This window comes from Corapipo altera, unplaced genomic scaffold (genome assembly GCF_003945725.1).
Source record: "Corapipo altera isolate COAL_440 unplaced genomic scaffold, ASM394572v1 98, whole genome shotgun sequence".
NCBI classification, from domain to species: domain Eukaryota; kingdom Metazoa; phylum Chordata; class Aves; order Passeriformes; family Pipridae; genus Corapipo; species Corapipo altera.
The window spans coordinates 1,407,028-1,695,385 of record NW_020884914.1 but is presented as its reverse complement, the minus strand read 5'-3'; the positions used below and the strand labels follow the sequence as shown (position 1 = coordinate 1,695,385).

Sequence of the window (288,358 nt, the reverse complement as noted above, 5' to 3'; positions counted from 1 at the left end):
AGGACATTAAGTAATATTTTTTCTGGGATAAATTTTTGAAATCAGTTTTATCCACTGGTCTAAAACTTCTTTTTGATCCTTAGAGCACACAGCAATCCAGAGCATTCTTTGGGATTTGTGTCAGGTCTCTGAGAAAGCTTCACTTTCAGATGGAAGAAGTAGCAAAACCAGGAAGTAAATTCCACTGAAAGGTCACAAGAGGCATCCACAAAACCTGCCTTGAAAGACAGGGTGACCTCCAGACAGCACCTCAAAAGGGTGATTTAGACCAGTGCTCTAATTAGGTCATGTGGAATCACCCTCTGACTGTGCCTGTTGTTTTTCCTCTGATTATATAGGAAAAGCAAGTGACACTGAAATCCTTTTCTGTATAGCACTGTTTAGTATTGTCCTAAAGATACTTTTGACATAGATATACTTTGTAAAATCATATCTTGTCTCGCACTTACACAGACCCACTGACCACCAGCTGCATCAAACTCCTGATGCAACACTGACCAGTGGGACTGTTTCCTACTACTGGACCTCCACTGGTGGGAAGCTGCTGGGGGTTTTTTTGGATAACAAGTCTGAGAACTGCCTGAGCACTGAGCAGTTCTGGTAGCAGTGCTGTGACTGATGCTTTCACATCTTTGTTTGCTGCTGCAGCACCTGCTCAGCAGATGAGGCAATGGGAGCACTCTCAAATTGCAGTGAGAGAAAATCAATTCTATTCCACTCAAGAGATTTTGTTTTCAAAGACTACTAAATATTATCATTCAGTTTGTAGCACTGGAGTCTTGAAAAGATGAGGTAAACCACGTGCCCAGGGGAGAAAAAAGGCACAGCAAAAAATGCCAATGGTTAATGTGGGCTCTTGTAGGGAAGCTGAAAGAGCATCATTTTGGAGAGCAAAATTGTTCTGAGAGCAGGTATTACTCTTGAACTGAGCACATTGTTCAGCACTTCAGACAGCAGCTGTATGCTGCAAGTGAAAGGAAGAAAGAGAAGCCAGTTTGTGTCTGATACTCCAGGGAGAATGTTCAAGATCAATTTATCCATGTGACTTAAATGGTTGTATTTGCCAGAAACACTGCCTTTTAAAAAATACCCATCTACTCTTCCATGTGTGTGGGTGTACACACATATCTCATAGTAGCATCTCCCTGTGCCTGGATACTTACTTTGTTTTCCTGTCTATGAAAATGATGAAAGGGCACAAGAGTGTTGATAACATTCAGGTTTTTCACTCAATACAATTTTATTTCTTTACAGAACTGCTTCTCCTCCTCTTGCTTCCATTTTGGCTCTACTGCTGCTCCTCTCTCTGTCCTGCGGTTCTAGGGACAAATACATACAGGATCAGCTTTTTCTTGTATATCCTCTTTCTTCAGTCCTTGGTTGAGCAAGAGGTTTGTGTAGTGAATCAATGATTTTTGGATAAACATAATTCTATTTAAAATCTAATTTTATCATTAAACTTGAACAGCTAACATAAAAGCAGAGTAATTAGACCAGAATGATGACCCCAAACCCTTGTGAAGAGCACAGGACAGAAAAGTGCATAATAAAGGTATTTCTTTCAAGTCCTCTTCCCATCTCCAATAATTTTTCTTTTGGGGACTTACTGCATCATATTAATGTTTCCAATCTAGTGCAATTTAGTGATTACTCTATAGATTTGATCAGTTGATCTGTGAAAACTGCTTTCACAAAGGTCTGTGGGAGGGAGTTTCACGTTTCACAGCTCTGTGAAGGAATGCCTCCTTCTGTTTGCTTTGAACTTCACCTGCAGTCCGGATGGAGAGCCATCAGTTTGGGAATGAAATGCAGTGAACATGGATTCCTGTCTGCCATCACTGTAAAAAATAGTTCATTAATCAGCACTTAAAGGGTGATAATCTGGCCCATGTGATAAATTTCACTGCTCTGTCAGAACCACTTTTTTTTCCCAAAATTCTCTACCGAGTGCATGGAAAGAGAAGCAAGGTCTGTACTGTACCCATTACATATTTATTATGTCATTCATATTGCACTAATTTAGCCTTCTCCTTCTTTTACAGTCTCATTTGCTTTTGCTGAGAAAAGCATTTATTTAATTGAAGGCTCAGTCTAAATAAAGCCTGCTACTGATTGCCTATGCTGATTATTCCAGGCATTCTCCTCCTAATTTGGAAAATCTGCTTGCTTTTCTTTGGTTTATTTTTATAGTAGTAATTTTCTTCCTATATTTTTACACTGTCCATGGTGCTGGGTTGAGCAGTTTGATTTCCAGCCGAGGCAAGGCCAGTCCAGCAAACCTGAACACAGCAAACCTGCTTCAGAAATGGATTTTGTACATTAGGAACTAGAGCTGGAAAACAACTTCTGAATTCAGGGGATTTTGGATTCAAGCCATGGAAGTAAGTGTAGTTACAGAAACTGGAGTCAGACACCCCTGGAATTTAAACTAGTTCAAGTCTCAGTTCCAGCCCAATATCATCTGATTGTGTAAGAAAAATTGTTTTCTAGGTACATGTTTCTTCATTATTTTTTATTATATTTCAGGTTAAACATGGGTACATTATTTTCCATCCTGTTTTAACCTATTTGGATTTCTGTAATCGTTGCAACTAGATTTCCCTGGAGATTGGGGCTCAGGCTGTATTTCTTGAGTTAAACTGGGAAACATCAAATTTTTCAAAGTTAGAAAAGAGATATGTTTCACAAAATCTTACTGTTGCATTGTTATGGGATATACCTTAATAAAGGAAAAAGATGATTTGGCTAGCATTTCATGTTTATAACAGAGATATTTTATAATGACTTAACTACTCCTTAAAGAGAAAGGCTGGTCAAAACACTAATTAAAAGGATGTGGCTGTATGTTGGTCCATATAGAGAAGGCAGGCCATAGTCCCCTTTCTTTCCTGCCCCAAATTGAGCTGAAAACATGCCCAGTCTTCCATGTCCTTACATTTTTCTACTCTATGGAAAACAACAGTAGAGTACCAGAAGTCTGGGAATTATGGGACTGCAGCTGCACAATAAGCTGAGACTGGGATGTTACCACTCTCAGGAGAATTATCCAGGAGACACAGCTAAATGCCTTTGTTCTCTTACAGTGCAGTTATGTCCAAATCATGCTGACCCTTTTCCCTGGTGCCACAGGAGGGTTTCTCTGAGTGGTAAATGATAATTTGTACAAAGAAGATGCTGCACTTTTAAAATTCTGTAAAATAACTTCAGCTTCTCCTGCTAACAGACCAACTGCCTTCTGCATGAGATTCAGTTGTAGTTTCTTTTTATGTAATGAACTGTTTTCTCGTCTGGTTCTTGTCAGAAATAAGATCAAAAGCATGCTAACAACTGGGGTAGCTATGGTTTTCTTCCCTTCTTTTTCATTATCTCCAGGCCTGAAAAAGGGTGGTGAATAGTTCATGTAGGCCTCAGTTTCCTTGAGAACGTTGCTCTGCCTTGGGTTGCTTGGGAGCTCAGCAGTGCTGTGGGATGGCCAGTTACAGAGAATCATCTCTCTTAAATCAGAGCTGCTGCAGTCTGGGAGGATGTGATGGTTGTACAGAGGCGGTTGCTCCTGAGCCTGGTTGGCTTGGTCATCCCTTTCTGTTTCAATCTTCTCCATGAAGCATCCAAAGCAAATCTCAGATACTTGTGTATTATCATTGATACTTGTGTAGGCATCTTCCCCTGTTAGGGGGAGTCAGTTTAACTCCCTCTTACACCCTCTGGGTAAGAAAAGCAGGTTTTAAGACAGTGTGCTGGTGTGGGTCACAAAGCTGCAAGAGAGAAGCCAGAGAAAAAGAGAAGCCAGGAAATGCTGGTAAAAATTGTCCAACTTACCAGAAGTGTTAAATGAAGGAAGACGAAAATCAACAAGAGCTTGTCAAAGCTCCTGTAATGACTTACATGGTGAGCTGGATTTAGAAAGCAGACTCTGGAATGAGAGGGGGGAGGAAAGTCTTCAGAGGTGGTTTTGAATTTCCTGTTGAGAAATATCTGCAGTAGAAACCATGAGCAAAGTGTTTGCAGCATGGTTTTGACTTGGGAAAAGGTATCCAAATTAAAACACGAATTTTGTTTGAAATTTTCTTAAAATTGATTTGTGCTTTATGATTGATTTCTGCTTATGAAAGAACATCCAGGAAGCATCAAAGGTAGCAGCTGAACTATATGAGCTGTGAATTCCCCTCCCCAGCACTTACCTCTTGCCTTGCAAAAGCCACTGTGTAGCCTTACAGCCCCAAAACCATAGTGCAGGCTGTGAATTACCATAAAACCAAAGTGTTTATTAACTCATTTCATGGTGTAGCTGGTGAAGACTCCAAGGCTTATCAACATGTGTGTTACATCTCCTCAGGTGACTGTCTGTGGTTTGGTTGGTTGTTTTGTCATGAATTATTTATGCCAAATAGGCTGCTCAGGGCTCACAGAACTTGAACCAAAATAGGTATTTCGTTCTTTAGTAGGGATGGATTATTCCATCAGAAAAAAGGAGTTATGATCAGGTCTTTGGAAAAGGTAAATCTTTTTGTCTTTCAGATTCAGCTTTGTCAGATGAGAACTAAGAAGGACATTTTGTGCTTGATCAGAAAATGATGGTAAATTACATGGCAGGAGGACAGCTTTTGATGACTAAAATCAGAATCAATTCCTGTATTTAAACCTTTTTTTACAAAGACACTGACTTTTTTTGCATATTGATTGATTCATAAACCTCATGTTTGGTAGGCAAGCCTGAAGCTCATTGGGTTTAGGTGTTTTCATGATCCAAGAACAGCCAGAGCAAGCCCTGGTGCCTGGCACTGGGTGGAGCCCGTCCTGCATCTCTGCCTTCCAGTCCTTTCGGATCAAAAATTCATTTGGCAGTTCAGACCTTTCTTCCCAAGCAGGTTCTCCACAATCCCGTGTCGGTTTGTGGTGCATCTGATGTGAGGTGATGATCACAGAGACAGCACATGTGGATTGTTTTGCTTGCTTTTCTTTTAGAGTAACTGCACAGGTCTTTATTCTGATTTTAATCCATTTTTTCTTTAATGAGTAATCCATTAGGTCTGAACAATGTCTTGCAGTAATGGATCCTGCTTTTTTTTTAGTTAATGGATACTGTGAAACCTCCAGTCACATTTAAATTCAAATCACTATGTATTTCATAAAAAAACAAATAATGAAATGCTTGTGAAGGTGCCATTCTTTGGACATTTTTTAGTATTTCATGCAGCTTTTATATCAATGCTTTTCCCAGCTGCTGTTTAAGAAACCAGGAATTAAAAACAAATCACAGCTCTACCTTTATTTTTTCCTTTTGTAGTGGGAGGGGACTGTGTCTTTTAGTGTATAGCAGGATGCATTTAACTGCCCTGAGGATACATTAAAGGGGGCTGTAAAAATGGGGCCAGCCAGGACACTCTTCTTTCTTCAGAGTTTGGGGGAAAAAAAGGGGGGTGTTGCTAGCAACTTGACAGTATTACTTCTGAAAAACATCTGAAATGAATAAATTAAATTTGAGTGCATACATCTCTAAGATTCCTTTTATGTTAAAGATCAAAAGCAAGAGCAAAGTAAATTGCCTGCTTGTCATCTTAGAATTATTGCATTGACTGGTTCAGATTTCCTTCTTGTGCTAACTAACAAAAGTGAGTGGGATACAGTTGAGTGAACAGAAATGTGCTGCTGCAGACAAAACACCATCAGTGAGACTTCTATTAATACCCAACAGTGACCTGTTTGTTTCTTTGTTTAGGATGTAACACACCAACAATAACAAGAACTAACACGAGCACTGGAAATAGGGTACCTGAAAATTCTGAAATCTGGGCAGAATTTACCCTGGCAGGTTTCTAAAGCAGACACTGAATTCCAGCAGAGGCAGCTGGATCCACAAGGGCATTGCAGCACTGAACACCTGTGTGGTGCAGTTGGGATCTGAATAACATCCATGTGCTGAAATGAGGGATTTGGATGAACAGTACCATAAACACCAGCTTGTTTAGGCAGAGTCTGTCTCCCACGGCCACCAGGAGATAAAAGAAGTTTTAAATCCCATCCTTGCTGGTCTCAGCTGTTGTTTCATTGCTTACAACTCACTCCGGTTCCACACCAAAACACCTTCCTCACTGTTGGCAGTTAGCAGATGTTCAGTGGAATTGTAGTGAAGTTGTGGTGTTTCCCAGAGAAGAAAAACAGGTGCGTGATTGGTGGGACAAACTTTTTCCCTGGTGTCTGTCTCTGTCTAGGGTGGGTTTGTCAAAATCTTCCTTGAATTCTCCGAAAGCAGGATTTATTTTATTTTTAGCATAACTAAAAATGCTTTATTACTTTTCTATCCTCTGGCCTTCTAATTGCACTTAGGCAGGGGCTGATTTACATATATGATGACACAAAGTCTTGGCTTCTTTTCCTCTTTTAAATCCGAAGGTTAAATTCTCTGAATGGTGGGATGATGCTACTTTAGGACATGGATCCTTCCAGTAAAAGGACAGCACTTAATTCCCTTGCAAAGTACTTATTTCTGTGACTAAAAGAGCGTCATATGGGTTTGCATCTCACTATGGGTTTATGATTGTTACTTTTTCCTAACTTTTTCATAGACTAAAGTAGTTTTGCTTACCTGCAGAAGAAGTGGAAAATGCTGAGAAGGTTATCAAACAGTCACTGTAATTACCTGCAATGTGGTAGCAGTTGAGCATCTCAAAGTGACTGCAGCATCACTTGTAAAGCATGTTTGTCCTGTTATGATTTTAAGGACCCAAATAATAACCTGGAGAGCACAGAATCCCATCAAAGAGCCCCTTGTGTCACAGCCCATTGTACTCCACCATTGCCTGTTGAGGTTTTCTAATTGAGTTTGTCCCGAGATTTAAAAAAACCTCCCCAGTTTTGCTGGGTTCCTGCAGCTGAGTCAGAGCAGCTCCCAGAGTTGTTCTGCTGCCTCCCTTGCAGTGTAAGTCCCTCAGCAGAGAGATGAGTCGGTTACACGAGCAGGGATAATTAGCACTGATACACTAAAATAGGGTAACAGACAAGTTGTAGCTGAGGACAATACAATGACTCACTCTCTGTTTTCCACCTTGACTCATTTGCTATTTGAAAAGGGTTTGGATTTTGAAATATGAAAGCCCGTGTAGCTCTTCCCAGGCACACAGCAGAATAATTTATATTTTGCTTTCCAAGCTGCTTAATTTTTAACTATACTTTGAGCCTAGTTTATATATTTTATATCAGTCTTCGCTAACTCCCACAAAAGCAAAGAATTGATGTTAGACAGCTGTCTTAAGATGGGTTCACCTACTTTGCTTTTCATTTATTCACTGTGAAAGAGGTCTAAATCTGCTGCAGAAGAAAGCATGGAAGGTTTTTCTGGCTAGAGAAATAAGGATTTCCATGTGAAGTTACACTTTTCCTCATTACAGCTCTCCGGCTTTAAATTGCCTCTGCTATCTTATAAAATATCTGCTGTCTGAAGGCAAAATCAGTTGTTGCTGGCTTTTTATTTTTTTAAATGTCATTTAAGGTTGTGGTATCTGACAAATTGCCCCCTCTGGCCCACCACTTGAACAGGACTAAGCAGGTGATACATTTTGTGTTAAGCATGGAATGGCAGATTGCTGGAATATACGAGCAGTAACCAGTGAAGTTTGGGGTTGTCATCAGTGTCCATCCCTGGGTATCATTCTAGGCTTGCTCATCATTCTGTCATGGTTTTCAGGGAATACTTAGTGGGATTTTGAATCGCTCAGTATTAAATTGATACATTTTCAGAGGCTTTATGTGGAGCCATCAAAGTGTCGTTTTGCTCGAGGAGCATACAACCCATTGTATTTCAGTAGAGAAATTACACTTAAGTCCTTTAGAGGCATTTAAAAATTTTTGAATTGTCATTTAATAGTGTCATAAATCAACACCAGATCTAAACACTTTCTGTAACAAAATGTAAAATTAATTTAAATGTTTTGCACTTGATGATAAACAACAGAATTTCCAGTATTTCCAGCCATCTGGTCCAGTAATTTTTCTGTTTCGCAACAGTATAAAATAGGATTAAATGCAATTTCAGGAAGCTGTGAGAGCCTGAAATCCAAGGATCTTACACTAAGCATGCCAAAACATAATCCCAAATCCTGTTTGTAAAATTAGCTATTTATCCTAACTCCACGTTTTCATGCAAAATAAATTCTGCACTACCTTAAATTGGCAGGAAAGCTGGTGAATATTTTTTTACCAAACTGTGAATGCTGTTGACTGTGATGCTCAGCTGCATCTATGGCCAGTGCACAGAAAGGCTCAGTGGTGAAGGAATTTGGCATCAGCTGGAAATGAAAAGCTCTGTCATGACAGAACATTCTCTCTTGGGGAAGAAGCTCGATTCCCAACTCTGTTGCCTATGGGTTTGCAAACTTTGACAGGAAAGGCAAGTGCTTAGCAACAAAATGACTTTTTCTTTAATCTGTTTGGTAGCATGAAATGGACTTGCAAGGACAATCCAAAAGGCCATTCAGGATAGTGAGTAGTGAGTAGAGAGCGTTTGCAAGAGGGAAGAAACAAAAAGAAGAAATAACTGGTTTGGAGGTGACAATGACATGATTCATTTAATGTCAAATTGTTTCAGAAGTTCTGCAGAAATCCCACAGCTACTGGGGAGGATGGGAGGAATGTAGACCTGACATGTGGATGGTTAGGAGTTGGACAAAATCAGACAGCATTTGCAAATTTTTTGTATAAAATATCATGTTCTGAGAGAAGGGGAAGAATGGTTGGACTTCTTTAAACATTCTTTTGGCTAATCAGACAATGATTCAGTCAAGCATTTCAAAATACATTATAAAGCCTTAAATATGAATTATGGGTGTCCTCTTTACTTGCTTCTGCTTGTCATTTAGCTTTTCTGCTACCTCTGACCAAGATGGGATGATACTTGCATGAGACCTACCCAGAAATTTTCTGAATAGCATATTGTTGTCTCCTGCCACAGATCAAATGTATTTCTTTCAAGTTTATAATGGGAGTGATTTTTTTACTCCAGTACAGTCCAAAATAGAAGTAATCTGTTTGTTTTTTTTTTCAAAAGAACAGAACAGCCTTTAGTCATTAAAAATACAGAGGGGATCAGAATAAACCTACCTTGTTTGTACCCCATACTAGATAAATGTTAATTCATGTCATTCTGAGCTGGACTCTTCTTGCAGGTGTCAGCCTTTCCTGGCTGCTCTCATCTTTCTTGCCCTCTTCTTATAACTCACAACCTCTTCTGCTTTATTAGATTTCTTTGATGTATCTGGCTCTGTTCCATCTGTCTTGAGCAAAGATTACAATTTACCTTCTCATGTGTGTTTTTTATTTGTCTTGCCCTTTTTCTTAAGGTCACTGGCCTTGGATAAACTCTCCTTAGTGAATCTTCTTCATGTTAATTGACAAATACAGCTCCACTGTCCTTGCCTTTTAATTCACATTTGAGTAGCATCATTCTTTAGGCAGGTACCTAATTTTAATCTGCTGCCTCTGAACTGTTCCTTCTCTCTGGCCAAAGGAGTAGTGAGATGACAAGCACACCTTGCAGTGAGCATAAAGAAGTCAAAGTCCAGTAACCCTAAACAGAGGTGGTGGAGCAGAATGAAGTTTTACTAATTATTTGTTACTATTAGAATTATTTACTTCTGTTTACTAATTAATTGTTCAAAATGCAAGTTCAGGTAAACAGTTTAGTTTTAATTTAATGCTGCATGTAAAGAATGAAGGTAAACGTGACACCTGTAAACTGCTAACCCAATACACACTCTCTCTCCCTTTTTTTTTTTTAACAGGCATTAAAGCTGTATTTGCTGGGCATTACCACAGGAATGCTGGAGGGTCCTACAAAGGACTGGAAATGGTGGTTTCATCAGCTATAGGATGTCAGCTGGGAGAAGACACGCACGGGCTTCGGGTGGTGGTGGTCACAGAGGAAAAGCTGGTTCACAGATATTACAGTTTAAATGAACTGAGCAGCCAAGGCATAGAGAAAGAGCTGCTGGATGTGCTTGCTAAGCAAAAGTAAGCTGTATCAAAGGGGTTTTTCCATATTAGATAAATATAAACAGTTTTATGAAGTTTCCCCAAGCTAAAATACAGGTTCCTGACTGCACCGTGTCCCAGAACAGCTCTCAATTTGTTGTCCTCAATAACAAGAAAGTTGTTGATGTGTTTTTCTTTTTGAAAATGAGACCTGTGAGGAACATGGAAGAAGAGCAGAGCTAATATGGTGATGTGTCACTGAAAAGTACTGCTCTGAGAATTTTCATCTCAAAAAGGTTTGAAATCAGCAGATTCCCACTGACTTTAAGCAACCTCCAGATCATTCCGTGTTACCTCCGTGTTGGATTTTCCCCCATTTCCCAGGCTTTACTTTCTTAGCTCTTTGGAGCCAGCAGCAGTAGGAGAACAAACACATTCTGCTTTGCACTCACAGCTTGGGGTTCTGTTATATCCATTATAAGGTTTCATATAATGTTACATAGTTCTATAGTTTGTGTTATATAGTTTTATACAATGAAAAGTCTATAAATGAGGCTAATACAGACATGCCACTGACAGCAACTAAATGTGAAACAACTATTTTCATTTTGAAATTTAACTACCATTCAATTAGCATATATTCTTGCTACAGAAGTTGGAATAATTGCATGGGGAGAATGTTCTGTACAGAAGGCTGTTGTCAGAAGTCATTTTGTTGAATCATAGACAAGAGGAGAGCATTGATTTCCAAATGCAATGTAGAGTGCCTTCCTGTAGTATTAGAGAATATTGAAAACCCTAAAAAATATATTTTCTTCATTGGAATAAGTCATTAAAATAAATTCTGTAAAAGAAGTTTATGTGCTGCAATCCACCTCTTTTTTTAGCAAGTGTATGTGATTTGTTTAAAAAAAAATCCTCATGTAAGTAACTCATCCCTGTTTTTATTTTTGAAGTATTTAGTTGAACACATTACAGTCCATGCCATAGGTTATCTGGAATTAGAGCTGGTGCAGCTGTGGCACCTGAAGAGGAGGAACACACTGAACATTACTTGTGCTGCCTGAGCAGTGGTGCATTCTAGCAGGTTTTATGCATACTCACATACAAGAATGTTCCCTAGAGGGTATTACAGGTATTTAAATATGGTGAGAGGTATGAAATGCTGTGCTGAAGAGTCAGTTTAATTACATTTTAGTCACAACAGTTTATCTCAGAGGCTCCTTCAAGCCTGATTTGTGGGACTCCTGAGATTGTGAAATCACCTGTGTAGCATTGCCTTGTACCTGCAGCTGGACAGGGCCAGAGGGGGACTGTGGTCCCAGGACAGCAACCTGAGCACAGGGAATGTTTGATCCAGAAAAAAACAAAATGATTTTGCTTTTATTCTCCACCTGGTTTCACTTAGTTGAATGTTTTCACAGTCTCATTTTCAGGAGAACCATGTGGAAAATAAGAGAATGTTTTCACTGCTCATATAGTACAGTCAGGGGGAGGATTTTTAACCATGGTGTGTGGCTGGACATTCCTGTATGAAGTAAAGACTTAAAAAATAAACTAGGAATGCTTTTTTACCAGCATAAATGACAAATTCTGTTGCATCACTTTTTTTAGGGTAATTAGCTAATGTAGAATTAATACTGATACCTTAGCTAATTTGAAATGGCAGAGGTCCTTGTTGTCACCATGCCTCATGTTGTTTATGCCAAGAAAAATAACATATATTATGTTAAATTATGAAACAATTCACCCATGGAGACCCTAATTATAATTTTAAAAACCATCTTTTGATGCTGAGGACATTATTTTTGTACGTCCAGCAGGGTTGGTAATTGAAGCTCTGTCAGTGTCAGCTTATGACTGACCTTAAAGCAAGATGTCACTGGAAGTTCCAAGTGCTGGTGAAACAGAGAGCAAGGGAGTGGACTCAAGGCTGGGCAGAGAGGAGAAAAATCCAGTGACCACAACACATTGGGGTTTCTTTTAGGCCTCTAAAAGGATGAAATAAACCTTGATGACTAATATTAAATGTGGAAAATTCATATTAGAACACCAGAGCAACCTGTGAAAGTAATCAAATACTGCATAATTAAGTACGCTCTGAGGCAGGAGCATGAGGCAAATGACTAAAAACAAAGTCTTTGAGAGAAGTCTTGGTTTGTAAGCAACAAATAGAAGAACACACTGCTGCTGGACCTTTCCAAAAAGTCAGTAAGACTTCAGTGCACTGTTTGCTACCACTACCAAAATAACATCCAGCTGATGGGCAAATTCCTCAGGCAAATATGAGACATCTACTAGAAAGAGCTAATACAGGAAAGCTTTCCAAGGCCAGATGTGTAGGGCCCAGCATGGGCCTCTCAGAAGGCAAACAGCCACATGGCAGCTCCCACAGCCACCACATGGAAGTTCATTCCAACAGCAGCTTGGGATGGATGCTGGCAGCTTCACACAGCCAGCAGCAGGCTCACAGCAAGGAGGGCAAACCATAAAAGATTTGTAGGGCTTCTTTGGAAAAGTTTTTTGGATTATCTGGTTTGGCACTTAAAATTAGTTCCTTTTATTAGGGAGGGAGGTGTCATGAGTAGTTTGCACCCATTCTAATCCTATTGTCCCTAACATAAAGGGGTTTATTAATTGTTACTCAGGCAGAAGATTATGTGAGTCAAAGCTGATAAATGCAGGCACTGTGCTCTTGGACACAATTTCATTGGAAAATGCCCCGTAAATAAATTGCAAAAGTAAAATATATTGTAGAGAAAAAGCATTAGACCAGAATGTTAAATGAACCTGCAGTCCAAATGAAGTACAGCTAAGCAGCATCAGATACAGAAAGGGGAAGGGGGGGGGCAGAAAACCCCCAAGAATACACACAGAACTAAGGCAACACAGACAAATTAAAACCTTTTCAAGCGATACAAAAACATACCCAGCACTGCTCTAAAAAAAAGAAAAAACCCATAACCACAGCCCACAACTCAGAGAGCCATTACTTTTTTTTAATTGACATTTTCATTTGTTTCTCTACAAGTAATTTCCTCCATTAGCACTTTGTCAAATGCAGGTAGTTTAGTACATTTCTACTAATAAACACCTTATTTTTTTTCTCTTGGAGACCCATTAAAGCCTCGTCCTATTTAAATTTATAGTGGTATTATTTCACTTTTGGGTAGCCAGAAATTGGAACATCTGTCTTGTAAATATATCCCTGTCTTTCTTGAACATTGCTTAGAAAGGTATAGCATTGTTAAAAAACACAATTTGGCCTTTTAAATTAACTGGTAATGGCATTATCTATGTATATTCAAATCTTTCTCACTCTTCTCCATGTAAAAAAGGCACAGCAGTACAGGAAGGTATCTCATAGTGCTCTAATGAACCAAGATCAGAGCCCTTCACAAGCCAACCTGCCTGCCCAGAGATTTGCTGAATAACATGTCAACAGCACTCCAGGTAGGAAAGCAGTGGCTTGGATTTGGATACACGTGAGACAAAGATAATATTACCACAGGAGAATGTGGGTCCTCCAGTTCACTGCAAGCACGGAAGCCAAGAGGCTGCTGACAGAACACACAGCACAAAAACAAAGCCTGAGCTGAACTTAGACCAAGACTTAGAATTAATAAAAGGCTAAGACTGTCATAGCCAATGAGGAGGAGGTGGAGCCCCCTCACTTTGCTTCAGCTGTATAAAAGCTGATGTGCAGCCCTCACTGGTCTGACAATTCATTTCCACTCTCTCTTCACAGTGAGAGTGCAACAGAGATGGGACAGGACATCTTCCCTACCATCACCACTCCCTTTGACTCTTTTTCTTCCATTTTTTCCAAGCTGCAGAAAGGAGTCACCATTCCCACCAGGTGTCATTCCAGCCATTTACTACAGCAGGAGCAGGTCAGGAGCTGATACAATCATCATACATGTACTCCATGTCTGTGGAGCTCCTCACTCTGTGTCCTCTGCCAGCATCCCCTTGAGGCTCTCACACACCCGTGGCCTTACCTCATACATTAAATCTAAGAGAGGATGGATTAGACTCAGTGCAGACAGGTTAGGGCAGAATTCAACAGATCAGGGCCTGAGCTGTCACCCCACAGAACCAGAACATGAAGAGGTGGGTGAGAAATGAAGCTGAACTGGGAAGCAGCTCAGGACGTGCTGCTGGCCACCTTCCTCGGCTGAAGTTGGCACCATCCTCTCCTGGCACTCTTGAGGTGCATGGGGTGCTCCTGCAGACCATTTGCTTCTCTGCCTGTGGCATTTGTCAAACAGATACTCCCAGCAACTCAACATCAACAAATGTTCACTGTTAACAACATAAACACGGGTTGATATTGTACACTCACATGAACCACAGAGGCAAGTTCCCAACTGCCCTGAGGTCACTGTTCAGACCAGGACAAGGATCCTTACAGCTCCACAGATCCCATCACACCCTTCTGAGTGTGCACACACTCCAGGCAACTGATCCACAGCATTCCACAGCTCTGGCTTCCAGGGGAGCAGCTCTGACTGTCTCCAAAGCTTTAACCAACCTATGGAATTGTTGGAGCAATTTGAGATACAACGTGACGTAGCACACGAGCTTTGTAGAGCAGTATTGTCTCCCCCTCCATTCTTAGTCTTTCTATTCCATTCTTAGTCCTTCTATTTTGATTAAAAAGCATGTTTAGGAATATGATGACTGTAAAATGGTGTAAGATTAATAATTCCAATTTATTTCATTTTCCCATAGTCCCTTACAGAAGGTGAAGTGTTCATTACCAAAGATAAACTCCAGCAATGACTGGGATTGCTGTCCTCATTCAGTGCATTTCAGCATATTTTTTTCAGACTGCAGATTTCTACATTGTTTTTTAAGTTGTTCTACAATACAATACCATAAAAAACAAGAGTAAGGAAGAGGATCTATAATTCATGAAAAATATTGGGATTTATCAGTACACTGCCTCAATGCAAGAATGATTACAGCTTCTATCACTTTTCCAAGAAAGCAAGGAAAGAGAAAGAGCAATAACAGAGCGTGCTGTCTGTTAACTGTGACCCAATTTGAGAGTTGAAATACACCAATTATTGTTCAGAGAGCAGCACTCCTTTTCACTGTGCAGCAATTTAACCTGGACAATAAATGCATATTGAAAATTCAATTGATTTAAAATCACAAATGTTGCCAATCTTCCCAATCAAAGGACTTTTTGTATTCCCTTTTTTTGATACAGTACCATGATGGATAACTGTGAAGAATATTTTGTAAAGTCTCTTTCTGAGCCCTGTTTTTAATGGAATTTTGTTTGCTGCGGGTAAACACAGGAGGTAGTGGTTTACATGTGATCATTCAAAATTAATTCTAAATTTTACTGCCTGCACTTTTAATATAAATTAGTCTGCATTAAAATCAGACTTCAAGACAAACTAACAGTTTGACAAAAACAGAGAAACATGGATACTTACCAAACAGATCAAAAAAGTGACAGGACTATGTTAAAATTCACCTCCAGTAAGAACTGAAGGGACTTTTACAAATTTATTGTTTCACTGTTTTTCTTATCTGTGCATTAGGCTGTGTGGAAGTTTCCTATTTTTCTTCTAGAAAAGCAGCTCATTGAGTTAGGTTATTTCTAAGCCCTCTATTATCAATGCAGATATCTAATGCCTCTCCTTATCCAAAGAAACAATGCAATCCTCATTTATTTCTCATTAAAGATGCATTGTACAACTAATCAGCTAAAGGTATTTTACTTGAAGCTTTTGAAGTTTATTTTTAAGTCTTCAACATTTTAATTGCTTTGCTTTGCCCTTGGGTTCCCAGAAATTAAAATATAAACACAAAACTTCCTGTGGAAGTAAAGTTAAACCCTTGAAATTTCCATACTCTTAGACAACATTATAGCAATGCAAATTTAAGCATTTACATTTGTTGTTTAGTATTTCCACTCTACTCCCTCTTCCTCACCCCCCTCCTTTTTCTTTAAAGTAGCAAAGTAAATAATTCTTCACCTTGTTGACTTCAACTATCAGTTGTAACTGCTGTGCTTCAGGACATTTTCCTATTTCCTAGCTTTTGAAGGTGCTTCTGCTCCCCTCTGTACAGCACACACCCTGGAAGATCCAGCTGCCCAGGCCATGAGGGTAACAGAGGTGCCCTGCCCTGGTTTGGGCACTGCCCAAATGAGGTCTCCAGCCCTTGAAACAGGATCAACTGTAACACAAAATGTCATCTAATTCACTGCAGAGAAGGGCATTAAGTTACTCAAGGTTCTTTTTCACACGTATTCATTAGTAAAAGCCTTACAGAATTGTTATGCAACCCCTGCACTGAGGTGTTTGAAGACACATTATCCCCAAATGAACTTCCTGCTTTTCCGAAGTTTCAGGTGTAGAGAACGTTGCCACTGCAGGCTCTGGGATCTGTGGTCCAGGAGCATTATTTCAATATTTCCTACAATATTAGAAGGCAAAAGCCACTTAACTTCGGGACAGTGTGAGATCTCACAGTTACAGGAAGACCTGCTGATTAGCATTCCCAGTCTTAATTAAATCTGGTGTAGCTACTGCCCCTGGGGACTGAAACATAGTGAAGATACTGTTTAGAAACTAGGACATAGCCTGGCAGAGGCTGAGCACAGAAATTGGAGTTGGCTGTAAACCAGACAACGTAGTTAAGACACACTCAGAGATGTGACAGATGTTCAGACTCAGTTCTGCAACCAGATCTCAGTTAACCACGGCCAAAGTGCAGAGGACAGAAGTTACCTCATGATTTTTAAGTAAAGTTACAAGCCAGTATTGGAATTAGTTGGGCCCTTTAGCTTGAGAAATGGATTGTTCAACCCAAGGATTTCCTGGCTGTAAAATTGTCTGTTTACAGTGGAAAGATCCCCATTTCTCCTGGGGAGGTAATTCCTTTGCATTACTACTGAGGGCTTCTCTGATTCTGCACTGGCCACAGGCACTTTCTGCCTCAAAGATGAGCAGAAATAGAGCTCCAAGCACATATTCAGTGCCAACCTTCACCTGCCAGGTGCAGTGGAAATTCTCACTGAGCTTCCCACTCAGCTCACTCGTGGTTTCTTACCATTTCAACTACCACCACACAAAGGATATTTAATTATTCCTCCCATGAACCTGAATGAATGACATCTTAAGTCAGGGTCTGTTAATGAGGCAGAGATCAAACTGATGTTTGATGACAGTGCTCAGAATTGTTCAGCATAATATTAAAAAATGAGATGTCATAGTTCACTCACAGTAGTAGTGAGTAGTGTTGTGTGAGTAGCAGTGTTGGTACCTCCAACACACCACTGACTAACTGCTGAATGTCACTGCTTATAAAAACATACTTAAAGGGAATTATTTGGAAAATACAATCAATTTTTAATTTTAATGAATATTTAATTTAACGTATTTTAAGAAAAATAAATCTCTTCTTACCCTCTTCATTATTCTGCACTGACCAGTCAGCCCATCTGTGGCTTTAGACGTGAACTGTGTTCTCTGTAGGAAAATACTGGAGTAGCCTTACACAAGACCATAGGAAACACTTCACCTAAACAAATTATAGCTACTCTTTTTTTTAAAAAACGTGCACATCAGTGTTTGCAAGGGCGGGGGGGGGGGGGGGGGAGGCTTCATTATGAAGTCTCTCAGTTAATAAGAATCATCAAGCTAAAAGAAAAAAAAAAAACTTGGAAACTGCACAGTTTAACACAATAAAACCCCAGCAAACACAGAGCTCATCCATCAGCACCATTTAGTTCTCAGCTGGGGAACTCGCACAACCTTTTCTTCACATTTATGCTCAGCTTTGGCTCATTACTTTAATACTACCAGAAAACTAAATTATGCCCAGTGTTTTCACTGCAGAAACTTAACAGAGCATCCAACTGTGCATAGGATTCTTTATGGTAAGAGACACTGAAGCATCACAGAGGGAACAGGGCAAGCCAAGTTTCCAGAAGACTCTTGTGAATTTGGACACTAATGGTGACAACTTAGATTCAGTAACATTATTTTAAATTAAGACCTCTGCTCAGAAATAGGGGAATTGTCCAGTCAGCTCTCCATACTCAGGGGCTCAATACAGAAGCAAAAAGAAGGGATAGTCTGGTAGGTTTTTTCCCAGACAGAACTTGCCTTGACTGAACTGTCCCTGAAAACTGGTGCCATGACAGCAAGTTATGTACTACTGAATATTCAAGTGCATTGCACCTTTTTATCACCTCAGCCCTGAGTAGCTAATATTCAGTGATGAGTACTGAACAAGACATGTGACTAATGCATTTTAATGCACTTAAAAGTCTTGATAAAAATAACCATTTAGCAGAGAAAGCTTTTTAGTAAAAAAGCCCTATGAGTTTGAATAGTATTACAGCCTTTGCCAAGTAGAACTAAATTTCACTCAAATTAAGGCTCTAAAAGCCTTGAGAAACATTATCCAAAAACATTTTGTTGTGCTGGAATTGTTAGCCAATTTCTAAGTGACACCAAAGGAGGAGGAAATTAAAATCTTAGCAATCCTCCAAAATATGCTAATTTGATTACTTGACCTGGTATCAAATTGTTTGGAAGGGCTGTGTTCAGAAATGCCAACCTGCCATCATCTCTGCTCCTGGACGTTGAATTTCACTAAGCACAATGTAAAAGTAGCAAAGTACTGGAGAAATTCAATACCTAATATTTAACATCAACCAAAACATGTGGAAGTAATTTTATTTCCTTACCTTATTTCTAAATTAGAACTTTACTACTCTGAACTAAGGCAGATCAAATCTTATAGGTCTGGTTAGTGAATTAAATTGTTGAACTTTTTCTAGAAGCTCTTGTGCTTATTCTAAAGGAATTAGACCAAGAGGAAAATAGTCAACATTTTGATTCTTCTAAGGTTCTGGTGTGTTTTTCATTAAAGGTCACTGAACACAGAATTTACATAAGGTTCATTACAAAGGCATAAATTTGAAGTTTATATTTGGTTACGAGCTGTCTTTGAATGCTGAACAAGTTTGGGAGTTTCTGATTAGCTGTCAATGATCTTATGACATGTTATATTCAGTAAATGCATAATTAGAACTCCCCCTCATCTTTGCACATTAACTACACTGGGTGCTAACAAAGAGAAACTCCCAATTAGGTAGGCTCAAATTGCAGCTGCACTCATCACATGCTGTTGACTTCACTCCTGGCAGCATGTTTTCCACTTTCTGCTGGGTGATACCATTCGAGGGAAAATGAGAGCAAGAAAGCAAAATACTGAAAGCAATCCCCAAACCAGTACAGCTCACCTTCTTCACCTCATCTTCTGCTTGAAACACAGCACTTGATCTGCCTGGTTAACAGGCTGATAACACTTCTGCAGGACAAGTGCCTTGGAGAGCTCCCCAGCTGAAGGCAGTAAAGCAGGTTGATATCTGGCTGGGTTGTAAGTGTGAGGTGATCAGTGTCCTGATGGCTCCACCCAGCACAGAGCACGGTCTGTCTGAGGAGCAACGCGGGTTTCTTTTGAAAAATGTCTGACATGGAAGAAGAAAGCATGAGAAACAGGCCTTTTCATACTTGTATTCAACACGTGCACCTTTTTAACCCTACCAGTGTCTGCTTTAAGGCACAGGCAGCCTCTTCAACATTGCCACCTAGCCCAGCACACACAGGGACCCCTCTATCAGCCACCACACACTGTGTGAGCTCTGCAGAAAGCCTCCACACAACTATTGATTAAACTTGTCAATGAGCTACAAATTATAAAAATCTTTATGAAGCTCTTTCCAACATCTGTGCCAAGAAAAGTGGGTCAGATAATTCACCTCTAGCAGACAGCAGTTTTCTGTAAATATTTCATTTTTTCCGTTCCAGGTGGTATAACACAACTAAAGAAATCTGGGTGATTGAGTGAGTTGAACAAAAAAAAAAGCCTTTGTTGAAAAGACTGAAACCCACAGTCAAAATGAGGGACAGATTTTAAAAGCAGCAGGAAGCATTAACATTTCCATGTCACAGAATAGATGCCCATCATACGAGGAATTGGACCAGCTTTGTTCCACCACTGTGGTGACAAATAGGTTTTCTTCAATAGGCTGTAAGAATTTGTAGCCTGATGCATTTATTTCTGTGCCAATAGCAAATGTCCTCTCAGTCTCCCTCACAATTCCATCCATCTGAAGGCTGGAGAGAAAATAGGGCAGCACCTCTGGAGGACAGTGTGTATCTATGGCTTCAGAAAGGACAGCAATTTGGCTGGCCAGATACATTTGCAGTAACTGTTTTTCAAGCTCTCTGTCTGTTGTAGTGTTTACCAAACATAAAACATACCACTCTCCTTTTCAGTCCTTTACATCAGTTACCTAGTAGCAGATTTGGGGAGGACAAACGGTAGAAGATGGTGGCAACCTTAGGAAAAAGGAGATTTGCCAAGTAATTTTACGACAAGTTTTCAAGAAATTTCAAAATTACAAACACTTGGGTTTTTTCACTTTGCTGCATTCAATAACTGACCAGGTTTTCAAAGTCACCTGAGCACTAGCCATTCCCAGGAGTTTCTGTGATTCCATCCCACTTCTGTTCTTCAGTCAAAGCAGGACTCTGTGGGAAAAGGTCTTGGCAAACATTGATGATGTTATGGAACATGGAAAGCTGAGCTAGAACCACATATCCTATCCCAGTTGCCTTGGGAATGTTGGGACTCAGTGCTCCACTGCAAGTCCACAGGGTTGGAATTCTGCCTTTGGGATGGTCAGTAACTGCAGTAACCACACTGTGCTGTAGAGCAAAGAACAGGAATTGGAGTAACTGCAAGTTCTTTTGTTTGCTGATTACAGTTTACTGAAGTCCTACAATATAGTATCTGCAATTATTTAAGACTGGCTATTTTTACACTGCGAGGAGAGAGAAGCAAATGGATCTGCATGTGAAAGGTGACACTTCTGAAAGCAAATGCTGGCATAGAGACTTAAATGTTTCAAAAATATTTATACATTTCTGCTTGCAAATGCCCATCTTCAGATACTGTGGTTTTCATCTGAATAGAGACTGGCCTATAGTATCACTGAGTTCACTGAGAATTACAGGGCAAGAACTCAGGGAAAATTAATTTTGACAACCATCCATTAGGATGAACCAGATCACTGCCCTCCAAATTGCTTTCTCCTTTGTATATACAAGAACTGTCAGCATATAGGGCTATCAAAACTGAATATGGACAAAAGAAGCAGCCTGAGGGGTACAATAGGAAACATTAATCTGGAACTTAACTTTAATCCAATTTAAAGTGTGCTTATGATCATAACTAAATTACAGAATTACTGGAAATTTTTACTACTTTGGATTCTGGAGAAATGAGGCTAGACTATTACAAGGCCCTGTTTTGATATTATCTCACTGATTTGAACTATTTTTAATTCTAAATAATGAAAATTTCTCTTGGCTTCTTGGGCATTAAAATTAAACTGGGTTACTTTCTTTGTCATAGCAATTATATGAAACATAGATTAAGGCAGCCAAATTAACTTGCTTAAGCCACTCTGATAAATCTGTTAGTTCCTACCTGCAAATGCTAGATCATCATCTGACTAATTATGCTTCTACAATGTGCCTCATTGACTGTGACACCTCTTTCACGACAATCAAGGAATAATCTTTTCTTTTGTAAAGTTCAAACGAAATCTATGTCATTTTTAGAGTCAGCTCAAGTTTTCACCCCAACAGTGGTTGCAAATACAGTAAGCAAGAGCCTAATACTGTATGTTAAAGTTTCTGTGCAACACATTAAATCCTGGTATCCTGTGGAGACATAATCACATTAGAGCTCTAAGCACATGTAATACTGCTATTTCTTGATGCGCTGGAAAAAAAGAAGTAACCTTATCTCATTGAAATAACTTCATATTCATATACCAACTAGAGAGCTATGTCACAGGGCAGCTGGTTATACTGTCCTTCATGTTGCTATTTGGTAACATATTCATTTGCATATGAGTCTCAAATAAGTAGAGTTTGCCAGGCTTCAGGATGCACACTCCTGCCCAGGATAAGAGATCTAAAACTTTGATTCAGACCCACATACCCTGGGACAAGTCCTTTGGTAAGCAAGGGAACATTAGGGACATCAACTCCCAAGGAAAGGGTTTATCAAAGCCTGTCAGCAAGTTGAGCACAAGTGCCCAGGATTGTGTCTGTCATGGTCTAGGAGTAAGGAATAATAAAGTAGATGAATGTCAATAATATGCTTTGTTAAACAGCTAATGGGCTGGGCAAAGCCTGAAAAGGCTAAATTAACCAAGGAATGAAAGCCAGCACAACCTACCACAACTGCTGGGAAGTGGGTCAAGGAGTGTGGCCCAACTGTGTCCTCTTTGGACCTCCACGAACTGCTCTGGTTTGTTAATGAGTTCTCATACATAAATGAGCAAGTGCAGAAGTACTCTGGAGGCAACAAAACATTCCCTACTATTCCTACAATATTCCTATTGTTGTCTGCAAAGATCTCAGAATCATGATTTCACCTTATTTCATATGTGCAGACACATTTTTTTGAAACATCAAGCCCCAAAACAGAGAAAATTTGATTTTGGAAGGGACCTCTGGAGGTCATGTATCCAAACCCTGCTCAGAGCATGCACTTCAGCTGAACTAAGCACATAACCTCTTCTTCCCTCAACACCCAGCATAAAATATTTATGAGAAATAAAATCTTGTTTTGGCACCCTCTGATTGCAGCTCCACTTATTGTTCCATTTTTGTTAAATAAAATACAATGATATTAAAAGTGCACTGACCTGAGCCATGTTATTTTGCAGACATTTTCTTACTGGTCTTTAAGTTGGCAAACTGGAACATAATGTCCCACAAACAACAGAAGTCCCGACATCTACAACAACCTGGAATTTTACTCTGAAAATTCCATTCCACTTGAAACAGAGCTTGAAGTCCTTTGTAACAAATGAGGATGAGGTTATTTTGTAAGAATCTACTTGTTAGCAGGTTATTTTTATTTGTGTCATTAAAACCTGTCTTTCTTATTTGTTCAAAGAGAATGCCAGTCTGATCTACTGATCACAGCTTTTGAATATCCATGGGTTTAAACTTTTAGAATGCATGAATTCGTGCTTTTGAAAAAGAGATGTGTTTTTGTATTTCATCTTCTAGAAGCCTAATATTGTAGACATACAAATTTTGTCTGCCAAATCTTTTTGTCAAGATGAGGGCTTGGGGAAAAGTCATTTATATCTATTGAGTAGCTACAGTTAGAACCATATTCCACTGAGTGTATACCTTAAGTAAACCTTCAGATATTCTGACTTGCTTTTTTCTCTAATGAATTTTGCAGAAACAAAAAAATATATATGAAAAAAGAGAAATTAAAGAGCTCTGGGGTTTTTTTCTTATTTATTTGTTTGCTTGTTTCATGTAAGCTACCAAGTCACATGTAGGGTACTGCTAAAACTCCCTAATATCAACCCAAATTCCTAGCTGGGGTTCTCAGACCTTGCTCCTAGTCACACTCTTCCCAGGGTAATTTTCATTGCCATGGATGGAACACAAAACACACACCAAACATATGAAAATGTTTGAATACTGTAATCTAGATGAAAAAAACATTAACCTGAGCACATTACCAAGGTGTAGGGTAAAAAAGAAAACCAAATAACTGGTTCAGTGCCAGCCACTGCCAACCACTGTACACACATCAAGACCTGCTCTTTTTTATCGGGCTGGGGTGTCCTTTAACATGTTCCTTTGTAATAATTCATTAAGAATCTCAGCTTTTATTTTTTGTTTTTTAAAGTTTCTCATCACTATATTGGCTGAAAATAACAGGAAATAACCTACAAAGGTCATCTCTCTGTGGGACATGAGCTCATAGCCCCCCAAAATAAAGAAAAAACCCACCAAGAACATGCTTCAAAATGTTGAGTTGATCACAGTTTTGGGACCTGACACATTTTTACATGTTTGAGTTTGGCAATGCCAAGTAATTTGCTTGCACTCAGACACACCATGTCAAACTGAACAGGATGGATATTCTCATGCTCAATAATTTTCTAGTTCAATAAACATTTGTCACCTACTGGATTTGCTGTCAAGGCATATCATACACTTACTCTCTTTAGATAGTACTAATTGTATTTTTGGACTTCTTCCAACTTGTTTCTGAAATCCAGCATGATGGATAAACACTCCATAGCTATTTTACTCAAGTCTTAACTCCAGAGATACTTTCAAGATGCTCCTACACTGCCAACAGGTTTCTTTTGGAAGATAAGCATCAACTAAGGACTGGTGAAGATTTCTCCTGCCTAGTCAAACTTAGTATCCTGCAATCTGTACCGAGAGTTACAGATTACGTTCCCAGTAATAATGCAGTGCTATCCATACGTTTGAAATGTTTCTTTGGCCAAGCTCAGCCTATTTCCAATGTAGCACATGTGTGTCGTTTGTTCTCAGAAGCTCATGGAACTTGAGGTATTTATTCAAACGAAGTATAACTAATACAGAAGTACACCCCAACAAAAGTTAGTTGCTGTGCAAACAAAAGCCACAGCACTGACAGCAGTAACATTATGTACAAGTACTATCATATATAAAATTTCAAAATTTATATAAAAACTTCTTTTTACTGAGTTATAACAAAAATACATGGCTCCATAGTACTACATTTCAAAAATCTTATTTTTTTTATCATCTCATTAAAGACAAAATATATGGCCCAATTTAATAATCAAGATTGTTACTTTTTTGATCTCAGTTTCACTCTTTCCTGCCTTTTCCATTTACCCTGTTTCATTAACAATGATCCTGAAGTCAAAAGTGTCTTTTTACTACCAGGAATTCAAGCAGAGCAAACCAGAAAGCTTGAGAGTAATCTCGATCTAGATCCTTCCTTTCACTATCCTCGTTAAACTCTTGTAAAAATCAATAAGCTACTTATTATTATAAGGTAACATATTCCTTAATGCTCTCCCAGCTAAATTCTTGCCTCGGGTTGTAAGCAAAGAGCTGTGGTCCATATATTCATGAGTGCAGTCCAACAATGCTTCCTGGTACCTGCATGCACACAGCTGCATTGTCAAGCCAGACCCTGCACAGCATTCCATGGATTTCACTCTGCACTGGCAAAGGCCCACCTCTACCTGTTAAGATCTGTGTTTGTTTTCTGGCACTTATTATTCTTAGGGAGTGCTGCTCGCTTCACAGCATTTTTATATTTTTACGTAGAAGAAATATATTTCTCAAAGTTAAAAACCTGCTAAACAATGGGGGAAAGCTCCGAATTTTATTAGAACATAATTCATCATTTCATTACTTTAGATTTCCCCCCCCTCCCAATTATAAGTGAGAATTTCTTGGAGGGAATTTATGTAGTGCCATTCAGTATTAACCTTGTCTGCCTGCAGAGTGCACAGCCATACAGACACACGATGGGTCTTGTAGATAATAACACTGTTTTCAAGGTCCTCAGAGTAGGATGATGGTCCTGAAGATGAATACAAAGATCATATCAGGTAAGTATGTATGTTTTGGAGCTTCTACTGCTACCCAGTACCAATAACTATCAGCTACAGCATTAGGTAATGGCTTAACTGCTCCCTTCTTACAAGCCAAAGATGGTGCTGAGGGTTAAGCAAGCTCTGAAGGAGGTGTCTGTTGGCTGTGAGATGAGGATCACAATAAGACAGTGGTATTTCTCTCAAAACAGGAGGCTAGAAAAGAGTTGTCTTTAGTTTTTACACACTACATGGAATGTAAACATGACAGTCTGGGAGAACAGGGACATGTCACATTAGTGCTGACCTTTGAAAATCAGTTCCCTGCATATGGGTGCCCAAAACATCCATGTCCTTGGGCAAGCCTCTCCCAGAAACACAGATATCAACACTGGCAATTCTTGAAATCCGTGGCAAATCTATCAGTTCTTGCTCCATTTGCCACCCATGAATTTCAAGCCACATCAGGAAAATCTCAGTTATGACATATTAATTACCTTTTCCTCTTTGCTCTGTCCTGGATTTCACTGGATTTCTCTCTTGGTCGATGCCACAGGCAGTGCACAGCCAGCACCACTACAAAATTATTACAAGGCAAGGACTCTCTCATCACCCCGAGACCACAAGCTGCAGGAAGCACTGTCAAGATTAAGTTTAATAATTTACAGTACACCAGATTCTGATGCCCATATGATATTGATGTTAAATCTGATTTCACCTGCACTAGGGTGCTTATCAGTGTGCTCTATCTGTCTTCATGCTTTCTGCACAGAGAAGGTATTTTTTTTAAGATTATAATGGGTTAATGCTGGCTGTATTTTTTACTCCTCAATAATTCTCTTCCAACAATAGAAATAACAATCAAAATCTGAAATATAGATGCATTACAAGTTTGCAAGGTTATCTTAGGAAACTGGAAGAAGGATTGTCTATATGTAATTTATGGACCTTCCACTGAATGTTTCTGTATTTCATCCATGTATGACTTCAGATACCATTTTCGAATACAAAGAACACTGTAGAAATGAAGGAAAAAACATAATTTGTGTTATGGCAGGAGCTATGAAGTCTGGAGGGAATTGTTTGAGGAGGCTTCCCTGGAAGAAGCTATTTGAAAATACAGCATTTGGGAAGGCATCAAATCAGCAATTGTCACAGCAATAAGGTTCCACATAAGGAACCAGCCAAAAAACATCCCTTGTCAGTTGTAATATTAGTTTATTCACAGTCTTGCTCTTCATTGGCATAATATAATAAATATGCAAATCTAGTAGTTGTTAATGACAGCAGTTATTTCCCACTTTTGCTTTAAAACCCAATGGGAAAGAGTTATTGTTATATATGCATCTGGTTTTTAGCAGGCACATAAGACCCACCAGAAGATTACAAATATTCTGATTTTCCTGAATTTCTTCATCTGGTTATGAATTTTTTTCTTATAAATGAGTACCAGACCAGTGTCATGGGACTCTTAACATAAGCACAGCAACAGCAGCAAAAATGAGTATCTGCTTCTCTTCTGCAGGACTCCCCGAGGAACTATATCTGATGACTCAGACACTTTACTTGTTTATAGTGTTTGTATGCACAAAGCTGTGGGAAATGATAAAAGCTGGTACCTGGGGGTAAAGGAATAAGAAAATAGAAAGATGACTGATCAAAGGAAAGGTTTCTGCCTGCCTGATTATAAAAGGAACAGAAATGAGAAAAAACAACAAAGTTCTAGGTAATTTGAAGCAATACTTATCAAGAGTGACTGGCTGGATGCTCATCACAGTTTAAAGCAGTTTGCCCAAAGAACAGGCACGAGACTGTGTCACCTTTCACACATGTGCTCCTAGGTCAAAAAATCCTGTTCACCCCATCTGCACCAGTCAAAATGTGTCATCAAAATAACAGATGCAGGTGGACCCTTTCTACCCCAAAGGGAAAAAATTTCAATGTGAACTCTGCAGGTAACACAAAAATCCCAGTGGAATGTTTCTGTCCCTCCCCTCACATCCAGGCACAGCTCACAGAGGTGTTACAGACACACCCTGCTACCTGTCAAAGACACTTTTCAGAAAAAATCATCAGTTAGAGATCCAATTAACAGTAAAACCATTTTCCTCATAAGAAGTCTTGTAGCAGAGGGGGACTGCATGCAGATGTTTCAGACGAACACAAGGACAGCACAAGATCCTCCCATTCAAAACCTAATGGAGCCACCATGAGAAATGAGATCTCAATGGCACGAATGGAAAACAAAGATTACAGGGATGCTGCTGCACAGTCACCCAGCGAGATTCCCTGTGCATTTTTACTGTTATCAGTGTTATGATCAACAACAGAACTCCCAAGGAATGGTCAGAGAAATGCTGAACAGTAGAGTCTTATTGCCTCTCCTCCACACTGCAGGGTTTCATTATCCCCAGGTGGTGGATCTAAGCAACCAAATTAATTTAGCATACTCACCAGTGAGCATGAACTGAAGGTGCATAAAAGAAATGTATCTTGCAGGAATATTTTCCCACTACACTTCACCACAAAAATGTTACAAGATGCAAAATCTGAAAGGTCTATCACAGGCAGTAAGGAGCTGGGAAAGAATAAGACAGGAAACGCAATCCTCATAGGATAACCAGATTTCTGTAAGCTACCAAGCCCTGGGGAAAAGCCTATCAAAAGATAATTCTTGTAAGAATTTTTTTTAACTGAAAGGTAATTCCTTGAGGGAGACACCTAATTTTTCTGATTTCATCTTAAAAGAAATTTGCAAGAAAACATGAAGTTTCTTAAGGATGAGATTCTTTTTAAAAAACTAGTAAAAAAATACATCTTACATAAACTTGCAAAGCATTTAAAAAATATGGAAATAATGTTAAGAACACATCAAGAACCTCCTTGACCCTACACAGTTCTGAGAACAGGAACTGTGAGACAGCCCACCTTGTATAATTAGACATAGCAACACTTCATTGTTACTGATGGGTCTGTGAAATGGATGAAAACATTTTACAGAGTAACTGCCCCACAGATGAACAAGCAAATCCCACTTGATATCTCAGTAGAGTACTGAACGAAGCAAGACAGTCCATTCTTGTCATAAGGGAAGCTTATGACAAAAGGGAGGCATGTTTCTTCTAATCCTTGGTATTTAATCTGCAAAACCACCACTCAGCTGACTACAACTTTGAACTGAGATCTATAATGATAAATAGCTTTTTCATATAACAGACCCCTAAATTTGTTTTCCCTTTTCCTTAAATGCCTTAATGCTAATTATGACATAGATGCAATATTTGCATTCCTTTGGGGGCTGTATACTTACTGTTTATATGCAAATCTGAACTAAAAGATGAGCAAAGTCACAAAGCTTAGTCTTAGTTTGAATCCAGCATGTGTCATAAAAAGCAAGGCAGCAAAGGAATATGAGGAAATAGAGATTTACATTCTACAATGCATTCATACAGACAAGAAGTGGATTAAATGTACATTTGGGAAATCTGACTATTTTATTTTCTTCTCTTGTTCCTTCCAGAAGCCAGAGTTTGCATCACATATTCTCCTTTTAAAATTTTTGTCATTTTCAGTTTAATATTTAGTTGAAAAACAAGCAAACAGAGCTAATGGCAAGCCTGCTACCCTGTGCAGTTCATAGTTTAGAAAACCCAATACTTGGAAGTGTGCACACAAGTTTGGTAAAAACCCTATAAAGACCAGAACTTCTTTTAGAAGAAATAATATGTGAATATTTCTGTTCTGCAGCTTTACGATTAAATCATCTGTCTATACAAAGTATCCATTACCAACAGTGTCAGAATCAAATCAATTTAGCTATTCCTGAACTGCTCAGAAATATTGCTGGTGCAAGGAAAGATCAAAGGGACCAACTAACCACAGCAAGAATGAAAATTCTAAGGAAATGTGGTGTCCAATGGTAACAACAGACACATTTCTGAAATCCCACTCTCACTGACTCCAAACACATGGAAGATAAACCCTAGAAGAGGATAAAAATGTAGAGACTTACTCAACAAGAATCACCTCAATAAATGTAAAAGCTAAAGAAACCGGAAACCCCACCAAATTTCATTACAGTTCCTGGTCTCCATGGTCTATGGATACCTTTTTTTCCTGATATTAACAGCCAAGGGACAGCAGGTCTGCCTCTGATCATGCCCTATCTTTTTAAAATTCATACTAAGTGACTTTAGAATCAATCTCACAAGTCACTGAGGAAGTGTGAGATCATGCAAACCTGGGGTTCAGGCAATGATCCCAAAGAGTGTTGTTGACACGGGAAACATCCCTCAAGAGGCTGTGATGCCAGCCTTGGGTGTTTTACAGCACTTCCCTCCTTCCTTCCCACTGCAGCCAAAAGATCAGGTTGGGCACTCTCATGCAGAAAGAAAAATGACGCTTCATTTTCAGACACTAAAGAAAGCTCCCCAAGTTCCCAGAGAAACAGGAAAGTGGATTTTCTATGTATAGAAACTGTGGAAATAAGAGGTGGAGTCACATCTTCTAAAGAAAAGTCATCCCAGTGTCTCTACTTTAGCAATGCAGAGGAAAACCAGAGGGGAAAATTACCCTTTTCATGATCTTCATAGGAAGGGCACAAGCTTTCTCTTCACACAGAAAAAAATGAGGAAGAAAACTAGCATAGAGTTCTGGGTTATTGTGGAGGAGGAGAGAGGACACAGCACTTCCAAGGTACCCAAAAATTTCTCATGATAAATATGCACAGAACCCAATGATGAATGCTTGAATTCCTGAACTTCCCTATAACTAACCTATAACTAACCCTATAACTAATTCCTATAACTAACCCTCAAGAAACATGCACTGATCTACCTTCCTTCTTCTATTTAACCTTTACATCCTCTGCTTTCAGCAGGTTCATTCATTACCCAAGAGCTTGGCAAAGATTCTAGTTCTGCTAAAGAAAGCCCCACACACGCACATTCGACACCAGTTAGATCAGAGACTGTTTTTTCCAAGCCCTCACAGCTCTGTGAGAGTCAGGAATGCAAACACCTACACTTCACAAGAGGCATAGCTATAATGATCCAAAACACTCCCAACCAATGTGTACAAATACAGCCCATCAATACTCAATGAGAAAATATGGCCTGTGACTGCCTCTGCTCCCTGAATTATAATGGAAGAATTATCCTCCCACATCTAAAAGCAGCAGAGACCAATATTGTACTCATTGTATATTTTTTATTGTAATATTTAGGGTTTTGTAAGGGTTATCTCCCTATCCCATTTTCCAACATGCTCACCACAGTTTTTTCTTGACTAAACCAGCCATAGTTATCTTGCTGGTTTGCAAGTATGGCATTTGCTAGTATGCCATATACTAATTAGCACAGAATCAAGGATTCTTGGTTGCTTGTTTGTTTGGCTGGGTTTTTTTAATCACCACTTTTAACAGGCACCAGGAACCTGAACCAGGTGGGATCTTCTTGCTCCACAGCCATCATGCTGCAGATCACCAGAAAACAGCAAGCTATGAAAGATGTTCTAGTCCATTCTACTGCGGGCGCTGGAGAGTTCTGTTCCATGTTTTGAGAACTCATTTCTGTTACATGTTTTGAAAACTAATTAAGTAACTTCTCATAGTCCAAACAGAGATTATTTTTCATTCATTTAACACTCAGAGGAATTCTGTATTCCTTTTTCAAAGACAGAAGTTGTCCAAAACCCTTCACGATGAAAGAGGGTCAGGGTCAGGCTTCTTCTACAGGAATTTACACATTCACTTGTATCTGATGCACATTTCACTTGCCCCATAAAGAGGACAACGAGGGGCAAAACTTGGTTCCAGGGCTGCTTAAAAAATTATGTGCTTACATATTTATATAAATTCCTATTATCAGATAGCACATTCCTTGCATACAACTGGGAAGCTACAGACCTGGGTTTTTTGTAGCCTCTTCCACTTAGAATTTCCAACAAGTGACAGTATCGTCAGTCCACTGACTCACAGGCACTGCAAATAAAGCAGCCTTCGCATGATAGGTTGTCATTTCTTCAAGAAATTCTGCTTTGTTAACATCTTCCATAATACATTACAATATGTGATGTAAACCTTGAATAAAAATACACTATCACAGTTTAGGAGGAAAAATATGCTCTATTTTTGAGATCTTAATGATAACAGTGTTTAGTGGTTAGAGTGAAGGTTTAGGAAATGGTATTCATAAATTCTTTTCCTTGGCCTGCCAGTGATTTCCTGTTTCTCCATTGTGTTAATGGGCTTATTTTGTAATGCTGATCCATAATATATTGATACAACTGAAACATAACAACCATACTCTTACTGCAATCCCATGTGTCATACCAGGAAGGTTATTCATATCTGTTTGTCTTCCTATAGTCAATCAAAAGTTGAGGAATATTGCATTTACCAATTTGATGGGGTGCTATACAATTAACTGAAACCACATACGACAGGTAGTCTGTGAGCAGTTAGATATAATTGGCTAAAGAATTATGAAGTGCTGCTACTTAAACTTGTATTAAAAATTGCAACTGAATTGAATCCTGTCCCATACCACAAATCAAGTCCTTCTGAGGCCTGAAAACTTCAGACATATGGTTGCAAACTTCATTTTAGATTAATTTGCCAGGTGAGTGTTGCTGAAGTGGAGTACCAAGGGAGAAACAAATATACACAAAGACAAAAGATCATTGAGTCTGTAACAGGGACTGAACAGAAAAAGGACAGAGCTTTCTGGCTTAATTTTGAAGAGCTTTGAGATTTCTAGTCTCCAGACTTTTTCACCTTTTCCATCTATAGCACAAATACATGTTTAGAAACGAGTTGTGACTAAAAGTTTCAAAATCAATTATAAAGCTAATGTAAAAAGAAGTGAACTCTTTCCCAAATGAGGTAATGACATTAACAGTGAGAGCAGACAAAGGGACAAAGGGTAATTATTGATCTTAACGAGGAGGTGAAAAAGACAGATTTCCTCCAGAACCTTCCGCCTCATCAATTCTCACATTAAAAATCATAGGATTTCTCTTTTATGAGTAACTTGTATTACTTCCCTCAGTGACAAGTGTTGCAAATCGAGTAAATACTAGCAAGAAAAAAATTCATTTAAATTTTGACACCTCCTCCTCTATTAATTCACGAGTTCCTTCCTCGTTCAACTTGCCAAGAAGAACAAAAGAAGCGAGGCAGCCATAAGGGAAATACCGCGAGGGGCTGAGCAGCGAAGAGCCTCGTGGCACTTCCCTTTGAACAGACAGACATTAAACATCTGCTGCCTTTCTCCACAGCCCCACAGCCGCCAGCCCCGGCCAGCCGGGGACACGGCACATCACTGCTTCCCACAGCTCTGTGTCCTTGGTGGGGTTACCCTCGGCCAGCACGGAAGTTCGGGCTGAAAGCCGTGTTTTTAAAAAATTATCCATATTAACGTCCTCCAGGCCAGGGGAGGTCAGGGGAGGCGGGGAGGGCTCCTCAGGGCAGCGCTGAGCCCTCACCAGGGCTGGGAACACCTTCGTGAGGGAAACCCGGGCACGACCGGGACAACGCCGGGCCACTCGCGAGAGAAACCCGGGCACGGCTGGGATGGCACCCAGCCCTCTGGGAGGGAAATGCGGGCACACACACACACACACCCACGGCATCTGTGAGGAGGAAGCCTCGGGAGCTGCTTTAAACCGTGTTTTCTGGAGATACTCGCACGGCAGACGCCGTGGTCTCCCGTCCGACCCCCGCTCCCCCAGGTCGGCCTTCAGCTCCCCGCGGCTGAGGCGGGGGCGGCCGGGGTGGCTGCTGCCCTTCACTGTTACCTGCGGCAGGGTGAGCACGGAAAAATCACTCCAGTTTAAATTTGCAGAAGGTTGCTGGAGAAGGGCACCCCCCCCGGGAAGAAAGTACGGGAAGACTTCAGATTGAGGAACACGGAAAAGTTTCCGCAGAAGCCCTGAAAGGCAGCCAGCGGTGGCAGCTGGGAGCTGAGGTGACCTTTCGGAGGAGAAAACCCCTCTGCTGCCAAGAAGGTGGCAGATGCTTTGTGCGGGGAGAAAGCTTGTGACAAAGCCTGAAACTTTGATTTCAGCTGGAAAAGAGAGTGGCTGAAGGGCACATGAGCCTGTTCCAGACATCTGAGGGCGGTGCTGGGCTGCCTGCGGGGGAAGGGCTGGAAGGCGCTCACCCGTCTGGGCATTCTCCCACTTCACTCCAGCCAAACGCCACCTGTGCCCGGGCAGAAACGGCTCGGAGCCCGTGGAACTGCCTGAACACAGCGAGCCCGTGTGCTCTCACCAGCCACAGGATTGATCTGTGCCCCTGTTGGTCTCTGCTCACTACCTATCTCCATGAGGTGGGGTGGTTGAGAGGGATCCAAGAGGAGATGAAATTCAGGAGGATGGCACAAAGTGTGTCAAGGAAACTGGCATTACCCCCTTATCGTATCGGCCTTTCCTCCTGCACCACGGAGATAACACAGGCACCTGCTGCTCAGAGAGGAGGCCACTCACGGGGGCTGCAACATTACACAGGGAACTGCTCCCTGACTACAGCAAAAAGACTCTCTTCAGGTACTGATATCCTTGCTCCAAAACACCTGTCAAAGAAGATGACAGAAAAAAAATGTTGCAACCAATAACACTTTAAATTTCTCAACTTTCTATAATACTGCCCTGCTGCAAATTGGAGAGGAAGAAGAAAAAAACCCAGATACTATACTTTTTGTTTGTTTGTTTGTTTTGGGGTTTTTTTTGTTTAGACACAGCAACTTACAAAGTTCATCCTTTAATCCTGACCCCTGGACCATGTAGATAGCCAGGATGGCAAGATAATTTGCAGATTTAATTTTTGTTCATGAACTCTCAATTTGCCTTTCACAAGTAAAACCAATAACTGACTGGAACAAAACTCAAGGGCATCTGATATAAAAGAATTTGGTGTGTTGCAGTTGTCTGACGTTTCAGATTGACCTGAAGAAAGTTAAGATGTGCATGAAATTAAAAACAAGCAAATATATACATTTTAATTATGTTTTGCCAGTACCTCATCCCACCAGCTTGTTACAACTGGGAAAGTACAATACTACGTGCTGGTTCTCAATATTGTCTTACAAGTGCCATGCACAGATTTAACACCTACAATAAATATGTCACTGTCAGACTTTCATTGGTGTTTATTTACATGTGGATGGTTTGAGAAAAATCAGCCACTCATAAAAATGAAAAATTTGTATGCAAGGTGTGGTGACTGGCCTGGGCTACCTACAGTGCTGCAGGCTTTTTTTGCTTGTTGCATCACAGCTGTTTGTCTAAATGATGTGACATTCCCAAAACTTTATGTTATCGGGGAATTCTCAGAAGAGATTCTAATTCTCAGAATTTGCCCCTTGCAAAGTTGTACTGTCTGTGTGAACCTTGACTGCTTGTTAACAGCAGAATTCATATACTGGTTTTTTTGTTGCTGTTTCCTAGACAACCACTCCAGGTTCCCCCCAGAGCTCTTGCTTTTGTGTTCCCTGATTAAGATGTACATGCTGCCTTTGGCTGATCTTATTTGTGTGAACAGTATTAATTTTCGTAGGTGCAATATTGATTAACTTTTTATTTTCTCAAACAATATTAATTCCAGTGTTTTATAAAGGATGATAGGATTACATGAATTTTAACTTTGCTAAATTATAGCTTAAGCTCCCTAATGTGGAAGTTACTCCATTTTTTTTGCTCAAGGCAATTTTACACAACAGACTGATTGAATTCTCCAGTGTAGTTTTACTCAGTTTTTATGCAGACCAGCCATAATTAAAACATGCTCCTCTTGTCCTGTGCATTCCTAGTGCTCGCTCTTCAGTCACTCAACGATGGCATTTTCTGAGTTTGTCACTCAAGTTGTAACTCAAATGTAAATGGCAGGGATGTGGCTCCTTCACTATGGCTACTCCTGCTACTTCCAGACCCTTGCAGAAGTTTTTTTGACAGTACAAAAGCCATCAAATCTGCCATCTTGTCTTGCCTTGGTCTCTGGGTAGGTGATTAAATTTCAGCTGAGGCCAAATTTCACTACTCACAGTGTAAAATCAATTTGGGGTGAGGGAAGGAGGTGCAGCACTGCAAAAACACATGGGACTAGGTTAACCTGACTCATGAGTTCCTCTCTTACTGCCTGAAAACATTCTTCTCCATCATCTCATCAGATAAACCCCTACTGAAACGACTTAATGATTTTAAAGAGGAACAAAACACAAAAGTGTTATCTCAAAGTTCAGGCTGAGTTTATGTGCCTCACTCTTTAGGAAAAGTCAAAACCAAAAATGTGCTTAATGGGCTACAAACTCAGGACCCCAAGGGGAGCTAAGATCTGGCCAGCAATGTAGTGTCTCCATATCTCTGCCTACTAAAATGTCATTCCTTTGTCTCTCCAAGCATTTACTGTATTAAAAGATTAATATACACATTATGTTGCTTTACTAAAAATTAATTATAGATTGAGACTTTATCAGTATGAAGCTGGAGTTCTTGATAAGTTACAAAATCTGACATATTGGACAATGTTTATCTGATTTGTATTTCATAATACATTAACAACAAAACACTTTGAGCCACGTTATTTCTAGTATATATCTATTTTATATTTTTACATCAGGCACTTATTTTTGCGTTATGTTTGAATCTTACAGAATTTACACAACTGTTCAATGAATTTGCTTGCTCAAAACTTGTCTCAAAATCAAATAGGCCATTTTGTTTAATACAAAAAGCAAAAAAAGCTTGTTTCATGAAGCTGAAAATGCAAGAATCTCAAGTGGAAACATTATATGTGCTTTTCACCAACATCATAAGAAATAAATCATAGAGCTGATTTTTATAAATCTCCATCAAGAACTAGTAGTGTTTATAAGGTGACCTGGGGAATACAAAAAATAGATGAAAGGTAGGTGGAACTTCCTGGTTTTATCTTTATGTAGCTCTTGGGGGAGAGCATCCGTTTCTCATGCTGAAGGCAAGTCCATTTTGCTTCGTGCAGTTTATAAATGCCTTCAAGTATAACTCACTGTCTGAATAATATCAGTATTTACTGCCTGAATAAGTTTTTTGAATGTATCTTAAATTAGAAAGATTACTTCTTTACAAATAGTGGGAAGCAATGAAGTCCCATAGTTGTACTGCTTGAATGTAATTCTGGACCATAAGTCCCTTTGTAAATACTGTGCTAAATACACACCAGGTTTTCTGTTAGTATGCTGCTTTAATATCTTTTACAACATCCTTTACTGATGCCTTGTTTTCTCACATGGCTCTTTTTGGGAAAGCATTACACAAAATCAGTCAGCTTTATATGTTTCAAAATTGCTTCTGATGCCTTTCTTTCACACTGAAAAGCCTCTGTAGTACATTACACGACTTTACAAATGGGAATCTCACACTGTTCTTTATGTACATACATAAATTGCTTTCATTTATTTATACCAGTGGCCTCCACGCTCGAATTATATGGCTGCTGAATGAACAACTTTTCTCCCTGAATTACTTTTTTTTCATGCCATTCATGCCTGCTGCCCTGCAGTACAGGGTGTATATAACCCCTCAAAGTCAGGTGTGCTTAACCTCGGAACATGAGCTGGTTCCTAAAATTCCTTGGAAATACCTTGGAAATCCTTCCCACCAAGGGCCTACTGAAGGAGAAATATGTTGCACAGATTTCACCAGTGGAAGTCTTAGTGCCTCTTTTTTCAGGCACAAATTTGTTACGAAAAAGAACAGTGAAAGTTGTTTGATTTCCATCTTTCTGCTAATTGACTACAATGAGATCTCTGATCTGCAAACAAGAGAACATCACATGAGCAACAACTAGATTCCCCACTTACCATTTCCAGTTAAATGCTCCTGGATTGTTCAAGCTTACTCTCAATTTTATTTCAGTTTTCATTAGGTCAAAACTAGACTCCTCTCCATCCATGAATATTTGCTGTTTCCTTGAGAATAAGAAGGAAAACTGGCATATAGCTTCATAATGAACATACTCTCGATGAGATGAGATTTAAATTACCTTATTTTATGAAGTCTGGACTGTATGTCATCTGTTCCACCACTTACCCAGCCAATGTCCTTTCCCTCTTCCTTCCACGTCTGCCCAACTGCCAATGTCCAGTTGTAGTCCATGGCAGCATCCCTCCTACTCACTGTCCATGTGTAAACACATTTTTATGTTCTTGCACTAAGACAAGAAAGCACCATGGGAACACCTGTTTGATGCCAGCCCTTCCTTTCAGAGGATACAGTAACAAGAACCTTTTTTGTTCCCTTCCAGAACTGGTATCCTTGAGAGGACTTGCCAAGTGCCAGACAGCAAGCACGCCCTGCATGCCCTGCTTCTCAGCCAGTGGGCAGCCCAGACAAATTGCTCTCCAGGCTGTGTAATGCAGGTCTGAAATAAGAGAAAATGGGAGCAGAGTAACCACAAACCCAACAGCAGGGAGAGAAAAGCACTGACAACATCCAGTTTCAAAATGATCCACTGGCAACTATGTTTGCCAGACACAGAGAAACAAGTCTAAAACACACGTGGAAATACAAAAATAAACCTTCACTCTGGGAAATGTTTTGACATCAGAATAAAGGTAATCAATTGCAGGGTTTTTTTCTTTTTTCCTTCTTCCTTAATCAAAAGTCCTCGCAAAGCTCTAACCTACAGGAAAAGGGAGATAACAAGTAGGAAACAAAGAGAACTCTAGAGTCACAGGAGCCAAAGAGTCACCTTGGACTATATCTAAGACAAAGCTACTCTGGCTGGTTTCCTTCCCCTGTGGGGAGGAGCTGTAGGCTCAGCCATGGGTTGCGTTTCCTGGGTACTTGTCATCAGAAAGTGGCACATCTGGAGAAACCAAGTACTGGGAATCCCTCTCAATGTCTCTCGATAAATGGTACAGTTAATCTGTGCTGGCATTGATCTTAAAACTGTGTACTCCATTACAGCCTCAGCTAATCTACCTCTAATGGAAAAATGATCACAGTATATCCCTTGTTTATAGCTAATAGAACATAATAACTTCAACTGTTCAAAGGATTATCCTTTGTTACAATGTCAAACTCAGCACGATTTACTTTGCTAAAATCTAACAAAAGATGTGCAGCCACAAAGAAGCAATTCTCTGCTCTCTGGTGTGTTGGCAAAACTTTGTAATTTAGATTTACTAAAGTTGCATACATACACAGACACACAAATTGCTTCAGTTTATGAGTTTCAGATGTTCAGTTCTTTGATATGGATATAGAAAACATGTCGATATGTGAGGGAATCTTCTTGTTAATTGCATATTACACTGACAGTGTTCCACCCTGGATTTGGATGTCATCTGGTACGTGCATCCTGCCTGATCTGTATTTCTTCTTTCTTTCCTGGTCTATACTTAGAGAAAAATAAACACTGCTGTTCACTGAGGAATGGTTTTTATGTACCTGCACTAAGGAGGCATCTAAATCTCATGGAAGGTAAAAGGAAAGCCTCACAGACTTCGCAGCATCCCTGACCTTTCCCTCACATCTGCTCTCGTCTTCCTACGCACGCAGGTACACGGAGCCGAAGGATTTACAAAGCAAGGAAACAAATGGAGTCATCCGAGGGGCTCAGACTGGGTCACATCCCTGCTCTGACGAGGTACAATTTAACCTCAGACTGAACCCGATTTTCATGGGCCCTGGGGAACAGTTATATAACAATGAACAGCTGAAACACAAATAGACAAAGATTTTACAAAACAAAGCAAAGGTGAAGTTTGAACTGTTATTTTTAAAGAATTATTTTTCACATCATCTTATCTTGAGCTAAATTTCATAAAACTACAACTTTAGCATTACCATTTATGCATTAGTTCTCATATTGAGTAGATAGCTTTTGGTATTTTATTGAAGGTCCTTTTACTATAAATAATTGAAAAAGAATGAGTCTTGAGGAAAAGCTTCAGCCTTAAGAATATATCCCTGTATTATGGCTTAATACTTGTAGAGCTGGATCTATATGTGGTTGCTCCCTTGCACAGCCAGAGGATTCTCAGGTTAGACACTTCTCTGCAGGACATTGTTGCTATTTATTTTTCTTAGTTGAAATTCAGGATTATTTTTCTGAGCTGAAATTAAAGATTTTTCAAACTGCCCCTGATGACAGTCATAGTCAGAAGTACTGCAGAGGTGTTTTACCTCTCTGACTGAAAAACATGTATGATAATTGTAGGATGCTGTACATTGAAGACTACCTAAAAAACCAAAAATGTTGATGTGCTCCCTCCTGTTTCCCTTATTCAAATGCTTAAAATTCCCTCACATTCCAGCTCAGTTACATCTAAATGGAACATTACATTTCTGTTTAGTAATATGTAAAATTAAATGATAATTCATAATGCAAAATCCAATCCTAAGTTAATAGAAAACTGCTTTTATCCCCTTCCATTACACAGACACACTATATGCCTTTACAGTGTGACATGTGATGCAATTTTGCAGTCATATATGAATCCAAATTCAATAGAGAAGGGTAATCTATGGTCCACGCAGTAATAAAGACTGACCTTGGTTATTCATGAGGTTTTTATTAAACTCCTCCCTGCAGGAGATATCCAATGGAAGGAGGGTTCTCATAGGAAATTCAGAGCCAATAAAGAGCACAGAGAACTTGAATAATCCTCTGTAACAGCGTTGGATGTTACGCAGCTTGCAGACTTTCTTCCCTATAATTTGACTCCCTTACTCATCTTATTCTATTTCAGTAAATCAAGGGATGACTCATAGAAAATCAGAATCCAGGCACAACACAGATACCATATAACGAGTCGTTTGTTTTATACCAGGAATGTTGGCAAACGTACATGTATACATGCTGACTGCTCTCCTTAGGAGTCACTTGAGCTTTTACTGCTGGATAATCTCATTTTAACCTTAATCAATTGCACTGTGACATTAGATTTTAAAATAGGATGGTTTTCTTATGGTAGTAATGCTGTACAGCTGACTCAAGAACAATTGTTAAGGCTAAAATTGTAATTAAAGACACATGCCGATTGCCCAATTTACTTATGCTTCTTAAGAACTATTTATTAGTTGTTTTAGGAATGTTTTCAGACAGATTAAATTAAAACCACCATTTCTGTCTATGCCAGGCACGTTCAGAAAAAAGTAACGACTGCATTTCAGTTCTGAATCCAATATTTGAGTTTCAGTATCAGATCTAGGACTAAGCTGGGAGAAGCATTACATTAAAAAAATAAAAGTTGAGAGAGCTCAGCTGTCACCTGTCTGATATCTCCTAACCTCCATGAAGTGATCACAAAGCTGAAATTGGTTTGGGTTTCTTTTGCTGATTTTTGTCTGTTCTTACTTACATGTAACAGTGGCATTTGTGAGCAGTATCTAAAAAAGTGTATTACGTGAGAATCTGGACACACAGTGCATTGTACTGTATGGTGGAAGGTAGGATTACTGTCCAGCATGATATATACAAGATATAATAGAATTTATATGAGCTTCATAGCGTACAGTAAGTGCCAATTCCTCCACATGGCACTGACCTCCAACCTGGGGGATGAGTTCCTATAAAAGCTAAAGCCTCTCTCACTGCATGTCAGGGCACACAACAGAGATCTTGTGAAAGGTAACAGATGGGTAACCTTCTGTTTTAAGCTGAATGTTTCATGTTCTTTCTCTCAGTCCTCTCCTATCTTATGTCAAATTTTCAAAGTACAATGCTGAACCTCTTGCAGCCCGAGCACTTCAGATTAAAGAATAAAGGCCTGTAGTCTTTGCATGTTGTAAGTAATTTCTACAAGTGAATCAACCATTCAAAAGCAATGTCTCTGGACCCTGCAATACATGAATTCATTCACGTTTGTCCTATAACTTTCTATTCTATTCTGCTAAGGAAGTCCTTATCACTGTACTATCTGAGTACATTTCTGAATCGTGTTCCATTCTTGTCCTGTTCCCTCAAAAGAAATGATCTGTGCTATAGTGTTTTGTTTGGGGAAGGATTTGTTTATCTCAGATTTGTGTTATCTCAGAAAAAGGTGTTTGTACCTTCAGGTTCTGCACTTACATTGGAAACTATAGAGATCTGTCATTCCACAGTTTAGGTCTGGACTCCAAGGATTATGAGCCCCTGCTCTCCCCAGGATTTCAGGAGGGAGTGTTTAGGGTCACAGCCTTTGCTTTCAAGTTTTTGTCCCAAGCATTGACCTAATGGCCAACTTTTAGAATTGCCTTCAACATTGCACGTAACTTATTCTCATCCTCCTCATCTTATTTTTCTAAGAGCAGGAATAAATCTCACCAAAACACCCTGTGGTGTTTTTTGTCCACCTATAGACACAAATATAGCCAACTTCATACATCAAATACTTCTCTATGGGCAGAGACTCCTTTCTTTTGAAAAGGTTATAAAACAAACTTGAGCCTGAATGGAGGCTGAAGGTTTCACAGAGAGTCCTTCCTCATGAGCAGCAGGCAGGGAGCTGCTTCCACCTTCCTGACCATATTATTCCATGTATTAACACCTCCAACATCACTGCCTTCTCTCCTGGTGTGATCTGCCCATTATACACAGACTGGAAGTGGGTCAAGGACACATTGAAGAATTATAAGTACAATCAATGTTTGAGTCAAAAACCCAGAGTACGACTGCATAAAGAAGTCATTTGACACAGTAAGTTACAGTCAATATATAAACAAATAAATAAAGTGCCTAAGTACATAGCAGAATTTCATGATTTAGTGCAGACAGGCCATGAGCAGAGGGTGAATTTCTAATCAAGACAGAATTTCCATGGTAACCAGAGGTGGTCACAGATAATTGGGTGTGAAACCCCACGAGGCTTCATGACAGAGGTGTCTGCATATATTATCCAGCAGAGTTTCTGTTTCTTAAATAGAATTACATTGTCAAGTCAGACAATATTTTTCATATTTTATATGCCTTCTTTCTGAGCAACCAAAAGTGACACTTGTAAGAGGTCTCTGTTCTTTAAATGTTATCAGAACAGTGGACGTGCAAAGACAAACTTGAAGTGAGGATTCTCAGCCCTCACTTATTCCCATTTGTGGGTCAAGAACAGAGACAGATGTTTCCTAACCCGACTGAATGGGACAGAGAAGGAAGATAATTCCCTGTGTTGGTGAGGCAGAGCAATCAAGGACAAAGGTAACAGTGTTCCTCAAAATGGGACTGTGCACACTGCCCAGCTCCAGGATGGCACTGACTTGATACTATATTGTCTTAATTAAAACAGGTACTGTTTAAAGTTGGATTTTGTTATCACAATTCATGGAAGAGAGCAAAGGGATAATCTCAGACACTGAATTATTCTGTTATTGGAGCAGAGGGGCTGCTTAACACACACACTACATCAGCACAGTGACACCTGCAGTAGCAACCAACTGGGATTAAAAAACTTACTTAAATTTATGAAAATTATTTACCAACTTAAGCACCTCCTATTAGAGTTTTGAGTGTTATCTTAACTAATTAGATATTCATTATCTATGTAATGAATCATATATTAGCTGTTTAATGAATCCTAATGAAGATTAAAGGAAAATCTCATTATTTCAAATTGTTGTTCTGGCACACGATTTCTAAGATTTGTATTAGAATCCTCTCTTGAACACATGGATATGAATGAAAGGTCAGATCTTTGCTTTGCAAATCCCCATTTCTCTGCACCAGCTCCACTTAAAGGGCACACAGCTACTTCAATGCATGCAATATTCCTCTAATTTGGAGGAACCTTGTGAAGTCTCAGGACAGGGTGGATTCAGAAATTGGGAGGATAAATAGATCAACTCCTGCAGACTTCCACTACCACTGCAACTGAGAGAGGCTTTGAAACTCAATTCTCTTGACACTTTCTTCAGGATCTTAAATTGCCCTTTTTTAATTTACCTTATATTGGTGGTGGTTCTCAAGGTGCATCGCATTTGACAGTCAATTAACAAGGTCTGACAACACATTTTCACGTCCCTGTTACCTATAAAACAAGAACAGAGCTGTTCTGCATCTTTAAACGAGGCAGTGGGCTGGCACTGCCTCTGTGCCCACCTGCAGAGGCTGCTCACCCTCTCTAAGGTGCTCTGTGTGAAGGCAGGAGGGCATCAGGGCCCTCAGGGGGCACAGCCCACAGCACATCACAGGCAGCCACTCCAACCGTGTTCTGCTGCTCCTGCACACCCAGATTGCCCAGGAATTCCATCTCAGCAGGAGTTCTGCATGCAGCAGCGTGGTCAAAGAAATTTTCAATCCCCAAGGAAAAGCAGAACCCCATAGTCTACCTCTGTCACGCAGGGAGGAGAACCCTGCCCGTGCTAATCAAGTACAGCAGTTGCCAGCAGATGTTATTTGTTAATTACTGACATATCCAAAGGGTGCTGTGGCTTGACAGACTCCATAACAGATACATTACCCACTTTGTTGTATCTCATCATGGAACATATGGTGGCAGTTTGATGTAGTACAATTTTAAACATTTTTTTAATGTATTCCTACGTTGAATTTCTCACTCACTTTTTCTGTTGTTTCTTGCTGGGTCAGAATGCGTACTTTCTTTTATTTTCTTTTTTACTAGTATCCAATTACCCTCTATTTTCCAATACAGTAGAACTGCTCAGAGGCACTGATGTATCTTATCTTCCAATTCACACTTTTTTTCCACCTTTAAAAAACGTCAACCAGATGGTTTCCAAAAATGCCAATAATATCTAATATATTGTTTGAAATTAAAGTATCACTGCAAAATGCCTCTCATCTGATTAACTGCTTGAAGCCATATGTATCACTTTGGATGCACAAAGAACCGTGTGTTCCATCACTGTGTTAAACAAAAGCCTACTGAGAATCTGAGCTCCTTCAAGATAAATCTGAGGGAAGCTCAGTTCTGTGCTACAAAGTATTAGTGTGTATCTAAAGCTCAGATCTGAAAAGCAGATCCTTCAAACTGTTCAGCAGCTCAAATACCACCGCATAAAGGACTTTTTTTTTTTTTATTTAATCTGGCAATTAAGAAATAGACTTGCTTATGTACATCAGTGGAGACAAAGTATATCTTTCTAACGACAGATGGCTCAGGTGTTATCTGCTTTGACTTAGCTAAAATGTTACTTAACTATATTAAATGACATTTCATTTCCTACTTCTCTGTAAGCCCCCATTCCCACTTTGGAAGGGAGCTGAGGATCTCCACTGCTGAAAATTTTCTTAGGAACAGCCTGGCCAGCAGGAGCAGGGCAGTCACAGTCCCCATGGACTCGGCACTTGGTGAGGCCACACCTCGAGTCCTGTGTCCAGTTTGGGGCCCTCACTAAACAGTTTGATGATGCCATATAAAATTGGGAATGTTAATGATCAGAATTTAATTTCCTACTAGAAACTGAGAAGTAGAAACTGTCACTGAAATTGAGACATGTGCAAATGACTTAATTCATGAATGAATTAGCACTTGATAAAAAAACAGGAAATAAAGTGAAGAAAAAGCAAATTAATTATAAAAATAGGTATTTTAAAATTATTATTAACCTGATTAAATCTTTTCTTGCTACATTTGCTTAACCTGTAAATATTTTTCACAGAGTGGAGCTATAGAATATGAGTGTGAAATTTATTTTAAAATAGCAATAATTCCCAAAGAAAGGCCTTATATTTGACAGCTCTGGCAGATGTTAGTTGGAATCGTTAAAAAGAGGCTTATGTCATTCAAAGTTGATGACACAGAACTCACAGTGAGTAAAGTGAACCCTTTATGTACCTCAGCTGCTTTTGAACAAGACGTAGCACCAGGAATAAAAAAAATTATGAAAATATTCTTAGTAGGAAGATCAAGTAGTTAAAGTCAGAGCTGCAGCACTATGCAAGGATGAACTTGCCAGACACGGGAATTCTAGAAAACTGGGGAAGGGCAGGTCTTAGGGATCCAACAGAGACTCCAAAAATATCACAAGCTCAAACCAAGAAGGTGTAAAGAGCAAATGCCCAAGGGCACAAAGAGCCTGTGATGCTGCACACAGAGTGGGCAAGCACAGGGCACTGCAGGCCTGGCATTTGGAACAAAGAGCAAGAAGGGCAGAGGCTCACCCAGAGCACAACAGATTGCTCAGCAGAGAGATCTAAAGGTGCAATTAATGAGGGGCCTACACAAATGAAACAATTACAAGCTGCAGATGAGCAGGGGTATAAGATCACTTTTCAAATAAAGACATATTATTCAGCAATGACAGATGCAGTGTACTGGATAAGATGCACGCACTTGCTGAGCAACTTTAAAATATTAGGGAATCAAGAAACATTGAAAATGGCATGGATACTGTTGAATTGGAAATAAAGTTATCAACATAGTACTTAGAAACCTCACATAATAAAAGCCTGCTGTTACAATGCTGGGTGAAAAATGGCAGGAAAAATGCAGAAAATAAGCATGACAAACACACACATGCCCCATGTTGCTTTCTAGAACAAAATCAAGCGTGACTTGCAATATATCAAAATGTCAGGTATGTATTTTAATTTGAGGAACACAATAAGTTCACTCACAATACTTAAAAGGTCATTCAGAAAGACTGGAGTGCAGTAGCAAAAATCTTACCTTAAACACTATCTCAAAAATATCTTTGCTCTTTCTTCTGGCAGATTGTTGTACAAAGATTTTTTCCTCATTTCCTTAAAATTTCGAGGGGTGAGGGGAAAAAGCAGTAAATCCTGCACAGGTCTTTTCTGAAAAGAAAACCTTTAAACCCATGTAGAAATGTCAAGTTGTTACAACTCCCCAGATGCAACATGACTATTTGTGGTATAGAAACGCATTGAAAAAAATGAACACAAATCAAAGAAGCAAATACAAAACAGCTGAATAGAACAAATAAGGTGCAAACAAACTCCACTTCAAACAAAAAATGATGTTATATTTTATTTTCTTCTTGGTAAAGTAGCATATTTTTAACCAGATTACAATAAAATTACCACAGGATATTTAATAATAATAAAAAAAACCAAGAAAGTATTTAGAAAATTTTATATATACACATTTGTTTAAAAATTCTATAATGTAAACATTAGCATAACGAGTTAAAATAATATTACAGTTTATTAATACTTATGTGAATACTGTACATATATATGTTTAAGAATTAATACTATATTTTCTACAGTTTAACAGGAAGAACAAAAATATTCCCTCCCCAGGTAAAAAGGGAAATCCAGTTTCTTCAGTTGCCAACAGGTTTTGTCCCATACATAAGACACTTATTTATCTCAGTGTTAAGTGAGAAAGAAAGCACAGCCTTTCAGAACTGTATTTTCAACCACACTTACAGTTTGATAATTTTTACTGTCTTAAATGCTTAATAAGAAAACCACTCATCACAGTTTAACCACTGCCATGGCATGGAGATAATTTCTGAAATCTTGTTAAAGGAACTGATTTCCCTACGTGGAAGTGCAATAAACTTGTTTTGATGCAATAAAAAACAATGTTGGGGTTTTTTAAGTCCAGATGTTTGCAGAAATTTGTAAATCTGGAACATTCATTCCTCTCTAAACATTTCAGTGCTGTTGTCCAGTATAAATTCATGCCATTATGAACCAAAAACTAAGCCATTATTATTGTTTAGAAGTATGCTCTGATTATTTTTGTTAAAGAAATTTTATAAATAATCTAAGTTCTCTATAACTGGACCATAAAAGCACAATTAGTGCAGAATAAGAAATAAATTCAATGTACAGTGTCAGACCACTGTGTAGAACAAGTGTTTTATCTCCCATTCAATATGTGAAACATGAAGCAGGTTAACTGGTATTTTTAAACATATTCTATAATTCATATAGATAATTTCATACAGTGAAGTGTTTCTTTGCATACAAAATGCTAAGAAACTACTGAAATGACAAAATCATCATCAAGTGAATATCCCATGTGGAGTAGGGTGCTGACTCAAACACCCTCACCTATAGAAAGTGAAGGAGAGAAATTCTTTACTTTCTTGAGCTGTTAAATCACTTTTCTAGAAGTGATTCAAGATCCAATACAGAAGTATTATCATTGTTTCCAAGGATCAAGTTGTATTCTCATGTTAAATAGGTTTCTTTCCATATATCCTAGAGTTCCAGCTGGAAGAGCCCAGTGCTGTTCCCAAGATTTGCAAGGGTGTAGAGCAGCACAATTTGGTCAAGAAGTACTTTTTTTCTTTCTTTTAAACAGCTGTTCCACAGGTTTCTCACTGTAATTTCAAGCAAGTAACTGTATTTCTATCCACAGGTATATATTATCTGTGCTCAGAATTCCAAGGCATTAGATGAAAAATGTTTTGGAGTGGCAGGGTGGAACCTTGGGAACAGCAAGGAACTTGGAGCAGCACTGAGATCCCTGCTTTCTCTGGAGGAAAAGGAATGACATCCATATGTGAAAGCACCAATAACTGATTCTGGTAACAAAAGATCATATTCTTAACCCATTAATACATCCTGACAGAAGCATCATTAGTTCACTGGGGGTTCACCAAGTCTCATTTATTATTAGCTGGCTGCTCTGAGTCAGTCAACCCCATTTGTTAGTAGGTTCTTATTAATTAATTTGACAGCTACCATGCAGATATTGTTCTATACAATAAAACACGACTTTGTAACAAAAAAAAATAAAAAGCACCTTAGCAATAGGTCACAATTTTGAGCCAGTAATCTTTATTTACCATTATGTTCTTTCTCTAAATACTTGCATTAATCCAATCTCAATGGTTTATGACTTGCAGTAAATTCTGCAAGGTATTATAATTTGATTACAACTATCACATCAACAATATATTCCATAAAAAAGACTGGCTTTGAAATTATTATCTTCCTAAGAATATATGACTTAATGGACATATCAATTTAAGCCTTTATAACTATGCCAATATCCTGCCTCATATAAACCTTGGAAATTTATTATTATTATTATTATTGAGAACTTTGATTTAATTTGCAAAAGCCAAATTGACACAATGCTATAATGAATGACAGAATCTCTAAATAAATGAGATTCTGAAAAACCACACTCAGTGTGTGATGAATACTGATAGACACATCTGCAAAAGCTGGAAGAGCTTTGCCTGCTCTGTGTTTCTCAGGAAAACGTTCATTTTCCATGTGATTGGACAAGAGCATTACAGTAAAAGTTGTGCCACTTTTTACAGTTTATTTTCAATAGTCACTGATGAGAAGCCCTGGAGACCCAATACATCCAAAGATGGAGCAGGAACGAAATGCAAATGATACCACAAATTCCTCTCCACTGCCTCGTGCCAGGCCACAGCCCAGGGCTTGCAGGAACAGCTCCAGGGCCAGACTCTGTCCTGAGATTACAGCACCAAAAAAATGATTGAACCCATCAACTCACTGAGCACATACAGGGGTTTCAGAGCTTTGAGCCAGTGCCAAAGGAAGTTGACACAGCATAAACTGATCAAATCATTCAAGTGATGGAATAATTGTTACACTTACAGGTATTTTATTAGAATAACAGAACTCCTTGGCATTCTTAATCCCAGCTGGTCAACCTTCTTAACAGACTTTGCTGATTCTGGTGAATTATCAGAAGTGGGATTTGCAATAGATTCTCTCTAAGAGCATGTCAGAATGTCTTGAGGTGCTAAAAATTTGGGCATTCCTGTCACTAGGCACCTACTTGCAGTCGTACAGGTACCTCAGTGATCTTCAAAATAACCAGGGCTATGAAGTGGGAAAGCTACCTTGTGAAGAAAGGCTTTCATTTGATTATTTTCTGGGATTTTAGAGAAACCACAGCTGAGCTTTTAAACGGATTAGTAATGCCCCCATTACAGTATCTTGTATCACCAAGTGAACATTGTTTGCAGACTGTAGTCTTGGGAGCAGATACACAGTTCAGCCACAGTTAACAAAGAGCAATTTGTACATGGTAAACAAGTTCAGTATTTTTATGTGATCTACATACATACATTAAAAATTACAAGAAGCAAGACAATCAGGGATGAAATAATTTTAAGAGCCAAATGCAGATACAAACAATTCCTTTTAAACAACTAAAAAAAAATTCAGTCTGTGCTAAATGGGATTTCATATCATTTTCAACTTTCTGAATAAGAAGGATTTGAATCTGTGAATTACTTCCTGAAAATTAATATATCTCCATGTGACAGATACATCACAAAGGTTACCACACAGTGTTTTCTTTCAGATTTACTTGCAATTCATTGTTAATAGATGTATGCCATGTTTCTATTAACCAAGTCTACACTTTCTGAAAAATAGAATTGTTTCAAAGTGGGACCATCATTACAGCTACTTCTCTTTCCAACAAACTAAACCAGAAGCAGTGCATCAGACTAAAGAGTTTGGAGAAGCTACTTAACTGACAAACTACTCACTTTGCCTTCTTCTCAAATAAGTGTCCCACTGTAACTTACACAAAACACCAACAGTAATTCATCTGTTAATGAAAACAAACCCACTTATTCCCAGGTTGCCCTTTGGGCTTTGTTATTTATCTCTTTTGGGACTCTTACTGACTGAAAAATCTTGTTTCATTTCTGGGACATGATTTTACTTTGTGGTATTTCACCTACGGAAATTTCTGACCTGAGGAGTGAATTCCACTCCTCTCTGCCACAGTTTGCTATTCAGTGCAATCTGAGAGCTACATATTTCAGTGGTAGGAATCCAGCACTTGGGGTCATAGTCAGGCACTGATGCTCCTCACTGTGTGTAACAAACTCTACTCACTCAGGAAGTGCCACCAAAAATGACTCGACCACCCACCTGCCTGAACAACACACAGTGGTCACGGGTTTACAGAACACAAGTTCCAGTTTGCCAGAACTTTAGTAAACCAGTGAGGTAAAAAAACCTGTTATTAATCATCAGCTTGGTTTTTTTCTGGAGAATGATATAAGGTTTTAGTATCTACTGAAGTGAGAATTTAATATAATGAATGGATAATAAAATGACAAGATACATCAATTTAAGTAACATTATCCAAAAAAACTTCTGAGAAGAAAGATATTCTTACACAAAGGAAAACCAGAATACAATTAACGGAAAATTTGAACGTATACTGCTTAAACTTAATGAAGAGAAGAAGATAGCTAAAACATAATTAACTGCCTACGGCAGTGCAACTAATGGATACTGAACTGGATTCCAGTTAATCCATGTCAGGACTTCCATCACTTGTAATAATTCTTGTCAATATTTTAGTCACTCTTACAGTAGTAGCATTACAAATTACTTTTCAATAAGAGGTGATGGGTAACAGGCACTTTCATTACAGGCAATTTTTAAGTATCACTATGGGAAGGGTTTTACAAAATCAGATTAATGATGGACTATTCTGTAACATCAGCAACAAATTGATAACAAAATATAACCCAAGACTTGAAAGCGCTATTTTGCACCATGCTAATTTTGTGTATCCTTGCAGTGGTTTGTAAAAATTAATAATATTGCACCTGCCTTCCAGCAGGACTGAAATTTTACTAAAAAATTATTACATTCTCTGATTTTAAAGAATACTTCCCACAAATGAAAGCTATTGAGAATATCTAACTAGAAATGTACAAAAGCTATTTTTCCACCTGTAATGTTTTTCTCATCATCTACATTGTCAAGTTTTTTAAAAAACCTTTGCGTGTCGGAGGTTTACAGTAAAAAAAAAAAAAACAAAACAACCCAGTCCTTCTATTTACAAAAGGTAATAAATTAGTGAGGTTCTTTTAAGCACATCCTTCTGACCTATTAAGTAGTGATAATCATAACTGTTCTCCTAAGGAAAAAAAAAATTGTCTTGACATGATACCCATGTCTCTCTGGAACAGAAAAATGTACATGTTAAAAGGGAGACAACATAATACAAACAAGGAATTCATTGTAAAAGAAGGACTTCAGGGGAACAAAGGAGAATATGTGCAGTGCAGCTTTACAAAACAAAGAAAATGCCATCAGTTTGCTGAGCTCTGGTGAAGAGCCCTCGTATTCTTTTGAGAAAGTGATTACTGCCTTCCAAAGTAGTTAATCAGGATATGACCCTTGGCAATGAATGTCTCTTTTCAGGATTTAAGTTGATGCAGCTGTAGTCTCTTCAGGAGCTTAAATTATAAATATAGGCTAGGAAGGAATCACAGAACAACTTAAAGTACGTGGTGCCCGTGTTCACAACTAGGAAAAAGGGTCAGAGATCCCCACTCTGGGGTTCCAGGCTCCGGGGCTCCCTTTGGTGGCTGCGGGACAGTTTGGGGAAGCGCGGGGTCACCCTCGAGCGATTGCCTTTGCTCACTGGCTCTCCAGAAGGTGGAATATCACTAGGGAGACAAAACATAAAGACAGAAGTAGCTAATTTACGTTACATGTAAATTATTCTGTGGTTATTTCCAACATGAAAAAAGCAGATGTTATGAGAGCCTGGCACATGACTTCAAAGTACAGCACACATCTCCAACATCACGGAACTGCGTTCTTTCTACTGGTATCTCAAGTGTGAACGACAAAATGGGCTCTTTCAGAAATGAGAACTAGTAGAACTTCCAATACTTCATGGAAGATTGCAAATTACAGGATAAAAGCATGTCTCCATGAGCTGCAGTTCAGAAATGGCGGGAAAAGCATTTTGAAGTGATAAAAGTACAAGCAAAATAGACGAGAGCTTGGATGATGCTCAATTAACAATCCTCTAATTATGGATGGATGTATCATTACATGATGAAGTACATTAGTAATACATCCCTGTTGGGAATTCTTCAGTCTCTTCTGACCCACAACAGACTACAGTCTTACATGAATGAGCCTTTTGGAAAAGACTCAGAGAAGAACATCAACTTCAAAAACAAGCAGTAACAGAAAATTCCAGCTTACCTAGGTGACATTCAGGCTATAGACTCCTCGGAAAACTACAGTATAAAGGGATAGCATTGTACTTTTGCCATTCTTTTAGAAGTCTCCACATGGTTTTTAATTAAACTGCTTACATACAGATCAATAAATAAAACTGGTTTGCATTTAGCAACTCAGCTAGTCAATCAAATCACACAGCACACAAAGCCAAGCTTACTTTTACAAGTTAAAAACCCCAACCTTATAATACCTAACTTCAGAACATGGTAAAAAGTCCATAGGGGAGGAATTGTTCATCTGCAGTTCTGGCCATCTTAAACAAACAGAGATATATTTTAAAACAACCCCTGAATTTCTCTGTGCAGTTCCCTTTTTCCTGCAGTGACCTTCCCAACACACAGGTCAGACAGCCCTGCCAAAGCCACAGGCACACTCAGGCTCTACTGAGGTGTTCTGAGCACCCACATGGGAGAGATGGCACCAAAGCAAAAGCCTTTAACAAGTCTGGGACCGAGTGGAAAATTCACTTGCAGGTAGCAGAGCACTTCTGCAGGAAAGGGCAGGTGCCTCACTGGTAGCCATCACCTTTGTAACTACAGTGCACACAAACTGGCTGTTCCCACAGAAGTAAGAGGGGAAAAACACTGTGGAAAAATTATGTTCAATTCAGATGCTAAATGTTAACCAAAAAAAAAAAGTGTTAAGGCTTTATAATGGAAGTGCATTATTTAACTTGTCTAAATTTCTAAGGACAAAAGAGTCTTAGCTAAAATAATAAATGATTTTCCTACCTCAAGATTCATCACATTCCTATTAAAGTATCTAGTCTTTCAAGGTAACTAAGAACCTTTATGTGAAAAAATGCATAAAATACCTGTGGTACACATCCATCTCTTCTTCAGTAACAAAATTAACAAGTTATATCTTTAATTCCTTATTTTTCTTGTCACTAAAATAAAAAGTCTAAAAATTAATTTAGTATATGTTATTAATTCTTGATAGCCAAGGATAATTGGACTTACAACTGTGGCCTCATGATTTCTTATTTTGAAACTCAGCAATGTTATCTAAGTTGCTGTAGAGAATTCTGATCATGTGAATCCAATTTCAGCTGCACTCATTAGCATGGATTTCTTTTAGTAACATGAATATTATTACTCATAATTTTTATACTATTTATAAAATTGAGCAATGCAGTGTTGATATTCTTAATGCTTGTAAAACAGAGCATGGGATATTGGCTTCAGGGAGTTGTGCTTTTGTGTTAAGATAGGTATTTTTCAGAACGTGTAAACATAAAATAACCTAAATATCAATTATACAATGGAATAAAATTAAATAAAATTAAATTTTCACCTCATTGAGCTTTGCTCAATCTAAAATAGGTTAATGAGCTTTATGAGCAGACAGACAAATTTACAGGTACATGGTAGTTTCCACTGCAGAAGAGAGTACAGAGTTATATGCAATTACTATAATTTGGTGATTGCTTTATTGAAAGCACATTTTAATCCACAAGCTCCTCCTGCTGGCATGTCCTCAAAACGACATTAGCGCCAGCCCAGGGGGAGCAATGCCATCCAAAGGAAAAAGGGCAAAAGGGGCAGGAGGAATCCCTCTAAAATGAAGAGATATGAATTAATATCAGTGTGCCCTGACAGGCAGGGCTGAGGTAACCAGATCATTCAGGATAATTCCATGAACACCAGTGCCAGGGAATGAAGGACAGACATTGCAAGTAATTCTGCTAATTTAAATGATGCTACTCCAGAACAAGATATATCTAATAACTAAATTAGAGATAATTTGTCTTAAATGTCTTAGCTAATTTTTATAATGATAATCCAAATTCTAAGACAAATCATTATGTTATGTAGGTTTACATAGCAATGTATATCTGAGGAATCAGGTCTTCATGCATCCAGCATGAAAAAGCAAACTGAAGCTGAAATTGAATTCCTCAACTTCCACAGACCACATGTTCTATGGGGAAAAAAGTTTAAAGTATTAAAAAAGAGTCATAAATTTAAAGGTATATATCTTTTAGTCCCTTTCCATCTGGTCTTTTCCAAAACCTGATGAGGAAACCAGTCATCTCACTTTGGTTTCAGCTCCAGCTTTCTTACCAAAATGACCACCCACCCCCAAAACACATGGTAATCAAGTAGGAGGAAAAGATTCATCTCCCATCTCTTGCCTCCTGTTACTAGGTTTAATAATTTAGTTTGGCCTTGAGGTCAAATGATACCTATAAAGTCTCTGGCACTAAAAAAGACACCTTTCTAAACGACATGACAGTTCGACAGGTCCGACAGGCCATGAACTCTTGGGCAGAGGTATGAAGACCTTAAAATGATCCTGTCAGCATTTCTTGCAAGTGCACATAAAGATGAAATTCATACAAATCTATTTTGGCCACCCTGTGTTTAGGAGGGAGGAATAAGCCACAACTATGTGCAGCATTTGCAAACCCTCTCATTTGTCTCATTCAGTAGAAAGTTTCTAGGCTAATTTGGGGGGCTGAGCTAGGGTTCACCCATAGCTGATTGTTTTACTCAGATTAAAATACAAATTTAAAAGACATAGACCTAAATCAGGGAGTAGCTGTGCTACAGTAACTCTTCCAAGTTCCTGCAGTCAGCACTGACTCTTCAACCTACACCAACCAAACAGTTACACCTGTTTGGTTTTAATACAACATTATCCTTTTGCTTTCTGAGCCATTGAAAACTAAATAGGGTTGAATTTTCTAGGCCGAGTCTGGCAGGCAGGTAGAGGCTTGCCAGGCCTTTCCCTGTTCAGCAGTGGAATGTCTGTGTATTAAAGGCTCAAGTTCTTTTCTACATTCTCTCCTTGTCCCATTCTGAAGAAAAGCAGCAGCCTGCTGAGGCAATCAATTCCTCCTTCCCACCAGGCCATTGTTTAGCTTTCAAGCATTCCTGATTGATCTGCCCAGCGTTTGTTTGGCAAACGATTCACTTGCATTGATTTTGTCTTGGTGTCAAGTTCTGCCTGAGGTGCATCTATAGAAAATAGCTTAAAATAACCGGTCCTTTTCATCAGCTGCTGGTTTATTCATACCTTTGATTTATTGCTCTCCCTGTATCCAAATGTAAACTACATTTTGTGAGTTTCTCTTTCCATACTCAGCATATGGAACTGCAGTATTGTCTTGGCTGATGCTGTGAACGTTTACACGAGGAAATTTATTTCCCATCCCATTGTCTCCTCTTCAGATAAAATTACAGAAGTTTCTATAAAAACAGTGTAACACATCTGCAATTGGAGATACTTTTGTATCAGCCAGAGATCAGAAGCAATAAGCACACCTTGAGAGTGCAGGAAAGCACAGGATCAGGTATTTCAGATATCTATCTCCAGCTCTGCCTCACATGAAAATGCATCTCTGGAGATATTCATAATTCTAGTTCTGCTTGAGTTGTATTAAACACACATCATGAAAAAAAGGCATTCACTGGCAGATGAATTCAGTGATTTTTGCCAGCTTCTTATGTTACTCATTCTTTGTTAGTCATTACAATAATCTAATTTCTGGTTATAACCCCAATATTCATGTAAACTGGACTCAGGCAGGCAACCTCCTCAGAAAGGTAGTATTAAACAATGTCTAGACTACATTAGGATATCCTTATTAGACAATTCTGACTTGCCAATACAACATAAAATCAAATAAAACACCTGTCTAGTGGCATTATTAACTAAAATTCTGAATTCATCAAACCATTTCACATAATGGAGTAACTCATGCTTTGCAGTCAACGGGGTAAAATATTTTTTTCCAGTTGTTGAAGTGTAAAAATAATTGGAGCCACATTCCTGCCACTGTCCCCAAACTGATCACAGAAACTGTGATCTCCCTGCATTAATAAAAATGGCTGAGTTGGGATGTTTAAACAGTCAGTTATTAACAGAAGAGATAGAGAGAAAAGGGTAAGATAATCCCTCTATAGTACACTTCAACACTGAAAATCCTGAAGACACTGTTAAAGCAAAGTTGTCAGGTTACAAACTGAACAATCCTTTCCCATCAAGATTAGATCTGAAATGAAATTTCAAGAAATGAAAAGCATTAATTCTAATATTCTGTCCAACCATTTGGTTAATGCACAACTCCTTCTACTTCCACTACACACTTCTACAGCGCAACACAGTACTCATGAAGTATTTGATCTCTTCTTGCTGTGAAATAATGACACATAATCGTGCTGCCATTTGTTATAATTCAAATTACCATGACTTTAACATTCACATGCTATAATTCAGTTTCCATACCAGCATAAAGACTTTCTTCATCAACATTTGCATTGATATTTGAATTCTTCTGTAAACCATGGCACTGTACCTAACTGTAATGACAGGATCTTTTTTTACTTCTGGTAACTTTATTTTGAAGTTGGCATAACAAGATGGTTACTGAATCCATCAGTTATATAAATGAATAATACCTATGATTAATTTTGGCAATTGGATACACTCTCATTCAAGAAATGCTCAGAACCCTGTAAAGGTGACCTTTCATCTAAGCAATACTTACACCCAGAGGCTCATTCCTTGGCTTTCCAATGCATAATAACACCTGCATTTGGGAATGGTTACTTCCCATGTCTCATGGTGCCCCAGCCAGAGTAACATAATGCATGTGCTCCTGCAAATGATCCCTTCACAGCTAACTAGAAAGCCAGAAACCTAAACCAAACACACATTTGCATTTATTTATAATTGTTGTAATTATTTTGCGTATTTCTGTTCTTAGTTGAAAGGCAGCAAGTTTGGCTGTGCCACCCTTTTCCATCTAGAAATCACCAACATTCAGCTCTCCTCATTCTCTTCCTGTCAGGGGTTGGCTGAACCTGTGTGAGCAGAACCACCTACCACACACAGGGAAAGGTGATTCAGGGAACAAGTGGCTCAGAAGCAGAACATGTTCAAAGGTTGTTTATATAATAACAAAACGTAGGATTTGCTTTCAGAAGAACGGTGCTCAGTAAATACCTGGATTTATTTTTTCCTGCTAGTAAGTAATTATCTTTAAGGAAGGCAGAGACAGCTAAATACATTTTTATTGAAAATATTGAGGTAACTAAAGACAGAGGACGTGCAGCAGGATTCACAATGCATCTCATATGTGAAAATAAAAGGACTAAATCTCTTGTTTGACAAGTAGCAATTTCCACGTGCTGAGGCAGCAGTGCATTACAGTGACTAGCCAGGCGCTTCCTCCTCCATATTCACAAGTTGTTTGCACACAAAAATGACATGGAAGGAAGACAACTTTAATTACCAAATTAGCTTTTAAACAGCCCATAATCAATACGACTGGCATTGGGTATAGGAACAGAGTTTACACCAGTGTATGAGAAGCCCATGAAAGGAGTTAAGCACCAACACCTGTGAACTTTCCCCCTCTAGTTTACACAGAACACAAAATGCAAAAAGTGAATCACTTTTCATGCCAAGGAGGGAAAAAAAATAAAAATCTGAAAGCTTAAAATATTACTTCCTACCTGTTCATTCCTATCATTTACCTGATACTGAGCTCACTCATGAACTTAGCCAGACTAATGGCAATTTTAATGGCAATTAAAAACTTGGTGAACATTTCTGCCTTGCTTTACCATGTCAGACTTTTAGCCTTCAATGCTTCATAATTCAGCTTAATGGGAAAGGCAGCACAGTTACCAGTCTCCTGGAAATCTGCCACCTGTTTTTCCACGTGCTCGGGAGCAAACAGCTCCTGGTGCTTGAGTTCTGAGCTGGGGGATGGCCCTGGTGGAGCAAGTTGGCTGCTGTTTCCCTGCTGAGAAGTTCTGTTCCCTCCATGTTCCCTGACTCTTCTTTGCTCCAAATTCAGGCAGGCAAGAATATTTGCCCCAAAGCACTACCAAGTACAGCATTCAACATAGTTTAAATAGTCTCCATAGGAATAATGCAACTTAGCTGCCTTTGCTTTGAGTTTTTCAAGTAAACTGCCCATCATCAAAAACAACCTGCACAAACAATTACCATCATTATTTTATTTTTAAGAACAAGCCCCTTCTTTTAAAATCACAATAAAAGCAAATGGAATGATAAAGAAAAGTTGTGATCAAAACATGTTGTTTTGATCTTCCAAGGAAGTGCTTGAGTTTTAATTGCTCCATCAAGAGGTATCAGCTGCTTCTCTCAAGTATCTGCATTTCTCCTGAAGATTAGAGCATGATATCAACATGTGCAACAAAGCAGGAGAGAGCTCATGTGACATTCTCAGGGACAGATGCAGATTTGAATCCATGTCATGTTAACGATAATAGCTATGAATGTAAAAAATGAACAAATTTTAAAACTGTTCCTAGAACCACAGAGAATCATCATCTTTTCTGGAAAATATGATGGCAATGATAAAGTGAAGAACAGTGCTTTATAGCAATCACTTTTTCTGGCCTTTGATTTTATTTTTTAAATACTAAGGGCATGTAATTGCACTCCAACCATAAGCTTGATACTAACAGTGATCCATGACCTAAAAACCTCAAAAATTTAGGCCATAATCTCAACCCCTGGGAGCTTTTAGATCATTCTTCATTTTAGCCTATTATTTTTAGTTTCCCTAAGATAAAAAGAAATTCCCACTGAGTTGAATAGCCCATAGAAAACAGTGCACCTGCACCTGGAAACATAATCACAGAGAGAGAGCTGAGACTTGGCATAGTGGAATTAAACCTGTACTCTCTAAATAAACAAAAGTAATCAAGATGGGAAAATATGGAAATAATTGAGTACTGTCAACAGAATAACAAGGGAACTGCTGACTTTGCTTGGTAATGAAGACAAGGACCAATGTTTACATTTAATCCAAGCAGAAAGGGAAGCTAATGGAAGGAATGACATTGCCTGGTAAATGACTAAGGGAGCCAGCTTGGGATGCAACACTCTTGATGGATTAGACAGAAACTAAACAAGCATCAGGCTGGCCAGCAAAAAGAAGGCCACAGTAATTGGCAACCAAAATCACATTTTCTGTTTAGTCATATTTCAATTATTTTCTCTGTAAAGAAGAAAATGTCAGTGATAAATACAGCTCATCCTTTTTCTCATTATGACTCCAAATTAGGTTAACAGGCAGTAAAATTTTCCACTGACTCCAGTGGGAGTTCAATGCACGGTGCATTGCTTGCCAGGAGCCCCTGGATTTTGGGGTCAGCTCTCCAGGTATTCTCTGATTCAGAGTCTTTAAAAAACATGTCATCTTGGTCCCTGTCTAATGCAGAACTTTGCCAATGAGTTCAAATTAAAAAACAAATCAAATTTGCAATAAGCTTGTTCCTTGCCAGAATATTAGAGAAGAATCAATTTAGGACACCAGTGATCAGCTGTGGCTCTCCTATTGCTGGCAGCCACTGCAGGGTAGCTCCTGCCTGGAGTGGCATTCCTGGCAACCAGGAGCTGCTGAACCTTCCCTGTTCTCAGCTACATGGAGAAGCCTAGAAATGGCTGCTGCTGCCCAAAGTATCTGCTTCTGCAGTAAGGAAGTTGCAGGATCACAAGACAGTTATGTTCATCTTTTAGCTATGAAATCCCCAGTAAAGTTCCTTCTCTCCTTGTCTTTGAGTTTTGCGGCTTTTGGTCACATGAAGATTTTGCCGTTAGGAAGACCAGTCAACTTTGACAGAGGACATTTTTTATGGCTCCAAGTAAATTTTGAACGAAATGGTAACTGAAAAAGCTGCTGAGAGAGCACTTTCCCTGGTTTAGAACCAGATCAATGAAGCACCTGTATGCAGAGGTCAGTATTACACATGCACATCTACAGCACCAGAAAGCAATAAGATGAGGCAGAGTTTTACCTTTGTTAGGGTAGTTCTGCTTTGCCAGCAGGAGAAAAGTCTTAGAAGACACCCAGTGAAGTGGGAGCCTGCAGTTCCCCCCTGCAGTGCTGCTGTGCAGGCCTGGACAGTGACCAACACCACTGCTGGTTATGCCCTACGAGGTGACACAGCAGGGTGAGGCAGTGACAGCTCTACAGTCAGACATGGAACCTTTGCAATCATACCCAAACAGCTCCCCTGTGCTCAGAAACACTGGGTACCAGATTTTATTGGATTTAGATGCACTTCACTCAGCTGTTGCAACAACAGCGAAAATATGATAAAATATTCAGTCTGCCTGACAGTACAAACCAGCCCCGTTTTATTTCCCTGTGGTCATACCTTGCTCTTCTCAACAGTGCTTTGGGATTTCTCTCATTTAATATGTACGAGTCTTCTACTGAAGGATTTCTAACAGAGCCAGACATTTAGAGCTATTCAGTGTATTTATGATTTACCCAGAAACTGTATTAAGACTAATAAATTAAATCTCTTACAAAGAATTAATTTATGAGTTCTTAAAGGTTAGAATAAAATTTGAGAAACAAGATTTCAGAGGTCAGATAGACATGGTGTTGTAAGAAAAGGGCTCTTTGGCTCATTTTGCAGTTGCAAAATTGGGCTATTTTATGCAAGCTGTTTGCAAGGCACAGATTTCTAATTTTCCACAGTGAACAGCAATCCCTGCAGACCCACATATTAATGGGTCTCTTCTTACATGCTTTTTACTGAACTCTTAAGTGTAATTGTGTTACAATCACAAAAATCTTAAACTAAAAATAAATCTTCGTACTGCTGTTGATATAATCAAACTCTGGGGAACTGTATAATTAATACGTGAAGATTTAAAGAAAAGTGACTCTGGTCTGCTCTCGGACATGGTGATACCAGCCACCCTAGAACAAATCCTTCCTGGAACTTCTGTCTGGAATTGGGTTATTCCAGCAGCTGTAAACTGAAGAAGCCTGTTTAATGCAGAGCTGCATTAGGAAATCTGCAGCTATTCTGACTAGATCCTCAGAGACCAGAACAACCTGATGTTGGACTGATGTTGAAAATATACCAAGTCCTCCAGTCGTGTTGTCCCTGTAAGGGCCACACACAGAGAGTGGGATGAGCATGGAGAGGACACCTGAGCAACCTCTGCAGGCTGCAGATGAACCAGCACTGTGTGACGACGCTGCCTTGATTATTTCTGCACAGACCTCAACAGTGCAGGTCATTTTGCACTTCTGAACTGACATTTGGTCTAATTTGTACCTACAGAGGATGTATTTGGAGCAGTCCTCTGTAGCAGTCTAAAGAACATTTAAAAAAAAAAAAACAGCAATGATCACCTTGTTTACTCATCTGTTAATGCTACGGCAGGGAAGTGCACTTCCATACTATTAATTTTTTGGTATTAATAGACAAATGCCTATAATCACATCGAGTTATTCTGGAATCCTTCAGCTAACTGTTCATAGATTCTGCTGTCATCACAGAAGCGCCAAACATATTAAAAATACAGCACAAAAATAGCATCTGAAATGCAACAGAATTGAATGGTCTATGTTTACAGCTGGCAGATAAACAAAACCAAGGAACAAAGCTTCTGTAGGATGTTTTGAATTTCAGTGATGGCCTGTAGCTAATTCATGCTGTTTTCACATGAGATACTGATGGCTGCTGGAATATTTTTCAATACAAGTTCAAATGAGGAAAAGAAATAACCCACCTCCTTTTGAAAAACTGTGCAGTTAGGCATAAACAAACTTGTTATGGTCTGGATTAAAGCCAAGTACATGCACAAGTACAAAGATACCTCCCTTATGAAGATTATTTGCTTTATGTATTTGGATGGATGCATCCATTTATCCATTACTGTCAGTCTTGCACAGAAAGGAAAATGAATAAGCACTGGAAGACTGCAATATAAGGTGTATAAACAGATTGTTCTAAACCACATTTTCGTGAGTATTCCTTACTGCTTCATATGCCAAGAGAAAGGAATAAAGTTTATATATCCATCTCTCAGCAAAGCCTCTTTTGCTCCTGAAAATCTCTTCCACTGTGGAAAAGTAATTAAACTTAATCTTTGGTTTTATTCCCAGTGAAATAAGCATTACAGAATAGTTTTTCTTGTGATACTCCAAATCTAACGATTACATGAAGAGAAAAAAATCATGTTGTTTCATTAGCAAATTAATTTTTAAAAAAACATTCTAGTAATTATGTAAAATTTACCTATGGGAATATATTTACACACACGCATTCTGATTTCATGAACATGTATTTTCAACAATTACACCCCCTTTTTTTTCCCCTCCCTAACAGATTTCTTAAGGGCAACTGAACAAATATATTGACATTTCAGGGGATCTGTAGCAAACATCATAAACTCATGTCTGAGGGCTTAGCTTGCCATATTCCTGACAACGGATTATATAAATACACTACACCAAAACTGTTTGCAAATGTCACAGAGAACCCCCTAATATGAAAAGCGCCCTTGGCTTAATGTAGAGCAATTCCTTGTGCACAAAGGTCTGATCTGCAGGGTACAAACACAAACTGGGCCTGACTGATGCTCCCTGAGCCCCTCTGGGACAGTCACCAGGGGGAAATGAAAGCAGGCAGTGAGTTACAGGGATCATTCCTTGTTTTTCTGCATCAGATACCTTGAAAAAATATCATTTTCAATTTCACAGGGTATCAGAAAGACTATTTGGTGACAAGCCATCTGGTGTCTGGGAACTGAAGAGAGAATACTGGTTATGCCGATACAGGTGATCCAACAGCTCATCTCACTCAGACCCTGCTTCCCAAACAATAAATCCATAAATCGTGCTCTCACTGGGGATCCAACACACACACTGGTCTAAAAGTTCTTCCATTCTGCCACATTTTAGAAACTCTGAGAATAAAAGTAATTTTTCAGATGGTCTGCATTGTTGGCAAATATCTCAATCAAGCTCCCTTGTTAATGGAATTCAAGCTGAAAACGACGAATTAAAGTCTTTCTCTTGAATACAGACTCTGAATTTCAGCAACTCTTGTTTGTTATCTGTTATAAACTCTATTGCTTTCATGACTTTACATAATATTTTTTCTAAGTAGAGAATTAAACTCATGTCACACAGGCCACACTGGTGTAGTTTTACATAATATATTTTGCCACGCAGACAGGTCAAAGTGAGTAAGAAGCCCTTAAGTTCCTTTCAATGCATCAAAGAAAGTTGGGAGTAGAAATAACCTCACTCTTTGTTAGGACTGTATGGCTTCAAAAACCTAATAAAGTGCCACAGTTGCATGCTATGCAACTTCCAAATATATTATAAATACAATATGTATGATAAATAAGAGATTATTTTGTTTGGTTTTTTTCAGTTCCATTAATCAGTTTCTATTCATTCTGTGAGCATATATTTAAATAAATAATTCCCTCTTCAGTTGTACATTTGAAATTCTAATTAAAAAAAAAAAAAATCCCTGAAAGTGATTTGGGGTATGAGAACTTGTCAACACAGAAAGCAGAGAATCCCATCTGCTCCAAGCCCTTGTGGGGTACCTGAAACCTGCCTTCAGCTGTACGGAGAATGGAACTCAGAAAATTTCTCTCCCTGGAAATGTCATGGGCTCTTCCAGTGTTCTGCCATTCCAACAAGGAGATCAGGTCTGGGAGCACTGGAGCTGTTGCTGGGTGCAGTGGATTAACAGACCATCAGGAGTCTCCTCGAGGGCCTTGCTCTGCAGCCCAGGAACAGTAACTGAGGGTTCTGGATCCCCCAGCTCCCGTATCCATCTGCCCTCACACACGGATTGCTCTGCCTGACCAGATGGCTTCTTACAAAACAACATGTTTAGAGCAATAGTGTTCAAAACACTTTCTGGTGCCACACTTCTTTTCTGTCAGAGACCTGCAGATGGTTCCCTTCCCCTACCTATAAGTTCTCCAAAACACATCTCCTGACTGGCTGTTATGCAATCGTCATATGCTGAGATTTGACTGTGAACATCTAAAGCTGGCAATTTTCCTAAAATAATCTCCATAAAGAGAAACTTAACAAGCAATTATAGATCAGCTAGTTTAAGTGCAGCTGTAGAATAAATATTACAAACTGTTTTGCAGGACTTAGTAGGCCAAAAAGTAAGCTTTGAAAGCCACAACTTCATTACAGGGAAGTGATGTAGTTTTGGGCAAGGCAAGGGTGGTCTTGTTTAAGTTGTATCCTTTGACAATATTACTGCCACGGCAAACAAGGGTAATTAAGTGGATAACAATGCCTGAGGTTTCTAATTGTCATGAAATCTGATAGAAGATTCTATTAACCAGAAGGTAAGATGACTTAGTGGCCAGGAAACTGGCTTAAAAAGGGAAATTTTGTGAAAAGAACATTACACAGATCTGTCAAAGGTATCTGTGGGGTGCATATATGGCACAATGAGGTACCTGAAACAGTCCTGCACAGCCATGGAATGAGTTGCTCTTATCATCCACATTTACCATTACACATTCATTCTAGTAACTGTCAGAGGCAATTTTGTGTACTCTCATCTGCTCAGTAGCTTAAAAAATTACACCGAGAAAAGTATTATCTTCATAACAAATAAAAGTATGCACTTTGATTTTTTTTTTTTTTTTGCCAGTCTGGTGCTCTTTGATGACTTGGATGCTACATAAAAATATGTATTAGGATGTAATATAATTCTATACGTTTGTGGACTTTTTATATTGAAAATGTTGTGCCCTTTTAGAAATGTTGTATTAACATTCAGGACTTTGACTGAAAAGGGCCAGAAAGGTACAGTTTTGGTAGTTCAAAATACATGTTGGAAGGTAGACACTGTCCTACAGCAGGGACAGTGAGAACATGGAGGAATCTGCACTTGCTCAACTCCCAACACTTCAGCACATTCTCAGCTATTGATTGCTGAGTTGCAAACCTCTCTGTGCTCTCCTCCTCTGAAAAAGTCAATTCCAGCAGAGTAATGGAGCAAATTGTTACAGACAGAGAAGACAACTAGGAAATAAAGTGCCCAGACATGTCTAGATCCATTTACTAGAAAATGCAGGATAATACATAGAAAATAAAACTCGTTTTTCATTAAATTAGGTATATTATTGGAGCAGTTTTCTTAAAGGAATCCTACTGAAGCAATCATGACAGAAACTGGTTTATATTGTAGAAAGAAATAACTAGAACATTGCAAACAGGAGAATTAGACTTAGCCTCCTTTACAAATCATGTGTACCTGTTAATGACAAAAAAAAATCTGAAACTGATAATTACTATTATTTGAAGGGAAGGAAGAAAGGAAATGATCTGTAAGATTTCTTAGGTATTCAAGTAGAAATATGTTCTATATGTTTACAAGAAGAGTTTTTAACAAACCTGTAGAGATGTCAACCTCTTCCAAATGTAAACATTTTGAAAGTCATTGTTTTATAACTGTTAGCAATCAGGTGCAGACCAGGAGGTTAATGGAGAGGTTTATACACATTGTTTTGTTCTTAACAATTTTCACAGTTATACTTTGCAACCCTTGATTATCATTTTGCATGAGAACTAAAACATGCACACTTGTTTTACCCAAGATTGAAGTCCAGCACCGTGGCATTGTACCTGGAGACAAATCCAACACAAACAGCACATTAACCCACAGCAGAGCTGCTGAACCACGAATGCATCTATCTCAGGCTCTCACTGAGACTTAATTTAACAAAGCCAGGCTGGTAAATAGAGTTGACAGGCAGACTTGGAGGCTCTGGGCGAACCTGGCTGAGCTGTGCTCTGTGCACAGACTGAGCAGCAACACAACTAAAGGACTGACAGAGCCACAGTGAATCACAGCCAACCAGGACACGGCACCCAGAAGAGGAGCCTCTTGCTTTACCTCACAAATGGTTCTGTTTTGTTCACTTTCTTCTATTTTTCCACAGAGTTCACGCCTTAGGCCTAGAGTATGAGCACAGTAGCCTGATACAGATGATATCACAAATATCTGCATTTTAAATATCATTACAATTGCCATCTAGGTTTAATTTTGTGAGTATTTACATATGGCCCACACATGCACATTTCTTAATTTCATATATCCACTTACACTATACTGATACCAATAAACAGTGACAAGAGAGTTTTAGAACTGTACAAAGAAAATGTTTCCTACTGAAGAAATACAAATATGGATTCTAGGGTTTCAGGATGAATAGAGTACATAAACTGCTGCATGAAAGAAAAAAAAAATTACTTTAGAATCTACTGAATATTTACATGAGCAAAAATTGATTTAAAAGTACAAAATTGAAGACAGAAGATGTTTACTTGTGCATTTTCCAAGTTTCTAGTACTTACAAAAAAAAAATCATCCTGAATTATGCCGAAGGCACTACACAAAAACACATTCAGGGTATGAAAAGGAGACAATACAAGCTTATGGACCTGAGGATTAAAGAAAGAAAAACAAAGTTTTGCCCCAGTACCCACAGAACAGGTACAACAAACGACCACTAAGCTGGTCAGACTCCCAACACAGAGGAATCTCCTCTTGCCAGTCATTTACTTTGCTCTATACATGGAGTAACAACTGAATGTAGAGTGTTCTTTGCACCAGACCTTCTCACCCCCAGATCTTACATGGAGTTGAAACTTTACACACAATAAGAATGTTCTAAAATACCAGCATAATCACACGTATTTTTTTTTTCAAGGTTTGTTTTCAAAAGACAAAATACCTTCTACGCAATGTTTGAGTAAAAAGTCTGTGCCTATGGTGAACCTCTTCTTTTGTTTCTAGTTCAGTTACCATTGCCATTTCAAAAAATGAGAGCAAAACCCAATCACTTCTAAAGAAATGGTTTCTTTTGTGTGTGCACAAAATCCATTAAAGGAAAATAAATTCCCTGAGTATTACCATATTGCCTTTTTTACTTTCTTTACCACCATCTTCCCTTTTTCACCTCATTTCCACACACATTCTCTTCATTTAGTCCAAACTGTTTCATTCAGTCTCTTGATTGTTACACTTCACAGCACTCCTCTGCTCTTACTCTACTCATTTATTCCTGCATTCCCTACCTTCTCCAGTTTTTCTTCCTTTAATAATTCCCATCAACAGCCACGACACTATCAGCCAATCCTTTCCCAGTTGTTGTTTGCTTCTCTTTATGCCTAATTCTTCTCTCAACAAACTGCTGTGCTGAGTTGATTCTACAGAGCTGAGTCAAACCTCTATTGCCCAGAGATCATCATTCCCACAGCTCCCCATGTAAACCAATTCTCTCTCCCTTCTCTTCTCTGCATTGACAATCTCCAGATCAAGTTATCTCTTTAAACCAATTCACCTACTTCATGTTTCAGTTTGCCCTCATTTCACATTTTCTTTATTGCAATATAAACCTCAATTCCCTGTCGAGGTTTTCAGCCACCCAGCCCTCGATCAGAGTGTGACACTGGACTGCCCAAGCTCTGTGAGGAAATCCTACTGAATATCTGACACATTTTTATTCCATTGTTCTACCTTCCAAAATATATTTTGTGAAAAATTCCAGCATTTTCAGCACATTTCTCTGGGCTGAAAACTTCACTCAGAACTTCTTACTGAACAAGTCACTCCAGTTAAAAGAACAGCTCTGGTGAACAACTGCCTACTGTTGCAATCTGGACTTTTCTGGTTTTATGCACTGCTGATAAATTAATTTAAACTAAATTAAAATTAAATTTTAAAAAATCCCTAACACATTATGATAATTACATATTCTTGGGTTAAGTTCTATTCCTATATGTCACTAATTAAATATATTAACCAGTGCTGATAGACAGTAAGAAGAGAATACAGAATATTGGTGGAAAACCACAATGCTTACAAGAAACGTGCAGTAATTCTGTATTCCAATGTCAGGTACAGCTATCATATGGATAGCCTGACAAGAACATCTTTATTCTTTTATTCACTTAAGAAAATCATGCCACACTACAAAGAAAAGGTCTTAAGATGGCTGTCAACAATGCTGAAAGTAAAAAATAATAAACTGATTGTTCATACCTTATTCCACAGTAAAGTGCTTTCATGCTATCAAGAATGAGGACAGTACTTTGAAGTCTTGCACACTTAACTATATTAACATTTCTAGCATTCCTCTTTTCATAGCCAGGATGCAAAAATTTGTTCCAGATCCAAAACCGGCACAAGGAGCTTTAAAAAATATTGGATCCACTGTTTATGAGTTAGGTATGGACAAAACAGAATCAGGATTTTTGTGTGTGTGTTTATAATTAGAAACAGTTTCTGATTTAGCCAGCCAAATCCACCTTGGCAAATCCTTGCCAGACAGGTCAACATGCAGGGAGGTGCTGACAGGAATGGGGTGGCTTTGTGGATGGGCAATAGAAAATGAACTGATTCACATTTAGACTCTAAGCTTTCAGCTTAGAGTATTCTTGTATGCATTCTTTCATGTATGCATTCTTGTATGTATTCTTTCAGCACAATGGCTAAATATATAAAAAACTTACCAGTTACCTCTTTCTACTAAAATAACAAATGGTTGCCACCTTTGTTTTACATATCTGTCTTGCTCTACAAACTGACTTCATGTCTGTGCAAGACATATTTGGGAATGGATGATATTTATATTTTACATTTTCTGGTCTTAACAAACATGATTCTTAGCAATAAGGCTACTGTTTGCTGTAAAAATCCCAGCAGAGAAAACTGAAAATGTGAATTTAAAATAAGTCCTGAGAACTGTAAGACAAAAAAAAAATCAGGGATGGCAGACATTATATTTTTCTGGTCCAATTTTATGTTGTTTGCCAAGTAAAGGAAATAATTACAAATGTATTCTCCCTATTTTGCCCAACCTCAAAATTGAAACTTTCTCTCCTGGCTCTAGAGCCCATTTTTTGCTACCAATTTCAGAAACACCTGCTGCAGTACAGAAATGCCTGAATATATAAAGAGTTCACTTTTTAACAAGGGAGTGCATGTGACTTGCCTGTAACCAAGGCAACAGGATCACTGCTGTAATGACACAAAACTTTAACTGGCTGTGTGTTCTGTTATGAGAAAAATCTTAACCTCTTCTTGCACTGCCACAAATTTAAGCATGTTGGGGACGTAAACTGCACAGTTTAGAAACCCTGTCTCTGTGAGGATTTGCTGAGTTTGTTGGTAAGCAGGAAAAGAGCAAAAGACTGAAAGAAGAAGTAAATGCTACTGAGAATGACAAATCTTCTCTCAGAATGATCTTTCATTACAAAGCCTGTTGTTAACTGGGGGAGAAAATGATAGAAAGTGATGATAGAATTCGTGGGGCCCTATGAAAAAAACATTCCAAAGCATCCTGGATCCAGCCAATTCCTTGCAAAAGACAGATGGGAGTCAAACAGCAGAAAAAGCAGAGCACAGTTAAAAGCTCCTTCCGTACAGCACTGGTTTGCTGTAACATTGACCATGGTTTTTTCAACATAACCCCCATCTGCTTCAGAGCTTTATAGGTTGTGTGTTTATAGGGGAAACCAGTATATACCAGTGAGCTGCCAACAGCAACACAGAAAGTGCTTTTTGACTGTTCCTGTCAATCTACTTGCTTTACATTTTTGCCCCATTTTTTCAAACCATGCAAAGGAGAACATTTCTTGTACATTTCTACACATGCAAAAGAAATCTCATACTATGGCCTCTCCCTCATTTGTTTCAACAATTTTAGACAAAATCCTTATTTTCTCAGGTAGCATTAAACATGAGTTTATTCTGAAGCAACTGTAAAAGATCACCAGCCCTCAAATGCTTCCAGTGGTGACTGGAGAGTATTTAATTCTAGTTCAGTATACACTAAATTATTCTTCTCATAAGCACTGTAAAGGTCACTTTGAATATAAAGAAGCATGACAAAAATCTACTTTATGGAAATACACTCATAAATACCTACTTGTGAGGCCTGTTGAACAATTCATAGCAATTAACTTTGCAATGCAAGTCTCACTGTCTTTATTGAGATGGTAATTAGTGTAAGTCATAGTATTAGAAAGTGAAGTTGATTTTTGTTTTAATGGCAAGACTCAATAATGAGACAATAAATATAATACATAAATTCCTTCAGCATTATGGAGCTGCTGTATGACACCAGGTTTATTGAGCACCACACCAAGGCAAACTAACAACAAACACCTTTTCTTTGAGGTGCCCTAGTCCTGGAACACCACAAAACTGAGATGTTTGAGCTTAGAGGGACGTGTCTCTGTAATAATTTCATTATTATCCATATCTGCAGGACAAAGTGTTTTCAATTGTACTTTTACTGGATACTGAAACACTTCTGACTCAGTAGTGCCTTAAAAGTGAAAGACTGAGAAAATGCAAGTGAGAGCAACAAACTGGGATCAAAAGCAAGAAAACTTGTGGGCAGGAGTCAAGAGACATAAACAGATTCTTTCACCTGAATAAAACTTATTTACATTGGGCACTGCTGGCAAATTTCTCTTAGAAAACCAACTGATAGAAAAAGAAATACAACCTATAGAAATGCAGACGAGAGAAACAAATAACTAAGAAAACCACCCAGAGTCTGGATATTTCATTGCTCTGATCACAAACCAGATGATGGAGCTTTTCCCTCTATGGTATTTTTAATGGCATCTCTGTACTGCAAACTGTCCCTTGGGATCAATAGAGAGAAGGGTAATCAAAATTTCCTGCCAGTACAGATACATTGTTCCTCCCAGCATCTTCCAAAAGTATTTCAAGGCAGTGCTTTTCCATACACACACTCAACATAAGTGTGCTGGAAAAATCCTCAAAGATAAGCAAAGATTTGCTCAGTTATGTACTCAAGTCAAAATAGAGCTTCCTTAACTCTTCTGCAACATCTTTCTCACACAAATCAATAAAACTATGCTAGAATTTTGCATTATGGACACAATCACCTTCCACAGGTAATTCCTTCCCAAGCTCAGTTCATAGATTTTAGTATTTATTCTGACCATTTAAAAAGACAAACCACTGGTAACAAAGTAAGAAATAATTTTGCAAACCTTCAGTCTGAATGAAATCAGAGGATGCAGGACAGTTCTTTACCACATGAAAAGGAGCAGCAGAGCTGCAACAAATGCTCCCTGACAGACTTGAATAATCCCTGGGAAAGTGTGTCAGTTTGTAATGTCCTGTACAAAGCTTGAATTATTTCACAAATAGCCTGTCAAACCCCAGGCAGATCACTTGTAAAATGAAAAACTACACTCATAACACCATCTTCCCTTGTTTGGATAAAACTAGCTTTATAAAGCCAAATGCTTCTAGTTAGCCTGAAGTGCCAGTATTTATCCATAGTTCCTTCCCATATACATACCATCTTCCTTTTAAACTAAGCATCCCATGCTTCTCTCTTCCTGCATTTTCTTGGCCTCTTTATCACTGTTTCTATTCCTCCTGATATATTTTTTTCCTTCCTCTTTTTAACTCTAACATTCATAAACCCTCTCAACTACCCAGAGCAGGGGAAAGGAAAATTTAAGATGTTTGCAGAATGCCATTAATACACATCTTCAGTGCCAATATGTGCCAAAACACAAAATAAAAGACAGTGCAACATGCAATTCTTGCAAAAGAGATGAAAGTATGAATTTTCATATGCTTTGACCAAACAATTTTTGCCCTACTTCTTCACATTTCACTCAGATCAAAACAGGCAGGATGCTTTTTTTAAGTCTGATGTCAAGCATCATAGGTTATGAAAGACTAAAACCAAAACTGTCAGTTACAAAGTGAGGAATGCAGAAACCAAGAATAACAGTGAGACAACTCTATGTTTGTTAACCACAATCCACTCAAATGCAAATATTTTAATTTTATCATCAACAAAAACTCCACAGGAGAATATCACATTTTTGCAATAAAACTTCCTGCATTATCTGAACATGTTCATTGAATTTGAGGTATCTAAGATATTTTTGCTTCAACAATCATCAGTGCTTGGCAACACAGTTCTATTGAAAGATAAATATTGTGTAATGTCTCTACATAGCTTTATAAGTAAATCAATCAATTAACATAGCAATAAATTGGTTTCATTAGCATCTTTCAGGCATTAGGAGGTGCTTTACTAATTAAAAGTCCCACACATAAGCAAATGCTATTTCCAGTTTGTTGATGTAAATCTTATGAGGTACCGAAGTCATTCAGTGCCAAGTTGATAACACAAGCTGCCACTTCAGAGGATGCAATCCAGTACAAATCTGGCCCCTGGCCACAGCACTTTGGGACTCATCAGCAGAATGCTGCCATTTATCCCAGTAGAAGGCACAGATATGTACCCTGAGTGCTGGAAGAAGTGCCATCATCAACTCAGTTTTGAGAAATTAAGATATTCAGAATTCTATTTAAAACTTCCTTACTTTGCAGCAGTATTGTTTTACAGTATTTCAGGGATTGCTTGTTTGCTTTTCATCTCATTGTTTACCTGAAGGTGCAAAACCAGTAGAACACTTGGCACCTCTGGCTTCATATGTAAATATATTCATGTCTGTGTATTCAAAGATCTTATTTAAAATAATACTCTACAGATGTTTCTGTGAGGAGGTTTTAGTTCATTCTTTACACTAAAACAGTGCCACATCTGCTGTATATGACCTGTCCTTCATGGAGAGATGAAGCTACTGGATGGAATAGAACTGATGCACTAGTCTGTAGTTAGCTTCAGGTCTGAGTAAATAGTTTCATCCCTCTAAAACATCCCAAAACTAACTTTGAAAGAGTCCATTGCCAATGTCTTTAAACAGACTCAGAGATACAACATCCACAGGCACCTCACAGTAATTTTCCTAAAAGATTTATTTCCTTTATACTTGATTATAATACTAGCAATGGTATCATAGAGAATTTAATGTTCTTTTTACCTCTCATATCTTTAATATACACATTTAAATGTTCTCAGTGACACACTGATGAGTGCAACTGAAATAGAGATGATAAGAAAAAACCTCAAATCCAATCCACACCAAATTCTTGAACCCTTTAAGAACAATGATCTATATTTCCACAATAGTTTCACTTTGTTGTCTGTAAAACCAAAAGCAGATACTTGGCTTTACACATTGCCCAGTGCTAAACAAATCTTAGAGGACTATTCCCAGGACAATGTTTTTTTTGAATGACTTAGTGGTTGGCACTGAAGTTTGCCTGTCAGGTGGCAGCTCTGTCTCTCTATCACATTTCTCATAACTTCACCTTCCAGGAGGGGAGAAGTATTTTACAAAATGAGAAACAGGTAGAAATTGTGATTATTTTTTTTTCACTTCAATTTAACTTGGTGACTCAAAGACAACTGACACAAAACACGTAAGAACACAACTTCTGCTAACAAATATGCTGCCAGTAATGTCACCCAGGGAAATGAAGACAACATATTTTTTAGAAAATTACAGTCCTCTAATCATCCTGGAGAACTGATGACTCCTTTGGTGTTCAAACACATCCCGCAGCCAGTAGAACCTGCTGATGATTTACTGAGCAGATTCTCTGCTTTTCTTAAAGCCTATTTTTGAGCAGCTACCACAAGAGAATAAATGTCCAGTTCTGCAGCTCAGCAGAACATGTAATTGTTATTTAGAAATTGTTGTAACTTGTAGCTGTGGCCTAGAATATGAGATAAAGAAGTACTCAGCACAGTCATCTGTGAAAATATTCACAAAACTGTGTTTATACCATTCTTGCATATATTTTAATCCAAACATTTGCATGGCCAATGCAAAACAACCAGTAAAGTGGCACTATTCTTATTTGATCAACACTGCAGAACCACAAATTGCAGTATGTACTTCAGTAATTTCCCACTGTTTAGACTTTTTTTGTTAACACAGAACATTCTGTGACCAGCTGTATATTTGGCCAACACTTCTTTGTGCAGGGTTTATGTAAAGTACAACTCAGGTTAAGATTGCAGGTCAAGATTTTGGAGAACTATAGATTTACAGACTCTTTGAGGTTGGAAGGCACCTCTGGAGATCACTAAGTCAATCCCCACACCAGGCTGAAATCTTTATCTTTTAAAAAATGAGGGCAATTGATACAGAAACCAGGGATACAAAAATGGACCATCACAACATTTGAGAGATTCTTTTCCCACGTGTTTACAGCTTTTAGCTTTTTACCTACTTGAAATCATATAACCTATGGTGGTGATTTATGTTGAAGACTCAATTATATGGTCCAAAGAATTGTGATGCTCGTTGCCAAAGATCTCTCTTGTTCTTATGTATGTATTTACAAAGAGCTAAGGTGTGTGATATTTTTCATATTGATAAAAATGTGATTAAAACACAAGTGTACTTGTTATAACAAGTTTTGTTTATCCATAATGTACCAATCATGAGTGCAAATAAATGTTAATTTAAGTAAGTATTAACAGACAGGTCTTCACCAGCTAGCAGATGTAGCAATCTAATTCAGCAGTGCCAAATCTTGATTTAGGTTTTGCTCCACATGGACTGGAAAATTTATCCTGTGATGTCGGTTTTATTATTACAAAGAATTAGTCATTCAGCATGTAAACACACAAATTAGCAGAGCCAGAATCTATTTTTTACATTAAGACATGAAAGTGGACTATAAAGGAAAATCTTTGACCAATCCTGTGATTGAGTTAATAAAGTATTAAAACTGAAAAATATACAAACTGAGATTATAAGCAATAAAGATTGAGGAAAGAAAGAGCACATTAATGACAGTTCACAGCATTAAGACTCAAAACAAATTACATTTCCATGATTAACCACCAGCATTTGATACAATAATGAAAAGAAATGCCAGCAAACTGATTCATGTTATTGTACTGCAAACTGTTAACCGACTTTCAAAATAAAAGCAATTTCATCCTTTATAACAGTGGCAGGCTATTTCAGACAGATCAATTAAAATGTTTTGCCTCATCAGATCTGTGCCTGATTGTACAGAATCACTGCACTCAGAAGGGAGAAATCCCCAAAGGAACAACCTCACAACAAAAATGTTCAGCAATATTCATTCTAGCAGTAAATTATCAGTGGATTCAGTCTTAGAGACATCATCTTATGTTCTGTTCATCATAATCATATTCTAAGACCAAAACCAGATCTTAAAAGTGATTAATTAAAACTGACCCTGTAATTTCTATCTATAGGAAGCCTAATCAGACATAACCTTTATGGGATTTTTCATTTTCACACTGAATTGTGGTCATATAATTTTGTAGTCAGAAGAAATTCTTTAAGACCAGATAAATATTTTTATATTTTATAATTCATTGCTTCCTAACAGACAGATCTAATGCCCTAGAGACTTTTTATGCATATTAAGACCATAATTTTTCCCCCCAGACTGAGGTATCACTATTCCCTACAGCACAGTCCTATAACTAATATCTCAGTGTTTTGTAACTACTCTTTCACTGATAAAGATTCAATCAACTGTACATATATTTGTGCTGCAAAGGACAAATTAAATATACCAGTATTATTATATGTATTTACAGTGTCTCATAGTAAAGTACTATTAAACAAAATACTATTAAAACTAACAGAAGAATTGTAGGTATGGTACAAAGGTTACAACTGGTTAATGTAATATACACTTCAGAGTCCAACATGTTCAAGATCTCCTGTTGATGAAGCTCAAAATCCATTAAGGAAGGACAATACTGGAGAAGTTGGCAATATGAAGTGGAACTGAAATGCATTTTCTTTTGGATGTCTTTTCTAAATCACCAACAGTGCCAGGTCATGGCAGAAAATAAAGGACAAAGTTCAAATAATAGCCTAGAAATGATGATACTTTCAGACAATGATAGAAGGAGCACATCTTAGAAAAGTTCTTTGTATTAATTTAATATTGCTGCTCTAGCTGTAGAAGAAGAATCTGATCTCTCAGTAGAAAAATGCATTAAAAAGCCATTTTGTCTGCTGCTGTAGATGAGGTATATAGTTATTTTGCTCAACAGTTTAATTTTTCCAGAATCCCACTGGTATTTCCAGAGAGAATGCTGAAACATCTACTATATGAGAAAAAGTTCTAAGGAAATAATTCACAGGTACAAACAGAACCTCTTTGCCATATCACAGAATATTCTTGAATCTACTCTAGTGCATTGCTTCGTGCAACGTGTTGAGAATTATGAAACTGCCAAATGCAAAAAATTGTGATGTTTGTTGCCAAAGATCCCTCCTGTTCTTATGTATGTGTTTACAAAGAGCTGATATGTATAGTAAAACACTATTAAACCAAAATATTATGAAATTTAACACCACTTCCAAACCCAAATTTTCATTAATATTATTTCTTAAATAGTTCTAAATATCATTTACAAATACATAAAGAACGATATTTAAAGTAAAAAGGGAAGATTTTACCAGATTATATCCCTTGTGTGATTGTATATCGAAGGGTTTCTTTTGAGATTCTTAACAAATGACTGTGTTAAACCATATCTGGACATAGTCAACTTTAACATTAATGAAATCAGAACATGAGTCAGCAGATTGCAAAATTCAGCTAGAAAGAGTTCAACAGCTTGAATTTTTAATTTGGTCAGTGAGTACCTTAATAGTACTCTACCCTCAGCCCCCAAAATAAATTTAAAAACAATACAAAGCCCACACAAACAGAAGCAAAACAACACTAAAAAAAGACCAAATAAAAGAAAATGAAGACACCTAGTGTTTGAAGAGTGCAGGCAGATGCAGGTTTTGAAGTCACTTAGATATTTCTGAAAGCTTTACACTGGGATTTTTATTCAAAGTCACCATTTAAATAAAAAAAAATATTCCGCATGCCATATATTCCTTTAAAAAAAAGCACTTACAATTAGAACAGAAGACTTCTATTTAAAAAACCCTGCAGTTTTAAAGAGTTTGGAGATGTTTGCATTATATTTTAAATTATTTGTGATGAAAAAAGCTTAATATTTTCTTGAGTACTTGACAGATACTTACACAAAAAAGGGCATCAGCTGAATAAGTGTCTCTTTTTTGGGATTGGCTGTGAATTCTGGCACAGTTTGAATAATTTTGTTCATTACATTCCTTAGGTAATTTTGTAGCTGCTTGCGTCGCTCTTCTACAAACTTTGCATCCTAAAAATAGAGAGGAAAAAACATAAATGGCACAAAGAACATCTTTTTCAATTCTATAATGTAACTAAACAGTCCCAATAAGCATAAAAATTCATCTTTTGATGATGTCTCTTTATTATGTCTATATAAGTATGTTGGCAAGATGCAAAAAAGCCTCGACTCTGTCCTCAGAAATAAAGGAAAATCATGAATCCTAATAAAAACCTGTTTCACAAAAATGTCCACTGCCAGGATGCTGAATCCTCTCCTTGGCAGAACCTGTCTCCTGTGGACCATAAACCACTGCAACCTCAACGGGCAGTGCAGAGCAGCAGCACAGAGGCAGTGGCACAACAATTGATGCCATTTTTTGAGATCCAGAATTACCAGTCTCTGCAGGAGGAAATGCTGACTTACTCCCACAACTTCCTCACAACTCATACTTTTCAGTTGTTGGGTGCACAAACTCTAGAATGGATGAATAATTTTCCAGCACTTTTATTATTGTTAATAAATTAATATTTTGTGATGGAGTTCATTAGATTGCTTTTTTAAATATTACAATCATAACTCTCATTAAAATGTTTTACTGAAGTTTCTATAGCATTTTAGATGGCAGGATTTTATACTACCTTGGCCCAAATAAATAGAATAATTCTATGAACTCCACATTCTGCTGAGGGACTTAAAAGGCTAACAACCAAAATGTCATGCACCCTGTAACTCAAATCTAAACTTTTTCCCTGTGAGGGATCCCGACAGTGAGCTGGGATATAACGGTGACACATTTCACACTAACTTATAAAACTGTAACAGATTTACAGCGACATCAGGTGCTGGATGGTTTATGCTCTATCTCAGGAATGCAGGCTCTGATCACCTGGTTTAAATGTCACAGTATGTTCTTTAGGCACGAAATCAAACCTCTTATTAGACAATTACAGCTCCCAAAGGTGACTATTATCTAGAAGATGTGCCTATCCAACCTGTATGATTTATCTCAATAAGAAAAGACATTGAAACAAATTCTTGTTTCTTGAAAAAAAAAATAAATAAAAAAAGACAACCCACCAACAAAACACCATAAATACATTTGGCAACACTGAATAAATTCACTGTATGGAGAAGGCTCAGACCATGCTGCCATGCATGGGATGCAAATCTGGAGATTACTGTTTCCTTAGATAGAGCAGACTGACATCATCAAAGCAGGGATGCTCCTTGGAATTCAGGAGGACTGATGTAGAGTTCCTAGAACATTCACTGACATTTTGTTCTGCTCTTGTCTCTCATTAGAAGTTACCAGGAACAGGAATATTTTCAAGAATAAGAAATTAGACATAATAGTAGGGACATAATAGAATAAGATATAAGAAATCGATGAAGAAATACACACTCACAGGCTTCAAAATCTTAGGTAGTGCTTATGTTGTTTAAGTTCACAAAATTCAAAAATATTCCAATTTTACTTTGTTTTCTACCTATGAACTTACACAGATGTCCAGTCCTGTTTCAACATTCCAGTTTCACATTAATACGTTAAATAATCAGGATCTGAGTGAAAATAACCCCCCCCTATGTATTATGTGCCTTGTTAATTCTTTTTTATCAGTCACATTGTTTTTCAGCAACCTACACACGCCACACACAAACCGTGTGGCAAGTGATTTGATTCTAGTGTTAATTGATTTACTGATGAAATGAAGAAATGAAGTCTGAAAACACTTGGAAACTCCTGCTTTACTAAAAAACCAAAGCTGTGCTGTTGAAAGTTCGTGCAAAGCAACTCTGCAGAGTCCCTGGCCCCGTCCTCCCCCAGCGAGCACAGTGACTGCTCGAACAGAACTGAGCACCAGCTTGTTCTGTGCCCCTGCACAGAGGGAGTCTGGACAAATGTGTGCAACAGAAGCCCAGACAAGCTGTTGGGAACGTTCAAGCAAAAATTGTAATACATGGTGACACATAATATTATCATAAAATGGAATGGTAATAATAAATAAAAGTGCTGTTCAGTACTAATTAACATCTGTGTTACTATTTTCCTTCTTTTCACTAAGATTTCTGTTCCTACTGGATTCTTCAAGTAGGCTCAAGGAATGGCCTTGTATTCCCATCTTTTCTCTCAAAGGATTTAAATTGTCACACCATCCCATTGGTAGAGACTGATTTGCTACCACCAGCTGTGTGAGGCAGAGGACAAGAAAGGAGATGTCCAGGAAGAAGAAGTCTGTGGAACAGCTTTGGTTCTGAAAGCTTTAACCACTTGAGCAGTGGTGATGTTTGGCACATGAGCCCATTTCAGTTATGGAGGAATCCTCTCCCCAGGTCATATATACATTATAATGTCCTATATACAAATAATAATATTATATTATACAGTCCTAGGCTGTATAACAGAGGAAGAAGCACTGCTTTGCTCTACAAGCCAGTTCCCAGTGCAGACCCAGCCTCAGCTCTGAGCCATTCCAAAGAATGGCCTCACCTCCACTGCACTTCCTTTATTCTACTTTCATCTCTTCTGTCAATGACATTTTCAAGCCCACAAGAACATCTCCATTTTTTTAAGTACTACATTCATCAGCACTTTTTCAGTTCTTAAGTTTGTTTGGTCACAAGTCTTCAACGACAGTATTTTCAATGAAGTAATTTCAACTCTTTTAAAACTTGGTATTAAGAGAAGCTGCATTCCCTTAGTATGACTTCTGTACTGCACATGTATTTAAATAAAAACACCTTTCACAGGCAGGATCTCTTTGCTATAGACATGGGAACAAAATGCTGAAAGCAGATACTTTCTATTCCTTATGTTACTGCAAAGGATCTCCTTGACTATAGATAGTAATGCCACAAAGGAGTTTTCTAATTAAGTCTGCCCGAACATGCTTAGGAAATGCATTTTTTGCTGTTTACAGCTGATTAAATTAGTGCTTATAATATAGCTATTTTTCTGCCATTTATTCAAGAGAAAGGCAGAACACCTCAGAAATTAAACTCAGCCTGAAAACAGTTAAAAATGTTCTGTTAGCCTGACATAAATTTGATCTCTAAAACAAACACCAAGCAATATTCCATGAAATTCTGTACTATGTACTAAGGTCCGTTGTCCTTACCAGAAGTAATGTAAACCAAGGTCAAAATGATTCAGTTGTGGGTCTGCACTTTATCATTAAGTGTGCATTTTGCAACAGCAGGTTAGGTACTCAGAGAAATGATTCTACCAGGCAGTTGTTACTGCCAAGCTGTTGCAGTAATAAAGAGTCTTTGTCACAATATAGTAAACAGAACAACTGGTAACAGAAAAACACAATTGGCTCAAAGCCTGGCCAATTTTTTCAGTCTCAAATAATAAAAAGTTAACTGTTACCCTCTTTTCATTGGGCCCAATTATCTACAGCAGAAATCTAGTTAGTATTTTATATTCCAACTCGTAAACAAACTCCTATTTTTATTTACAAGCAAAAAGTAAAGTGAAATATTTTGGTTTGTATTTGTATCAGTGAAACCTGCTCCATATTTTCAGTCCATGTCTTTAATGACTGTATGAGGTTGTACCTGTCAATACAAGTCTACACTTGCATATCTACTCACATAGAAAACAGCAAAGCTCTTTCCCTAAGATTTAATTTACAGATTTAACATACACATTTATGTACACTTGATTTGAATGTACTTTGAAGACAAAGTAATTTTGTTAAATTATAAATACATTTAACTTTGCAAAAAACCTTACGTTTTCACATTATTAAATGTTAGACAATATAGTTTCATTTTTGGAAAAAAACCCACATATACAGAAAGATAAAGTAACACTATTTAGATAAACACAAACTTTTAAGATTTCACTGAAGAGAGATCCTGTTTACATGGTTAAAAAGAAGGCCTGCTCTCAAAAATACAAATGGGTATTATTGCAAATCCTGAAACTAAAAATGTATAGAAAAAATGGAGTGGGTAAGGTGAATAAACAGCAGGTCTGGTCTCTAACAAGAACTTCTCTGGAATCATCCAGCCAGTCATTTGACCAGTTGGTTCTGAAACAAAGAGAAGATCTTTTCCTTGCCTCATAAATGCCTCTTTGTATTTGCAAGTTATATTTGACGTTCCTATCTGACTAAGAATCTCTTTCCCTGTTAAAAGAAAGGGGACTATATAGAGAGGTACTCTGTTATAGCAAAATATGCCCAGATTCTGATATACATCTCTAGGGCATGTTGGCCACATTTACCACCAATTTATGCAGAGTAAACTTATACCGTACACAAATTGAGACTGAACATACCAGTATTCACCTTCAATTTTTAGGCATATTTTCTGAAAAATAAAACTATCACTGCTTCTGCACTCACTACTGTGAAAGTTATTTCCTAGCCCACAGTTGAAGAGTACACATTTTTGATTGAGAGTCCACAAAATTGCAGTTAACAAGCAAAACTGCTTCAGATTACAGAAGCAGTTACAGGACACATCTGGGAAAATACTTGTAATCTGAAATTCATGCTGTCCAAAATATTTTATGAAACTCTGTTTGACTGACAATACGCCAAGTTTCTCCTGCCCACAGCAAAATGCTAATATCAAATTACAAATCTCTAAAAATTGTAACATAGATAAAGGAAATCTTGTAGACTCTCAGATGTTAGAAGGCAATGTCAAGCTATAAAACTAAGAAGCAGAGTCTAGAGGTGCCATATTTTATGTTACGCTGGTTTGCAGTTTTTCATTGCAAGACAAGTTCATCCCAACTTGCAGTTTAAATTGTTTCACACAACTGTTGGTCTTTTATATACACTGTTAGTATGTAACAGATGGCAAAACACTGATATTCTTCATTATTAATGGGACAGCTCACTTAAGATGTTTCAAACATTTTCCAGGAGCTGTTGGAAGCGCTATAATTGCTATGGTTACCTGACATGAGTTAGGGACAGATAAAACACTTTTAGATTCTGGGTTTGGTGCTGTTGCAATCAACATAAAACACACTGCTTCTGATGGTCTAACCATAACTTCTCATTTAACCCACCTCTGAAACAAAACCAAACAACAAAACAGCTAAAGGCTCAATACAACGCAATTAAAATAAAAGGACATATGGCTTTAGGACTTTATTAATCAGTCTCTAATACCACACAATGAACAAAACTGACAATAGTGCTAGTCAAAGTTGAACTTGCAAATGCAGAAAAAAATTCAGGTTATTCTAGTGGAGCCTAATATTTTTCACCATCTCGGTCAACCAGTCTTAGCAAAATTATTGCATCAGTTTTTATCTATTTATGAGGCACAAAATCACTAACCTCAAAATGAAATCAGAAATGGGAGCTAATTAAATATTCAATTGCTGAGTCATTCTCACTGGTTTGTGATTAATAAATAGTTATATAGCAAGTATTACTTTTTACAGGCTAATTGATACCTTTGCAAATGTCACAGTAAAATAGGACTTGAATACACCTGTCCTTCAGTAACTACTGCATCATGGAACTTTTAGGAGGGTGCAGTTTGCAATACTAAATATACCAGATACTATCATATTAAATGAAAATTATCTCCAAATTATTGAAACTCGGATACTATCATATTAAATGAAAATTATCTCCAAATTATTGAAACTACATGAGCTTAAAATTTCCATCATACTGGAATTGCCAGGTTCTGTATGGCAGAATCAGGCTGGCATTACACAACATAACAAGGGTATACAATACATGAAATTTCCATTTTCCCCTTCCCAGTGTGTGATTTTTTTTTTGTTCATTTACTGCTCAGTGGAACAGAGGGAAATTTAAGAGGATGAGGTACAAAGAAGAAATCAAGAAACTGTCAGTTTTGAAAAGAAATCTATTTTTCTTTAAACAGAGATTCACTATATAATTGTAATTATTAGTCTGTGTTTCTCTACTAAAATAGCTGATGCATTTCTATCTCCAACTCTGGGTTCATTTCAAAGATACCAGAAAAGCAAATAATGCTTTTAGATAAAGTAGTTTGAAAAAGGCATTGCTGCAAATCCCATCCAGTGGCAGCCACTTAAGGGTGAGCTACAGTCCTGCCATGCCCTCAGTCTCACACAAATTTATGTGGAAAACTGCAACATTTTAATCAGCATTTCTAATCTTTTGAGACTTGAGGCATCTCCTGCAGCACATGTAGAGCTGCTCACACAACAGACAATCCCAGTCTGATAAATTCTTCTCCCTCTGTAATAGATCTCAATCAAACCATGTCCTGTACCTCTCTAAATTGGCTTGGGCATTTACAGAGTCCTGGAACCCAGCAGGTTTCTTAAGATACCTGGCATTTTCAAGCTAGCAATTTATCATCCCTCCAAAAGACTAAACTTCCTCAAAATCCTCTTCAAGAAAACGTGTTAAAAATGAATGAACACAACAACAGAAAAAAACACTGCTTGAGAATAAACCTAAAACTGATCCCTTGTTAGTGTTGTGCTTAATGCCACTGTTAGAAAGAGAGCTCAGTTGGTAATGTCATGCTAACAGAATCCAGGGTCATCTAAATATTTTGTTATTTAAAGACATATATGCCAACCATGTGTTGATTTGTCAACTGTCCATTAAAAAGCATCAATAACAAACTGCAGCCCACTGCAAGACCCCCAGGGCTTATCCTTTGTTCAGCTGTTGAACAGGGAAATCCTGTTTCTGTTTTCTCCTCAGATGAAGCATTATCAGCCTACTCTATAACTTTATTCAGGAGATTCTGCAAACTACAACAGTTCAGGAAATTGAGATCCATTTTCTCAATAGCCTATATTACAGTAATAACTATCAACAATATTAGTTAAAATGTGTCTCAGTTCAGTGCTTCCCCACAACACTGCAGTTTTCTTTCTTAATTTCTTTCTTTAATCAGATTTGAAAATGCCCTGAAGACCAATAAAGACAGACTCTGACTTTAAAACAACAAAAAAACCCCTCAAAACCCTTTAGAAACATGGTACATACCGTGCTTACAGTGTACAAGCTTATCTATATAGTAGGCTTACAGTGATGCTTCCCCTTAAAAAAATCTAATACTAAAATAAAAACTTTATTCTCATGTAAAAACTAGATTCTCCTTTAATAGAAATTTTATTTATATGCACTCCAATAGGACAAATCTGTTTTCTAAAGTAAAAATTGAATGAATGGGGAATATTGATATTAAGTGCCCATTATTTATTGTGCCTTCACGCAAAGATATTTTACTTGGTACAATGAAAAAAACCAGATTTTTCATGCAGGAAGTGCCTCCAGCATTTCACACAGTCTGAAGTATTCAATAGCTTTCTTTTTAAAATATTAACACTGAATATCTTTAGTACTAGCAATTGCCCAAAAAGCTGTAGAGCAAGTAAGATGAAAATTTGCCAATATTTATAAAACAATACATTTCAGGAGGGAGGAGGGGTGTAAAATCAAGCATATTGACAGGCACAGAAAGAGAAAAATGTGGGTAAAATTTCAAATCCAGAAAAAGAAAGGTTTTACTTTTATTTTTGTAATCAGGTGTCCCTGCTAACGTCTCTCTGAAAGGAAGTTTATTAATCCAAGTAACTTGGTAATTTAGCATCACCATCACAATAAGAAATAAATTTAGAAAATTATTTTTATATTTTCATTTTATACCAGGAGGCTACTAGAATATCTAAATGACGCATGAGTTGTTATAAAACTGCCATATTTTTATCTAGCAGTTGTCCAAGCAGCATGTAAATGACTTTCTTTTTTTTCCCCCCATAATGTCATGATGTAAAGCAACACCATCTGAACTGTTTCTATGGGCTCTAGATTCAATAATTTCTTAGGATAAATTGCTTCTCTTAATTATAGCATTACAAGACAGCAAGAATAAAAAAAAAACTCAACAGGCAAAGTTTTGTTTTGTAGACCCTAAACAGTCTGTATTCCTTCTTCCTAAACTTCAGCAGTAATTAGCAGCAAATTTTTGTAAATTGAAATGAAAAAGACTTAATTCACTATTTTCTTGAAACGGTGCAATTGAGCACCAAACGAACAGATTAATTCAGTGAGACATTCTGAAAGAGATGGAGAAGTAAGAGTTGGTGAACTGTTTACCTTCTAAATTAAACCACTGAAAATGAAATATGCTGCTCTGCACTGTGCTGGATTTAACCTTCATGCTGAGCTTCAAGTAACCCAGACATTTCACACCACACAATGAGAAGCGTTTGCTATAAAGTATTTGTCATATAAAAGCCAACCATTTCCTGCTGACTTATTTCTCTTCTCTTAGATAGTGATATGACAAAAAAATGGAAATGAAGAAGAACTGAATGCTCTTTTCTTAGTGCTGTATACATAAAATATCAACTGCACTCTCATGCAGTAGAAAACCCCCAGGACCTGGATTTACAATCTGAAATATTCTGTATTCCCCCTTAGTGTGCAGGTGACAGTGTCAGGAAAGAGTTGTGCTGTGACTAGAGAACTTAATGGTTATGCAAAGTGTGAAATTATTTTTATTTCTATTTGTATGGTAGTTCAATTAAGTTACATACTTGAAAACTAGATGGTATTTGTTTAATCCCAATGGTTATTTAAAGCTCATACTTCTTTGAGAATTGAACTTTCCAGCTACGAAGTAACATGGTGAATTTAGAGGAAAAAGTTTCTTTTGTGGCTTTAGAGTGCCATAAAAACAGTGTTATAGAATTAACACATAGAGCTATATAGATAAGATTCATCTGAGTTCCTTTCCCGATTTGAACACAATACAAATGGAACCCTTTCTTTTCTTTTTACCCACATTATAGCACAAATATATCTGTCAAATTTATATTAGCTACAGTTTTTCCTAAAGCCCACAAGGCCAAAGAGTGTATGAAAATAACTCAATACACTAGTTAAGTCCACTAAGAGGGTTAAAAATGAAAATCTACTCACTTTGAAAATCAAGAATAATACAGAATTTAAGCTTCTATATTACATCATCCAAAAATTAAGAAAGCATTAATGAATGCAATCTTTAAATTCAAATTTTTAATACATAACTGAAGGATTTATATTTCCAAAGTTTTTCTCCTTTATTAATATTCTAATGCTGAAACATCAGAGTCATAATTTTCTACCATTTCTACTTGAAGACATGGGATATCAAAGCTTAGCACTAAGAAACATTATTTAACCCACTGTCCCAAGTACATTAGCTGCAAGTTTTACTTTCTTCTCAGTGCCCCATGCCAGCATGACTTTGACAAACTAATCTGATGAAAGATAGTTTCTATGAGCCACTAAAGCCCATATAGTACAAAAGCACATATATCTGTACTTCCAATTTCAATGCAAGTCAAGCACCTACTTAAATTTTAGGATGTCCCGAAGTGCTTCGCTGAACCGGGACACAAACAAACCCAAAGCTAAAATGAAGTTATTTCCTTCCCTAAGATTCTTTCACCATTATCCTTTCACCATTCCATATTTCTTCTGTTGTCTATGCACTAGTTAAACAGGAATTGTTATATTTCCTATTTTAAAACATATTTTACATGGGAGGAGGGTGTGTGTGTTCCTTTAAAAACTTCGATCCTCTCGTGATTTTTCTCCTTTTATCCTTTTCCAAAAGGACTTTAGTTCCCCCATCATCTGGTCTAAAAAGCAGATTTAGGAGGGTTCTCATCTCTGAATAGACAGGTCCTGCTTGCTGAAAATGGCACCTCAACTTTTTACAGTGAGGAAACACATGGCAGGGGTTGCACATCAATGACACCAGTGAAACCCTCAAGAGCAGAGATATCACCAATCCAGCTCTAATCTGAATGGTTTCAAATTACTTCAACATAGACACACACACACACAGAGTCTGATAATTCTTTACATGACAAACTTCTAAAAAACAATAAACATTATAAGCACAACAGCAAGCTACATTGTTATATTTGTAATAAAATCTTTACCTTCTCTACCTTTTAATTCTAAAATAGTTATCCTGCACACTTTCTTAAACTCTTCACTCTCTTCAGCAAGAGGCCAACAGACCAAACACTGATAAAACACAGCTATGCTGTTGGGAACAAAATGCCAGGGAATCCATCCTGTAAAGGCAGCATTTCCACTGACATAAATGGGAGAAAGATAGAGCTGCTGGGGAATAGAAGCTGCAGAATTACAGAATACATTCCAGAAGCCAACTTCATATATATCCCAAATGCTGTCTGATGTTGCATATGCACACACATGTATACATGCATAAACAAATAGATACCTGTGTAAATATATGAACATAATGTTTGAACTTTTAATATAATATGCACTTTTTAAAAAGTATATAAAATAATCTACAATTTCGCTGACAGGTGAGAGGGACACATTTATTTTATTGAACTAACATTTGGCTACAGATCCAGCTCACAGACTTCAGTTGCATGGGCAAAAAATGATGAATTATGTTGCTCTCAACATTTTCTCCCAGACAGAAAACTTATTTTAGATTTCTGTATTGTTCTTCCAATGCAGCTGAGGAGTCACAACAAAGTCACTCTTCTGATCTCAGAAAAGTGCTGTGTATTCTTTCCATATGGGGTATCCAATCTTTTAAAGGAAAGCAAAGGATATTGTGCAGTCAAGTCAGCATTCAGTGGAAAGGTACCTGACTCAATTTCTACTCACTTAGACAATCCCTGAATTCACCTCTTCAGTGGAAGTACAGAACCATTTCTATTTTGATATGCCCTCTACTGGGACAATACTCTTGCAAGAAGATCCTTAATTAGATCATTACTGGTTACTATAATCTGCCCAGTGCAGAAGTAGCAATGGAGATTTTAAGAATGATGCAATATTCCAAAAAATTAGAATAATAAGTCCAGTAAATAAGTATTATTATTTAACCAATAGTCTGAAAATGAGATACCAACACAGCACCAACAAAGGTTCAGAACCTAAATATAAGGGTTTGTCTTAAATGAAAAAAATTAAGCAATATTTCTATGCAAGAACATTCAGGTAACCCTTTGTAACCAAGTGTTACATCTGTATGGAGCTGCTCTTCATGAGCTTCACACAACTGGGCACACTCCAGACTTGGAAACGAGCCTGTCCTTTGGGCACTCCTGACAGAAAGGCAGGAGTCACAAAGACTTAAACTGAGACAATGGAAGGATGAGTTCAAAAGATCCAAAGTACCTGAAGGCTTGCTAGAAGGTAAAAATCTATTTCATGCAAGAAAGGTCATAGTTTGAAATTACAAATATTGCTATATACAGCTACATATAAAATACTGAGCAAATCACGATCCAGGCTGGTACACAGGGAGCATTTTTTAAATTACAAAATCGAACAGTTCAAGTGTTAAAAATACTCTTGAAATTTGTCAGTTTTAAATAAAATGATCTGCAGTTTAAAAAAGAAGTACAAAATATATTATGAGTATATGACATTTCTCTTACACACACAATGCAAAGAGAACAAATATATTTCTTGGTTTTGCTCAAACAGAGCATCAATAAACTGAAGTAAGAACACTGATTCTTGCTAGGATTACTTATAAGGATTTTGACAACTATTTCCTACCATCCCTGAAATATCTTTAGTAGAAGATATACAGAATGGGGACTAGTATATATGAAAATTAATACCTGGAATCTTGCAAGCATTATTATTATATTTTCCTGTGGCTCTAACTAGGTTCAAAGCAACATTTATAAATCAAATTATTTTCTTCATTGCTTTATGTTGGTTCTAACTTACTAAATTCAAATGTTAAACTGATACACTGAAAATGAGGTTACCAACCTGAAAGGCAAATACATACTCTTCTTTGTAACTGAAAAAAAGTTACTTGTCCAAAGCAGTATTCCTTCCTCTTCTCGGTTAATTTTCAACTAATTGGTTTTCTGTACATTAAATTTATGTTTCCTAAAGCATTTAAAGCTAGTTTCTAATCCTATATACATAACTCATTGAAAAATCATGAACTATTAAGATAAATTGTCCCAACTGAAGGCAAACAAACGAAAGGCAAAAATACATTTAAAACATCATAATTAGAATGAATATATTATACCCTCAAAATATCGGTTTATAATTGTTAAATATTTTCAAATTCTACTATATATATGTAATAATATTTGATTTTCTGACTTTTTACAATCCTCATTCAGCTGAAATTCTGCTTTCCTTTTGTATTTTCCCAACATCAAACTCTGCAACTTTGCAGAGTTGATCTGCCTTGACTTTTACTGCAGTAACCACGAAAATTGTGCATGAAAATTAATACTTCCCCATATGTTTTTCTCCATTATCTCTTCTAGTCAAACTCCCTTCTCAGAGCTCCAATATTTTGCATAGCAAAACACTGGACAGCATTTGGTCACTCTGCAGGAGCAATTCTGTAGAATGTGGTGTCCTCTTGTGGTCTTGGAGGTTCCCTAAATGTGAGATGTGTCACTGAACACCAGATTTAGAGTTGGCATCAATTCCAGCAGGAGCTTCCAATGCCACTAACATTTAGAATCACCTTCATCAGCCTCACGGTACCAAACAGGGGACTGAAGACATGCAAAGAATAACAGCATTCAGGTACAGACCTGAAGGATATAAAAGCACCAACACCACCTTCCAAAAACTGCAAAATAGTGATTTTCAGCTATTTACACATGGAGGACAATTTTTTTACCAATATGTTATTTGGGCATCTAATAACACTGAGGATCTGTAAAGGATATGAAAACCGTAGTGACGTAAGAGACACTTTTGTTAGCAGAATTCAGCTACTGAAACTGCTCTTCAGGCACCGATTCAAGATCATAATGATTAATCTAGGAACAGGAAGACAGTTCCAATTCTATCAGAAACAGTGTAACTAATATCAGAGAGAAAAAATACCTAGTGAAATCCAAGTGCATATCTAAAAGGGAACGTGCTTTGGGAGCCACTGAAGTTAAAAAAGCAGCATGAAAAAAATAGTATTGGCAATATCTCTTCTAATGTTTATTGCCAAACATTTGCATGTGTAACATCCTGCACAAACCTCTCATCCTAAACTGAAAGTTCTACAGAATTCCATGACAGACACACACCCATATGAATTAATTAATTTTACACTGATATTTTTAAACTTTCCTTTTAAACCTTCAACTTGCTCTGCCATGGAAGGGAAGGCCATCTCCAGGCCATTAATCCATCTCAGTCAGTCACACAAGGCAGTTATTTTCTGAGGAGCTACTGCACAAAATGATACAATATTCCTGAAGGTAACACATACTGTGACATGTACAGAAAAGAGCACCACTAAAAGACAAAGAAATTCCTACACAGTGTGCTGTGCAAATAAGCTCTTGTGTGACAAACTGAGGTAAAAGCTCTTGCAAAGCTGATGTGAAAGTGTCACACTCTGATTCCCAATTTATTTACACCAGGTACCCAGAAGTATAATCACTAAGAAACTAAATATTAGCTTATAATCACTAAACTAACACACAGAAGTATAATCACCACTCTCTCATGTCTCATCACAGCAGTCTTTCAGGAGTCCAATGGATGGCACCCCTTTCTTAATGTAAAAAGATACTTTTTCTGAGACCTGATATGAGAGAAAGCGGGTTTGTGCAGGATTAAGGTAGAATTTTGGCTCAAAGCTGAAGCAATAGAAGAATAAGCAATGTAAATTTTTTAATGAGTTGCTCAACTGATAATTTTGTATGCATCAACCATGCAACTGAATTTGTAACTCAATTAGTATTTAAAGTAATTAAGGATGAAAGACTATTAAAAAAAAAAAGCTTAAAAGGCGGCTTTTATAATTTACTGAAGTGGTTGATACTCCATCACTTCAAAAAAGGGAGAATTAGTTATGTAACAAAGAAGAAAATACATTGTTTCTATTACAAAACCATCCACTAAAAATTAAATGAAAAATGCATGAGCTTCTAACAGATGGAAAAAAAAACCAGAAAAGATCTCATAAGTATTTTCATTTCCCAGGTTCGCAGGCAATGAACAACCACATTAACAGTGGACTTTATGCCAAGCAAACAGAACTGCAGGTTTTACTGATTCATTTTAATATACTTACATCACCACCACTTATTCCAGATTATGTGCATTACTGCCCTTTCACAGCACCTGCTCATTTTTGGAGTACACGTGGGAAACCATTGGAGTCAGATCAGTTACTACCTTTAAACCCTCACAGTCCAATTCATTGACATCCAAAAGTGAGTAAGGAATTTATAATTTTTTTTCTAGTTGTTTTTGAAATTTTACATTATCTCATACAAATTAGCAAAGATGATTTTTCTAACACAAAATTGCAACAGCAATATTTAATTAATTACTCACCACTGTTAATTGCTGCCATTTTTTTTTTTAAATGTAGTAGACTTCATTTTACATATGGAGCTGTCCAGCACAGTTTTTGAGGTTCTGTGCATTTGTTTATTGTGTATGTCATGAATATTTCATTTAATAGAACCGGTTTTCTTTTCAGTAAGTGGAAAAACCATTGCATTACCTACACCAGTGAACCTGCACCTGGTAAGGGGAAAGTCTGTATAAAAATAGCAGGTACTGTCTAGCAAGTGTAAAAACATTTATGAGTCACCTCTTTTATTTGTGTATGAATGATAGAGGTTTTTTCCCCCAGCTTTTACTGATACTGTGAGTTCTTTCAAGTACCTTGTTTCCAATGGCCTTTTTAGGTGGAAAGTTAAAAGTCCTCACTTGCTGGTATTTACTCTGTAATTTATGATGCAAACTTCTGAACTCTGCATATCTTCGATAAACATTCCATTCATCATCCTTTATCCTGATATAAACCTGCAAAATACAGACATGAAAGGAAACAGCGTAAAGACAAATCCTGAGATGATTGATCTCCTCAGTCCTCAAAGCCTCATGTGACGCAACAGCACGAGAAGTTCCAGGATCATGGAGCCACAGGTACAGCTCTGACTGTGCCTTTGCTGTTTCTACTGTACAGGTCATTAACCTAATTTTCTCTCTTTTTCCCTTTCTTTTTCTTTCTTTCTCTTATTTTAATCAAGACAAACACAGCTTGCTTATTTGAACATGACTCTGGGGCAACCATGGCAGCACTTTTTGTTACCATGGTTTCCAGCATATTCTGCTACCCAGTGACCAGAGGAAAAAAATAATTTAATACCACTATAAAATTGATTTCTGTGTCCTCAACACAGTTCTTCAACTTTGTAAATTAGCTTTGTACCATCAGAATTTCAAAACATAATTTTATCCCAAGTATGAAACTTAATTTACTTCCTAACAAAATTACATTGAAAACTAAACTAGAAATTTTATTGTTTGGAAAATAAACACAGTTCATTCTTTCTGCTTGTATAGGACATTAAGTATAATTTAACACAGCTGTAGTTTTTGTGAATCTGCTTTTGTTTGCCACTCATTATTTTATGAGCATATTACCAATTACATGCTAAATATTCACATTCTCTGGGAAAATTTCATGGAGAAGTGAAATATACTTCCAGAAAACTGAGTTTTCACTCTTTTCTAGGGGAATAACTTTTTCTCTACAGGAATGAACCTACAGTTTAAAAGAATGCTGAAACAGCACATCAGAAACTCTAAACCAAGCATCAGAACTCAAGATCCATTGTGATCTTTTCCTAAGCTGCTTTCTAGAATCTGTCGCTTATTCCTTGTGGTGTGTGCACCAATAATCTCAGCATTCTGCACCAGGAATGAAGCTGAAATGGTCCCAATGACACTGCCTTGCCCTGCTGCTCCACAAACCCCCAGGAATTCATTAGTAAGCTGTAAGACAAGTATCAGGAGAACCCTCATGTGAAAAAGCAACCCCGAGGAGTGGGCAGTAACAACTGTGTTTTTGGGAATACTCAGAAAAAATGAACTTTGGATTTTGATGTGGCCAATTTCAACAGCGAAGTGCAGCTTTTCCTGGAGATTGAAACATTAACATGGTCTTTCTCCTCTACATTTGACAAGTCCTTAGAAAAAAATTATATTTTACTAAGGACTTGTGGTATTTCAGAGATCAAGGGATGTCAAGTGAATGCCTCCTCCCACAAAAGCAGCTCATGCAGCCTTCCTTTAGTTTGGTCTTTATCAAGTCCTTTTATTCTTACAGACACCTAGTTTTTCAAATTTATAGGAGGCTTCTGCCCTTGCAACAAAATGCAATATACCATGCAGACACCATTCTGCCAAATTAGACTATTTCAGTGTAGAAAATACTAATACATTTTCCACAGGAATACTGCAATTCCAAAAAAGGAATACTACAATTCCAAAATTAGCACATCTAAGAATTCAAAAGATTCAGAGTATTGTGTGAATTACAAATGCAGATGTATACAAAAATTCAACTGGTTTTGGTAACAAGAATTCAGACAGTGTAATGATGGAACCACAATAGTAAGTCTGCAAGAAGTATTCAGATTTCTTTTCCACTTTGAAAATAAGGCCAGGATAATTAAACTCCTACAGGACCATCTGTTTGAACAATTAAGTACATCTTTCAAAGCAAATGAAGGGATATATGAGATGCAAGTATTTTGCATAATTCTAATAAAATTTATTTAATGTAGTAAAAACTATATTAAAATCTTTATTCGCCCAGATCTAACCCCTCTCCCTGCCTGTTCTCACTTCCACCAGTACAGTGTTTGGAATTTTGTATACATTCCCAAGATTCATGATTCAATTTCCCTGGGGGGGCGGGGACAATAAAAAACTTCAATTATTTTTAACTAAGTCATTTAATATGGAAACCTTAATTTAACTAAGCAGTTATCTTTGCACATGTGATTTGGTGAATCATGCAGTTCAACATTACCTGTTAAGCTGTAACCCATAGTTAACTAATTAAGGAACCTGGTACACTGTAATTGAAATTTTTAAGGACTGCAAAACCATAGATTAATTTCTTAGATAAAACCACTAGAAAATTTCTTACTGTTCTTCTATGTACACAGATATTGATTTCATTTCAGCAGTAAGAAATGAAAATGCAACATCTGGAGCCCTGTGCCATATTGAATTTATTGACAATCATATAATAGAGTATGAAAGGTATATTAAAGTTCATGATGCAGTACAGATTTAAACCTTCATTATCTCAGAAGGGAATACTATTCCCTTGCCAAGACAATGCAAATTCAGTTGGGAAATCAAACAAAGCAAATACTAAATATAAAATTATTTGGATAAACTTATCCTAGTGTAGTCATTTAAGGCACATAGTTATCCCCCTTTTACCTCAAATGCAGATCATACCAGCACAGGAGGATCAGGGAAGGATTACTTCTGCAGACAAAATTTTGAAATAATGCTAAATCAAGCAACTTCAGATGCATGGTTTGAAAAAAGTTTTAGGTCTTTTCCCATCATCCCCACAATTTCATTCACGGCCTTTTGATAGAAAATTAGTGAAATCTGTAGTTGCCAACAGACACTTTGGTGTCTTTTTGTCCCAACTTGTCTCGCTGTACCCCAGAGCAATACCACCTTTTGCTACAGCAAATACCTTTGCAAATGACACATAATTACAGAACAGTATTTTAAGATCATGTTGTAGAAAGTTTAAAGGACTTAAAGGACTCTTAGTCCTTATTCTATGATCAATTTTAAAAAATCAATTCTAAATCATTACAATTCTTTTCTAATGCCCGTGTTTTCCTGATATTATCCACTTCCTAACCTAGTTAAGTAATTTTCAAGGTAATGAAAACTTACAGACTCAATCAAAATCACTGCTAGAATGCTTATTTGTTTGTAGACAAAAGATTTTATTTTAATATTCTCTTGAATATCAAAAAATTAGTTAAGTAGTTTCTGCTGTTAATTTCGGAGCACTTTCCATTTAGGTCTCCCATGTAAAGATTGATTGGTAACCTTTCTATAGCTCTGATTTACAGCAGCTCCAAGAAAAATTTCAGTTAATAAGTATGTATAATGAATTAGTCTGTTATTTTCTCATCACAAAAACATCTGAAGTCAAAGATTTGGAGAGCAATAGCAATAACAGTTGCAATTTAATATTGTGTTTATCAGCCAACTACCTGCTAACTTTTTATTACTGAAATGCCAAAAATCTTCTGAGACTCAATTTGAAAGCACTGGTTTACTGATTGCATACTGAAATGAAAAATCCTACTCCCATGGTCCTGCTTTTTGAGCCAAAAGTTTCTTTAATAAGTTAAGAAATCTTTTAAGCAGTTCTGAATCCAAAATGCTGTTAACAAGTCCTGGTAACAGACTAGTAACCCTTGACACAGTTCCTTGCTACTTATGTATAAAAGCCTGAGGAAAATAAAGGACAAATACCAAAATTCCAACTTGCTCCATTTCCAGTGTACACAGACCAAATGCCTGCAACCAACACTTGTTCTTCAGGTCTGCAGGAGTCCAATGTGGGTGCTTTTCTTTTTGATGCAAAAATATAGGTTGGTATATTGAGGATTCACTTTTGTGTCCCTCTCAATGCAGTGAGTAGCAAGAGACACTGACTGGGATATTAAAGACCTTCTTCTGTTGCAATGACATTCATGGTTATAGAAATTGCAGATTAGGCATCAAGAAGGATCTCCCCTAAATGAAGTTACTCCTGAATCTTCCCTGCAAATATGGGGAAGTTCCTGGTAGGATGATCTGAATACGTAAAGAAAAATGAATTCTTGCCACAGAACTCTTTATGTGAGATCCACAAATACAAAAATGCTGAAGTTAAAGTCCTTGTGAGTCCATGGTCTATTCCTGAGGCAAGAAAAATGTCAGAAAGGGAGGGAACAATGCTAAGGGAAGGTGAGTAGTGAAACTCTACTAAACCACATATAAAATTCAGTGGCACAAGATGGAAGAGAACTTGGGACAATTCAGCAGCAGAACACTTCAAAGGACATAAAGAACACTAAGAATGTTTGTAAAGAACAAGTCCTAGGCTGGACAAGGTCATAGCTGCCTTAGAAGCATGGGAAAAAAATGTTGGGCAGCAACAATGTTGGGAATGCAAAAGAGACTGATCTACACTAAGGAAGCTACTGTGACCTTTACCACCTCAGTAAGCATTACCAGGGGATAAAAAAGGGCGAGAGAAAAAAGCTACTATTTCTATACTACTGTATTTCTAACTTCCTTTCCCTCACTAATAAAAGAGAGTTTTCTGGAGGTCCTCTTGTTTGTTACATACTTTCAAATCAATGCCCAAGCATGTGACAACAAAAAGAAAAATTAGCAAGTGGTTTAGTAGAGACAACCCAGTCAGCATGAATACAAAAACATTACACGCACATTGGCACCATTATTTTTCACTGTTAACTCAGCTAAGCTTGACTAGTGAATGTTTTCTTTACATTTGCTTTTAAATAACACTAAAATTTGGAGTACCATTGATCCATACTTTTACCTTTATACTAATAAAGTTTTCTTTAACTCTTAAAACTCTGACCCAACTTCAATGTACATCTTAATTATTCAGGAACACTAAATTAAAGATATTTTGAATAAAGTTCACTATTTAGAAATAATTGTTTTCAGTGGATTGGAACTATCCTTTTTTTCCTCTCAGGAAAGCACATTATAAAATAGGAGTGACATATTTCAATCTATTTAGGAGGTTTCTATCAAAATTATATATATCTGCATTCAAAACATAGAGAAGAAGTAAAAGGGGTGAATCCAAAGGGGAAGCATATCGCAAAAAAAGGAAGAACTGATTTCATTTCTTGACTTTACTTCAGGAGAATGGGATTCTGTTTAGAATATAAATTCAAGCTCAGTTCTCCAAAGTTACCTCTGAAGTGTGAGAAATGAATACAAATGCAAGTTATATTTTGACACAGCTGCAGGACTGTATTTATGGTTAAGTTCCCCCTTTGAAAATGATCCAATTTAAGAATTTCTACATAATGAAAAACAAATGGAACAATGAAACTTTTCAGCTGTGATATGAGCAGCTTTTTGTGTGCCATAGAGACATACCAGGAATTAAAGTGAATAAGCTTTTATCTCAATATGACCATTTTATCTACTTGCACAAAGACTGCAAGTACTAGAATACATTTTGTTATGTTAAATCTTCAAGGTTTTGTTATTTAGTTCAGAAAAATGAACAATACAGTGTCAAATATATGACACATTGCACATCAAAGCACGAGCCTTAAAAACAGCCAATATTGCTCTACTAAACAGAAAATTGTCATGCATTTTAGGCCTATCCACCCAATTACACATGTGCAGAGTGATGTTCACTGGGCTTCTGCAGTCCCAGTTCTGCTTCTGCTCCCCAGAACAGCACTACAGTGACTGGTCCCTAAAGAACAAAGGCAGCATTGCCTTTGCTTTTGCTGGATAAAACCAAAATTTTTTGTCTTTTTATATATAAATCAAATCAGCAGCAAGAAAAAAAAAATAAATAATCACTCAATAATGTAATAAGGTCATTTCAACAGTGCAATACGACCTATAAGAAGCCAAAATAATTAACATCATTGCAAAAACGTGCACTTTGAACCAATACAGTCATGGTAATGCATGACAACTGCTGCAGGGAAAGAAGTTTCTGCAGAGGAGAAAATAGTGCTGCCTTTTTCTCCAAATGGAATATTTTGGGTACTCTGGCAAGGGAAAGGAAGTTATCTCACCGATCCATTTCTGAACAAGATAGCTAATAGTTATTTGAGATATTAATTGGATCTAAATTATTTGCTTCTTTCTGTAGTAGTTATAAAATAATCTGAAAATAAAAATTCTGCTTTTAATTTCCCAGTATTTTTTTCAATAAGCAAATCAATGTATTAAGTTGTATTACGGTCTCCTTTAGAAAATAAATAATTATAAAAGTCTCCAAGGACTGATCTCATCCTTGTATATTCCTTCAATTCCAGTTATTTAAATACTTTTCTCCTGACACATCCTTGGATCCCACTGCAGAAAAAGTGGGATATTCAACCTTCTTGGCTTATGCACTCTAAAACCACTCTCTTTCAGAATGCCATGAGCCATATTTTTCTTTCAAATTCTCCAAATCATTCTACTTCATTTTCTTCTCTCCTTGCCCTGAGCTGCACTGAAATGGAATGTGATTAGAAGACTATTTATTTCTCCTTTTTGCCTGCTTAGTGCTGCAGCTGCTACAGCCATGCAATTCATCATACATCAGGAGAATTAAATTCAACTTTGGGTTTAATTTTTGCAACTCTTTGCTTACCTTTCAACTACTGACTGCCAGTGCATTGCCACCCATTGTTAAGACTTCTACCCTTGATGAAATACTGAGGTTATGCTGGCTTGGGTGTAAACTAAAGGTCAACACTCAGGTTGTCAAGCCCTGGCACAGCTGCCCAGGGAAGGAGTGGAGTCACCACCTCTGGAGGGATTTAAAAGATGTGTAGATGTGGCACTTAAGGACATGGTTTAAAGGTGGACTTGGCAGTGCTGGGTTAATGGTTGGACTCGATGTTGTAAAGGTGTTTTCCGACCAAAATGATTCTGTGCTAACGGCCCCTCCATATGAAGGGATAATGTTCCTTCTTCAGAGAGAGTGGAGAGGAAAACATCATTTAAAGTAATATAAAAAGAAATATTATGAGCAAACATCTTGGTCAGTATTAAACAGCAAGACGGAAGATAGTCAAATCAATAAAAACATTGTAAGAAATGTTTATTGATTACAATGTTAGGGAGTCCTATTCATATGCAGATGGTAACAGTCTTGTCTGATTAGCATGTTAATCTTTTATCTTATTTGGTTTATAATCTGAAGTGTTCGCTACTCTGCAAACAAGGCATATTTGCAAGAAGCCATTTTAAATATTGATATTACTTTAAGAATCGTAAAATCTCAGTTTCATTATCTTAAGTGTCAGGCATTGGTAATTATAGCAACAAAAGGCATGACTAATGGCATTTGCTGTACACTTCACGGGAAAGTGGAATCCATATGTAGACAGAAAATAACAAGATACTCTACAGTTGAGAAATATGACAAAATAATATTATTGTAATAATCAACTCTCTTCACAGACACTAAAGGATCTGCATCTAACTATCACCATCTAGAGGTAAAATGTAAATGCAAAATTATTTTTTTATTCTGATGTGGATTCTGTCTTTAACCTTGTGAATATATTAGACAAGAAATAATTTTCTAATGGTAGGTTGACTGAGCAGCATCTGCTACACTAAAAAGATGGGCATCAAACTGCATAGATCACAAAAAGCAGTCACCAGAAAGCAACTAGTTAACTAGAGAGACACACTGTTCAGAAGACTTTTATCAGCATGACCCTGGTTTTACAAAGTTACCTATTATTTAAATTGTATGTTTAAAGGACTAGGCTTCCCTAACTGTTACTTTGTATAAAATATATTAGTTACTCCATATGTGGTTAGGTCCTTCAATGTTTATAACTAAGCAGTTTGCCACTCAGTAATAACCATCACAAACTTTGCAAGAAAATAAGCCTCTGAACCTTCTTTTGGATAGCTACAGTTGCTCTGATGTCCTTGCCAGAAGATCCAGTTATGACAACCCAGTCTGAGCTCCTGTCACAGCCTAGATAATTTCATCCAGTGAAGTCTAAATAATCCTTATGATTTGTTGATTCATAATAAGGACATCAACTGGTCATCTAATTAATTTCTCTACTCAGGTGGAACATTAATTGTACGAGTAATCCATCAGCACTAATGAATGACACGACAGCAGTTACAACCTAAACCTGAGGCAAAACAAATCTGAGCAAGTGTAAAGAGAGAGGATGTGCTCTGAAAACATTTACAATGAGTTTGCCATGCATAGGAGAAAAACATTAGTGGAAGGAAAGATATTTCATCATCACACTTAATATTTCCATTCTAGGACTAAATTAGTCATTATTAGCAAAACATTCCAAGAGTAAGTCATGTTTAGTTATACCATGACCCCCAGGTTTCTTGCACCCTACTCTCACAGCAAGGTATTCTGATTTCAACAGTTCAGAAAATGCCTTGGTGAATTAAAAAATATATTTTATTCAGTACACTTAAACATGAACAAAAGGTACAGTGATATTCATCCAGAAAAACTGCCTGTCTTCCAAAATATAGCTACCCAGGGATTTCCTAAGAAATAAGTCATGTCTTTGTGTTTGGATTGTTTTTTCTTCAATTCAATCAGCTCAATTATTTTCTAGCCCATGTAAACTTTCAGTATTCACCCCAATTATATGTTGTGGAGAAAACCACTGTCATGCACTTGTTTTGGAACTGCAAGGCAGTAGTTTCTATGGGTGCTCCAATTTGCATTTTGAAACAGTAAAAACCTCTCCCTTTCCTCCATGATTTGAGAGACTGTTATTGTATTCCCCTCTCAGTTGTCTTTCATGCAGGCTGAGAATTTCTAATATGTTCTCCCAATGAAAAGGCTTCATTTTTCACCTATATTCTTTCAATTTCTGATATATTTCTTTGGAGAGGACTAGAACTGCAAACAGATAAACCAGAGATTATAAACAGCAAAACAGAGTTTTCTAGGTTTCCACCACTTTCCTAATGATTTGTAACAAGTTGGCTTCCAGACCTCCATCAACCCTTTTAAAAATTGTCAGATTAGCTACTTTAAAATCTTATAGTATGCAACTCACAAAGCTATTTATCACTCATTTTTCAGCTATTTCACCTTTAAATTCTCCACGTGCAGTGCATGTGGAGATTTATTCTTTATTTGCTCATCAAGATCTGCTACTGGTATTTCATTTAAAACAGACAATCTGCTAATTCTCCACAGCAATAATCCAGAATGGGAATAACCCATAACAACTCCATGGTGAAAACAGATTTTAAAATGTGCATTTTTCTGTTATTACTTTATATTCTGAGAAAACAAGTGAAAAATATTTTTAATATTTAATATTTTTAACTGAACTTAGCAACTGCACTGAAGAGCATATCCAGTTCTAAATAGCTTTTTCCCCAAAATTTCTACACCTGCTAATTGCTGTAAGATCCACAGTTGAATGATATAGGTTTATGGTTCTGTTAATTTTTAAGACAGTACTAGATAGTGCTACTCTGTGAGCACTGAATTATCTGCTGCTCACATCTGCCCCCTTTAACTCAGTCATTCAAATTGAGCATAAAATTTGGCTGCTTCTAGACCTTGTTTTTAAGCCTTTAGTATTCATAAGCAGTTAATTCTGCCAGTTAAACATTACTGCAAGAGTGCAGTGTAACTCTACAAATACAGAGGTCTGATTGAAATTTCCACATCTAATAGGATTCATTATAAAATGTTGCTTGCTTTCAGAGTTCTGAGCTTGACCAGAATCTTTAATCCGTAATAGAAATTTAAGGAACTATTTGATGGTTGAAACTATGTGACAAGTGGGCTGGAGCTGGAAACTTTTCCATCTATATTCACAGAAGAACAACACCTGGGTGTTTTTAAGGATGAAAGATGTAGTGATTTTGAACATGACATCTGAAACAGACCAAAACTTTAATGTGACACAAAAAGAAATGCTTTGAAATGTCCTTCAAAGCAGCATTGCAAATCTGCAATAAATTAAAAAAATAAAGCAAACACCACAACACAATTCCTGCAGGAGTTTGTTCTTATCCTGTCCAGGTCAGGCCCCTCCTGATATGCAAATTAACATGCCATTAATTTCTTTTCCTGTTTAAGAAGTACAAGTGTAAAATTGGCATTGATTTCACAGAGGCACAGCAACCTGAGTTTATTTCTCCTAATTCTTATATTCTTGAGAAGCATTGATAAGTCCATGGAAACAGAAGACAGATACCATGGAACCAGTAGGTTCATCATTTTCCAAACTACTTGAGGTGCTCTGTAATTCTCTTTTGGTCATTTCCAAGGCAAGTGATATGTACACAATAGTTTATTTTCTGCTAGAAAATATTAATTTATAATCAAAAAGGGACAGAAGAGGCACAAGGATTCTAAAGTGCATCAACACTAATTGTGACACAGCAAGTCTGCCCTGGCTCACTGTCCTGCTCTCTGCAGCAAGTGAAATGCTCCAGAGATACACAATTTCAAATCAGCAAAGGTTAAAAAGGTGCCTCATAACAGGAGGGCAGAGGGGGTCAATCTCTTTAACTTTCCAGTAATAGAAAATGCAGAAGAAATCAAGGCATGTTAGAAATACATTTACATGAAGTGCATCTGGAAAAGCAGTGGGCAAGGTCTGTGCCCTTCTGTAACACCTTCATTTGGTAACCACATCTTCCCTTAATAGTATTACACACATGAGCTAATTTGCAATCAGGTTAAGCACCTTAAGGCTAATTTCCAATTAGCTTTAACTACAATTGTCAGTACTTAGCATATCTAAAAATTACGCTTAACCAAACCCAAAATTTCAAACTTTGCCTCTTCCAACTGGCACACTTTGGCTTTCTTCAAAGTTCATTTGACAACTTTTTCTCAGAATTAACCAGCACGACCAAGAGTGAGTTTTTGCACCTCAAGTTATGGTCACTCAACTAATGGTAGAGAAATCTCAACTTGAAAAGATGTTGGTAATGATCTCACTAACATCAACGTTCTGCAGTATTGCTACTTTCCTTTACACTGATATACCACGAGTAATTTCTCATGCAGCTGATACAAAGAGTTTTACGTGCCTTTTAATTTTCTGCCGCTGGAGAAATAAATGATAAAGCAGTAAAAATAATGTTTATTATGAATAACAGGACTCTCGTAAATGAGCTCAATCATTTATCCTAATTGCACCCCCAGTCCTTGTCTGTTCAGTACATACTGGTAGCCTGGTAAATACCCCTTCCACAATTTCAACATTGAATCAAATTCTCTGTAATCAGGAGCACATGTTTTGGCACAGATTTAATAAGATAAATGCACAGTGCTGTTATTGAAGTTTTATAAATTAATGCTTTCCTGGTCACTATCAAATGTAAAATATATATTCAGCAAGCACGTGACTACGTAACTGATCAGAGAGGTGGCAATCACTTCAGATGCTATGCTCAGAGTGTATGTTTGTTTAGGAAAATTTCTTTTTCTCACATGCACAGTGGTAGAAAACAAAGCTATTTGCCAGACAGATACTCTTCCCAGTCACGCATCTGTTACTGAGATCAAAAAGTGGTAGGAATGCCATTAATCTATTCTTCCATAAGGAAAGATCACAACAGGTACAATGATCAAAGTTTAATAAGAATTATGGAAGTTTTAAGTCACTTCTACAGATAATTCTTGTTTGCTTTTTTTGAACAAAAGACAAAGTTGAGCAAATGGACAACTGTTCACCACAAGAATTCTGTGCTATTCTGTAATTAAAGACAAATTAGTCTTACTGCATTCTATGTCTATTCTAGATAGCTATATTTAACTTTTCACATTACATATATCTGTAAGTTGCTACTGTGAATAGGTAATGAATAGAGCATATTCAAAAGAACTTGTACATTTTTCACATATACCAATTTTGCACTCTATGAATGTCAAACATTATGAGTTTATACTGTAGACATAAAGAACCTAACAGAATTCTCAAAATTGTCTTTTTGCAGATCCAGAATTTCCAATCTCTTAGAAACTTGCAATATTTTGCTTCCTTTTTTCCTATTCTCCAGAGGCTTATCCTTCAATTACAAGTTCTTTGTTTCCCATTGATGACAAGTAACAGATGAAGTCTGAGAGCAACATCTAATCCTCTACTCACTCCAGCAGATTTTGGGTAAAGTAATGAACCTCTTACCAATTGAGAAGCTTTTTGTTCTTTTCCTCTTGAAAAAGAATGTGCACAACATCTATACTACATGTGAATTGTGCATAATTTCCAGGCTTTCATGATGCCACTCGTATGGTCATGTTCAGTCAAACTGCATGACAAGTACTGAGCTCTTTAGTAACTAATTTGATATCAATTTACAAGTGAAATTAAAAATACAGTAAGTTCTTCAAAGAATTCACAGAATGAGTCAGGTTGGAAGGGACCACAGTGGGTCATCTGGCCCAACCTCCACGTTCCAGCACGATGAAAAGAAGAAAACAACAGCAACCTGGGAAATAAGCAAGAGAAACCAGAGCTCTTCTAGTGGTCATGGAACTGCTACATTATAAGAGTAGCAGAGATTTGGTGGGGTGAGATCCTGAGGCTTTCAATCATTTCTGTGTTAGCAGACTGATGTCTGGGTTTGAGAATGTGTAGCCAGTGACAGTAGAATGGAGGAACATGTGAAAGCCAGAAAGACAAAAATTATCGCTCCTGTCAGCAAGTCAGGTTTCCACACTCACTTGTGCATTTGAATTTGATTTATTATTCAGTGGTTTTGAACAAATGACTAACTGTTCCATACTGTCAGCTTTTCTTTCCATTACCTAAAGTCTTATTTTTCATTCTCTATTACTGGCCAAAAGGTGGGTGTTTTCCTATATTTTACAACTATCTGCCAACACTTTATAAATGATTCAAAATTCTACAAAAACCACCATTCAGAGTGAGAGGAATGTTAACAAGCTTCAGCAGTCTTGTTCAGAACTAACTACATGTGGTTGAAACAAAAGTGGAGAAATTTTGCAGCTGCTAATAATCCCCAAATAAAGAAATACAAACAGCCTGGGACAGCATATTAAAGATTGTTTAAAGTTTGCCCTGCCACTCTATCCATGTGGGTGGATGGTGTCAAGAATCCAGGAATCAAAGAACAGTATAAGGTTTCAATGCCTCAACTGCAAGTCAGGCTAGAGCACAAACCCCTAAATTCAGACCTGCTTGAGCAGACCACACTATGAACACACTCAATGACACATAGTGAAGACTTGTTTCATCATTCCAAATGTTTTTAAGTGAGCTACTACAGTAAGCCACACCTGTCTGTCAAGCAATATTTCTAGTCATTGCTATCTCCAAAATTGAAATAAAACATGTACATGCACATTGAAGAAGGCATTACTGATTAACAGTGAATTGTTGCACTCCCTGGCCAATGTAGTCATCTTATTAGCATGCTTTTAAAGTATTAAACTACTAAAAGTCAACCCTCCAAATATGCTATTTGGATAATCAACACAATCCTATGGTTGCATATATATGAAGTTACTGCTGCCTGTTCATTAGCTAATCTCTAATGAAATTATACGGAGATCTTTAAATTATTAAAATGTTCTATTTCAGTCAGAAGCTTTTACACAAAATCTGTGTTGAGATATATCTTATCACTTACCTGATAAACATGGAATGCATTAGCAGCTTTTCCACGCAGAAAGACTGAGGGAATCCAAACATTAATAAGAGCACGATTTGATCTGAGGAGGAGAGAGAAAAACTTACAACAGGGAATCATATTTATGTGTATGAATTGCAAAGTAACTACAACCAATGGTTTAGATAACGATCAAAGTGACCAACAAAGCAACTTAACATTTCAAATGAAGTATCAGAAAAATTGGAGTTCTGCCTGAACTTTTTATATGTGCTGTATTTAAAAGTGCTCCCTAAAATTAACCCAACTGAAATAGAGCACTGATATAGAGCACCAAAACAATTCCTTCTGCAGGTTTTCTGGGTTTTGTTTCTTTTTTCACAGCATGGATTTGACTACTTTTGATTATATGCATGAAACAAAAATTATTCATTTCATCAAACCCAACATTTTGGTCCACAAAACTCAGCTAAATCCAAACTCCTTGCAAACTCCAAACAACATTATTAAAAACTACACTAGGGCATGGAATGTGCAGCTCTCCATACTTTAATAATAGAACACCACAGCTAAGAATTCAGTTATTGAAAATAACATAGGAAAAGCAAATTATTGAATCTGTTTGTTTATTCTTTTTTGCCATAGAGACAGTATGAAGAGAAAAATTCATTAATTACTAAACTTACATTTCAAAATCTGACAAACTCTGATCTTCGGATGTTTGACTCAAATCTCCAGGGACCTGTGTTTACAATACAGAAATAATTCCCACACACTGGTTATTAGGTTTTCAACTAAGAAAGCACAATATTATAAAGAAATTACAATTCAACATTCAATTTTATAAATGCCAATAAAAATTATTACTGAGAAACTATAAAAGAAAAACAAAATCATTCAGAAGGATTGTGAACACATCACCCCTAGTGAGTCCTTCGTGTTAGAATTTGCTTATAGTTTTGTAAAGAAACAAGAATCAGATGCTATCAAAAATACCAAGTAAGGTGCTGTTGTCAGATCTGCTATTTCTTATAAGCTGTTACATATTTCATCAGGAGTTTGAGTTTATTCCAGAGTGGTAGATTCTACAGTGCCATAAACAAACACTCACTGGGCCTCTCAAATCAATCAGTTCTTGTCTCATCTGGGACACGAGAGCTTCCTTAGCCATCAGGGCACGGTGCAGCCTCTCATTGAATTCAATCAGCTCCCCGTGCATTTCAGCCACCTGAAAAGCAAAGCCAAGAGGTAATTGTATTTTAAACTGAAAAAAATAAAATAAAATAACCACACTCTGTAATTTCTTATATGTATATCAAATTTTATTGAGGTTTTGTTTTATTTTGCCATACTGTCCCAAGGAATGCATCTCATTACTAATGTCTGACCATTAAGAACAGAGATTGTTATAATTTTGACTCATGCCTTGCAACGTAATTCTGATATTGAACTCAACAGGACCAAATACAATTCTATACTAAATTTTATTCCTAACACAGGAGATCCTATGACAACTGATTCTAATAAAACTTTTGTTCTCAGTTTAATTCTTCGATGAACACAGTCCTCAACAGGTACAAACTAATCACAGAATTCTGAACTGGGAGTAATGCAAATGCACAAACTGCATTAACTTTGTCAATAATTCATGAGTGATGTATTCTGCACTCTTACTTGGAGTTTTAACAGCACAGGAGCTAGAAGTCCACTCATCCCAGGTAAGTTTGTGAGGGGTCAAAGGAGCCTAAATACCAGTTAGTCTGGGGCACAGGTTGTTGTGCACAGGTAAACAGCAGAGCCTCTCGTGGGGCCCCTTCAGACACCAAGTCTGGCTCTGTGTGTGCGCTCTCCATTTCGGAGTTAGGAAAGCATCAAGTGATGCAGGATGTGACAAGGGCTGGATGAACATCAAGGACGTGAAGTGTACAGTAGACAGAAGAAAACAGCAGCACTCAGTGGTTGGCCCCTCCAGGAGGCACAGCAGCTGCCCCACCACTGTTGTTATACCTGTTTGCAGTTACAGCAACTCTTCAAATGCCTCTTCATATCAGCATCCAATATGAAACACAGCTGAATAAGATGAATATCAATCCAGCACCTTCAATATTATCACAGGGACTTGGACTACTGCCAGCTCTCTTAAGAGTTCATAGTTTCCTTTCTGGAGGCAGTTCATTACTATCTATGAATTTCACAGTCTCCTTTTCTTGAATTACTCTGCCTTTTCCCCCTTCCCCAGGGAAGCTCCCCAGAATAAAGCAGTTGAATTCGGTTTAATTTAGTGCTCACTTTTAATTCTGTGCTTTGTTCCACACAACCTGTCTCGTTCACGCAATCAAAGCAACCAGAAAAAAGCAGCTTCAATTTGACAAGGCAGGATCTGACATCATTGATTAAAAATAAAAATAATTTTCCTGAGGTAAACTTCAAGTATTCTTTTCCAATTTCTTTTTACATTAGAGGGAGTCCTTCAAATCCAGTAATTCATCAGTGTAACACACATGCAAAAAGGAGACAAACTAAGCCAACTTTATACTAGAGAAAATACTAATATAATGCCATTTACTCTAGATAAATTATTTTCCATATTCGTTTAACCACTAATTCCAATTTAAAGTGAGTGGTGTAACATTTAAGGATATGATAAGTCTCTGATTCTGCTTAATACTAACAGGTCACTTTTAATTACATAGATATTGGGTTGGGAGGCAGAACTTCCTTGTATTTTACATAAAAAAAGGTAGAGAATATATAGAATAGAATATAGAATATTCTAGTTGGAAATGCACAGAGAAAAACAATAATGTTGATATCTGGTTGACTGGTTCTCAAAATCAATATATAAATTTGTGAATGGATACAAAACTTAGTAGTTTGCATATCTGAAATCATGTTTGATTTTTCAGTGCCTGTCTCTATCAGAAGAACAAAATTCAGACTATCTGATATTATACGTGACTCTTCTCTCTCAGTCTAATTTGGATGTCCTTGAAATAACTTTCTACTTGCAGACTCGATTAATATGTAAATTCAACAACTCTCTCAAAGCACGAGAAGTAATACAAAAATTTATAAGTGTCCCTAGCAAAGTTAAATAATAAAAAGGAAATTTAACAGCAAATCACTTGTTACATCTTATCAAAAGGACAAATTGCCAGGTATCACTTATTAGTAATTAAGTTACTTCAGTCCTTCTTCTTGTCAAAGCAAAATGCATTACCACCACAGCAAACCCAAAGGAGTGATCAGGTATACTGCTGAATTACAACATTAATTTAGCTTTCTTTAATATCAAAGTCTGCTAAAAACAATAAAGAGATCTCCATATAATTATATTCTTTCAGTTATATCTTATGTCATCACATCTTCCTTTATTCAATCCACACTGAAGCTTAAGCAACAAATTGCCCTACTGCAACTTCAATCATCTTCACAGTTGTTTTTCTCCACAACAACATATTTGAAGCAAAAAAAAATCAAAGTACAAATAACCTAAGTTTCCCTTGGACAGATGATCATTCAGACTTGTTGGTGGCCATATCAGAAAAAACGCTTATACCACTTCTTCTTTCACAGCAAAGGACTAAGCTGCTAACTTAAAACATGCTAGGAATGTTTCACTAAGCATTTAAATAACACAAACTGTCTTGGAAGTACACACTTAGAGCAGAGAAACATTTAAGAACTTGCAACAATTCAAGATTTCTTTTTAGTATTATTTGCAGATAAAACTCATAGAAGTTTTGCACAACCCACATCTGAGTCAATTACTTATTTTCAAGTATATAGGCATTTTTTCCCCCAGTAGTCACAAAATACAAAACATTGTATCTCCCAAGAAACTCTAGACAGAACTGGAAGTTGCTTCCTTTTGCTCTTAGTGGAAGCACGGATGTATTTTTCCTGTGAGAAGATTTCATTTTCAGAAATTGATGATGTTCTACATTTTTCCCCAACAGAAACAAAGTCAAAGATCTTCAAAAAAAGGAGTAGGTATCCTACTACTAATGAATAATTCCATTTTTCTACAAGTGAAAAACAGTAAGACTCTAAGTGGCAAAGACAATTCTAAAAATCTATTGATACAGCCATAAAATGCTCAATTATTGCTTCCTGTTTCAAAACTTTTGCAAAAAAAGTCCATACTTGTGTCAGACTTCCCTGGACAGAGGAAATTCCATCTCATCTCAGTAATAGTCTCACTTAATGAAAGCTACAGAAGGACTTGTGATTCCACAGAAAAGTGCTGACCAGTTTAGTAACTTAAGACTTGTTTTCTACACTGACTTCCAACACAAGTAATATTTAATTACAAGCTGTGTATCATGCTAAGACCTCTAAAGAAGGATTGTCACAGGGGTTTGTCTGCCACAAACTCTCAAGTGTCAGCACCAAATCCCTGAGCATGCAGAACAACCTTGGTAGAACTAAGGAGGCTTTCAAAGCTGAAAGAGATTTTACCTGTGTTCTTAATTAAGATATTCTTTTGATAGGTACAGAACAGAGGAAGGGAGTCAGAAGAACTCAAGTACAAGTATGCATTAGGGAGAGAAAAGGATAACCAAGTATGAATGTTTTAGAACTGTATCAATCTCCTTGATGCATGACCTGCATTTCTAGTCCTCTTCATGTTAATCAATTAATGTGGGTATCCAATTTCAGAGTATTTTGGGCAAGAGAAAGACAGAGAATTTTTTTACTTTTTATAAAAATGTTCTTTTAATATTTAATAGGAGATATGAGTATTAGATATTAAATTTCATTACTTTTGGCTTGAAAATAATTTGTATTTAAATTTAGGATGAAACCCTAATCTATCTCTTTTTTTCTTTAATGACTCTTACATTAGTCTTAAAAGTAAATCTTGCATTAAGAACTTTTTCTAACCTGGTCATATCAACAGAATTAGTTGCTTCCATCATACATTCCTGTAAGGCAGTATTCAAAAAGCAACACAAAAATGAAACATGGTTTGGCAATCAGAAACCAGAAGGAAAGCACAGAAAAAGCTACAGATTTCAGTATGTTCTCATTTTAAATAAAGCTCAAGTGCCAACACAGCAATGCCTGTAATTATGTACTGTAATTTACACAAAACCTGAAACCTGCTGTCTGTGATGTTTTCAACTTCACCACCATCAGTTAAAACCTCAAGGAACTTGTTTATTTATTAAAACCTTCATTTTTATACCAAAGCATAAAAACGTACCTCTGTTAGGAAAAGTACTTTTAATTATCTGGATTGCTTTAAATACGCCTTGAAGTTGAATGAAGAAAATTTACCCGCAAAAGCAAGAAAATTAAATTTTTCATTCCTTTTATTTTTGAAGAAAAAAAATCAGACTTACCTTTTACATTACTGAGGAGAAAAATAACAGCTAAGCAAAGAAACCATTTAAGCTTCAAATGTTATAATGTAATTATGATTCCATTAAATTTGTGCAGTACAAACTTTACCTCAATCAATTTTCTTTCATAAGAGCTGGCGAGTTCCTCGTTGTTCTCTACTTGCTTTTGCTCTGGAATTGTAAATTCACCATCAGTGCTCCAAATGTTTGGTAGAACTAAAACAAAAAGATACCTCAAATTAAAATGTTAAATTCCACAAACATCTAAGACATCCTGTGTAGAAGTAATAGCTCTAAGAAACAGTTACTAAAAGTATCAAAATAGAATGTAATATTAAACAGTATTAGAAAGACTAAAATACAAATTCTGCAAGAAGCCTTTTTTGTGAGCAATATTTAAAGTGGTACTCTTATTAGGAAAAAAAATGTAAACTAAAAGCAATTGGTAGTTTTCTGAGTAATACATGAAGGTAGTAACTGCAAATCCTGCCCAAAGTCTTTCAAAACTAAGTCTCTGCTTCTCTTTTAAGACTTTTTTCTACTTGGTTTCCAAAATATCATTTCATATTACTTGCACAGACTGCTTACACATCATAGAAATTACAGAAAACAGGGCTGAGAATGGACATTCCATACTCCATCCAGTATTTCATGGTTTTGCATAAAGCAGAATCAGCTGTAGTTATTCCATTCCTGACAGTTAATTGTCTAATTTATTCCTAGAAACCTCCAGTATGAAGATATCATGCTTCCCTGTACAATCTATTTAAATTTAAGTATTCTTCTCATAAAAGTTGTCTTGATAGCTAATCAAACTTCCTTCACCTGCCATGTAAGCCCATTATTTCTTTTATCTGCAGTGAATGAAAACTACAGTTTATTCTATTCCTGTTCCCAGCCATCATTTATCTAAGTGATGAACACTTTAAAGGCCTATTCTAAGTAAATCCCCTCCAAGTTACACAAAGTCCAATTCAACTTTTCCTCGTAGATCACGAATTTCTAAGAAAATAAAAGTTAGCACATAAAAGTAAACAAGCCCTAATAAAAGAGAAGTTTAATAAATGCTTTCATTATTTTTCAAAACTTAAACTATACATTCACCCACTGTAAGGCAGATAGAAGACACAGTATTTCATCTGACTAAATACTCTTAAGCCTGAGAACTGATTTTTGCTTTGAGGAAGAATATATGCATTCAGAAGTTTATTATTCTTTAAGTGAATTCAAAAGCTATTTCAAGATCTTTTCCTTGCAAATATTGCTTGAAGTTCTCCAGCCAGAAACTTTAAAGATCAGCATTTTTATACAAATAATATTCTATCTAAGCGGGTTTGAAAAATGGTACACAGTCAACTCCTGCTGATGGTTGAGAAGTCAAGATGCTGATTTATTAAATATTTAAATACCAATATCAAACTGCTCAGTCCACGGCAGTGATCGCTCATTTTGAAAGCTGATATGATATTCTGAACTCGACTCAGTTCTGACTCTTGGGCAATTTATTTATAATCACATTTGCTGAATGGGGTTTTTTGGCTTTTTTAAGTCACCACAAGGCAAAGTATCATGCTGAGTTTCATTTATTATTTTAGGAAACTATTTAAAAGCCATACTCAATAGCATTTTATCTTATTGTAGCAAACATGAAGAGTCTTCACTATTTATAGTGATAAAAATAACAGCAGCAGAAGCTCAATTTATTTTGACTCTTTCCAAATAGTTTCACAGAAAATCTAAAAACCTAGTGTTCTAAAACCTACAATGCACTTCAGACTTTTGTTTTGATATCATTTGGAAAAAGATTAATTATCATGAAAATTATTTATTATGTATACAAACCATGAGTGCAATAGTTTCTACAAATCTGGTAAAAGAAAAAACTTCTTGTGTCTCACTCTTCTTTTTTGCAGTTAGTTCTCAGGGATTATTTACATACTTAAGTACTTACTTTGAGTCAGAGGCCCCAGTACTACTAAAATTTCACCCAAATCTTCAATGGCAGCTAAGAAAATAATTCTAGTTTTATAGAAATACAATGTGTGGAGTTAGAATGTAAAAAAAATTATTACAAATAGTGCATGTAGCTGAATCTGGTCACTAATGGTAAATATTACAGAAAATTACTGTGGATTGATTAAATATCCTTGGAGCATAAAGCATACATGTGTTCATTTTTAGAAATGTTGGTACTGTTCCATCCCCCTTTTTCATCTATAAAATCTGACCATCCTACTCTGTTTCTATTCTTACCACTCACTAATTTGCATAATTTTAACATGGTGGAATATAGCTAGCCTAGGAATACTTTTTTCTTTTCCTATAATTACACTCATCATGGAAACTGTCACTATTTAATGAAGGATAATTTCTGCTATTATAAGAAGCCTAAGCGATGGTTTTCGTGAATAATTCTTAATATGAATCACTACACTCGGCACAGTCGGAAGTAAAAACATGTGTTCTCACTAACAAATACCCTTTTAAGGATGAATGAAGTTTTTCAACTCCAGATAAGTATAGTGACTGGCCCTTAAGAGCAGTGCTGTTCATTCATATAGCCACTTACAGGGCCACAATATTCACAATTAAAAAACCATCAGACAGATGGTGCCAATTTCTGAAAAGCCATCTCCTCCCTCAAAACACCTTCTTGTAGTCAGTGGAAATACAGGTCCCACCAGGAGAGGATTCAGAATCAAGACTCCAATTCATCTGGTCATGGACACTTCTATCACAGACCCCAAGAAAAACAGGTAAGCCTGCTGCTAACTCATTATCTTTCAGATATAAAACCTGCTCATTACTACTCAATACAGTGTCTATTTCAAATACCCTGATCTCCAAAACAAGAGTATAACCTAGAGATACTAAATTTTCTCTCCTCAAAATAATTATTTTTATGTTCCAATATTACAGCAATTCGCAGATTATTGTTTATCTGACAGTTTTTTCTGGGAAGTTTCTTACTGAAAAAAGTAAGGCCACCTCATCTACCAGACAATGCTCTGTAAAAATAAGTACAAAAGTCTACATCAGTAATTTTCCTCAAAAGGAAAATATATCAAGTATGTTATTTTCACTACTGGGAGATATTACTCTAGGATAGTTTGAAGAAATAAACAGGGTTTATAATCATCTCTTGCTATCCCCAGTTTCATGTAAATGATTTCATTTGTTTTGGTGAAGACTCAGCAAGGAAAGCAGAGACTTCTTCATTGTTTCTGCTCAGCAGTAATTTGATAGCATTCCAAAACATAACATTCCCTTGTTTGCCATCAATCTGCATTACAAAACTCCTCACACAACAGCAAATAGCCCAGTCAGAGATGAATCAGGGACAGTTCTCACAGAAGCAGAACTCTAGTCTTTTCAGATGCTGATATTTTCCCACAGGGAGAGCTCATGTCACACTGGGCAGCACGTGGAAGCACAAACCCTGTCCCCAGCCACACTAGGATTGTGTTGTGTGGCTGAAGAGTTGGTTAAAGACCAGGGCTTGCACAGGACTGGGTGGTTCGTTGTCTAAAAAGATTCATTCCAGGATCAAGAGAGGGGGGAAAAAAAAGGTTTCTTGTAAATCAGAGCCAGGTCTAAGCACTGGGAACTCTTTCCCTGTCATTTCTCTACAAGTCCAGGAGTCACGTCCATCATTTAGTTCCTATCCCTATGCCTCCAATATACTGTTTCTCAATGGCAGCATCCACAAAACCAAACCCTGTGTATGATTTTTCTCCCTCTTCATGTTATCCTTACCTTCCACTGTTTGACCTTCTCGTCTGAGCATCTGGACAGCTCCTACATACTTCTTAAGTTGCACTTTTAGCACCTCATTTTCTCTGTTCATAAAAAGAAAAGAATAAATATTATTGGTTTCTCAAAATAGATGAAAGCCCTTTTCAATGGAAACAAACATACTATCTGTGATAAGCTTTACCTAAGTTGTGTCACCCCAGTGGGGGAAAAAAAAAAAAAAAAGATTTACACATTAATAATACATTTACAGCAGAGTACCAGGAAAACTAGTTTTCCAGGATCACATAAACACATCAGTGAAACAGATTATCTTGTAATCAGAAACTTTCATTAACTGTTTAATTTAGATTTTATATACTATGCTATATTGATGGCAAACAAATGATACAGTCTCTCTAAATCAACAATCAATTAAAACACAAGGATGGGATACTAGAAAAGGACATTTGTTGCCAGAGGAGAGGCACATACTCCCTGGGCATGTAACAGATCATAGAAAGCTGGAAACAGATGAAACACAAAGGCAGGTATTTTATTTATGGGAATTTATTTGAGAATTAGAAGTATTCAGAAACACGTGCAAATATGTTTGATGATCCTTATGATACTATATAAACACACACAAAATATACATATATTATGTATATATACACGCACACAAATAAACTGCTGTTGTGAGCAATGCCACATTGCTCATATAAGAAGCCTTGACTGGTACTATATTCATATTTCTATGGATTTCAAATCAGCTTTCTGAACTATGCAACCCCAATTTTATTCAGTGTTAATCAATAGAAGTGGAACTATATACAATATAATGAGTTTATATTATAAAAACCAATCTCCACTTCTTCTTCCTGCTCCCTCCCAGAAGAAGTTCCTTCATCCCTTACTAAATATGATTAAGTTGATTATCTTGTATCTCACTCTTTATATAAAATGTTTTTGTCACTTGTGACATGTCACCAACTAACTAAGTAGGAAGAAAAAGTCATTTATTATAGGAATATTCAAATTAGTTTTCACAAGCACAAACAAGAGATATTTTTTCCTCTCTCTAAGAAGCTGCTTAGGGGAAGTGATGGAATCATTTCAAGATGCACAACACATCATTTCACCCATCACTGAAGGGCTATGGCTGTGAATGAAGTGTTGTAAAACAGAATAATATAAAATGCCAAATCCAAATGCAATGTGGCTTAAGTAATATAGACAGTAGATAAGAGGAGGCAAATTAGGTGACAGAATCTACAGTAAACAGAAGGTGCATAGAAGTGTAAGACAAAGTATGGCCAAACTTCTCATCCCCCATTTCCCTCCACGGTGCATTTTCATCTTCTCTATCTGCTTTTCTTGCTACAAAGCCTGTCCTTTGTATTATGCTTTCCTCCAACACTGCTGAATATAGTCTAAGGATATGCAATCTGAGATTATCCAATATCACAGTCAACTTCAATAAATTTCTTTGCCTTGCAAAGGGATGTAATAGCATTCCATACAGAAAAAGGAATCTCAATTAAAAATCTTTAGTATTGCCAAGAAGCCACTGGCACAATATGTCCATGAATTTGAGAAAGGTTCTTTGATAAGGACAAAAAAAAACAACAAAGAACCAGCTGACAGCATAATACTACAGAGTCTATTGAGTCCATTCTATCAGAAGACTGGGAAATAGGTTGAACACTGAGACTGTTTCTTTTGAAACAATGTAATAACTCTTATGAAAGAGCTATTCAAATTTTTCACACGGAAGAATGAGATTATCACTACTTGAAACTGAAATTACCTAAGATTTTTTCCATTTTTCAAAGAGAACTTTGTAAACTTGGTAAAAATTTCTCTCAGCCAGCATTTTGTCTAGGAGAGCAGAGACTCTCTGGAGAGTCCAGGAGACCAGCTGAGTAACTGCAGATATCCAGAAGCCATCATTTCAGCACTGACTGATGTGTCACTGAAATTTGTGTTCTCAAAGCCTCCAGGAAGGCATTTATGTCAAATTCTTCAAAAGAGCTTTGGGGACACACATAAATATCAGCTCTCGTAATGTGAAAAATATTCATTCATCAAATCACAACACTCAGATTCTTACCGAATGATTTCCCTTGCCTTAAAATATTCAGAATTTTATAAGTGAGGAAAATGTTCTACTCTGGTCATGTGATCAATTGTTCTCAACATAAACAGTGAGGTTTCTCTACTTCAAAACATCTAAAACTTGGTTTCCTCTTATTCACCTACTGTATTATGCACTCACAGAGCAACTGCAAACTTTTTGTTACTTCAAATTCTTTTGATTATTCATCTTGCCCAACTCCTTGGTTTAAAGTATTATTTATTAAAAAATTTTACTACCCTTACTATTGCAGCAGCATCACCTACAGTGCACAAAGCGAACCAATAAAAAAAATTAGAAGGAAAACCTATATTCCAAAATAACTATATGCAATGTTAGTAGGCTAGAAAATGAGTTGCAATGAATCATTAAAGAAATGCATCCCAAGTCCATAGTAACTGGTGACACAAGAATTTGTTGTACCTAAGCAGCTCCCAACACTGTTTTTATCACACAACAAGGCAAACTGACTGTCAGAAGAGCAATCAACACAACATACCCAGTCTCAGTAACAATAACAGAAATTACATAAACTTGTTTAAAAATAACTAGTTAGTCTAAGTGAACATCTCTTCAGATCTTGTTATAAAAGCTCCTTATCTTTTCTTTAAAAAGGTATGTGCATGACAAATATCTGATTCACCCATATGTCACTGCAAATTCTAAAACTGTGGGGGAAGTGAGTCAAAGAAACATGAATACACAGTTCCTAGAACCTGAAATGTGAATATTAAATACTGAAGTATTTGCATTGTCTCTATTGCCTTACAGCACATGAATGTCAAACCCACTTACCCATATCTCTCCCTACCTCAAGTGAGTAGTTTGGTTTGATGTGTCACCAAAAGCAGAATTAGTAGTCTTCTAAATACTTTTTTTTCTTAAGAAAGCTTTATATTTATCATTTCAAATATGAGCTCTGCTACACAATAAAAAGTTTACAGGAATTTCAGCTGTGGCACTTTAGGACTGACACTGAGCACTCAGCCTGTGCAGGCAGAAAACAAACCCTTCTCTCTGAGATAAGGCCCAGATTACTGTTCTTATTTAACTCTTGGGGTGGGTTTGTTGTTTACTATACATGTGAATCAACCCCAAGAATTTACACATCATAGTTTACTCTAGAGATTATTTAGAATTGTAAGAAAAATCAAACTATTACAGTAGCATTTACCTTCAAAAGTCTTTCCTAAGCTAAATCACATTTAGATGAGGGGAGGGTTACAATTCTTTCAGTAGAGCTGTGGTATAAAGTCAAGCTGAAGGCAAATCACTACTGGGGCCAACGTTGTTTAACACCCTCATTAATGACCTGGGTGCTGGGCCAGGGTGCAACATCAGCAAGGTCACAGCCAACACAAAACTGGGCAGCAGCTGATACACAGGGGGGTTGTGCTGCCATTCAGAGGGACTGGGACAGGCTGGAGAATTGGACTCAGAAAAATTCCATGAGTTCAACAAGGGGAAATGAGGAGTCCTGCATTTGGGGAGGAATAGCCTGAGGCACCCATTCGTGCTGAGGGGCTGGAAAACAGCTCTATGGAGAAGGATCTGGGAGTCCTGGCAGAAAAGCAGCTGACCACAAGTCAGCAACACACCCTTGATGGCAAAGAAAGGCAACAGCAACACTGCTGGCAACACTGCCCAGAGGAGCTGGGGGGTGTCCATCTGTGGGGATGTTCAAAACCTGACTGGAAATGGTCCTGAGCAACCTGTTACAGCTGATCTTCCTGGAGCTAGGGGAAAACAGCTGCACAACCATTTCTGTACCAAACAGAAATTGGTACTTGTTTGTTAATAATGTTTGGCAACCACTGTTGCTCGTGATGCTCAGCCATGAAAACCTGTCAAGAGGACAAAAAAGCATCAGCTCATGGAAAATGAAGTCATGCTTAAGTAATCCAATAGGAGAAAGACAGATCAGATGGAAGTGTCACTGAAGGAAGGGATAATCCATTCTTTACTGCTTACACACCTGAGGGCACATACAGAAGGGTATTTGTGTCAGCACTGACATATGTTATATAACTTAAAGCAATAAATAAAGACACAAATATTCCTACTCATTTCAACTGACACTAGGACCACTCAGCACAGTTGCTACTTACTGGAGTAAGAACTTGCTGGGAGCAGAGGGGTCCCCAAACTAATCTCAGTGTGGTACTACATAAACCACCTACCAAAGGAAACACTGTGGAGCAATATTAAAATGAAATAGCTTCCAAAACAAGTCCACACTGGCTCCAAATCTGACAGCTAGAATCCCAACAATCCAGCTTGTGTATTTTGGGGGAAGAAAAAAAAAAATAATTTTTCTTGCATGTAGACTTTTTTATTCCCTTGTTCCACTGCAGTTATTTTTTGAGACCTTTTCAGTCCTTCTTACCGTGCCAAGGCCTGGACTTTGGTGGCATGTCGCTCTTCCTGCTCTGCTACTTTCCTTCTCCAGTTGTCCATCTCCTGCCTCAGTGCTGCTGAGAGCTCCATCTCTGCATCCAGCAGGTTTCTCAGGGATCTGGAAGAAGGCAACAGCCTCTGGTTTGAACCCTGCAAACACTATTTAGTAGTTAGAGTATATTCTAGGAATCACAGAGTAGGTTGCCTGAATGACACCATTAATGCAATCCTAAAATTTCATTATTCGATGGAATAAATTCACGTCATTTGATTATACAAAGACATGAAAAGCTACAAAGAAATAGACCCAATCTGAGCAGTTGTAAATGCTTAGTATTAATTTCTATTACAATCTCATCAACATGCCCAAAGCACAACCTATCATGGGATCTACTGCACCATCACGCACAAAGAATTTACTATTTAAAAAAGTTTATAATGTGTTTTCAGTGCTTCAGTGCAACTCCATACATCTCAGGAATAATCTATAGGCACTATATTTACTAGCAAGGACAGGAGACAGACATGTCTCTGCTGCAGATCTCTGTGTAAAGCCTTTGATGAGATAGCAAAGGTCAGCACGATGCATAATGGAAAAACCCAAAGCATTCTGCCAAAAAACACAAAGCTGAACAGGGCAATAACGTGCAATTATGGGAGTAGGAAGAAGAGGAGGCAGGAAAGTAGAATCAGTTGGTAGTCTCAGCATTAAAAAGTCCCAAAACATCTACAGGAAAAGTAAATTACCAAACATTGAATACATTTGTACTTTCATTCATCTAATTATGTGTTTCAATAAACTAAATAAATACAAAGTAGGTTTGATGGCATTTTAAATAAGAGACTGATCATTTTTACATTTACCTCATCATTTTGCCCCAAGTGAGCATAAAGACCCTCACAAATGAAAGCCACGTTCAGCATTACATTGTCAGCCATCCTACATCAGTTCTAAACCAGAAGAGGAAAAAAAGACATTTTCTGAATATTTGTAAAAGGGCAAACTTTTGCTCATTTGGAAAGTTGTCTTAAGAAATCTTCAGAATTTTTTGGCTGTAAGTTTTGGTTTCGAAAAAACTGCAACTGCAAAAGCTGCCAAAATACAAAGATTTATCTGTGATTAAACTAAACTAACTCAAAGGAAGAAGTTGACCTGAAAACATTACTTTCAGTATCGACATTTAAATAGTGAAGTATTAAGTTTACCCTTCACAGAAAAATAACATATACATCAAAAAGATTACACAAAAATTATGTATAGTTTCACATAAAGGACAGCTTGTATTAAAGAACAGATTTTTTTTTTTTTAATTACAGTCCCTCTTGACTTAAAAACGAAAACTACCTATTCTGCTCTTCCAGTTCATCCTTCCTATTCATCATGGCCACGATAGCTTGACGAAGTTCATCTAAAGAGAAGGGAGAAAAAAGATTCAATGTCTGTGTGCACTTTGCTCAGTTCAGATCTAGAAGTCATGTACACAGGCAACACACTCCAAATGATGCCAACACCATTTGCTATTCAGCAAAGCACATAAAAACGCTCTCAATCTCATCACTAATTTGAGCAATCTTTCAAAACCAGGGTAATTTAACACCGTATCAGAAGAATTGATCAAACCAAATGAGTCTGCATCTGGCTCTAATACCAATGTTTACAAGTGTGCCCTGGGTGCAGCTGGTTTGTTTTAATCACAGCTGTATTGCAGAATGCACCTTCTCACTCTGTGCATATTAATGACATACACTGGTACTCGTTCAGCTCCTTCAAACTCCTTCTTTTCCTTCCTACAAATCCTGGCACAGGAAATATCACCCTTACAGGGAGGTGGGAATACAGAGAATGTCACTGCTTCTTCATGGCATTTCTTCTCAAGCTCACTCTTAAATACAAGATTTCTGAATGTTGTAATTTCCTACAAAAACCTTCCTATTTTTAAAAAATACTTTCTGACATTAAATCAAGAATAAAAATTTTAAAAAACCCAACTGACAGAATTTTAGAATTTTTAAAGATTTCTTTAGGTTTTAACATGATACCAGAAAAGACAAATACCATACAGAAAAGTGTCAGTTCAAAGCACTGCCTCACCTGGAGTCCTTCTGCTGAGGTTTTAGTAAAGGTTTTACCATATAACTGTACAGATGCACCATGACTACTTACTATAAATTTACAGAAAAATATTAGGACTTAATCATCTAATCTAAAATTATAGATTTTTGACTTCCAGGTCTTGCATGAATACATGAAATAAAAGAGGTCTTCAGAGATTTCAGTGGCTTCTAGCAATCATTAGGATGGATACATATCATCCTAAACCAGATTTTTTTTTTAACAATTGCACTAATCATTTCACATATATTAATCAATAATTTTATGAGTGCTAGCTACAAGGACACAATTATATTAAAACATCCCTCCCAAGAGTTAAATGAAATGTTCTCATGTTTATATATAATAAATCAACCAGCTCTGTTTTGTAAGTATTCAACAAATTTGTCAACAAATTTTGTGTGCTTTTACTGAAAACATAACAACAGAACTGGCACTACTTGTTTTCTTCCAGCAAGCAAAGCCAGTGGAGAACTTTTTTCCCTTCACATTCAGTTCACTTCTTTATCATATCTTTCCTAGTATTTTCTACAGTTACGGAAATTTTTGCCCATTCAAGAAAAACTTAACATTGTGCTGTGGATCAGATGAAGTCTGCTAAATCCAGTAGTGGCCAAAACATGAAGGATTCATGTCAGTCCAGCGTATCAGTCAGTGCTGCAGACCCCACAGTTCCAGGCTGGCATTGGTAACCTCCAGGTTAATCCCACCCTTGCAGGACTGCAGGATTCAGTAGGGTTCTCCTATCATCTGAAATCAGCCAACTCAAATTTCTCCATACTAGATTTTTTCCAAAACATTTCTGCTTCTTTGGCCATGAAGAAAGTAGATGATTATATTTCTACTCATTTCATATTATCCATATAACAGCTTAAGAACTAACTGACATTAGCAAGAAACATTTCAGTAGGTCATTAGAGGGATTTTGCAGTTCATTAATCCAGCATAGAAAGAATAATTCTTTTTCTACAGAAAAAAAAAAAAAAAAAAAGAAAAGAAACCCAAATCTTGCAGAAAAGCCAAAAGTGAACTTTGTGAGTATTAAATACAAGCATACATTAAAAAAAATCTGGAAACTTCTGCTTTCTCATATTCAAAACCAAAGCTGCAATTACATGGGCACTTTAACCAGTCCTCCTAAGGCTGTGCTTTCAAGCAGAAAGAACATTCTAGTTGCCTTTTCCATCATTGCCACCACCTCCCTTGTTGTGGCACTGGTGTCCTGGCAGGACCTGACCCAGCTCAAAATTGGGGGTGTATTTCTTTTTCTTTTCACACAAGCAGTGGCCAAGTGATCTTACTGTTGAGTTTAATGCTGTTGCTGGCACAAGGCACACAGCAGAAAGCAGTAAAGGCAGAACACCTTTCTAGTTAATAATAATGGGGAGTAAAAGGTGGAACATCCTTTCTGGCAAGAGCAAAGTTCACACAGCAATGAAATGTCCTGGTAACCACTGTAATTTACATAGGAATTGTAGAAAAACTTAGAACTGAAAGATTATATATGACAAAATACGCTGTGCTCCTTTATTTTCATCACTATTTTTCAAAAGATGGTCTGTAACAGCTTTGATTGACTACCACTAATTTGGGGGTGGTTGGGAGGGGTGAGGTGGGGGAACAAAATTTAAAAAAAAAAAAAACAAAAAAACAAACCCTACACTCTGAGATTTAAGTATTATATTTAGCTATAAAATATCAAACTTGGTGATAATGAAACTCAACACACTATTAGTATTATTTTAGTCATGATGAGACACTGCCACTTTGAGGGCAGACTGGAAAGGTTGGGGATTTTGAGAGGTTTTTGTTTGGGGTTTTTTGGTGGGAATTTTTGGCAGTGGACAATTGGTGGGTTGTAACAGTCCTGAAAATGTAATATGCAATGTTGCTAAAATGTCAAAATGGACCACAATCCATCAGCCTATCTGTGAAACAAACAACTGCTCTAAGGATGAGGAAAACAGAACAATCCAGGAAGTGTTATATAAATGTATAACACAAGCAAAAGGATCCACTGAAGGCTTTTAGTACAGTAACACTGTAACAAAGATCCTGAACTACAATGTTGAATTCAGAATCCTCCTTAAGAAAGCATCACCCCAATGGTATTTTAAATATTTCAAATGTGTCATTAAAATATGATAATGCACAATCAACAGTTAGTTGCTATTATGTCTCTAACTGAATAAATTAAAGCTGTTGCTACTCAGACAAGTTATTGCAGTGCTGGTTCTGCACTTACTCTGGGGTGCCTGCTCTGCAATAATTGCCTGTGTGCATACTCAGGGGTTTAATGCGTACTCATTTATTAACATTTAAACTGTGAAGCTATTATAAATTGTCTCCATTTTGTCAATTTTACCAGCCTATTTAAACTGTAACCTTAACTTGCCTAATAACTTAATCTTCTTTTCCTTATTCCATCCAGAATCTTCCGCATGAGTGGAGACCTGAAATCCCACCTTCTCACAGTCCCCTCTCCCACACACACAAAAGCAGAGCACAAAAGCAAGATTCTGTTAAAGGCCATGGTTTGCAAAAAAAAGAAGAAAAAAGATTCTTGAAATAGAAGATGTTAAAATACTTTTCTATTTCCATTTGCCTCATTTTTCTGAGAGTTATGGAATTGACAACACTATAGAGACACAACAAAGCAGAAACTCCAAATTTCATTATCACATACAGGAAAAAAAAAATCAATGCTTAATTTAGGATCACAAAAGAAAACACACCTCATACTCAGTATTCCTTGCTAATTTAGTTCAATTACAGATACCAGTGGAGATGTGGAGGAAAGCTCAACACAAACCACTGGTCTGGCTAAGAGACCAGAGTTCCCAGGAGGCTGGTAAAGCCTGTGCTTACCCAAGCAGCACTTAAGCAGGTTGTACTTATGTTGTTTCTTCTTGAAGTGATGAGTATTAAGGAGTCATATTATCTATAATTTCTCAAAACAAACACGAGAACTATACAATTTATCAACAACACTTCTTTAGCCTCTCCATCCACAATAAATACAAAAGAGTAAAACATGATTGGTGTAATTAAATAAGTAAAAAGTTACCAAGAAAAAGTCAGAAACTTTAATTTCGTGATCTTTTGATGCAAGAAACTGAATAGAACTAAAAGGGCACTGTCCTATTTAATTCAGGTATAACATTTAAAACTCTCAAAAAATTGCAATTTATGACTTTTACTTATGCTTCTGGAAAGATTTCAGCAGCATGTCAGACCAGCCAGCTGAATCCAAACAAAGTAAATCCAGTATCATACACTGAGGCAGGTTCCCTTCAAAGCTGCCAGAGCACCCACAGTTCATAAGCTTTTGTCTGTTATGCTTGCCTCCAAGATGAGTGTATGATCATAACCTAATTTTTCCAGCAGACTTATGTCTCATACATTGTGTGGGTTAGAAAAAGGAATAAATTTAAAATAAAAAAAAAAAAGTCAGGGTTGTAGTAGTAACCATAAATTTGGTGTTTTCTGACTTTTGGACTTCACAACTTTGATCTTTCTCCCCCCTCTTCTATTTTTCTTTTTTTTTAATAAAACAGTAGGAGGACAGTCAAGTATTCTTACTTCATGAAAGTGTTTGATGTTAGACTTTATGTCCTACTTCGGAATTGCCTTGTGCTTGACATGACATTTATGTTCTCTAAAGTACCATTAACAAAAAGTGATACACTACTGCTATTAAGGATCAGCCTTCAACACTAACATATCTAAAAATGAAGTGATAATCAGAGTTCTGTAAAGACTGATATAAGAAAACCAGTGAAGACTTTCGTATTATGTAACCTTAGGGGATATTTTTGCAACAACTTCTTGAAAAAAGGATTCCCATGTGCAAACCAGTAATTCCAAACTATGTCTTTCTTTATAAGGTCACCTTCAGAGCATGAAATACATTATGTTTTAAGAAACACCTGTCAATTTTCCAGCAACCTCCAGAAAAGTCATAAGTTTCACAACTTATGTTGTTTAGCCCAAAAGTGGATATGTATGTTTTGCAATCACCTGTTATGAAGAATGAGCTGTAAGTGAAATCATCTCTCAGAGAACACAAGGTCATGCAGAACTCCTCTGCAATCCTGCACACAAACTATCAGGGTGGGCTGGGAGCAGTCTCCAGGAATGATTTTTTTTTTATTTTTATTTTCCTGAGTGCAAATTTACACAGATATTTTCAGAGACAAACAAAACTTCCAGCAGATTAGTTACATCCTAAATCAGAAGTCTGACCTTTAAAGACATGAAGAGCTTTATGCTCCCTAAGCTGCCTGCATGATCACTGGCTGTTAAGACTTTATTTAGTGCTCAAGAATCCAGTAAATATTATCCTGTCATGTCACTATTCATAGGGCAAATTTTAATAAGAAACAAATTAGACAATTCAGTGCTGGTTTTCTACTGCATAGAAGGGTCCTGATCAAAAATAAGTCTAATATGAACTGCAGCTTTGCTCTCACCAGTGAAATACAAACACTCTCTTTCCACAGCTGTGCTTTCAAAGAAGTCACGAGAATTTAGTACCTGTCAGTGACCAGTGGCAACCAGGTGACAGAACAGGTCAGAAGCTGTTTAGAGGACTCAGAAAGTACAAACACATACACCCTATTGACTTACACAACCAGGATAAAAATATAATAAGTAGGTTTGATTATTCAGTAAAGTCTTTGGTGATCGTGAAAAAACAGGGGGATTTCTCAAGAATACATGAAAAAATATGGAATGACGTACAAAGCTACAACCTTTGCTAACCTTTGTGGTCAATACCAATTTTAAAAATTGAAGAAAATGAGAGCAGAAAAACTAAATTACCAATTATTTACTAAAAATAGCACCATAATAAAAGAACCCTGCAAAGAAGGACACAAGCAGCATCCTTCTAAAATGATAGTTTTGGAACTTCTTTTTTTTCCACTGCAAAAACAGAACAAGGAGACTTTTGCTGGTAGGACAGATTGTTTTCCACCAAAACAGTGCTGAAAATATAATCTTTCAATGGCAACACTTTGGAACAGACAGAGACTTTTGTGAACCAAATATGATAAATATAATTTTTTTAAAAACTGGAAATGTACATAATAGACACATATATATAAAACTTCTGAAAAACTTAATTCTTCATAAAATTGGTTCTAAGACATAATGATCTGTAAAGTAGGGTAAGCTTTCAAAAGATGTCTAAAATACACAGCAAAAGTAACTCTATGGATTTTGATTTCTCTTAAGTGGTATTAGTATTTTTTGAGTTGTATCTGTTGCTGAGTTAACCTATACCTTACAAATGCACGAGACATGAATTCAGGAAAATAATTCAAAATAGTGGAAATTTTAAATTAACAGCTTCTCACAATATAATTTTCTAGTCTGCATATCAAAAGAAGCAAGAAAAGGTTAGTACTATGCTAGTAAGTCGGAAAGGAAGTAGGAAAAGAATAAAATTTAAAAAAATTAATTTCAGGTTTTGTCTCCAGAAGTAAGAAGCACAAAAATCCAGTCACTGGAGACCTCACAGCTTTTCTCACTGCACTACTGCATTCCATTTTTCTTGCCTGATGTGTTAGAATCAGTTGCTATGCAACCAAGCTATAAGCCTCACCATTTAATAATTCTTCTGCTAATTGCAATAGAGAAAAAGAGCTTCAGTGTCTGACTTTGTCATAGCACTGAATTCTTCCTGTACAAAGAATCTATGACCAATAACAACGAACTTGAAAAAAGCATTTTTATTGAGTGTATCTGGGATCAGTTATTATACAGGTATTGAATAATACTATAAATGCATATTCATCTGAATTTTGATTATAATTATGATTATTTACTAAGCGTCCTACTAGCTTTGTGGATGGTTTTGAAATGCTTCCCTTCCCCAGTTCCTTCCCCCAAAGCCTTCTCTGAAATGGGAAACTAATGATAGCGTGCATGCTTCTGTTGATCCCGTGTTTCCATTTCATTTACAAATTGCCAAGTACCAAGAACTGAAAATCTGAAGATTTTCTTTCTATTTTATAGCTATCTTACCTACACCTCGGAACTAACCGAACAACTGAAGGAGACCAATTGCGGCCCCTGCTGGTACTTGACACCTACAAAACAACAGAATCAAGAGAGGGCAGCAACGCCAGAAACATTCCCATTGAAACGCTGTAACCCAAAATATAAAATAAAAATGTAAGAACAAAAGGATATCGTAGTAATAACATCGGCAGAGAACATCTAATGACCAGGTATTGCAGTAACTAGCAAAGGAACTCCTTCTACACCTTCAATTATGTCTCAGACTGGTTCCCCACTTCATGAAGGACTTTGCAAGAAAGGATTTTTCAGCTTTGTAAAGCTCAGCCAGCAGACCAATGTCAGAGCCTGGAACCTTGCCCAGTGAAAATGCATGGTCTACCTCCTTTAACACAGGTTGACACAGGACAGCATTTGAACATGACTTCAAAAAATGAGATTAGAATATCTTAAGGGTTCACCAGTTTTGTTGGTTTCATGATTCAGTTTCAGTAAAGAATTTTGGCTACATCACTCCTAACTTCCCAAATGTCATAATTTAAAACTTGTACACATTTAAATTTAAAAGAAGAAACAAACACGCACCCAAGAGCTTTAGGAACAAAGCCAGTTCAGTTACAGAACATTCTGTACTGTGAGGAACATCAACACATACTGGCTCACGTGTTTGGACAGTCAGTTTAGGAACTAAGTCTTTGTTCTACAAGAAAATAGATTAAAGATGGGGTAAACAATCTGCCTGTGCTTCTATTAATCTATTTCTACAGCAAAGGCTACTTTATCCTGTCTAGTTCTACTCTGAATACAACTGAAAATATGACTGTTCTCCACCTTCATCTTAACTAAAGCTTTTGCATATGAAAGCCCATATTTATGTTTGGAACAGATTTTCATATCAAAATCACAGACTGAGTGTACATAGAAAGAATTCTGTGCTTGTTTGGTTTTTTCTGACTAAGTATAAATGAAAGTAGGAAAAATAATTTTAAGAGCTTGCAGACATTTAAAGATGTTAATCAAATTAAATCATTGTTTTTCATTTAACTAGAGGCCACATCTACTATAAGGATATAGCAGTTGCAATGAACCCTAACCTGGGATCTGCCAACACAAACATCATTTTAGAGCAGTTCTTTCTAATGTGGCCTGCACATCAGAAATGAAGTGCTCTATTCCTCTCTAAACAGATCATACTGAAATAAAAATAGAAAGAATTATAGGTCTTTGAAAGTTATTTTCATCAATCTAGATACATCAAGGAAGTACTTACTAATTGTCATGGATTCTGGTACGGTGGCTGAAGGCAACATACTGCTTAAAGTATTCACTTGTGCTGGAGGATTGACTTCCACTCTAGTCATAAAAGTACAGGATAATCAATAAATGGAAACAAAGTCCTAAATTCAAATCTTAAGAAAAAAAACATTCCAGAAACTAGAACTGTCATCCTATTCACCCATGTTTAATAACTTAGGTTTAACTATCCTTTAATGCATCTCCTGGGAGCCTGATTTAAGAATACACAGAAAAAACCTCCAAATTAGCAGGTCATGGAGAATAAAATAAAAAAAAAAAAATTACATAAAAACCCAAAATAAAACTTATTTTCAAAACCAAGTCTGTCTGTTATTTGACACAACAACGTGAATTCTTCCAGATAATTAGGAGAAGGTCAGTATATGAAATAAGGCAAAAAGGGAAGTGTAAGTTTTTTGCATTTGTCTTTCCAAACATTTGCACAAGTACCCAGATGGGTAGTTGGTTTTCCAGTGCTGATTGCATTAGGTAACAATAATAAGTTGCCAGCTACAGGGTGAAGTTTTTTTTTTAAGAAAAACATATTTGACACATACCTGTAAGGGAGATCAGATCTTCTGGGAACCAGTTCTACCGGGTGAACAACATGTTCATGCCCCTCTCCATTCTCCAAGTTATCTGAAGTAGAATGTACAAGCATTAGCTTTCTTCAGTTTATAGCACTTTAAAAAAATAAAACATAAATTCAGAAGGAAGGTAGTTACATTTTTAAATAGAAATATTCATCTTTACTAAAGACTGAAACACTTTAAATTCTTTCTCCAAAGTTGGCTTCTGCATATTCACCCCGAATGCCAGCAGGATTGTAAAGTCCCTTAGGAGCACAGCCATCGTCAAAAAAATCAGTATTGCACAATTCCTACATTTTATATGTACATTTTACACTAGCATTGTTGCAAAGCTATGAAGAGACTTCTTACTGATGTTATTTTTGCAAGCCCCAGGACTTTAACCTCCACATTCATCTGCTAATCATTACAAATCTGTTTATGTCCTGCAGAAGAATTTGTGGTTAGTCCCCAGCACGTGAAACCTTGCAAAGACACCAGTCCTTTATGTATTCCCAACAGAGCCCAATGGCTTTTCTCTGGCTCCTTATGTCTATGTAGTAAACACCAGGAATCAGACAGATGAGACATTGTCTAAAAAGCATGAATAATACGCATCTGTCCACAGATCCACAACTGTCGGGATCAAAATACACACATCACTGGGCCTGTCATTAAGGAAGTTCATGTGGAAAGAAACAAAAATCATATTTTATTGATGTTTTCTGCATCTCACTACATAAGGGTTACAAAGTTACTATCAGACAGTCCTAAAATCATGAACTAAAATAGCACAGATTTAAAAAGCAGGAATTCTAGGAAAAAAGTTAATAGGAATTAGTTATGTCAGAAAGACTATGGAGGAGAAAATCAACTTTTGAAGTTGTAGAGTTTACTGAAGCTCAGTTCCTAAATTGCATACTCCATTTTTGTTCCAAGCAACTGATTTTTGACTGAGGCTTTCTCATTCCTAGTTACATGGAGATGTAATATGCCCTGACACATCCCTGAAGCACTGCAACAGACTAAAACTGAAAACACAGATATTAACATACAACAGTATAGATTAAGCTGTAATCTATTTCAAATATATGTGTCTTGTTATTTATCTGTATTAAGACCTATAAACCAAAGCATTGGGTTAAACTATGTATTTTACAAGAGCTGTTTAAGATTATTATTATGACATCATTTGCTAAAACAATGAGCTTGCCAGTTACTGGGCTGAACTGCCCTCAGAACAAGCTAATGCTCATTTCTTCTCATATCATTCATCTGTAGCACAAGTGTAACTTCCAAAGTCAAGCAAACAACTCCCTAAGGCAGCTTTCAATCTCATCAAACTGCCAGCAGGGCTGAGGAGAGGGTGACTGTATCCCTGTGTATCCCTGTCCCTCCCTGGGTGGCATTTGGGATGCAGGATGGGCCGTTTGGTGCAGCCCTGCCTGCCCAGCCTGGCAGCTCCACATGGGCACAGGGGCTCCGGGGCAGCACAGAGAGCTGAAATCAGGATGTCAGACAGCAGGGCCTGGGCTGCTGTTTCCTACAAGTGATGAAGATCCCTTTCATCACCCCAGGGTTGGATCACTCCCCTTTGCAGGATGGACCACAGGGGTTATCACAGAGACAGAAGGAGAACTGAAAATGTCTGTGTACTGTGCCAGAAGGGATCTGAACGGGCCTGTTGATCATCTCTAGTGGTCTGAGCATTGTATCCAAAACAGTTCTGAGATGAAGTAAGATCTAACAAGGATCTCTGGTATCTTCTCAATAAAAGTAAGCCCCTGTTACAGCTGTTGTCTTCTTTGGTCATCTGTCTCCATCTTGACTGAGACTCCTGCCTTTTGATTTCAGCTACAAACTCCAGCTCACAGTCCTGATGCCTCGTGACATCTACAACTCCCACAACAACTGTGAGTTCCCATTCCACACACCACCACCCCCCATAAACAGGGACAATTGTATCCCAGATTTCAACCTGTGGATGTTCTCTAGCAGTTTCTGTATAAAACTTAAACGAACATGATGCCACAAACTATGTGATGTTTTCTAAATCCATTCCTTCATAAACTGAAAAATGTGTCAGCACAAATAAAAAATGAAAATGTACTTTCTATTTTTATTTTGAACCACTGCCATTTCTTATAAGGTACATGTTTTAAAATACAGTAGAGGGCAGTACAGCCTTATTTTATGATTCCCATTTTAAATCACTGAATTTACAGAACTGAATTACACTTTTTCACAAGCCTTCAATTAACAATCCGTGTAAACTCTTGGCGCACAAAATGTACATCCAAAAAATTTAAATATTTTACAATGAAAACGTTTTATTTAAAGCCACTGATTAGTTTTTAAATGGTCACTGAAAAAATGAGTATACCTGAAGTTTTAATAAAATACCATGCAAGACCACAGTTTAATCCCAATAAAACTCTGGGTTATTTTGACATTGACAAATCCTCCTCAACTAAATAACTACTCAAATCAAGAACTGATTCAGAATGAGAATGAATGTTAATTCCTTTCTATCCCAGGTGTGCAGTATGTTCTATGTCCTTACAATCCCGTTATTTCTTGCCATTGTCCCGTGTTAGAAATTCCATTATAAAGGTTGCTGGAATCTTGTGAATTAAATACCCACCTGTTTGGGAGTAAGAGCCAACAGCACTGACAGGGAACAGCACATCTGAGTCATCATTGAGGACCTGCAGAGGAGTCCAACTGCATATCTGAGAGTTGCAAGTGCCTATTTCATGAGTCCTAGATTTAAAACAAACAAGCAAACAAAACAATCTCTTTATACAGTCAGTATCCATGTTCATAATGCATATATTTCTTCCAGAGATACTACTTAAAAAAAAAATCTCTACTTCAATCTGCCTGCCAGTTTCTTGGCTGGCCATACATGAATCTATTAAAGATCAGACATTCCAAAGCAGATGAGACAAACAGTGTTTGCCTTTTTCTCCAAACAATTTTCTTTGTCAGAAAAAAAGAAACCATATTAGTATTTAAAATTATTCGTTCTCTCTTGGTTTTATCTTGGTTAACTATCTCCTCTTGTTTAACTATCTACTCTGATGTAACAGGCTTACTCCATTTAAAATACATGTTTTTACTGTGAAGCCAAAATAGAATTGATATCATATGAGAATAAGGAAACATCAAGTAGGTCAGAATTATAGCCAGGCTATATCATGCAAATATTTAAACAACTGAGAACTTCAAGGAGAATGAGAAAACTAATTCTCAAAATTTTGGTTTTCAGTGGAACTTAGAAGCAAAATACCACCACCACAGTGGCCCAAATGGTTTAAACAATGATCAAGAAAAAACAAGGAAAAACAAAAAAAGGGAAAAAAGGTTGAGGAGTAGGAATGGGGGGGGGGAAAGCAGAGAAAACCTATAGTTCAGTTCAACACATCAATTTGCCAGTGCCCATGAAGAAAAGGGAAGGGTGGATGGGAAGCATGGAAAGTTTCCCACCAGCTCCTGCACCGTTACTCACTTTTCAGAAGCTTCCGTTTCACCTTCTGTGCCTTTATTTCCTAATGTTTTTCCATACAGCTCATCCTCATCTGCATCTTCATCATCAATGCTCTTCACATCCAGTTTCTGGTACTCGTACTCTCCATTCATGAGGGAATGAGGCAATGAATTGCTCTTCCACGAACTGTTACTTTCATTCCCGTTCAAATTTTTTCCAAGAGTGCTTTCAGATGAGGACAATGCAAGGACTGAGGATCTGTCTACGCTCTCCTCTGAGCTTTCTCCTGTAATCAGAGTCTTTGCAGAATCCCCCAAATTCTGCTCATCTTCCTCTTCATCAAATGAGATAATATTGGTCACTCTCTTCTTCTTTTTTCGATCTTTTTTATATCTCAAATCTAGTAACAATACGAAGTTTCACATAGTTTAGAAGAGAGAAACAATATAGTAAATCTGTTTTTTTCCTTAAAAGAGCTCATGTACTAAATGACTTTAGCAAAGAAAAAGCCACTTAGATCTACAAGGCATTCATTATCTTTCCATACACACGAGCTTTTAAATCTTTAATTACCCTATTTATTTTATCTGCCTTACATAATTCAGATTTCAGAAAACATTTTCGAGGTGCATTCATAACATTATTCAATTGGAACTGGAAAAAAAAGTTGAACAAACTCACAGAATGAAATTTAAAATAAAAAGTTAGCCTTCCTGTCTCTTTCTCCCATGGAATACACCTAATGTATATTCTAGTGTACATTGCAGAGCATGTCTACCCAACAGAGAAAACACGAGACACTTCCAGAGAGAAAAAAAATAAAAAGAACAAACTCACAACATGAACAAAATCCACAACTTGCAATCAAATAAAGGTAGTTTCGTCTATACTTTAAAAATTGAGCAGTCAGCTCCCAGAAAAAGAAACTAAACTTGCTTCCTCCCTCGGGTAATTAGCTCTTGGTCTAGAAATACACTGAAATCCTTGGATTACATCAGATCTATTCAGTGACAGCACCTGTTTTTAAATTATTACCTATTCTCACTAAATCCTATGTGCACATGAAGCTGAAGTTGAAGCACGCTAAGAAATATCAGAAATCTACTCCCCAGACAACTCACATTGGGACTAAACTGTTTTGTTTAATTCAAATCCAGCTGTTCTATATCCACAAAACATACTTTTAAGAGGATGTTAAAACCCATTCTGCTTGCAAACAGAATTCCAACAAAGAACACAGACTTTAATGAAAACATCTGACTTGCTCTAACATTCCACATTATAATGGCATTTGAAGAACTCATTTTTTTAAAGTGACATTTTACTGTAAGTTGTACATTTTATGTACTCTGCACATAATGTACATTATGTGGTAGAGTCATATGCAGCATATGGTCAATTATTCTCTTATTTCATCTTGCAAGCCTATTCTATTCTAACAAAGTTATCCCAAGTCAAGTATCACCTACAATTTTAATCTCATTTAAGTGTTAAACAACAAAAGTTTTACCACAAGTTTGCTTCAAAAACCATGTTTTGAGACAAAGTCTATTTTAAATGCCAATAAACACCAGATTTTATCTCAACTTCCCTTCCTACCAGACAGCTTTCACATGTGGGGTTTTTGCCTTTTTCTCATAACCAAAACAATTTAATGCCTAAATTCAAACCTTGTTTCTTAATTGAAAAGCACATAAATCTTCCTGCAGTTTTGTACATTTACACAACAAAACAATCTTTCAGCTCAATTTCCAGAAACAAAGGTAATAAAATATTCCTTTGCAATTTTGGGGACTGAAAATATATATTTTGCTTGATTATTTTCAACTTATAAGAGATTAAGACTTTGGGTCTTTGTTAGTAACTGACATCCTACAAGCTGGTTGTAATACTAAGACATTTAAAGGTTAAAAAGGTATACGAGCAAATTTCATTTTGGTTCAGGAATTTCATTTTGCATAGGAACTCAGACTGTAAACAGGGGCCCTACTTGAAGAAGATTACAAGCTTAGATTTGTATCTGATATATAATAATAGATATATAGCAGTGTATTTCTGACTGATAAAAGTGCTAAAAGAAAATAAATTAAAAATGAAAAATCATTACATCACGAACTGCAAGGTTTAATCTTATAAGAAATTGAAATTTAGGTCACAAGTAAAGCCCTACCAATAAGACACTTCAGCCTCCCTCTCACAGTGATGCAAGAAAGCTGAAATACCATCCAGTATTCACACCAGCACTTCTAAAAAATCCCATACTTTTTATTACACACTCAACTAGCTTGTATGTGCAGCACACACTTATTTTTAAGATTTGTCCTATAATTACTTAAACGCACTCCAATATTTGATAAGCTTCTGAATGACACCAAACACTGCCTAAAAGCTTACCAGCATTTACACTCCGGGGCAGAACAGGAAGGGGGTCAGTGTCTGGGTCAGGTTTGATGAGGATGGAGACAGCAGAGGAAGCAGTGATCTCCCGCAGGAGGCTGCTCACACCCTGCGTGGATTCCTTCAACAACGAAGTTACATTTTGTGTGGATTCCTTTAACAAATCAGACACGGTGGGTGTGCACTTGCTCTGCCCATTTAAATCCTTATTATCAATGTTGATGGCAAAAAGGATGGAGTTCAGACCTTCAAATAAAGGAAAGGGAGAAAAAGAGACCACAAATGCACTTTATAGTTCACACTTTATACTTCACACGAAAGCTAAAAACATAGAACCTAAGGATTAACAAAGCTATGACATGTAAAATATTTTTCCCAAAAAATTTCCCACAGTTCTCCATGCATGAATTCTTATTCTTTCGTGTACCATTCATTCTTTTTTAGATTATGTTCAAGCTGATGCAATCAGTTCTGAATTCATCTTGATGGTTGTTCAGCTGCACATCAAATAAGCAATAAGTACTGTGAACTCATTTATTTATAATCTTTTATTTAAACCCATTTCACTGCAACTTCAGTATTTGTTGGTTCCTATATTCTATTACCAAAAAGTTTTGTGTACTTTGTTTTGTAGAACAAAGCACATGACCATGTATCTGAGAAAAAGGGTAAAAGAGGTAGTAAAACATCACTTCTGTGGTCAAACACTAGAAAATTAAAGTATTTGTTATCACTCCTTACTGCTACTCTCCTTACCTGTATTTGCCTATAATCTGGATCTTACTACAAAATTCTATCATTACCCTTTTCTAGTCAGGAATAGCCCATTTTGTTTTCTCCAAATTGCACTAGTTTGGAGAAACAGCCTTGACTGTTGAAGAGTGAAAACATTTATGTGAAAGACTTTTGAACTGTAGGAAGGCCAGATCCAGATTTTAACAATCCATCAATTCACAGCATAAACTGGCACAATACCTTGACAATTCACCCTGACTGTGCCTCTGACACACATTCTCCACATAAGCAGTGCGTTAGAGAAGCTCCTCACAGTCAGAAATAGATATAACATCCCAAAAGGCAATAATTTTCCAAGAACAGTAAGATTTAACAGAAAGTTTTACCAGCTGCCATTGTAGGGATCATACTGGAGCGTTCTTCATCCATCATAAAAGACCAGTCTTCATAGAAGACACTATAATTTGAAAGGGAAAAAAAAAGAATATGTAGTCCTATACTAACGTATATTCCACTTCTGAAAAACAAGAAAACTCCAAAAAATAAGTAAGATTACACCAATGGATTCTGGAATATGCCTTTTTAGAAACAGCATTACAGTGCAGACTGTGCTGATAATCCTGATACTGAGTAAGTATTGCTAAAAGCACGAGAGTAATTAGTGACATAGCAATTCAAGTCACTAATTTCCTCACAATGGTTTTCAGATTCTCCTTATTGTTTCATTTGTCTTCATTTAATTTTATACTGGAAGAAAGCTAGAGAAGACTGGAACAAAATAAAAATTAAAAGGTGGAATTAGCAAACTCAGTTCTGGCAATAACCTTATCCATTAATCAATGCAAATGGAAAGAATGGCTTTCTGCTGGATCCACTGGACTTGATCAAGCTCAACAGTTACTGGTAAAACAAGAACATCTCAAATTTTCAAAAAGAACAGGAGATGAAGATGTAGGAGGAGTAAGGTAGGACTCAGCTTGTGAACTTAAGGGGATTTTGCACCTCCAAAGTACTTCAGGATTTCACAATGGAAGTTTTCCTCAGTAACTGTAACAAAAGGTTCACAAGCTGTTACCAAACCACTGCCAGGGGCTCTGCGGTAGCAGCTCCCCACTATTTCACTGCTGCAGCTTTGCAATTACAGGATGAGCATCTCCAAAAGGCAACAGGCAATTGCCACTGATGAGTTGGTCAGCTCAAGGCTGAAATTGGGTACTATTTTAAAGGAATGAGAGGGGCACCTCAAAGCATGGTGCCAATGTGCCAGTGAGGAAAACTGCTGAAAGAACAGGGAAGAGAGTTAGGAAATAGGATGGAAATGAAGGTGAGGATACAAGCATAGATCCTCAGGGGGTAGAATGAAGCCAGTTTCAGGTCACATGTTGGCATAGGCACAAGCCACTCTCTTAATGGCTGCCAAAAATTTAAAAAATGAACAAAAGAGTCAGGTGAAGCAGCTCGACCAGCACAGCAATGAATAGGGCGTATTATTACAGCCGTGGCTTCTGGTTGGTTGTCTGGGGTTTTTTTATTCTCAGTACTTCATTTTTCAACACATTTCCTGCCTTACAAAGATATCAGATGCAGTACCTGAGTCGATTCTTGTCTGCCAGCAGCATATGAACGTATCTTTCCAGGGAATGTTCATTCAGTGCACAGCGCAGCCAGGCCCGGCCTCTGCCAATATCCGAGGTGATGGCCCTCAGAGAGTAAAAGCGCTGCAGCTCGTGTCTGTTCAGAACCTCCTTCACATAGTACCAGAACACTGGCTCTGCAATTGAATAATAAGTTATTATTAATCATAACCCAACCAAGAAAACTGCTAAGCTCACACCTGAATGCATTTACATGCAAATTTATAAAACCAACAGGTAACTTTGCTACCTATACTTTGGACAAAGGTGAATCATTTACCATCTTGGTGCAACCCTCCTGTTAAATAGGTTATTTATTTCTACTGGACTTGGGCTATTTAAGCACTTAGAACTTTCAGCTTCATTGAAAAAGCCAAACACACAAATTAAAGGATTCAATCTCACGCTTTTACATAAAAAACACATTTAAGCGATTCTTTCATCCATAGGACAGGTTCAGGTGTTCAGCTGAGAATATATTATGCAAAGAAAAAAAAAATTCTTTGGAACTCCATCTTAAGGCTGATTGTGAAACATTAGGAGCTACATCCAAAGGAACGGGTAGCTACAGAATTCACCGACATGCAAATCACAAAGTCAAGTTACTTTAAAAAACAAAAGTGTTGCATTTAAAAGGCAACAATAGCTCTTTCCACTAAAACACTTTCCTTGCCCTGTCACTGAATACTGATAAAAAGTTTTTTTGCAGTTGCCTCAAATTTCTCAGTTGGAGGTAACAAAAAATCTACATCAGTAATTGTAAATGTACAACAAAACACCTGGGATTTTGCATATTCCCATTTCTAACAGAGTAAGAACATATTTTAGGGACATATTTATCACAATTTACCTCTTACCATTTTCTCAGGGTGAAAACAACAAAAAAACCCAGATAATTCATTTGTAAAACTTAAAATTATTACAATACGGTATAGTTTGGCACTCATTAAGTACAGCTTGTCATGAAGGATCTGTAAATTTCAAACAAAAACCACTGCTGAACAATTTTATTGTTCAATTGTCAAAGCCTGAATTTATAGCCTAAACAGCAGTATCCCACTGTGCTAAAAAAAAAAAGATGACACCTGTGATTATGCTAGACAGAGTGGGATATAAATCATACCAGACTCATGTGCCTGAAAGTGATATAAATATAGAAATACTTTGCAACTGCTTTCAGGAAAAAAGAAAAAAAAAACAAAAAGCAAAACCATACCAACCCAATACCGTAATTTATAAAGATAAATGCAAGGGAGCCTTCAATTCCATTAAAGCAAAAAAAAAGTCACTGTACAGCCAGCATTCTATTTGCTGCAAAGCAGCCACGTTTTTGTTCTTGACCTTCCACACATTGCTTAAGCTTCCTCAGGGCTAAAAATGATGTTTTCTTCCTCCTTCCATTCCCCAACTATAGATAACCTTCCCAACTTCCTCCTCTTCCTCCACATCACCTCACTGCCAAGCCCCCAGGTAAGACACACACACATGAACATGTAGCTAAATCGTTACTAAACTCCCAAGAATCAGAGATGTATCTTTGTACTTCTGACCATGAACACACAGGATGAAAAATTTCATACACCCTCGACCTTAGCAACAGACAGGAAAGAAATTATAAGAATTGTCTTCATATTAAAAGACACACTGTTTGCCTGAGCAGAGAGAGTGGAACAGGGAAGCACATTCCCTGCACCAAAGAGTAAGGTTCACAATTGCAAATAACCAAACCACTGCCTACTGAAGAGATGGAAACCACTCAGAGTCTCAAAGAGACCATAGAATATCCAATGCCCAATCACAAACACACACAAGGGAAAAAAAAGCCCACTGAAGACCTGAAAAATCTGTAAAGACAGTGTAAACAGCTGAATTTGTCTCACTTGTTCATTTAGCACCAGCAAAGCATCAGGTTCTTGCCCATTACTAAGTAAAAGAGGCAAACATGGAGAACTCACCAATTTCTTTAAGAGTATGGCTACTTTAGCTCCCAAAAAAAGCCCAGCCTGGAGGCTCTAACCCATTAGCAGGAAGGTGAGCACACAAGGCTCAACATTTCACCCTGACTGCCACAGGGAACAAGCCCATTGCTGAAGCAATTTAAAAACACCCTTAAATCAAACTACACATTTTGTGTTTATGTAATATCCATTATATGCAGTTGTCTGGTGTCACTGGAAGTTATAACTGCAGATCAAAGTGTATTAACAATTTCAGCACCACTGAATATATTTTAAAAAACCCCACCAAAACCCAAAACTCCAGTATGTGGGTTTACAAGTGTAACATGTTACACTTGACAGAGTTTCAAAAGTTAAAAAGGAGCCCTTTCCGTTATGTGTACCCTGATTAAGAAAAAAAATACTGAAAGTCAAATTTCACAACAAAACTGATTAACATCTTCACATAGTTTTGATTAAAAAACCAAGAGAAACATCAAGGCGAAGAGAAAAATAAAGGAATATTTTCTTTAAATGTGGAGAAAGCAATAAAAAACAACTCAAACAACACAGTCCTAAATCTGCACAGTCTGAATGCAATGTGCATTTTGTCTTTATTTTAGTTATAAGTAATATAAGTTTCCTTTCTAAAATTACATCAATACTTAGAAGTTAAACACATCTGATGCAATAGAATATGTCAGTTAAAGAGTGGAGTAAGACAGGGTTAAGAATGAAAATGCTGTAAAAACTTAACAGCACAATTACACAACATTTATCCCTACCAGAATTCAAAATAAACTTCCCACTACACATCATTTAACTGTTAAGAAGTTGCCTCACACCAAACATTTCTAGAGAAACTTGGTATGAAAGTTAAACTAGATAAGAAAGCAATAATCATTTGCACTGCTACAACACACTGCCAAGTATGAAGTATCCTACCTACAGTCTGCAGTTTAAGCAATGCTTAAAACTTCTGTTAGAAATTATACCACTTGATTGAACATATCAACTACTTAAAATAGTTACAATTAACAACTTACCTGTTTCAGTTTTACTGGAGAAACCTGCTGCCTGTTTGATTGCTGCTGCTGTTAATGCCAGTCCTCGGCTCCTCCTCAGGCCGTGCTGCAACACAGCTTCAAACTGAGCACACAAACAAGTCACTCTGCAACAGAATTTTAAAGAAATCACAGGAAAAAAACCCAATCAACCATGTTTCTATACAGCAAGTTTATTCCAGATCTCTGAAGAGGGAATGTAAAATGAAGCATTATCTTAAAAGCGGTGAAAGACCCCTTCTATGCACTAATCTCATTATTTGCAGGCAGGATAATCTACTTATACCCACAGTCTCACCATGATGATGGAAAGCTGGGGCACAGAATGCATTCAGAACTGGCAATCAATTTGAGAAATCATCCTCACCTGCTGGAGTGCTTGTTAGCCATGTTATTTCAGCTTCAGAACATCTGCGTTTCATGTAATATAATGTATCAAGTATTCTGTGCCATGTTTTATGTCATTATGATGCACAATCCAAGCATGTTAAAAGTTTCTTAAGACTATTTTACCTGCTATCAGAGTCTGAAGCAATTTCTTTTCTTCCTCCAAATCGTATTTGACACTGCAAGAAACCGAGTTTAAGAAATTTTATGAAATTTTTGTTACACTAGACAAAAATTCAATTTTCTGAATTTCTTCCATATAAGAAACCAAATCATAACAAAAAAAGAAAGCAGCACAAAATAAAGCATTGGCAAATACAGCCTGAAACCAAAAAGTGCTCTACAGCATCATGTTCCACTAATGGGCTACTCCTGCAGATCAAATATATCCTTGCTAGTCAGAGCAACACACCTGCACATCCTTCACTAAATTGAAAATTGAGTGGAAATTACTACTTTGGGGTTTAAAATGTAAAATGTAAAACCCACAAAACCAAACACTGCTCTTATTCAGCCCAGTACTACAGTTACAGAAGAATTGTTCTTTATAAAACATATCATTGGCTTACTCCTGAGGCATTCTTTTCCCTCTTGGCCCTCCTAAACTGAATCCAATGTATGAAATTCTACTGGCTGAACTTCATGTTGATGCAAAATACAGACATAAATAAACAAATCATATCTTTACATGTATTTTAACCATTCACTAAAAAACTACTGCAAAGAAAAAAAGCTTTTACTCTAAAATGTTCACCAAGTTAGCCTTTGCAGTACACTTTAATTTAGTTCAGTCTTATCAGTGTTAAAAATATATATGTTCACAGCACATATTCTATAGTATTATATATACTTCAAGTATATACATTACAAGTATAATCTGTCAGGAACAAGAATTTTAAACAAATACTGCATAATAGTTGTCTGCTAGCAGAAAAAAAAAATCTTTAGTATCATGTAAAAGCCAAGATTTCTTCTCTCTCTCCTTTTCTTCTTATTCCTCCTGCTTGTTAAAGAGGAGGAAAAAGAGCAAAGACAGTTCCTGCCAGTTCTGACAGCTCTGAGCAAGGATACTACACAAATGTGTATTGGATTTCTCACCTGTTTAACTGCATCCAGCAGCCGTTCTAGAAGAAACTGTCTTTTAGTGTCATTGTTCTGTGAACCTGAAATTCAATGAAATTACATTATTTTAAAATAAATAGGCTTTGTAAAATATGTTTGGGCCAACACAAGGGCCCTCAAAACTTTCTTCCCATGCCAATTATTCCATTAAATTAACTAATGTATTTTCTCCAAGTAAAATGATGCAGTATAAACTCTGTTTTGAGGTTTCAAGTAGCCTTTCTATAACATGCTGTTATATATGTATACAATATGCTGGTATAGCAGGAATACTGTTTCAAATATCATCTAGAGTCTTATTTTAGTAAGACTTTGGTTTCATGATATAACATATATTGCAGTAATACCAAATACAGTATAATTGTGCAAGCTGATGTACGGCACAACCAACCACCTCTGGGGCCACAGTGTAAGCCTAGAACTAACCTAGTTTAAGATTTATTTTTTTTTGGTGGCCTGGATTAGGTGTATGATGGAGCTCACACAACCACACAAGTATTCACTCATACTGGGACAACTACCAGCTTAGTAGCACAAGAAAAAGAAGGGGAAACAAGATAGAGACAGCAGGAATATCTTCTTACTGTCAAACAACCTCATTGCAGAAAGAGTTTTAAGTCAGGTGAACTTCGTAACTGTTACAATCAATCCCTTAAAATTTAGCTAGCAGCAGAGTTCTTCCTGATTAACACTTATAAAATCTAGTTTCTTACTATTCAAGCAACTATGCAAGACAATCTTTAACTTCTCAGGCATTTCAACAACAAATAGCCTAATACTTTGCTTGTTGGAATATCCTTTATAAAGTCCCATGAATCTATGTAAAATTTATTCTTTAATTAACCTATATTACCTCTATAATGTTTTTATTCTGAGCTTAAGTTCAAAATATCTATCAGAAACCTCTGTGAACTCTCTAGGATTAGAGTCATTATTATCCTTTCCCTCTCAAAGAACATACAATCAATATATGTATAGACTGAAAGCCAATTATCAAAAGTCTGTATGAGCAAGTTCCTCCAGACACTGAAAATCAAACACCACACAATAAGCCCTTTAGTAAAGAGAGATGACATCAAAGATATGTCTTTTCCTCTTGCTATCTGACATAGTGATGTCCAAATCCCAGAATTTCCTATTTTCATAATACCATTCAAAACAGTTTGCTCCTAAACCAGGACAGGACAGAATTTGTCCTACTGAAATGCCTCTGTCTTTGTTTAAATATATATACTCATATAATATATATTAATATATATTATATTAATATAATATTTGAATATATATCCATGTTAATTTGTCTATAAATGTATTAATAGAACTCATAGTCCATGTATATTCATTAAATAGGGGATAAGGAGAAGAAAATCCCCAACGTACGACAGAAGAAAGAAAACAAGAAAAACATGCAAACGTAGCTGCTCACTAACTAAGCCTCACAAGGCTTATTTAGCTGATTGCAGTGTGTTTTCTAGAAGTTATACTTCCAGTTTTGAACTCTGACTCAATCTGGGCAGGCATGTGATGTGTGAGGTTCGGGTCTGTTAGTCAAGCACTCCGGTGCACACAAACAATGTTCAGAGCCAGCAAAGGACTCCAGAGCAAACTCCACACCAACCAGGTTTTAACTTCCTAACAACTGTGCCAGTTATGCCACTGCAGAGATAAGGTTAAATTCATATAATCCCTACCATTCCACTTTGTGCTCCTTCAGAGATTACAGTTTATTAGATTATATTCAGTGTTTTTAGCAAGCATGCATTGCCAAAAATGGAGATGCATACATGCCTCTGCATTTATATGTCTTATAATAAATCACAGAACTGTAAAATAAGGAAAACTATCCCAACTTTTAGTACAACCCCTCATGTGCAGTGACACTGAATATACACAAACCTATAGATTTTCTGCAAAACTCACTACTTTTACATCTTATGCTACCCATATACCTGCAAGAACAGGCATAACACAACTTTTTTTGAGACTACATCAGAACAAATGCATGTAATTAATAATTTCATGACCTGAAAAACATCTTTCAAATGAAAATATTGGTATGTGGGCTAAGTTTGACTTCCAAATGCAATACATGTTAGTTTTTAGATTCACACCTCTTTGGACTCTTTGTATCTATTTGGTAACACAGAAATGGTTTGCAACTAGATTTCAAACTGTGATCAACATAAAAAATGCATAAATACAGAAAACCTACAGATGTTCACTATACTAATTGATGTTCTAAAACACTAAAGCCTGTGATACCAAACAGCCCTAAATCTACACAGACTGAATGTAATGTGCATTTTGTCTTCATTATAGTCACAAATTTGCACTAATAACAACCATGACTACATGTGATTACATCCAATAATGTCAGAAGCATTTCAAATCACCTCCACCATTAACAAGGCTATAAGGCCACATAATACTATAAAGTCTATACTGAGGGATGGCTGAGGTTTCTCTTCAATGCACATCTGAAGCTCTTCTACTGCTGTGCTTAACAGAAATTCTGCAGACAGAAGAAAAAGAATATTCACAAAGTCTAACTTTTTTTTTAAATTGAAAGATTAAGTTGTGTGTTTTTTCAAGCACAGGATATATTTTTCTTTGTAATAAGCCTAGAAAATGTAGTACTATCAGCAATGTTTTTGTTGCGGGTGGAAGACAAAAATAAATCTGTACTAACTCTAAGATTTTACTCTTTTACATCTTCATTTTCTGAACTAAGCCTTTAGGAAACAAAAAAAGTGTATTTTCAGACAAGAGCAGCAATTAAGTGTGATTAACTCCAGCTGATTTAAAGTCAAAGTGTATTCCAAACTGACCAAAATACCCTTCTCCTGATTCAGAATAGTGGTAAAAACTGCAGTAACACACATACAAATACAAAACAGAGAATGCACAAAAACAGCATTACTCAGAAAAAAGGCTGTATTTAGACTATAGCAACGAAAAAGGAAGTTCCTACATGAGTCTAAAAATAATTGTGAAAACATAAGCATAAGGTTGCAAAAGCTAAGAAACTTAAAGAGACTCCTCCCACCAACATCTACTCAGTCAAAAAGGATTTAAAATAGGCTCAGGTGCTGCACCTGCCTCTATGACCCTCCTCATTTTCTGTTGTTCAAGGTCATGCTTTCCTATTTTTGAAACAAACTTCCCTCCATACCCTGACACAAACATCCACACCCAAAGCAGCAGAGAACTGAAATGTAAGTAAAGGAAAGCAGGATTTTCATCCAATTTTTTATAGCTAAAGCTCTCTTCAGCACCACATGTAGCATATAAGTTAAAAAAACAAACCTCAGCTTGATCTTAAACACTACTTGCATTTAAGTCTTGTATGCAAAATTCCAGACTGCAATCCCTTTTGCTTGCTCTAGTACAGGTTCTGAGGGTACAAGTCTAAGATAAAACAAACACAGACTTAATTTAAATGCCACCTGATACTACACTATTATGATTCTACTGCCTCATCCTCAATTAGGCGCCTTTTTAAGTTTTCTGAAACTGTTGCTAAACAAGTGACAACACCCATAAATCTTGACAAGCACAGAACTCTAGTTTCCTTGTGTTACTTCCCTTTAAAGTTTAGCCTATTCAGCACTTGTACAATAAAATGTGAGTATGCAATTAATAAGTAGCATTAGTAATATTTAAGTAATGCTTAAATATACAGGAAGTTACCTTCACATCCACTAGAAATGCACTGTAGCTAAAAAAATAAACCATAAACTTAATTATAGCCATTCTACCTATTATTTTAGGAACAGCTCTTTTACTTTCAAGGGCTAAAACTGGCCAAGGAAATAAGTGCAGACAGTGCTGTTACAGCTGCTAAAAGGAGATGGTTAAAACTGATGTTAACATTAGCGATCTCCTTTATCTGAAACAAGCACGATAATGATAGATATTTCTTTGTTCTGAACTGTTTCATTCGTATTATTCTGGAAAAATTCTGCACAGTGTTGTATAACAGTAATGTCTGGCAAAGTGCAACATTAGTAGGGGTTTTTGTTATCTTGCTGTCTTATCAAAACTGTTGGGAAAGTCATATAAGTCTTGGCAGGGGCTACACTTGGCTAGGTCACCATGTAACTGAAGTACTAGTGTTAATGTCACCTTAGGCATTATTCCCTTTTAAGTAATTAAATGTTTTCTCCTCATAAACCTGTATCTCTTCATTGTCTTAAAAAAAATAAGAGTAAAGGTATTAAAAATAGCTACATGATGAAGCTTTAGGCCACAAGAGGTGCTACCTTGCCTTTTGAGTCACAGAATCCAAATAGAACTTCCAAAGGTGAGTGAGTCTCCTAGGAAGATTTAGGCTCTGATTTGCACAAATTTGCACAAGGTTAGTCCCAGCCTGAATTCACCATTGAAGAGCTGAGGTTTTCCATATGAAAACAATGACTCTTACAGATTTCATATAGGGTTTAGTCTATATCGTGTCAAGATCTGAAGCATTTGAGAAACTTTCTTTTCCCATGGTTTCAAAGATTTCCCTGTTACTTGCATTTTTCACAAGGCTAATTAACAGGTTTCCCAAAAATAATCTCTTTTTTTGCCTCATCTCTTCCATAAAAAAACCCTGCTGTTTTCTTACCACAAAGTTGAGAACAAAACAGAGAAAAATACAACTGAAGCAGTTTTATTTTTTATTTCATTTTCAGAAATTACTGCAATGTAGCATTTAGTTACTCCAGTTAACTCTTCAGTATTTTCTTACAGGCAAGAAATCTGACCACACATTAACTCAGGGTGGAGGATAAACAAGCAATCTCATTTTCAGGTGCAAACTGTTGACTGCAACTTCCATTACTGAAGTTGTACAAGGAGACCCATCCAAGCATTTACTAAAGCACCGCCCTTCTTAAGAAGCCCCAGACAAACCCCTGCCAATGTGCTTTAATAAATATTCAGTAACTACCACTTATCCTTTACATTTACAAGAGAAACCTATTAAAATTTAATTTTCCCTCACAACGCTTTATGCTGACCCATTCAAGTGGTTCTAGATCCTCCAGTCCTGTAGTTTATGGGTCACAATTCTCAGGCAAAGCTTCTAAGAATTTCCTCTGACAAACACCTCAGACCCCTCGGGATTCAGCACAACCCCCGCACCGCTTCCCCCGAACACGGAGGGCACCGACACATCCTCGCCGGGACTGAGCTGGAGACACAATCAGCACACCCCGAACACCAGAAGGCACCACTTTCTCCACTGGTCATGGTCATGCTTCTCACCTCTCCCACCGACTGCTTGATACCGAGTTCATTCTGTTAATTTTTATTATTTCCGTTTCTCTTGGTCATGTATTTTCTCGGGAATATTTCCCGTGATTTCGCACAGTTGAGGCAACACCGAGCCCAGCATCACTTGTGCTGTGAGCCAGTAAAGCCACGCTCAAGGGCAGCACTTGGGGTTTAAAACGAGGTAAAACAGCACTTCGGGGGTACTTGGGGGAGCCGGGGTGTGGTGATGAGAGACCGAAGCGCTCGGTGCCTCAGCACGGGGAGAACGGGGGCCGTGGCAGGACCACGCCTGGCCGGGGACCCCCGGGCTGTGCCCTCCCCCGGGGGCGGAGGGCCCGGCCCGCCCCACTCACCGCTCATGGTGCCCGCGGGGCTCCGTCCGCCGGGGCCGCCGCTCTCCCGCTCAGCCACGGCCGGGCCGGCAGCGACCGCCCGCCCCGGAACCCGCCCGCGCCCCGGAAGGTAAACACGGCCCGGGGTGTGGGGAGCGCGGCCAGCCCGGGGGCCCTCACGGGCTCCTCACGGCGTCCCCTGGCCCGGAGCCCTTCGCCGACCCTCATCGCGACCCCACAGCCCGCGGCAGCCGCGCCGCCCCCGCCCGCCCGGGCTGAGCCGCTCTGTGGGGCGGGAAGGGACACGGGCACAGGAGGGGGGAGAGAAGCGGGGATAACCTGTCCTGGCTGGCACGGGTGCTGTGCAGGGTGAAACCTCGGAAACGGTCATTTTTCGAAAAAATAAAAATAAAAAAGGTACAAAAACTGTGGGATAAATAAAATGTGGTCCAACACGCAGAATGTAGTTGCAATAATCAAAATAGAAGGTTTTGTGGTATAACTAGAACAGTAGCTCGTCCTTCGGTAGCCGATAATGGAAATGAAGTTTCACAGCCAGTCTGAGGTTTTTTACCAAGCCACGGGCACTGCAAGCGCCTTCTTCCACTGGGCACCTTAATGTTTCACTTTGAAGTGTGCCTCTAATCTCTAGAGGCAGAAAAAGATGTCCTATGTAAGGGCTTTCAGGAATTAAAAATTCCAATATAAATTTAATAGCTCTCTGTCTGTTTCAGAGGTTTTAGCTCTCTGTGCCCAGACCTATGCAGCTAAATCCCAACCAGCCCAAGCTTTGTCAGCCTCCTAAAGCTGCTCTAACAGGGATCGTTCATAGATTTTATGCAATAATTTACTAGTCCTAAAATATTTTAATTTGTCATTTGTGCAAGACACTGAAATATAAAGTTAGCTATGAATAAAGATCATTGGGTTGATGGTTTCTTCTGTTGTTGCAGTTTTCCAGGAATAAAACTGGCCTAATATTAGGAAAATAACATTAATGTTTGGAAGGCAAGGGGTCAGAAGTATATTCCTAATATTAGGCGACACAGTAGTCTGGCATGACTCTTGCTAATTGCCAATCTTTGTAAACACGATAAAGGTAAGTAAAAAAATTAGTAGAATAGAGATACATCAGAGAAGGATGCTGAAAGGAAAGCTGGTACCACCAGGAAATACATGGGGATGGCAGGGATTGCAGTGAAGTCCAGCAGCTGGACTTTGATGACCCTTGTAGGTCCCTTCCAAGTCAGGATATTCCATGATTCCATGGTGTGGTGTTCCACAGCCCCACAACCTCCCTCAGTGTGACCCAGCAATACCTTCTGAACCAGGAGGACTCCACACTCTACAAGGATCCATCGTTAGAACATTCCTATTTCAAGTATCATGGGGGCTACTTGAAATTATTCTTTACAACCTTGAGGCTGCACTGTGGGTCTTCATTTCTGCCTCTTGGAACATTCCTTGTGTCCCATCAAGTAATTTTTGGCACAAGATCTGAGTTTAACATAAAGCATATATTTGCACACTTGTTTATTGATGGGTTTGTATATCTCTGGTGTAAGTAGATACAATCTTTAAGAGCAGCAAAAGCTGTCCTTTGTAAGGACTTTCAGAAATTAAAAATTCCAATAACTAGTTTAGTACCCGAGAATAATGTAGAAATACTTGACTAGAGAAATACTAGCATTAGAAATAATATGACAATATTAATGAAAGCTCAGTGGAAGATCTATAAGGACAATGCACTACCTCCTCCACTGACTGCAAGTATTAAGATTAATCACCATACTGGAATAACTCATTTATTATTACACAGTAAAAATATACTACTCTCATAGTCATCCAACACCCAGAACATAGTTGCAATAATCAAAAGATTTTGTGGTAACTAGAACAGTAGCTCGTTCTTCAGTAGCTGGTAATGGAAATGAAGTTTCACAGCCAGTCTGAGGTTTTACCAAGCCACAGTCACTGCAAGTGCATTCTTCCACTGAATACATTAATGTTTCACTTTGAAGTGTGTGTCTAATTTCTTCTGTATTCACACTGCTGTCAGTATTAGCCTTGAGAATATTATTCAGCTCTACAGAGGAGTCTGTAAATATACAGAAGTTAATATAGTACATACATCATCCTATACCAAACATGCAGTTATTAAAGATCCAAATTTCATTATGTTCCAACTATGTTCTAACCTTAGTGAAAGTTTTAAGATGTAGTTATATATGATGATCTTTTGTTCCATGAAAATATAACTGCTATACTTCAAGCATTGAAGTAATCAAACACATATTTCTAATAAGTTATTATTTATTGTCTGAACATTCACAAATACAGTATTTGTAAAATGTAAAAAGAGATTAAATTTTTTCACTGTCACAAAATATACCACATAGGCTTCTCACACGCTGCGATACTAAATAAAATTATTTAAATTATTACAAGATGAAAAGCTAATATTGAATGTGTATCCTTTACCTTTTGCATTCAAAGAGAAGAGGGTGAAACCCTTATAAAGGTTTTTGCTATTGAGGGTTCATAAATGACTTCTCAAACACCAGTAAGTAAGCCAGGTATGAATATACAACCATACAATCCTGGCAGGATCTGGAACCAACAAAGAGAGATTCCTGCTTTTGCAAGTCACCATCTGGGTATTTTATTGCCTAATAACTTTGATAACTTCATGGAGACTATTTGAGGAATACAAAACAATCCAACAAAGACAGTCATCAGAATCGGGAATATAAATGATATGCAAAATTTGTACATGGGAAGAGCAGCTAAAATATGCAATGATCTCAGATTATTTATAAAGAATCTTATTTATTCACCTGTGTTTTCCAGTTTTTCTTTTGACTGCTTTAGGCGCTTCCTTTTAAACAAGACCATTAAGGTGAACAGAGCGAGCATTAAAATTACTCCTAAGCCCAAACAAATCCAAAGAATTCCACTTGAATCGGTACCTTATGAAATAAAAGAGATGCATGAAGTTAATCATAAACAATAAGTAATGTACAGTAAACATGTCCAACACATCAAACCTCTGTGTAAAATACAACACAAGAGTGCCCAGTGCAGCCACAAAATGCTGCAGCAACACACTTACTCTGCTCACAGTAGTTCTCACACGAAGGCGGTGGCGAACTGGAACATCGGAGATGACAAGGCGTACAAGAGAGCAGCAAATGATCAAAGTATTCATTTTTGGGGCAGGGTGCCATCAGGGGCAGTAATTATGGAACTACAAAGCCACAGAAATTGTAAAAGAGCGAGGATCATCTACAAAGGACTTCTCAGTTCTCAGTTTGAGCAACTCTAAGAGCAGCTAGCAATAATGGACTTCCATCACAGCCCCACTTCATAGTATCGCGTTACATAGAAGGGATTTAACTCTGAGGTCCCCAAGGAATTACTGTTCCTTTTTTTGGCAATTCACAATTGTAGAAAAACTGAGCAGCTGCACCAATCTTGTCTGAAACAGAAAATGGTTATTTATAGAAGGCATTTCTTGGACAGGTGCTGAAGATTACAAACTATAGAAAAGAAGATCTCCAAACAGGAGTTCATAATAATTTTTTCTGTCTCTAAAACTTTGTGGTGATGGGCTGCAGTAATCATGTTTTTATAATATGCAATGCTTACTTTTTGTCCCAGTCCAAAGATAAAAAAACTCAGAGGCAGGAGGCATAGCAGTAAGAAGACATGAGCAGTTCAGTTCCTGGGTTTGCCACGGACTCACTCTGCAGCTTCAGACAACTTCCATCGTCCCTGTTCCCCTGGATGGACAACAACATTTAAAACACACAGCTGATGAAAGAATTACTTCTTGTAAATGAATGGGGTTCTGATTTTAAAAGAGATACTGTTAAATTACAAGTTCAACAAGAACTTCATGATTGTGTTGTATAAATTACTTCTAAGAACTTCAGGTATAATGGAATGACAAAATCTAGAGATTTGGTCACTGGGATATTGCTCCTCAATTCCAAATTAGCCTCATTTGTCTAGTCTATTAGGTTTTGAGAGGCTTATTTGCTGGGTTCATTTTTGGGATTTTAGCTATTGTTTTGCTTATAACCATGGTTATATGAGACATTTAATAATATTACATTCTAATCATGAAAGAAAAACTTTATCGATATTTTAAAATTTTTATTCAAAACATTATCTGCATTTTTCCCTTATTTTTCCATAATACATAATTGTCACTGTGCTATAACTGCAGTACCCAGCATGGAAAAATACGTGTATATGACACCTCCTTCCCAGCCTGGTAGATGTATACACAGTGAATGTAACATTTCTGAAAATGTATTTGGTCTTCTCACAGGAAAAAGAAAAAGCTTTGGCAGGAGACTGCCACAATGAAAACAGTTCACACAGCTAACTTGTATCTTGATGGCTTAATCTTATAGATTTATTTTAAATACAAAGTTAACCATAGTTAAGTTAACAAAGTTAAGTAATATCTAGCAAGTAGCAATAACTGTCCCTATCCAGATCAGAATTACAGGCTTATTTATAATTAAATTTCTCTTTGCCATGTTGAAGTTAATTGCCTTTTTGACTACAGAAAGAGAAAAGTAAAACATTGTATAAGAAACTGTGATGTCATACCACCTTGCTATGTACGAGACTTATTCTCCCACAAAATAAACCATGTGGGAATACACAAACTGTTTGGAGTGGAACAGTGTAACAAATCTGTATTCTAGTCTCTAGCAGATGGAAATGTTTATTGTGTCTTCTGCACTAGTTTCTATGGGCCAGGTGCACAGCTGAAGGCTTTCTATTGTAGGCATTTCTCCCTATTCTAAACCAGTGGATAAATAGGAATTGACAAAATCCAGTTTAGTTGTGACAAAAGAAAATAAGGACCACAGGTGATGCCAAAAATTTCACTGGGAAGCCAATGCTTGTTCTGACTTGCCTCATATATTTACACTCCTGGGGAAGAAACCCAGATTATGGCTCAGATATCATTCATGTTTCTGATGAAGCTTGTGCACAGAGTAATTTGAGCCTTTGGTTTGAAGATGCTATTCAACCTTTTCAGTCACGGAGAGGACAGTCACATTCTCAACAGTGATCTCAAGATGGCAGATACTCCTGAAAGTGTCTGCACGGTAGTGAGGTGAATTTCAGGACAGATAAGCTGGATCCAACACTTTAAGCTTTTATCAATATAATTCCATTGACTCCAGGGAAAGATCCCAGCCTGTGCTGCACTCCTGGATTGTGTTTTCCCACGTGCAAGAACTTACATTTGCCTTTGTTGGACTTCATTACGCACTCCTGCTCTACTTGTTACTGTAATGTATCCTACAACTGATACCTACTAGATATGATGTGGCACTACTCATAAAAACCATGAAGAAGGGGCTTAATAAGAGATACGTTGATCTAAAAGCAAGGAAAGAAATAAGTGGGTGTAGACACTGCTCATAATATTTTTTCTGTAAGCAAACGTTGCTATACCCAAATATGATTTCTAAATTCCAGGGGGAATGTACAGAAGTTGTCAACACAACCACCATTTAAATTAACAAAACAGTAAGAATACTTTCTCTGGTGCAGTTGATGCAGACATGATTTCAACCCTGAAACTTAGAAATTTCACTTCTGAAATCTGGAAAGATAACCAGTTTTATAGCTCAGATTCTTCTGAGGCTCAAAAGCAAGTCTGAAATCAAACTTGAGGCTTCTGTGCTCCACTAAAGCAAGGAAAAATACATAATTGGTAATATACAGGCAAAATACATTCCAAAAGATATTATTATGCAACAGATGTTGATAAATTATTTCTGGAAAATTAGGTGGCTCTCAAAATACCATTCAAGACATTTTCTAAAACTGTCTTAAATAACTCACATAGATCTAAGGTAACCTGGACTGGTCTGAATCTGTTTAGGATGGCCTGGTGAAACAAAGAGTTATAAGTTCAGGACGTGGACCAATCTTTTCCTTTCCAGATCATACTACCCTTGTGGATGATCTGAAAAAAAATAGGAAAAAAACACACACACATACACAAATAAAACAAACAAACAACTTTCCAGTGAGGTGCAAAATACCCATTCTATTTCTAAGTTTGAAGCTCATGTGATTAAATCAACATTGCTTTTCTCAAGTAGATTAAGAAATTACCGTTTGTGGCAAAGTCGCTGAAGTCTTGGTGTGTTCAGTGAAAAGATCCCAAAGGTGCTGCTCTTGCTGAGGGTGTCACTGGGAATACAAAGCAGCTCAGAGGGGTAGTGGAAGCAAGCAAACCATGGCAACCTTGCACAGTTTTATGTCTTCCAGGCAATGCACATTCTTCCCCTTTCCATAACCCTCTGCACATGTTTTGGCAGGGCAGCACTGACAGTAGTTTGGAAGAAATTGCATAGACCAGATGATATTTGAAGGAAAACAACAACAGAGATTCTCAAGGCATATTATAAATTCAGTGCTGTTATGTGGAACATTTTGAAGATGATCTATTGGTGCTTCCCAGTAGATGTAACCCAAATATAGGACTTCTGGGAAAAATATTAAAGAGAGGACTGTAAGACTCTACATTACTTTGTGAGACAACTATTAGTGAAAGTAACTTAATGTTATAATTCCTATAACAGGTAGTATTATTAGAGTCTTCACAACTACTTTGCTTTTTGCTATTAAATTCTTTCCTCTGTTCTCCTAGTGCAGAAGAAGTGCATGTTTTTTCTTGTTGGCAAGAGCTTTTCTTGTCTACACAAAATACATCTCTCTCCAAAACAGCATCCTGTCACTGAACTTTAGTCCATCTGCTGCGTGATATGCAGAAGTGTTAACATAGTGATTCCTAAAATATTTTGCCACCCAAATGTAGTGAGATATATTCTAAATCAGATTGGTTTTGCACAGAAATGATTCATGTCTAGTTAGTAAGACTGGTCTGGAGGTCACCAAAGATGTCATTAGATTACATAGAGCTAAGCTGGTTAAATGTCTTGGTGTTAGTGAAAGGGATAGTCCTGCTCTTCTCTCTGTACTCTGAAGCACCAGGAAGGGCTCTGGGGCTTACCTGACCACATGGCAAGCAGCTTTAATTCCTTAATCCAGGCAGTTCCTGGAGTTTTACTTCCTAGGGCCTGGAAAAAAGGGCCAGAAAAAAATAGAAAAAAAAGAAAGGGTTGGTTACCTAGTGGGGATGTGAAACTAAGTCCACCACAGAAGTACACATTTGGTGAACTAATTTCTTAATTTGAAATTAGTCTTAATTTGAAAAGTCTTGTCTCTAAGTACAGTAGAAATTAATTTGTGTCTAATTATTTGATATTGTATGTATGGGATCATAAGATATTGTGGCAAATATGCTTTCACTCTCAGCTGGCCAGAAACAGTTTTCCTACATGGCTTGTTAGAGTTCAAACATATTTATCATAAGACAAGAAGTAAATACAAAGAAGTCTCATATTTTCAATCAAACTCTGGGAAACTTCCCCCCAATTAAAAGGCTAAATACAGCTCATTTCATCAGACCTCTGGAGAATGATGCTGTCTCTTACAGCAGTAATTTTCCTCCCACAGTTGGACTACTATTTCCCAAAGCTTACAGCCCTAGGGGTAAACTAATTCCCAAAGCACAAATCCTTGATTATTAAGCAATACATTTTTCACACATAGGAAACTGGGGAGCAATGAGAGTAAAGGGTATTTAATGTGCCATTCATACAAACAACCACCATACAAGTCACAGCCTCTCCTCCTGTACCATTTACAGTTCCATTGAAATATGGAATGACAAAACAGGGGCAAAATAGGGTTAGAAAAACTGAGGAATTACAGTTGTCACAGCCTGTTGCTTTTGTTCTCTGCACATCCTAACATTCAAAAGTCCTACTTCCCAAGGGTGTGAAAGCAGGCATATAATCAGATCATCATAAGCAATAGTTCCCACTGACAGATCTTGCCACACATGTAAAACACACAGTATTTCAAAATCTGTGTCCAGGAGTAAGGAATACATTTTCTGTCTTAACACAATTCTTGTGCAAGCTTCAATTTTGAGCAATTTGATAGAAGGAAGTTAACATTATTTTAAAAAACCCAAAACTTTAAGCATTTTGTTGGGAGAAGCATACTATGCCAATTGTCTTTAATAGGAGAGAAATAATACCTGAATTTAGAAGCTGTTTGTGAAGTAGAATATTGGATTCAGCCACTAAATGAAACAAAACCAAGAAGCATTAAGACAAAATTCATTAAGTGACATTAAGATAAGGATATTGTTACTTAGAAACTGTAGTTATGTTAATGATGGTTTTCCTACAGTGATGTTTGCCTTTAGGGAATAATAAATATATGCCTTATTTACCAGCAAAGTTACATTTCAGCTTTTTTTCTGTTATGGGATTTACAGAGCTTGCTTTGGCTTTCCACATAGTTACCTGTTGATAGTAATAAATGCTTTTCCTTGTCATGTGATTTTGCTCCAAAAGGGTGACAGAAATTAGCAGAGTTGTACAAAATAAGAAAGGATTTATCAAATTCAATAATCAGTCATTTAACCATAAATCCACAAGGTGTTGCCAGGGAGGTATTTTTGCAGTTACATTACTGTAACTTAACTTTAAAAGCTGCCCAAGATTTCCTCTAAGGATGATATATTTCAGACAGGTTAAACTGGCCTGCTGGAGTTGACATTATTACTGAGAGTAATGGGAAATAAACTTAAGAAGGAAAGTGTCAACTGCAGAAACAACAGGGGAAAGAAAAGAAATGGAAAACCGGATTTGCTTCTAAAATGTTTCTGTTTGACTCAGGAGTGACACCTGGGGACAATTTATAAATACTTATTTGCTCTCCTAATGTGATTCTCAATCACTGGCAACTCTTCTCTGAACTTCAAATCTGCACTGGGAAGCAGTAAAACATCTGTTTGTTGTTTAGAAGAATAATGTCAGTGTACTGTCAGTTCTAGTAGGGTATCAAACTACTGAACAGGATTTCAAGAAATCAAATAATTTTTACTGGTGAAGGGAGAACAGGTAGGAAACAGCACAGCACAGACCAGGAGGTAGTACTTTGGAGCTGTACACAAACATACACACACACACTCTAGATTTACAACCTTCTATATGTGAGCAGAGCATCCACAGTTCCATGTTGCTTTGGCAGAATACGGGCACACCGAGCACTGGACATGAACCCAAATTTGACTGTTGTTTTCCTTAAACATGTGGAGAAACCCAAGACTGCCAGAAATCCTTGTCAGTGCTCATTTCTAACATGTGAAATTGGTATTGTGTGACAGAAAATAGTCACCTGAAAAAAGTAAGGAGAATTTTATCTTTCACTATTTAATTTTAAAAAAAGCATCAAAGCCAAAATAATAAAATGAAACCTCTGAAGGGAAAAATGGAAACAAGTAGTACTATCATGTCAATGATTAAACATAAAGATTGAAATTCATCTGTCACAGAACAGTACCTTAAGGTCTATTTACCACACATAACTTCAGGAACCAAGTTTTGTTCTGGCACTGCTTGGGGTTTCTCTGTTCATGCCCATGCCAGCTTTTTTGCCTGAATGTACTTCAGAAATTCTGCTGGCATAATTACATGGCACTTAGCAAGAGAAAGAGGGTTTTCTGCTAGGACTGTTACATTCCCTTCACAAACAACACTAGCTGGGCTGACAAAGGAATTCTTCTGGCTGTATAGTTGGTGGGTTTGTGCTGGCACAGCTCTTTTTTTCCACTCACTGAGGCAACTGACCTACACTGTCAAATCTTATAGCACAGGCTTGGGCTGAGTCCTCTCCAGTTCTCTAAAGCTATTTACACACTAAGTCCAAAGAAAAAAAAAATCCCTTAAAAAAAATCTCATCTCAACAATCCTAAAAATCTGTGAGATCAATGTGCATACTAAAAAATCACTACTTTTTCTTCCCAAAAGTTACTGCACTTCAAGGAGCAGCAGCTCTTACAGACCATCACCTCCTAAAACACCGGTGAACATTTCTGAAAGGGTTCTTTTCAGAAATGCCTATTTTGTGAAGTGTCTGCCTCAGCTGCATGGCTGGGAGGAGATAAGCTGCTCTAGGAATGGGGTACACACTGCTAGTAAAGAAAAGGAAGGAGCTATTAAAGGATTCATCATATTCATTAACTTTTACAAGCTGCACAGAACAATGCTCTTTTTAGACAAAATATTGTTTAATGTCTTTTGCACACAGGGCAAAATCAAGAACAATGTGCATTTTGTCTGTTTGGTTCAGCACATTTTAATTAGATGACTGCTTTGAAAAGAGTGATGTTGCTGTTGCTACATCTACTATTTCCAGAAAAGATTAAAGAACAAAACAACCAAAGAGAAAAATGTTCCTTTAAAATAGTAATTAAAGTAACAATAGTATAAACATTATCAACTGAATCACATACAACTTCTGTGTCCCCTACAATGCTCAAAGCTGACTTAGCTGGGAACCATCTCATGGCAGTGCTGACCCTTTGGGGAAAGAAGATACCTTTTCACTTTTCTGACATTTCACATGTGCCAGAATAGTTATGTAACTCCTAAGGACAATGCATAAAACAGTAATTGTGCAAGTTTGGATTAAGCCAATGCTTATTAGAATGCCAGTGACATTTTTATGTTTGTGCAATAGTTTTTACAGAATGTAAACATCTTTTTCCTTCATTTCTTCATGTAAGCACTTCATTTTGTGTTGGAAAAATAATCTCCCACACACTGGTATTTTAGTGATTTTGCAAGTGGACAAAACAAACTGAAAATAGTCAGTGGTATAATGCAAACAAGAGTAATGGAGTTACAATTAAAATAAATGTACATGAACAACTAGGAATGATTTGAAGTGCTTGGCATACACTAAAGTCTAACATGAGTTTTTCTTCTGATAATTTTAACCAAATTCTCCAGCTACGCAGTGTTTGTGGAGAAGTTTAGGTAACACACAATCACTGTTTTCAAATTCTCCTGCACAGCACCACAGTGCCAACACGTGCTCTCTCTTAGGAGAAAAATTGTAATTGATTTAGCCATGGCCATTCCAGAATAATTCCCTGTGCAAACTGCCTTCTCTGGAATAAGAATACTGGCACAGAATACTTCTGGAGTAATTAGGCCTATTTAGAAACAAGCTCACTATTTCATTCTCACAATTTCATAATGAAGTAATTATTTTCTGCAACAATGTTAACATGTTAACTTGCCATAGAAGAACAGCTTTAAAAATCCCATGACACTGTTATTCTTTCTTCATAACAATAATGCCATTCTGCTTTAGTCATTAATGAAACTAAAATCCTAAGGGATCTCTAATGGACAACATGCTCCCTCAACTGGAATTCCAGAGAATTAAGAAGGTGAAAAGAAAGCACATGAAAATCCCACATGGAACTAGTTTTCTACTCCCACCTCCCTCAAGGCAGACAGTCAGCATGGAAAACTTTCCATATGAAACAGAAGTGTTATAAAACTGTTACCACATTCATAGAGCAGGAGATCTGGCCCAGAGATATTATGGAATCCAACAGTGGACATGGCAACTTTGAGCTTCTCTGTGTCAGGGAGTCACTGCAGTAAGAAAGGGTGTGAATAAGCAGCATGTTCCATACCCTGCATTAACACCCTCTATTGATATTTTTAGTGCTAAGTTCAACATTTTCATTATCTCAAAAACACTCTTTATTAACAGTCCAGAAAAAATTGTAAAAGACACAGTTGAATTCTGTTTGATAGTGGAGAATCACCTTAGAATCACAGAATCATTGAACCGTTCAGGTTGGAAAAGACTTCTAAGATCCTTGAGTCCAGCCACTCCCCCAGCACTGCCAAGTCCACCACTAAACCATGTCCCCAAGTGCCACATCTCTGTGTCTTTTAAATCCCTCCAGGGATGGTGACTCCACGACTTTCAGTGCTTGGCAAGCCTTTTGGTGAAGAAATTTTTCCTGATATCCAATCTAAACCTTCTCTGGCACAACTAGAGGCTTTTTCCTCTTGTCCAATCACTTGTTGCTTGTGAGACCAACCCCCACCTCATTACACCCTCCTTGTAGAGAGCAATAAGGTCCCCCCTGAGCCTCCTTTCCTCCAGACTAAACACTCCCAGCTCCCTCAGCTGCTCCTCATAACACTTGTGCTTGAGACCCTTCCCCAGCCCCATTGCCCTTCCCTGGACATGATCCAGCACCTCAATGTCCTTCTTGTCATGAGGAACCCAGAACTGGACACAGCACTCGAGGTGTCTCACCAGTGCCCAGCACAGGGGGACGATCAGTGCCCTGGTCCTGCTGCCACACTGTTTCTGGTGCCTCGTGCCACTGTGTCACACTACAAGTCCCACTTTAAATGCCAACCCCTTTGCTGCATTGTCTCACCTGTCAAGGTAAGACAATATATCAAGCTAAAAGGCTGACAACTTGATGGCACCTAGAATTGCAGATTCTCTTTGTTACTTGTCTCCTGCTAGAACAATACAAGCTTACAGCCCGCGGAAAAACATCTCCTGAGGATCTGGTACTTAAAAGTTGTCATCGTTGCTCTGTCAGTTTAGCATCCCAGCCCCCGAGATTCTCAAATTTGTCTCAGGTCACAGGGAGCAAAAATATCCTGTGTTTCCTTTTATCACTTCCAAGGAATCTATAATCTCCACATTCTACACAGGTATAGGTGAAAACAGATTTCCTCTAAGGAAGCAGAATGCAATTTTCTAATCAAAATGTTGCTAATCTAGGTGAAAGCATAAGAACTGTTGAACAGAGGTCTGGATTGTACTCAACAAGGTTTATTTTCAGCTCCTTCATGCAGCTCCTGTATTTTAACTGACCTGATGCCTCCTCCCACCGATCCTACACCTGGCTTTCAGATCTCTGAAACCACCAGTCTCTGCCTCTCTTCAGAATAGATCCCCTCCTGTCTCTAACCTTTCTAATCCTCACTCAGCCACTGTTCACATCATTACTGATCTCATCCTTCCCTTCCTTGATGCGTGTTCCTTGCTCAGCACATTCCTTCCACATTAAGCAATTCCTCCTGCTGTTTACACCACTTGAAGCTGTCAGAAGGTTTATAAACCATCTATAGGTTCTTCACAATGTGCACACCTAAACCCCCATCTTTGTTTATTCTGAGCACATAACAAACAGTTTTGACAGTAAACTACTTACCTAACCCACCCTCCTCCTCCTGTTTTTCAGCCTGGAGGCTCATAAGATCAAAACCACAGAAGAAATTCTGTCTAAGGAGTAACTGCACTGACTGTGCATTCAGAGAAAGGCATCCTGAATAAAAAACCAGCCAGCACTCAACGTTCAGATCTTTCAGATCTGAACAGTGCAGGATAACTAAGCAACAGATCACACAGCTGAGGACTCTGAGCCTCCAGTTAAAGCCACCTGGAAAAAGGGATGGTTCTTGTAAAAAGAAGACCTTTCAGTCTTTATTTTTAGAGAGGAAGAAAGGCTGTTTGCATACAAAACTGAGAGACACACGACTACCTTGGAAAATAACGAGCTGAGCACATGAATTGTTTGAGAGATGAGAAAATGGACACAGGGAAATATAAACTGGTGTTTTGATGTACAGATCCATGTATTTCTTTTGCTATCTAAAGTTAAAAAAATTAGGTTTATGTCCCTTTTGAAGCTTGCAGTATGTGCTCAATTGCTCCAAAAGAAAGGCTTTATCTCTAGATTGGAGTCCTCACGGAATAGAATTCAGCTCAGGAGTACTCAGCACCAACACTCAATGAAATGTGTAAAAGTTAAGTTGCTAAATTCTTTTGCAAACTTGTAGTAATTTTGCAGTGGATTGTGAAAGAGAGCTTATCCTCCGGCACTACATTTGGAAAACCAAAAAAGACTTTTATTTGAAACTCTTTCAATCAAATAGCTTAAAATGCATTAGTGTGAGGCAATACATAGCAGTTCTGTCCGTGTCCGGCAGAGGGAGAGGAACAGGGCGAAAGAACACTTGTTAAATAGCAGTGTTAGAACAAACAAATCAGTGAAAAGATATTTTCCGGGGAAGATACCTTAGTTTGGATTACACTTGTGTAAATATAAAAGCCTCTTTATGGTTCACTTACACTTACAGGAACCCAGCAAAGCTTAGAACAGATTTGGCTCTTGACAAAGCCATCAGGCTGAAACATCGTTGTGTTTTCTGTTCTCTAGTTCTCAGCTGCATCTTCACAGAATTTGCCAAACTTTAAGAATATTAATTTATCATCTCTGGGCACCTAGTCAAACTTTTAATAATTTCCTTCTTACCTCCTGTCTTTTCTTCCTCCTGAGTAAATAACATGTTCTTTTGGCTTTGTTTTTAAAGGCTCATTCTGACTTCAAAGCAATTCCAAATACTCATTTAAGTGAGTAACTACTGTGTTACTGTGAGTAACAACATATTTGAATCACTTTAAATTTCAGGGCATGGCTCACAGTGCATCAGCTGGATTTCAGCTTCCTGCCATACCAGAAAGGGAAGTTAATATTCCTTTCCTGCTCCTCCCAATCCCAGCCCAAAGGTTTCTTTCCTGATGTCAAGGCAAACTGAGTAAATTCACTCACAACCCAGCACCTTAAAACTACTCTCCTTCCCTTTTAAGACTGCTGCTGGTTTATGGAGTTTGATAAGTCACCTGCAGGTAGTGAGCAGGGGACTGTTTGAAGCTGTTAATCTGTTTGAAGCCTTCTAGTGAAATATATCTTTCTCCTATGCTTCAGTTCAGCTGAATCAAGCATTGGCACTGCACAGGTGTACCTGCCAGGGTGTAAAGTGCTTGTGAGAATCCTGGAGGGAAGGTACTACTAAAGTACAGACCACTATTCCTAATATCCTATGGATGAGGTCCTGCATTTCACTGCCACAGGACTGATTTCCCACAGGCTGCAAACTACTGGTGAAGCTCCCTTGAGATAGTTTATGATGTGAGTAGCTTGCTCTCACCAAAGGAGGTCCTGTTCCACATTCTTACTTTATACCAGCTCTGGCATTTGTCAGATGCCTCCTAGTTGATTCATCTCAGTAGCCCAGGAGGTAAAAGAAAGTGGATTTTTCTGTAGCTAAATTTAATGAGCTAGACTGACTCAGCAAAGGGTCTAACACAGCAGCACAAGGATGGGGGAACTGTGATGATGGGGGGGACAGTTTCTCTGCACCCCAGTCCCCACATCTTAACCCTAAGGTGGGCCAGACTCTCCTTTTCTAAGCAGTGCATTGATAATTTAAATCAGTCATGATGTGAGGGTGGATTTATATGCATGGTTCTCAATAAAAAAAGCTTTTTAGTAATTATTAAATGAAGACCTGGTATATTTATTCTAAGCATTTTAATGCAAGAGAGATTTAAATAAGAAAAGCTTTTATAGTGCTTTAAAAGCTCAAGAGTGGGACCATTTGCACTCCAGTAGATATTTTGCCAGTAAGATTATCATGACTCCACTTAGGTTTTGCTTTGAGTACCAGCTATTCCTAAGTGGAAAAACAAACTACTAGCCCTGTTAAAAATTTAGTGTTTGAGTTTACACAATTCCTGTGTGCAGCAGCCTGCAGAACAGGTTTGTACACTCTGAAGGACATCTGGCATCTGCTGAAATTCTGTGGACTAATTGTTTATATCCTAGCAAGTACCTAGGGAATAAGTACCTGTCCAGGAAGAAAGAAAGGTTGGGTAACACAACCAATACTAAGGTTTTTCTATGTCTTGTCTGTGCTGGTAATCTTAAGGTAAGTCTTAATTGCTCTGAAAATACAGCACCTGCCTCCAGTTCAGCCTTTCCTGACTTGTAGGCTGTGTCAGGGCTCAAACAAAACACAAGCTTGCAATGCAGCATTGCAGTCATTAAACCTGAGCTGTTAAATGCTCATAGTGACAGTAAATAACAAGTCAGTGGGTCAGCAGAATGCATGAAGCTTGCTTTCCACTGGAGTTTTGTCGGTTATTCAACACTAGCAACCCATGAGCTCTATTGTTCAAAATGCTGTTACCTTGTTTCCATACTAAATGAAATGTATCAGACACCTACTAGTTTATAAAGGTCACTTAACAAGCAAAGGTTAGTATTAAAAAAAAAAACCCAAAACCAAACAAAAAACCCAAACACAATTCATTGTATATTACTTTTTTAAATTACTTTGTTTTTTAAACAGAAACATGATTGCCACACACGGATGAGAAACTTACTTGCAGTTTAACAAAATTCTAAATATTACAACAGTAACACAGGTGAGAGTCTTGCTTAATTATGCTCAATTTGAACAATAGAAACTGTGGCAATCTGTGTCTTAAAACTGGTAAGGAGCTCAGCACCAGAGAACCACTAGAGAGTGGCTTTCACAAGGTCTTTAAAACTCATTCTTTCAGCTCTGGTGAAGGCAAACTCTTGGTGCTGCTTGAAGAAAAGACTTTAACTTAGCAGAATTGTATAGTCTTTCACGTGAAATACACTTTTTCTTCCAAAATTAATTTTTGTGGTGTTAGTGGGGATATTTTTCTTATTATTTTTATAAGGGCTGCCATGTACCGTGGTGTTTTCCCTAGGTATGATCAGCTGGAAGCCCACATTTCCACCAACATATGTAGAACTTTTTGCTTGCCAAGGGTGTACACGTTGCTGCTGGTGTGCAGCCAGAAACCCTCAGAAACCCTTGTGTCAGGATTATGTCACCTAAATGCCCCTTCAGGAGACTTGGTGTTCTCCAATCAAAACTGCACCGGATTCTGCCCCAGATGGAGACCTTTATATTGTAGTTCTAAGCCCATCTTCCTAAATCTTCGTTCAGGAAGCCTAGCCATGATGAAGCCCATTTGGTTTCAAAACAACTCTGTAATCTGTCCTACAGCATTCTAATATAAATACTGCTGCAGATGACTCAGTCCTTGCACGTCAGCACTCCAAGAAATTCCCTTCTCCCAAGGACTTGCTCTGTCTACTTATAAACACTCACACTGAACCTGACAAGATGAAATGCTGCCACAGTAGCAACCAAATTCTGCCTGTTTCCCCTCTGTCCTTCACTGTTTCTTCCAAACACAGCTACCTTCAAGCAATAATTTCAGGTTTGTCGAGGTTGGGTTTTTTTTAATAACTTCTAATAATCACACCAGTCAAGGGCCTCAGTATTTGACAAGTGCTGCTGAATCTGGCTTGACTGGATCGTTTCTTAAATGATAATAACCAAGTCAAAGTGTGCTGAATTAGCAAAATTGGGACTTTTCACGCATCCTGCCAACTTTTGCCTGGGCAGGTCCAGCAGCGTTGCCTGTGGCATCCCGCAGGAGCACGTGCGGAAGCTTTCATCTGGGCGCTTTTCTGGCGCAGCGCAGGCGCTGTCAGTGTCTGTCACTGTGCACCTGTGCTGTCCAGGACGAGCGCGGCGCGGTTTTACACGGATGGAAGTTCACCAGGGCGGTCCCCGCGGGCCGGGCGGTCCCGTCCCCCTCACGCGTTCGCGCCACTCCCGGTCCGTGCCCTCCTGCAGGGGGGCGGGGCCGGCAGCGACGCACGGCGCGCGCGGAGCCTGACGGGAGTTGTAGTCCCTCCGCGCACAGAGAACGCAGACAACTCCATTTCCCGTCTGTCCCGGGGAGGCGGGACGAATGGGCTCGCGCGTTGCCTCATGGGAGTTGTAGTTCTGGCGCCGCGCCTCGGCCGTGCGGCGGGGCGAGACCCCGGGGAGATAAAAACTACGATGATGGCGGCCGGGGAGGCTGCCGGGAGCGGGTACGGCAGCCGCGGGCGGCCACGCTGCGCTCGCGTCGGGGCGGCGGAGCACACGCGGAATCGGCGGAGCGAGTGCTGAGTCGGTGCCGCCGCCGGCTCCCCCCTCACCCGGGAGACGCTTCGGGGCGCGGAGCCTTGTGGGGCCGCCACAAAATGGAGGCGAACGGCAGCGGCAGCGGCAGCAGCAGTGACTCGGCCCCCGACTGCTGGGACCAGGCGGACATCGAGACGGGCAGCGGCGCCGGCCCGGGCTGCGCCCCGCCGGCCGCGGAGGCCGAGGCGCAGCAGGAGCTGCTCGGGGCGGCCTTCAGCCGGCAGCTGAACGTCAACGCCAAGCCCTTCGTGCCCAACGTCCACGCCGCCGAGTTCGTGCCGTCCTTCCTGCGGGGCGGCCCCGCGCCCGGCCTGCCGCCGCCCTCGCCCCCGCCCGGCCTCCCGCCGCCGCCACCGCCACACGGTACCCGCGGGGCCGGGGCCATGTTGGGAGCGCGCCGGGCCCGCGGGGCCGGGGAAGGGCCGCGCCGGGCCGGGCCGGGGGGGACCGGGGGCACCGGGGGGCGGCAGCGGGGCCCCACCTCAGGAGGGTCTCGGCAGCGGGAGGGGCACGGCCGGGGGGCTCCGCGCTGAGGGGCTGGGCCGGGCCGTGAGGAGCCGGGGAGCAGCGCTGGGGGCAGCGGCTGAGGGAGCCCCCGAGCCCGGGGGGGCCCGGCGGGGTCTGCAGGTGGCGGGGGCTCTGCGGGGCCGGGCCGGGCGCGGGGGTCGTGCCCAGGAATGGGGGTGCTAATTGGGGTGCTCTGGCTGCGTGCGGGTCCCCTGTGTGTTTCCTGGTACCTTTGCTCGCAAAGGGTCACCCATGACGAGAGGAAACCTTCCCAAAGCACCACAGGAGTTGTCGGAGGTTTTGGTGGTCATAAATTTGGTGTTGCTGGGGAGAACAGCACTGCCTCGGCCACCAGTGGCTCGGATGTGTCTTAAATGTCTTTTTGAGGATTATATCAAGTAGTTATTTTTTTCCAGCCTAATGCTGATAAAGGATTAGCAGGGAAGGGAGTTATGTCCAGCTGGCTTCAGTGAATGGAATAACTTGAAATTTACCCTGCTTTTAATTTCAAAGGATCTTTGTGTACGCAACCGATGTTTATACTAGATTTACTTTGCATGTGGGAAATGAAAGGAGAGCTACTTTTTCATTTCCAGCTCCAAACTGAAGGTCCTTCCAAATATCAGACATGCTGGTTAACTTTGTGGTAGCATTTTAATGTCACTCCTGCAGCTAAGGAGTTTAAAGCCTTCCTATTTTTTTCTCTTATTTTTTTCAATTATTCCTGTTGGTATAATATGAATCAAGCTAGTGTTCTAGATATTTATCTAGTAATTTAATTTCACTAAAGAGACTACTTGTTACATTATATTTGCACTGTTTCCTGTTGGCTGTGGCTTATTATTTATTGTGTTCTGCTTTAATACATTAATTAGTCTTGCTCTCCTTAGTATCTAAAGTTATCAGGTGTTAACAACTAAAAACTATAACTTTCATATATGAAGGTTTAAAATTTTCATAGCAGAATATTATAACCTGTTTCTGATGGTAGAGCAAATGTTAGATTATGTATTTGCTAGTGCTGCTCAGCACTCCTGATTTTTATCACAACTTGTAGCTCATGTACTGTGCAGGCAAAATATAAGTGCATTAAAATATACTTCCAAGAAGCCAGGGGCAGACCCTTGGATTCCATTTAGAATAAATATACATGTTTAAGTTCACAGGTGTAAGGGCAGACTGGGTACCTTGAGGTTATGATGGACACATGATGCACCTTTGACTAATCTTCAAAATCCATCCCAGTGTTTTCCAGATATTGCAACCTGAATCCAAGTATATTTTTTACTATGTAATCAGTACTGTGATTGAAAACTTTCTTGGTGTTTTGAATGTTTTTAGTATAACTTTGTGGGGTTTTGTCTCCTGGCTACTTTTGTAAGGTCTTTTCTGAGACTTCCTATAGTTAAGGGGTTTTTGTAGGATTTAAACTGCATTTCCTCACCTGCTCATTAGATTTATTTCATCACAGTGTCCTTTGTTCCACTCTTGCTACTTCTGAGGCCTGTGATGAGCTTTGTCTTTCCAGAAGCTAGAGATGACTTTACTGAAAGCTGCCTGGCCATCTGGAGTGATCAGGAAGGCTTTTCTTTGCATCTTAGTTGCTGAGTACATTTCCTACATAGTGCCGTGATCTACCTGGTTTGAATTCACCTTGATGCTATACCTTCCTTAAGGTTTAGGATTTTGAGTTTCTCTAAAATTAACTTCGATATTCCTAAATTTAGGCAGACAAAAATCTGCAGTTATAAAAAGCTAACTTTCTTGCTTAACTGGAAGACTGTCCTTGTTGTGTACTTTTTCGTGTCTGATGTACTTGGATACAGAAAGTAATTGACAGTTTTCTCCTTGCAGATGTTTGTATAAGGTGACAACTACTTTCCTGGCTGGAAGAACGAGGTGGAGCTTGCTCTGGAAATAAGTCAGAACAACATGTGATTAGACAATGGTGCTGAATAGGTTACTTTTCAGCAACCCAGTTTGCTTTTTTCCCCATAGGTGTTCTGTGACACTCACTCTTCAGTACATGGTTTGTACTGGGAAGAATCTAAATTAATCTTGATTGTTAGGAAAAAATCTAAAAAACTGGGTGTCAGTTTAACTTCAGTGGCTTAAAGTTAAGTTCTAATAATGCTTTTCTTCTTGGAACTTTCTCTTGGTGAGGTTTCATTCAAGTCATAATTCCTCAGTAACTCAAAGGGCATTGTGGGTCAGGATAAATGTGTGGTAGCACCATGGCATATAAAAAATTCCACAGCACTGATTCCTTTGTGTGGCTGTACTGTGTAATGGTGTTTTTTCCTTTTATGCACACTAACTTCATGTTTCTAGTAATTTGAATAAAATTCCTGTCCCTTATGTTTAGAGCACAGAAATAACATTCTTAGAAGCCATTTAGGGAACAAGATGTTAACTTTCTAAAATTGGGAAACTCCTGAGACCTGCATTCTGAGTACTTTACCTTAAAACTTCTGGTTTATGCATTTCTTTTGATTGGAAATTGTATATTAGGGAGAAGAGCTGGCTGATGTTTACCATCAATATAATTTTTGCTTGCAGGTAGTTTGGGAATTAGTATGGAATTAAATTACCATCTGATTATATGCAAAAAGCATGTTATTTACATTTTTGAACCTAAGCAGGTTCAAAATGTTCCAAATGTTGTAGCTGTGAGGACTTGCTTTTATCAATTGTGTCCAAGTCAAACTCATTTGTGTCAAATCTCTCTCTGTTGGATTCTGTGGAAATTGAAATGGAGACTTCTCTGTTTGCTGTCTGCACAAGGTGTGGCTGTGACACAGTCCCTGGACATGGGACTGGAAGGGTGTCATGGACAGGGGAACTTTCTGTAGGTAGCAGCTGCTGGACCAGCAACTCCATTAAGGCCAGGTGTGGTTGTGTTAAGGCTTCTAAACATTCTTAGTCACAACTGGCCCTTGCAACTTCACTCTTCTTTAGCATCTCTGACTTATTTTTGTGCTGTGTTTTACTAATTTTGTAGTTTTATGTAAGATGTAATTATATTTGGGTGGCTTTTTTATTCATGTCTGTAACAAGGCATGGTTTGGAGGGTACAGTGAACACCAACCCCTTGATTAATAAGACTTCTGTAATCTAACTTTTTTTTTTGATCTTGGATATGCAAGAAGCAAAACATTTCTGAAAATGCAGTGTAAATCTGCATTGTTATGGTTCAATTTTTGTCACAGTTCTTGAATATTCACAGAATTCTTGGTAAAATTGATCACAGTTTCCTTGTATGGTCTTTACTGTATTTTAGGTTAGTTTTTCTTGTTAGAATTATTTTTTAAGTATTCACTCAAAGTGTTAATTTTGCTTGGAGCAGGAGATAAAACTAGATAACTTCCTGGGATCCCTTCCAATCTGAATTCTTCAATGATTTGAAGTATGCAGTGGTTGTAGTAAGAAAAAAAGCTGTCATTAGTACAAAAGTAACAAGAACAAGAAGTATGTGACTCATAACAGCCAGTGTAAGGAAAGCCAGCATTTATCCTTTTAGTGATATTAGTGCTACTGCTTCATTTAGTAGCTCTCTTGACCTCTTCAAGTCACTTCCTGAACATCTTTATTAATGACCACAGTTTAAACAACTTGCACCTACAGTCCTGAGCCAAGCAAACATCTGGCTAAAGATCCAGTGCCCTTCAGTTTGCTTCACTCCCTAAATATCCTCACTCACCTGCAGTAGCCACTTTTAGTTACAATCCAGCAGCTGGACACCTTCAGCCTTCAAATGCTGTAAATAAATGGATATAGCATTTATCTTTCTGGTTTTCCCTGCCCTCATTTTTTCTGACCTTGTAGCTAGCTGGGACATCCATATATTCCCCCCGTGCTGCCAGTCAGACACTGGGGAGGAATTTCAGTATTTTCTGTTTCAGTTCTGGTGCCTGTAGTTTCCAGAGTAGGATGATGAGTTACCTGTACCCCTGGGTTCCCCAAAGCTGGTCTTCTTGTTTTACACTGTTCTCTGTAGACTCTGTTTTCAGAATCTTCAACAATTCAGTCCTCGAGAGATTTCACTTTGCACATGAACTTGCTGAGAAAGTCTTGTCTGAAACTGCTATTTGAGAAGCTGTTGTGTTAAAGGGTGACAGGGTTTGCTCATGTCAGCCTTTGAACAGCCATGTGCTGATTTCCTCACGAGTGGGGCGTTGGTAGTGCTGCTGTTAATGCTTCAGAGCTGGGAGCTTGCACTGCTTACATGGCAGCAAATCAGTGCTGTATTGTGAATGCCAATATATGGGAGAAATTGTTCTTATCTGAAAGTCTTGATTGCAGTTGTCACTTGACTGTCTAGAGCAGTTCTTCTGTATCAGCCTGTCCTGACAGATGAGCTGCACAGCCACTTTTAGAACAGAGAAAGGCTGGATGTCTTGGCACTGGCTTGCCAGGTGATCAGATATAATACACCTGTGTGATGCAGTCAGGGTGCCAATGTATTGCACAGATGTCCTTTGTCTACATCTGAAGTGTCCCCAGGAAGGCAGCCAGGATTGTGTTGCTCCTGTTAGAATAATTCATTGCACTTGTGGCCTTGCATGACTCCAATAAAAGACAGGCCACTGGGAGCAGGCTGTGGACGGGAGGCTGCTGACCACGTGTTTGGCACCCTGGCTCCAGCTACTCAGTTAATGTGCTTGAAAGCATGATGTTATCTCTTAAAACTTGACTGCTCTATCAAAATGAACACAAAAATAAATTGGGATAGTTCTTAGATTCTATTTATAGTCTGGTTTTACAATTCCGCTTTAGGAATTTTGGGATTTTTGTCCTGTTTTATGATGAGAGACACGCAAGCAAGAAAAGCAGCTGATTGTATGAACTAAGGTAGAAAGATGGGGGCGAGTTGATTTTTTTTAATTTTTTTTATTATGGAGGAATAAAGCAATCATAATTTAATCCATGAAATTTATGACTGTGTTTTGAAGAGGTCTGTAGGAAAATGACAGTGTCTGGAATTTGGAACGAAAGTTAGTTTAGGACAGGTGATGCCATACTAAAATTATGGGTTATACTAAAAATATTGGGTTATGAGAGATCTTTGTTAGAGAGTGGAGTTCTGAACTGTTCAAATACTGTGTTTGATTTCTTGATTATCTGTCTCAAAAATCAAGTTATCAACTGAGCACAGATACTTGGCCTTTAAGCAAAAGGGGTTTTCATTATATTCTCTGAGAATCCCCATAAGCTTTCTTAGACTTAGTTGTTAAGGGGCATGTCGGGTTTAGATAAGATAAAATTAAGGTGTGTCCTCACTCGGGAAGGAAAAAGGTGGGTTGTAACATAATCCTATGAATGTGAAACAAGTGCTAATTTTTTTGGTGAATTTTACAGTCATGTTAAACTGTTAAAGCTGCTCTTACATTGGTGTATTTTAAAAACTGGGGCATACATCTGTGTGTCCACTGGTGGAGCTGGGGCATCAGGACAGAGATGAGAAGAAAATAATTTGGGGTTTAAGTTTTAAACAGCTGCCTTACAGTGAACTCTTGAAACCCTTTTCTTTCTGTATATTTTGAAATAATGAATATAAAATATTTTGCTCAACTGTAGCACTTATTTTTGCTTAAAGTAATTTCCTGTGCATTTTTGTTAAATAAGAATCTCTTGGGGTTGTTTTATTCTGCTTCTCATGCTGGGTATGTTTGACGCAGACTTTAATTTTTTTACTCTGCTGTAATTCCATTTATGCTTTCATTTAACAAAAAAAAAAGGGGGGGTGCAAGCACCTGTTATGTAATTCATGAAAACTGTTGAGACTGTGTGACTATTGTGTAAATATGTGCTGAACTCACATATCCAAATCACACATACAGAAAGGTGATGGGAATCCTAAGGTGGGTGTCATGTGTTTCTTCACCCTTCCAGGAATTCCTGTGAAGGAATTTGATGCCTGTATTAGAGGGGCCATAACAAATTCACTGAACAGACCTTTTGTAGATGAGATGCTTCTTTCAAACTGAATCTACCTTTTTTCGTTTTCCCCTTTTTGTTTTAATCTCCAAGCTCTGTGGCACCAACAGTGTCATTAAGCCCCCAGTCCACCCCAGTTGTGAGGTTCCAGTCCTGTCCAGGTTCTTATCCCTGCAGCAGCAGAGCAGGCTGGGAGCTGGCAGTGCCCTGCACTGCAACAAATTCATGCCTCACTTCTGTGAAGGCATTTGCATTGTGCCTCAGGTACCTGCTGCTGAGGAGTTACCAGGTAACCACTCAGCAGTGCTGCCTTGTGTGCAGACCTTGAGCAGCTTTTCCTGTGCATCTGGCAAACACTGCACTTTGGGGAAAGGTGGAAGTTGTCATTACTGCTTAGCACTTGAGTTTGACTTTAATACTGTATTTTGATTGCAGTTCTTCCAGCTGTATATGAAAAACTTATCACATTCTAATATAAATGTAATTAAAAAGCAACTTTCTATTGTTTATGTACAAGCATTCTAATCTGTTAATGCTGCAAAGTTCCTGGATTTTACTCTTACCTTAAAACAATACTTTCAGAGGTTGGGTGATAATTTCTGATTTGTTCTACCTGTGCAGCTCTGGTTATTGTACAGCAGAAATGCATGTAAGTACAAAACTTGGTGTGATATGCAGCAAACTCAGCAGCTGAAGTAGAAGCCTGTGTGAATGAAATAGGGAGAGTGGGTTCTTGCAGTATATCTTCAGGACATGATCTCTATTTTAAAGAGATCAATCACCATGTTTTAAAATTTGGACTCTCTGTTGGGAGTGTGCACAAACCTCCAGGGAATTTTATACTTAAAATTATACTTAAAATACAAAACAATTACCTTATTCAGACAAGACTGAATTATATAGTGTCATTGGTGGTACCAGTAGGTAAATGCAGCATGTGTATCCATTTTTGCCTTTGGCATTGACAACAAAGATATTCCAAAAAATGTCCTGAGGCTCTGATGTTCAGCAGGACTAAAGATAAACCACTCACTCCTTGTAATACTGTGAATAAGGTTGCAATGGCAGTTCTTGACTTAGGGCTTGAGGAGAGATGGAGTGTGGAGGATACTGTGTAAAATCTAATGTGCCTATAATGTGTAATCCAATAACTTGAGGCATCACTTCAGACATTTGCTGACTTTAAGATTTCTTACAAAGTATATTTTGAATCCCTCTCATATGACAAGATTCCTATCTGAATGATTTTCACAGGTGAGAATCTAAACTTTTCAAGCTGAAAGTGTGTTACAGATTTTTTTTCTAGTTTGTAGTTAATTTGCTGTATGTGATGTTTTTAAGATAATAGTAAAAACTATGTTAAGCATAAATGATGTTAGTTACTGCCTTGCAGAAAACACAAAATGGAAAACTTTGCATATCTACTTCAGTGTTTTGGAGGGATCAGGGTAAGTTAGAGGGACTACTTAGAACCTTTCTCAGTTTCCTTCACCTTTAAAGGTATTTTCTTACAATACAAGGGTATTTTCTTCTCTTTATCTCATGGGCAAAACAAGCAAGGTTATTTCAGTTCACTGGATTTGTCCAAACATTTTGCCACAGGCACAGTGTGGAGTTTGGACTTCTCATATCCTGTTTCAGTATTGAGCCCTGGGTAGTAAGCCTATCTCACCTGGATTCAGAATTGTCATCCCCTTTTTATGTGATCCAAAGATTCCCAAAGTGTTTCAGAACTGAAACTTGAAGGTTAAGGGGTTTCCCTTGAATTATTGAGTTTGCCTTTGTGTTCTCTCTGTCATGGCCTCACAGTTCCACCCAGTGATAGGTGGTCTCAGTGCTGATCCACCCAAAGCTGGTGGATTCTTTGCTTGTTCAGTTCTGGGCAGAGCAACCCCTTTGTGGAGCTTCAATAGCCACACGTGCACTGGAGCTGTCACTGAGAAGAGGTGACACAACAAATGCAGCAGCCCAGTGGTCCAAGAAGCAGTAGGACTGCGTCCTTCTTTCCAGGGGATTGCCTGAAGGCACACTTCAGGCAATCTGTTCATAAATCTGACCCTTTAAAGTCAGACTTTCATATATTTGTCTGAAAAGTACCAGTGCCTGAAATAACCTGACATGAGCTAAAATTGTAAACAATTACTGAGGAAGGTGTTTATTTTTATCACTTAGAGCATGTTAGTTTTGAAGTTAAGATTATTTATTTTTTGCTTGGTTTCTTAACAATAAACTTTTTTAGAGAGTGGTTTGTGTTTCTTTCTACTTTGAAAAAACAGTGTAGGTTTGATATCATCAGTGTCCTCTTTCAAAGCACGTCTGTCACTTGTGTTTGGTAAATGAGTGTGGAGTATCTCTCTGGTTGTGTGGCACTAACTCTCTTTAGCATCCATGCACAGGCTGTCTTATTGACTCTCTTGTGGGCTAGACTCGTACAAAATTTAACAGAGGGACCTTTTTTCTGCCTCTTCTCTTGTTAGTTTTGAAGAAACTTTTTTCCCTGTCTGCACACCTGCTGTATTACAGACCAGAGAGTAAAAACTGAGTTTATTATGAATGCTGTTAATTGACAATATATTTCTAAGAAATTAACTAAGTCTTCAACTGCTTGTAGAGCTTCTGATTCAAAACAAGTGCATAAATACTGTCATTTGATATGTTTTGCATTATGGACAAACTTCTGGAGCGAAATCAAAAGCTTGTTGCAGTGATCTTGTAATGCAAATATTTGAGCATCCCAACCACAGTATGTGTGAAACATCCAACAATCTTCTGATGAGGTACAAAATGGAGGCTTTAGGTTCATACCTGAGTTTTGTGCCACCCGCTTACCACACTCATAAATGGGCTGAGTTGAGTCTTTTCCAGCTCCCAAATGGGAGTAATAGATCATTTCTTCCAGGGGATCTCAAGGTATTCTATTCTTATGCTCCTTCTTACTATATTAAACAATTCTCTTGAGATTTTGCTCCTATGTTTTTGAGCATGTAGCTCATATTTGATCCAGCACAGGAGTGTAGGGAACAGTTCCCTCCTGAGCTCCTCTGTGCCCCTCCACAGTTTGCTGCTGGCCACTGGATGTTGTGCTGTGACCCACATTCCCCCTGCCTGCTTTGTCCTCTGGCCCTCTGCCAGCTCTCCCAGCACTGCTCCAGTTTAGAGGAGTCTGCAGCAAATACGCAAACAGTGCGAAAGCAAAGAGGCTTAGAATGAAGTCCTTCTCTGGGTGGTTTTGTTCTTTTGAGGGGATTTGTTTCATCTTTAGGGCCCATCATGCATATAGAGCAAGTGATGCTCTAAGATCTCTGTTTATAATTGAATTGAAGGAGAGCTGGAGTACAGCTGAACAGAGGGTATGAATTTGGTATGTGGCTGAAAAAAAGATAATGAACTTGTGTCAAAGAATTATGAAGTTGAATTTATACCAAGAGAAATCTAAATAGGTTAAGGTTTTAGGGATGATTATAGAAGGCCTCTTGATCATGTGGAATAACGTCCTAAAACATGAAGTGGTGTAATTGCTAATAAGAATGTATCACTCCTGGTAGGTTTAATAATTAGTTATACCTCAGCATATAGTTTAGTGCATGAGTGCATTTTAGCATGGTTGAGTGATTTATCTGAAAAACCATACTTGTGGCTTTGATAAGCACGTGAGTGGTGAGATTGCCCACCAAGTAATGTTACCATATTATGGTGTTAAAGAGGACTGGTGAACTTAGAAGGCATGTGAACGAGTTTATCATTTCTTGACCCCAATAACTCCAGAGGATCATAAGAATTTATTCCTCAGAGCTTGGTTCAATTTTCTCCTCAGTGTTTCTGTGGAAGTGAGGCAGTAGCAGTGTAGATGTGCCTGTGAGCTGGAGCTGGCAGAGCCTTTCCAAACACTTTTGACACCACAAGCATATTGGTTCTTTGGATACAATGAAACTGTTTTGACATTTTTAAACCCCAGTTAGACACTAAAACTTGAAATAGCCAGCATCCCCCAAAAAGGTGGGCAGGTAAAATATTACGTGTAGAAAAATTGCTTGCTTTAAATGTATCTTTCCATGTCGGGCTATAAATGGCCTGGTTTTAGAGTGTATTATTTTCACAAGTTGTAGGCAGTGTTCTTCAGCAGTATTTGTGCTCTGAGGCTGTTTGGTAGTGCTTGGCAGGGAGGGAGGTGTTTGTTCTTTCAATACACTTCGTGCAATAAAGTTGGGAGATGGTCTTTTGTGCCAAAGTTTGCAAAATTAGTTTCATCACTGTATTTTAAAAGTTAAACTTTTTTCTCTCCAGGTGCACCTGTAGAGACTTCTCCAGAGGAGCAGACAGCCCCTTGTGAAGGTAGTTGGTTTTGTGTTCTGATGGACCTCCATTAAACATTTTTTAAAAGTTGTTGCAAAGAATCTCCTCTTTAAAATCTCTATGAACCTTTTCCAATCTTCTTTATCCTCATACTACTGTTGTAAGGCAGTGTGGATATCTGCAGTTATTTACAGTTTTAGAGGCAGTTGAACAAGGTGCATAAAGTGGTTTATGGAAGACCATAAACCACAGACTCCTCTAAATTCTGCATGAAGCAGAATTTTTGAAATTGAATCTGTGTATTGAATAATTTTGGCAAATGCCAAAACATCCGAACTATCCTTTTTTTAATTTAGTCATTCCATCTTTCTCTCTTCTTGATACTATCATGGTAAATGTGTGCCTTTAATGATACCTTTTTTTCCCTTTTTTTTCCCTCCAGGTCCAAATGCTGCTGTTAACATGGAAATTTCAGAATCTGTTGGTAAGATGACAATTGTTCCTTTTCACTGTGGTAGTACTATAATGTACTATGTAGTCCTTTTGCTGAATCACTGCAAACAAAATAGAAGAGCCTTTACATTTTGGGTCCTTACTATTTTGTGTTGTGTCTTTATACTTGGATGAGGAAAGAGATAATCAAGCACTTGCATGTGCTGACAGGTGTGATCAGATTACTTGGACGCTGTAAAAGTATTAGTGCTGTATTAAAAAAATAATTTCATATTACAAAATAGACCCATTCATATATGTGGAATGGTGATTAACAAAAAACTTCAAAGTGATCAGCAATATGAGTGATCAGAACGTGGAAATTGTATCTTTCTCATTGTTTTAATATGGGTTATGAGCAAACTTAAACCACAGTCCCTGTCCTTGGCTTTCTAAACACCTGACAGTGTGAGTCTGTGGATTCAGACCAGTGTGATGGGCTGAGTGGAGCTTCACATTTGCTTTTTCTTTGTAAAATTGTTGCCTGGTTAACTCAGAAGTTTCTTAATCCCTGTGAATCATAGATGTCTTCTGTCAGCACACAAGCTGGTTTGAAAGCTCCCAGTACTAATAATTCCAGAACAAGCAGCAGTTGTCCCCTTTTATTTAGGAAGACATTAACAGATGGGCACTTGAAACCTTTCGGTTGCATCTCTGGGGCAGGGGCTTTCCCCCGTAGTAATTGCTTTTAATTTCTTTATCACTTTGAATATATTTGACCGCTTGATTTTTTTTTTTTCAGTGGAAAATGGAGAGACAGAAATGTCCCCAGAAGAGTCGTGGGACCACAAAGAAGAAACAAGTGAAGCAGAGCTTGGCAGTGGCCCCACAGGGGACGCGGGGCCTTCGGAAGAAAGCGCTCAGGAAATGATGGAAGAGGAGGAGGAAATACCAAAACCCAAATCTGTTGTAGCACCTCCAGGTGCTCCTAAAAAAGAGCACGTAAACGTAGTATTCATTGGACACGTAGGTGAGTTGGAAGTGAGTGTGGAGTAATTGGATCTTTATGGTGTGTGTTATCCAGAACTCAGAGGATTAGAAATTAATGCTGTTCTTTGTGGGGATGTGTGGGTTCATCTTGTCTTGAGGGCAATGGGAGCATTCATTCTAATGAAGCTGCTCTGGAAAAATGAATAAAAAGTGAAGAAGGTCTTTCAGGGGTAGAGTGCCAAGAGCAGAGTGTGTTCTCTGGGGCACAGCAGTGCCTGTGTCCATGATTTCTCAAGTACCTGCTCCTATTGAGTGCTGAAGTGATTATGTGTTTATGATCTAAAAAACAAAATCAGAAAGCAGTGCTTCTTTTCTGCTTAAATTAAAAGGGTAGGGTTGCTTACTTTTAGATTCAAACACTATTATTCTAAATACTAAAAATTGCAGAGTTACAAACAATAGATTAATGTAATTCATAGTTAAAAGGAGCATTTATAGCAAAATATCTTCATTTAATAGTTTCAACAAGCTTCAGAAAACTTAGGTGGTGTCAAAAGTACAGAAGAATTATTAAATCACAAGGTACACAATAAATTCTGTCTCTTTATTTGTACAGTCTCTTATCACCTTAGAAGTACTGTAGCTAAGTCCTTGGCTAAGGGGGCAGTGGGCAGAGGTACATCCCAGTGTTGAAGAGCAGCCCACTCAAGTTGGGATAAAGGAAGCAGGGAAAGGGGTTTTGCATGAGCTTCCCACACTCTTAACCCCTGCTTTAGCTGGAGCACTCCTTGTTGAGGGGTTTTTGTTATGGGTAATGCCCAATTTGCATGTATGAAAACAGAATTTTCAAAATTCAGTGTAATCGAATTGTCAACAAATTATTATGGGAACAAGGAAAGGTGCAGGATGCCTCAAAAAACTTAGGACTATGATTTAAAAAATAAATCATTTGGAATTAAATCAGATTACTTTGTTCATAATGGTTTTCTTTTTCTAGGATTTTCTTTTAAATTGTGCATGACTTTATTTTTTTTTTTTTTAGACGCTGGCAAGTCAACTATTGGAGGACAAATAATGTAAGGAAACTTAAATTTTTAGATTTCGTTTTCTTTCTTGTGAATTAAAAAACATCAATTTATATGAGTGATATTTTCTTTGTGGCTTTAATCAGCATAGATGAATACTTGTATAGTGTTACTATCCCAGTCAATTTAGTTACTTATTGTCTTTGGAATTTCTTAATTCCAGCAGATCACTTTTATTGCTATAGGATTTTCACTTAATGGAAACAGCTGTGTGAAATCATACATTATTAATTTTTAAACATGAATCACTTTCTTAGAACGTGGCTATTTTTCTTCATGATTTTAAAATGCTATTTGAAACTGCTTTATACCTTTTGTTAAATTTTGTCCTTTTTGAGAAGACTAAAAAAAATGTAATATCTTTATTCCCCGGTGCAAATATTGTCAGACATAATTTGATTTCAAAATATGCCAGTATCTGCAATGTGAGATAAAAGTAAATACATGCAGCTAGATTTTACAGTTTTTAAACATGGAAATCAGTACATGAGGAAATAAATGCTATTTGCTGACACTCAGTATTTCTATGATTTTACAATAATATTCTCAGCAAAAGTGGGAGGTCTTTGTCTTGGCATTTTCATCTTGTTTTGTTTCGACCAAACTGGAATGTTGGAATTGTCATGCTGCATTTAACCTTGTGGTTCATACTAGAGCAAATAGGCATTTTATTATCTGATGTGTCTGAGTTTTCTCCCTGTACAAGGAAATGCCTGTTCTTAACACTCCTACTGATGTGTTGTGTTCCTAAAGCTTTCTGTGGTCTTTCAGCTTTGCACAATATCCCTTTGATGTAAGGGGGAAAAACTGTGTGCTTGTATCAACTCTGTCATTAACCCAGTATTTACTGTTATGTTTAATTGTCCTTATAAATTAAGAAGATTACTGTTATTAAAAGATCAGGTAGAAATAGCCGAGAAAAAAATTAATGTTTTAATATAATAAAACTACAGTACTTGCTTCTTTTTATCACTGAAAGCTCTCTCTTGAAAAACCAGTTTCCTTTTCTATGTAAAAAGAATGAAACCAAAGTTACTTTCCTTTACAGTTCAGGAATGGGATGGGGGTGTGAAAAATTCTTCTATAACAATTTTTACTTAAGTCTGTTTCTGAGACTAATTCAATATATCAAAATTAACAGATGTAATTCCTTTTGAAAACTTGCCTCTGTGGAACATTTTACAACTAGGCTTAAAAGACATTCCTCATACTTCTGCTAAAGTGGTGCTGGTGTTCTTTTACATATCAGATAATGGCGTGGCTTTTTGTGCAAAAAAAATTCCACTGCTGATAGCATCAGGCTATTCCATTTTTTCAAAATAATCTGTAAGGATTGTATAAGGATTTAACTACTTGGAAATATGTTTCTGCTTAATGTAAAATTGCATTTTTCCCCTTCCTCCTCTTCCTAGGTATTTGACGGGAATGGTTGACAAAAGAACACTTGAAAAATATGAAAGAGAAGCTAAAGAAAAAAACAGAGAAACATGGTATGAACTTGCTGAAGATAACAGCACACTTTGCTCTTTTTTTTCACTGCAATGAAATGTGGAACTGATTTGAGCTCTGTCCCTGTAGGGCTGCCTTCCTTTGGGCTCTTGGCATGGGTGGATTTTTTGTTGGCCTCTGGTTTGGGTTTTGTTGTCGTGTTTTGGTTGGTTGGGTTTTGGGGGGCAGTGTCTGCGTATACAGCACATGTAGCAACCAGATTTCTCCTTCAAACAACTCCTGGAAAATTGATTTCCCTTTTGAAAGCTTTCTATTTTTGGCTGTGGGGTTCAAAGGGCTCTGGAAAAGGAGCAGCTAAAGACTTCCTTAGGGATAGAGCAGTGATGGAGCACTCAAGGGATGGGCATTGACCTGAACTAACATTATTATGTGGGAGAGAGAGGAATAGAAAGGGTGTCTTATGTTCTTTTTACCAAGCAACCATTGTCCCCCTATTGGGAACTGACCATTCTGACTGAAATCTAACTTATCAGTGGCCAATGGGATAAAAGAATTAGGAGGGAACTGCAGTTGATATGATCAAAGTATCAAAGATAGAGGGAATAAAACAGTCAATGAAAGTCACTGTTGGTCTTGGAAATGCTTAAGTTTGGTAATGCTGACATGGTTAGAATAATTGAGCAGAAAAAAAGACATTTTATGATAACAAATCATATATAAATTAATAAAAATTAATACAAAAATAAGAGTGTTTGGGTTGGGATTTTTTTAGGTACCTTTCGTGGGCCTTAGACACAAACCAAGAAGAACGAGACAAAGGTAAAACAGTAGAAGTGGGTCGTGCCTATTTTGAAACGGAGAAGAAACACTTCACTATTTTAGATGCTCCTGGACATAAGAGCTTTGTTCCAAATATGATTGGTGGGGCTTCTCAAGCTGATCTTGCTGTGCTGGTAAGGACAAATCAGAATACTTTTATTTTGGGTATACTGTGGAATTAAACTTTTGATTTTTATTTTTTTTTGTTTGTTTGTTTGCTTATTCTTTTGGTTAGTTACAGCAGAATCTTTAAATGTTAAGTTTACCAAGTTGAGTGAGTTTTGGAGTAACTTAAAAGATTCTTAAAATTGTCCACAGGTGTCATGTGATTTCTTTATGTCAGTGCAGAAAGTAATGGGTAACATTAAGGATATACCAGTGCATTTTGAAAGCTTTTACTAGTTTTGACTTACTCAAAGTTATCTTTGAATAAGGCAGTGTTATCCATTGTTGATTGTCCTGTTGAGAGAATTGTAGAACTTTTATTAAAATACATGTTTTTAATTAGGTTATTTCTGCAAGAAAAGGAGAGTTTGAAACTGGATTTGAGAAAGGTGGACAAACAAGAGAACATGCCATGTTAGCAAAAACAGCAGGTGTAAAACATTTAATAGTTCTTATTAATAAAATGGATGATCCAACTGTAAACTGGAGTAACGAAAGGTGAGTTTAATATTAAAAAATTATTCTTCATTGAAAGGCACTGAAAAGAATTCCTAGGTAATTTTTTATCCCATTTTTGCTGAAACAATGGTAAACTGGTGGACTAAAGACAGAGGTTATAAAAATGGCAGAAAACGAGAAGCACAGTGCCTAGGACAGTGCCTCTCCACTAAGCTTGAACTTCTGCATTACTTTAAAACATTCATTTTCATCTGCATGGATCCTTGCAGACCTATCTAACAAATCCATGCATTCTAACATAGTTCAATTGTTGACTTGGAAACTTTATACTGAATTTAAAAAGAGGAATTGACTCAGTTTTCAGTAGTGGAGTTTGGCAGAGTTGTCACAATTTGCTGTGTGTGCTGCCAAGACTTGTGAAGGTTTCTGAGGAAAGCCATGGGGGCCTGTGCAGCCTTAGAGCATGAACCTGCTTTACTGAGAGACTCAGGCATGGCCACTTGTGCTCTCTTAGTCCTGCCCCAACCTTCTGACATTGAATTCAGCCAAAACCGCAAGGAAGAAGTGTACCAGAAATAACCAACACAAAACCTTCAGAACTTATGGAGGAGACTGGAGGAGACCGAGGCAGCACTACAGGGAAAGGCTGCAGCACCACCTCAGCTGCTTGGTCTGTCCTGCTGTGTTGGCCTGGATGTCCTGCTCAGAGCAGTTCCACCATGTGGTGCTGCTTATCCAGCCCCATAATTGAAGCAGATGGAGAAAACCGATGGTGCTTTATGGAGCAGAGGAGTGAGGGGGAACAGACAATACCAAGTTGTGCTGGAAGGCTGGAGAGAAGATGCAGATAGGCCACTAAGCTTTATTAGGTTTGCTTGCTGCTCACGTAGTAACTTAACTGATGAAAATGATATGTCCAGGGGGTTTGTTGGTTTTTTAAAGTACAGTATTATTTTATGCTGGAATAAGTGAAACTTATCTTGATCTGCTTGTCATTTTAATAGATATGAGGAATGTAAAGAGAAACTGGTGCCATTTTTGAAGAAAGTTGGCTTCAATCCCAAAAAGGATATTCATTTCATGCCCTGCTCAGGACTGACTGGAGCAAACCTTAAAGAACAGTCAGAATTCTGTCCTTGGTATATGTATGTATCTTAAATTGAGCCACCTGAATATTTGCTGTATTTCAATCAAAGTAAATGCTACAGTGAAGTGGGAGGTAGTATAGAGTGCTGTGCTGTAGTTGTGTTCTAAAGTGCTTGAGGAAATAAATCAGGGCAACAGGAACACAGCCATACAATGTGCCAGCAAAAAGCATTTGCCTGCAGAGGATTATCAGTAAAACATTAGCAGTATTTCTGTGGCTATGTGAGTTTAGTGCCACACAAGCACTTGAATTTGCCAGTGATGCTGCAGTTGACATGATGCTGGAATGAGTAATTGTGTGATGTGAAAAGTTTGCTTGGAGCTCTGTTATAATTAGTGCAAAGCCATGTCTCTCAGTGGATATCATGTTTTTCAGTATTGTTCATTGTACTTAAAAAAGTATTAATGGAAATCACATTTGGACCTAGCTTTGTAGTTCCAAAATATAGTACACATCTATTGTGATTCTCAAATGAATAGTTAATTTGTGTAAAATATGCTTGTAATGTAACTTAAAAACATGCACTTCCTGAGTAATATATTATTATATATGTTAGCTGGGGTAAAGTGGACACTACTGATGGGATGTTAAAATAGATTTAACTGTCTTAGAAGTCACTGTTCTTAATGATGAGAGAGTGAAAACCATTCTTTTTGTTGGTCTGCATGTGTCCATTCTGAGTGATGTTTTAAATGGAAGGGTGCTCACAAAATTGAAACAAATGCCTTCTCCTCTTTTAGTGGATTACCATTTATTCCATACCTGGATAACTTGCCAAACTTCAACCGTTCAGTTGATGGACCAATCAGGCTGCCAATTGTGGATAAATACAAGGTACAAATTAAAATAATAGGATGGAAAGTATAAACGGGCTGTTATCAGAGAGCAGTAAATAGACTTTTAACTTACTTTTAGAGAGTATCTTTTTTTCTTTGCTAATGTTACATTTCCAACTGTAAAATAGAGGTGGGAAGGGAAAGTAAACAATTTTGGTATTATATGAAACTCTTAAAATCTGTAATCTTTCATGAGAACAGTTTTTAAAATATTAAGTATACCAGTGCTAGATAACTTTACAGGGCTAAGTAATCAAACTTAGAGTTAAATCATAAATAGAGCAGACTCTTTAGGAAAATATTTCCAATTTTTATGCAATGATTTCCTTTTGTGAAGGATATGGGCACTGTGGTCCTTGGGAAGCTGGAGTCGGGCTCTATTTGCAAAGGACAACAGCTTGTGATGATGCCAAACAAGGTATGGGAAGGTTTAGATATTTACTACCCTAAAAAATGAGCTTGATTCTTAAAGATCCTCATTACTTAGAAAATGTTGTGTTGCTCTGTTGGATACAGCTAAGCTCTGAGGTTTCACATGGATGAAGTTTCTGGGGGCAGGGTGTGTGTATGGTCCCTCCCTAAGCACTCAGAACTTGGGTTGTCTTGCCTTCGAAACTCAGTTGCTGGACTACAAGTCATCAGACTTGAAATCATATTTTAAGTGTTCTGAAGCTTGCAAAATTGAATATAGTGAATTTAAACTGTAGTGGAACTTACTGAAATTCTGTTATATTAAAATTATTTTGTACCAGACTAAAATATTCACAGTACAAAACTACATTTTTGTTTTCTTTAAGCACAATGTGGAAGTTCTTGGAATCCTTTCTGATGATGTAGAAACCGATTCAGTAGCCCCAGGTGAAAATCTAAAAATCAGACTGAAGGGAATTGAAGAGGAAGAGATCCTTCCAGGATTTATTCTCTGTGATCTCAACAACCTTTGTCATTCTGGACGCACGTTTGATGCCCAGGTACAATAACCAGCATTTAATTGCTGTGTAAGGGGTAAAAAACACGACAATATTTTTTGTTTCACCAATTCTAAACTTTAGAAGTTTGAAGTTTCAGTTCAGATTTCTTATTCACTACCATATCTCTAAATGAGCAATAACATATGTACTTAACACTGGCATCATATCATTTATTTTGAATTTAAGTTTTCAGTGAAGTTTTGGATGCTTATAATGGTGAAAGCAAGATCTCATCAGGCCAGTTCTTCAATTTTGTACTTTCCTATTATAAACAAGTTATAACTTAAAAATTTTGGTTCTTTGACAAAACTGTGTGTGTGTATTTTTCAACTAGACCTTCTAATATAGTTCTGCATTTGATTATTCTCTGTTCTTTTATAATTGAAATTAGGAAAAATGCACTTATTTTGAATTGTTTTGCAGATAGTGATAATTGAGCACAAATCCATTATCTGCCCAGGTTATAATGCTGTGCTGCACATCCACACCTGTATTGAAGAAGTTGAGATAACAGTAAGTGTCATTTGAAGTAGACAGTCCAGTTGTTGGGATGAGTTGTTCTGTCAGGACATACATCTGTAGAGCAACTAATGCAACAAAGCTCAGTTTTGGATTCTTGGTCAGTCTCCTTACACAAACAGAAATGGCTGTAACTGTCAGCATAAGCTTTCTGAAGAGTGTGGCAAGTCATGACTGACTCTTACGCGGTAAATCTTGGAAGGTTTTTTTGCATATATATTTGTAAGTAAGTGTTTGTAAAGAAAAATAACCCTTATTTTAGCAATCACAGCTATGAATTTTCTTCTTGTGCAGGCCTTAATCTGCTTGGTAGACAAAAAAACAGGAGAAAAAAGTAAGACACGGCCCCGTTTTGTGAAACAAGATCAAGTTTGCATTGCCCGTTTAAGGACAGCAGGAACGATCTGCCTTGAGACATTCAAAGATTTCCCTCAGATGGGTCGCTTTACCTTAAGGGATGAGGGTAAGGCTCTTTCCTCTGCAGCTCCTGACTGCTGCAAAAATACAGCTGCTTCAAATAGGGCATCATGCATGGCAATGAGGTATTAAAATGCTGGTATCTAGTGGAAATCACTCTCTGGGTAACAATGGGAAAGTAAATCTAAGCAAATTGTTGTCATTGTGCAGAGTTCTTGCTGGTAACAGGAAGCTTTCTTTTAGATGAATAATGTACAGAAATGTGCACTGTGAAACAAAAGATTGGATTTGAAAGATTACCAGCAATGCTTTCTTAATGTGTCCTGCAATGTCCACCTACAATATGAATACCATAGTTTCACTGTTGAAAGTTAGAAAATATCAGAGGGGTTGTGTGTGTTGGTCTTTAACTCATGCACACCCTGATAAAACTCAACAGATTTGTGGGATGCATTTAAAATAAATTATCTTTACAGATCTGGTAGTGATTCTGCCTTGCCTTCTCCTTAGATGAGTGCAGAGCAGGCTTTCCACAATCCACATCATGTTCTTGACTGTGAGAATAGCAGATTTACTATTTTGAAGATTTTATCGAGCTTTTAAAATACACAGATGCTTTTATGCTACAATAAAACAATTTCTTCTCTATGATTTCTAATACTCTTAAGAGCCTGTATTTTGGGGAAAGCTTTCACGTTCTTGGAGACTTCTACATCCTTTTCACAATAAATGTAACTCTGCTGTTTGTCTCCTTGGTTTAGGTAAGACCATTGCAATTGGAAAAGTTCTGAAACTGGTTCCAGAGAAGGACTAAGCATTTTTCTCAATGACCCCGCACAAAACTGTGAGGAAAATCGACTCAGCAAAAGCCTACTTCACACCGCCTTCTTATTTTCTGCCCATTGATAAACTTCTCCCCATATTTTGCAAAGACAAATTTCACAGCAAAGGTCCACATTATGTCAGCTTTCTCATATTGAGAGCTCTGCTATGCCACTGTTGAATTTTCCCAAAAAAAGAAATTTTTTTTTCTCCCAAATTCTGCTTCCTTGGAAAGATTCGGCAATAGCTTTGTAAGTGATGTGGACATAATTGCCTATAATTATGAAAATCTAAAGGATTTTTAATGTTTAATTTCCCCCAGCATATATATTAAGACCTCTTTTTTCCAGGCAGATCATTCAGAGTGTGCGAGTGTGTGTGCACATGTTACAAAGATGACTACCATGTTAATAAACTATTCAATTTGAAATCTTTTTCGGTATTCGAATTGCTTTTGAATAATGTTTTTTATCCGGATGTAACGCAGTTGCATTTAGCTTTTTAACTCTCCAGTAACCCAGATATTTGGTTACTTGGACTTTTCTAAACTCCTCAGCCTCCCCACACACACAGTTTTAAATGAGGCAATTGGGCACTCAACCAAGTTTGTATTAAAACAATTAGGTTTGCCCTTTCCCTTTGTTGAATGCATTCTGAAAATTAAAAAAACATTCATGCAAATGTGGCACCTTCATTAGCTTTACATTTGTTAATAACTTCAGCAAATTTAGGTTGACTTAACATCATTACTAGACACAGTAAGTCAATTTTGAAGGCTAGAAGTACGTATTGTGTCTTTATAAAATTCAGCATTGTTAAATTCTTAACTGCAGAAAATGCTAACAACCAGTAAATCAGTGAAAGTTGCAAAAATAAGAGAATCTGTGGCAATAGTGCCTATTAGTATTTATAAGAGCTGCATTTTGTGGGAGAACTGGGCCAATTAAAAAGTGCCAGTTATATAAATTACTCAGTTCACCCTGTCTTTAATTTAGAGGGCTGGATAATCCTTGCTGTTTTAAAGATCAGTCTGAACTGAGAGGGAGACAGACTATTTAAATCCCTGAGAATTTGCACATACCGAAATATGGGAGGGTCAGAATCAAGCACAGTCTGTAAATTTTTGCATATCAAAAGCAATGTAAGCTGATGAGGACCAGTGAAGTTTTTCTTGAGGAATTAAAGCAAAACTGGTTCAAAGTAAAGCTTACTCAGTACAACTTGAAGGAGCTGCATAATAAAACCCTATTTAGCTGCACTTTGGAAGTGGACTGTCTGCAATTGCTGTCCTGATTCTAACAATTAGGATGAAGGCTAAGGGATTTTTTTCATTTCCCAGAGTATCAGTAGTAATTATTAAAAGGTATCTTCAGAGCTTCTTCAGACTGTCCTAAACTAAACATTTTCAGTTGTACAATTGTGGTGAGCCCATCTTCTCCCCCAAAAGTTTACAGTCTAGTGACTGTATCTGAATTCACAGACAACTCAACATTGAAACAGATCTACCTTTTTTGGTTTTTTCTTTTTTTTTTTTTTTTTTTTTTTTTTGGTCTTTTTTTTTTTTGTTTTGTTTGTTTCTTTGTAACTGTGGAACTCCCATTCATTTCACTTACAGCTACATTGTATGGACAGAAGAAGTTATTGTCCTTCCGTTTCATATGACTACACTTGTAGCTACCGTAATGCATGGAATTTAAATAAATTTTATTATGTCTGCAAATCTCTGGGCTTTTATTTTTTTTGGTAAAGCAGGGTTTAAAAGCAACTTTTTTTTTTTTTTCCTACCAAGTGAACAAAACTCACAGTTCCTTGGATCTTAAACTAATGAAGAAATTAAAAGCCAAGGAAAATTACTGTCTTGTTCATATTCTGGACTGATTTAAGATTTCCAGATATCTGACTGCTTTCTTGAAGCAAGCTCATGGATTTGAAATTTGCAAAGACCATTATTAGATAATAGTTAGATTCCTAAATTGTTAGATCTTTTAAATCTTTTTTTTTAAGGCATTGAAATGCATCTGAAGGCTACCTGATGCTCCAGCAGAATTTTTCCACTTTTGAACAAACTTAATGGGGGATTCTAAAACCTCATTATTATGAGGCTGGACTGAGTATTTATTATTAAACTGAATAGTCAGCTGGTGGGTTGGAATATCAGTAGATAGAGAGTCTGAGTATTTCCATTACTCATCCCATCTAGTGCATTTGATTACATGTCCATAAATCCAGTTAATGTCACCTTGTCTGTTAACAGAATCCACATTATGCAATTAAAGATATTGCTATCCTGTAGGAAGGTTTTATTTGGGTATAAAATATTTGCATTCTATAGCAAATACACTGATATGAAAATGTAAGGCATAAATCTGCACAAATTGGCTGCATTTTGGGTAGAAGAGCTGGAAGTACATTGTGTTTGAATAGTCCTCAGATCACATCTCAACTTTTTCATTTCATCTCCATTCTACATTTTATAGTCCCATTTTTACTACTATTAAGTAAAGCTAAATCTAGATGAAAGAAGAAAAAAAAAAGAGAATGTGGCTTTGTTGGAAATAAATACTATTTGCTGATTCACTGATGTAATAAACTTTTTTAAATGACCATTTTGAATACTTCCTTGTTTGAAAATGTGGTATGCTGCTTTGAAGATGAAACTAAAGGAGCTGTGCAACCACAACAGTTGAAAGGAGGTGGGGGGGGGGAGGGAAACAGAAGTTGGATTGAAGCTACAGGAGCCCCAGGAGCACTGCCAGGGTAACTGTGCTTGCATCTAACCCTGGCAGAGTATTCCTGGGTTCTGGCGTGGCTGTAACTCATACCAGCAAAACTGTGAGTGTGTTTCTGCAGAAAGGAGGGATTTGGGGGTTTATTTTCCCCAGTCAAACAGCATTTGCAGTGTGGTAGTGATGAGGATCACACCTGTTTCTCTCTGCTGGTTGGCCAAAGTTTGTAGTGTAGTATGGCTTAAGTGTTTAGCCACGATGTAACTTACAAAAACACAAATTATTATTCTCTAAATTAAGACCTTGTATGTCCTTGAACTGAAAAACTTGGTATATGTAACAAAAATTAAATGTAAAGCAAAAAAATCTGAATGTGCAGCAGTACTAATTTGGCAACAGGAAAATAATGACTTGTTTCTGCAAGTGACCAGAAGCAAAGCACACTAACTGGAGGAATGGGTGACATTGCCATCAGCTGTCTTCTTGAAACCATTCCAGCCTCCTTGGGCATCTCTTGCAGACAATCAGGAACTGATCCACAAACATGGTGACACTGGATTCCTGAGACACTTCCTTTGGTAGTAAACTGTGTTCTTGAAGAGCAAGCTCTTGACTGTGGTGTAATAGTGTTGTAAGAAAAACGACTGCTTTAAGGTTTATCCATGGGGATATTTGCTGCTCATGACTTTTATGCCCCTCTGCAGATCTTTTTGAGTGGCATAAAAAGCCCAGGGAAAAGTGCTCAATGAACAACCTCTGTTTTAGACTACTTATGGCACCACTCCACGTATTAAAAATCATGTTAATTATGAGAAATGTGTTTTTATAAGTGTTTATTAATGAATATTACCTAAGGAAAAAAAATATTGTTTCAATGTCCCAAGTATTTGATTCTGTATTACTCTGGCTTTTTGGTTCTTAACTCAGACTGTTTAAATTATGATGATAAAGCAGATGAAATGTACTCCAGACAAGACTGTTTTCTTCCTGAACTGGTACTTAAAGGCTCTCACTTATTCTGCTGTTTTTGTATACCCTATAGAAGATTTGGTACAGAAAAATATACCAACAAAACTGGAGTTACTACTGAAGATTTTATATTGTGAACTTGTTTCTTTCCTTGTGTTTATTTTAAAGCACTATAAACCTGGCAAGATACTACTTTTCCTCTGAAGAAATACTAGAAAAGATTCTAGTCTTAATATAAAGTGGAAATTTATGCTAACAAACCCAAAACCTGTTGTCTGTGTATATATAACTTTTGATAATACATATCCTTTCATTGGCTTTCCTTCCTAAGAAGTATCAACTTCCAACACAAATTGGATTTTTCTACATCTCCCCTCAGTTACATACACCTGAAAAACCCACGTACTTCTGAACAAAAGTAATAATAAGAGATGTAACAGATGAAGTGTTGGATGGCAAAGAGGTATTTGAGGCAATGTGCCTGTCACCTGTTAAGCCTCTAGAAGTGGTGATAGGCAAAGCATTATGAGAGGAAAGCTTTGCAGCTCACGTCACAGTGACAGGAGCCTCTGTCCTGAAACACACCACAAGCACCCCTGTGTCTGACAGCCAAGGTTACAGCTGGAGGTGATACTGGGACTGCAAAGGAACACCATCCAAAGAAAACCCGTGCTTGAACTCTGGATCAAGGGGGGAGATTCTCTTCTGGGCTCTCATATGAAGGACTCCTTACTCCTGTTTTAATCTCTGCATAGTCTGTGGTAGTTTTGTTGCAAGAGGTACACTTACAGAGACCTGGGATTTTGACATCTGCCATCAAAAATTCTGGAGGAACATAGGCCTGGAACAGGAATAATATTAAACCTCAAAGATCTGTTTACAGCAGAAACAATTGCTACTTGTACTTCCCTTTTGCTATGAGAAAGTATAAAATCAGGCATGTAGAGAAACATATAAGTAATGAGGTAGACTGGCTTGCAATTATTTTAAATCTTAGCATTTAAGTAAGTGGCACAAATGGCTTAAAGAAATACACATACTTCCATAGTCCAGAAAGTTAAATTGAGAGCTACAGCAGGATAATGTACAGCAATAACACTGATCAGAGCATCAAACCTAATTTCCTTGTAGGAGTAACTGTAAATTGATGAACTTGCTAAATTAAAAGTGCACTCTTTTATAGTTTATATTCATTTCATGCTGTATTAAGCTGAAATATTTCTTATCCAGAGATTAACTTAATTTTTCCAAGGCAGGTCTGTTAGCTATGTCAAGTACCTTTCCAGAGAAAATGATTATACCAAGGCAGTTAAATCACATCTAGTAAAATTCAGTCATGTCAGACCTAAAATTGTTCAGAAAAATGAACTTGGATGAGACTGATGTGAAAAATTTGAATTTGAGTTGCTAATAATAGTCCCTTTAGTTTTATCCTATTAATGTTATACTGACCCAGTACAGTTGGGCTTCAAACATGCTGTTCAATCGTATCTTGCAAGACTATCCTGGCTTATTTTCAGAGAGATGTTCCAGTCATCCAACTTTTTCTATTCTGTTTTAACATGTCACACTAGTATGTTGATGTTTTATTAAAATAGGGCTGCTCTAAAATATGCAAAGAAGAAGTATGGCTAATACAGTTATCAGAATATACAACACCACATGCCCAAATTGTACCGGTACTGAAAAGATTTTAATGAGTCTGCCCTCTTTGGCTACCCTGCATGTTCCTCACCTTCAGTAATTTCTCTAACCAATACTTCAAACAACATGGCAACAAAGGATAGCTTTTCTTTTTCTTAGCCAGTTTCATTTATTTTGTTCAAATATCACAATAGGATTTTTTTTCCCCACTCTTTAAAATCAGTTTATGTCCATATAGTTCTTTCATAAGTCTGGATATGTCTTGAAGCCATCAACTATTCCACTGTTGCTCTAAAAAACACTAACAGTAGAATGAAAATATAAACCACTACAAGAAACAGTTTGTCATGAGACTAGGGTATTTTAGTTTCTTTCTCTTTGTACTTTCTCTTTCCACGCTGATGGAGCAACAGATTTTGGAAGACATCTGATGAGAAAGAATAAAACCATAAATAGAAAGGCAAAGGGCAAGAAAAGATCTAGAGATGAGTGAATGACTCAGACTCCTAATTACATGCATATTTAAACCCTGGTGATGCATAGCTGTGTTACCCAGGTAGCAGCTTACCTGTGTGATGAATGCAGACAAGGCAAAGCTGCCAAGGCACACACAGCACTGTGGGAATGAGGGCAAAATAATTCCAGGCCAGATTTTATCTCAGAACAATGTATTTATTCAGCATGGAACTCAACGGGATAAGCATCCTAAAATTAAGCTACTTCCATGTAGTCAGAGAGTGCATTCCCAAACTGAACAGCAGACGCAGCAGTTGTGCCTTTATCAGTCACACATGAGGAAGAAATGGTTTAGCATGTGATAATCAGTGGCTGCCTCAATGGCAGTGACCTGGAAATAGCAGAGTTCGAGACACAGAGTGTGAGGAAGATGAGGAGCAGAAGGCAGGCCCTGGACTCCATGAGACATACTTGAGTTTATTCAGAGAACCAGCAGGCAAGATCCCATGGGAGGCAGCTCTGACAGTTGCTCAGGGAAGCTGGCAGCAGTTCTTTAAGGACATCCTTCTCCAACCATAAAAACAGTTCCTCCTGATACTCAGGAAAACAGGGAACTTACAACAGCACTCCAGTGCAAAAGGACAGTAATACAGGAGGTAAAATCAGGGATAGACTTCAAAGAAGGAATCTGAAGACATGGGTAGCAACTGTTTGGACAATAGGGTAAAGATAATGGCTTGTCCTCTACCCGAAGTCCAGAAACAAATGGAGCACTGGGACGCTCGGGCATTGGCACAGCCTCCATCCCTGGAGCTGGGAAGGTCGGGCTGGACACAGCCCTGAGCATCCCCGCCTGACCTCCGGCTGGCGCTGCAGCCGGGGCGGGACGGAATGACGGCCTCCGGAGCTCTGCTCCAAACTCGATGAGCCCGTGACCTTCTGGGACAAGGCTGGCTCCGAGGACGGGAACGATGCTCCCGGGAAACACCCCCGACCCCGGTCCGGGACCAGCGGGAGCCGCGGGACCCGCCCCGGACGGGCCCCGCCGTGACCCGGAAAGAGGGGCCCGCGCAGGCGCAGCGGCCGCACGTGGCACCGGCGGGACCATGGCGGGACGGAGAGAGCGGCTGGAGAGCGGCCAGGTACCGCGGGGAGCGGGGGGGGAGCACCTGGAGAGCGCCCAGGTACCGCGGGGAGCCGGGGGGAGCACCTGGAGCGGGGCCGGGCCGGGCTGGGGTTTATCCACGGCTGGTGCCGTTGCAGGTGAAGAAGGCAGTGGAGGCTCTCCTCGCTTTCTCCAGGAGCAAGGCCAAGGGAGACGCGCTGCTCCTCAACGAGAACGAGAGCGTTCACCTCCTGGTGACGGTCTGGAAGGTCCCGGGAGAGGCAAAACTCATCAGAATGTAAGAAACTCACCGGCGGCTGTGTGGGTACAGGGGTTGCTCGCGTCCTTTGGCTTCGGAAAGAGCACTTTGCTAATGCCGAGCGTGAGGGATTTGGCTGCCACGGCCCCCTCCTGGCTGCTCCCCAAAAGTTACACTTTTGGTGTAACTGGAAGCTGGGCTGCGCCATCCTGAGGCACAGAGAATGCTGATTCTTTGGGTTGCCAGTTACAAGGTATGTGCCTTTCAGTCCTGAAGCTTGAGAAAATAAATCCACTGAGATTCCACTAAGGATGTTTAGTCGTTAACAGAATCGAAATGCAAGGGTTTCCTTGTATTGTTAAAGGGTAATGATCTCTCAGTGTAGACCTAGTTATGGAAAAACCTTCTCTTATTAGACATTCTTTGTCTGTCTCATATCCTCATTGTAGACCACTGCCCCATGGCATTCGACCAGAAACAGCTGAGGTTTGCCTTTTCACAAAGGATGAACCAAATTTGTCAGCAGAACAGACTGAAAATCTATACAGGAAACTTTTAATCCAGAATGGAATCAGAAGTATTAGCCAGGTAAGAGAGGTGTTTGATGGTATAGTAAATGCTTGAATAATTGAGTCCTTTGCAGCTGGATTGGATTGTTTATGCTACTAGCAATAAAACTATAAAATAATGTTATTGTTGTGTTTAACCTTGATTTAGATGTTACCATGTTCTCAAGTTCAGTTACTATGCAAGACATCCTTGTTGTTTGATTCTTAAAACAATAGGAAAAGGGTACAGTACATTTTGATTGTCTTCAGCATTCTAAAATAATGACTCTGTGCGGTTCTAAGGAGCGTTCTAGGCTGCATTTTTAGCAGTGGGGACTAAACTGTTACTTGCATTGCAGATCATCTCCTACAAGACTCTCAAAAAGGAGTATAAAATGTTTGAAGCGAAGCGTCGCCTCCTGAACAGATTCGATCTCTTTTTATCTGACAACCGAATTAGGAGACTCTTGCCCTCACATCTAGGAAAACACTTCTATGAAAAGAAAAAGTAGGTCTTTAAATTGTGTAGCTCCATTTTTCCTTATCTTTTTTAGGATGAGATTCTTACTAAAGCAGGGAGTTGGCTTTGTTTTGGGGGTTTCTAATTATTTCCCTTTTTTTTAACCCTTTCCCATTCTTTTTTAGGGCACCTTTATCTGTAAACCTGAAAGCCAAAAATCTTGCTAATGAACTACAAAAGCATATCCAAGGGACTACACTCCCAGTTAACAACAAAGGGTGCTGTTAGTAAGTATGAATACACGAGTACTTCACTTGAAGGATGGTTGTACCTTAAGTGTAGGAATTTTAAGTGAGTTCTTTTTATTCTATTAATATGTGAATAAAAGATGTTAAGGGTCACCATTCCAAATATGGGCCATTTTGAACCTTAACCTATATAAAGAAAGCAGTAGTTCTAGTTAAGACATTTTACTGTAAAGTTTTACTTTTTGTCTCTTTTTTACTTATACCAGAGGAATTTCTAGGCACCTCTCACTGTAAAACAGCATGTACAATCTTAGAGAACTCTATTTCTGTTAAATTAGATAAAAACTATTTCCAAAATATGCTAGTACTATTTTTTTTCATGTATTGTATATCTAAAAGGATCTAAATTTTGAATATGCTTCATAATATAAGGCAGAAGTTCCACATCCAAATATGGAAAGGTAAATACAGGTGAATCTCTTCTGACTGCTATTACAAAAGACTTCTGTTATAGCCATCCATCCTTTATGACAGTAAAGGAAATTATAGATGCCTAAATACAAGTAACTTGAAGTATGTTTATTTGCCCACACATAAATATTACTCTTCTCTTGTTTCAGTACAGCACGTGTAGGTCACACTGGAATGAAAGTGGATGAGATCATGGAAAATGTCATTGCAACAGCAAAAGTGATTGCTAAGAAGTTACCAAAGGTACTGCTGATTGACTGCATTAAAGTCCAGTGGGTTCCTATTCAGCCTTGTTATTTTTACATAATGTACTGGTTTTATTGTTGCAGAATTGGAAAAATGTGAAGATTCTTCACCTCAAAACACTTAAATCAGTCGCGCTTCCAATATTTACTGCGAATATTTCCAACCTGGATGAGCTTGACACAGAGCCACCTCTCAAAAAGAAGGAAGAAAAGGTAAACCAAAATTTCTTCAAACTTTGCATAAGGTCAGATTGGTGCAGTTAGTTCTTTGTTTTCCTTTTATGCATTGTAGTGTTGGGTTTAAACATTTAGCAGTTGATCCCAGGTATTTATGGCTAAAAATGGGTTTAGGCCATCAGTGCCTCAGTGCTTCAGATACTCAGTAATAATATTGAAATTATGCAAACTCCCTGATGGGTTGTAAAGCAAACTGGAAGTAAATGTTTCTAGTGCTAAACTAAAGGGAGATGAGATTCATTCTTAGAACTTCCAAAAATACACTCATTAACATATAGGTGGATTTCAGATTATGCATCTATTTTTTGTTGGCTAATCAGTGACATCTGAATAATTCAGAAGCTCATATATTTGTATAGATAGGGGGGCTTATACTTATAAAAAATAATAATTGGCTACTCCTTTGTACTGAATTCTGCTGTGTTAGTTTGTCTGAAGTAAATGTGGAACATCAATATTCAACTTAAAGACTGTAATCTTGACACTATTGTAGTTGTGAGTTATTTATAGTAATCTGCAATGCATCTTTTCATATTTTACATGTGGTTGATCAGTCTGGGTCTACTGAATAAGGGTCTTTAATTGAATGTTGCTACACTATCTAATTTTTAACCACATTAAAACTGTTATACATTTAGAAATGTTATGGGGATTTGTCTGAGATGTACTTCTGATTAACTAGAAGGGAAAAACCAAGAAACCTAAGAAGACACCTAAAAAAATGAAGTCAAGTCAAGTCACTGTGACAACTGAAAGTAAAGCTGCTGCTGCTACTCAGGAGCCTGCAGTAAAAGAAAAAGCAGAAATAGTCCAAGAACCAGGTGATCATGATGATGAAGAAATTCCACAACTGGTCCCTATACAAACAAAGAGTTTAGCTGAGATGGAGGTAATTGCTTCATAATATTGGAAAACTCATATTTCAGTTAAAACTAAAGATTTTGAACGTATTAAACTGCTCATTGCTCCTTAGGTAACAGAGTGTGTTAACACACTTCAAATGGACTAGGGCGCAGTTCAATTGATAGAAAGCATTTGTCATTTATCGTGGTTTTCCTTTCCTGAAGAACAGGAAATGTGTTTCTTAGGTGGAAGGGTAATTTTTTTGTCTGTCTTAAATACAGAAAATGGAACCAGGTCCAGAAAAAGGCGGCAACTTGGGCAAGAAAACCAAAACACCCCTCGGAAAGAGAAAGAAACAACCTCTAGTTCCGGAGACTCCAAAATCAAAACCTGATGTTGCAGGAGAGTGTGCAGACTTGCAGACACCACCAAAACAGAAAAAAGCCAAGCAGGTCAGCAAGCCAAAGGAAGCAATAAAAGAAAAAGACATGAAAAAGACTCCAAAAAAACCTGAAGTGAAGTCTTTTGCAACACCCAAAGCTGGCAAATCGATACAGTCAGTCAAGAAGTCTTCAAAACCATCGAAGCAAACACCCAAGAAAGGGCGGGTGCCACAGTCAGCATGAGAGTTGTCTGTTGTAATGCAGTTTATGTAGTCATTCAGTGGTGTATTTTTAGTAAACAAATATATTCATGAAGTGAAATACCTTCTTAAGAAATCCCATCCCAAGGGCTTTTTTTCCACCGAGATCTGTAACGATTCATTTGTTTCCTTCTAATTTACAAACTGGTACAAATAAACTCACTGTCTTACCAGCCCTATCACTTTTTATCTTTTCCTGGCCCAGATCAAAAGCACTCAAATTCTGCAAGTGTCAAAAGGCAGGGAGGGGGCTATTCCAGGGAAAAAAAACTCAGAAATATTCTGTAAGTGACATTTCCTGAAGCATAGCTTAGTACAAACAGGGTCAAAGCAAGAATTCATGCATGCCAGAAGCAGCAGTCTACATGTGCTTTTAAAGGTAAAATAGCTGCTACCATTTTTTTTTCCTATATAATGAAGACAGGTTGACATTTATTGATCTTACTACACATATTGTAAGTTAGCAGCCTGATACCAAGCCAAACAATGTAATTTTTAGCTGTTTTTACCTGGAGTATTTGTGTCTTTAAAAAAAAAAAAAAAAGAGCACAAGACACATTTTCTTTAACCATTTATACTTTGACATCAAGCAAAATCTTCACTTGTGGGCTTTTTTTCTGCTACCAGAACTCATCCCATCTCATCTCATCCCATCTCAGCCCATCCTGTAATGGCATGAAAAATACATCAGGACTGAAAGGTGATATATTTGAAATTTTACAGAACAACCAAATTGTTCTCTGTATGATGATCACTTTATGTCCTTCTCAGTGAGAATACAAGGCAGATTTGTGTTGAAGTGTCCTGGTTGTAAAAACTCAAATCCAAATAGGAAAAAGTTGGTAAGAGACAAGATCAATCAACAGGATGTAACCAGCCTAATTTGCCATTCAAAAAACCCCATCCCCTCTCCTTAGGGCTTCCCATATCAATATGTTTGCTACCTAGGAAGTAAGTGGGTGCTAAACAAAAGGTGGAAAAAGAAACTAGAGAATACGAAAAAATTCTGCTTCATTAGTGGTGTCTTTTTGTAACTGGTGTCTTTTCTAACTTTTCAATTGTGAACCAACTGCTATGAAAGGAATCTGTAGTCACACTAAATGTCATTGGAGCAGCATCATTCTTGGCATGCTGTACTTCCACAAAAACATGGAAGCTCCATGCGCTCTTAGCCTGTCCGACCTCCCGTCAGCTTGATATTCTAGTTACTGGAACTGTGTGTCTTACTCATCGTTAAATAAACTGTTATATATATAAGGGCCTTGTGAGAGCAACTACAAGAGATCCTGCAGCCAAATAAAGTTCTGGTGCTTGAGGACTTGGGAGCCTTAAAAGGTGTGTACCAGGTCATTAACTAACACAAGGGTGAACCCAAATACATGTCTTGCCTTTTACATAACTGCTGAATTTTACATCTTGCATCCACAACTTGCTTCCTGTTTGTCACCCTGAAGTTGTATCCCAGCTGCTCTTTATAAGCCTCAAGCGCCGAGTTAAAGGAGTCTATGTGCATTTGCAGACGCACGTTAAACTCTTGCAAATCTCTGCTGTCTGCTACCAGCTGCTTCCTCTTGCCAGTGTCGAGGTCTACAAAGTGTGTTCATCTGGGGAGCAGCTTTTATGAAGTGCCTCCTTTCCCGGGTGTCGGAGCGAGGGGACGCTGCCCCGGCTGGAAGAGCTGAACGGGTCCAGCCGCGCCCGTCTCACCTGCACACGGAAGCGGCAGCGACCGCCACTTCCAAGGGACGCCCCGGCCCCTGAATGCCTTCGGTCGCTACAGATCAACCTCAAACGCCTTCAGCACCCACCGCGGGGGCGGCGGGGCCGCCTGAGGGCAGCGCGTTCCCGCCTCACCGGGGCGGGAGCTGGAGGTGCCCTCAGGTGTGGGGGGCGTGGCCTGGGCGCCCCCTCAGGTGCAGGCGGGGGCGGGGCCTGGCGGTGCCCTCAGGGAGGGGGAACGTGTCCCGGCCGTGCCCTCAGGTGCGGGGGGCTCGGCCCGGCCGTGCCCTCAGGTGGCCGCCGCCCTCCCGCCACTCCCGCCCGCCTCCCCTCACGTGCGGGCGGCCCGAGGCGGCGGCGCCGCTCCGATGGCGGCCCCGGGCGGGCTCGGCCGCTGCGTGGCCGCCTTCTGGCTGGCGCTGGCGTTCGACGCGCTGGGGCTGGCGGTGCTGCTGGCGGGCGTGTTCGCCGACGTGTTCTTCTCCGACCTGCTCATCTACGCGGGCGGCATCGGCATCTTCCTCAGCCTCATCTGGTGGGTGTTCTGGTACGCGGGCAACCTGGAGGTGCCGCCCGAGGAGCTGCGGGACGACGTGGGGCTGGCGGTGCCCAAGGGCCGCGGGGACACGCTGCTGCGGCGGCTGGTGCACGGGCTCAGCCTCCGCCTCACGGCCGCGCTCGGGCCCGGCCGCCCCGCCGACATGGAGCTGCAGCGCCCCGCGGGGCCCCGCGGCCGCCCCGCCGAGCCCGGCAGGTGAGACCAGCGGAGGGCAACGTGCGGGCGAGCCGGAAAGTTTGTCTAGAACTGCAGAAAGCTCTCTTCTCGCCTGAGGTCTAATTTAATACTTGCTGTGTTAAACCACCTGCTGGCAGCTGGTGCTTCTTAAAATGAAAGTAGTGGGGAATCTTTCTCAGCTCAAGCGGTAATAGAAACTGAGAGAGAAGGGTGGCCCGAATGTGATCAGGGAGGGAAGACACTTCCTGTGGCCGTCTAAGAACGGGAAAGAGGAGCTGGAGTAAAGCCCAGTGAGCGTGATGAGCTTTATGTCCGATGCAGCACAGAAACCCCCTGGTCCTGAACTGGTGCTGAACTGGTCCTGACAGTCACTGAATGCTGCCAGAAGTGGTGCGTAATGAAACAGCCATCAACCACTACCCCCATGAGCTCTTGTGAGGGGAAGCTCCCTCTTGAGCACCATGAGGGAGCTTTCTAAGAGAACAAGAAGAAAGGTGAAATGCTGACTTACGTTTAACTTGGGGGCAGAGTTCTAGCTAATAGATTGACGCTCGTAAATGCAGTCATTAGTTAAACTACTTGTCTTGAACCTCAGTCATCTGGAAAAGATGCAGTAATATCCAATGTGCAAAGAAAGTGCCTAGGTCCCATTTTAAAGCCCAGCTGAAGATCATCAAGCCTTTCAAAATCTCCCTGTTTGTTCATTTACATGGCATGTTCATTTAGGAAGAGAAGCATGCCTTGAAAAAGCATGTGAGAAAAAAAGTCTAACTTTCACTTCACTGTGTAAAATCCTTCGTTGAAGGAACTGTAAAAACAGTTTTGCACTGTGTTCAAGGATTCTGAACAACTTGGCTGTTCTGATTCACTGTGTACAAGATTAGCTTTTTCTGCAGCTCCTTGAAACTAAATTCTGAAGCTACTGTTGGTACAGAAAAGTTCATTTGGAAATGGTCTTCTTTCATGAAAGCCACAACATTTTTCTTGAGAGGAAGTTTTAACAGTAAGGAGATTGAGCATAGATAAGTATTGCTTAATAGAAAACTTGTAGGAGGCAGAAAAGAACAGCAGCAATTCAACTTTCAAAGATTTGTTACTGCTCACTAGTTTATTATTAACTACATCTGCAATTAGAAAACGGGCTGTTGAAAACCAGTCATTCTCTTTTCAGACTTTCTTTTTTTTGGAATGGGTCTAGGATTGACAGATAGAGATCCATATTTGCTGGCAAGAAATTACATTTATAAATGACCTTTTCCACATAAAGATCATGGCAATTGCAGGTCTTGAGATCAGTAGATAATCTGCTGTAGATGGCCTCTGTAGATGGCCCTGCTTTCAATATGCATACATAGATGTGCATTTTGTTGTAATGAACTTCTAGTAGTGAGACTTGTCCATTATTTTTAAATATTTCAAGTCTTATTCCTGATTCCAGTGAGGTTTGTTATTTCCTGTATAGTGCTTTAGTACAAGTTATCCCAAGTAAACAGCAGCTTCTAATGTTACAGGAAATGAACTTCTGTACAATTGCATTAGTAATGGTAATTCAGAAGGAACCAAAACAGAGGGAGTGTATAAGAGTTATGTTACACATTGTAACATAAAACTATGATTTTACTTTCAAGGTAGAATAAAGGGTAACAAATGGTGGCACCTCCAAAGAGAACTGAGAGTTCCTTTTTGAAGTTTATCTGAAGTACTTTATATCTTCTCACAAACAGCTGTCTGAATCAGATCATTCCTTACTGATAAATATCTCCCCATCTGGAGATATTTATGAACTTAACCAAACGGGTTAAACGTGTTTGGGCAGATATTGTCAGGAGAGAGGAAGGAAGAAACACCACCACCACACACACGTGCAAAAAAAATCCCAAACAAACAAACAAAAAACCCCTCAGTGTACTGGCCATTAGAAAAGCTTCCATTAGTAACTCTTGGAAGTTAGTAATGGAATATTGCCTGCTGTTCCAATGTCCCATCTTAAAAATTATACAGTAAAAATGAATGAGAAGGGTGTGAGAATTCTGAAGATATTAAAGGAACAACAAGTTCCTTGAGCCTGAAAAGAGATTCAGACACTATTGGAGATGGGCTGTTGACTTGCTGGATCTTTCATTTGGGTCCCAATTGGCTGTTAAACATGAGGAAAAGTACTTCTAAGATTGATGTCACATAACACTTTAGAGTTTTATATGACCATCTGTGTTAAGAATGTTTTTGAGTAAACTTTTCTTACTGTATTATCTTCAGGACCTGTTGAAGACATGCCTATTGAAGTTACTGCCTCAAAAAGCAGAGGAAGTGCTGCAAATTGTGGAAAGAGAATTCCCTGCTCAAAGCAGTAGGATTCTCTCACTGTGGAATAATCTCTGCGAGCACTGTGGACTCTGCATAAAATGGACACATGGAGTCATATCTCTGCCAAATACACCTATTTCAGTGTTGGACTGGATATGCTTTGAAATGGTGGGAAAAAAACCAACACAAAATCTCTTTAAGAAGTGAGAACTAAAAGAGAACTGATCCCAGTTCCCAGAAAAATCTCTGCAGCTTGTCATATAGTTGTGGGTTTTAACTATTATTATTTTTAAAACCCTGGAAGGTTTGGATAAAAAGCTCTTGCACAATGAAAAGCTCTTGCACTGTTTTACCAAAGTCTGGAAGTTAAACTTACTGTGAATTTTTATAATGCCAGTGCAATACTTTTGTTTGTAAGGGTGCTTTTAAAATACCTGTATTAAACTATTGATGCAAAGCTGCAAATGCAGTAGAAGTTGTTTATAGTGTAAATACACAATTTACAGTGTCTCTTGTTAAGTTTCATTGTTATTTTGAAACAACCTGGAATTTGAGATTTTAGAATTAGACAAGTAAAATCAGCGATACTGGCGCACCAGTACAGTCTTTGTGGTTGTAGGTGATGTCATTTGATGACTCTTGCAAAAGGCATTTTTAGTCCAGTGGTGTTGGGAGTTATTTTCCTAATGCTGAAGCATTTGGAGGAAGGGACAAGACTAAAAGAAACTCTCTTGATTAACAAATACTCTGAGGTTTTATAAAATATTAACAAACAGTATCTGGAAAAAAGACTTATGTTAATGATACCTAAAATTCTTGTATGGAGAAATTCCTCATGAGTTCCTCTGCTTTTGAACTAAGAGTCTGAGTCCACCACCAGCAAATACTGGTAGGTCTTAAAATTTCAATGTGCAATTGATTTTATGCCACACCTTACTGAATACTCAAGGTGGAATTAAGGAAAATATTTACTAAGAACACTGTGGCTGTATTTCCTGGTGAACTCTTGAAATGTCTTTCAATGTTTTCTTGTAAATTACAGAAGTAACTTCTTTTCTATGCATATTCTCTTCTTAAAAGTTTTCCAAATGCTCTCAGTCTTTTAACAAGTTAAGAAGAACACTAAATTTGAAAGTCTATTATGTGATTTCTTCTTTATTAACTTCAGTTTCTAGGAGGTGTATGCACTTGTTTCCTCCTTTTAATGGAACTGCAATGTGACATCATTGTGGTGCCACAATGGTCTGATTAAAACAAACAAACAAACAAACAAAGAAACCAAAAAAGCTCCTCCCTTAAAACTTGTAGATCAGTTTTCACTTGCAAGACTTTTCTTTCATTTCATTGTTCTGAACAGAGATAGCTGCTTTTTCTGATTGCCTAGAATTTCACTTGTAAAGTGAATTATGAGATACAGTATTTAATAAGTGGAATGATTAGTAGCAGCTATAAATTAAGCCAAACCTTTTGTGTGTAGCCATTCACATACTTAGTCTGATGGAAACCAAAATTTTTCTGTTTGGGTGTTGCAATCATAATTATCAGAGTGAACTGAGCAGGGCTTTGCATTCACTGTAGGGTACAATGTAATTAATCTTAAATCGAGTACCTATACTTAATGATTGCTGCATAAGATGGTAGCCAGAATGCTGTTGCAAATTCACTCAAAAATTGTGTAGAGTCCAAACTTTTTGTAGTATGAACAGTATGTATACTTTAAAAATGAAATACAGGAGCTGATCTGTCAGTTAAGGAGGCTGTGTAGCATAAAGAAGCACCAGAATGTTACCAGGACTGTGTGTCTAAACAATGAGACAGAAAATACTTGCTGTGGAGCAACAATACCTATTGTAAGTATTGTAACTATTTTGTTTTTGAAAATGTAAACCAGTCACTGTTTCATGAGATCAATTTGCCTTCTAAACAAGGAAGGTTAATACTAAATAGAATTGGCATGGAATTATTAGCAGTTAAACATTAACAATTATTTAACACTATTTTAGTCTCATGATATCCTTATCAGCTGTAGCTGAAAGCAGCACAAAGTCCATTCAAAGAACTTTTACATTTTTGACTGGAAAGAAGTTCTTGTACATGTATAGAACTGCTTGCTGTTGTGTAAACACAGAGTTGTAGAGCTAAAGCTAGAATTCAGTTAGACTTTAAGGACAGTCCTCTGCATTCTGTTTAAAAACACGGCCAAAATGACAAAGAACCAAATTCCATTTCCTGGAGTGTGAACACAAGTCTTTTGTATCTGGTTAAGCCTTAAAACCAGCTCAAAATGGCATCCTGTACTCCACTAAAGGAAAAACACCAACCCCCAACTTCTAACTATGTGGATGGAGTAAATGCTTATTAAACTCTTTAAATGTGGACTGCACCTAAAGAAAGTTTTCATGTGGTAATATTGTCTACTTAAATGGGAACACCTTCACCAAGGAGAGATTATATTATTATGAACGCCTACAAAAATCTGTTTGTGACTTTTGGGAGTGAGAGTTGCTGGAAGGGAGGTAATTATTAGAGGAGCAGTTTGTGTAGAGAATAAGCCAAAGTGTTTAGCTGATTGAGAGGGCTAAGGTCAAATAATGTCACATGTTGCTGGAACTAGTTTGTGTGAATTGGTGAAGTAAATGTTATGTATTCAACCAAGGCAAATTTTGAGGAGATTGGGTGTTACTGAAGAACTAAACAGGAGATGCATGTCCCTGTTCATACTTACCCAGGTGACTCTAACAGTAGTACTTGTGTGTGTGTGTATACAATGCTTTGAGAGGCAAACAGACCTGGCCTACAAGGAGAGGATGAAAGCATCCAGAAATCTCGCTTAAAGTTCCTATGCCTCTGTTCTAGCAAATGCATAAACGCTTCCCAAGGTCAAATTCCGTTTTGTTTAGACCAGATTCTTGGCCTTCTTTAGTCTCAGCTAAAGTTGTTCGAATCGTTTAGTTTATCCTTCCGAACTGCAGTGCTAGGTTTTGGAAACCCTGCATGTCCTGGCCGGCCGTGCCCTTCGTGTCACCTCTGCTGTCATCGCTCGGGGAGAGCTGCCCACGGGACCGGGAATTGCTTGCTTGTGCCAAAACTCGGCTTCGGATCGCTCCGCCGTGGCGATGTGGATAAACCTGGAATTCCGCTTCCCTACTCCCTGTGCTGGGGTCTGCTCCCACGGTGCTGTCCGTGGAGCTCCCCGCTGCTCCTGCCCGGCTCCATCCCCGCGCACCGGGCGAGAAGAGCCCGCTCCGGACCCGCTCAGCTCTTCCAGCCGGGGCAGCGTCCCCTCGCTCGGACACCCGGGAAAGGAGGCACTTCAAAAGAGGTGCTCCCCAGATGGACAGATGTAGACCTCCCCAGATGTTGACCTCGACACTGGCAAGAGGAGGCAGCTGGTAGCAGACAGCAGAGATTTGCAAGAGTTTAACGTGCGTCTGCAAATGCACATAGACTCCTTTAACTCGGCGCTTGAGGCTTATAAAGAGCAGCTGGGATACAACTTCAGGGTGACAAACAGGAAGCAAGTTGTGGATGCAAGATGTAAAATTCAGCAAGCGAGCAGTTATGTAAAAGGCAAGACATGTATTTGGGTTCACCCTTGTGTTAGTTAATGACCCGGCTCGCTCGGTCCTCCCGCACCACAGCGGGCGGGGCCAGAGCCGCAGCCGCCCCATCCCGGCGCTCCCTCCCGCCGCTCGGTGGAGCCGCTCGGTGTCCCGGCTCTCTGTGGAGCCGCTCCGTGTCCCGGCTCTCGGTGGTGCGAGGGGCGGAGCGCTCGGCGTTTCCGCCGCCCCGCGCTGCCTTTTCCGCCCGGCAGCGGCATGTGGCGGGGCGGGCAGCGGCGCGGGCGGCGCGGGGCGCGCCGCCCCGGGCCCCGGTAGCGGCGGGCGCGGTGCCACCGCAAGGCAAGGGGGACACCGGGGGGGAGACCCTCGGGAGCGGGGCGAGGGGCTGCTCCTGCTGAGGAGGGGCCGGGGGGTGCGGGCGGTGCTCACGCCGTTCCCCGTCCCGCAGGCGCGGGGCCGTGGCCATGCTGGGAGGGGACGAGTTCATCAGCTCCCCGCCCAGGAAGACGGTGCGGTTCGGGGGGACCCTCACCGAGATCCTGCTCAAGTACGAGAAGGTGAGTGAGTGCGGCTCCGCGGGTGCCTCCCTTGTGTCCGGGCTGCCCGCGCTGGGTCCTGGGGGGAAGGGGGTCATTCAGGGCGAAGACTCGTTTCGCCTTGCCCGACACCGTGTGTGAAGGCTTAGGGAGTAAAACTGAACGCGGTGGAAAGATTTCCCCCGTGAGTCAGCCTGGGTGGGTGTGAAGCCGGGCTTATGCCAAAGGGTGCGCGGGGATCCCGGCTGTGTCTGCAGGGAGAGCAGCTGAACGTGAGCCAACCCTCGGGTGTCTTTCAGCACCCTGTTACTGCTGCCTCAGCTTTCCTTGAGCTGTCTCTCCCTTGCTTGTGTTCTTAATGCACATAATGTTCTTAATTGTGTTCTTAATGTTCATCAATAATAGGTTGTTCAAATATGTTGATGAAATGGGTATATTTTGCTGGAAAAAAATTGAATATTTTTGTTTCTCTTGCTAGGGTGATACCACAGATTTTGAGTTGTTGAAGCATCAGCTGTCAGATCCAGACATAAAGGTAAGAGTTTTCATAGTCAGGAGTCTGATGATTTAAAGTTCATCTGTCTGAGTGTAATCATCAGTTAAGTCATTCTGGTGCTTACACAAATCCTCTGCTTTAAACATTAGGTGCATTTGCTAGCTTTTTGCTTTGTGGAAACTTTCAGAATTAAAACTCTAAATGTGAAAGAAAGCAATTGTCTATTTATACACATGCATATATGCAGGATCTCTGTCAATGGTGTCTCATACTTAGTGACTCTTTGCTCTAGAGTGAGAAACCTATGAGTCTGTTCCACCTATGAGTCTGTCACTGAGCCTTGATTTTAGAGCTACTTCTGTAGATCAAACCATGGTTTCGCACTTTAAATTGCACCAAATTTTACCTTCTGTTCTCACTAAGGACTTGTTGAATTAGGCAGTAACATACATATGCATTCAGTAGTTATACCCAGAAATATTGTTTTACAGCCTTTCTGTACAGCTGTGAGTACCCACCACATTTGCTGTCCTTTTTTTTTCCCCCTTTTGATTAAACCACAAAACAGTGAACAGGGTGCTGCAGGAAGCACCATGCTATAGAGTTCCTTTTCTCTCTGAGAGAACATTCTGTAAAATGTTTTTAGCAGACCTTTGGGAGCATACAGGCAAAGTCAGCGGATTTGCTACTGTTTCAGTATTGTTTCAAGACTTGAATGTCCCTTCTGTTTAAACTAGAGGAAAAAAAAAAGAAAAAGAAGATTGAATGCCATTTTTTTAAAGTATGTTCTATGTGAGTGAGGTTTCATGCCTTGCTTAATCTGCAGCTGAAGCCTTCCAGGCAGGCTGTTGGTTTAGGAGTCAGTTTGCACATATTCCTGCATTCAAGAACTTCCATTGGTGAGAACACAAAAAATTTCCTCACATATTAATGTGAAACAATTTCTATTTACAGTCTTAATATTTGACTTTTAAGGATTTTGTTACTTTCTACTAATAGGTAATACTGTTTATTGGAATAGTTATCTATTTTTTCTGCTTATTTGAAGGATGCCCAGATCATTAATTGGCTCCATGAATTTCGAACTTCTGTTGCATATTTGACCAAAGAGCTTGAACAACTGGTCAACATTTTACTGGTAAATATCGGTTTGCTACATGGAAAGATTAAGAGTTTAGTACTCAAAACATCTTTCTCTGACATCTTGATCTTTGCTTACTTTCAGAAGCTGCCATGGTTGAGAAGGAGCCGAGAGGTAGTGGAAGAATATCTGGGTTTTCTTGGCAATCTGGTGTCAGCACAGACTGTCCATCTCAGGCCGTGCCTCCGGATGATTGTGTCACAGTTTGTCCCCCGTAAGTTACTTTTCCCCTCTTTGTTTGCTTATCAGAATGTCTTCCCCAGATAAATTCTGTAAGTACAACATCACAATTAATTACTGAGTCATTGGGGTTTTTTTTCTCTGTTGACTTGTAATACAGATAGTTTTCTGTACCTAGACTTTAGAAGGCATATTCTAGTGGCCAACACAGATCCTGTTCTGAAGAAGTCTTGGAAATGGATGAACTGTGTAATGTTATTTCTACTAAAAAACTAACAGCTGCTGTGAGGATCATGTTAGGTGTCCCCAAGAGCCTTCTGGTTCTGTGAATAAAACACTCTTTTATAAAGTCCTGTGGCTAATTTTTATGGTTTGCTCCTGATGGAGACTCTAGTGCAGTGTGTTTGGCCTCGAACCTGTTACCTGTAAGATTTGTACAGTTTTGATGTAATAACCTCCCTTTTTTCTAGCTCGGATAACCATCAGAGAAGACGATGTGGACATTTCAGATTCTGATGACGATGATGAAAGTGAGTATAAAGGAAGCATGGCTTATATATGCTGCTGTAATACCTTTACTGAACAAGTATACAGTATGTATTGCTCCTTTTTTATAAAATTCAGCAGATTATAAGTAAAACATCAAGAAACAGTGCATCCTTAAATAACCAAGTCAAAGTCTTTCTTGTACTCAAATCAGTGGTGTGCTGACCCGCTCCTTGTTACTTTCAAAATATTCCTATTGGTGCAGTATCTGTAGGAATAGAATATGTAGGAAAATATTCCCTATCCTAGATCATTTCAAAGGCAAAGAATAGTTAGGAGTTGTTTGGTTTCCATTTTATTTACCTCAGTGTACATTCTCCCCCAAGGAACATTTTGGCAAATGTGGTTTCCTCGGGAATCTTTCAGTTGTTTAGTTGATATGAACTGTTTCTACTGGTTCTTAATTTAGTTTTCTGTAAACAAATGCATAAGAATATTTTTTCTTTCTCTAGATGTTTCTGAAAACTTCGATACATGCCACAGAGCTTTGCAAACTGTTGCAAGATACGTTCCTTCGTAAGTATATAATCCCATGGCTTTGCATCCCTTCCCTTGCAGATTTAAAGCTTCTGAACTGATGATTTTTTTCCTCTCTTAATGGGAAGTATACTACTTAGTTTCATTGCATGTGTTTTCCTAATATTCATTAACTGGTGGAATGCTTTCGTGGTAATAACCCATAACTTCTGCATTTGATTTATTTATTTTTTTTAATTATAGGACACCACAGTTTCTCATGCCAATACTGGTGGAATACTTTCCTTTCATTAATAAATCAGAAAGAACTCTGGTAAGAGCTGTGAATATTTTTTTCGGCTTGTTTACTTTTTCTTTTAAATGTATAAATGTACTAAAATAGTATTACAACTGATTTGGTGGCATTGAATGCAGATTTTTGAGAGTATTTTTATATGTATAAATATATTTGTAATAACCATATGTATATGGTTGTGTCTGTTTAGTATAAGGTTGTCCAAGCATACTGAAGCTCTTTGTGCATAAGCATTATGCAAGTCTTTAATGACATAACTACATATCTTTTCCACAGGATTGCTTTCTTAATCAGTGCACAGGATGGAGCTCTTTGAGGATGAGTCTCAGGGTTGTGTAGTCAGGAGATGGGTAGGACACCTGTCTCGTTTGTTATCAAAGCTGGAGGGTGTTTGTCAGGGTTATAGGTGAAATCCAAACTGCCAATAGTGCAGAGCCCCAAGTTGTTTTAGTACAGCTTTGGTACAGTGCTCATGTGTAGTGAGAAACAAGCTGGAAACTTTTGACAGGGTATGGCTCTTGTGTCATCTTTACATTTACTTGTTCCAGCTTGATAAGTTGGCACTTTATATTACAGGAAGGCAGAGCCCTGCTCCTCCAGCCAAGTTCAGTTGAAGCTGTGTTTTGAATACATCAAGTGCTGAAAAATCCCCAAAGTTCTTTATGTATCTTGCTAGGTTTTTTTATTTTTGTTGTTGTTTTAATCCAAATAACTTGAAGCATCAGTTCCTTGTCTGTAAAACGGGAGCATAATAGCTCTTATATGGTGTTAGGAGAAGATTTATTTACTTAGCAGCTCAGTGAGGAACAAGTCATGAAAAATACATAACTATTTTCAGGGCAAGGCTTGAATGAAGTATAATAAAATGTGATCTATGCATTGTTAAATATTTCCAATTTACACATTCTCACTAAACTATCTCTACTCATTTTATGTACTGAGCAAGCCAGGTGGCCTGTGAAAAAATCATATGTACTCATGTAATTAAAGGTTGTGTTATAATGCATATTCACAGAGAGACTGTGATGTACTCAAATGTAGTGCTTTACCTGATTTTATGTACCAGCTTGACAGTTCTGCTGTGTGAAAGTTGCAGTGTTGTCTGTTGTAGATATTTGTGTACACATGGGGGGCCCATGCATGCTCACAAGACTTGTCTGTTAACGTGCTTGATTCATAGTCAGAATGACTGAGGAGGCAGACCTGTGGAATTCAGAATTGTTGCTGGTATTTTATAATAATCTGAAATAAAGATGTATTGAGTCTCACTTTAAGCAGTTCTAGTATAGCTGGTTCTAGATGTAGTGGGGAATAGGCTTCATTTTCCTACAGAAAGTTTAGACAAACTCCTATGGAAATAACTTTCTTATAGAATATTCACACTCTATCTAGAGGTAGTTTGGAAAATTTGCGTGGCAGTAATAGATTAAGTAGTTAATTGAAAGTTGATGTTTATACATTAAATTATTCTAGATTGAATACAATCTGTTTAAAGCTATTTCTGGGTCTTTAGATAATAAATGAAGAAACTTGCTTTCTAAAAGTCCTTGGCAGAAATTAGACTTTGTGTTGACGTTATTATAGATAACAATTAATTTTGTGTTACAGGAATGTTATGTTCATAACCTGCTACGAGTTACGGTGTACCTTCCAACTCTGAGGCTTCAAATTCTGGAGCTTATTGTTGAAAAGCTGCTAAAGTTGGATGTGAGTTTATTCTGTGTTACTTTTTGTGGATGCTTGGTGTTAAAATACAGAGTAGGAAATTAAATACACTTCAGTTTTAAGCTCGACAAAAAATCTGCTGCAGTAGTGCTTGTGATAATGTGCATAAAACCAGCCAAATTTAGACTCCACTGCCAGCCTTAAGATGTTCCCATTGGAACTGTATGGTGTGTGCTATGAGTCCCTACTGGAATGTCCCTGCCAGAGTCAAAACAACTGCTCTGTGGTGATCAGTGCTGATATGCAGAGAATGTGCTTCTCTTTGTGTGGTTGAGTGATCATATCATCTCTTTGAAGTAAAAGGATTTACCATCTTAAAAAAGACAGGAGGAGTAGCTCTGTAAATGAGCAAGGCTTTTTACCTCAGCATATAAACAGTCTGGGGAGAGCTTTTATTTGGCAGGTAAAGTTTCAGGGGGCTTTGGAGTGTGCATTTGTGTATGGCATATAATTTCCTTTTAAAATGGTTATTTAGTCCAGGACAAAATCCAGTCAATAACTTACTCATGTTGTCATTTCCTTTATGTGAGTAATAAAAAAAAAAGTTTCATATTATCATGCTTTAATAAAAATGAATTTCTTGTTTACAACTGCAGGTTAGCACTCCACAGCAAGATATTGAAGATGCTGAAGAAACTGCTAATAACTCTGGTAGTGAGGAGAAATCTACAGAGGAGGGACTTTTTGACATGGTTGGTTATCTTGTTCTACCAAAATTCTATTTTTCTCTAGTAAAATTTTCACTTCTGAGGTGGCTGTGAACTAAGTGTAGGAATTCATTATTGCTTTGTTGTTACTGCACTGCACACAGCTCTTGAAACCTGAACAGATAACAAATGATTAATGTGTTCTCAGCTGTTGACTTTATTCATGTAAATACCCAGTGTACATGCAGTGAATCGATTTCATTATGTAAAAGCACAAGCAGCTCTGCATAAAGCTAGTTAAAGAATTCATGGTGTTTGGCTTAGTTCACAAAGATTTGCTCATACTGTGTAATTAGATACTGCTCTGCTAAGAAAAATATGAAACTTTAGTATATCACTGAAAGGGAAATTTTGTTTCACTTTTCCTGTAATTGCATCCTCTGATGTTGTGTGTATAAAAGCTGCTTGTGCCATTTTTTATCTCCCAGGAGGAAGATGAAGAAAGAAAAGGAAACAAAGTTGTCTCTTCCAGTAGTGAGAGAATGGCCCATCCCCTTGCAGAGCGCCTCGACATCCTGATGACCATCCTGTTTTCCTACATTAAAGATGTTTGCCATGTGGATGGTAAGAACACTTGCACTATACCCAAATTTATTGTTTTGCTAACAAGTAAGAAACACAAATGAGGAGTTCTTGCTTTCTGCTGCTGCAAGATAGAGCCAGCAGCGGGCTCTAGTCCACATTCCTGCCTCTGCCCAGTGTTGCTGGTACAGTTGTGACTTTAAAGGTTTAGTCCTCAGTTGGAGACATTCCAATTCCATAAATATGATACTGTATCCAAACTGTGACAGGGTATAAGTGTTTTATCATCTGCTCTACTTGAGTGCTAGAATTATGGATCCTTTCAACAGTACAAGGACTGGAAGCAGATCAAAACAACCAGACACGTCACTCAGTTGGAATTGCTACAGCAAGGCTTTGTGTTAGGAAAAAAAATGAAAGAATTGTCTCATACTGGTATGTATTAAGGGCTTGAATTCCTTAGATTTATATATTTAAAACAGAATATTTAGAAACCATTTTACCATTTATCTTCTCCACATAAGTCAGAGGATTTATTTCTCAGTGGGTTTTTTTCTGGCTCTTCTGAATTAACATATTATTGCAAAGTTTGTGTGTCTACCAGTTTCATATGTGTGTGCACACACAGAGCTATTCTTTATATACAACACCTTAAAAAGCAGTAGAACTGAAGACCTGGAAGGTCTTACTATAAGTATTTTTTAGATGTTAGATAAGCTGAAAAGTCAGTTTGACAGTGTTTCTTTACATACTTCTTACTGGTGTAAAAAGATACAATTACCACTTTTGCAGCACGAGGATAGAAAAAAACCCTGAAATGTCTCATTTTGTTCTGTTTCTTTGTTGTGTAGGCAAACTCAATATCAGCAACACAAAGGACTTGTATCGGGATCTGGTTTCTGTTTTTGACAAGCTCATTTTACCAACGCATGCTTCATGTCATGTACAGTATTTCATGTTTTACATCTGCAGCTTTAAATTGGTGAGTAAAAGCTGGTTTTAAAATGCAGTGTCCTCTGTCATTTCTGCATCCTTGTTTTGGCTTTTTTTTATACATAGAATAGTTGTTTTCTGCTGTAATTCCAGTCTGAAGATAGCAAGTACATGAGGATCATTAGTATATTTGTTTTCTTTTCCTTCTCTGTTACTTCATTCCTAAAGTTTCTCTTTCTGCTGTTGCTCTTCTTGTGTTGTCCATAAACTGCACACAGATGGAATCTAAGCAAATGTGGTTAAAATGGACCCCTTTTACAAGAGTGAGTTGGGCTTCTGCACCCAAGGCATGGTGCTCCAGCACATTTCTTCAGCATCTCAAAACTCTCTTAAAGATAACTGTCCTGTTAGATCTAATATTTGAAAATTGTGTCTGCTGTTTGTTGTTTCCCCCCTCATTTTCCCATCTCTGTCAACAAACTGTTGCTCTTTGTTTTACACATAAAAATAAGGACACACATGCTTTTTGCATGAAAGTAGCTAAAAGGCCAGTTAAGCTACTGCCCTGTCTCTGATGGTGGCAACATTTGGACAAATTCAAGGAGAAAGTATCTCATGATATTATGCTTTTTGTAAGGATGTGAATTCTTGGCATCACAAACTTGTGTGGCAAAAGTTCCACAATATAACATTGAAGGTTAAGAATCACTTTTGTTCTCTAAATTCTTTTTCCTGCTATTTTCCTTGGATGTCCCTGACTGCTTCTGCTACAAGACTTGGTGAACAATCATTTCATGTTTACCTTCTTCTCACACTTGCTTTTAAACACTTCTGGTGTATCTTTTCCTGATTCTTTCCTAGACTTCTTCCCCTTGCTTTTTACAGCTGAGTATTATAGAAAGAGACACAGAAGTGAGTGCTCTTCCACCATGTATAGGAATTGTTATTTATTACAGTTATAGGTAGGGTTTTTTTAATGATTTGGTTACAGAAATTATGGAAATTGAGTATTAGGAATCTATTACTTAAATATTAGCAGTATAACAGCTCACAATTTCTATGTATCTTTTTCCAGGGGTTGGCTGAGGCGTTTTTAGACCACCTTTGGAAAAAACTGCAGGATCCAAACAATCCTTCAGTGATCAGGCAGACTGCTGGGAGTTACATTGGCAGCTTCTTGGCAAGAGCTAAATTTATTCCAGTTGTGTAAGTTGTTCTGATACATGAGCAGAACCAAACATTTTGTGCTGATTGCTGAGCAGAATTCACAGAATGCACACACAGTGTTGGTCTGCTATTCCCACTGCTTTGCCAGCAAACCTGAATCAAGGGGCTTGTGTGTCCTTTCAGCAATACTGTTTCAGTATTGGTTTGAAGTTTCTGGAAAGTGTTGCATGTACAGGATGCAGACTAATGATTGCTGGGATTCATGGCTTACTCTTTCAGGCTTCACTTACCAAGAAGTGCTGAGCATGGCTGGTAGGTTGTGTTGACTTCAGGCAGAGCCATGGATTCCTGGTGTATCTGATGTTCAGAAGCAGATATTTTTAGTGCCCAATATGTGGCATTTTATGTGGACTCTGGGACAGAAAACAGGTGTTCTAGTATTTTGATGCAGGTGTATTAAAATACTCGAGCAGATTGGTGAAAATGTCTTTTTTTTGTGGGTGGGCACAGTGACTTTAACATTAAAGTTAGTTGGATTTTGGAATTACCTGATGGACATGGGTGGCATCTCTTTCTGTACTGCCTGTAGCCCAGGATTCTGATTGTTTTTTATGTGTTCACATACAACGTGTATTCATGGATTGATCTCTTCTGGCATCTTGTGCTTTCACTGGCTGCTGATTGATTCAGTTTATGCTGAGATAAAGGAGAAAGCTCATAGCACAATCTCATTTTTTTCAATGAGGTTTTCTTACTGATGTTTTTATAACCACTGAGATCCTTGAATACTTGTTTAACAGCTTTTCTGCACCATTTCAGGAGATGTCTTTACACTTCTTTTCCCCCCCTTCCTCCCCTGTAGCACAGTAAAAGCATGTCTGGATCTTCTGGTGAACTGGATGCATAAGTACATTGATAATCAGGATACAGGAGCTAATGCCTACTGTGATGTAGCTCTCCATGGGCCATTTTATTCTACATGTCAGGCTGTGTTCTATACACTTATTTTCCGTCATAAACAACTTTTGGATGGAAACTTAAGGAAAGGTGAGTATATTTGGTTTGAAAGGATTCATTTGCAGCTTTTACTGTTGGTGTGTTTTGTAATTGTCAGTTCAGTCAAGTATCTGATGGCAAGTTTATGCTGTTGTGCTCTTAGGCAAATGATATGGCTTGTACATATGTTGGGCTACCAAGCTAAGTGATCTTTTCCCCCCCACTATTGAAAACAATGCTGATAACTGTAGAAAACCAGCATGGGCTTCAGTTAATAATCTGTATTGATGACTCTGCCTCTGTCAGTGCTTCTCATGGGTGTGGAAATTTAGTGTGTGTCTTAGGAGGGTCCCTCACCTGTGGCAGGTTATTGTTACTTGAGTAACTTCTCTGCTGAACAAGCTGTGGGCCAGATCTCCACTGGGAGAGAGCGTCCTAGGATGTGCTCCTGTGGTGTTGTGCAGGGTACAGACTTGTCACACTGGAAATTGTTAGAAATTAAGTTCAGTTTGTATGATGTTATTAACCTGTATTTGTCGATTGTTCTTATTTTCAAGGCCTGTCATATCTGCAGAGTTTAAATTTCGAGCGCATTGTCATGTGTCAGCTCAACCCCCTGAAGATTTGTATCCCTTCTGTTGTCAACTTGTTTGCTGCAATTACCAGGTACCTACTCACTTACTTCAGGTTCAGCTTCAGACCTTGGTGTGTATCTGAAACCAGAACAGTACTTAGAACATGGGTTTTGATAGGCTCAGTATTGAATATCATCTAAGACATGATACTGCCCATGTTCCAGGTGTGATAAGTTTATTTCTGGTTCATTTCTAATGAAAGCCTGCAGCACTGTGATTGCTTTGTGTTGGAGCCAGTGTGATTCTACTTGGAGTAAAGTTGAGTATAGAGGAAGAGAGAACAGGCTCCTTACCTTGTGACTATCTTGAAACTCCTAGTATCACCTGGAAAATGGAAGATAGAAGTGATGTTTGTTAAAAAATAACTTCATATTTTAATACCATCTGAAATCCTTGCTTAAGATGTGCTAGAAGTGCTTACCTTTTCTTTATTACCTTTTTTAAAGGAAATACCAGCTGGTGTTCTGCTACACCATTATTGAGAGGAACAACAGGCAGTTCATCCCAGTTGTTCGGAGCGGTACCGGAGGTGACCTTGTGCAGACGTGCACTAACCCTCTGGACAGCTTCTTCCCCTTCGATCCCTACATCCTCAAAAGGTATGGTTTAAAAATAAACAACTTGATTTTCTGCCTTGCAGGAAATAATGAATAAAAACTGTAGGAACCTGTCAGTGTTTCTGCAGTTCACTTTCCTCACTGATCTTTAGTACTTCTCATGTTACGTGTTTTAACCAGAGATTGTCAAAGGTTTGAATTGAAATGTACCCCTCCTGTGACAGATAGCAATGAAGAAGGGACAGGATCCAGTTTCCTGGAAGGTCTAGTTAATATGTTTGGTGATTTTTGGTTTTTCTTTGTTGTAAGCAGCCTCTAAAATGTCATGTTAGCCTAAATCATGTTTTGTTGGAACCATGGTGGTGATGTGTCCTTTTTTTGTCATTTTATTTTGGGTTTTTTGCACTGTCAGTATATTGCTTCTTGATTGGTGACTTCAGCTTATTTAAAATACCTTTCTTTTTATGGTAGAGAGCAACATTCTGGCTTTTTATTGTCTCTTAAAAAAAAAATCCATCTCCACAGAAGGGAGACTACTAATAATATTAATATTCATATAACAACAAAAGTTGTTTCTACAATATTTAAAATTTTGGAAGAAAATTACGCTTTTTTTGCGAGCACAGTGCAGCTGTCAAAAATACCCAGTTAGGAGTTAGGAGACATGACCTTACCAGAAGTCCTCTAGCAAACCTTTGTGATTTATACCTATCAGCAAAATGGAGGTATTTTTTCATGGGATTAATTGAGGATTATATAGGGATTAATTGAGTAGGTTGTGAAATCCTAGAGAGGGCTATCAAAATGTCAGAGCATTTTATATTGTATTATTAAAATGAAATATATATGACTTCTACTGAATATATTAGCTCATTCTGTGTTTTGATTCCTCTCTCAGATCGAAGAAAACCATTGATCCTCTTTATCAGTTCTGGGAAGAGCTGAGTGCTGAAGATCTTGAGAATCTAAAGAAACCAATTAAAAAGGTAATCTTTCTAATCTTTCCTGATGAAAATGCAGTTTAGCTTTTTCCAAATCTCTATCAGCTTCTTCTGTTGCAGGATTTTTTTTTTTAAAGTAGGTATGAATACACTAAACTGTGATTGAAATTTGGAAGCTTTAGGAATTGATCTGAGCACTTTTCCTCTCTTCTGCAGCACAGGACCCCTGTGAAAGCTTTATGAACGCTCTCAGAACATGGACACAATGATGTCACTGGAAAATCCACTCTAGATGTGATTTAGTGCCCATATTTCATAATGAGAGTACATCTAATTCTCTTACCATTCTTACTGGTCGTGACAATTGTAGTGTAAATCCAGATCTCTTAGATTTGACAGTATCTTTCTGCTCTCACCGAGCCTTTTGAATTTATTCAGGGTACTTCCGAAGATGAAGACGATGACTTCTTGAAAGGAGAAACCCCTCAAAATGATGGTGTGGTTGGAATTGCTCCCAATTCCTATGAGTCCAGCACCCGGAGCCCCGGGAGCAGCATTGGCTCCCCTCCAGACTGTTATGTGCCGTTCCCTCCGTGACATGGGGCGTCAGAAGTGAGAAGGCTGAAAACTCGTGTGCAATGTTTCACTCTTTACAGAGACTTTAGCTCAAATTTCCAAACTGGCAAGTGTTTTAAGTAACTACATTTGAGAAAAATTATTGTTTCTTAATCATCAGATTTCTACAGATATGTTATAGTAGAGTCATACGTTGCTAGAAAAGCTTAGAGAATAAATAGGGTGATACTTTGCAAATTTCACATTGAAATGGTTTTTATGACTTCGAAGGGATTTTTTTTTTATATAGTTTTTCCTGACTCTTAAAAACTTTGTTTACTAATGTTTCTCTACAAGGTTTTATATATCAGAGGTGAAATTCTGGTATTTCTTCCTGCTGATTTGTGTGGGGGCCAGAATTCCCCTGTCAGTGTTCAGACTCTACTCTGATGACTCTTCTAGAGTTCATTTCAAAGTAAAGGTGTGATCCCTCGATAGACAGGCCAGGAACCAGTCTGACAGTGGTTCTTCTACACACATCTCTTAGGCTTTTCCTGTCTATAGAGCAGTTTTTAGTGAAGCCACTTGATAGTGGAGTGTATTCAGACAGCAAGCACTAATTTTCCTTAAATCTGTAGCTGACACGCACCTTTCCCAGCTATGAAAGTTCAGACATGTAAAAGTGATGATTGTTGGAAGTGTTGAAAATGAGGGAGTAGCTGAATGTGTTATTTGTAGATAGTTTTCTTCGGAGTGCTTATGAAGCACTATGAGACAGGTATTTATTTGCAGGATTTGAAGTTTATATGTGAATGCTGAAAATAGGAAAAAAAAAAATCTTCCCTTGTGGAAAGAAAGTAGTGTCAGTGGTGTCCTTGTGTTGTCCATGTGTCAGTCACTGTTGAGCTTCTCTGCTGAAGTTTCTTGTCTTTTCATGGTTGCTGGCTTTTAGATTTAAGTAAAAATATAAACAGTGGGGGGGAAAATGCTATTTGTGTAGCACTGAGTTGAAAATTTTATGCATTTGGACTAAACTCTAATTGCCCTTCTTTAGAATCTGAACTTGGAGGCTTTCAAGACAACATTTTTATTTGGAACCAATAAAGAGTGATGCCAACAGTGCAATACTTACACATTTGAGAAAACCCCATTTCTGTATGTAACTGAGGTGCTCTCTGTGTAGCCTGGCTTCTCAAAGCCAGGGTGTTAGTTCTGACAGACTGCAGAAATAAGTTCTGGGGATGACATTGCAGAGTGCATCAGTGAATGTGTTCATCATTGTATAAACTGAGTTTTTGTGTTTAATTTTAGTCCTCTTTATTGTCAGTCCTGTGTAATAAACAATAGATTTCCATCTGAAATAATTGCATTTTCTCCTGGCATGCAAGAACCCTTCTCAGATCAACAGCAAGAAAAACATCATTTCAAATATGCCTTTCAGCTGCTTCTTCCAAAATGAGGCTAAAACTTCTGCAGTTTTAATACCAGGCATGTGATTCAGGAGCTTCCATGTCTCATTAGAACAACAACAAAAAAAAATCCCTGTAACTAGTATAATGTCAAAAAGTATGCAGACATTGAACTGTCTGTACTGAAGTTGTACAGTTTTTACTTGTTGAAGTGTTTCTGGACCCTCAGCTGTGCCAGCTCTGCTTTGCTCAGTGTAAGTGCAGGCAGGTGTGCTGGCAGGTGCTGGCATTTTGCTAAAGAGACTTTGTAAATACCGGTGACAGGAATGCTGATTTGGAGGTGGAATTTTGTGTCATCTGAGAGAGTCAGGGTACCTTTTGAAGAAAAGGTCTGCTACAGAATCATCAAATGGCCTGGGTTGAAAGGGACCTTAGAGATCATTTAGTTCCAACCCCCTGCCATGGGCAGGGACACTTTTCAGGTTGCTCCAGCCTGGCCTGGAACACTTCCAGGGACAGTTTACTTTTGTGAAGGTGGATGGAAAGGTCGAACTGGGGGTTTTCTGTGGGTCGTGGACAGTCCTGGTGCCTGGCTGTCCACTCTCCATGCAGGGTAAATTAACTCTGCTGCTACCACGGTGGTCTTTCTTGCTGTCTTACTGAGACAACTGGAGGAAAAAATCCCTGATCTTAAAGGAAAAACGGTCGTCTTTGGGATTGTATGAATACCTAATTTTGTAGGTATTGGGGTGGAGGATGGTGGTGTGGGGGTCGGTCTCTTCTCCCAGTCAACTGTGATAGGACAAGAGGACAGTCTTAAGCTGCGTCAGGGGAGTTTTAGGTTGGACATTAGGAAGAATTTCTTCACAGAGAGGGCGATTAGACCTTGGAATGGGCTGCGCAGGGAGGAGGTGGAGTCACCGTCCCTGCAGATGTTCAAGGAAAGACTGGACGTGGCACTGAGTGCCATGGCCTGACACACGGCGGTGTTCGGTCAGAGGTTGGACTCGGCGATCTCAGAGGTCTTTTCCAACCTAACTGATTTTGTGATTTGTGAATTCGGGGCTTTATCGCTGTTATTTCCAAACCGGTTTCATACCATAACCTACGGGTGACCCCGCAGTGACGGGAGGAGGGGCGGGTTTCGGCGAGGTTACCGGGTTAAATCTTCAGGCGGGGCCGAGCCCGGGCGCGTTTCCGTGTTCGCCTCAGACCCCGCCGGGCCCCGGGCGGTGCCAGGGCCGAGCTCTGGGCGGTGCCGGAGCCGAGCTCCAGGCCGGTCCTTGCTGAGCCCCGGGCGGTGCCGGGGCCGAGCTCCAGGCCGGTCCCTGCCGAGCCCCGGGCGGTGCCGGGGCCGAGCTCCAGGCCGGTCCCTGCCGAGCCCCGGGCGGTGCCGGTGCCGCCGCCCCGCTTTCCCACCGCCCCGCTTTCCCAGCGCCCCGCGCGGCTCCGCCCGGCCCGGCCCGGCCCGGCGCGGCCTCAGGAGGGAGCGTGGAGCCGCCTCCAGGCCCGGCCCAGCACTCGCCAAGATGCCGCTGCTGGTTAACGGAGCGCGGGTGGACCTGTCCCGGCCCACAGGGGACATGATCCGCGCACACCCGCACCTCGAGGTGAGCGAAGGGGCCCCGGGGCGTGAAGCGGCCGGGCGGGGCGGGGGCGGCCCCGGGCACCGCTGTGACAACACGGGGGGACCGAAATAAATAAAATCGGTGTCCCCGGGAGGGGCTCGGCGGTGACCGCCCGAGTGCGAGCGGAGCGGCCGGGCTGGGGCTGCCTCGGCCGGGCCCGTCTGCCCGAAATAACAAAAACTGGCGATAAAAGCCGAGGCGGTCACTGTCGGGAAGGTGCTAACCTCGCTTCCACTGTATAAATGTTATATATGTGTTGTTATCCAAGCGGCGGACTGCCAGCCGGGAATGCTGAGCAGAGCTGTTTCGGAAGGTGTTTGCCATTAGAAGGTGTTTCTTCGTAGAACGTGAATTTGTGCAGAAAACCAGGGCAAATCTGATCGGACTGTGGGGTGTTTTTTGAGCCGCCAGCGTGCAAATCCGCTTCTTGCCCAGCGGGTCTGTGGTGAAGCACTGCAGTAGTCATAGCCCAGGAATCTGGGTTTTCCCTGCACCAGGCAAGCTAATAGACAGCGATATTTTGAGAAGTGTTAAGTAAATATTATGGATTGTGGCAGTAGAAGGCTGAAACTTCTGCATTTCCAAAGTTTCTTGTCCTGATTAAACTTCCAAGATCAGCTCTGGTGTTGTCTCTTGTATAATCTTTGCCAAGTGCAAATGCTTTTTGTTGTGCCTCCATTTTATGGTCTGTAAAACAGGGAAAAGTGTTTTGTGTGTCTCTGGAATCAGGAGATTTCACTATTAACTTGATCAGTGGCAGGTAAGCAAAAACTTCTCAAAATTCAGAATACTCTGTAATCCAAAATACACATTTCTCTCTGACCTGAGTCCCTTTGCTTTTCAGAGGTGATGTTTCTGTCAAGCAATGCATACATCTGAGAATTCAGCCGCTGTAGTCTCTGTTATCATTTATCTTTAGGAAAAGGCAAAGCTTCTGAGAAGTCAGCCTGCTCAGACTGTGGAACCCAAAGGCCTCCTCTATGTCCAGCAGAGAGAGTTTGCAGTGACCACCCCCAAAGATGGTGTGTAGGAGCATAAACATTTGCTCTTCTGCTGAAGCAGTGACTGTGTGAAGGGAGTTCTTACGGTGTTTCTCTCCTTTAAAATAGGTTCTGTTTCTATTCTTGGATCAGATGATGCAACTACCTGCCACATAGTTGTGCTCCGACACACAGGTATCCTTAAAGGACATTCAGAACAAAACCTGTCCCCCTGAAGTGAGGAATTAGTAATGGTTTATGTGGCATTAATAAAATAAACTGCAGTTACATTTGTGTAAACCTGAATCTCCAAAAGTCACATAAGTATTAACTAAACCACTTGTTCCAAGAGGGGGTGTGTTTGGTGTCAGAGGCTCAGCGTTGTGGTTGCTCTGTGAGCAGATGTTTAACCTGCTCTGCCCCTGTGGCCAGTGGCAGTGGCACTGCAGCCCTGGGCTGTGCTCAGCAGTGTGGGAGCAGGGTTTGGAAATTACGGAGGTGGGATTTCTGGGAAGATCCTCATTATGTGCCTGGGTCTCTGACATTAGAGACGTTTCCTGGTCCTGCTTAAGAGGGTGCTTGTACCCCTGACATGAGCTGTGGTTCTACAATGGGCACGTGCAGAGGCTGTTGCCTCATTCAGTGAGTCCATGTCCTCTGCCAGAGACCGCTGTCCCGAGAGGAAGGCTGGTGGTGGTGGGTGCAACTCTTACCATACTGCAGCAGGGTAAAGTGTTACTGTTAACAAAATAGTCACTAAGTCACTGTCTTCTGGTGCCTTCCCCAGGCAGCGGAGCCACCTGCCTGACACACTGCGACGGGTCTGACACAGAGACCGAGGTGTCGCTCATCATGAGTTCAGTGAAGTCTCTCTCAAACACCACGGGCTGTGGCAGGTCAGCTCTGCTCCTTTCTTGTGTGCTGCTTTGCACAAAGGCTGCTGCAGCTTATACAGCAGGAAATTTTTGTGTGATTATATGGGGTTCAGGCAAGGTCATTGTGCAGGAAACTTCTCTTAATCAGCAGCCACATGTAAAGTGAAAATGATTTCCTTGATGATGATTTTGGGGCAGTTTTTAGCAGTCGTTTAAAGCACGGTTCTGTTCTGAATGGTGTCTCTGTAAAATCACTGTGAGGTTTGCATTTACTGTTTCCCAGTTCACTTTTGTTTCAGATGTGCAAAATTTTCCAAATAACTGTTTTTTTAGTTTATATTTTTCCTTCTAGAGTGTTAATTTTGTAAATTCTTTTTGGTATCTGAGAATCCATCTCGGATTTTTCCAAGTCCGCATTAAAAAAAAAAAAAAAAGAAAAAAGAGGTGTGTGGGACAGGACAATTGGTAAAAAGCTCTGAAATGGAATTTAGCAAACAAGACTCTTTGTGGATGTGCAGGTTTTTGACCCTGCAGTTTGGTAAGAACAAAAACTAAATGAACTTAGAAGATGTGATCTCTAAAAGTCATGATTTGTAAGGACTTGTCTTTACACAGACACTTTTAGGAGAAGAACCTTGCTGCGTGGTCCAGAATAGTTGTGAGGAGGTCATGGGAACAAAAATCTTCATGTTTAGTTAACCCTTTTTTGGGAACTGAAAGGAGGTTACAAAGTTCCATCCAAACCTGAGGTGCTGACCATCAGAGATGCCCCTGGGTTAGAATTGCATGTATGTAATGCCTCTTAAAAGCTTTTGTTCTGTGCCAGTTCCTTATGATCCCTCAAGTGCTGAGAATGGAGTTACCATAACCTGCTGTGTAATGCAAACCAGCTTGGTGCATGTGATTGTAATAAGGCTTCTCTAATGATTGCTTTGCAGTTTGGGCTGGGGATTTTTTTGTAAAGCTATTCATTTTGAGATGTCTTTTTAATTGCTGTTTCCTGTTATTCCATCTCTGTTAGGCTGGAAGTGCACCTAGTTGGAGGTTTCAATGATGATAGGCAGTTATCACAAAAACTTACTAATCAGCTTCTTAGTAAGTTCACTTTTTTTCCACTCTCATGTCCAAAAACAATAGTTCTGGCTGGATGTGGGTAAAGTTTGTTTGTAATCTGAGTCCCCAGTCATTTACTGGAAAGAAACGTGGATTTGTTTTGAAGGGTGTTTTTCTGTGCCTGAGAACTCGGAGAGGGTTGGGCTGCTGGGGCTGCTCCATGGGCAGTGTGTGGGATGCAGGGTCTGAACTGGTCATTTCCCCCTGGCTCGTATTCTGCTGTGGAGAGTTGGGGCACAGTTCAGCTGGGTTTGACTCCTGGTGTGATCTTGGGAAGTGGTGACACTCTCCAAATCTGTGAGTGTGGGTGACTTCATTAATTACCATTCAGTTCATACCTTAATGAGATGAGGTAAAATTTAATTATTGTTTGGAATTGCCTGATGAAAAATGTCAGGTCTGTTTATAAAATCCATAGTCCAGAGCAGTGATGGCAGTGCTTTACTAAGAGATTGGAAACATAAAGTACCTGCCTACCTGCAAGTGCTCTGCCTTGTGCTGAGCACTTTGAGTGTGGAGAGGCTTCAGCCCCACTGGAATGGGGAGGGAGGAGGGATGGGGCAGGTGTCAGGATTGGAGGGAGGTGTTTAAGGGGATAAACAAAAAGGAAAACAGAACCAGCAAAGGCCCTGGGCTGCAGCCTCATGGCTGTTACACCTGGTCTATGTTATATGAGAGTTCTGTACAGAAAAAGGTATTTTGGTTAACTTATTTTTTCAACCTTCTGATTCTCAAGCATCAAGTTACAATTTGAATCAATTGTTGTATTGCTGTCAGAACTTCGAAAAAAAAGAGGAATTTTTTTCCTGGAGTTTAAGATGGTGAAAGGCAGTTTTAATTTACACCTAGTGAAAGACTGGGTTTGCTCACTATATATGTAACATTTTAGGAGAAAACATTTAAATATAAGCTGCTAAATGTGTATGGTGAACTACATCAGAGCTGGTGTGATGCCAGAGCTAAACCAGTGTCACTAAAAACAGTGAGTGGCACAACACTTTTTTTTAGCACATTTTGCTATTACAAATGGCTCCTCTCTGTAAATTGCTGTTAGTTTGAAGCAAACATGCAAAAGGCTGTTTGCTGTGCCCTCCCCAGGAGCAGTGGTGTCGGTGTGTGCCCACCACTGCAGTGCCCACCCAGCCCTGCCCTGCACCCTCACTCACACGTTGCGCTGTCCTTGTTGCCGTAGGAGCGTTCGATCTCCAGCCAGATGATGTTCACTTAGTGACCTTCTGTGTAACAGGTAAGAAAATCTTTCCTTGGGTTTTGAAATACCTTTAGCTACTGAAATCAAAGGGCAGGGGTCTTTTCATGGCTTTTTATCCGTCCTGTAAGACAGAACAGCACAAGTCCTCCATAACCGTTTGTAATTGTTCGTTTTCTTGTGGTCAGTGTGTGTGGTGGTGGCAGAGAGCCAGTGCAGCAGGATTCTCTCCTTACCAAGTTCTGCTGCACTGCAGCCAATAGCAGAGCCACTCGTGATCCTGGCCAGGTTATTTTGGCACATTTGCCCTGTGGAACAGGCTCTGTACCTGTGGAGATCTTATGAGACAATTGAGAAGGGCACTTGCAGACCTTTGCTCTGCTGGACCTCCCTACAGGGTCCAGTGAACTCGTTAACTCTTTCAGTTAGTTCACAGTGTGTGATGTCACTTACAGGAAGTTATTTCCTTTCCTTTATATCATGTTGAGGTCATATTTCCATCCTCTTTCCGTGACAGTGCTGTTGGTGACTTACATCTTTGAAAACTGGCATCGTGGTCATTTTGCATTGTGGTTTTTTCCCTCTAAATTGCCCATGCAGAAGTGGGGGGCAGTTGGCTGGAACCAGCTGTTCTGTTTGGAGACAGCTCTGCTCCAGGCCTCAAGCAGACCTGCACCTGCACCTTCTTTTCCACATTTCTTTTAGGCTTCCTTGGTTTTTTTCTGTCTTTACAACATCAGTTCTGTTGTATGTTATCAGAGAACAACTAAATGAATGCTGCTCACAGAAAAATCCAAAGTCCTACAAGTTGATTTCTCTTACAGAACTAAATGATAGAGAAGAACAGGATATTCACTTTCCAATCATTTATGGAATAGGTGAGTAAATTAGAATTTAATTATATTTTTGTAACTGGATTGCTTTTCAGATTCCAGTGGTAAATGGGCTTATAGTTAATGACTGGCTGAAGTCCATCCTAAAAGTTACAAGCTGCTGTCAGAGGTGAAGGTAGAAATACTTGTCTTGTGGTACCACAGTTGCACATGTAGGAGGGGCTGTGTACAAAGGCAAGCAGATTTATTTTCCTTTAACTGCACTTATGATTTTATCAATATCAAGCTACTGCACTAAATTTCTGCTTCGAATTCAACCTTCTTATTGATTATTCAGTGTTTCTTCTAATTAGTTCATGCATCTGTGGAATATTGAAATGCTGTCAAAGGAAATGGAGTAGAAATGTGCTGTTGCAGGCTCAGGGGTCTGAGAAATACAAGAGTGCGATGGGTTCTGAAGTTCTGCAACACAGTTGTGTTGGGGACATGGTCACTGTAAACAAACGCCTTGTAGGAATTAATTGTTTCAGTATTTTAATCTCTGTTTCCTCCCAGCTGTGAATGTTAAAACAGCAGAGATTTTCCCTGCAACCTTCCCAGAAAAAGGGCCGGATGAGGATTTGCGTTCAGCCCATGTTTTAACAGGAGCACCAGTGAGTAAAAATAATATGGGGGGGGGGGGGAAACGGTATTTTTGTCAGAAGGGGAGACCAGTTGGGACAAACATCCAAAGTCTGAGGAAACAAAATTCTTTGGTAGCATTCTCTGGGTTCTGGGTTTGCTGTTACTGTTTAATGTCACGTTTGTCAGAACTGGTTCAAGGTACCGCAGTCGGAAGGAAGGGCTGAGCTGGCCCACGGTCTGTCTGGGACAGGAGCTGAGCCCAGGGCCCTCAGACCAAGGGAATGTGCTCTTTGCCAGTGTGAGCCCTGTCTGACCCTGCAGGCTCCCTGTGTTCTTACAGCTCACCAACATCTACGATGCAAAGACGGAACAGCTCCGTATTGGGCCTTATTTCTGGGGGCCTTTCCCACACGTGGACTTCTGGTTGGAACAGGATGATGCCCAGATTTTACAGGTACCTGAAACTGAGCTTTTTTTTTCCCCTTCTGGCTGAGTAGAGAGGAGGGGATGCAGTCTGTCAGAACTTCTTCCAGTGCACTGCTGGCCCTGGGAAGGGTGGGGAATATCCTTATTGGAAGGCAGGATCTGGAGAACATTGTGCTCTGAATATCAAGCAGCTCTTGCTCCCATCTTCTCTTTCAGAATCTTTCCACGTCGCCCCTGGCTGAGCCACCCCACTTTGTTTCCCACATGCGATCTACATTAACATTTCTCAAAGCACATCCCTTTCCATCTCGGTCCCTGTTCCCCGACAGCAAACCTCGCATCTACAAAAAAAACAAAGAAGGGTTGTGGGAACAGGTTTGTTCTGACAAGATCTAACCTGGAACCAACCACCACAACTGCTTTAGGGAAGTACAGTCTTGCAAGATGAGCAATTTGTTGTAAAAAGGATATTGCTGGTCACAAATACCATTGTTCCTGTGCTTTTCAAAATAAAATATTTTGATAGAAGTAACTTGCTTTTTCTGCATTACTTACGTAGGAATCAGGGTTTTTGAAGTAAGAATTTGGCTTTGTTTAGGCTCTGCTGCTCCAGTGCAATAATTTGATGGGCACAGGTAGAGAGGGGCAGTGCTGGAGACTGAGAAGGTGAGTCACTACACTGGTGTGCACTTCAGAAAGTGATTCTGCACACACAGTGAAAGGAAGCTGCACACACTTACTTAGAGCTTGCTGAAATGTAGGGAAGTGTCCTTCAACAAGAACTTAATTCCAGAGTGATAATTTGAAGAATCTTTATTGAAACATTCAGGTAAGTATCTAAAGAATGAAGCTCATTCCAACAAAACTACTGATTTAAACACTTCCAAATATAAAAACATTAAAAATTAATCTTTGTGGTGATAACTTCATCCCCAACAAATTACTCTTATTATTAACATACTTCATTGCACCAAAGAAACCAAGGAGGAAGACTAGTCAACTTAATTGCTTTTGCACTTTAGAAAAATTGCACTGATTTACATAAATTACCCCAACAGCAAAATTAACCTTGTTCATGGCATCCCAGCCCTGCAGGCTTGAGGAGCTGAGAGTCAAATCAGGTGCCAGTACAATTCAAAAACCCTAAATTTTTCAGATTATCAAAGTAAGCCCCAGGACCACTACAACCATTATGGTATTAATGGATACCCATCAGGAGGGGAAGAAAAAACCCAGTATTTGTATCCGGTTCTACAGGGATGGGATGGTTTGCATCAAAATCAGGTGACTCAAGGAAAGCAAGTGTTGCCAGAGATCTTTCCACAAGAGGCTCTGAAAATCTGCAGTGAAGTGATTAAGATGATCCAGGGGGAAAACACTTTTAGACCTTGGGTTTGAATTTATCCAGAGTAGTTCCAGACACTCTGAAGTTGTGCTGTGCTGTAAATAACCTAAATAGTTTCTTTAGAGTCTGTACAATTCCTACCATAGGTAAGTTACTGTTATTCAAAAAATAAGTGTCGAAACCGTCACAAATGTATTGGTTTTTCAAGCTTTACTACAACTATCTTTAAAAATACACAACAGAAAGAACTCCAGTTACACCACGTCAACGTGTGCGAGCGGATTTGGTGTCAATGCCGTGCAAAGGAACGCAACGGTGCCTTGGTGATCCTTCCCAGGGGTGGAAGCAGGGAGCTGGTCAGGCATGCAGAGAGGCACTATTTCTTTCTAAAAGGCTTAGAACTCATGAACTCGGTCCCCACTGTAGCCAGGGCTGGGTGGGTGAAGCACAACAGCAGAACAAATGGTCGCTGGCCAAGCGCTCCTCAGTGACCCCTATTTACACGGGCCCGGCCCCCCCAGCTGCTGGGCAAGGTGCTGGATAAGGTAACAAAAGGGAAGCAAGTCAGTAGTGTGACTGCAGGAGAGGTTAAACTGAATTGTAAATACTAAAAAGGTGAACAACTGGCAGTTGTTTTTTTTTTTTAATAAGATGTAGTAGCATAAGATCGTTGTATAATTATTGGGTGCAACTGTATTTTTAACCATGTGCATGGCTGATGGGTTTGTTAGCAAGTGTTACCATGCATAGATTCCTGCAGGAAGGATAATTGCTAAGTGTTTTTACAAATGTTTATGAGCACTTAATAAATTTCACTACTGCTTTGGTGACACCGACATGTAGAGGATTAAAGCAACTGTAACAAGTATGATAAGACAAATCTCTGTCCCAGGGGAGGGAATTTATATTTGTGCAAAATCCCAGTTAATAAGTTACAGTAGTTATTACTGTACTAGTGTGTGGCACTGTTCACATTTTCAATGCATCGTTCACACCCTGCCTCCCTGGGCAGGGGCTGCCTTGGCAAAGTCTGAAATCCACACTGGATTTTATCTTTCACTTGCTTGTTCCTCTCCCTTTGCACAGTCAGGTGGTGATTTGTCACTGTGAGTGTCCTCAGTGTTTGTCTGTGCCTGTGCCACCTCCTTCTGCTCCTCTGGTTTTTCTGTCTCCAAAGGTCCTTGCTCGTGGCTGGGGGATAGAGCTGGGGGTCTCTGATCCATCTTCTCCAGGTCATCACAGTGGCTGATGGAACTGGTCTCACTGAACCCATCAGAGCTTCTTAGAGACCTTTTAAAAGCTTTCTGACCTGCAAAGTGTTTGAAGAACACAGTACCCATGAAGGCAGCAAACACAAACAGTGCTGTGCACAAGTTCAAGGGAAGTATTGGAATTCTACAACTGAAAAAAAATAGGTTTTGTTTGGGTGCTACTTTGCACCTAAATACAGACCCCCCTCCCTTGCAGTTAGAGACAGGTCTGCAAAGTAAAAGCACCTGTCCTTGTATCCTGTATATGCAGAGACAGGTAAAACTGAGCTGAAACCAAACTGCCTACACACACACTGAAGTCATTCCAGGGAAAAAACCTGCATAGAAAACTACAGGCTGGAAGCCACCAGCTCAAAAGGTGAGTTAAAACTGTGGCTTTCCTGCCAATCAGATCAGCATTGATTACTAATACAACTATACAGAGAGTGCCATAGATATAACAGATCTTCCCTTTAGAAGGATTTTGTCCACAAAATATTTGGTAGCAATAGAAATGCAGTTGCTGAAGTACATGATTACGATGTTATGCTTTTATTTCAAATAGAACTTTTGGCTTGTTGCTTGCTCATTTTTAAAGCTCAATAACCTCATAATATTCTAGAGGAAGATTCCAGATTTCATGGACTGTTGTCAGCTAATGGGATTACAACTTCCTGTAGGCCCAGGAAGAATTTGTGGGGAGAAAAGAGGTTGGGGTGGTGGTCTGTGTCATGTGTACAATTAGGTTTTTAAGGCAGTACAAGATGAGCTCCAGTTCCACATATTAAGAAAGATGGAAAATCATGTGGCTCATCCTGTATCAGGATGTTTTAGCAAGTTTTAGAAATTTAACTAAGACACAGAAACTTACCAGGAAGTCTTTGCTTTGCAAGGCTGGAAGTGGGAGTGGGTGGTGGAGTGGTGCCTGTTCCTTGGGCCTTTGACACATATGTGGATTCTGTGGATTCCAGAGAGCCTGTGGGTAAAAAAAAAAAAAAGAAGTTGAATATAACCCAGGCTGGAGCAGTTTTCTGTTTGCATTTGTAAGGTATGTAACAGTCTTCCTGTTAATGCACATTTCTGAAAGTGCATGTGCTGGTTGAGTTCAAACTGCCAAGTGGTGGGGGATCCATTTCTGAGTACCCGGGGACAGGAGCGCTCACACTTCACAAATGGATGGTTTCCCCTCACACTCACTCACAACACTGCTACACCCTGCAGGCCCTTTTCCTTTCTCCCCTGGGCACTTGACATGTTCCCAGCTGCAAGCTATGAAGCAGTGCACATGGAAAGGGTATCTAACCATGCAGGGGTCAGCATTCCCAGGGGAACCTGGCTGTTCTCGGCTGTGAGAACCTGCCCGTCGGTGCATCCAGAGTCAGAAAGGCCCCAAGCACAGCAGAAGTCTTCCCTGCAGGTTACAGACACACAGACAGCCAGGCCAGGCACTGCTGAGTCCAGGAATATTCATTCTTAATTCTGCCACAGTATTTTTACAGTGGAAATGTATAATTTCAGAAAGTATTATGTTGGTACATCAGTCTCAACGACATAAAAGCTTAAAGGCAGCTCCTTCCACATCACCAGACATGAATTCCAAATATGTTCTTGTACATCCCGAGGGTGGATGATGTCACTCATGATCCAACCAGCACAGGAATGTGCTGCAAGTTCAGTATCAAACTGGGAACAGCCCCAACAGCAGCGTCACACGGTGCAGTGAATGAGCCCTACCTGCTGTTAAATTGAACGTCCTTCCCTTCGGAGAGGCTTGGAAGGGGGAAAACCAGTTCAGCACAGAGCCCACCACAGGAATCTGTCGCAGCAGCCCCTGCAAAGCACAACCCAACACTGGCTGGTGAGCAAGTGACCCCTCTGTGACAAGTTATCTCAAGGTACAGCTGATGTTTAAAGCCTCACCTCCTCCAGAAGTCGCTCTTCATTTGCTTTCTGAAGCTGAAGCTGTGCTTCCTGGATCCCTTTTCTAACAACTTCAGTCATGTTTTCCAACAGCTAATAAAACCCAGAAATAATTATATATATTATTCAGACTTGAAATTGCCTTTTCAGTTCAAGTTTTTCAGGATCTAGACAGGGTAGTTAGATATTTTTCTAATTTAAGACAGTATTTGACAATCTCTATTTCATTATGACTGTAAATTAAAGAATGTACAGGCTGACTGCAGGATTTTTAACAGATAAACCCAGAGGAGAGAATGTAATTTTAAACAGGAAGGGTACTTTTTTTTTCCTTAACACTTAGAAATGAGCCTGTGATCCAAAGTCTTCAAAGACCTGCTTAGCAACTAAGGTGAATATCTGGGAAGAATTTTTAGCTTTATAGAGCACGTTTTGGTTTCTAGAAGCACTTGGGACTTAAACCAGCCTCACAGCAAGTCTAACAGGGTATATGTCAGCCTGGGTTCCCTTTGTTTTCCTAATTTCATAAACAGTTGCCACTCTGGTCCCTGTGGCAGCCCAGGCCAGCACCAGCCATGTTTGACACTGCAAAGGACAGGCAGATCACTGGGAGAGCTGCAGGGGCAAGGAATGAACAAACCCAAGAAATCAAAAAACAGAGCCTCAGTTTTGTTTGGGCAAGACAAATGGCAATTTCTATATATTTATATGGGCTTTAATATTGCACAAGGTCTAAATTAGACAGGCACTTCCTCCAAAATGCCCAAAATTTGTCTTACTGTCACTTAATAAAAGGAAAGAGAGGAAGTTGCTCCTTCTTCCTGGGGGAGAGGCCAGTGAGGAACTGACCCCCACTGAAAGTTCAATACCCAGAGGTACTGGCTACAGGAGGGAGAGCAAGGGAATTGCACTTGGAGCATCAGGAAGAACCAGTGTGTTTTCTGGTCTAGTCAAGATGTTTATCTTCACTTTTGGTTCTGGCTTTTACTGTATTTACTTCATGTCCTCAGGGCAGGCTGGAACTGATGTAGGTTTTTTCTAAAAGCCTCCCTCTTGCACCAACCATCCCTCACCTAAACAGGGCACGTGGCAACATACTCCTGTGGGCAGAAACAGGCCAAGGAGTTCTGAAGTTCTGGTTATTTTTTAGGTGAGGAAATTAAATGTCCAAGACTAAAGGAAAGAAGGGACAGATGTTCATTTGTGATGCAAGTCACTTCGGAATTCTGGTTCAGAGAACATTTGGAGAACTCTACTCAGGTAAATGCTTTGACAAATAGAAGTTCCATCATCAGCTTTATTACTTTAATGGATTATTTGTAATTTCTGGTTTAAAAACATAAATTTAGAGTTTTTCACATATTTTAGGGCATAGTTTTAGCTTAAAACTGGTATATAAAGAATTTCAATCCCACCACATCAAGCAGTGAAGAGAAACAGCAGCTCACAATCAACCCCCACCTTTAACCTTTGTTTTTTGACAGCTTAAATTTTAGTGACAAAACGAGTCTATTTCAGTACCACTGAAGTTTTTCATTAAAACTACTGCATACAGGACCACAAACACAAATCCAGACATCCTCAGGATATCACCATCTGTAACAAAACACTCCTTCCCCAGTAAATAAGACTGTTGTGGGCGAGTACAACTTTTACTTTCACAAAGAACAAAACCATGTCCTGAAGCCAATATGAAAGGGGAAAAAAAAGGGTACTGAAATATTCTGTGATTTATTAATACATACTCTGGAATTTTCTTCAATTTCTCTGCCTGTTGCTGCAATGGTTTCAACCAACTCTGACACATCCAGATCCTCTGTGACCATTCCAATGTAAACACAGTTCTTCTGCCCCCCAAATTCTGGACCTGTGAGCACAGGGAGAATCAAGTCTTTGTGATGTACAAATCTGGCACAATCTTGCAATGGCTACAACACTCATGTGTGTCAATCTGGAAATCCTAATACACACACAGCCTTCAGGAATTAAAGGCAGGATCTGCATGGGTATAAATTATGTAGACCAAAAAAGTTCAGCTCTGGGGGTTTTCAAAGACAGAAAACATAATCTCAGCAAGAAAAACAGTGGGTATTTTATACAGTCAAGGAGTGTATTATAAATATCAGTGTTAAATATGCTTCAAACTTCTTAATTTTTTGCCATGTACAGCTTACTTGGTTCCACAACTGTAGGGCACTTAATTCTTGAAAGCTGACTGGAAAAAGATCAGAGTTCTGAGTAAGCAAATTAATGCTATTGCAGCTATCATGTGGAACTGTGTAAATGTGAAAGTGCTAATTATCACAAAAGTCATCTGAAGCTTTTAATCCAGCTACAGAGAGCAGTGAAACCATCAGTGCCAGTGGGTTTGGAATGAGATCTGCTTTTCACTAGATCCAGCACAACCTGAGAAGGCTGAGTTTACACAGAGGGACACTGCAGCTTTTAGTCTTTCTGACAAGGGAACTCTTCTTGGTCTAGTTGCCCATAAATCAGTTTTCACAAGTACTTCTGGGAACAGTGCACTTCCCCCCAACTGAAACAGGGGGGAGGAAACAGTTACAGATGTCCTTTGTGCAGTAACCACATAGGCAGCAGCTAATTTTGCACTGTAATGACCTATCAAACCATTCTAACACAGCTAGGACAATGACTGTTAGCTTGAACAGACAGTGCAGTTACCCAAAGAAAAAGTGAGATCTGATTCCAGTTCATTTAACTTCTTCAGAAGTTCTGTATTGATTTTTTCTAGTTCTTTTTCTTGTTTGTCATCATTCTTCTCATCACTGTGGTAGTTGTACCTTCAAGCCAAGAAATAGTAATTTTACTTTACAGTACATACAAAAATACCTGCACGTTTAGCATATTTCTACAAATTCCTGTATTTTTTGAATGTTACAGCTCAGATCAGCAAGTTTACTGGCTGTAAACAAAGATTCTGGGGTGGGGCGAGTCTGCTACTGCAAACTCAATAGATTTCTAGTTGATATATTGATTATACTTGAACTGTTTTGACTATACAGAAGCCTTCCCAAAGGATCACAACAGGCACTTGGAGGTTTTTTTCCAAGTGCTATTCAGCATATCAGTGAGTGCCATTACAGATAAAAACGTAAGTTACCCTTGGCTAAAAAGAGGATGCACTTGCACATCACATATCCCTCTAACAGAGCCACACACTGGCTACAATGCTACAACTGGTGCCCTAATTTTGCTAAAACAGCTCTTCAGCTTTTCTTTAAAAAACACAATCAAACTAAATAACATTATAAAGCCCTCAAAAGCTTTAACTGGGTGCAAAACCAGATAATAACCAGCAAATGATACATCCAGATCACCACTGAAGAGACCACGTATTTCTGCCTGTTAAAGCACAGTCTATCCAAATACAGAAAGAAGAAAATAATTTACCTTACAACACCTAACCCTGGCCAGCCAAGATCTTCAATATACAACAGGTCAGCTGTTCTTCTCGCTTCTTGCTCAAACTCCTCTCTCAGCTGCAGAGTGCTTGTCAATACTGGGATCTTCATCTTCAAGCAGTCCACCAACTGATCAATGTCTTGTATTTCAGTTCCTAAAACTAAAAAGCAGAGGTGGTAGTGAGTGATATATGTGATGGACATCACAGAGATGTCTGAATTAAGTAATCTGTGAAGAAGTCTCAAGTCAGTCATAAATAGAATTTACAGACAGCATTGAATATCTTGATCTATGTGTTTTTCTTCAGTTATCTATCCCCTGATACATCAAAATTAAAAGACATAAGGATTTCATAAAAAGCTAATAAAAAGGATTTTCTCATGTTACAAACTAATAAGGATATGTTACAATATACTTTTTCATTACATCAGTAGCTGGCGTCAGAAAAAAATCCTCTTCCCATAGACCAGCTGGTCATGAATTAGCTCCCATGCTGGTTTAAAACAAAACATCAGAGCATCACCAAGTCATTTTATTCTAAAATCTGTTTTTCAGTGCACATCAGGACCCTCTCACATGAGCCATCCCCCCCAAGCTAACAGGATATACTGCATCACCCTGAGCCCCTGCACAAACTGCAATGTGCACTCTGCCAAGGCTAAACTAAGTAGCACAACAGTTCTGGCTTAAACCTGAAATTTAAGACACTTTCCAAAACACAGGTTTTGGAAAACAATAATTATAGAAAACCCCACAGATTTAGTAAATACTTATTCTACCTAAGTAGCTATATTTTGAACACAAGCACCTGGCAGTGTTGAAGCCCCTGGGTAGAAAGGTCAGGCATCTGGTGTTTAGCAGCTCAGGGAAGGAATGTAACTGTTAGAAGCAAACAGCTTCTCCCCTTGCTTTTCTTAATGAATTTAAAAGTCTCTCTCTGCAGAGGTGGTGAGGCAATGTCACCCACAAAGCTGAGCCACCTCTAATGCACCCAGTGCCAAGGTGCAGCAGAACGATAAAACTGAGACAGTTTTGTTTTGTTTATGAGAAAATCTTCACCACAGGGGAGGAGTTTCTTGAGCACCTCTGCTTTTACAGCAGGAGACTGTTGTACAATCCCCCAGCAAATGCCAGCTTTTCCAAGGGGCTGAATGCAGTGTTACCTGCAGAAGTCATCAGGGGGCTGAACCGCACACACGTGCCCTCATCTTCCAGCTCTACCACATCCACTCCACTGGCAGGAACCAGCTGTGCCAGCTGCTCTCCCAGCTGCAGGAACAGGGCACAGTTAGAGAAGCACACAGAGCATCCTGACCTCCTGCAGCCCCTGCCTCAGGCTGTGCCCACAGCAAAGAGTTCTCCGTATTTCTCAAAATGAGTTCTTGTACCAAAACAGTTCAGGCTTGCTGGGGATCTGACTCTGACATATCCGTAAAATGAAGAAAATTCAGGATAAGCTACAATTGTTACAAATCATAAGTTTCTGCAGAATTGTCCCTGCCATTAAGTGTGCCATGGTTACAGCACAACCAACCCATCCCAGCCATGTGCTCAGCTCTCGGACAGCACAGGTTTCTACAATTTACCCTCCAGAGCTGGAAAATAAGGCTGTCTATTCAAGAATACACAGATATTGTCAACAGTGTGTCTGGCTGATTTAAAAGAATTCCAAAGTTTTCATATATTCCCACAAGACCAAGAGAAAAGCCAACAGCTTAAGATGCAGGAATGATTTCAGTAGTAATTATATGGAAAATAATCAGAAATGTGAAAGCAGCTTTGCTTCAGAGCAAAATAATCTTTTAAATCCAAAATACCCTCTAGTTTAACTTTCAAACTAGTCTAACAAAGGGTTCATAAATCCTAATGAACCCCTGAACCATTCCACTGTCACTTCACTTTCCCTAAAGAGAAAAGCATCAGTTCTTACCCACTGATTGAAAGTGTCATAAATGTGTCTTTCATTGCTTATGATGGGGTGCTGAATAGTTGAGGCCTGTGCAGCATGTGAGGTCTGATCTGAATCCAAAGATACAAGAATCACAGAAGTTGATTTTTATTTACTTAATTAAACAAAAGGCAACCAAAAATTTAGATAAAAGACAATTACATTTCCTAGATAATGTAATGCATTTACACCATGTTCTGGGGCGTCAGCCAGACCAACAAGGACTTCTTTGCAGAGGTATGTTGAACATGATAAATACTAGAAGTAAAACAGAGTTGAATGTAATTGTTTTTAAAAAAACTCAGTAAAATACTTCTGAGTTTTGAGGCTCAAATGCCCCAGTGGAAATAAACTCAGTGTTTTTACAAAGCAAAATTCTGTCACAGCAGTCTGCAATATTTAATTTGATGCATTCAGCCTTTTTTTTTTTTTAAATCAAGTTTTAGTGATTACTTGGTTTTAAGCCATACAAAGATACTACTAAGAATTTAAGAGTCCATTATAAACATAAGACATGCAGAAATGGACATTTTACATCCTTGTAATTCAGGTGGGTGACTTCTCCCTAGAAAAGCTTTTCAAATCAATGTACAAAGTAATCCACCAAGTCACTGGAGCTGGATGAATAGGTTTACTTTGTGAGTACAACTGTTAATTAGATTAAACCCCAAATCAATACTCCCTCATGCCCAACAGAAAAAATTCACAGGCAATTAAAACCAACACTCACAACAAAACCACACGTTTTGCCTCAGCCACGGAGACATTCCCACCCTCAGGGAGTGCACATACAAACAGCACAGCAACATCCTCTGCTGGAACTGAGGGGACAAAATCCTCTTTTCTGGGAGCACATCTCAGTGCAGGTGTTCTGCTCAGAGACACACATGGTTCCTGGATACCCATGACAGCATTTCCAGAGCTGTTTTTAATGTGTTCTGCTGCTTTTTAATTTATTGCAACAGCCAAGTGTAATCAGTGAACCAGAGACACGTGGTGCTTGCCACTGCCACAAAGTGTTTGAAAGGAACAGAAAACCTGAACAAACCAAGAGCTTACACTGCAGCTTGTGAGAGGTTTCCATCATCTGCTCTCAAGATCAAAATCATATGCAAATCTCTCCTCACTCAAGAAGGCAGAAAATTACTTGTTATGAAAATTTAAAACACTGCGGTCTATCTAAAAAAAGCAGCTGTCACGTGTATGGATTCCGTCACTAGATTATGACCAGCATTCACAAGCTTTTAAAAAGCATGTTACACAAAGTGCACTACATAACATTTATCTCGAATTCATTTAGTGAATTCATTATTAGTTTAAAATACTGTAAAGAGATGTTTTTTTTTTTTGGTTTGGTTTTCAATAAATCACATACCTCTGTTTGAATATTCCTGGAAAAACTTGAAAACCACCACTGGTGAACTCAGTTCATCTTCAACCTTAAAAAAAAAAAAAAAGATATATTTTCCTGTATTTTTTAAAGATTTAACACTGTGAATAATAAGGAATTATAATAATATTAATAATTCCTTATTATGCACAGTGTTAAATCTTTAAAAAATACAGGAAATAATTCCTTATTATGCACAGTGTGAGCAGAGCATTTTGTTTTGACAGCAGTAACAATGTTCACACTATCTCAGTATTGGAAGTGAACTCCAGGAGTGGAAGCAAACATCTCTAAACACAGGAAAGTAAATCATTAGTCATTTAAGGCAGAACTGTATTCAATTAAGGTATGCATCTTTAAAATTTGGGCACGATAAAGTATAAAATTTAAACATGGTGATTAGCAAATATACTATAGTAAGTATTAAAAAGTTTATTTAGTTTTGAGTATTTTCAGATATTAACATTAAAAAAATTCTCTTGGAAATCACCCCAGAATCACTGGGAAACATCCAGGAAGTTCCAGCAGGAATAATAAGATTATATTTGATCCTGCCCTGGGGATAGGAGAAATGGACTGGGCAACTGGTGGAGGCAATCTGAGGCTGCATTTCACAATCCTAAAGATGCAGGATTTGTTTAAGTGGAAAGGGTAAGTGAGACAGTAACTTCAACTTCGGAGGCCATTAATACTCTAAAGCTTACTCAATAAACTGACTACATTTTCTACATCTCACAGAAGCTGAATTTGGAATGAATATATTGTAGGTAATTTCTAAAGCTATTTCTGGTGTAAAAACCTCAGCTGGGATAATTTTTGTTGTACAATTCACAGGGCTCTCAGGATGATCTCAACAGCAGGGTAAGATGCAGACAGAATATATGAGACTTATGGAAACTGGTTTCATAGATGTATTACTGAGAAAATCCATGTTTTAAATGGAATTAAATCAACTTCTGAACACAATTTCTGGATGTTACTCTGCCAGCTCCAGAGAATGAGCACAGAGCAGTGGAACAAACACAATCTAGAGGTCACACACAAACAAGCCATTTCACTGAGCTTGGTCAGAAAACATCTTCAAAACAATGGCTATGATTTAAGCAATATTTTTAAATATCTATTTTAGTCAAAGTTATTCTTATCATTTAACAGACAGACACTAAGCTATATAACCAAAGCATCAGAAGTAGACTGTACCGAAGTTTTAATGAAATCCAGGTTTTTCAGGTTTTCCAGCAGCCTTTGACTCTAGAAGACCACAGCAGAGGGGGAACAAAAATGAGAGAAACACAGTTTTAGAAGTTGAAAATTATTCTGAAAAACATTAAACAGTAACTTCCTGTTTTTGAACAAACCCCTACAACACCTCAGAGACTCATTCAATTTTTATTTGTAAATTTAGAATGTAAGAGAAAAATATTGTCTGGTTTTAGTAGGACACTGACTACAGAGTGATTTTCACTAAAATAAAGTCTTGGTGTATTTGCTGACAGAGTTCCAGATATGTTACAACTCCAGTGACCAACTAAAGCAGTGCTGTAGCAAAGTTAACTTTCTCAAAGCTCTCACATGGTGGCTTCCTAACATGTTCCTCTTACAAAGACATTCTTACATTGTGGTTTAAGACTATTAATAGACTATTATAAAAACTAAGATCAATCTTAGATGCCACAAAATATGAATGACTAATGACACTCTCTCACTCTTTTAGGTCTTTCAAGCCAAGAGCTTCTTCACTAACCACTACAGAGACTTCTCATTTCCATTTTGCCCTTCTTTGATTTTCTGTATGTGCTGCACTTTTAAGAAAGTGTTTTGTATGTAAACAACACATTTTGTAACTAACACATTATACTAGACCTTATTTTTACTAAGGTAAGGACTCTACTTCAAAAATAGTGCACTTCCCACTGTATCTCAAGAAATGTTTTGAAGTCCTCTTCCTAAAAGTAATTTACTATTACTTAAATAAATATGATACCAAGCACAGTGGGAAAATGAGAAAGCCTTTCTCTCAACAGCTTTCAAGCAAAACCAGTTAAGAGAAGTGACAAAAAAAGGAAGTGACTGTGTTATTTCACTGGTTAGAAAGAACAAAGAGTGATTATGTCTTGATTAAAAAAAAAATACAATCTAACAGTAAAAGCACATCCTTCCCCCATTCTCCTCTGCTTTCATCATTTGTGTGTAACAACATGAACCAATGTGCTCTGCTGTCAACAACTCCAGTATTTTTAGTTGATTCTTCTACAGTGCATCACAGCCATCAAAAGAATCTATTGACAGCTATCAGGACACACTCCTAAGCTGTTGCTCACCAGCTGAGAGGCGTGTTTTATCCTCTCCACGATGCCATCATGACCCAGGTACTGCAGGGAGAGCCACAGGGGCAGGGCACGGAGCTTCTCCACGGGCTGGCTCGATGTCAGCCCGGCTGCCAAGGACTGAGGAGGAAAATGAACAGAACACTATTAACCTCTCTTCAATGCTGCCATTTTTGCCAGCTTTTGCAAATTATAATTTAGATGTTTATCAAGAACAAGACACTACACCGTGATCAAAATCAAAATTTCAGGGGCTTGACCGAGAAGCTGAACTTACCAAGGATGGATCCTCGTGTCTGTAGAGTGTCACTGCAGGCACAGCTGGGAGCCCCAGCCAGGAACCCAGGGTGAGAGTCATGCTGTCACATTTTGTAGCAGCCTGAAGTTTATTACAGTAAGCAGAATGTAAAGCCATTTTATTTTGATTAGATCATAACCTTAAAATCTAGAGCACATTATTAAGTTTCTAGCTAGAGCAAACATACCAGTACAGAAGAGGAGACATAACCCAAAGCCAAAGTTGCCAGATTCACACTGAAAGAAAAAGTGGGTTTAGAACATATTAAATATATATTAACAGACAGAATTTTAATCTGCAGTTTAAATATTCTATGTTGATGTGTAAAGGGAGATAATTTTTGTTCATATATTTTTCATTAACAATGCAGTAGATGTTGCTACTTGGTATTCCAAGACTGAAATTCAAAAGTAAAAATCCATTTCAACCTAAAAGTGTTTCCGTCCAACCTTTGGGGAAATCATCCCCTAAAGTGCTACTCATAACTTAGCATCAATTTGGTATCAGAAATAAATAGTATGCAAATATAACACTATACTATGAACCAAGAGAAACAGTCTCTCTACTCCAGCCTCAAACTTGCAGCACTGGAGTCTTCACCGACACTGTCGAAGTTCTTGGAATGTCATTTTCTCTTGGTTTAATCCCCCCCTCAGTTATGATGCACACTGCACTTGCTGCAGCCTTCTTGACAACCTTCATAAAGTGTCATCTATTCCACACTCATTTCAATCTCCCTTCTCATGCTCAATAATCACTGTAGAATGTCCTCCCTCACTTAGAAGGTCTTTTAGGCCTCCCTGGCCTAGAAGGTCTTTTAATTCATACTTCAAGCTCTTCAAAGAAAGGGCAGATAAGATTACCATATGAATAAAAGCAATCACTAATCTATCTTGAAATAACCTCTCCAATTAATTCTTCCTATGTATGTAAATCAATTTCTATCTCAAAACGACCAAATTATAACCATATAAAACGCTTAATATGACAAAAATAAAGCTGGCCCTGGGGCTCCCTACCAGCTGATTAGCTGTAAAATTGCATGCTAAGAATTAGTTAAGACTTTGTAATGAACACAGTTATAGGGAACTAAATTCCCAGCTCCATACCCTTCCACGTGGAGCCACATGTTGTACTGCTCACAGAGCTCCTTCAGCCGGCCCAGCTTGTCCGTGTGCCCCGCGCCGGGAGTGCCTTGGTTGGACAGGGAGAGGGAATGACAGAGGGTCAGCCTGCAAACCAGGCTCTGCATAAAGCACCTCTCGTACTGGTTAACATCTCAGGTGTTTTTCCAACTCCAAAGCAACTAACAGTCACCTCCATCATTTGTACTCTGAGCAAATTTTGTGCACAAGCGGTTGCGTTTAGTTAACTAGAAGAAAAATGAAATTTTTCAAGCTAAAGCTGATGGCACATCCATCAAAAAATGCCGAAGTGTTAACGTGAAACTGATTTTCAACAAGAGATTTGCACTCACTAAAATAAGTTATAGTCATATTAATACCTCAGCTGACGTAAGCAGAACTGCAGCAGTATAATCCAACTTAAAATCAGCTAAATAAAAACCCCTCTAGACAGATAATTATTGTGTGGTCATTAAGATATTTCTTGATATGCAACCACTAAGCTGCTTAAGCAAATATATTTTTATTTTTATATTATATATGTATTTGTGAAATAGCAGGGTTTATTTTTTATTGTTTGTCCATAGCACTTACCAGCATTGGCCACAAGCAACAAAGGCAGTTTTCCAGACTCAACATCATCTTTAATCACTCTGTCCAACAGAGCAACATCCTGTTATCAATAAGAAAACAATATGTTTGTCAAACACCAAATTGTTTCTCCTGAAGTGGAAAAATGCATTAAAACCAGAAATGGACATGATTGTGGCTTGCAGCTTCTTCTTCTCAAAGGCAAAATAATCTGAAGGTCAAATAAAGCACTTGTGAAAAATACAACAGAGATGCATCATGTAGTTTGTAAAGGTACCTCCGAGTACTCGTGGTTTAGAAATCTTGCACTAAAAAGCACCTTACTTAAATACCATTAAAAATATTTTGCAAATTACAAGACCAGGATCCAAGCTGCTTTTAGAAAATTTCCATCTGTGATTTGTGCAGCTATAAAACAGAAGACTTAGAGGTTGAAAGTATGTTAACAAGCTTTTCCTGACAACATAATTGACATTCATTTAATTAGGCTAAAAAAAAAAACCAAAAAAAAAAAAAAAAGCATAACCAGAGAGCTCTTAGGAAAGACAAACTTACCATTTGGTGCTGAGATCCAAACATAGTGTTACAAGGCACACGGCACATGCAGGAAAGGGGCAACCCCAGCTGCAATAAAAATGTTGGAATTTCAGCCACTGAGAAACATTTCCTGCGTTCACAGAAATACACAGAAACCAGTACCACAATAGAAACCTTAATTTATGTTATAAAGTAAGTTTCCTGCTAAAACTTATAATCAAATTAATAGCAGAGAAAAACAATAGTCAGTTTTTAGTTGACTCGTCAGCTGCACTCAGATTTTTCAGTGAGATCCCTGTGCCTGATCTCAGCCCTTTACTTGGGCACCCCTGCAATCAACACATCCTGCAAGCAAACGTGTGCTTTGTCCCATGTCCCACTGAAGTTCACAGTCACTTCACTACTGAGTAAAGATCACTAGACAAGTGAAATCCAGCTGATCATTCCTACCCATCACCGAACAGAAGATTCAGCAAAATAAGAGAACTACAGTTACAGACTCGTTTACTTTTGTCCTTTCATCTAAGAGACTGAAGTAGTGTCTGATAACTCTGTTCCAGTTGCCTGCACTACAATATACATTCCTTCTCGAAATTGAAGATAAAATGTTATCACTTCGAAGTTCAGTGATCACCTAATGGTGGCCAGGTTACCTTATACACAAAAGATAAGGCACCAACGTTACCAGCAGAATCTACTCTGTACTCAAAAGCAAGAGGCTCCCAAAATATGCATACATTTGGCTTACCAAGGACACTGACTTACTCAGTGAACTTTTACCACCTACTTCCCAAGACATTTTGACTGAGACAAGTTCCATCTATGATACGATTTTCATTTCTCTGCAGTCCTCATTTTTGATTTGTGAGTAGTACCTCTGCCAGCCATTGCCAAGGGTTTAAAAACCAAAGGCCCCAAGAACTCAACTCTTCCTTTGAGTGCATGTTGTGTGTGAAAAATATCACCAGTGCACCAAATGTTAGATAGGCCATAGGAAAGTCTGTATATGGCTCAATTAGCTTATTTAAGTCTACAAACACTCATGCAAATAACTACTTGGAAAAACCAGTAAGTTTTAAGCATAATTAGGAAAAAAGGGGTTTCTTTGAAGTGCTGGGTTCTGGGGGTAATCTTACTATCTCAAACAAGACCTTCTGAAATTGTGTCAGCACAGCCTACTCCTCCCTCAACAGTGTTTCTTTAAAAAAAATATAAATATTTATTGAACATAGCAGTATAGGGGCATCATTCAGTACTAATTTTGCAATAATTCAGTGTGTTTGGGCTCGGGTCTGTTGCACCATGGCCAACATCTTACGTAAAGCACAGTGTGCAATGTAGAAACAATCACTCATTTTTTAAAAAGTTAGCACATAGGATCCTTTCACTGGAAATATGCAGAAAATTTCTCTTCCTCCCACTGTAATGCTGCTGCAAAACACAGGCAGTAAATGAAAACAAAGTATTTTTCCCAGACCTACTTGCAAGCTCTGCTTGCAGCCAAATCCCCAACTGATTGACTTTACCTGATTGCAGAGAGCTTGGCCCAGGCCTGTCCTGGCTGCAGAACTGATGTATATGACAGGCTGCTTAGAACAGAGCACGTTAAACCCTTCGATTGTGTAATCGTCGTAGCGCGTGTGAATAACGAGGCGACAGATTTTTAGGAGACCTTCACGATCATCTTCGTGATAATAAGCTGATCCATTTTCATACCTGCAAGAAAAGCCAAGAAAATATGACCAACAAAACCAATAGTGACTAAAATAACACTGACCAGCAAAGGTGCTCAGCGGAGGACAAATGATACCAAACCCTTCTCTTTTCCCAGGTTAAAGCAGATTAGAAGACAACTTCGATAAGACAGGCCAAGATTAAACAATGAGCCTAGTATATGTTTTCATTTAGACATAAAGATAGAATAAGAAAGGAAAAACATCTGGGTTCCTAAGATTGCCTTTACATAGTTCCATAGTTCAAAACCTTGCTTACTAAGAGCAGAGTGCAGCAGGAAGCACACTAAAGGCTTCATTCTGGTGTTAATATATATGTAAATTCTGGACTGCTAATTTTAAAGAGAATGCAACCTGACATTCTTTAGGCTAAGTTAAGGTTGTGTTTCAGACCTTTCAAATATTTGTAAGCTTGTGGCACAGTGTGTTGGTTCTTCTGTTGACATCCTCAGTCCAGTCACACATTTTTAAACAATCATCATTACCTACTCACACATAACTTATTCCCAGTGACTCACCTGAAAAGCCTGCAAAGCCAGAGAGTAGTATCAGAAAGGATCCTTGTTGTAAGTTTTCTCAGTCTTTCCCTGTCCAGCACAGATATATAAGCAGCCAAACTATGCCCCAGTAGAGCCATGTGACCCTGTTCACCAACATTTTGGAGTCTGCAAGGCAGAACAGAGTAACTGCCAATGAAATACAAGCCAGGGACATTACAGTAAATTTAGGTTTATGAGTTTTTAATGTAGAATGGCAGAATTCCTTGACATGCAATTTAAATATTTAGCAGAGAGAAGCACAGTGTATGACAGTCACCCTCCTGCCACTGTGCATTACACACTGAACTGCCAGTGCACAGAAGCTCTTGCACTGCACTTGGCCTAGAAACACCTCAGCTGCCTCTGAGCCCATCAGCCAACAGGAGTTGGAACTAAGCATCTTATCTGCATTGGGACTTTAAAGTGCATCAAACACATTCCCTCTCTCTCCCCATGCAGAGGACACTCAGGAGACTTAATAGTTTTAGAGGCACAGTTTTTATTTGTTTCACGGGGGGTTTTTGTTTGTTGGTTGTTTTTTTCTTGTGGGTTTTAGGTGTCTTTTTAATCCCCAAAATGTTCTTCAGATATTAAGTTTTCAATTATCTTCTGCAGATTAGTTAGTATTATTTCCATCTGACAGAAAAATGGAAACAAATTTTATTTCTAAATCTGCAGAGATACATGGTAAAAAAAATTATTCGTATTCAAAGCATGAAGACTTTCAGACTTAAAACAACTTTCAGAAAGTAGAAAAAATGAGCTGTCACATCAGAAACAAATCCCTTGTAAAATTCAATTTAGTAACTAGTAATGAAAGCTTTATAATTTTAAGAAAGCCAAGCCTCATGGATTATTCTGCTTCATTATACAAAGTAAGGTGCCATCAAAAATTACCTGGTTGCACGATATTTTACACTTGAAAATATTTAATATTTAAATATATATAGAAATTACATATACATATATAGAACTTATACTTTAATGTATAAGCTCTGTAATAATCAGGATATAATAAAATCAGGTATCCTCCACATACAGTAATTGATATTGGCCTTACCGATAGGACTGAGAAGTTTCCTCTTCCTCCTCTCCATGCATTAGGTTCTGAACCAACTGAAGTATGCTCACCATATCCTGGCCACTGGGAGGGGAAAACAAAACCCACATTAAAAAACAAAAAGGAGGGTAAGTCCCAGCATCTAAAAGAGGCCATGTGGGACACTGCACAGCGAGACATGAACTTCTGCTGAATGTCAAGAACAGCAGCAAAAACGGCTCCTCGCTCTCAGAAAAACAGACCACAAAGATGAGGATGCTGAATCAGTGAATTCAAAACTCTACTTAATTATTGTAGGAGACTGAGAAAAACAAATCTTCTGATATCTGGACACTTGGACTGAAAAGTCTGACTTGACAACACTGCATTACTGCTCAGAGCAAAGGAAAGGAGTATCTGAGGATCTGCATTTTTCTTCACGTGAACCAGCTTCAGCTCATAACTCAGCAATCTCCTAAACAATTACCCACAAATATCAGTTTCTGGCAAATACAGGCTATGTTAGACTCCTGACATGATGCACTCTAACATGATGAAACTGGGAAAGATCCACAACACTTCACCTTTTATAATTTCAACTAATATTTACAGTAGTGTAAGAACTTACCCTCTGACCATTGAAATTGCTTTTTATTCATAGAAAAGATAATTCAGTGTCTCCACTCAAAACCAGGTTTATCTTCTGTACACTAAAGACTTAAATAGCTTTTGCAATACTTTCTGTACTGCTAACCTGAGCTCCTGCAGGATTGTCTTCCAAAGAGGACACAATCAATTTACATCTTAATTTTCAGGTACAATGGCCTTACCTGTCTCATGCACAAGAGTTCTGTTTAATTTTTGAAGACAGTTGTGCTGAAAAGGTGGGGGGGGGTTGTTTTGGGTTTTTTTAAGGTTTTCTCTCTTATCATCCTCAGCATTTTTTTTTTAATCCAGGTGCTTTAATTCAATAGCAAAAGTTTGTTTATGTTTGCTTTGAGTTGCAACCACAGCCATAGGCATCAATACTTCATCAGATTCCAAGAGTTCACAATTTCAGTTACCAAGGACAAGTAATCTTTCTTTCTTTTTTATCCCTGAGTATGGAAATAGTTGATATGATGATAATATTATTTTTTCCCCTTTGTGACTATGGGAAAAAGTTTATTAATAATGCCTGGAAAATGTTAATGTTTGCACTGGGGTGTCCTGTGCAGGGCCAGGAATTGGACTTGATGATCCTGATGGGTCCTTCCAACTCAGTATATTCTACAGTTAATGATTATATATGATATATGATTAATACTAAAGTTGCCTGGAAGACAAACACACTATGTATATTTTACAGATTTTGAAAAGAGCATTATCTAAAAATTCTTGCTGCCTACCTGCCTTGGAGTGGTCCAGGAATGTCCTTCCGTGCATATTTCTTTTCATTTTCCTCCTCCACTTTTCTAAGTTAAGGACACAAGAATATACTATGCACTTAGTTTGTGGTTTATAACATCAAATAAGTAACTGACTTTGACTTGCAGAAATACATACTGACCTGTTTGCAATCTATTTCACTGACAACAGGTTCAGAAACAAATCAGATGAGACCAACATAAAAGTTTAGCTCAGACTGAATTAAAGAGTTCCCAAGTTTTCGGTTTTTGTTCTTAAACAGAAAGCTTACAGAAAAGCCTCATACATACACTAATTAAAAATTACCTGCACTGCAATAATAATAAAAAAAATCTCACATCTCTGAAAAATCAGGCTCACTGGACATGTTCTGAATATTACAGAACATGCATAAAAATACGTACATTTACTTTAAAAATCCCATCATCTGAGAAACAACAGTGATTTGCAGAAGTGTAAACCTCAGAATGCCAATATGACCTTAAACTACTAAGAAAATGAGGTTTTTTCTGCTTAATGCCAGCAACACCAATAACCCTCCCCTTAGCACAAACAGCTGCTGGGTTTGTATTATACCCTCTGCATGTACCTCTGATTGTCTTCCAGCATCTTCATGGCTTCGTTCAGATTCTTTCCCATTTCTGCCAGAGTAGGGTCAACCATCTTTCAGGAAAAAAAAAAACAACTTTTAAGAAAAGATCAAAAACCATTTATCTTACTACTGTCCCCACAGCATCCTCAATACAAATTCATGCACTGGCCAGATTCTTTTAATAAGCCTGTAAGTAGTCATTTAAAATATGTTGAATATCCTGAACTCAAAACATACAAAATGAGAAAAATCCTACTAACCTAAAATAAACCAAAAGAAAACTCAGCTGTGATGTGGATTTTATTATTGATAGATCCAATCTTTTTCTCCACAAGGAAAGTCAGATTTTTTTTTTCAGACAAATAAATGTTCAAGTGCTCCTTATAATGCTTGAACTAAAAAAAAATTATGTACCATATTAGTTATTTTTTCTCCTGAACCAACGATCACCTCAAAGACAACCAAACAGCATTTCCCAAACAACTGCTTCTGCTCTGAAGAAGTCTCTTTTATGAACTTTAACCCAAGAGGCCTGACAGAAGCTTGTGGCACTGACACAGGAGATCTGGACAGGAACATTTACCCATTTAAATGGGTAAATCCCATTAGATGCTTCCAATTTGAAGATTCCAGAGAATGTGAAAGGTGTCATCTGGCAGAGTCTGATTTACCTACAGTGATCAATATTGAATGGTATTTGAAAAATCAATATGCCCCAACATGAAGGCAGAAGGCAACACCACTGGTAAGACCCCTCACATTAGACAGCAGAGAACCCTGAAATACTCAGGTGACCCTGTTAGAGTCTCTTCTCCTGCCTCTGCAGAGCCTCCACAAATTCAACACCAACCCTTTTTCAAGCCATCAGCCCACCCACCAAAGCCTCTGGGAGTTACCCCTGCAGGCTGCTGAGGCTGGGGGGTACCAGGGTAAGGGGTGGGGGTTGTTTAAAGAAAAAATCCCAAACAAGTTTAATATTTGAACATACACTATCCCCACTGCAGGGATCCAGAGTAGCTTGTCTGCTATGGTATTTTAGCAGAATTATTCCTACAGGCCAACTTTCCATTACTGCTGATGGAACACATGCACCAGAGGCAAATGCCTTTGCTCATGCAGATGCAGACACAAAAGCAAATTTAATCACTGAAGGTAGTGGGATTCATTTAAATGAGGATTTTACACTTTTTTCATCTGGAGGACGGATCAAGAAACAAACAAACAAAAAAAAGTTGAGAGCTACCATATGTTCAAAGACTATTTTTACCAAAATATTTTGAGATTTAACTCGTATCATAGCAAGTGGTTGGTGGGTGAAAGAATCAGTAGCCAGGCATGGGCACAGTGATCAGACCCAGACTGACAGCTCTCTATCCTGTGGCTTTAGAAGTGGCCAGTAACAAATGTTTGGGGGAGGAACAAAAGAACAGTGCAAATATTGAGTAATATTTTCCCACCAGAACTCCCAGCATTCAGCAATAAAGAGGTTTTTACACTTCAATCTTCTACAAAATCCACTGGGTATGAAGGCCAAAACTTAATCTAGTACTGAGTGAAAGAGCAGTACAAATACAAACAGTTCAAGACCTCATCACAAGGATTAAAAAAATCCACAACACACTGCAAGCATTCAATAGTGAGAATACAATATATATAGCTAAAAAAAAAACCTAAATATAATCTTTGGCAATATTTCCACACAATTGCAGTGGTTTGCAGAGTTGCACCACGTCAAAGAAAACCTGAAAAGAAGTTCAGGGAAAAAAAAAAAACCAAACAGTTTTCCTCCTGGGAGCCCTTAAGGGAGTAAATGACGAGACTAATTTGCTGATTGTGATTATCTCACATAATTTAATTCAGGCTGCCATAAAACATGATCAATGGCTGGAAGGCAGTTACTTGTTTGAACCCCCCTTAGCATCACGTGCCAGTATTCAAACAGCTCTGTTGTAGGTGAGGACACAAGATGCAGAGGCTTTACAGAAAGGGCTCTGAGCTGCTTTTGTTTGCTACCAACATCAAATTCACATCATATGTTACAAACCACACACGCTCACCTGTGACTCATCCTGCCTCACTAATAATTACTCACCCATGAAACCCTCCTGCCAGTAAGCTGGCAGAGTAAATACATAAAATACAGCTTCAAAACTCCTAAGAAGATACACTAAGCTCCATAAAGTGCTATGAAATCCAGAAAGTCCTTGAATTCTAATGTGGGCTTAATTGGGAAATGAATCCCGTCTGAATTTTTCCAATTGCTAAGTGGATATACAGCAACTTAGTTTCTCCCTTGAATTATGGGAAGAGAAAAAAGCCCACCTTTTACTGCTGCATGCTGAATTTTATATTTTTATATATATATATATGTATGCTCCTCCTCTGCTCACATTAGTAAGGGCATGGAGGTGGGAAGCAGGACATCTGCTTATTTTAAGCAGCAAGAAAAATAGGTGTGGCAGAGTTGCAGCAACAAAGCAATTAGTTAAGAAAGGTTTCTTAACTAACTTTTTTAATAACATGCCATAATAAAGTAGTATATTCCTTTAGTTTTGTCTGTAAATGAGACCAAGTGCATATAGAATCCAACCAGAAATAAACTGAATACTTTTTTCATGGTCTTAAACTGTTTTTAAGAACGACTGGTGGATGAGTTCTTGAAGATCACCTCCTGAACCACAGGACAACACACTTTTTGAGGGGGTTAAAGCAGCTGCACTCAGTCCTTCCCCTGGTACTGCAGGGTCTGGCTCTGCTCACAGTCAGGGGAGCCTTTGACCTCACAAGTTCCAAGATGTGACTCGTCCTCCCAAGCTCTAGGGAAGCACCAGCCACAGCTTCTTCCTTCCAGGTGTCAGTTCAGCATCCTGACACCTCCTGCCTCCTTCAGCCCCTCAGAGACCCTGACACACCCTGACCTGCTTTGACTTCTGTCACTCACTGCCTTCAGGATGTGTCAATCCAATTCACTGAGGTTAGCCTGCAACAGGGTTGATTTGTGGTTACTTCCCTATTCTGTAACCAATCTGGTACTGTTCTTTTCAGCACTTTGAACTGTAAACTGTTAAAGATTTTATGAGCACTATGTCACACCTTGGAGTCACTTGGCAGCTGGGGAAAGGATAAGGGGACATTCTCCAGCTGTGGTAAGACTGAACATTAAGTGCAAATTCAAAAAGGAGAATGTTGCTTCATATACTGTTTAACAATCTTGATTCTACATTTCTGTAGCTGCACTCCTAATGAAATGAAGGGATGATTTTTAAACACTACATAAACTAATATGTGTGCAAAGCACCTCAGAGGTGTAGCTCATTTCCTATTTGATGGGAAGTACACCTGAGTGACCTACTACATTATTTTAACTGCCTAAAAGAAAGTTTTACCATCAAAACCCAAAACCTATTCTCAACACTAAATTAATCTCAAACAATATCAGTATTCAGCCCAAAGAATATTGTGTTTATTCTCCAGGCTAAGAAAAGTTTAAGATAACAAAAAAGAAAGCAGCCATTTCATGACTGTTGGGCTTGAATGAAAATGGCACTGTGTCACCACAAGGCTTATAGATATTTACTCTTTGAAGCTTTATTATCTCCTGACATGCAGCAGGACCTGCATGCAGGTGCTGTCATGAGTTTTCTGTAAAATTACCAGGATGTTGTGGTAAATAGCACAGTAACAGAAGACAAAAGCCACAGGCTGAGCAAGAAACCAAAACAGTTTTTCATGTTTAGGGAAAACACTGTTGTAGAGACAGCAAGAAGTTACAAGTGGAAAATGTACACTGTTTTACCACTGACAAAGTCACCTAACTTGAAATGTTCAAATCCTTCAGAAAACTGGTCACTTATACCAAAATATAAATGGAGGAAAAATCAAAATAAAAAAATACACATGTGTATAAAAAAATATTTTAAAAAGCATAGCTCTGTTAGCCAAAGTTATGATTTAACACAGCCTTCCAGAAGAATTTAATTTGAAGTTCACCTCAAAAGAGATTTCTGGATTTCAGATAAAATGAATTGGAGTTATACCACTTATGACACACAATTAATACATTAAAAAAAAAAAACCACAAAAAAAATGTGTGATAAAACAAAGTTAATTTTCAAAATCAAACTATGAGACTTGGTGTGCACACCTGTGTGTCAAATTCTGCAATGGTTTTCCTTGCAGTCCTGTTGTGCAACATCTTCAATTCTCAGGAAGTTTCTCATCTGCTAAAAAAAGTCTTTTTCCATTTGCAAGAACCTAATGACTGCAGTCACTCAATGCCACTGCATTACAGATAATTAGGTGATTGTACCAAGATGGTCAGGAAAAATACAAAGTTGTGACAAATTCGAATACAAGTTAAAAAGTATTTCTCACTGGCATCCCAATAACCTGCATGTATAAAAACATGAGGAGGAGACAATACACGGTTCAAATAAAAGAGAGTCTCTGTTCTGTTATGATAATGCTTAAATAAGCACAAGATAAGTGGACACACATTCTCTGAAGATAAATGTATCCCAGCTTGGATTAATTTGAAATTTATTTATTTAGGGAGAAGACTCATCATGACATCTCATATTCAAGACTAGAAAAAATGCAAATTGTACAGATTTACCACAATCTTAACCAGACTATTCCAGGAGGGCACTAACTGCCAAGTGGCTCCAAGACCATAATCTTATTGTGGCATGTTATTATACAGAGGAATACAACTTTTATCACAATAAAGAGAGGAAGTAAAAAAATAGTAACTCTTTATACACATCTCTGCATATATTGAGAAAACAGACATGTAAATTTTTGTAGGGCCCTCACCATTACAGACTATTCCTTACATCAAGAATACAAATAATCAAAACATGGACTTTCTGCAGGTATTTCATTCTTACACAGTGGTTTTATTGCTTCTTATGATGAACTAGTCAAGCAAATTTCTAAGAACTTGTCAGTACTACCCCTGACATGTACTAATGAACCTTCTCTAAACAACTGCATTAACTCTCTTTGAGTCCATTTGACAGACCATACTCTAAGCTACTATTTCAATTAAGTTTTACTTCATAACTAAAACCTTTCAGAATAAGGAACAATCACTGTAACTTTTGTCAGCACTAGTAAAGAACTTAAGCTTTTAAAGACCACCAAATACTCTATAACACCATATTCTTCACGTGGAATACAGCATATCGAATTTTTTTGCTACCAACCCTTTAGCCACATGAGGAAGGCGCTTCCTGGATTTCCTAACCATCCATTTTACCGGAGCACATCCCATTCAAACTTCTCTGGGCCATCCCAAGGATCCCATGAAACCAAACGTACAGCCGATGATGCAAGGAGGGGCGTGTGTGCAGTACCAACCCCTGAGCACCCAAAATATTGATTATTCTAAATGCCCGCAGCCCTCACGCAGGGGGACAAGCGGCAGGAGCCCCTCGAGGGCGGGTGTCCCGCAGGCGTGGGGCACCCACGGACTCACCGCGACAGGGGCAGAACGGGCTCTGTCCCTCAGCCACGGTGTTACACCGCCAATGTTTGCACAGTGCACTGGGCAGCAGAGCAAACACAGGGCAGCAAACACCTCCGTATAAAATGGACAAAAAAAAACCCCAGTCAAATAATATTTTCTTTAATAACATTTCCCCTCCTGTCCTGCTGAAGGCTCGCCCCGCCAGGAAATAAGCTCCATTTTTTTTTTTTTTTTTTAAGAAAACACAAACCCCGCTCCCAAAGCATTTCCTGGTAGTTATCCCGAGTTCCCGATCCGGGACACGGATGCTGGTCACACCCGCGGCTGGGGGGGGAGGGGGGCGGCACACCCGGGGGGGGCTCTGGGAGGCGAAGCCGCCTTAGCACCGGGGCAGCACCGAGCCCCAGATCCCTCCCCGCGGCTGCGGCCCCACCGCAGTCCCGTCCCGTCCCGTCCCCGCGCTCAGACCTTCTCCAGCGGCCCGTCCATGTCGGCGGGGCCGCCCCGGCCCGGCGCGGCCGCTCCACGCTGGCAGCGCTGACGGGGCCGCGCGGGGCGGGCCGCGCTCGCGCGCTCACCTGCGCCCGGGCACCGCCCCCCGCCGCGCGCACCACCGCGCCCCGCGGGAGAGGGGGGCACAGAGGGGCGGCCACGCTGAGCGCGGCGCGAGGGGACCGGGGAGAGCGCGGCCACTCCCCCCCCCGCGCCGCCTGGTGGAACAGTCCCGGGGAGGTGACAGGTGGTGGCGCATGCGCAGGGAGCGCGGCGCGCGCGGCCGTGGCCTCGGCCGGGTAGCGGGGCTGGGCCGGGAGCGTTGTGCCGCGGGTTCGAGTCCCCGCCGCGCTGGGTCGTGGCCGCCCGGACCCCGGGAGGGCTCTCCGGGGCTCCAGCCTTCGTGAACCTCTCCGCTGTCACCCCGCTGTCGCCTGCGGTGGCACCAGATCTTTCCTTTGCGGGAACGCTGCACAGCCCGGCGGAGAGCGCGCACCTGCCGGCGGGTTCTGTCACGGGCAGCCCCCGGAACCACAAACCGGGGGTTTTACTGGGCTTTATCTCTGATCTTCCAAGCTGGAGTTAATTTCTGGGCATATCCCTCTTCTCTTTAGCGCCGTTGATATTATTCAGTAGCACCGCTTGCAGGTGGTGTTGGTGTTGTTTCCCGGAGGGATGTACCGGGATGAGGAGCTGGAAGGGGCAGTTCGTGGGCCCTGGCACGGGGTGTCCGCCGAGCGCTGGGCAGCGCGCTCAGCACTGTCACTGAAAGGTATTTCAACCTACAGACCGTCCACGCCTATTTATAGTCATCCATGGGAGATTTCGTGATAGTTTCAATCGCATTGCTCCAGTTCACAGAGCGAACTACCGCCTCCAGCCTCGAGATGGTTCCCTTGGTCAAGTCTGAGCCCATGGCCAGGACCGAGGGGAAACTCCCGGCTGCGCTCCTCGTTTTCTGTGGCCAAAGGCTGCCTTGCAGGACTGGAGCCACTCTCGGTGTCAGCTCTTTTACATGGATTTCAGATCCGCTTTGTGGTTCTGTGTGCACAGAGCTGTGTACACAAGTCTCTTCAATAACCAAACATCACTTCTGACTTTGTCCTCAGTTTGTCTCAGGAGCAGAGGGCGAAGTGGAGGAACCCTATGGGCTGCTGCTGCTGCTCAGCAGGTGTGTATGGGCCCTGCTCAGCAGGGTAGCAGAAACCAAAGTGCAAAGACACCAGCAAAATTGAAAAGAAAAAAAGCCATAACCTACTCATGTAACCAAGCAGCAAGGAGATAATTAAAAAATAAGCAAACAGTGCCTAGTTTACACTTGTCTGTCAATGGGAGGTTGTAGCGAGATTGGTATCGGTCTCTTCTCCCAGGCAAACAGCAGTAGGACAAGAGGGCACAGTCTTAAGCTGCACCAGGAAAGGTTTGGGTTGGTCATTTGGAAGAAGTTCTTTACAGAGAGAGTGATCAGACATTGGAATGGGCTGCCCAGGGAGGTGGTGGAGTCACCATCCCTGGAGGTATTTAGGAGGAGACTGGATATGGCACTTAGTCCTATGGTCTAGTAGACGAGGTGGTGTTGGGTCAAAGGTTGGACTCGATGATCTCAGAGTTGTTTTCCAACCTAATCGATTCTGTGGGTTGCAGCAATACTGCACAGTGACTCCATGGTGCTACTTCGACCAAAGCCCAGGAAACACAGTAACCTACATCTTGGGAGTGAGTGTATGGTCACTTGAGAAACAAGCCCACGAACCCAGTGACCAGCGGGTGATCACCCACAGGAGCCCAGCGTGGCCGTCGGGAGCCGGCCCTCCCTGTCAGGGGAGGATCCCCGAGCGGGGAACGCCGCGGGGATGGCGAGGGCGGCGGCGGGGCCGGGGCGGCGGCGGGCGGGCCCGTGAGGAGGAGAAGGAGGAGGAGAAGGAGGAGGAGGAGGAGGAGGAAGAAGAAGAGGCGGAAGAGGCGGCGGGCGATGGCCGGGGCGCTGCTCCGCGGGGTGCGGCGCTTCCCCTGGCTCTGCAACGTGCTGCTCTACGGGGGGCTGTTCGCGGCGGGGGACGCGGCTCAGCAGCTGCTGCGGCGGCGGGGGGGACACCCGCCCGACTGGGCGCAGACGCGGCGAGTGGCGCTGGTGGCCCTCGCCTTCCACGGCAACTTCAGCTACGTGTGGCTGCGGGCGCTGGAGCGGGCGCTGCCCGGCCGCCGCCCGCCCGCCGTGCTCGGCAAGGTGCTCTGCGACCAGCTCCTGGGAGCGCCCGTCGCCGTGCTCGCCTTCTACACGGGTGAGTGCGGCCGTGCCGGGGGTGTCCATCGCAGAACCCCGCGGGATCGTCCTGGGGAGCGGGGCTTTGCACCCCAGTAGGAGGGCGGGGTTGGGTGCCCCTCTCCCGCGGCCCCCGGAGGCCGGTGCGGGGTGCGCGGTCCCTGGGCGGGGATGGATGCGCTCGGAGCTGGGGACGCGGTTGGGGACCCGAGGATGCTGAGCCGCCCGTGGTACTTCAGAGCTTTAGATGAGGCGGTGCTGGGCCGAAGGGGAGTCCTGCCACGGGCTCGGTTGGGCCTGTAGCTTTTAACTAGCGACAGTTGTACCACCCGTGCCTGCTTGAATTGCTCTGCTCTGCTATGTTCTCGACATTATTTCCAAAACATCTCCAACTCATTTCCAAAACACAGCTGTAAATGTCAGGAAATACTATAGTTCAGCAAATAAACTGTACCAGCTTCTGCTGTGAGAGTATATAGAAATACAGCATGCTACTGATGCTGTGTATCTCAAAAGCTAACAAGTAAGAAGAGGCTTTAAAGAAGACTAGTATCAATTCCAAAAATAAACATGAGGGAATAAGAAAAGAGGTGAGACTAGTGTAATTAAATGCTCTCATTTGACTTCATGTGGAAGAAGAGCAAGATAGGCCCTCATTTTGTCTGGTATTGGGAGATCTGCATTCTATGACCCCATCAGGGAAATCATTCAGTTTGTGAGTGAAGAGAAATGAAGCAAAGAAAGAAGTCAAACGCCAGATCCTTACTCTCAAAATCTTATCTGTCTGTGTCAGAACCTAAGCAGAGAATTCCCCAAGGGCCAGAAGGATCTGAAGGATCACAAAAAGGATGATAAAAATCCCTAACTCAGGTAGCAGTAAAATAATGGATCCATTGAGAGATACTGATAACCCCATGGCATGCAAATACCTAAAGGGATCCCTCAGTTGGACTAAGCAGCTTTAGGTCTCTGCTTATGCACGAATGTGTACCTTTTGATTTTGGACTGACTTGTTGAAAGCATGTTGTCTAATACCTTTTCTGAATATAGGTCACAACTTCCAGTTGAGGTGGGTGGTCTCTGAAGAGCTGCTACACCTTTTAGAAGGATGTAGTCTTAATTTGATATCTGAAGATTCCCTTTGTATGAGGTATCAGTTAAAGAGTTCAAAATAATAGACCCTTTAAACAGTATTTCATGTAATGGGAATTCACTCAGTTGATTTATTTCTGGTTTGTATGTATCTACTATGTCATTTCAAGTCATATTGCTTTTTTGTTGGTGCTGGGTGTAACGATGGGAGCCTGTTGTGAGTTTGTGCTTTCCTAGAACCAAGAGGAGTTTGGACCAACTAGAGTACCTTTAGGTACCCTTTTCTGCTGACTTCAGCTGGTCTGTAGGCACCTGAACTCCTTCCGGGGTCTCAGCCACTTCTGGCAATTCAACAATGTGCACAATGCCTTATTCTCTCTCTTATGAGTGTGAAAGGTACTTTCATTCTCTCTGTTCCACCACCATATCACTGGTGCATGATGGGGCAGAGGAACAGATATGCTACAGTATATCCCAGCTGATCTGTGGTGACAGTCAAGTCAATAAGTGAGGAGTTACAAGGTAGCACTATCAGCTAACCAGAATGTTTTTCTTTGTAATGGTACCACCTTTTCTTTCAAAGCTATTGTAATATATTATGAGGAGGGTTTAGTGTGTCATTGAAAAAAATGAACATTTCGGTTTTGCATTATTTCTGATTGTTGTAAATATTTTGCCACTAGGTATGAGCATCCTTCAGAGGAAAGAGGACATCTTTTCAGACTGTAAAAAGAAATTTTGGAATACGTATAAGGTGAGGCAAGTAATTTGCTTATCTCACAGCTAAGGGAAAAAAAATGGATAAAATATTTAAAATATTCCTTCCTCCCACACTGTTTTTTCCTCCTTTCTCTCACTCCACTATTTGATTAAGTGTAGAAAGTTTAAGTACCAGCAGTCATGTGAAGTAAGGGCAGTCTGGAGCAGGCACTGCTGCCAGATGGGTGAAATTATGGCATTTAAACAATGTCCAGTGTTTATATACATAACCCTTGCACCCAGCTCTGTTTGAATGACAGCCCTGCAATACAACACCAGTTCAGGTTGTACTACCTTTGGTCTTAAGAAGAACCCCCACACCAGTGTTTAGTTAGGAATAGTATTGACAACACTTACATGCACACCTGTTAAATCATTAGTTATAGAGACATCTTTAGGAATCATTTTTAGCCTGTACTTTTCAGTGATAATCACTTTCAGAAGCACAACCCCTTGTTTTAAGAAGACTTTGTTATGAGCAGCTGGCTTTGATTTGCATTTCTGCATACACAAGAAAAAATTCTCTGTGCTACCTCAGAGCTGAGCAAGCTAAGAATGTTAAAGATTTCTCAGATGCAAGAGGAATTAATTGAGAGATCAGCAAGAAAAAATGTAATAGAAGGAGAAAATGTGATGCGATGTGAATTTATCTTCATATTCTGGAACTATATAGGTAGGATAGAAAAGGATTATTTTTATTCCTCTGGAGGATGATTCTAAAAGCAGTGCCCACTATATCCTATCAAAACATAAGGTTTCTATTGACCTGATGTTCTGTGAGTAAATTATCCATTGATTTTTCTAAATATGCCTTACATATATGAGTAAGTGGAAGGAGCATTGCAAGTGTGAAATAAATAGTGTTCAGTGGTATTTTTCATTAATGGCTGAAACAAATGTTCACACATTTAAACATTTGTTCACCCATCTGGTAAATGTGCATATTGTGTCTGGTGTCAGCTGACTGTGAAGACTTAACTGTGCTTAGAGTTTTGTATTTAAAATGAGTTAGAATAATGTGTTTGAAAAACTCACAGCATAGAGGCTCATGAAGATGATTAGAAATTTAATATGGCAACCTTGAGTTAAGCAACTTCATTTGCAATTAAACAGCTTTTATTAACTTTCCTCAAATACGTGTCAGTCATCACTAAATGTGGTAAGAAAAAATGAGTCGTTGCGGTTGAAATCCGTAAGAATAACAAATTATTCATTTTCATTTCAGACAGGACTGATGTACTGGCCTTTTGTGCAGGTGAGTTCTCAAGGTGACTCCGTGGCCTTTCTCTAAAACCCAATCCCTCGCAGCCACAGTGTATCTGACCCCGGGAGAAATCAGTGGAGTTGTGGGGTGTGTAGGTGCAGGACCTAACGATGCCTGGGGCACTAACTGAGCTCTCTCTCCTTCCAACACAGCTCTCAAACTTCATTTTGGTCCCTGTTCACCTGAGAACAGCTTACACTGGGCTCTGTGGCTTTGTCTGGGCTTCCTTCATTTGCTTTTCCCAACAGAGTGGAGATGGCACAGCAAAGTCAGCATTTATGTGGCTCCAAGGAGAGAAGGTCAATGCAGATGAAGAACCATCAGAGAAAAAAGAACTTTAATTCTGAACACATTCTAAATTGCTGAACTGGGTTTATGGAAGTCGGTAAATCACAGTGCAGCCTCACTGCTGTGTTTAAAATAAACAGTTATCTCAACATTTGGTGGTTAGTATAAGCAGTGGAACAGTTTGTCTTTGTGCCTGTTTATTTTTCATAAAAGAGGCCAGTTGTATATTGACATTTAATTATTTTCACGCTGTCATCCCATCTCATCTGGGAACAACTGACTTGCAGGGCAATGTAAGCATTTGCACATCATGTCAGACTGCCTCACTGGGGAGAAATATTAACTGTAATTTAATTTTCAAGCAACTTGTAATTGCTAGAAAAAGGGGAATAGAACATTAAATCATCAGTTGTCGGACTTGACAATTGTTATCAATGCAAGGTTGCTTTTGCAGAACAGAATTTAATGGATTCCATATCTAAAAAGTGGCATCGGATCTGTTTTATTGAGTGAAAATGAAAGTGCTGTGTTTGTAGGGCCCACTTTTCTATGGGGTCAACTTGTTTTATTCTACATGAATATTTATATAGCAAATGAATTATTTCATAGAATGTACAAACCTGAACTATATTTCTACCTGTTTTATCTTAACTGTGAGAATAAAGATAACTGACTTTGGTCAGAGATAACTAACTTTTGGGCTGGATGCTGCATATTGACCCTTGGGGGAAGCATCAGTCATGAGCAGCTCCTACAGGATGGAACCTGACTAAGCCCTGCAGTGAGCTTTTGTTCTGGGTGCCACCAACTGCTTCCATTGCCCCCCCCCCAAGGGTCAAAGTATAGAAGTTTTGAAAGTATAGGAGTATAGAAGTACGTGGGAGTCTTGACTCCTCCACTCTTCTCAACTGTTTCATTATACTGAAGATATAATTAGGATTTTGAAGAGAAAGAGCACAGGAAGGAAGGTAACGTGAATGCCAGAATCCATCTCAAAACAATCCAGCTTTATATAAGGAACTTTCATTTCTTCCTCAAATGGCTTTTAAACATTCCTACTCATATAAGACCCTGGGTAACCATACATAGAAGACTAGGAGAAGGTGAAAATTAATTATAGATGTGCTTTGTCAGCTTGAGGATCAGGTCTGGATACGGGTATTTTTTCAATGTGCTTATGTATCTCAGAACAGGAACTGTGCAAATTTCTGTGATTGCAGGAAGCTGAAATCAGGCCAGCAAAGGAGCCCTTGGTATATTGGGGTGGGATTTTATGCCTTGAAGTTACTAAATTGTAAGCTTGAAACAGTATCTGATTTAATGCATTTGATTGTAAAGAGAGGACTCAACCCTCTGTTACAATAATGATAAACTTGGAGGAAGGTTTGAATTCCTCAGGCTTGTCTAAGCAGTGTCCCAAAGCCTGCTTAGGCTGTAAATATACATTCCTTTGGCCAGCAGCTGTACTACTTAATATATTGCTAACAATTAGCAACATATTGCTGTAGGAGCCCAGTGTTGCTTAGCTGAGACAGGGAAAGGGATCATGCAAGCACTGCCTCATCTATTTCAGTAAAATCAACTTGTTTACCATAACCCTGTGGTCAAGAGTGATGCAAAGTACCCATATGGCCTTGACTACAGGACTGCAGCAGTGGGAGAAGGGTAGATGGCAGGGGGCTGCTTCTGCACTCTGTTTTGCTGGCAGACAAGTGGAAGACCTCTCAGGATAGAAAAGTCACTGCAATTCCATCTTCAGCTGCACAGGCAGATGTGGAAGAGCACACCTGCCTGCAAGCTTAAGGTGGAATTAATTTTACTTGACTTTTGACACCTGTAATCTGGACATTTCAATTTGGCTGATCAGTTTGAGCTCTGTACGAGGAATTGGGCACTTCAAGGGTCTGTGTCTTGCTCCAACAACTGGCTGCTGTGTCAGTAGCTTCATGGTAGATGCTTACATTTGGTGAGTTGGATTCCCCTGCTGGGCGTTGCTGCATGAATCCCATGGTGTGAATTGAGCAGTCCTGATGCTGGACATCTCGGTAGGAGCAGGAATCCACAGAGGAGCTAACAGCATTTTATCTGTCTTTTTAAAAAATGAGTGAACAGATGTTTCAGACAGCTATAGCTGTTAAATTGTTCTTGTGCATATAAAGTCCTCAGTATAAAGAAGCAATTTTAGTAGTGGGTTTTTTTCTCTTGATATTTTTAGGGTCAGACTAGTATTTTGAAATCTGTTCTATTCAGTAAGAGGTAAAAGTTTCGGTTAAGGTGTGCTAATTAAGTATTTAACTTTTTTTTAATGGATGCTATTTATTTTCATTTCTGCTGATGCCTTAAGTGTTTAATAGAATTCACTTGGAGAAGGGAACTGGAAAATAATGACATTACAAAGAGAGTGAAATGGTGTTGATTTGCTGTAAGGAGTGTGTGATGTTCTTCTGAAACTCGGAGCAAAAAATCCTGCTTTGTGGGTATAACTGGTAAAACCTAATCTCCAGGTAAATCAAGATTTTATAACTGTTCTCGTGATCTGTATAATTCTGATGTCTTTTTCATCAGAACTAATGAATGGAAGATCCATCTTTTATTTTAAATGGCTTAAGAGCTTATACAAGCTGTGCTTTATTGCTGTTTGCTTTTGTGCTGCCAGCTTTTTGCTTGGGAATTTGAGCTAAATCCTGCTTTGTCTGCAAGTTTCTCTGGCTGTGGGCTTCAGGATTTCTCTCCATATACTTGAAGTACAGTCCTTTCATGTAATGGAAGCCTGTGGCTCTTATATTTCAGGAGACTTTAGATCCTGCAAAATCCTTTCATTTCCTCCATTTCTCTTGTTGACAGTTAAGTAACCCGAGTCCCTTTTCACATTAAAAAAAAATGTTGTTTTTTTTTCTTTTAATTATGAGCACTGATTGGTCTTACAAACTTTTTAGACCCACATAATGCAAAACAATGAAGCTGTGTTGGACCAAATTCTCAGTGTGCATAAATTAATGCACCTTCTAAAGATTTTCTTCCTGTCAGTTTAGTCTGAGGGCCTAATCCCTTGGTTGTTAGAGGTTTCATTATTTCTTGGCACTTTTTTGGTTTAGAAGATTAATTTCACAGAATAACAGAATGGCTGAGGTTGGAAAGAACCTGTGGATGCCCAGACCAGGTCATCTAGTCCAATGCTATTTGATACATATGTAAACTTTTGTTTTCTTCTAGTAATTCAGTAATTTCTTGAGGGGGGGAAGATGGGTGAGACTTGTCCTAATGTCTCTCTGCCACCCTTTCAAAAACAGTTACACAGGCTTTATGACTATTTCAAGGAATTGCACTGATCTTACTGCCAGCTGAACATGCAGATTCCCATAACCAGGAGGATGAAGAGAATTATACATCACATGGGTGCTCAGGAAGGAGGGAACACACTGCCAGTACCTATAGGCCTGCAGTCACGTAATATTTTTATGTTGTGGATCCTCTCTAAGAGCAAATGGGATGAGAAGACTTTTATATCAGGCTCAGTCCCAGCTTCATGTAATTCTGGATGACTGTGGAGATGTAGAGTCTGGATTTGATAAAATGAGGATTTCAAAATGTATTTTTCTACTGCAAATCTTTTATGCAAATGAACCTTCTGTGCTTACTAGTATGTTAAATACATGTTTCTAGACTTGGAAAATTCACCAGAAGGCCTCTGTCTTTTTCACACCAGAAGCGACCACCCAGTAACAGCATAAAATAACCAGTTTCATACTGCAGCAAAGGTGAAACTGCCTGCAGTTTGTTACCATATCTGATGTGTTAAGTTCTCTGTATAGCACAACCTTTGAAATCTATGCAGCCTCAGCCTTCCAATTCTCTGCTGTAAGTGCCAATGCTTCCTGCTCGTGCTGCTGCCTCTACTGCTACTGCCAATCCAGTGAGATGTGCAAGAAATACTTGAATTTTACTAAAGTAATGAATTTCAAGTTGACTGAAATTGTCTGTGTTTTTGCAAAGGCTTAATAAACATTAAATGCTCTTCTTTGGCTCTGTCTGTCTTTAACTAGTCTGTGTATAAACAGATATAAGCCAGATCTTATATAAAGTTTTTGTGGGATCTTCATGAACCACATGCAGCAAAAAGCTCAATTCGAAGTCATAGGCCCTAACACAGCAGCAGAGTATAAAATAAGCTGGGAATATTCACTCCCTTTAAAGGTGAGTTACATACAGTGTCATCTGCCACCTCTGAGCAAATTTAGAATAGAAACTCCCATCTTCAAAGCCTTATGCTGAAGCTGGTGGACTTAATTTCTCTTTTATTAAAAAGAGGTAAAATCATGATGTAATTATATGTTTAGATGATTAATATATTTGCAGAAGGAACTGATGAATTCAGGCAGGAAAAAGATGTAAAAAACTTTTAAAGAGGACAGAGGTTAGCAATGGGGTCCTTACTGAGGGACTTCACTCAGTGTAGTTTGTGTGGGACACTCTTGGGAAGGAAATGGTTCAGAAGATTTGAGGCTGAAGGAAGTAATGTATTCCACAACTGGAAGAGAGACACCACCTCCATTCCCTGCTGCAACTTCTTTTATATTTAGAATGAGGAGGAAGCTTTATGGAAACATTTCAAGTTGAAAAATTCTGTTTCATAGACTTCATGGCCAACGGGGAGAAAAAAGATCATTCAGTCTGAATCCTTGCATAATGCAAAGCAAAGAGTTCTTCCTGAATCAAACCAGTGATGTCAAGTCTCTTGCCATCTTTTAGAAACATATCCAAGGACTTCAAGTAACAGAGGATCTTCTGCATCTCTAAGAAATTATTTATGTATTTTTATGAAATTTCATTATATATCTAAATCAATTTAGCCTTAACATTCTAATAAGATGTTACTCCCTTTCTGACAAGATTTAAAGGCTTAGCAGGCAAAGCCTTCTGTATGCATATAGTGGTAAACAAAGGTTTTGTTTATTCCTTGGAAAAACTATAATAGCTTTAGCTCTGTTAGCCCTATGCTAAATCATTCTTTGAGCTTGTTTGTGAACCCTTTTTTGCTGTGCAATTTCTAATTCTAAATGTAGAGCAGTAACACTATTAATCCCAGTGACTGTTTCATGTATGTCTCAGATAAAATTTTTTCTATTTCTGCTTAATATTTCTGTGCTCAAACAGCCAAGGACTGTGCTCTCTTCATTTCAAAGTTGCACTGAGAATTCACATGCAATTGCCAGTCCACAATGATCAAAGTTACTGTAATCCATTTTAAACAAGAACACAGAATACAGATAATTTGTTGCATAAACTTTTCAACATCATCCACCATCCACACTGCCTTCCCTTTTTTTTTTGCAGTTTATTACTTAATGTGGTAGTGGCCAAAAGTCTTGCACCTTCTATCCATATAGAAAAACAGATTTCAGTGCAAAGGATATAGGAAATTATATCATTCCCCTCTATGCAACACTAGTATCAATTACACATTTTGTGCTGACAGAAGCCTCAGGACTGGAAGAGCCTAATGAGGTGTGAAGTATGATCTGAACAGACACTGTCAAGGACAGCTCTGCTGTAGCAGGGGGTACCTGAGAGAACTTCAGAAACTGAATAATGGGTGGTTTTGTTCGCTGTCTGCAGGGGAAGCCTGTTGTGAAGTGAGGCTGTAAAACAACAGGGTAAAAGCGACAGCAGGTCAGAGTCTGTGCACACACTGTGGGTTTTGTAAGTGATATCATGTGGGACACCTGTGCAAATGCTCCCTCTGCCAGGAGAAGACCTTAAATATGGGATATTGGTGCAGTCACCTTTTTCCATTTTATACTATCAAGACTGATAAAATCAAAGAGACACCAAGAGGTGCATGGATATATAGCCTAGTAGGTAGTTCAGTCACCAGAGATATAGGGACAATGGGAGCTGAATGGGAATGAGAACTGTTCCCCAGGTCTGTTACTGCACTTTATCCAGTTACAACAGAAGTAAAAGGCATCAGCACTCAGATGGCTGTGATAAACACAGGGTTTGGCCCATATGGACTCACAAACCATGCACACAAAGTTCTGCACCACATGAGATCCTTTATCTGTGGAGGAAGTGTCAGCTTTATTCTGAATTGTGTGTCCTTTTACAGGGTATAATAAATTACAACATTCTAACCAGGAATCAGCATGTAAGTAAATATCTCTCTGTAAGTGAGATGTGCACTTAGTGTGTGCATACATAAGAATAAACCCTCACATTATTATTTCTTTGATTTGTCAGGAAAGCAGCTTTCCTCTTGTTGCATAAATATTCAGGAAAGAAAATACAATCTTTTGATGATTTCTTTTTCCACCTCTAATTTGCTTTCCCCTGTTCTATGCTGGCCTGGAGAAATCTGCCTCTGAAATACTGGTCCCCTGTAGTATTTTTATCTTACCATTGCTTACACCTCTCTGTGAAGTAAAAACCACCTTTACTTATCTACTGAGGGTGTTCAGCTGCTTCCATTTCATGCATCACATACTTTTACATCCAAAATATAATAAGACTGTTAACTGCAGCTGAGTAGCCATGACAAGCCAGTGACACTGAAGGATTTTGCATTAGTTCAATGTTGAGTTCAGAATGGTCATCATACAGTAATGAATTATTATGTGTTCATAATTACACCTGATACATTATGGCAATTACCTATACAGTGTTTTGCCTACTGTTTTGGGGGAAAAATTGAAAAAGCATTAGAACACAGGTACAAATATAGAGAGAAATTCAAGTCATAAAGAATTCAGGAGTGTGACATTATAGCTTCCAGCTCCAGTGAGGAGGCAGTGAAATGGTCCACATGCCTGTTAGGATTCAAGGGTAGTGGAGCATGAACACTGCCCAGGAACATGCATCAGCAAGACACTGACACAGCCTTTTTGTGGGGCTCACAGCTTGTAAGCAGTTTTGAGCTCTTCGTGAAAGATGCAAACTTGTGTAGGTAAAATGGAAGCTTACAGAAAGTCACCTTTACATTTTGGAGTAAGGGAAATGCTCTCAGGCTCAGGCCCTGAGAGAGCTGTCCTTGGGGGTGTATGCTGCTGTGTTTGCAAAGTCTACACACTATATTTATTATTTCAAAATGGACATGCCCACATACACACTGAAATATTACTTATTGTCTGCTGTGTTTACAAGTCTCCTAAAATGGCCCAGGCCAATTTATTTCAACGTCTCAATGTTCTGAACTCAAACATCTATTTTTCTAGGTAGCTATGGCCACCCATCACTGATGCAAAAGCCACCTGCACAGTGACTCACCTGCACAACAGTCAGTCCAGTCATACCACTCGACTTGGCTCCAAATGCCAAAAATAAGACTCTTACATGGGTGACTTAACTCCCATGGTATTAGTAACGTGTCTGACAGATGCTATAACAACCTTTTCTGTAAAATTTGTACCTTTAAAGGACAGTGAATGTAGAAAGAGTTTACTAAGACAAAAATAAAATGGGAAGGAGAAGAGTTTAGAGAAGTATGTATCTGAAATCTGTGTTATGGTCACAACTACAGCTATTGGAGTGTACAGGTTGTTTCCATTCTTTTTACCAGACATTTATGCCCTGTCTCTTCTGCTACTGCACCTCCTGAATTTGTGCTGTGTTTTCTGGCCTTCTATACTGAAAATAGCTGAGATAAATCTAAATAAGTGGAAAGCACTGTGCCAGCTTTTGTAGTCTCTATTACTCACCTCTCAGGAACGTTTGCACATAGGCTCAGTTCAAGCACAGAGATTGTCAAACACAGACACTTAAAAACTTGGCACAGCTGAGCAGAAGCCATTGATTTATCAGTTTAATTTTACCTGAACTGTGTTTTAAACTGGCCAAATGTTTAAGAAGCTGTGTCCAGCCCAGACTGTGTCTCAGGAGCTCTGTCCTGCAAGGCTCTACCTTGATTTGAGAGAGAAAAGCGATTAAGTACTCCTCCTCCTTGGAGTTATCTAAATATTTGCTGGATCAGACTCAGCTTCACAACGATACATCTCCAAATTTGGATAAGAGATAGGTGGCCAGATACTGTAGCTCCAGTGCTGCCAGTTAACTGAGAAACACAAGAAAATTCCCCTAGAAAAAGTTTCTAGGACACAAAGTACCTCAGTACCTCAGTATAGTTTGACCCAGACCGTGTGAACCATGGCATAAAATATGCCATTAAATGTTTGTCTTTTGCTTCCATAGCTCTATTAGAAATTCAGCTTTGTAGATGCAGTAAGTTCAATACACAGCCAATTTTTTCTATGTTCATGTTTGATGAAATGGTTGATGACACGTAGAAAACAGCACCACATGCATACAATATTTCACATGGAAACATTTTTAAAATTAAAAAATCAGAATAAGATGCCATTTAACAGGTGTTTGGGTGGAAGTACTTATGAACACTCAAACATTTGTATCACTGTCAGACCTCAGACTCATGACATTAAATTCAAGGCATCTCATTTGCCTTATAACAAGCTCATTAGAATGCCCTGCTTGCCTGCAGTGCTCTCTGCTTTTAGGCTACAGATGCACTTTTCTAATCTGATAGAGATGTAGGGTAGCTGTGGAAAAGGACCAACACCCCAGTTACTTTACTGCAACTATTGTGAATTGCTTATGAAGTTATTTGTCCTAAAATTTATATTTTTAAAGAAATGATTGATATATGGATAGGCTGTAATTCCAAATAAATGAGTATAAAAAGGGCAGTAATTGAACATGAGCTAGGATTCACAAAAAAGGGAGCAATATAATAAGGATATGCATTGGCTTATGTGTCCAGGCCCTCATTCTGCAGTTGTGGTACAGCAGATTCTCTTTCAAGTGCAGAGTGGCAGAGCCCAGGCTTCTGAGAACTCTTTCATGCTAGCACTAAATTGAGAGTGGAAGCTTACAGAAAGAAATCATTTTCTGTATCAAGGATCTTCCTGTAACTTTTAGTTATCCCCCTCTTTTTAATTAGATCATATTTAATTATGGCTCTTTGAAAAGCAAATTAGTTTTACTCTTGTCTAATACTGATCTTTTAGGAATAATGATAATATAAATATTTAAGATATATACTTAGAATGATGCAGACTTGATTTTTTTTTTTTTTTTTTGGTGATAGCTTGAATTATGGGATTATGGCAACTCCTCCAGTACAGAAATGTTCTGAAATAAGACTTCATGTTTAACAAAACATTACAAGACAAATTCATGAAAGTCCCACAACCTATGCTATGCAAACTATGAACTTACATGAGCACAGTGCCCCTTCTGTTCCTTCTAGATATGGATCTGGGCATTTATGCCTACAAAGTGGAATAACTGTGCATAATCCACTTGATTTCATTTTGTTTCATCAGCTAAGTTGCAAGGTTTGATTATAATGATAAATCAATTAAAAACTTGGGCAGAATTTTAATATTGTTATTTTTGGCCTAGAAAGATTAGCCTGTGTGATTAAGAACAACAACCCTCACTTTTATCTTCGCTTGCAGCCCAACCCAGACCCACTTAGCACCTTTAGAAAATGCTTTTGATACACTAGATGTGCCCTTGAAGGTAAGAGAGCTCTGAGAACTTCAAGCTGAGAGATCTAAGATGCTTGAGAAGCTCCAGGAAAGCAAAGGCTGTTGTTCCTCAGCAGATTTACAAGCCATGCTGCCACAGGGACTTAGGCTGAGTAAAGTGTGTCTGTTGTTACACAGAGTGTCTCGTCTGCCACGGGCCATCCGTGATGTCTGATGGAGGCCAAAGAGCAAGAGGCAGGAGAGTGGATTTGCCAACTGCTGCCACCCAGCTATAGCTCCTGGTGGCAGGACTTAGTGAGAAATGGGAACTAAAACCGTCAGGGGAAATTACTGCAAGAGCAAAGTGCACCTCTGTTTTTCTACCAGGCATAATCTTGTGGGAGAGCAGTGAGAAGAGACCTGAATTTTTATATTTTCTTCCTTAACAGTGCTTTCAGCAGAAGAAAACCAGCCTTTGTGAGTAAAGGAATGCATTTATTTTGCTGAGGTGCACTGAAGGACCTCATCAGTAGAGGAGAAATTTAATTCCACTTGCAAATGCAGCAGTAACAATGCTCCAGGGGCAGAGTCACAAAAAATGCTAATCTTACAACATTAACAAAATAATTGATACATACTGAGGCTCTAGTCTGGCAAAAACTTTTGTGCAAAAGAAAAGTAGGACAGCTTCCACATACCTGCTCTTACATGTAGCAGTTTGCAGAACTGGACCCTTACTGGATTTTGTGACTTTTCAAAATGGGCAGGTGATAACTTCCTAATTACAATAAATCACCTTATAAATTCTTTGCTTTACATAAGCAAACTCTGTTCATCCAAGTTTCTAGCTAGTGGGTGTTTTTCGCCCATACTAACAAAAACAGAGCTTAAAATATTCAGTCTTTTCTAGGATCATTCCTCCATCTTCTAAACAATGCACTTGGATTGTAATAACCTAAAAATCTTGAAAGGATGGATTGAAGTTAAGATCCACCAAAAATTGGCCCTTCTCCCTGATCAGCCTGTTTCCCTTAGTCCCACTCTTATCCAGATCCCAGATGGACTCCTATTCCTCCCACACTTCTGCCAGTGAGTCAGTCCAGCCCACCCCAGCAGGCAGCTGCGCTGTCACCCAAAATCAGCTGTGCAGTGCTGCCACCAGTTTTCTGCTTGACTCACAGCTCTGTTTGGGCTCTGTCTCTAAAGGCCAAACCCAGTGAGGATGGAGCACTGCACAGACAAGAGCTGTTCCAGCATGTCTTGTGCTCAAACCATGGCACAACTCTGGGGAGCACAGCTGACAGAGAAAAAGACCTGAAGACCTCCTAAAACGTTGTCCAACCCACTTTGCTAGCTAATTCCAATTCTCAGAAAGAAAAACAGAGAATTTTTCAGTTACAATTTTAAAAGCAATGTGGTGGTTTTCTCTCCTCCAACATGTGAAGCGCTCCCCAAACAAAATTGTTCATGCGATAGCATCGAAGTGTGTCAGTCCAATTAGTAAGTACATCACTGAATGCAGAGGTAGTACTTCTGAAGTGTTGATGATTGAAGGACAAGAAAAGGTTTGCAGGCAGAGGTAGGTGACAAACAAACAAGCTTTCCCAGTGTTCACCCAGTATGTGTTCAGCATTACCAGTACTCCATGATTCTTTATAAATCAGACAAAGAGTGCTAAACCCATGATTTGCCATGGGGCACTGGCCAACCTGCCTAACTCCTGCATCATTGTCTTTATGTCAGAAATGATAGCACTCACAGTAAAGTGCAATGGGATCTCACTGGTAAAGGTACTTTCCAACTGTAAAATGCTGTTCAGGGATTTTATCCATAAAACCTTCTCTACAATAAAAGAAAAAAATTAATAACAACAATAGTTATCACCACACTTGTGCTTCCTGCAAAGTCATTTCCTTCTCCTCTAATCCCAGCAGGCTGTATAAGCAGCAAAGATGCATGCTTATGGAAAATACAAATGGTTATGAAAAATACAAATGGTTGTGAGAAATACAAAACCCCATAACTTGTTTGAGTGCTGTCCTCTGGCTTTCAGCAACGCGATGCTGGAATGAGTGTCATTCCATTCAGTGCAGGACTTTCAGGAAAGCCAGCGGCTCAGGCCAGAAGATGCGCTCAGTGCTGCACCGGCCACAAGATGGACAGTCCTCCCGTGCCCTGGCAGCGAGCGCATTTCCGAGCTCTCGCCTTTCCGAGCGGTTTGGCTGTGGAACGGGAGCGCGCACCGCAGGGCAGGGGATGGGCACGGTCAAACCCAGCCCCCCGTGGGCTCCGAGCCGACGGCAGCGCCCCTGCGGGGGTCGCGTGTGCCCCCGGGCGGGCAGGAGGGCGGGGCGGGGGTGCAGCATGTGCGGGGTGACGGCGCTCGGTGCCGTGTCCCCGCTCCCCCGCCCAGCCCCGCACACTGAGCATGTGCGCGGAGCCCCTCCCGCCCCCGCCCGCGGGCCCCGCTCCGCGCAGGGAGCGCCGAGCCCCGCGCACGGACCGAGCGAGCGCCGAGCCCCGCACGGCCATGGAGCTGCGGAGATCCATCTCGGCCAGCGCGGAGGCCGAGAGACCCATGAGGCGCTACGGGGCAGTGGAGGAGACGGAGTGGAAGGCGGAGGCGCTGGGCAGAAGTGAGTGGGGGCCGCGGGTGCGGGTCCGACCGGGCGGTGCGGTGCCCCCGGCGCCGGGTCCGGCTGCTGTTTGCGGGGCGAAGCCGCCTCGGGCTTCTCGGGGAGGAAGGTCTGTGTGACCGTTTTGCCCTCTGGTGCTTCCCGAGGGAGCTGTGTCGGAGACAAACAGCTGTCGGAGGGTCAGGGCTGAGCCGCGGTGCAGCCCCGGGCGCTCCAGCCCTTCCTTGCGACACCGGTTGTTCGCTCGCTCCGCGAAGTGAAGCGATGAGCGGGCGGCCGAGGAAGGATGACCGGGACGTTGCTCTCCCCCGTTGTTTTGGTGGGATTTAACATATGGCTTTTCATGAATATTGCTAGTCTTTAATGTCTTTCACATTTGAGAAGCACGGACAACTACTGCGATATTCCTTCTTGTTATCTCAGGCGGACGGTACAGCAATATAACACTTAGTTCACGCCTTCAGTGGCTGCACTGTATTTATGAGCTCAACAAATGTTCTGTGCTGGAAGAGCTTTCTTGAAATCATAATTTTGCAGAAAGCAGCAACTGACATAACCTTTCCCAAGTGCCGATGAAAAGAGTAGTTAAAAAGATACATAGCTGCCAATTCGGGTTATTCATGGGACCTTGTTGTCTCTAAGATAGCAGCTGTTATTCTTTTATTGACAGAACTATCTTCTGTACAATCTAATAAGCCTGTAAACCCCTTCTAATTTTCCAGATAACCACTGAGGCAAAAGATGTTGATAAGATTGTCACAAAAAGCTGTGTACTAGTATTAAGAAAAATATTTTCTAAGTTTCATCAAGTGTTTGATTAGGTCACAGGGAAAAAAAGCTTTGTGTGTCATCTGTTGTGACACCTTCAGCTTGGCTGATACCGGGGTTGCTGATATTCTTGATTCCCCACCCGTCTTTTTCTGTGCATTGTGAAGTCTCACCTGGATGCCTTTTAACATCTCATGGCTTTGCAGCACCTTGGGAGCAGATTTTAGCCAGTGCTTCTGCCATGTTCACTTTTCAGATGCTGCCGTGTTCTGGAATGATACTTCACCTCTGGCTTCAGTTTTCCGTGCATATGTCATTGTCTGCCCTATACTGATGACAGGGTGTAACTCTCCCACTCCAGTGCTTCAGTTGCAGTGTCGGGTTTGTTGCAGTGCCTGGCGTAGGTTCAGGACTGAGAAACTCCACACTTTCTAAAATGGAATTGGAGACTGAAATCGCTGTTGACTGAGTTGGTTGAGTCAGACACATGCAACAGTTTTGCAGGTGCTCTGGCATGATACAGACGTGCTTTTCTTGTTCTCATAACTATGTCTGGTTCTATTCCAGCACTCAGGAGCTGAGTGCAGTGCAGCACTTGTAATAATAATAATAATAACAAAATCTGGTAGGCTGGGGTGACAGAAGGGTTACGTCTTGCAAGCTTTGGACAAAAGATCATCTGTTTGGCAGAGGGCAATGCACGGGCTGAGTGGGAGACCCGATCTGCTCAAAAATATGTGCTCAGCATTGAGCTGCCACCCAAATTGCAGCTTGACCTGGCACCAGAACAGGCTGTTGGCAGGACTAGGACCCAGTGTCCAGGTGTCTGCACCTTGGCTCTGCTACTGAGCTGCCTTCTACACACTAGATTCCGTTTAATGAGAATATATCTCTGTGTACAAAAATTTAGATATAGAATAGGAATTAATCTGGAGGCCATGATCTGTTCTTTGAAAAGCATAAAATTATTGTATTATATATTTGAATAATTTATCTCTTTTGCTTGCTCATAGATGTCAGCTTTCTTAAAATACTGTGGAAAATGTTATTTATAGTAGCTGGTTTCAATGGTTTCTGCATATCTTTCCTGTTTAAATACTGACACTGACTTCTGGTCACACTTTTGCATTGATTAAAAATAAATAGCTCTTACTATTTACTGTAATGCTTCCTTACAGCCATCCTAAATTGCATGGCATAATGACAGTAGTCTCCAGAAGGTCTGTGAAGAAGCTGAAAAACCATCATCTCCTTTTTTATTGATGTCGACAATTAGCCTTTGGTATTTGCGTATTGTTTTAAATATTAAATGTTCAGTAATAGTATTAACAAAAGCAGAAGCCCATTACTGCATATGCATTGCCCGTTTTTACTCTGATGATCTGATGTATTAAATCAGGATCTCTTTGGAGGCAGACCTTGTGTATCTGTACAACCCTGCACAACAGAGGGCTGTTTCCTGGTCAGTGCCTTGTGATGTGAGTGCAGCCGTATCACAAGAGAATGTACATCCTGATTATGTCCATTACAGACAGAATGTCATGAAAGTTAGGTAGTTTCTCTTTAATTTGTTGGATGGAAAAGGAGCTCTGTGCTAACTTCTCTCTCCATGGTACTGAAAGCATTGCTGGTTATTGGTTATAACCAAAGACGAGTTACTTCAGAGCAATGAAATGTAACATCATGCCCATTTCTACTCTGCAATGGCCTCTTTCAGCCAGATTGTCAGTGGAGTTAAGCTGGTTCACAGTTCCTGAGGATCTGGTGCCCTACAGCCTGAGGGTGTCATGGTCTCCAGTGGCTTTGCAAGCAAAATACGGAATAGATTGTTTCGAGGTGTCTCTTTGACAGCCTTTCTCTTCACATACAGGAGGGAATTTGAGAGGACTAGAGGACACTGAAGAGGATGGTTGGCATGGACAGAGCAACTCCTGCATTTTCTAGTGCAAGCATGTAAAAGACAAGCTTATAAACTGTCAGGCTTGTATAATAATAACGTAGTTACAGCCTTCTCAGGAATGATTTTTACAATATAGTCTTGGGGAGTCTGCTCTGAAGCAGAGCACTCAAGTGTTTTGGTCAGTCCTCATTACTAAGTGCACAGCTTCATTTACAATCATCTGTCTTGCCGTTGGCAGGGACTCATAATGCCCTGATTAAATAACTGCACACCACATCAGGGAAGTAGCCACAAAGAAACAAAGCAGTTTTTCACCATCCTTTTGAACACTGTGCTTCTTAGATACATCTCTGCTGAGCTTTTCTGTCCCCTCTCAGTTTGCATGAGGTCTGGAGCTAAATGCAAAATTCATGGAGAACACTGCAGCTTCAGTCAATGTAAGGAAGCAGAAATGTCAGAAAACTGCAAAGGTTATGTTTTGATGGAATTTAGTGCACCATGAAATTTGTTTGTTGTTTTCATCTGAATGGTAACTCAGCATTGGAGGTAAGCTGCCACACTCCTGTAGTGCAGAGATCCACCTTTTCAACTGTTCTTGAATATGAAGTGGAGAACAGGGAAAGGGGCCCCTATTACAGCCCAGCACTGAACAAGCTGGAGATTCCCAGCATGAGACTCAGTAGCAGCAGGAAGCCTTTGCAACCAGCTTTACTTGCTCTCCCTTCATGCTGTGAGCGTTGTGCCACAGATTATGTCCAGGCAAGGAACTGTGAGACGGCAGGTCACTCCAGAACAGCACCAGTGGGCTGAATCTAGTTCTGAGATCACTCTGATTTATTCCAACAGCAGCAAGATAGTGCCAGTCCCGGGTTCACAGAGATCCTGGGCTAACACATGTGAAAACTTATTTCACCATATTCAGTTGGTTTATCTTGAAAATCTTTCTAAGCTTATTAGCCAGAAAGAGACTCTTATATATATTTATATGCTCTGCTGCTGAGCACTGAAAACATGCACTATTTAATTTTTTGCATTTACATTTCTTGGCACCACGGGAGGGTGGGTGACATCTCTATCTGGAACATTTTTCGTTCAAGACTCATTTTAGAAGTGCTGCTATGCACAGTGATGGTCTTTCAGCTTGCAGAAGCTTGAAAAGCTAAAAAAACCCCATAGATAATAGATAGCAATAACATAGATAGTGGTCATGTAGCCTGGTCATCTGTTCTCTTTGGTGACCAAAGAATGAAGAAAAGACATCCGTACCCTGGTTAATAGCTACTTGCTTTATCTAATCCAGTGGAAACTCCTTGTGTGACTTTTAAGGCCTGATTTCATTAACAGAAGAGAGTGGCTGCTTCTTAGAACAGGATGTGTTAATGTTACTTAATAATATTTTATAATAATTTGAAAAATTTCTGTTGCAACATTAAAAAATCAATCAAGTAGCAAGAGAGAAACACATTTGTCTTGCACAGTAAAGGCTGTACAGCTGGTGTCGTGTGACATCTATCTGTCATTCTGATCCCTGATGAGTAGTTAGGATGGGTTTGTATTAATCATATGCCTCTATGTATTAGTCAAAAAGCAGGTAAATGCCAATTTATTCTTGAATCTTTGTGTCAGCTTTATAAATGTTGGAGATTTAATAGCTCTCTATGTATCTGGTACTGACAGACTGGATAGTGTGTTGGTTCCTGTGAGATGTCAGTGCACTCCTGTGTGTTCATGCTGGGTTGGTCCCAAGTGATTGCAGAAAAGCAGATCTTAGACTCTGGCAAAGGTGGAGACAGCCGTGGTCCATGGTGTGGGGCACAGCCAAATGTCCCCATTTTCTTGCTCCTGTATTGCTTCATGAGAATGAAAGGTGGCTCGTGTTGTCTCCCAAGAGAGGGCAGGAAATGTGGTTAGAAAGCTGCAGTGGTGCTCGGGGCTGCCAAGTCAGAAACTACAGAGCAATGCTGGGAATTCAGGAGTTCTCAGCATGAGGGAGGACTCACAATTTGGGACTGACAAGGGGCTGAAGTTTACTCTGCACGACCCACAGTTAAATCTAAACAGGAATGCATTAGAGCTGTTTCTATCATCTGATAGTTAAATATTCAAACATACACCTTTGGGCCTTCTTCCATAATACCCCACATGTTGCACAGACATCCACAAACCCACATTGGTACTTTGCATAAAAACTTTGCATAAAAACTCTCCAGACAGTCAGAAATGCAGTATGACCCTGCCTACCGTGCTCTTGTAATACTGTTCCACAGTGTCATCATGTTTCTGCTCTAATAAAAAAAAAAACCCAAACAAAAAACAAACAGAAAAAAGAAAGTTTCACAGGCACAAAGAGAATTCATGTAGCCCAACTACTACTGCTATTCCTTCACAGTGATGCCCTTCTGTTATTGTAAATTCCCCATAACTGTTAATTGTATCTATTACAGGCAATAAAGGACACAAACAGATTAGGTTTATGCAGGTCATCTATTAAATAGGTGGGAAAGAGGCTAACAGAAGAATATACACACTTATGCTTCTTTTTATAGAAACAGCAAGACTGCTGCTTTTATGAAGGACTGAACACAGGCTTCAAACAGAGAATGTAATTAATATTCTTTCCATTTCTCCACTTAAAAAAAAAACAACAAAAAACAGTTGCATAAAAATTTTGAAAAGAGAGTGACCAAAAAAATCAAAGTGACAATAAAACATTAATAGTCTACACTAGACCTTTTTAGAAAATATTTGACAAAGTATTGTAATCAACAAAGACAACTAATTCAAAGGATGGTGCCAGTTCTAGATTTTCTCCTTGTTCATCATTTTTAATGTTAACATATTTATATTGTACTTCAGGAGGAAAAGCAGCGTGTCTCTGATCTGTGGAATCAAGACAAAACTCCCACACTGAAAATCAGAAAAGGTTTCTAGAAAGGATTGAGGGTATTTTCTATAGAACAGTTGTAAAACTCAGCTGCTTTGATGGCAGTCAGATGGCTCTAAAATTCTCCTACACGGCTTAGTGTTTTTATAAGTCATTGGTGATTTTGGCTGGCAGACTGTACGTACAATTTATATGCATTTTCATTGCTTATCCATGTTTACATGCACTACATCCTGATCCTTCTCCTTCTGCAAAATATTTCTTAAAACCAAACCAAACCACGTAATAATCTCCACCAGGTCATTGCTGCGTCCCCTGTAACTTATCAAGGAAGGGTGTGTCTTGGTTTTGGTTTACTTCACAAAGAGCCCAGAGGATGATTTACAGAGTGGGACTAATCCAGTTTATACTATCTACACATTGTCTCATTTTTCTGATTCCTCCTCCCACAGCTGGTTGCTCCAGGCAGCTGCTGAGACAGAGGAAGAAGGAAAAGGGGGAACTGCAAATATTTTAGTGCCTCAGAGTACAGTCCTGCTAAAATACTGATCAGCAATGAGAGGAATTGTGACTCTTAGAGTAGCTTCTCCCAGGTGATACTTCATGTGGGTTTCTCAAGAACTTTCCTGTGCAGTGCCCGAGCACTGGAACAGACTGACCAGAGAGGGTGTGGAGTCTCCCTCACTGGAAATGTTCCAGAACCATCTGGACACAGTCCTGTGCCGTGTGCTCTGGGATGACCTGCTGAAGCAGGGAGGTTGGACCAGATGACTCACTGTGGTCTCCTCCAATGTTACCCATTCTGTGTTACTCTGAATAGGGGCTGCCTTGCAAAAACGTGTTAGTTATTATGGAACAAGGTCTTACTGCTGCACATGTACTCACATATCTCAGCAAAGACATTTCTCTCAGCTGAAATACTTGTAAATCTGAGGGTTAATGACTTCCAAAGACTCTGTGTCCAACTGTGTGTACCAAGTAGGAAATGAACACTTAATATGCAATGCAGGGTTTGTAGTCAAACCTGTGCCAACCAATAATCGTTGGAAGAGTTATAGATGGAGCTAAAGTGTCACATTTGGGAGTGTTGCTCATGAGCTTTCTCATTTCCTTTAAACATATTTTACAGAAAAAAAGCTTTAGATCTGGAAAGTAGGACACTTTGAACTACATAAATTATCCTTGCTGCTGGTTGCCTGTGGGATTATGGACTCAGTCTGTGTAATTTTTTTGACTATGTTTGATAACTGATCTCTTAGTTGCATGGCATGTTTTCATCAGAGAAGCCACTTGTGAGAATGTGTGTATGTCTGCCTCAAGAGTGCATTATAAAACAGGAATAAAAACTTCCTTTCAGGATTGGGCATGCACTGGAAAATACTGGGTATCATGTGTGAAGTTTCCAGAGTTTTCTTGTAGTTATTGAGCACAAGGACGGTTGGTACCCAGCACTCCCTAATCCTGATTCCCAGAGGGGTTTTTCTCTGTAGCTGAATACGTTCCATTTTCATAAAAGTCTTACTTAGTAAAATAGACCCAGAGACTCAATAAATAGTGCTCATTTATTTCCATGATCCATGTTCTGCTGTCTGACTATATAAAAGGCATAGTATAGATGCATTCAAAACTCAGAGATGAAAAATGTATACTTGGAGGGCAAACTATGAGAAATCAGGAGGAGCACCCTTGGATAATTATGTTAGTTGCCCTTCAGGATCAGCAATGAAACATGAATTATCAACATTTTGTCAGCTCCTAAAGGGCACAATATTTGAGGAAATAATTTGTCACTGGATGAGGATGAATGATTTTCAGTGAGACAAGCTGCTCATTGCAAAAGCCTAATGATTGCAAACACTACCAAAATGCAAGAGGTAATTTGTTATAGTAAGAATATCAGCAGTGTTTAAGGATCTATTTATTGCCCTGAACCCTTCCACCACCTAAACCTTTATAGATTAGGGTTTTCAGAGGTTGTTTTACAGACACATTTGAGTTTTTTCATATACTGATAAAATTGGAACAAAACATCTCACTGTGAAGTGGTTTAATTATTTTGTTCATCTTTTGGAGAAAACAACTACAAAACCAAAAAAATGAATCAACAGTTGTTCTACCACTAATGCCTTTTCAGTACAGGTGGCCAAAGTAAGTTTTAGAATAATGGTGTTGAACCCAAAAGAACAAGACAGTGACCTGATCTCCCCGGGAAAGGACAGAGAAGCCTGACTGACACTCTCTTGGTTACCCATACAAAAGACAGTCCTGACTTCATTGAAATCAGTGGAAATTTCCTCTCTGATTTCAGTGAAAACAGAACTGGACTGGGCTCTGTGCCTTCATCTCCTGGAGCCCTGTTCACCTTGATTCTCTATAGGAAGCTCTGGGGAGGGGATCTCTGGGCTGTCAGTTCCATGAGGACTCCCCCAGGCACCTGAGTCAGGCTGCCCCATGAATTTGCTCTCTGCCCTCACTCCTCACTGGGCCTGTCCTTTGGCCAGCAGCAATTCCCTGGAGAACTGTTGGCACTGGCAGGGGTAATGGCACTTCAATCTCCTTGTCTCTGAGCAGTGAATCATGAGGTAATACATTGGAGCCCCTACGGTGAGTGGCTGTTCCTCAAATTATCCCGTTTGACAGAAGAGAAAGGCACAGAAATTCAGTTGTGCATTTGTGCCCCCGCTTTCCTTATCCAATCTGTAGTTTCTCTCTCATCTTCTACCATGGATTCCCATACAACTTCCTCTGGGCACTGTGCCTGGGAGGGGACTGAAGTTACTGCAGTTTGGCAGACAGGCACACATTTTCCTTCAGGCTGCTACTTGTCTGTGGCATAGATAGAGTATGTGGGATGTGATAGTTGAAGGGCACAGCCATGGTGTTTTAAAAGCCAGTAAAATCAAGATCCATTTGTCTCTGCCTTGGTAAGGTGTGAAACATTCTGCAATTACAGAATTTCTTCCTTTTTCTTATGTGAAGAGAATGTGACAGCCAGCTATCGCTTTGTCTCAGATGTAGATAAGGCTGCTGAACTGCCTTCAGTTCTTCACTTCTGAGACCTCAGTCAGCTCAGCCTCACAGCTGCCCAATGCCAGCTGTGAGGAAGAAAATATTAGTGTATTTAAAAAACTGAATCAAAAGTAAGTATGCAAAAGCAATTAATTTGGTGAAAACAGGGTGCTAGAGAATGACTCCACATCCACAGATGAAAGAGAAATAGAAAACACATTTGTTTGTCAGCTGTCATCATTTGTGTGAGTTGAAGGGTTGGAGCCCTGTGCTGTTTCACCTGAGAGTTCACTAAGAAAGAACTGGCTGGTTTTGGCTCCACTGGCTCTGGCAATTTGATCCTTAAGGAAGGACAAAGCTTTTGCCTGTGGCTCCCTGAAAGTGCTGTGTGCCTCATACACTGAAGAACAAGACCCCAGTACGATTCTCTGCTGCCTGACCTTCCACTCTGCTGTCAGATTGCACACATTGTATGCCCATGGCCTTAGGGATAGTAACATTCATCCCTCTGGGAAATTACTAATCCTATTACTATGGTCTGAAGCTCTGCCTGGGGAGGTTTAGGTTGGATATTAGAAAGAAATTTTTTACAGAGAGAGTAATCAGACATTGGAATGGGGGAATGGGCTACCTGGAGAGGTGATGGATTCACTGTCCCTGGAGGTTTTTAAGATGAGATTGGATGTGGCACTTGGTGCCATTGTCTGGTAATCATGGTGGTGTGGGTCAAGGGTTGGGCTGGATGATCTCAGAGGTCTTTTCCAACCTGGTTGATTCTATGATTCTGTGATTCTATGATTCTATCAAACGTGAAACACCCTTTTTCCTTGGCTTCTGAGGAGCATCTTCTCAGTATTTAATTACTTGCTGGAGTGGGAATCTGTTATGTGAACCAGTTTCTTTACTGTCTGAAGCAATTCTCCATACCAGTATCACTTTGTTCTTTACTGGATTGGGCTCATATGTCTATAATAATTATGATTTTAAGGTTGCCTAAAATTACCTACCAGCTGCTGGTAAGATGTTTAGATCACTGTTAGAAAACTGTGTTATTAGAGAATCACATCACAGAGTGGGGAGAGACAGAGAAAAAAGCCTTCTGATATGCAGTTGGATAATTCCAAAGGAGAGTGTTGTGAAGATGTGAAATCTAGAAATGTCAGTGACTATTCTATTATTTCACTTGCAACATATGCTGCTCTTTATCAATTGATGCTCATAGGAGAAAACATAAAACTATATATACATTCATAAAAAGGTTTTTCAAGACTCTTTGAGACTGGACATTTTATTGACTTTTTGTTCTGAATTAAAAAAAATGAATATAGAAAAAAAACTCAAAAAAACCCCAAATTAAATAAGATATAAAAAACTGAACATTAGCTGTGGCTGGCACTGTAACAGCATTTGTGATGTAAATACTGAAGCTTTTTGTTAGTCTTGCAGGATCAGAATATGACTGTGGTAAGGAATAAAATGGAAATCCATGGGCTGTTTCCTTTGACCACTGAGCAAAATGACAGAAGTAAATGAACAAGTAAAGTGTATTTCTTAATATTGCTTTTTAAATCTCTATGATGTAAAATGAAATGATGAAGCATGAACTGCTTTCCTTGGATTGTGGCTTAAACCCAGTCTTGCTCCAGATGGGAATGTGCATTGAGGGAGCTCCGCTCTGGAAGGTACCTACTACAGTACTGTCTGTACCAGCTTCTATTTACAGCCTTCTGGTAGCACTCAATCTCATGCAGGGTTGTGGCAGGGTTGGGCACAGAAACCCCTTCCTGAGTCTTCCTGACTTCTGGCAGTGTTCCTGAGCCAGACTAAAATAGCTCCTTTCAAAGGTCTAACCCAGTGGCACTAAATAAAACTGACAATGAGGGCTTTGGGTCAGACCTCGAAAGGCAATTTTCCCTCATTTTTTTGTATCTTGCTTTGGATCCATTTTTTCATAGAAACAGCTGTCAGATCATACACACTGTGCAGACTTTCCCACCAGGCTGCATACAGCTCCATATTCTCCCTGTTCTCTGAAGGACAAACTGCTGTTTGAAGTGCAGAAAGTTGTATTGAAGGGAAAAGGTGAAAGGAATATGGAAAACCAGTAGTAACTACATTGTCAGCATCATGGTTTATTCGAATGTAAACCAAGTTTTGATCTCCTACAAATTTCATTTGAAAAATGAAATGTTATTTTAAGCACTTGGTCCATTCCTGTGTCTGCTCTGTCCTGCACTCCCCCCACTCTGGTGTGAAGGCATTAAGGAGCAGGTACCAAGAGGTAGCTTTGGGACTAGCAACTCCTGTCTCTAGATTTAAGGTAGTCAGAGAGCTACTTTGTTCTCACAAATCAGACCTTTAGAAATAGGTAACTAATGCAGTTTGATTTCTGGATTTTATTTTCTCTCTCTGAGGCACTGGAGGTCACTAGAGCCAGGCCAAATGACTGGTGCTTGTGGTGTGAGGAGCACTGAGGTACCTGGAGGCAGTGAGTGACCAGCATGGTGCTTTTTATTTCTTTATTGAGAAAGTGAAAAAACCATTCAGTAGGGATGTACTAGTGGTACTAGGACAATAACTGGGGGAGGAGGGGAATATTAAGACCTATTTCAAGGTTTGGCCACATTTTATGAAATTATTTCCATATGCTGCTGTGGGGATCTGATCAGGATGGGTGCCAGCTCTTGTACTGGCTCCAGCAACATTTTCCTCTACATTCAATTCTTGACTTTGATATACAGGCACGGTGTGCTGGAATGAATGACTGAGCTTAATTCATCCACTCCTTGATTCCTCCTGTCTTTACTGCAGCTTTCTGCCTCATCTCCTGTGTTCATTCAAAGGAAAAAATATGGCTGTGACTCAATCCACAGCAATCCTGCTCTAGGGTTTGTGTTTGCAGAACTGCAGTGATTTGAGGACTGGAAGACCACACCTAAGGCATAAAAAAACCCTCTCAACTTGTGTAGTGTGTTGTGTCTGTTCAGCAGAGATACACTGCAAGGCTGCTGAAAATTCAGGCTAATTCCCTATCAAAAACAAAGAGCTCTTCCAACATCAATCTTGGCCAGGCAAAGCATTTTTTTGAGCATCTTCCTAGTTTTATTTTGTTGCAGTCATTTCATAATTGCTGATGTGAGGTTTTTTCCCCTGAGTAATTTTTAAGAAATTTTATTGAGTTCATCTTTTATGTAGAATAGTCTGGATATAAAATACCATTGTAAAAAAGTCTTGTAGTGAACAAAATCATAGCACTTAATTTTATTGTTTTAAAACTATGTGGTTAGCCACAACGAAGTAAATCTAATGTAACTATTTTCATGCTGGAAGGTGTTACACCACTGTGTTGTAAACAAGAAAAAACTGTGAGTCCTCCAGGTATATAGGTTATTTACACCAAAGAAAATATTGTCCTTGTAGCATGTTTGCATTCAGTCTGCACAAGGGAGAAGAGACATTTCTTAGAAGTCAAATCATTTGTGTGTTTATAAGGAGGCCATGCAGGAGTAAAATATACAAGGAGCAGGAAACAGGATCCCTTCTCATGGAATATCCTTTTAATAATTTCCCCAGGCTTCCTTATTCTGGAGTGCTAGAAAAGCAAAATATCCCAGCTAGAAACCATTATATATCTACTAGAACAGATGATCAGGGTTCTCTTCAGTTTTTAGGTACTATGGAAAGTCCTCTTCTGCTAACAGTAGGGAGTTTTCTGTTTGCTATCCAAAAAGACTGGATAGTGATGACATTTTTGTGGGCAAAACCAGGGCACTATCAGATGCTGGGTGGGATAAGATGGGTGTTTGTGACTCAAATAAAGAAACAGGCAGCATGGGAGATGGTTGTTTTGAGATGTGCATCTTTCTAAATGAATCAATATTGCAAATGAGCTGAAAAATGTGCAAACAGATGCAAATAAAATAGCATGAACTGTTTACAGCATTGCTTAGTGACTTCTGAGGAAATAATTAAAAGGAACTTATATTTTTCATTTTACAAATAAATTCCCACTAAAAATGAAAATTTGTAAACAGATCTTCAAATTGCAAACAAAAGGTTAATTCATTACTTAGTCCTGTAGAATTTACTTTATGAACAGTAGTCTGAGAGAGGTTATAGTGAGTGTGTTTTGTCTATTCAGTCAATCTGAAAACAATTCCTGAATAGAGTCAATATTATTTTCTTTGCTGCTTGCAAGAAGTTTTCATATAGCAACAAGAGAGATATAAACACCTAATGAAATAGGAAAATCTCATTGCAAAGCCAGAGAATTGAATAGGAAAGATTACCTGAGGGGGAAAGAGAAAGAAAAAAGGAAGCAATTTAGCTTAATTCATTTTTTAAAAACAACAGATTTCATGCTGGTGGCATCCCAATATTTCACTGAATGACAAATATGTTTCTAGCTCTTTTTAAGCTTATGTTTAATTCATAAATAGAGAATTTCCACTTAAGAAACACAGGAGTCTGATCTGTTGGTTTTGTGGTGGCTAATTCTTGGTAAAGTATATGTTCAGCATATGTCAAAAGTCTTGACCTTAAGCTTTGTAATGTGGAGATGCATCAAGATGAAATTCTTGTCTCAGATTAAACAAAATTAATTTTTCTAACACCTGCCTCATAAGAAAGCTGACTTCTCATATTGGAGACCTCCAACTTTGCACCGAGTATTTGTATCACACACATTGATTTTTGCCTAACAGGGAGAGTGCACATATGAAATATGAGGGTATGAGGTCACATTTAACCTTGGTACTGAGAATTTCTCTGGGCACCATTTTAAATGGGACACATTCCAGGCTGGGTATGTAATTAAGAAAATCTTCTCTAAGTCTGTGATATGTGGTATAGCTATGGCTGTGATAAGAAAAGCTGTTTGTTCAAGAAAGTAACCTAAAGTCTAAGCTGCTTATGAATAAAGCACAACAAAATAGGGGCCTATATCTTCCCTAGAACAGGCAGGTGGGGAGGGCTGAGGAACTGGCATGGCCGTTATTCTGCCCCTTTTCTTGGCTGCTGGAGGGATTTGGCAGGTACACACTGAAATGGAAAGATGGACAGCAATTTACTTCTCTGGAGCCAGGAGGAAGCAGGAGCACAGCTGGATGCAGTGCCCTTGGGCTGCTGCCCCTGTTCTCAGGCTCAGAGAAACTCAGCTCTGCAGCAAAGCTGCCTCCCAAAATCCACGTCAGGCAGAGGCAGACTGCACAGTAGTAGGGACTGGATGTTCACAGACAAATGAGCTAAATCGCTGTTTTTTCTGCAAGCAGCACTTACTTGACTGCTGAAACAGGACCATGAAAAATCAGCTAATTTGTGTCATATGGAGAGATTAATTTATTTGTTTATCTGTGTGTAGGGGGAGAGAGAAGAGAAACCAGAAGAACAGAATGTTAGGAGAGGCTTCTGGTTTTAGACCTGCTGGGATAATGAGGGCACCCTTCCATCTGGTTAGGTCAGCAGGAGAATCACTGATATGAAATGCATGGTGGTACATCTCCTAGAAAGAGGTGGAAAAATGTCACTCTGTTATTTCAGCTACAGCAAGACAAATTAGGTTGCTTAGTTTCAGACTGACATGTAATGTGGTCTGGGAGAAATTGCTTTCACGCCTCACCTAAAGTCACCAGCCAAATGTGTGAAAAATCCTGTTGTCAGAGCATCTGACAACAAGGAGTGTGGTACTGATACCAAACTAGAGTTTGTTTAAAATTGGAAATAACAGTAGGAAGTCTGGAAAACGTTCCTGCACAATTCAATTATAGTACTTTGTTAAGTCTGTCATAATTCTCTGCAGACCTAATTATATGGACAGCTTTTCTATAAATCCCACTCAAACCCACTTAATCCTTCTTTATACACAACGGAAATGGTTGGGTGAGGTACCACAGGCTGTTTTGCAAATGGACTGTACTAGTGTTGAGGAGAGTTAGTGGCTCAAGTTTGGGCACTGGGGATGCTGAAAACTGAAGCCTGAAATGGTCACACCAATCATGGTGATGCCTTTCCAGTGTGCTGTAATTGCTCTGAAAAATTTCTCTAAGTGAGCAAATCCTTTTTGCACTCTGTCAGTATATCTGAGGTACCAGTAAAGACACTGTGTTGCTAGATTTTTGTGTCTGATGTGCGATAGGAACTGCACTGAGATGATACTGAGCTGGCTACTGAGCAGTCACTTGCAGGCCAGCTTGTATCAGAAGGTGTGAGCTGTTGTGACCTTATTGCTGCCACCATAAGAACAAAAATGTTAAACCTGCCAAATTTGGAATCTGCATATTTGAAAACTGCCTCAATTCAGAGATGCAGTTGATATTAAAACAGAGGATTCGGTTTCAGCTGAGTGGAGGATCACGTGTGAGTCTGGGGTTTCTTAATTCAATAGGACTTGAGTTTAAAAAGGATTTTATAAAAAGACATTAATTCCAGCTCCCTTTGCTGTTTTCATGGTTCCGTTTTCCTCATTTTTATGCATTTGCCCTCTAACCGGCTGAAGAGCTGTGTGCAACCTCGTTATCAGTGACTGTGATGGAAATTGGCCTGGGCATGCAAATTGCCTACTCAGAGTCTTGGAATCAACTTCAAAGATGCAAGGTTGAGCCCTGTAATTGGAGCATCAAAGCCCCTGAGGGTTTTCAAGACCCAACCTGTAAGTGTTATTAGGGTAATTTATCTTAGTGGACATACTTCTGCATACCCTGAATTTATTTACATCAGGAGCACTTCCTGCAAATTTCATTCACACTAAAAAATCTATATTTTTGACAATATTATGGCATAATGAAATCAGGCCTGGGGATTTTATTTCAGTGTTTATGAGAAGATTTTCATAGGAAGTTATTTTTATCTTATATTTTCAAAGAAACGTTTAGTTCAATATTAAGTTCTGACTTGGTCATTTATTGCTGTGAGTGCTGAAATCCTGTTTCCTGATCTGTAAATATGGTTTGTATTAGCTTTTAAACTGCTGACAGTGAGGGTACTACTGAGGAAAAGTCCTTCCTCTCCCCCTAAAATTGACTGTTTAGGGGACTATTCAGGGTATCAAGAGTTGCAAATCAAAGACATATAAAAATAGAGAAAGCTAGTAGAACTCTCAGTAGGATAAAACACCTACATGTAGATTGTACTGATATTGCTACAAACCCACCAAATCATACACAGATTTACAGCTAGAAATGGTTCTAGTTACAGATAACTAGGTAGCAAATTGTCCCAAAGTACTGAGTCAGTTCCTTGCACACACAGTCAGCCTCAGATCCAGGTGGAAGAATATGAGAGCAGAGATGGTGCACGGTATTGAAGTGACAGTTTCATTTGATGGGATGGATCCTTGTGACTTCCTACATGGAGGAGTCTGGAGTCTTTATATGGGCAGTCTCTGATTGCAGAGGACACTGGACCTCAAAAAGCTAAATCCTACCTTAATGAGTGAAGCCCCAGATAATGGCAAATTAATCTCTTCTACTTCCTGAGTCCACCCTCCTGCACTGCAGACAATCTGACAATGCCTGGGCTTATTCACAGGACCTGGCTGGTTTTTTTTCACCACCAAGTGAGGCCAGACCCTTTAAAGAACCATATGCTCTTATCTTAGTTTAAAACAGCTTTGGGTGCTTTCCTCCCACATCCTACTTGAAAGACTGCTTCAGAAAGTTATTGATTTGGGTAGTTACTAGTTTCCAGTCTAAACTTATTCTTTATCTCTGCTTAATTTTACACCAGAATTATCATTTAGCATAAACAGTCCTTTCCTCCTGGCTAACCAAAATCTCCATCACCACAAGGAAATGAATGCCCCAATTTTGACAGCACCGAGTCAGGAGAATGCTGAAATCTGAAAGCTTAAGTGTAAGTAAAAGGAATGGAGTTTATAATGCAAATATAGGACAGCAGTATAGATTTGAAGATACACATTGTCTGAATATCACATTAAGACCTAT

General features: G+C 39.0%; 11 protein-coding genes and 1 long non-coding RNA gene across 31 annotated transcripts in view; 8 read left to right on the top strand and 4 right to left on the bottom strand.

The window, feature by feature from the left end:
- The window catches only part of CPPED1 (calcineurin like phosphoesterase domain containing 1), a 41,161-nt gene extending 30,340 nt beyond the window's left edge, over positions 1-10,821 (top strand). For all 6 annotated transcript variants that reach the window (XM_027655089.1, XM_027655093.1, XM_027655088.1 and 3 more), the window contains one exon: positions 9,777-10,821. In XM_027655089.1, the coding sequence (XP_027510890.1) occupies positions 9,777-10,009 (233 nt within the window). In that variant the 3' untranslated portion in view covers positions 10,010-10,821. The remainder of the gene's footprint in view (positions 1-9,776) is intronic.
- A 39,492-nt stretch (positions 10,822-50,313) lies between these two features.
- SNX29 (sorting nexin 29) lies at positions 50,314-147,400 on the bottom strand. 5 transcript variants are annotated; one of them, XM_027654962.1, is made up of 22 exons: positions 147,326-147,394; positions 141,690-141,754; positions 140,718-140,770; positions 140,187-140,311; positions 137,160-137,340; positions 135,956-136,026; positions 134,832-135,080; positions 132,459-132,837; positions 131,592-131,710; positions 128,936-129,017; positions 128,353-128,435; positions 120,291-120,354; positions 118,935-119,063; positions 114,436-114,518; positions 110,789-110,895; positions 106,443-106,559; positions 106,018-106,073; positions 105,353-105,434; positions 91,841-91,981; positions 77,086-77,225; positions 52,296-52,330; positions 51,674-51,745 (listed from the first exon to the last, which is right to left on the bottom strand). In XM_027654962.1, exons 1-21 carry the CDS (start codon positions 147,330-147,332, stop codon positions 52,312-52,314), a joined length of 2,352 nt encoding a protein of 783 aa, XP_027510763.1. In that variant the 5' UTR covers positions 147,333-147,394; the 3' UTR covers positions 51,674-51,745; positions 52,296-52,311. The 5 variants fall into 5 exon arrangements, with proteins under 5 accessions (XP_027510761.1, XP_027510763.1, XP_027510764.1 ...); XM_027654960.1 differs by lacking the exon at positions 52,296-52,330 and having other exon boundaries at positions 50,314-51,745; XM_027654963.1 differs by lacking the exons at positions 51,674-51,745; positions 52,296-52,330 and adding an exon at positions 52,337-58,585.
- Positions 147,401-148,824: 1,424 nt separating this feature from the next.
- On the bottom strand, positions 148,825-165,881 carry TNFRSF17 (TNF receptor superfamily member 17). 6 transcript variants are annotated; one of them, XM_027654907.1, is made up of 8 exons: positions 164,344-164,895; positions 158,784-158,874; positions 154,359-154,425; positions 153,458-153,535; positions 153,182-153,305; positions 150,417-151,086; positions 150,142-150,273; positions 148,825-149,402 (listed from the first exon to the last, which is right to left on the bottom strand). In XM_027654907.1, the coding sequence occupies exons 6-8, from the start codon at positions 150,529-150,531 to the stop codon at positions 149,146-149,148; spliced, it is 504 nt and encodes a 167-aa protein (XP_027510708.1). In that variant the 5' UTR covers positions 150,532-151,086; positions 153,182-153,305; positions 153,458-153,535; positions 154,359-154,425; positions 158,784-158,874; positions 164,344-164,895; the 3' UTR covers positions 148,825-149,145. The 6 variants fall into 6 exon arrangements, with proteins under 6 accessions (XP_027510708.1, XP_027510711.1, XP_027510709.1 ...); XM_027654910.1 differs by lacking the exons at positions 153,458-153,535; positions 164,344-164,895 and adding an exon at positions 165,858-165,881; XM_027654908.1 differs by lacking the exon at positions 153,458-153,535 and having other exon boundaries at positions 150,417-150,551; positions 164,344-164,897.
- On the top strand, positions 165,056-187,688 carry GSPT1 (G1 to S phase transition 1). Its single transcript, XM_027654904.1, has 15 exons — positions 165,056-165,483; positions 175,849-175,896; positions 176,300-176,341; positions 177,092-177,319; positions 178,322-178,355; positions 179,777-179,854; positions 180,586-180,766; positions 181,141-181,295; positions 182,261-182,401; positions 183,144-183,237; positions 183,577-183,657; positions 184,037-184,210; positions 184,634-184,723; positions 185,024-185,192; positions 185,908-187,688. Exons 1-15 carry the CDS (start codon positions 165,180-165,182, stop codon positions 185,958-185,960), a joined length of 1,872 nt encoding a protein of 623 aa, XP_027510705.1. The 5' UTR covers positions 165,056-165,179; the 3' UTR covers positions 185,961-187,688.
- Positions 187,689-192,796: 5,108 nt separating this feature from the next.
- On the top strand, positions 192,797-197,028 carry RSL1D1 (ribosomal L1 domain containing 1). Of its 2 annotated transcripts, none has more exons than XM_027655036.1 (9): positions 192,797-192,905; positions 193,027-193,166; positions 193,577-193,715; positions 194,035-194,183; positions 194,321-194,422; positions 195,004-195,097; positions 195,184-195,312; positions 196,019-196,225; positions 196,461-197,028. In XM_027655036.1, the coding sequence occupies exons 1-9, from the start codon at positions 192,870-192,872 to the stop codon at positions 196,803-196,805; spliced, it is 1,341 nt and encodes a 446-aa protein (XP_027510837.1). In that variant the 5' UTR covers positions 192,797-192,869; the 3' UTR covers positions 196,806-197,028. The 2 variants fall into 2 exon arrangements, with proteins under 2 accessions (XP_027510837.1, XP_027510836.1); XM_027655035.1 differs by having other exon boundaries at positions 192,843-192,947.
- A 1,505-nt stretch (positions 197,029-198,533) lies between these two features.
- TMEM238 (transmembrane protein 238) lies at positions 198,534-202,046 on the top strand. The gene is made up of 2 exons (XM_027654928.1): positions 198,534-199,295; positions 201,534-202,046. Exons 1-2 carry the CDS (start codon positions 198,910-198,912, stop codon positions 201,541-201,543), a joined length of 396 nt encoding a protein of 131 aa, XP_027510729.1. The 5' UTR covers positions 198,534-198,909; the 3' UTR covers positions 201,544-202,046.
- A 2,978-nt stretch (positions 202,047-205,024) lies between these two features.
- On the top strand, positions 205,025-218,914 carry RRN3 (RRN3 homolog, RNA polymerase I transcription factor). 3 transcript variants are annotated; one of them, XM_027654925.1, is made up of 18 exons: positions 205,025-205,151; positions 205,593-205,701; positions 206,159-206,215; positions 207,225-207,314; positions 207,402-207,531; positions 207,968-208,027; positions 208,496-208,559; positions 208,764-208,833; positions 210,424-210,522; positions 211,137-211,232; positions 211,676-211,811; positions 212,621-212,751; positions 213,778-213,908; positions 214,732-214,916; positions 215,423-215,531; positions 215,947-216,099; positions 216,956-217,043; positions 217,437-218,914. In XM_027654925.1, exons 2-18 carry the CDS (start codon positions 205,609-205,611, stop codon positions 217,593-217,595), a joined length of 1,851 nt encoding a protein of 616 aa, XP_027510726.1. In that variant the 5' UTR covers positions 205,025-205,151; positions 205,593-205,608; the 3' UTR covers positions 217,596-218,914. The 3 variants fall into 3 exon arrangements, with proteins under 3 accessions (XP_027510726.1, XP_027510728.1, XP_027510727.1); XM_027654927.1 differs by lacking the exon at positions 205,025-205,151 and adding an exon at positions 205,465-205,483; XM_027654926.1 differs by lacking the exon at positions 205,025-205,151 and having other exon boundaries at positions 205,559-205,701.
- Positions 218,915-220,418: 1,504 nt separating this feature from the next.
- On the top strand, positions 220,419-227,180 carry NTAN1 (N-terminal asparagine amidase). Of its 2 annotated transcripts, XM_027654898.1 has the most exons (9): positions 220,422-220,572; positions 221,510-221,612; positions 221,700-221,765; positions 222,358-222,466; positions 223,467-223,540; positions 224,751-224,804; positions 225,590-225,643; positions 226,154-226,251; positions 226,563-227,180. In XM_027654898.1, the coding sequence occupies exons 1-9, from the start codon at positions 220,492-220,494 to the stop codon at positions 226,713-226,715; spliced, it is 792 nt and encodes a 263-aa protein (XP_027510699.1). In that variant the 5' UTR covers positions 220,422-220,491; the 3' UTR covers positions 226,716-227,180. The 2 variants fall into 2 exon arrangements, with proteins under 2 accessions (XP_027510698.1, XP_027510699.1); XM_027654897.1 differs by lacking the exon at positions 226,563-227,180 and having other exon boundaries at positions 220,419-220,572; positions 226,154-226,447.
- PDXDC1 (pyridoxal dependent decarboxylase domain containing 1) lies at positions 225,641-254,124 on the bottom strand. Of its 2 annotated transcripts, none has more exons than XM_027654895.1 (24): positions 254,050-254,124; positions 248,109-248,182; positions 247,501-247,566; positions 246,134-246,217; positions 245,053-245,199; positions 244,328-244,517; positions 242,820-242,888; positions 242,268-242,346; positions 241,659-241,743; positions 240,737-240,785; positions 240,529-240,630; positions 240,246-240,371; positions 239,125-239,175; positions 237,910-237,973; positions 236,517-236,605; positions 235,750-235,855; positions 234,575-234,746; positions 233,846-233,964; positions 232,909-233,030; positions 231,164-231,256; positions 230,978-231,074; positions 230,115-230,219; positions 229,058-229,302; positions 225,641-226,989 (listed from the first exon to the last, which is right to left on the bottom strand). In XM_027654895.1, the coding sequence occupies exons 1-24, from the start codon at positions 254,068-254,070 to the stop codon at positions 226,861-226,863; spliced, it is 2,484 nt and encodes an 827-aa protein (XP_027510696.1). In that variant the 5' UTR covers positions 254,071-254,124; the 3' UTR covers positions 225,641-226,860. The 2 variants fall into 2 exon arrangements, with proteins under 2 accessions (XP_027510696.1, XP_027510697.1); XM_027654896.1 differs by lacking the exon at positions 254,050-254,124 and adding an exon at positions 253,591-253,697.
- Positions 254,125-255,624: 1,500 nt separating this feature from the next.
- Positions 255,625-263,756, top strand: MPV17L (MPV17 mitochondrial inner membrane protein like). The gene is made up of 4 exons (XM_027655015.1): positions 255,625-256,355; positions 258,112-258,182; positions 259,413-259,442; positions 259,604-263,756. Exons 1-4 carry the CDS (start codon positions 256,046-256,048, stop codon positions 259,790-259,792), a joined length of 600 nt encoding a protein of 199 aa, XP_027510816.1. The 5' UTR covers positions 255,625-256,045; the 3' UTR covers positions 259,793-263,756.
- Positions 263,757-271,670: 7,914 nt separating this feature from the next.
- Positions 271,671-288,358, top strand: part of CUNH16orf45 (chromosome unknown C16orf45 homolog) — a 50,389-nt gene continuing 33,701 nt past the window's right edge. The window contains exon 1 of the mRNA XM_027654860.1: positions 271,671-271,857. Within this exon, the coding sequence (XP_027510661.1) occupies positions 271,752-271,857 (106 nt within the window). The 5' untranslated portion in view covers positions 271,671-271,751. The remainder of the gene's footprint in view (positions 271,858-288,358) is intronic.
- Positions 288,322-288,358, bottom strand: part of LOC113952602 — a 15,634-nt gene continuing 15,597 nt past the window's right edge. The window contains exon 4 of the long non-coding RNA XR_003529603.1: positions 288,322-288,358. This exon is cut by the window's right edge and continues 175 nt beyond it. This is a non-coding gene — a long non-coding RNA (uncharacterized LOC113952602).

Bases quoted from the DNA above. Each gene is read 5' to 3' on its own strand.
- TNFRSF17 (XM_027654910.1), bottom strand. From the start codon at position 150,531: ATGGCACCCTGCCCCAAAAATGAATACTTTGATCATTTGCTGCTCTCT. The intron at 150,274-150,416 runs GTAAGTGTGTTG...TTATTTCATAAG, and splicing joins TGAGAACTACTGTGAGCAGA to GTACCGATTCAAGTGGAATT. The intron at 149,403-150,141 runs GTGAATAAATAA...GTATATTTACAG, and splicing joins AGAAAAACTGGAAAACACAG to ACTCCTCTGTAGAGCTGAAT.
- SNX29 (XM_027654959.1), bottom strand. The intron at 136,027-137,159 runs GTACTGCATCTG...TTCAAATTATAG, and splicing joins GCAGACAAGAATCGACTCAG to TGTCTTCTATGAAGACTGGT. The intron at 105,435-106,017 runs GTAAGTTTAGTA...TCTCCTCCTCAG, and splicing joins AGTTTGTCAGATTTTGAAAT to ATCAAATCGTGCTCTTATTA.
- GSPT1 (XM_027654904.1), top strand. From the start codon at position 165,180: ATGGAGGCGAACGGCAGCGGCAGCGGCAGCAGCAGTGACTCGGCCCCC. The intron at 175,897-176,299 runs GTAGTTGGTTTT...TTTTCCCTCCAG, and splicing joins GCAGACAGCCCCTTGTGAAG to GTCCAAATGCTGCTGTTAAC. The intron at 183,238-183,576 runs GTACAAATTAAA...CCTTTTGTGAAG, and splicing joins CAATTGTGGATAAATACAAG to GATATGGGCACTGTGGTCCT.
- RRN3 (XM_027654925.1), top strand. From the start codon at position 205,609: ATGCTGGGAGGGGACGAGTTCATCAGCTCCCCGCCCAGGAAGACGGTG. The intron at 207,315-207,401 runs GTAAATATCGGT...GCTTACTTTCAG, and splicing joins AACTGGTCAACATTTTACTG to AAGCTGCCATGGTTGAGAAG. The intron at 214,917-215,422 runs GTGAGTATATTT...CTTATTTTCAAG, and splicing joins GGATGGAAACTTAAGGAAAG to GCCTGTCATATCTGCAGAGT.
- MPV17L (XM_027655015.1), top strand. From the start codon at position 256,046: ATGGCCGGGGCGCTGCTCCGCGGGGTGCGGCGCTTCCCCTGGCTCTGC. The intron at 258,183-259,412 runs GTGAGGCAAGTA...TTTTCATTTCAG, and splicing joins AATTTTGGAATACGTATAAG to ACAGGACTGATGTACTGGCC. The intron at 259,443-259,603 runs GTGAGTTCTCAA...CTTCCAACACAG, and splicing joins TGTACTGGCCTTTTGTGCAG to CTCTCAAACTTCATTTTGGT.
- RSL1D1 (XM_027655035.1), top strand. From the start codon at position 192,870: ATGGCGGGACGGAGAGAGCGGCTGGAGAGCGGCCAGGTACCGCGGGGA. The intron at 192,948-193,026 runs GTACCGCGGGGA...GTGCCGTTGCAG, and splicing joins AGCACCTGGAGAGCGCCCAG to GTGAAGAAGGCAGTGGAGGC. The intron at 195,098-195,183 runs GTACTGCTGATT...TTATTGTTGCAG, and splicing joins TTGCTAAGAAGTTACCAAAG to AATTGGAAAAATGTGAAGAT.
- PDXDC1 (XM_027654895.1), bottom strand. From the start codon at position 254,070: ATGGACGGGCCGCTGGAGAAG. The intron at 247,567-248,108 runs GTACATGCAGAG...TCCTTAACTTAG, and splicing joins ATGCTGGAAGACAATCAGAG to AAAAGTGGAGGAGGAAAATG. The intron at 240,786-241,658 runs GTATGGAGCTGG...TTTTTCTTTCAG, and splicing joins ATGTGGCTCCACGTGGAAGG to TGTGAATCTGGCAACTTTGG.
- NTAN1 (XM_027654897.1), top strand. From the start codon at position 220,492: ATGCCGCTGCTGGTTAACGGAGCGCGGGTGGACCTGTCCCGGCCCACA. The intron at 221,613-221,699 runs GTGTGTAGGAGC...CCTTTAAAATAG, and splicing joins AGTGACCACCCCCAAAGATG to GTTCTGTTTCTATTCTTGGA. The intron at 224,805-225,589 runs GTAAGAAAATCT...TTTCTCTTACAG, and splicing joins AGTGACCTTCTGTGTAACAG to AACTAAATGATAGAGAAGAA.
- TMEM238 (XM_027654928.1), top strand. From the start codon at position 198,910: ATGGCGGCCCCGGGCGGGCTCGGCCGCTGCGTGGCCGCCTTCTGGCTG.